The following is a 211,128-nucleotide window of genomic DNA, read 5'->3' as shown; positions in this document are numbered from 1 at the left end:
TTCGTCTACAGCACAGGGTTATAAAATTATTCTAGCTTTCATAATTTACCATTGCCTAAGAAGCTGGGAGAGATAACAGCAAATTGCAGAGAAAGTTACGTTTTCTGGACATTTACTCAAAACCAAGTGATACATGTAATTTTCTTTTCCTTGAGTACATTAATTTGGGAGATTTCCTTAACTCCCAATTTGTCATGTATGTCAAATGGCCAAATATTCAACCTGGGAGTAAAACTGGCCAGTTAAAGAGGAAAATTATTATGCATGAGATTAACAATAAAAATGAATGCATTCACTACTTCACTGAGGTGGAATAATGCTTATCAACAGATGGTGAGTATGAGAAGCTGTTGACCCACGTCCTGGCGTGCTGCATTGTAACCTTTCCACAGCACGTTCCTACCTCATCACCCTTCCTAGCTACCTTCATTGTATGAACAGGAGGGGAATTCACAGCGATGGATTTTGTCAGGTGGAACACAGGCTGGGTGACTGCCAGAACGTGGGCATGATGGTAACAACCAACTGCCAATGTCTATTAAAAGTAAAAGTGACTAAGCCCCCAAATGTGGTTAAGTAACGTGCAACCTTCTCTGCTCTGCCCTAGACACAGGAAGGGGAGGACCAGGGCGGGTGTAATAGTGGCAGAGACTGCAGCTCCAGCAGGGAAGATGTCTTTTTGTACCATCACCAGGTTCATGGCTGAGGCCCCTCTCAAGAGTCAGATTAACCGGGAAAAGGATGCGCATTTAAAAAATATAAGCTGTATGTGACCCGGGATTTCATAATGATAATGACCCAAAGAAACAGGTAAAGGTGTATATTTTGCTTAGGGTTTGTTTTTCTTTTTTCACCCTGAAGTATGCTTGCTTCAATCTTCTGTGCTTAGGTTTGGAGAAGTGAGTGCAAGAGTCTGGTTGAACAAAGGGTGTGATCTGTTGGTGGTAAACTGCCGGAATTTAGCAATCCTACTTAATCGGATTTTTGTCCTGTGCCAGTGTCTTCAGAGATGAGGATGTTCCTCTCCTCTGGTAAATGGAGGGTGCCTCTCAAATGAAGGTATTATGATCTCCTTCAGGGGAGGGTAAAGGAAAAATAAGAGTGGCCTTCTAAGCCCTTCCTGGTTTCTACTTTCTTAAATGCCACCGTGACATCTTTTGGGGTCCCGAACCCCATCATTAGCGTCCCAAGAGCAACGTGGAGCCTCCTTTCGCCAAAGCATTCACTAAGTGCTCTGTGAATAGGATATGTGAGTTTTGCAAAACTCCTTCCAACTACTGCTTACCTATGATAATTTTGCTGAATAGTCTTCACTTTTGGTTTACCTGTTTCTGTCTCCAGCTGTTTTTTTCTCCCCTACACAACCTCCTACTGTTCACTTGGACCTTCATCCACACACTAAAACAACTCACTGCTCCCCACTTTCCTGTTTAACACCACATGCAGGGCCGCTTCCTAAGCATGCAATCTGCGCAGCTGCCCTGCCTGCCTCTGAAGGAATGTGTGCTCTGCTTTCATTGTCCTGAATTATTTATTATTTATTTTTGAGACAGGGTCTTCCTAAGTCTCTAGTTTGCCCTGGATGGGGGGGGGGTTGAACTTGTGATTCTCCCGCCTCAGCCTCCCAGAATGCTGGGATTACAGGTGTGCAACACCACGCTTAGCTAAGTTTGTTTTCTTGACAGAATAACAGGAAATTGGCCAAAGGTTTTTTTTTTTTGGTTTTTTTTTTGAGACAGGGTCTCACTGTGTAACCCAACCTGGCCTTGAACTTGAGACATCCTCCTGCCTCAGCCTCCCAAGTGCTAGGATTATAGGCGTGCACCACCACACCTGGCTGGCCAATGTATAATCTAACCCATTTATTTCTACTAAAAGTGCAGATAAGAGCTATGAATATTTAGATTTTAACATGTGACTCTTCTCCAAGGGAGTAATAAAATAATTGAGTTCACTCTAGCAAGACTTCATCCCAGACAGATTTTTGTTTTTCTAAATTATAGCTAAGGTTCCTGAGCATACAGCCCAGGAATGATTCATTCGATGGAATGACCATTGTAGTAGGGGTTATTTATCCACATGGGCACTGTGCTGAGCATCTACTTTGTATCTGCTATAGAACTTGGAAAAGGACAAATAGAAAGCTTTTTTTTTTTTGAAGAAAATATGTCCTTGCATATATATGTAAATGTACAATGAATTCTCAAACCCTTTTGTCCCTGGGCCACTTGCCTCCTTGTTCAGCCTTACCTGCTCTCAGGTGTCCCACCCTAGACCCTCTGTTCTTTTTCACTAATCCTCTGATACTTGCTCCATTCATCTTTTTTTTTTTTTTTTTTGGTGCGGGAATCAATTCAGGACCTTGCGCTTTCGAGGCAGGTGATGATGCCACTGAGCTAAATCCCTGACCCCATTCATCTTTTTTTTAAGAGGGGGTGCACAGTCTTGCTAAGTTGCTAAATTGTTCAGGCTGAGCTCACCCTTACAGTATTCCTGCCTCAGCTTCCCAGAGTGCTGGGATTACAGGCCTATGCCACCAGACGTGACCTCCACTTCACTTCATCTCGGAAGAGATTACAGATTCCTCTAACCCTCCTCACCCTCACATGTGAGTGAGGTAAGCCCTCTTCTCCTTCACAGAAATAAGAGTTTCCTGTCTTGGGGTCACTTGTCCATCTCCCCTGTTCACCAATACAGCATAGCAAGCATTCAGCAAGGATTTTCTGTGGAGCAGCAGTGAGGCCCCTGCACTCCCTGAAGTGCTTTGGGCCTGTAATTCTCCCTGGGTTGCTCTTGTCCTTTTCAGTGGCAGCCACTGAATTTGGAGAAAACAGATAATCAGGTAGACAAGGAACCACAGTATCATCTATCAATGATAGCAAATGCCTGCACACCAGCCCGGAGTCCTGGTAACACCAACAGAGTTAGGTTAGGACTCCTCTCAGAGGAGGTGAACTGCTTCTCTTCTACCTTAATTATGCACAGATATTTTTCAAAGCTCTTAGTGTCTGTAAATGTTTACCTGCACCCTCAGCATCTACAGTTAATTGTAATGCTCTTTAACTACATGTTTATTTTTTTATCCTACTTAGATTTCAGAGTTAGTCCACTGTGACTGTATAGCGGAAGATGAGGTCTTTGCTGAATCTTGAAGGATGTAGCACCCTGGTCTCATCCCCGATCTATTTCAGAACTAATTGGTGTGATTATTTGAAAAATACAGATAGAATTCTTTGCAATCCACACTGCAGAGGGCTTTTATATGTTAAGTCAGAAGCTGTAGAGGATCTCAGATTTTACACTATTTGTAAGCCAGCAAATTAGCTTACTGTGATAGCACATTGTGATTCCCTAGGAATGGATTAGGAAATGCCTCTGGGATTAGCAGAGCACAGTTCTGGGTGTGTCCCTGCACAGCTGACATGTGGGCCTCAAACTCCAGAGGGAAGACCCACTCCAGATGGGTGGCACCAACCAATAGGCTTGTGGCCTGGGTGGAATGAAGAGGGGAAAAAAGAAGGAACCCTCCCCTTCTGCTTCTTTGGAGGAGGTCCAGTCTTAGCCATCACCTTGGACATTGGTCTCCACTTAGCTCAGGTTTCCAGTGCAAACTCTTCAGCCTCCAATGCAGCCCCTTCAGCTTTGTGAGCCAGGCTCACACTGGACTCTGCAGTGAGCTCCAGGCCTTCGACTTCTGACTGGATCCTCTGGCACTCCGTTTGATATCCTTCCACCTGCAAGTGGCTATTGTGAGCCTACCTTGTAAATGCCTTTTATGTCATGTAGTGAAACCTAACTGCTACACTGACCATATTCTAATGGAAGACAGACCTCTGGGTCAAAAATATAGATGGTTTGTTGATCATACAAAAATAGGTTGGGGATTTAGCTCAGTGGTTCCCCCATCTGCCTCAAAACCACAGGGCCCCGAGTTCGATCCCTGGTACCAAGAAAAAAAATTTTATTGATCATACAAAAACAGCAGCAGGAGCGGCATGGTGCACCCAGATCCTCAGAGGGTGCCGTGATGGCCAAATGCTGCTGCATGTGTAGTGGGGTGTACTGTAGGGGAAGGGCCCCCAAATTAAGAGACTGAGCTGTAAGGCTGGAAGCATACCTGACTCACTGTCCCCCCAATAGGAACATTACTCATTGCCCCGGAGTGTACATTAATCCCTGGGGGAGGAGGGGACTGGGTTTCTTGCCCGAGACCTCTGTGGAGGTCCAACTCTGACTCTCTGGAGGGACATACTAATTTCCAAAGCTGCATTATTCACATACTGTCTGTCCACTGCTCAGAGGGCCCAGACCATGCAAAACAGGAGAAAGTCACAGAGGATTGTCTCCAAACACCACAGATCAATAAGAAAAAGTCCATAAAAAATGGGCAAGGGCCCATAATAATCAGCTCGTGCCAGGGATTTAGCTCAGTGGCACCACATCGGCCTCACAAGCACAAAGTCCTGAGTTCAATTCCAGGTACCACAAAAATAATCAGCTCACCCGAGTTGGATCCCCGGTACCAAAAAAAACAAAAATAATCAGCTCACACAGAAGGAACTATAAGTGATTGGTAAACATGAAAAGATGCTCAGCCTCTCTTGTAAGAGATACAAACTAAAGTCACACTGATACACTTGTTGACTATCAAATGGGCAGAGAAAATACTCTGCTACCTGCGTGTTGTGAGTCTCCAACCCTCCCAGATGTGAACAGAGACCCTGAAGCAGACAAAACTGTCTCAAGTCCAGAGAACCACTGACCTAGCCCTTTTTCATTTGTTTGTTTGGTTTTTTATTTATTTTTTCAGGCAGGTTCTCACTGTAGTTCAGGCTGGCCTTGAACTCAGAGCCGTCCTTCTGCCTCAGCCTCTGAGTGCTGAGATCACAGGTGTGCACCACTGTACCCTGTCGACATTGCTGCTGTTTCTGGGAGCCTGTTCTACAGCTTTCATTGCAAATGAATTGGAAGTTATAGAAAGTTATTCTTTGAAGGATAGCTTGTGACAGCAAAAGATTAAAGATGCCACTGAAATATGTAGCTGTAAAAATGAACTTATAAACCAAATGAAATAATCGCCAAAATATGTCTTATGTGAAAAGTCAAGGTGCAGACTGGTATGTGGAAAACAAAAAACTAATTGGTTAGTCTGTGCCTAGAACATCTCTAGAAAGACACACAGTGATGGAAAATCTCTGGAAGGAAATTAGAAACACCCCAGGAAACTCTTCTCTATATATTTTTTATAATTTTTTAGGTTTTTTCTTCCTTTGAGATAGGGTCTCACTATGTAGTTTGGGCTGGCCTTGAACTCATCATGTAGCCCAGGCTGGCCTCGAGCTTGCAGTGATCCTTCTGTCAGCCTCCCAAGTGCTGGGATTACTGCATCACCACAAGCAGCACACTTTATAATTTTTGAACCATGTGAATACATTAGCTATTAAATAAAGTTCATTTTTTAAAATGCTGAATGCCATACTGCACCTGCCATGTTTTCAATGACTGTCCCCAGAGGTCTGTAAAGACTTGGTCCCCAGGGGACAGTATTGGGAGGGATGTGATACCTCCTCAGGCCTCCTTCCATCCCTGTCCTTGGCATTGTGACCATGTAGCTCCTCCCACCAAGGCGAGGGATCTGTTTCTCATCCCTTCATCACCACCTGTGACTTGACAAGAATGAGCCAGAAACACTGATGTGACGGCTCCTGATCGGGGCTTCAGGAGGCCTGTGAGCCCCGCTCTTCTCCCTCTTCAAGCACTGTCTCCCCCAGAGAACTCCTGGGAGGGGAGACAGCAAGTGAAGAGATCACCAGTGACTCCCCTGAGGTCACCTAAGAGCAGCCACTGCCAGGCCACAGAAGTAGGAAAGTCCCTGCCCCAAGTAAGCCATGGTCAGGGCTGCCCAGCGGTGCTCAGGCTACGTTCCTCATCCACAGACTCGTAAACCAAACATGGTGTTATGAAATTTTTTTTTTGGTACCGGGGCTTGAACTCAGGACCTTGCACTTATGAGGCAGGTGGCGGACCCACTGAGCTAAATCCCCAGCCCCATAAATTTTGGGTGGATTATCACACAGGATTCTTTTGGTAATGGCTAACTTTCAGGAGAAGTGAAAGAACGGTTTTGACCATCAGCACTGCAGTGACAGCCACACCCGTGTCACTGGCGACTTCTCTTAGCTCTCGGTTGTGTGTGGAGAGCTCTCATGTGAGGACATACTGAGGAGATGGCCACTGGTGAGCCAGGAAAAGTCATCGGCAGGACTTCGGCCTGCAGCACTGTGAGCTAGGGATTTGTGGAGCCACCATTGCAGGCTAGAAGACACATCTGGAGCTCAACTTGGGAGTGAGGTCTGAAAAGTAAATGTCTAATACAGCAGAGAGGAGAAGGAACCATGGATATTCAAGAATGAAAGGAAAATAAGTTTTTAAAATAAATTTTGTTTTATTTTATCCTTTTCCCCTCTTAAGCCCTCTCCCTATGTACAAAGCATTGTTTCCATTTTTTCCTTCTATTTTTGCTTTTTTTATTCCCTTCCTTGAAAGAAAATAAATTTTAGAGGTAAGAGCAATAAGGAACCAAAGGAGGAAGAAGGGGGAGACTGGGATTCTGTATGGGGGAAAAAATAAAAATATTTCAAGCTGGGGCCGGTGGCACACACCTGTAATCCCAGCACTCTGGGAAACTGAGGCAGGAGGAGGATTACAAGTTTGAGCCCGGCCTGGGCAATTTAGTGACTTAGACACTATCTCAAAATGAATAATTAAAAATGACTGATAGTGTAGCTCAGTGCAAAGGCCCTGGGTTCTACCCTAGAAAAAAAAAACTCAAGTGCTTCCCTGACCGACCACCTCCTAGACTGTGAGCCAGGACCTGGGCAGACCCAGAAGCTGGAGTCATAGGTAGCAGCCCTTGAGACAATCTGCCCCCCGCAGTAAAAACATTTCGTAGTGAGTATCTTCTAGCCTTGAGAAGCCACCAGCACTCCTGTTTCTCAGTGCATTCCGCACCATCTCTGCAGGTTGTGTGTTGCTGTTGGAAGGAGGGTGTATTGTATAACAACTCAGCGCACGGTTGGGCACAAAGCTCGAATCCCATCACCTACCCGGCATAGGAGTTCTTGCATGGTGACATTTCCCACAATGTCTTATAACATTAGACTTGACTTTTCTTTCTTAGATTTCTTTAAAGCATTTTCCTTATGGATAATGATACAAAACTTGAAAGCAGCTCTCTCTTTAGGTTATACCAGAAGGTTAGCAAAAGAAGAAGAAAGCTTCAGTTTTCCTTCCACTGTCTCATTCCTCTCATTTATTTATTTATTTTTGGTACTGGGGATCGAACTCAGGGTCTTGTGCTTGCGCAGCAGGTGGCGAAACCACTAAGCTAAATCCCCAGCACGTCCCTCTTACTTAATAGCAGCCTAGATTTAATTTGAATGTAGTGCTGGTTCTGCAGCATGGCAGGAGTCTGAACCCAGTGGTGCTGTCATTACACTATCACTCTGAAATCACTTCCCCTGGCTGCCACCTCCCTCCACATTTCTACTCCTTGAGCAAAGCTCACGGTTGTTAATAGCTTTATTTTCCCGCACTGAGCTACATCCACAGTCCTTTTTAAAACTTTTATTTTGAGATGGGCTCTCACTGAGCTGTAAAATTGCCCAGGCTGGCTTGAATTTATGATCTCCCTGCCTCAGCCTCCAGAGTGTGAGGGTTACAAGTGTGGGCCACCAAGCTTGACCTTAGAATGAAACATCCTGCTTGCAGACCTAAATTCCATTACTGATTATCTATTTCTATCTAGGTGTTATCAATGATCAGTAATATCACAAAAAAAGAGAGGCAACTGGGTATTCATTGTACTGTCCCAAACAGGGAACACAACACCACGGAGGCGATGGTCATGTTGAAGAAAAGATCTAACCTGAATCTGATCCACCTCCAGATGTTAAATTATAGCAGCTATGTTGAGGACATCACCAGAGCCCTAAATCTGGAAATTCTAAAGGACAAACAGCTTGGCTTGTTTTTGTTTTTTAACAAATAAATTGAGAAAAAAGAAAGAGAAAAGTTACAGATTAAGAGATTTAAAAGACAGATTAATCAATTGCAAGGTATGGGTTTTATTTAGATCCTGATTGAAACAAACTACAAAAATTATGACATTGATGATATTATGGAGGTTTTCATTTTTTTATCATCTTAATCTTTCAGAGAATATTATTTCTGAGATTTGTTTTGAAACAATACAGAAAAGGGAAACACGAATGGTGATACAGATGAAACCAGGTCAGGTCTGCATTGATAATTATTGAAGCTGGAGGATGGGCACACAGAGGTACATTATATTATTGAAATTTTCCATAATTAAAAAGTAAAAATGTCCAGGTGTTGTACCACACGATGTAATCTCAGCACTCTGGGGGGCTGAGCCAGGCGGATTCCAAGTTGGAATCAGCTTGGGTAATTTAGTGACTGAGACTCTCTTTCAAAATGAAAAGGCGCTGAAGATGTGGCTCAGTGTGAAGACTCTGGGTTCAATTCCCAGTACCACGAAACAACAACAAAACAAAACAAAACCAACCAACCAACCAACCAACCAAAGAAACAAACAGAAATAACCCGCGGCTGCGGTGTACCTCAGTACCAAAGTCCTGGGTTAAATCTCCAGTTCCACAAAAAATAAAAGAATACAAATGGCTGCTATTCAGCTACATCTTCTGGCTCCAAAAGGCCTTTTAAAAAAAAAAAAAAAAAAAAAAAAAAGGAATGTTAGCACTCCCAGTGAGCTAACATTATGGAGTTATTCGTATTTTCTTTCTTTCTTGAGTAGCAGGTATCGAACGAAGGACGTTGTGCTTGCGGAGCAGACGGCGAAACCACTGAGCTAAATCTTCGGCGGGCAAACTCTTCACCAGTAACAATTTAGTCCTTGCTGGTTTCCAGGGGCGGAGGGAAGCCTCCGCTTCCCGCCTCTCGGCAGTCTCCACCTCCGCCCCAACGCGCCTTCCGCTGCCCCACTAGGTGGCGCCACTGCCGAGCCACACCCGCCCCCAGCCTGCACCTCTCTGAAGATCCCGAGAAGCGGGAGCTCCCACCCTGGGCCACCTCGTCAGTCCGAGCCAAGGGCGGCACCAGTGATGAAACTGCTCTGTGTGCTCAGCGCCTCGCTGTGAAACTTTAACCAGTACTCTGGATGGCCCTCCAATTTCAATTAATACGGACGTGTTTGGCAGGGTCGTGGATTCTAGCTGATCTCTGTGAGGACAGGAGGGCCTTCCCTGAGGCGCTCTGAAAGCACGTCTTTGGGCCACAGAAAAGAGCGCTGTCCTAGTGTCAGCAGGTCTGCAGGGGACAGAAGACGCCCCCGGGCACCGGCGCGCTCCCCGCCTGGCTCTGGAACCCTGGTCCAGAGCGGGACGAGTGCCCCACGTTGTCAGGTCTTTCTTCTGACTTTTCAGCCAAAGCTAGGAATCATGCCCGCGTCCTTCCAAGGCCAAATGTTTATGTAAAATGTGCAAAAGAAAGATATGTCTGTAATTGTTTAAGACTGCTATGTGGTTCTACTTTGATTTCCTCTCTATTGTGAGGGGCCTTACAGGTAGGCCTGCAAGATGGGTAACCCAAGCAAGAATCGCTTGGCACCTCTGCCTTCGCTGTACGTGGCCCCCTTGTCACCTTCACACTGGATCAGATCCTTGCTCAGCCCCTCAGTAGGCACGTTGGCCACTGACGGACGAAGTTCAGCAGCCCTAAATCCCCCCAGTCTATCTTATCCCACTTCGAGATTGAGGATGCCAAGGTAAGAGTAAAGTAATTTTCAGGATTTGCAGGGGCATCTAATTCCCAGATTTTAAAGCGTCCGGTTCCAGAAGCCCTGGAGCGACGCCTTCAAGTATCCTGTCCTTGTCCTACACCCGCAGTTGCCTGGGATTCCGGGAAAAGCAGAGCCAGAAGACCGGAGGATGAGATCACACCCACCCCGAAGCAGGGATAATTACCCGGTGATGGGAATCGAGGTTGCCCAACAGACCCCCGGCGGTCATCGCCCTCGTTTCTTTTCTACCCTCTATAGAATTGATTTATTTCGTTTTTATTAGTACATGTTTGCAGAATATAATGATTACAGTCATCGTGGGGCGTTGCTACTTGCACGTAACACATCTGAATTATTTTTACTTCCCCTTTTCCTCCCCACCCTCTCTGCCTCCTTCTGCCTCTTGGTCCCCGCCCCGTTTGTAAAAGATCCATCTCCGTTTCCTATGATCTGTCCTTTATTTTGCTCTTTATTTATACTTTGAGTTTCTCATATAAGAAAAATCATGTGATTCTTAAGGTTACATATTTTATTTCACTTGATATTATGGTCCCAAAGTGCATCCATTTTTCTACAAATGACTCAAATTCTCTTTTTTATCCTTTTTATGTATATAAATACCACATTTTTATCCATTGATCTGCTGATGGACATATAGGCCATTTCCAAGACGTATCTAGTATGAGTTGTACTGCTATAAACATGGGTATGTATATATATCATTGTAATATGGTATTTTTAACTGTTTTGGGAAGATACCTAGAAGGGGAATAGCTGGGTCAAATGGAATTTCTAGTTTAGTATTTTGAGAAATCTCCATACTGATTTCCATAGTGATTGTACCAGTTTACATTTCCACCAACAATATAGAAGGGTTTCCTCCCCTGCCTCCCACAGCCTCACCAGCGTTTGTTGTTACTTAATTTCTTTGTAATTGAATTGCCATTCTTTCTGGGGTTAAGATGGAATCTCACTGTTGATTCAATTTGCATTTCTTTTTGGCCAGAGATGCTGAACATTTTTTGTCTGTGTATTTACTGGCCATTTGTACTTCTTCTGAGAAGTGTTTGTTCATTTGCCCATTTTTGACTGGATATTTTATTTGGGGGGCTCTATTTTTTCAAGTTCTTTATATATTGTAGATATTAGTCCTCTATGTAAGGACTAGCTGTCAAAATTTTTTCCCCTTTCTGTAGGTTGTCTCTTCACTTTCTTGATTGTTTCTTTGCATGCAGAAGCTTTACTTCGATATAATCTCATTTGTTGATTCTTGATGTTATTTCTTGTCAATTAGGGCTCTGTTCAGAAAGTCCTTGGCTATACCTATGTCTTCAAGAATTTTGTCTATTTGGGAGAGGGGTATAGCTCAGTGGTAGAGCACTTGCCCAATATTTGTGAGACCCTGAGTTCAAACTACAACACACACACACACACACACACACACACAGAGTTTTACCTATTTTATCTTCTATCTGATTATTTCTGTTTTAATATTCAGATCTTTGATCTATTTTGATTTTAGATTAGTATATGGTGAGAGATACAGGTCTAGATTCAGTCTTCTGCATGTGGATAGACAGTTTCCCCAGCACCATTTGTTAAAGAGGCTACCTTTCCTCCAGTGTATGTTTTTGGCCCCTTTGTCAAAAATCAGATAGCTGAATGTGCCTGGGTTGTTTTTGTATCACCTATTTTGTTGCATTGATCCACATGTCTGTGTTTGTGCCAATACCATGCTTCTTTTATTATTGTAGTTTTGTAGTATAACTTGAATTCACATGTCAGGATGGGAACCAAATTGCTTCCTCAGTGATGATGGCTCTCCCAGGACCTCACCAGCCAGTCTTGAGATACCGATTCACCAGACCCCCACTCAACCAGGATTACCTGCTCAGACAGCTATGCAACCCCCAGCCCTTGGCTTGGCTCTCTTTTTCTATAAAATCCCAAAGCTGTTGTCGGTACCCCCAAGACAGAGTTTGACTCTCTTTATCTGTGCTTCCAACATGGCCGTGCTGATGGAAGCTCCTTTCCTGCCCTTTGCCTCTGCTCTTCTCCTTGATTGGTGTTGGAGGTAGGTGGCCAAGCCCAGTCTGTTGGGACCCCCAACTCTGGTAACACTATCACTCTTCCTTCTGGTTTGGGTGGCACTGAAGTGCTTATAGGAATCTTAAATTGGGGTACATTTCATTTGTGTTTAGTGGGGTAGGAGTGACTGACTTCCAGAAATCTTCTTCCCTCCCAGAATGATAGCTTGTGACATAAAAGTGTGTACTTCCAGTGCCCAGCGTAGGAGGTACAAGGTGGTAGAGGGGAAATGGGGTGTACAATACTTGGAACAGCCATCCACTCCCGCAAGGGTAAATTCCACACTGTGTTACAGTCGTTTCACATGAATACTGGGATGAGGGCCTAGCACTGCCTGATCTTTTTGCTGTTTCAGGGAAGCTGGAACCCCTCTTGCATGGCCCATATGTTTTTGTAAATATCTGTAGAATGAAGAGGTGGCCAAGCAGTTTGCAATTTAAAAAAGGGAAAAATATTGAGATGTGGCAGACAATTCATAAAATTATTATGTTATTTTTCTGGATATCTGTCAGCCTTTTAAAATTTGAACTTTTTTGTGTGATTTATTCTCATTCTAAATCAAGGGGTTAGCTGGGCATGGAGGTGCACGCCTGTCATCCCAGCACTCAGAAGGCTGAGGCAGTAGGATCACTGCTGTGAGTTAGAGGCCAGCCTGGATGACATAGTGAGACTCTGTCTTAAAAAACAAAACAAAACAAAATACGAAAAAGTAAATCAATGGGGTTTTAACCCTTTTTTTTTGGCTGTGGACCTCTTTGGCAGTCTGGTGAAGCCTAGGAACCTCTTCTCAAGAGAACATTTTGTTTTGTTTTGTTTGTGGTACTGGGGATTGAGCCCAGGGCCTTTACATTGGACTACACCCCCAACTCCATCTTTATTTTTTATTTTGTGACAGGGTCTTTCTAAGTTGCCCAAGTACAACTCAAATTTGCAATTCTTCTGCCTCAGCCTCCCAGAGTGCTGGGATGACAGATGTGCACTACTGTGCCCAGCTACAAATGTTTCTAAATGTAGAAAGTAAAGTGCTTGTGATCGCAAAAGGTAGCAATTAGGTTGAAATATGATTATCATACTATTAAAGAAATTTGTGACATACTAATGAGTGTGCTTCTTAGTGCATTGAATAGGAAGGTCCATGGCCAATAAACCACTGAGATATTGAAGAGGTGGTGAGTGTTGATATCCTGAGGTATCTGTATGATCATATTGTCATATGTGACCTCCACTAGGGATAAAGTCACAGTCACTGCTCCTACGGTAGTGTGTTGTTTTCATTCATATGGAAATTAATGCTCAATTTCTGTTAGCGGCAAATAAATAAAGATGCGTCTTGCTACTCAAGGGCACTCTTCTTGGATTTACCTGTAGGAGGTAGGAAAGGGGCCATGGACCCCAGGCTAAGATTCCTTTCAATATTTACTATCATCCTTAACTTTGGATTCATAGTTTTATATTACTTTCCTTAAATAGGGCTCCCCAAATTATATCAGTTTGTGGCCTTATGAAACTTGCATCTATCTTCAAAATGCACCCTGGCAGTGACCACTTCTTGCTACCTTCATTGCCTGTATGGTTCAGATCTAGAATGTCCCCCCGAGTCTCCTGTGTCCAGAGGTGGGGCTTTGGGAAGGGAACTGGATTATGGAGATGCTGTACTCATCAGTGGATTCATCAGTGAGTTCACGGCTGAATGTGCGGTTAGAAGGCCAGGCCTGGCTAGAGGTGGGTCGCTCGGGGTGTGATCTAGACGGGCACATTCTTGGCCCTTTTCACTCTCTGCTTCGGGCAGCTTTCTGCTCTCCTCTCTTTGCTTCCTGGCCACCATGAAGTGAGTAGTTTGCTCCACCATCTGCTCCCACCATCATGTGCTATCACACCCTAGGCCCAAAAGCAATGGGTCCACCAGCCATAGACTGAAGCCTCACAGCGGTGAGCCAAAATAAATCTTTACTCTGTTTTTTTTTCCCTTTGGTACCGGGGATCGAACTCGGGACCTTGCGCGGCAGGCGCCGGAACCACTGAGCTAAATCCCCGGCCCAATCTTTACTCTTTTTGAGTTCATCATTTCAGTTATTGGCACAGCAGCAGGAAGCCAGCACAGCCCCGCTATTTCCTCTTCACCTTCTTTCATAGATTGGCCCCACCCTGCGCCTTGGCCGCGTATCCGCCTTTCCTGTTGTGTTTAGGGTGGAGCCCAGCCGCTCTCCCCTGCTGTAACACCCCGTCAGGGCGGTCCCCGCTCTCGCTCTCATGGCAATGGTCAGGCTGACGAAAGTCTGCCTCACTGTTTCAACAAGTGACATGAACGCTTTTTTCTTTCGTGCGTGTGTGTGTGCATGTGCTTTGGTTCATTTATTTTAAAAACTGTATTATACCTGCTTGCAGCACGTAGCGATTGCATCTCCTGCTTGGCTCCTCTCCCTCAGACCCGAGCCTTGCCCCCTCCTCAGCAGCCCTCCAGCGTGCCCCCACGCTCCTGGCCCTAAACTTGCTCGGCCCTGGATTCCCTCAGAGCTTGCACTCTCAGTTCTTTCAGGGGAGAGAACGCAGGGCCTCACACGCTCGGTAAGTACCACTGAGCTACCACTGAGCTACCCTCCAGACAGTCAGTTCAGCCAGAACCCCGCCCCACCCCCATATCTAATTATCCTCAGTTCCTAAGGTCTCCTCTGTCCATGAGGCCTTTCCTAACAACCATCTAAAGCAGCAGCTCTGTCTCCCTTCTTACTGTGCCTGACATAGGGTCACCTCCGCCCTGCCCCCGTTAGGATGTAAGCACCTCAAAAGCAAGGACAGGGGCTTTGCTGTAGCCTTTCTGCCTAGACTACACTGGTCATGTAATCCCAGTTACTCAGGCGGCTGAGGCAGGAGGATGGCAAGTTTAAGGCCAGGCTGGACAAATTAGCGAGACCCTGTCTCAAAATACAAGATAATAAGGGCTAAGAATGTAGCAGGGCTCCCTGGGTTCAATTCCCAGTACTGCAACAAAAACAAACAAGAAACACTAGTGGATACTTCACTGTGGACATCTCATAAATAATGAACAAAGCAGAAAACAAAAATTAGAAAAATATATGGGCTTAAATTCTAGCAAGAATATGGGCAAAAATGCCCTCCTCTGAAAAAGGATCTGCCAGGAAAAGGACTGCAGTGGAAAATCCACAGCTCTGCAGAGCAGGCATCCCACTATCCCCTTTCCGGAGGGTAAAAGGCCAAGAGGATTGTTTGCTTGGCTCATGGCTACTCCCCACCGGGAGACCCCAGCCGAAGACTACCTGGAAACAATCAGTATCACGTGATTCTGTGGAGGTGTTTGCTCAGGCAGGGCATGGTGAGGCACGACTGTAATCCAGCACTCTGGGAGGCTGAGGCAGGAGGATGGCAAGTTAGTGAGACTGTTTTGAACAAACAAACAACAACAAAAGTACAGTGTCATACAATGAACACACGCAAGGTTTTGGGAGTGACTTGTAGCTTGGACCCCAGTGGCTCTCTCTAGAGAGAAATCAAAGATCCCTGTTGAGGGCCACCCCCACAAAGCTGAGGAAGAAGGGCAGTTTTCTATCTGCCCTTTTATCTGCTGGGCGACCCTCGAAAGCGCCTTAGCAAGGGGCCCGGCGGCCTTGGTTTCCTCCGGGGTCCTGGAGTCCTGCTCGGTGTGCGCTGCGCTCCTCCTGGGCTGGATCCGGCTGAGGACCCGAGGAGACCCCGCGGCCCGGCCAGACAGGAGGGGGTGCTGTGCTTAGACGCCCCAGCTTTCCAGCTCCTCTCGGGTGCCTTTCCCTAGCGGAGTGTACTGGAAACAGTCCAAATGGAGAAAATAAATGCAACCAAAGCATAGACATTATCCAACGCCCCCTCTTCCTCCTCCCCCCCCTCTATTTTCCGGGGACCATGACAAGAAGCGGTGACATTTCCTGATGACGGTGTGGGCCACTTGCAACCGCACTATCTTACTATCGAAACGGCTGCTCCCTTCAATCTGGTGAAACAAAAATGAGCTCCTCCAAGACGATTTGTGGTTCGTAGCACGGCCTGCAGGGGGCGCTGTTGCGAGCGTGGCTGTGAGCTTGGTTAGGCCGAGCCTGCGCACACTGGGAGCAGCTTGGGGAAAGAAGGCCAGCGGAGAGAGAACGGCTCTATCGAGCATCTTGGTACACAGTCAAGTTTCCTTCCCAATCGGGAGGAGGAGGCCGATGGCTGCAGAGTCTGGGAAGAACCCAGACTCGGATCGTTGCTTAGCAACCTAAACTGGAGTGTTAATTAAATCGGATCGGGTGCAAACCACAGTGAAAGGCGGGTGGTACAAAGCGAGGGAGGCCGCCGAGTCTATATGGAAGTGCTCGGGAGGGGCAGTCCTGCTTCCAAATGGATCTTTGCAGAGACACCAAATGTCCCCTTGGGAAGGGCGATGGCGCTGTTAGGACAACAAGTTCGGCCGGAGTGTGCTCTGAATTCATTTACTGTGTAGGCCTTCGAGGTGGTCAAAGTGGTCAGCATGGTGTAGCATGAATCTGTTCTTTGGGCAGAGTTAAGCCCTCAACTGCAGAGCACACGCATTGCCCTGGCCTTACCTTACCCGAAGTTCTTCCTTTGGTATTTTGTTGTGACTACTTTGCCATCTCTGTTATTGCCTTTTCCTAACCTCCTAAGGCAAAAAGCAGGGAAAATGACAAAATGGTGGGGAAGCTAATCGGGAGTCACGATCTGAAATCATGCCCCGAGGGCTTCTGAAACCGAGGTGGGTCAATTACTGGTATTCTAGCGCTCAAGCAAATTTAACAAATTTTGCAATCGTTTCGCCAAGGCCTCCCAGGAGAATTAAATTGAGTAATGAGATGGTAGTGATATTATTAAATTTTATACAGCCAACAACCATAACTCATTAGTTGAGCTCTACTAGGGTATAGAGAAATGTGATTAGGAGTGAAAAAATACGTGACAGAAGTTTAAAAAGTACTCAGGTAATGTATTTTTCTCCTTGGACACCATACTCTCAGCTGCCGCGTGTACTATATATAGAAAACAGAGTTCATTAAATTAACTCATTTGTGGCATATTTAAAATAAAGGCGCTGGCAGTTTGGGTGCTGTAGTTCATTAGAAGGCCACCAGAGGGAGCCCAAGTTTACCTCCTATTGAACTCATGGGTAAATTGCAGTTCCAAGGACTCTGGGACTTAGCTAAGATCATTTCACTGCTTGGAGAACCTATTGTTAGAAAGTAGGAGACACAGGACGGCTCACAGCAGGACCACTGGTATGAAATGGAAGGTGGCTGGGCTAGTGCTCACTGTTGGATTCTAAGATCTTGATTTGGGGTTTTTTTTCTTTTTGTTTTTTTTGGTACCAGGAATTGACTCGCGACCTTGTGCTTGCGAGGCAGGTGGTGGAACCAGAGCTAAATCCCCGGCCCCTCTAAGGTCTTGATTTTGTTTTCAGGTGTAGATTGCTGCTGCGTAGGAGGCTTTCACCCCTCCCACTCCACTTGTCCACCCCTCTGGGGGTTCTTATACTGCACAGTGATAATCCCTGGAATCCTGTCATTCCAGCCCAATGAACAGTGTGAATGGGTGTGAATTGGGAAATGTGTGGACCTACAGAGAACACTGAGTGAAGTAAACCCTACTTAATCAAAAGAACTTTGCCATGTGTTCTCCAGTTCAAATTCTGAATAGATACTGGATTCCCTTTCATTTTGAAACACATATCTGAATCTCCTCTTGTTGACGGTGACTCATTGTATTAATTACTGCGGTGTTACAAATGACCCTTGAATGTAGTTTTTAAAGCAACATTAAACATTTGTTATCTCAAGGTTTCAGTAGGTCAAGAACCCAGGAGCAGCTCGGCCAGGTGGTTTTAGTGTGGCGCCCGCCTCACGAGGTCTTGTTATGTACCGTACCAACTCCCCTGCCGAATATAATCTTTATGAACTGCAAACATGTGCAAATAAAAATAAAAATTAAAAAATAAAATATAAGGGCTAGGGATTTAGCTCAGTGGTTCCAGTGTCCGCTTTGCAAGTGCAAGGTCCCAAGTTCGATCCCTGGTACCGAAAAAAAAAAATAAATAAATAAAAATAAAAACAAAAAAATTAAAAAATTAAAAATGAGACCATAAAAAATGCATACCTGAATCACTTTTTAAAATTTTACTGGTACATTTTACATATGTATAATGATAATGTTTATCATAGGGAATTTGCACCTGTACATGATATATTTTGCCTCTTTTGTTTCTGAATTACTTTTATAAATTTTATTTTATCCCATTGCCCCCTCCCCTTATGCCCCTTGCCCTCCCTATGTACAAAAGCTTTGTTTCCATTTCTTCCTTCTATTTTCATTTTCTGAATTACTTTTAAAACATATGCCAGGACTGGGGATTTAGCTCAGTGGTCTGCCGCCTGCCTTGCAAGCCCAAGGACTCAAGTTCGATCCCTGGTACGAAAAAAAAACAGCCAGAACTTAATTTTTTTCTCTTTTTGGGAACCAGCGATCGAACTCGGGTCCTTGCACATGCACAGCAGGTGGTGAAACCACTGAGCTAAATCCCCAGCCCATGCCAGAACTTAATTTTCTTTTAAGTACAAGTCTTCTTTCCTCTGTGGATCAGAAAACAATTTATGAAGAAGTGTGTTGGGGGGGGTCATGCCATCTTTAATAAAGTATATGTTATTAAACATACATATCTTTCACAACTGTAAAATTGATTTAAGAAGAAAAAGTTGCCTAACTTCTAGTTGGGGATATTTTCCTCATTTCTTTCTGCACACTGACTTTTTCTAGCTAATGTTTCTTTATATTAAATAATAAAATCAATAAAAGTCAGCTATGGAATCACTTTGATTTATAATTAACAACCAGAAGCCTTGCCTTGTATGCCTTGTATAACCCTGGCCGTCCCTGAAAGATAGCTGGAAGGAGTCTTACATTCTGTTTTCACAAGGACAAAGGCAAAGATGTTTTAAGTGACTCAGAGCTCAGCGTTCTGACCTACCGAGTGACCCTGGAGGACACTGAAAAGGGACGAGGAAGGCTCTGACAGCTGCTCAGCACAGAACTTCCACTTCTGTCAGCAGCAGAGCCAGTGCCCAGGCATCAAATAGCTGCCATTGATCCCAACACCATGCGCACACGACAATGATTCCAAAGGCGAAGCCCTGGGCTTCGGAAACACAGGAGAGCAACGCCCTCCGTGATGACCTTAACAGAAAACCACTTCAAAGGTGAAGGCCAAGCCAAGAGCTTCTCTTTGTGTTAAGAAAGTCAAGACTGTGTTCGCTTCGGCAGCACGTATACTAAAATAGGAACCATAGAGAGCCTCTCAGCAAGGTCCCTGCACAGCGACAACATAAAAACTCATAAAGTGTTCCAGCATTTTTAATGTCAATCTTAACAAATGTAGAGGCAATTTGATGAGGATGAAAAAGAAGCCTCAATAGTAGCTAAAAAGAAAGTGAGCCTCGAATCTAATATATTTCTATGTAGGACCATTATCAAAAACCCTCCCTGGGCTGAGGATTTAGCTCAGCCACCCTGGCACCTGCCTGGCAAGTGCAAGGTCCTGAGTTCCATCCCCAGTACCAAAAAACAAAAAACCAAAAAAACCCTCCCGTAGGGTGGGAGATGGGGTAAGTCAAGTTCTCCCAAGCTACCCACCCCTGCATCCAATGCCCAGAAAATACAGGGCAGTTTATCTTAAAGGCTATGGGCGTGTAGCTTTGGAGTTCGAGAGACTGAGGTTGAACTGTTCCTTCACTTCTCTCTGGCTCTGTGACCCTGGACACTGTATTTAAGCTAAGACTCAGTGGACCTCTGTGGAATATGGAGATAATGTGCCTCCTTGGATGGTTGGGAGAAGATCTTTTCGTCCATGAACATAGCTGAGAGGGTACATGTGAAGGACCCACTAGTCCCAGGCTAGTGCTGGCCACCTGAGGCAGCAGTGCAGAGCTGAGACCTAAGGGAGCAGTAGGAAGGAAGGATCGCCAAGATGACCCGCAGTCACCAAACTGCATAAAGTACCACAATAGCTATTTCCCCTTAAAAAAAAATGGAGTGAACTCTGAGGACAATTAGTGGGTGTGAATGTGTGATGGCCCACACTGAGTCCACATGCTGGCATCTCAGGGTCCCCAGAGCCGCAGCCAGGTCCCCACTGTGCACCCTAAAATGGTCTGCTGGTGACGAATCCTCCCCCACACAGAGCTCCTCATCAAACAGCCAGCTCCTCGAGGAGAGAATGTGAACTAACAGGCGAGAATCATCCACAAAGCTTTCAGCACAAAAGAGGGGGCCAAGACGAACAAACAGAAAACAGACATTATTCAGGGGGCACAGGGGACAGCAACCTCTCATTAGTGTCCCCAGAGAAATCCGCAATGCTAGGGCATTAATGAAGTGAGAAAAATGAAAGAACAAGAGCTCTTGGAGATGAAAACATTTAATTAAAATTTTTTCTGAATGGAAAGGATTGAAAGGTAAAAATAAATAAATTTCTCAGAACAAAGATTTTTAAAGGGCAAAGGAAGAAATTGAAAGAAAAGATCAGATGCTTAAAAAATCAGTCTAGGACCCAACCTCTGACTAATGGCAGTCTGAAAGAGGAGGGCTGTGAGTGTGGCTCACTCGAGGTGTGTGCCCAGCATGTGCAAGGTCCTGGGGGAGGGGAGATCGTACACATGAAAAAACTTTCCCTGAAAATGAAGATACGTCTTCAAGCTCAATGTGACATTGACTACTCAGCCAGTAAATGTCTTTTTCTAATTTTAGTTTATTAATACCTGTGTGTAATACATAATGTTTATATTTCTTGTGTGGAGTTGCTACATGTGCAGAACACATCCCAATTCCTTTTCTCACCCTCTTCCCCTCCCTCCCTCCTTCCCTCATCTCTCTCTCTCTTTTTTGGTACAGGCGAATCAAACTCAGGACCTTCCACTTGCAAGGTAAGCAGCAGAACCACTGAGCTAAATCCCCAACCCTCCCTCATCTCTTGGTCCCCTTCTCCTTTGAGAATGATTTATTTTCCTTCTTATTATCTATCTTTTATTTTGCTCTTTATTTCTACTTTGGGTTTCTCATATAAGAGAAACCATGTGATATTTAAGCTTGTGTGCCTGATTTATTTCACTTAACATTGTGGTTTCAAGGTGCATCTGTTTTTTTACAGAAGACTTAAGTCTATTCTTCTTTATGGCAGAGTAGTGCTCCATTGTGTGTAAGCACCACATTTTCTCTATCCATTCAGCTGTTGATGGATGTATGGGCTTCTTCCAAGATTTAGCTATTTCTGAATTGTGCTGCTATAAGCAGAGTATTACTATAATATGATGTCTTTAACTCTTTTGGGAAGATACTTAGAAGGGGAATAGATGGGTCAAATGGAATTTCTAGTTTTAGTTTTGTCAGGACTCTCATACTGATTTCCATAGTGGTGGTACTAGTTGACATTCCCATCAACACTGTAGGAGAGTTTCTTTTTCCCCCACACCTCTCCAACATTTGTTATTATTTGATTTCTTGATGATGGCCATTCTTTCTGGGGTAAGATGAAATCTCAGTGTTGTTTTAATTTGCATTTCTCCAATGGCCAGTGATGTTGAACACTTCTTCAGGTATTTATTGGCCATTTGTACTTCTGTGAAGTGTCTATTCATTTCACTTGCTTATTTTTTGATTGGGTCTAACTTTCTTGAGTTCTTTATATATTCTAGATATGAGTCCTCTGTCTGAGGAATGGCCCAATAAATGTTAAACGATTCATATTAGGATACGTCAGGTATTTCATTTTTAGTGAAATATCAGATCATCTAAGATAAAGAAAAATTAAGAGGTACAAGAAAGAAAAACAATATAACCCCAGTAACTCTCCTAAGCACTATTCCTTTATTAAATCATTTAATCCTTACAGCAGTCCTATGAGTAGGCAATGTTACTAGCATTCTTATTTCACAGACAAGGAAACCAAGGTCACAAGGCCAGCAAACAGTGACAGCCAGGCAAGCCAGTTTTATAGGCAGTGCTACAAATACTGCCCTCAGCAAGGAAAAGACACAGACTTCTCCAGCAGTGCTGGAAGCCAAATGGAAATGGCTCAGTGTCTTAGTACTTCTTTTCTAAGACACACACACACACATCCCTGCCCCACACACAGTCAGAGACAGAAAGAGACTAAATAGAGATTGAACCTCCACACCCCCAGCTACAGCCCCGCCCTTTTTATTTTTTAATTTTTAATTTGAAACAGGGTCTGAGTTTTCCAAGCTGGTCTCAAATTTGTAATCCTCCACCTCAGCCTCCCTAGCAGCTGGGACTGCATGGGTGTGCCACCACGCCAAACCTCAATGTCTTAATGTTTATGAGGAAAATTATTTCAACCGGGAATTCTATCTGAAGCCAAATTATCAGTGGAGCATGAAGGAGAATAAAGACCTTTTCAGATGTTTAAGACTTAACAGTACTTATTTTCCATCTGTCTTTTCTTAGGAAGATCCTAGAGGGTGTATTCCTCAACAGCAGTGGAGAGAACTACCACAACCAAAGGGGTAAAGAGAGGGATAAGAGAACTCTTGGGAAAACAGATGTGGGATCCATCTTGGAGAGAGATGACTGAAGGCTTCAGCAAGGCATTATTAGCCTTACTGAGAATTGGTAATACTTGAAGGTACAGTAAAGATATACAGAAGAAAGAAAAAGATTATTTTGAGTTCAGGATAAGAAGAGGCCACCGGAGAAAGTCAGGGCTGGATAAAGAGGAAGAGGGCGGAGGCGGGCTCTGCTTTCCTTCACTAGCGCTCTGTGTGCCAGGTGATCTGGGGCACAGGCGCAGTGCTCTGATGTCATCTTTGTGTCTATCTCTAGGTTTGATTTCTTAAAGGGAGTGATGCACTCATAGCTGAATGGATTGAAATAAGGGGAAGGTAATTTCTTCCTGCAGAAATTGGTCCCAGAGCAAGATTCTGAAACAAAGCAAAGGAAAAACATGAACAGTCAGGAACAGGGAGACTTTGAGCATGTTTACATCTGGAGAGAGAAGAGTTTAAATATGCTCAAAGAAAATATGAAAAAATCTATTTAAAAAAGTAAAAGCCTGACCCTGAATAGGTAGAATTAAATCTATTAAGTGATCAGAAAAGTTTCTTTACAGGCAGCAAAAGTTTATTACCTGCACATTGGAAGTAAAAATGGGGGAAATGGGTCGGAGGGTTAATGATTCCTAGTTAATCCTAGCAGATTTGCATACTACTAAGACTGTAGCTCCTGAAGTGTGGTAGTTGGGCTAGCAATGAGGTCTGGGGGGAGGGGATTTAGCTCAGTGGTTCTACTGCCTGCCTAGCAATGAGATCTGGGCCTGCTGTGACTGCCACTGCCTGATGCTCCTGGAGACACCAGCCCCTTCTTTGAGGACAGCAACAGTGATGCAGTCACACAAGGCACACAAGGTTCTGTGCAAACACGTTCATGAGCATTGTTTATAAAGCAAAGTAGAACAAGAGGAGACCTAAGCTGGGAAATACCCTAAATGTATAGTAATGGGCACCATTTAAATAAGTTAGGGCCGGGGATTTAGCTCAGTAGTTCCATCGCCTGCCTCACAAGCGCAAGGTCCTGAGTTCAATCCCCAGTACAAAAGAAAAATTATAGTACATTATATAACAAATCCTATAATGGCTGTTAAAAAGAATAAGGCTGAACTATATGAACAAATATAGGAAAAGAGTAAGTGTAGCTGGGCATGTTGGTACATCCTTGTAATCCCAGCACTCAGGAGGCTGAGGCAGGAGTATCACTGTGAGTTCGAGACCAGCCTGAGTTACTTAGTAAGTTTAAGGGCAGCCTGAACTACACAGAGAGACTGTCTCAAAAACAACCCCCCCACCAAAAAAAAGTAAATAAAAAGGCAACTTACAGAAGAGTGTAAATACTGAGTCTATTTGTATTAAACATATGTACAGTATACACATACTGCAGAATTTACCTTTATAATAAAAAACACTAGTAAAATAAAACCCTAGTGAGAAATCTATCTGCTCTTCCTTTCTCACCTCTCACTAGTGTCGTCTGCTTCTTTGGGGGAGTGAAGAAGGGAGCCAGGGAAGCAGCGAGGGAAGATGAAAAGGCCAGGGAAGGAGAAACAAAAGGGCAGGGAGGTCTGGCAGGTGAACCAGGAACAGACATGGTGGCTGGACCAGCAGCAAAGTTCCGTGATTGGCTAGAAGGAGCCAAGGAAAGGGTCCCAGGAGCAATGTGTCCTCAGGGAGGCCACCAGCACTGTGGGACCCAATCCTACTCTGCAGCTTCTGTGGGGAACTTGGTCAAACAAACCCAGAGGCATCTCAACAGCTGTAGCACAGGCTGAAGGCTTGGTGACCAGAGGGCAGCCGACGGAAGGCCGGCTCTCGGGCGACCTGCGGGAGACCCTCCTGTGGAGCTCAGTGGGGGACAGTGTCTGAACGAGCTCACAATAACCACATCCAGCACTCTGGTATTAGCCCATTTTATTCTCAGACAGTGCTACAAGACAGATGCAAATATCACTATTGCGCGGATAGGAAGCTCAGGCTTGGGAGGGGAGGTAACTGCTCTCAGTGTACACAGGTGACCAAGACACAGAGCCCCGAGGCAAACTCAGAGACGGGTTTCCACAAAAAGACTTCACTATCAGTCCCATGGTGACTGCTGTTCTCCCTTTATCACACTTTTCTACACTTCCTTGGGTTTCTACCTGGGCCTTGCTATGGTTGGAATGAGCCCTTCCAAAATGCCTGTTGAAGCTGAATCCCTGTTGCGGCTGTATCAGAGCCTCTGGGAAGCGGCTGTCCTGAGGCCGAGGACGGAAGGGAGCTCGCTCAGGCTCTTCTGCAGTGTGAAGCCTCAAAAAGGCATCTTTGTGAAGGAGACAGCAGACCTCAACAGACATTGACCCTGTCGGAACCTGGACTTCCAGCCTTCTCCAAAGCTTGAGAAGTAAATTTTTATTATTTATGTCACCTAGGCTCAGTCATTTTCTTACAGAAGAGCAAACTAAGACAAAGATGTCATTCATTTATTTTCCCCTCAAGATCGCTTTTTGGCCTTTTGGCTAAGGCTCTCGTTAAGTTGCCCAGGCTGGGCCCTGAACTCTTGGACTCAGATGCTCATGTCAGGACTACAGGTGCATGCCACTGCACCTGGCCAAACATGCATTCTTGATTGGCAGGATTAAGATATCAATTGAAGAATTACAGATAGTGCCAGGCATGGTCGTGCATGCCAATAATCCCAGACACTTGGGAGGCTTTGGCAGGAGGACAGCAAGCTCAAGGCCAGCCTGGACAACTTAGGGAGACCCTCTCTCAGAATAAAAAATAAAAAGAGCTGGGGTAGCTGAGTAGTACAGTGCCCCTGAATTTGATCTTCAGTACTGGGGGAAAAAAAATCAAAGACAGTATATTGCAGTAAGTTTGAACCTGGGGAGGTCCTGGGTGGGGAAGTTTGTCCATATGGCTGTGCACAGGGCTGAACATGAATGCAGGGGGCGTCGAGGCAGGGAGAAGTTCGGTACAGACGCTGAGGAGGAAGCTCTGAGGAGCAGATGCAGGCTCAGGGCAAGGAAGGGAGAGAGGAGGGCTTGCAAGTCATGGCCCTGGCTGCCCCTGCTAGAAGCTGCCCATGACTGCCTGGCCTGGCCACCCGCTGACCATCACCGCCGCTTGAGTCTCGGTTCAGAGACTGCCAGGCAGGCAGCTGGGAAGGACTCACCTCCCTCTGGGACTCAGTTTCTTCCAAGACAAGAATTAGCCTTCTACAAGACCTGGGAGTGAAACTGGATTTTAATACTTTACTCTGCCCGAGAAGCCTCAAACTCGCTCACTTGGGAACACTGCAGGCCCAGCTCCTGAAGCTGTGCTAAAGGAGAAACAGCTTTGCTCTTCCCAGAAACATGTCTCCCTGGCTCTGAGGAGGAAGAGGGCATAGGGCGCTGTCACTCCTGCCACAGCTCTGCCCCTTGGCAGAGGCAGGCGGCGATCCCAGGGGTCTTTCAGAAAGGGTGCAGGTGCGTTTCTGCTCTGTGCCCACAGTGCCTGTGTCTGCAAATATGGAGGGTGTCCTCCTCCTGCACAACCTCCTCCCCTAGCTCACAGCTTCTGCTTACTGCCTGTCTCATCCCACCCTGACTCCTGATCTCACTCCTCTAGCCAAGAACTGTCGTCAGCTGTGCCCATCACTGTTTGCTCCGGCCCTCCGGGCACCAGTGTCACCCGCTCCACTCTAATGCTCTCAGTGGCATGCACTCCCTATATCCTAATGACAGTGCTCAATGCCTTGCTGTGACAACCATCAGATATTAACAAAAACACCATTCCATTTTGGCTCTTTCTGCTCCTCTCACATATGCACGATTCGCTCTGGTCATTCTTTGCTTCAGAACATCTTTGTTCTACCCTTCTTGTCTATTTCCATCTTAGTTTGTTGTTTATCAGTGTATTTATTTAGCAACTATTTACCACGTGTCTCTTGGGCATTAAGCACTGGGATAGATAAAAGGAACAGATACTAATTCCAAGTTCTGAGTAGGAGGAGATTTTTAGCGGCAGGTGCCACACATCTGTGGCCTCCCCATGTGGCAGCACAGGGTCTCCTCCATCTTCCCGGCTCCTGCACCATGGCTGACTGGCCAGGCCTTCTGAGCCTTGAGAACAGCTCTCATCACATAAATTGTGCCCCAGGGCCTGTGAGTTGTAGTGGTGCCCCTACTTCATAATTATTAATTTCCTCATAACCTGTTACTCTAGTGGTTTTTTTTTTGGTACCAGGGATCGAACTTGGGACCTTGCACTTGCAAGGCAGGCAGCAGAACCACTGAGCTAAATCCCCGGCCCCTAGAGAAGGAAATTTAAAATATCAGCCAGAAGAATTCTCCTGAGCCCTCTTCCTGCAGAGTTGCTGCTTGCAGGGTGATATCACTGGGGAGAGCCAGGCTGTCAGAGCACAGGGGGTGCTGATTGGTGGAGATGTGTTAGGGACCAGGCCTGGAGGGCCTCCGAGCTGAGGGCTTGATCAGATCTCTCAGGGTGTGTAGTTCCAGAAAGCTCAGCTCTATTCCTTATTGATGAGCTGTCACCAAGTTGCGGGGCAGTGGAATGAGGGCTCAAAAAGCAGGCCCTCCTTCCCTCCCTCCCAACTCTGGAAGGAGTGATTTCTTCACCCATTATCAAGTCTTCCTGAAGACAAGCAAGGAGACAGTGTCAAGTGCCAGGAAAACTACATAAAACTCTTCCAGGTCTGACTGACAGAGTTTCTAAATTTCCCTTGTCAGACACTTGAAAACAATGCTTAGAGAGGCAGCTCCTGGCCAACCCTGCTGCTTGTTCTCAACTGGATAATGCTATTTTTCACCACTTAAGCTCAGGGTTAGTCCAAGTGATTTTAGCTTACAAGCTAGAATTGCTACTCAACCCAATTTAAATTGGCAAATCAGTCTTTGTGAGCTGTGGCATTAACCACCCTCTTTCATGCCCAAAAGTAGATCCTGTGTAGGTGTAGCCTCTACTTTGAAAAATAACAGAGTTGTGCATTCATTTTAGCTGAGGATAGAAGGGAGCCAATAGTTGTTTTCAAAATAAGTTGTTTTCAAAATATTAATCATTTTAAAAAGGAAGAAGTTCTTATGTAAAGCTCCTTCGAGAGACCAATTGATACTGAGTGAATGTTTTCTTGCCTCCAAATTCATGTTGAGATCCTCACCTCCAAGATGGGCTTTGAGAGATAAGGTCATAGGGTGGAGTCTTCATGAACGGGACTGGTGGATCCCAGATGCATCTCCTTCCCTCTACCTACCATGAGAGGGGACAAAGAGAAGTATTTGCCTCGCCAGAACCAACCTTAGTAATGGCACCCTAGTCATGGACTTCCAGTCTCCAGGCTGTAAGAAACAGATTCCTGTTGTGTGTAAGTCTCACAGTCCATGGTGTTTTGCCATAGCAGCTGGCTCCACCAGGACATCAAGTGTTGGACCAAAACAAAATGTGCCCAGACTCTTTGTGATCCTATGAGGCAAAGGTTCTTCCCAGCTTGGAGACATCATGTCGAAAATGTAAGGGCCAGTCAATAGGAATCTGTGTTTTAACCCAAACTGGAGTTACTATTCAATCTGTTTGACAATTACCAGAAACAATATATTTCCTTAGTTCTTGGCTTTTCATCTGTTAATGGTTTTTTGGCAATTTCCTGTCAAGTGGTTAGAAATGAAACTAGTAAACTGCAGGTTACCTTTATTATTCAGTGACAGAAAGCAAACCCTACAATAAGCATTTACTGAACATCTACCATGTGGCAGCCACTAAGCAAACTTTACACTCACTCACCCCTCCTAGCCACTGTGGGAACAGGTACAAAACAATCCTGCTCTGATGATGGTTTGACCTCATGAAATTTTGACTTTACAAGGGTGAGAAAGCGGTACACATTCAGCAGAAACTGCACTTCAGTTCAGGTATTTTCTGGGGCTAGTGCCACACAGTATGATATTTTCTCTTGATGGTGGGTGGCAGCAGCAGTGAGTGCAGCTTCTGGGCAGTGACGCTAGCATGAGGGGAAACAACTGACACTCTAGGGTGTGCGCGCTGCCAAGCTAGGAATGGTCCCACATGTGGCGGTACCCCATGTGCGATGGGTTTAATCAGGATGTGACACTATCACCAGCTGGGGAGGATCTGTATCCTCATCTTTGGTTTTCAGGTGAGGACCAGAAGCCTGTTAAGGTGTGTGGCCCACACTGCCAGCAGGGCTTCACTCTCTAGTCCTCAGGGCAGGCCATGGTGTGACTCGGAACAGTGGGGAGGCTTTTTTCCTACGCGCCGTTCATGGTCAGGAAAATGCAACCACCAAACAGCCCTTTTAATAGTTTTCTAGTTGAAAACGTATGACAAGTTCAATTGTTTTTGGTCCTGGCTGATCATCAAAATAATTGGAACTGGGCTGGGGATTTAGCTCAGTGGCACTGTGCCTGCCTCACAAACACAAGCTCCTGAGTTCAATCCTGGGAACTGGAAAAGAAAATTGGAATTTTATAAAGATGCAGAGCTGGGGCCCCGCCCACGGGACTCATTAGTTGCTCTCAGGCAGTGGCCAGCAGTCCGCACCCCCCGCACCCACCCCCATGATCCCCATGACTGGGGGGCCAGAGGGTCCTGAGTCACAGCAGGGCCCGTGGTGCTGGGGCTCAGTGCACAACGGCCCCCGCCCAGGTGTGGCGGTGTGGAAGTGTCACCTGGTGCGCCTGTGTTTCAGCGTCTGTAGAACAGGGACAGAAACAGCTGCCAAATTCTTAAGATGCTAAATGTGCTCTGTCATGCACACAGCAATGAAGGGGTAGAAGTATCACGTCAATCTGGCCAGAAATGGAGGTCAAATACTTTTCAATTGTTGCTAATAATTTGTGTGAATCATGGAAATGGTTGCTCTCATTGTAATTTAAGTTTTTATTATATAGCTAACAGGTAAATCCTTCAGATGGCTGAATTTATATATGCTGCTCTGTTCTACAGGATGCATACTTTTATAAACTGTGGTGCTGGAGATTGAATCCAGGGCCTTTCATGCCAGCTTTTTAAAAATTTTTGGTACCGGGGATCGAACTCGGGACCTTGCACTTTTAAGGCAGGCGACAGAACCGCTGAGCTAAATCCCTGGCCCTTGCCAGCTCTTTTTTATTTTGAGACAGTCTTGCTAAGTTGCCCTGGCTAGTCTTGAACTTGCAGTCTTCCTGCCTGAGCCTCCCAGAGTGTGGGGATTACTGGTGTGTGCCATCAAGACCAGTTTGGACATCTTTCTTACAGCTGACAGCCTTGGGTAGGACAGAACTGGGAAAGCACTGAGGGACAGAGAAGCACCTGAGGTGCACAAGGCAGTGTGCCAAAGCAGGTAGGCCTGCAGAGGGCCGAGCATTGCCGTGGAGCTGGAGCCGTGGGAATGGGCTTCCCAGAAACACACCCGCCTGCCAGAGCCTGCAACCCAACTTCGGGGGAGGGACGCTCACCCTGAGGGTGCAGCTGGGCTTCCACTACATGGAGAGCCTCGGGGGAGGATGGGTGAGCAGGCCCCTCTCCTGCCAGGACCCAGGTTTAGATGAGGTTATTTTTGCTGCCTTCTCACCCCTATCAACATACCCTTTTCTGTTTGCCAGTTTCTGTCCAGCCACTTCCCCTGAACCTGCAGAAGTTTCTCCACCCTCCTTTACAAGTGTCACTATGACAGACAACATGAATGCTGTCTCCCTGTCCTGGCTTCCTTCCCAGCACATGGGATACCCTACCCTTGAGCAACACAGAGCTTTCTTCCCCTCAGGAGGGAATCAACCAACTGAGCCCAGATGAGAGTTGTTGTTTCCTTAAAATAATCCTGCTTGTTGGAAATGTAGCTCATGGCAGAGTGCACATTTAGCATGTGGAAGGCCCTGGGTTCACTCTCCAGGACTGACTGCCAATAAAAAACAAACACCAAACTAAACACAGGCGCACACACAAAGACAGACAGACACACACACACACAAACACACACACACACTCTTACATTCACACAAAGTTTGGTGGTGGCTTGTGCCTATAGTCTCACCTACTTAGAAGGTTGAGGCAGGAAGATCTATTAAGCCCAGGAGTTTAGGGCCAGCGTGGGCAACACAAGATTTTGTCTCAAAAAACAAACCAAACCAAAAAATTCAGTTTTACTTTTCTGTCCTTTCCTAGTAATTCCTTGGTATCATTTACAGTATCAGTATATACGACTTAAGAAGTCCATGGCAAGGGAGTGTTTTCTCAGTTTATGGAGCTTGCAGGCCAAGAGTTGTGGTGTAGGTGGCTAGCAGGATGTAATGTCAGAGCGGGCTGTGATGCTGTCAAGGCTCCACTTGCCAACGCTATCTGGAGGCGAAACAGACGGAAAGCTTGGAGAGTAGTGACTTACCCATCCAAGCTACACTTGGACAGGGAGGCCTCCGTGGTCCTCCTTTCACACAGCAGCAGCTTCCTGGGACGAGAAGTCCTTTGCAGGGGCTTACAGCAAGGCTGGCCCACGCCAAGCACGAAACCCAGGAAGGAAAACGGCACCACGCAGCTCCCAGATCCGTGGCTCCAGGAGGGAAAGGCTGCTACTCAAAGGCTCAAGAAGCCAGAGAGAGGATGCTGGGAGCTAGCAACTTAGTGGAAACTGCACTGTCTTGAGTTCAAGCCTCAGGCTTTCATAGTTCCACCAAGAAATGAGAACTTGTCTTGGTTTTTCGCTGCTGTAAAACCAGCAGATCTCTTTCTGCCCCTAAGACATTAGCAACATTTACTCAAGTATACTTTCTCAAATGTCTGGCAAATCAGCAGCTGAGCTGCGCTTCTCCTTCCTCAGTGACACTCATTTCCCAAATTGACCACGGGCAGACAGATACCTCACTCCACTGCTGGCTTCTGTGAGCCTCTCCCAGTGGACATCATTTTGAGGCTTCCACGGCTGTTCAGACCAGGCTCTTTCTGCACTCTGTGAGGTGGAATTTGCCAGCATTAACCCTAGGAGAATTTGTCATGGCGACAGAGCAGGCTGGTTCAGAGCAGAAACAGTGGGCAGACCTGCCTGCCTCTCGTCTCTTCCTTCTCAGGAGTCATGTGCAGTCTCTGGGAGCTGTGACTCACTGAATGTCTGATGAACCATGTCTGTCTCTACCCCCTTTAGTCCTCTAGGGCCTGGTTCTTCCTTGATCTCAGGATTTCAAGTATGTTTTAACCTTGAAGCCCATTTCTGAAGGCAGAGATGGAGCAGCATGGATATCCTGGAATAGCCTTATGTAAATTTCTTTCATCAAAGGAATGCTCCTTTTGGGATTATCTCTCCCCAATCATTCTCTCTCCCTATTAGCTATCTATAATATATATATCTTCCCAAATGATTAATGTGTTCTCATTGTAAACACACACACACATACACACACACAAACGAAAGTCCTTGTCTCCTTTCCTACTCCTCTCTCCCTCAGCTGTAACACTGCAAGAATTTTGTTTCCTGACCTTTTCCTATGTGTTTATACGCATACATGCTTGTTTTCATTACTATACAGGGGAGCTTACTATTGTTTTGAGCCAGGTGTGGTGGTGCACACCTATAATCCCAGCACTCTGGAGGCTGAGGCAGGAGGATCAGAGAGTTCAAGGCCAGCCTGGGCTACATAAGGAATTCAAGGCCAGACTGAACTATATAGCAAGACCCTGGCTCAAAACAAAATAAAACAAAAAATCCCCCTTGTTTTGAAACTCGCTTTTTATACATAAACATATGCAACTCTTTCCATGTCTGCATACACTGATCTGATTTCTGCTTGTTGCAGATAGCTATTTCATAACACAGACTAGTTGAGTTTATTTAAGCTTTCCCTGTTACTGAATGTTTCCAGTTTCTACCTTAATGTTTTAAAGCCAGGTTGAGATATACTTCTGTGCAATAAAATTTGCCTTTTTAAATGTACAGATTTAACACACACCACGTAATCAGCACAATCAGGATTTCCACCCCCACCCCAAATCCCTTGTCTTTCTCTGTAGCCATTCCCTCCCTGCATGCCAACCCCAGTGAACACTGATGTATGACTGATTCAATTGTGTCCTGGAAGCATCACTGGTGGTTAGAGGGAATTCTAGGAGGACAGCTGGCTGACTTACAGAAGGGACTCAAGTAGGAACCCATTTGGCAGTCTGCTACTGCTCAATAATCTTTTCTATCTCACCAAGCTACTGAAGATTCCTTGACAGTGCATAAAGGAGTGCTGACACAGATGCCCATCCCTTTCCCATCCTGTGTGTCCTGTGTTTTTGAACAGGGTTCACTCCCATGGGTGCTGTCCTGCGTCCAGGAGGTCCAGCTGCCCCAGGCTTCTCACTGTGAGTGTAAGTTGGGTTAACTAGCCACTGGTGACCCTGGTGACACTGTGCACTTCAGCCTCAGCTCTTAGCTAGGTTCTCCAGTTCAACTAGAAGTCACTGGGACTCCATCCAAAAGTGAATCATCTGGCCTGCAATGGCTTGTATTTAGATATCCCCCAAAGCCTCATGTGGTCATAGGTGGGGCTTTTCGGAGGTGGGTAGGTCTAGGGTGTGTGACACTGGGATCAAAGATGTGATGCTGGGATTGATTCATTAGGATTAAGGATGTGAGTGCTACTCGCCCTAAGAGTGCATAGCTTGGATAAAATATGAGGGGCTGCATTTGTGGTTGCTGGTCACTTACTGCTGCTGCATGTCTTCTGCCTGCTCTGTGATGCCCCTCTGCCATGCCACCCTACCTGGGAGCCAGCCAATTATAGACTGAAACATCTATAAACTGTGAGTTAAATAAACTTTTCTTCCTTTAACGCTGGGTGTTAGGTATTTTGTCTCAGCAATAAAAAACTAAGCTCCCTTCCGCTCCGTGGTGGAGGAGCAAGTGACTGGGACCTCAAACCTCTAACACATAATTCTCTAAGGTAGGTTTTGACTACTGTAAATGAATCATACTAAAGAAACACGTTCAGAAAAAAGGCCTGCTGCAAATAAGGGAGTGATGCAGCTGTTTCTATGAGTCTGAATTTGTATGCCTCGAAGGTCAGCTCTGCTGGCTCCTCATCCAATCCACTTGGGTCCATGGTGGAACCAATCAGCTGACCCTCAAGTTCTTTCATCGACTGAAACTGGCCTTGTCCTGTCTAGCCACAATCCTTATGACCCTGACGTGTCTACACACACACTTAAAGTGTGTGTGGAGTCTCACTCTGCCCATATTATGAGGTGAGGCTGTTCTAATGACCTTGTACAACTTTTTCTATTTCTTGGTCTCTGACCCATTAAACTAGTCTTGAAGGCGGGACTTGTTCTATTTGTTCATCTCTGTATTCATACCACTTGGAGATCGTGAGCTGACAGACTTCCTTTGTGGTCTCCAGATCATGGAAGAGATCCCCACCTGTGACCAGCCAAACCAGCAATTTTCCCATGAGCCCGACACTGAAGAATCCCCAGTGATCTGGGATGTAAGTAAATCAAATACACTGGCCACTGGTAATCACTCCTGACAAATATCTTCTCTTCTGAGTCTACTGAGCAAAAAAGGGGAGTCATACCCAACCAAGAAAACCAACTAAATAAGAATAGGAAACCAAATCTGTACAGGTGAAAGAACTGGGGCGACACCCACAAGTAATTCCTTTTTGCTAAGGAAAAGAATCCTGACAGCTGACAGCGGCAGACAGTGAGGCACATCACCACTAATACCCGTCACCTTCACCCTTGGCGCTCAGCACACAGGAGTGGTAACAGCACTCAATGGCAGGGACTAATGAGCTGCTGCCGGAGGAGAGAGGCTGGGCGGTCATCAGAAGTAAGGCTTAAATGTCAAGAGGTCCAGCTTGGTAAACTCCTGACTCCAGCAATTGATGGGTGAGACTGTGGGATTACAGACATATACTGGGTTCATAAAAACCAGCCCGAGGCAGTGTACAGATCCTTTTGTCTTAGAAATTGTCAATGTTTAAATTATTTCAACAAAACTTTCAAATTAAGTGCACTAAGTATATATAAAACATATATTAAGTATATATAAAAATTATGTAATTACTACACTCAAATGCTTCGAAAATTTGAAATTCCTAAGTGGCAACAATGAATTAATGGAGTATTCCGATTGACAGCAGCAGTAGCACGTGCCTCACTCACTCTGCATTCCCGCTGGGCTGTGCAGCGTTTCACGCCCAGCACGCTTGTATCCCCACTTCCTGGGACAGAGTCATGGTTTTTTTTGTGGTACCGAGGATCAACTCAGGACCTCACACTTGACAGGCAGGTGTGGCCCCACTGAGCTACATCCCCAGCCAAGGACAGAGTCATGCTTACCAAAATGCACCAAATTAGTAGAAGGCTACTGTGTTTCATGACCATTCCAGGACTACAGTTTTTGGTTTGGTGAAATACTCTTTTGGTGAATTTATACATCCACAACACAATAAAAACCTATCTCCTTAAGATAGTTTAAATACAAATTTCAACATTTTAAAATATGGTGTACTTCAGTATCAGTAATAATTATTATTTTTTTGTGGTACTGGGGACTGAACCAGGGCTTTCACACCGAGTTGTATCCCAAGCCCAATATTTGAGACAGGATCTTGGTTTGCTAAATTGCCCAGGTTGGGCTTGAACTTGTGATCCTCCTGTCTCAGCTTCCCAGAGTGCGAGGGTTATAGGTATGTGCCAGGGATGTAGCTCAGTAGCACAGCACCTATCTGGCAAGTGCAAGGCCCTGGGTATGAGTCCCAGTACAGCCACCAAAGACTAAATTACAGAATCCAGTTTAAACTGGAAGCTAAAGCATCTGAATAGTCCTTTTAATCAGATAAAGGTCTCCATTTAAAAAAATCAAACTATTTAAAGGCTTACACCACTGGTAGTACCTGCTCAAAGGGGTAGAAAGAAAAATAGGAGAATGTTAGGAAAGTGAGGCTAAGAGTGATCTCTGCTGTGTGATCTTTCTGCCTCAGCCTCTTGAGTCTTAAGTCTATGAGAGCATGTCTTATGCTTGGGAACCTGCTCTGGACTCAAGTCAGAAGGTGTGGAAAAAGAGCTGGTTTCTCCTTTCCTGGACCTTGCAGGAACTGAGGGCAAACAGCCAGCATCCTGAGGAGCTGGCACCTGGGAGCAGAGGCCGCTCTGCACCAGGCCAGGCCCGGCCAGGCCCGTTCCCCTTCTGCACAGGGCACCTTCACTCAAACAGAGGCTGAGCCCTTGTGGGGCTGCTCTCAAGTCACAGCATCCACTGAGGCACCTGACATAGACCAGGGATTAGAACTTTAGCAAAAGGACCTTGAACTTAAAGGTTTAAGTTTACTCTTCATCGTATGGGAATAGGGTTTGGATGTTCAGATTCAAGTATGGATGCCAAAGACAACGTCCCTCATTCTGAGAGTCTGCCCGGGGTTAGCCCCATTTTCTTGGTTTGGAGGTGGGATGAGTGGTGGGGAACAAATGCTGGGAAAGCACACTCTGATTTTGCCCCATGGGTAGAATTCCCTTCAAGAGAGATGAATATTCACAATACGCTGGGCAACAGATGGTTCCATAAAATGGCCATTCCTCACCTCTCGGTATTATTTCTGAGGATTAAACAAGACAGTATCCTCCCCTCATTTAACATATAGGCACAAAGGGCTTTAGAAGTGTTTACAATTATTTCAACAATGAAAATAAATTTCCAAAGAAATCTGTTCACAAAACTTTAGAATAACTCCCAGTCCACCGAAATGCTTAAGAGCTGCTCGTAAGACAATGCAACAGTATCTGTCCTTTAAAAAAAGACATATCACTCTAGAAGTTACTGTGGCAACATGTAATTTCAAATCTTTCCAATGCCCAGTGACCATAATGTTACTACATTTTGTCAGTTAAGATATCCCCTAAATGTGTGTACAACTTGAATTTAATAATCTCATCTATTAAATATGACCTTTCTGTCCTCTTCTGATGTGACATCTTGCTAGAGACGTTATCTCCCTTACCAGCCTTCCTCTCTCTCAATTTCAGCGCTTTTTATGGGTTTAGTATTCATAGTTCTTGATCCATGGCTGCCAAAGAATGTTGATCACAGCAAGAGAGTCTTGAAATTAAAGAATAAGGGAAGGGAACCCAAGTGTCAGGAGGTCATCATGAGTGACAGCCATGTTAGTAAGAAATCAGAATTGTAATTTCAAGCAATCCAGAGTGGCACTGGTCTGCCATTAAGGCATGTCTGACCTGCAGGCAAAGCTGCCTAAGCCACATGGAGTGAAGAGGAGGAATTGTCCTGGGCTGCAAATAAAACATATAAATATAGTTACTGGATAGAAGTAACAAAACTTCCTCTAGTTTTTATTGTAATGCAGGTGTGTCCAATCCGCATGCAGGCTGTGGGTTGGATATGTGTGAGATGAACTATTCTACTTGAAGAGATAAATGATTAAGTGACTCAAACAGATGCCATCAGGTGTGATGAAGTAAAAAGAGGCCGAAGAGACCTGGTTTACAAAAATATCAAGCACAGCTTGAAAGAAGGTACAGCTCTGCCTTGGAAACTACTGGCAGAGCTGCTACCAAGTTCGACCTGGCAGTCACTGTCAGCACAAAAGCAAAATATGGGCAGAAGAAGCATATTTCTTTGTTTCAGTGCAGGACCACATAGCAAAAACGACAAGTTTTGAGGGAAGACACATACGATAATGTACCAAGCACAGGGAGGGATCTAGAATTCTCACTTCTGTATACAGCCATCATACCATTATCTGCAGGCTCCCAGACACGGGGCCTCCACAGCTGGTTCCTGCACCAGAACAAGACAGAATAAGGCAACTGAGGCGGGGTGCTGAATGAGACCATTCTCCTTAATCAGAATTGTATTGATAATGCAAAGATAATTTTTTTTTTAGTATAGTGGTACTTAACCTCAGAATTCTAGTGGTCTGCTGCTAAAACTAAAAATACAAGGGATTATTTTTCTTAGTAAATAGATATTTCTTTGCTTTAATTATATAACACCTTCTTAAATTTGTGGCATTTGTTATTTTTTGGCTGCAAGCATTCAGAAGCAGATGACAAAACAAGTGTTTTGAACACCTTTTCACTGTGCTTAGCTTCTTTTGTTATGGTGGTCTTGTTCGTGGTATGATTTTTGAACAGCCTAATATATAATAACATTTGGTGCCAGAAAAACTTTCATCATGTACATGTAATGCTTTTATTTAAAAATTAACTAAAGAGAAAGATAAAATATATTTTCATGCCCTAAGAACTGACATGAATGCTTTGTGTCTCCACTGCACCCCCGCAGTCCTCCTTAGCTACAATGTCACTTGCTGTACAAGGATCAACATAGGACTGCTGAGTGGGCAGTACAACTCTGGGGGCAAAGCTGGTCTTTGAGAAGCTTATGATCTGGTTTGGGGAGATATTTCTTGAAATTCTGGGCAGATATTTAATTTTCTATTATTTTAAAAGCAAACAAAAACATTAATTGACCATGATTTTTTTCATTTCTCATCAATTATCCCTAGGGTAAAATATGCTAATGATGAAAACTGCCACTTTACTATAAACTAAAATGTTCTTTATTAACACGTTTGAATGTGAAACATGATCATCTGTTAAAAAAGAAGACAGCTTCATTCTTCAATAATTTCAGAAAAAGAAACTTCGGTTTTTAAATTCTTTTTAATAGTTTCTGTAATTGACCTTTCCCCCCTGCTATACCATTCACTATGGATCTGAATTCCTCAGCTCCTCAGAGATACAGTAAGGACAGAGAAATGTTTAGGAAACATTTCTTAATGTTACATTTCAAAAGTTAACACTTAAAAAAAGAGAAGCCCTTTTAATCCCCCAGCCCCTATTCCCACTGTGAATAATATGGTTGAGTACAAGTTAAGTCTATAAATAAATTTATCCTTTTCAAAAAACCACTTAAGATACTTAATAGAATTTTAGGTTAAAAAAATTTCACTGAGAAAAATGAAAGTACCAGTCATTTTACTCCTGTTAACACGGGGTGGTCAAGCATCCGGGTATGAATGCTGTTCCAGCAGAGCTGCCTTTAAGCTGTTCCATCTGCATGTGTCTGAAGGTCCTCCTAATCATTCTTTTCTTCTCCTTGATAATGCCTGTATTCTGGCTTCAGCTCCCATGTGTTTTTGTGGATGCCTTTTACATTCTGAATACCAATTTCTTTCAAGATTTCCTTCAAGTATCCCTAAAAACAAAAAAATCTCAACAGATGAGATTAGGAAGGCAGAAAACAAAATACACCCAAGTATATTTAGTAATAAAAACTATGACCCTAAAAGCTCAATAAGATTTCCCTTCTAAGAGGTTTAATAAACTGCCTTGATTCTACACAGCAATACATAACCTCATTAAATAAATGATCATCTGCATCAAAGGGGATGGAAGTCCTCAATGCCAACAATTGGAACGCTTAAAAAAAAGGCTAAAGGAAAACACAAATGACTGGTGCTTGATGTTTATTAACACGATGTAGCATACCAAGTGTAATTTGCCCTTGAGTTCTGTAGCTTCAAGGACTCAGCTTACAATTAGACTGGAGCCAGTAATTTCAGGTGTAGCAGCATATATCAAAAAAGACAAATATTTTTGGGGTGGGAAGATAGTATTCAATGAAGTAAGCACATGACAGGTATCCAGAATTCTCAGGTTTAAGGTGTCTCAAAGTTGTGAATCACACCACTCATTTTTCTTATGTAATAAGGAAAGTTATTATTTGTGTTTACTATTATTTGGACATTGGTTAAGCTTGTCATAGACAGGGTGAGGAATAAGAAGTGATGACATGCTAAAACCCAGCAGGCTGCAGCTTTTTTCTGCTTGTCTCCCCAGAGGGAAGATTCCCTATTATGGTATTTTTGATCCCTGAAAATTCAATAAATGCAAAATCATTATTAGAGTCATGGAAGTGATGGCTATGTTACATACAATACTAAACCCTACCTCTGCTTGCCAGTGCGCAAGGACTAAAGCATCCACTATAAACTGACCAATACAAATTATAGTATAGTACTACTTCTTTCTTGGAGAAAAAGTTAATTCCTTAAAAGCGACATTTTTTTCTTTGCAGAACAAATCAATGAAACAATTTTGAGTGTATGATTCAAAGAACCAGTTAACAGTACTAAGATGACTCTTTCCATTCATGGAAGATGTAATTGTTTTTATTAATTAAAATGCATTAAAAAACATTAAATGCATTAAAAAACTAACAAAAAAAATAAAATGCACTAATTAGAAAAATGCTTGAGACACTCTTGCCTGGATAACATTTAAGGCAATGCTTCTCATCAATGATGCAAGACTACCTGCATTAAAGCCTGTTATGAAGCTATAGTAAGCCTCACATTGGGCCTAAGAACCTGCATTTTAACAAGTCCTTATGTGACTCATTTAACTAAAGTTTCACTATACCTGCTTTAAGGATACTTCCAGTTCTGCTACTGTAGGATCTCTGAGTCCCCAGTATGTCTCTGAGTCTCACCACTGTGGGGCATTATGTATTATCAACACGATCTAATGGCATCTCACACTGATTGGGATAATGTTCTACAATCCCAAAGTCCTTTTAGTCATGTAGAAATATGGTAGCTTAAGGCTGGGGACATAGCTCACTGGCAGAGTGTTTGACCAGCATATGCAAGGCCTTGGATTTGAACCACAGTATCACTAAAAAAATTAAAAAGTAGAAATATTACAGCTGATTAGCACCAGGACTATAAAAAGGTTGTTTAGAAGGCTGTGAGATGGCTTAGCTATCTCCCTTGGGCCTTCCCAGTCCAGCAGCCAGGCCCAGCAGGTGGCAGCAATGAACCAAGTGAGCCCTGGGTTCCCCTGGCGTCCTGCCTCCCTCCCACACCTTCTACAGCAGGCTTCACTGAAGGACCCCTGTGAATGAGCATAAAGACTGAGACATCCAGGTAATATGCACATCTGCTGTCTGCTACTTTAGATTACATTTAAAAATGAGACACTGGTCATAAGCTACTAATTAAACTGAATTCATAACTGGAAAATGATGGGGTAGGCACAAATGATTCTGTTTTAGGTGCCAAGAATGACATCTTTGTAAAATTCCAAAGACTAGTTTATTGTGAAGCTGGCTAAGATCCTGTTGCACAAACAATCATACATTTGTGGATGCACTGCAATGGGTCAAAAATGAAAAGAGCAATTGCCATGAGCATTTTGGCACCCTGAAAGAAAAGACACTCTCTGACTCTACCTCATGTGCCTATTTATAATCTAGATGGAGAAAATGAAAAGACCAAGAAGGGCTAAAAACAAAATATTAAGAAAGTCTCTCTCTCTCTTTTTGTTTTTTGATACAGTGTTTCACTAACAGCCCAGGCTTGCCTTGAATTTGTGAGTGCTAGGATTATAGGCGTGTCATATTATACCTGGTTTAAGGAAGTCTAAGTGAATAAACTGAATTGCTTTTATACGTAGCCCACTCTCATTTTGGCATTCTAGTATAATATTTGAGATAACTTTTATATATGAAGATGTCACTCTCTTCCTTGTAACAGTAGGAAGGGGGTGAGACAATCGTAGCCTGTTTATTTGTCATCTTAACAAAGCAGGATGAAGGCCACAATGTCTAACATGGTACAGATTTGGGTGTGTGTATGTGGAGTTCAGACTTCCTGGAGTTTTGGATGTTTCAGATCACAATCACAGACCATTTTACTCTAACCAAATTAATTAGCTTGGCCAGGGAGTAGGCACAAACCATTAGAAGAAAAACTAGGAGTGATGATAGGGAAAACTAAGGTAAAAAAATCTCTGAAAAGAAGATATAAATAATGAACAGTGAGAACAGATCACACTTCTAAGATGTTTCAATGGCTTCCCCTCTGGCCTACAAATGAAGTTCCAAACCCCTTTGTAGATGTCTACTCAGGCCTGCCTTCCCCCTCTGGCCTCCTCTTGTAATACTCCCCTTTACACACACCTGCCAATTCTCTATCTATATGCTTTTGGGGATTTTTGTGCTTTTTTTTTGGTTCCTAAATACAGTTTCCCTTCTCTGTATTGCTTATCCCCTTCTCTCAGATCTGAACCTCGCTGGACATGGTGGCACATGCCAATTAATTGGAGCATCTGGGGGTTGAGGCAGAAAGATCTTGAGTTCAAGAATAACTTGGGCTATTTAGTGAATTCAAGGCCAGCCTGGACTGCATAGTAAGATTTTATCTCAAAGAACAAAGCAAAGAACATATTGGAATCTCTTATCCTTTAAGAGTAGGCTCAAATGCTGCTTTCTCAGAGAAATTTTCCATAGCAGCCTCACCCCTTAGATTTACATTTCACACACTGTACACACTTCAATGACAACCTTTATTATACTATATTCTAATCCTTTATTTACATGCCCCTCTCCTCTCAAACCACACATTCTTATTAACAGTGCCTGACTGTACATCACAGAGCCTGGGTGTACTTACTTGGGGTGGACGGAGTTCAGTTAAAAGTGACCGGGGAGCTAAGAGGACCAGGTGGCGAGGGGAGAGCACAGAGGAGGTCCACAGGAGTAAACTATGAGATGCTAATTCTTCCTACTTTTACAACTTAGGTGTTGACCCAGTTTTCAAAACAAAAGTTGTCTTGCAAACTACCACCTGCATTTGAATGTCACTTATTACTAGAATCTGTATTATTTTGCTAAACTAATGTTGGAGACAAAGCCATTTTAAGTGGGAAATTTTAAAGGTTCTACCAGGATTGAAAATTAATTGGTAATCTCATTTTCCTTTTGTTATACATATTTTCACTCAAAATATCTATTTACTCCAGCACCTACAATGTTCCAGGTGAAGTTATTCCTCTTCGCAGAGTTTATCATTTTTATTTTTTATTTTTGGTACCAGGGATCGAACTCAGGACCTTGTGCCTGAGAGGCAGGTGGTGGAACCACTGAGCTAAATCCCCGGCCCCATAGAGTTTATAGTTTAAGACTGGGGTGGAGACAAAAACACATAAGCAGGCAAGGATAGTAATAAAGACCTACGAACATGATCTCAGTAGGAGCACTGAAGAGGACCACTAACCCACCTGGCTCAAGATGCTAACATTTAGGGGTGGAAACTTAATCATTTGAATTGAACAGCAATTCTACGCAGAGAGCTAGAGAAACCAGTTCTACTTCTCTTACATATTATAAACACTGAGTGACTTTCTAATTTAATTTTTGTCTAACCACCTACAATTTAAACAAGGATTCTAGGACCAGGTAGAACTTTATGTCACATGGGATTTAGAATGTTTCCCATTATGGATTATGTGTCATGATGCAACAAACAATCTGAATAAAATGGCCCATGTCCAGCAATTCTTCATCAAAGACATATGTGGCAGAGAATTTATAGCAAGTCTGAATGTAGAAAAAAAAGAAGATAAAACATTGAAGCTTCTGTGGAAGGAACTAGCAAAGCCTTGGCCCAAAACACGGAGAGATTAGGATACAGTTTGGATTTGTGGGTTAAGATAAAATTGTGGTGATTAAAAAGCCCGAAGTCCACAGATCAACTTTGTGATTGTCCCTCAAGAGAGGGGTGAGCCTTGGCAGAGTCACAAGGCACAGTAGCCTGCTATTTGAGTTTCCTCTTCTCTTTCTTCCCTCCCTCTGTCCCGTCATTTCTCCTTTTTCTCTACAGCTTTGCCAGACAAATGGAAGATCTCTCTGCATTTCATTTTATCAGGCATTTCAGTGATAAGTATCACATATATAATAACTAAATTTCTAGAGCTCGATTTAAAACATATACCTTTAACAGGAAGCTGATCAACTATTAATGGTTTAAGTAAGCTAATAATATGATGCTACTAAGCTTTTACAGTCACAAAAATTTCTCCAAAAGACTGGACCAAATATGCAATATGCAAATCTATACCAATGATGGCATGAAGATTTGCCAAAGGGAAGAGCAGATTATTGTTTCTGTGATAATCAAAGTATTACTTCATCTTTATGTGGTTTTTGTGTGAATAACTGTGACTCCTTTGAGAGGTCAACATAACAGAGGACTTACTGATGAAGCTATTAGTGGCTCAGCACAAAATTCTTGTTAAGAATACACTGAGTTGGGGATGTTGCTCAGCGGCACAGCATCTGCCTGGCAAGCGGGAGGCCTTGAGACTGATTCCGGGTACCAAAAAAAAAAAGAACACACTGTGAACAAAGGCAACCGATGTTTTCACTCCGTCAGAGAGAAAAAAATGTGAACAGGTGAGGGAAGGTGATGCCAGGGACTTCTCTGGAACATGGTCCAGGTCCGCACTGCTCTCCTTTCCTTCTAGTTTCACTCCCTCTTTCCACTAGACCTTGCTCCTCATCTTCCTCTCAACATCCCACTGGCTATTTTCTTCTGTTTGAAAATCACGCAGCAGAGAGATGGGTAATGAAATGGTCAAAGGATAAACCTTGTTCTACCCTATTTTACACTTAATCCAAATTTTGAAAAATCAATTATTACATTATTATATATGTACTGGTAAACTATCCCACCAGCAACACCTCACTTGTGTGGCACTGGCAAGTGCCCAAACTGCTAACTCTGTTTCAAGACATGCTTCTAAACTATATTCATTTATCTGTATACCAAATAGAACATAACCATGAACTATTACAAGGTATTCCAAGGCTGGGATATAATGGTTTACAATCGGGAACATCCACCCCGTACATACCCTCCCCCAGTTAACAGTGTCAAATATGCTTATAAATATGTATTTATATGTAGCTAGGCAGGATGGCACATACCTGTAATCCCAGCACTCAGGAGGCTAAGGTAGGAGGATTATGAATTTGAGGTCAGCCTGAGCTATATTCAGAGATCCTGTCTCAAAACATACAACCTCCTCCCAAAACAAAAATAAGCCCCCAAAATATTTATATATATTTGTTTTTATTTAAACATATTTATGTTTATATTTCAGTATAAATATATTTATGTACATTGTGAAATTGTTAACTAGGAAAATACAGGGATATCCAAACCAACAGGTAAAGAAGAGAATAATATTCCCTTTGAAATATAAATAAATATGAATTCTTACATTTAGGATCATGGCAACTATGGATTTATTAGTATGTAGTTTTGAATGTATAAAAACAAGAAAATATCAGTGGTATAGTTGTATTAGTATACCTGCAGGAGTATATCTTACCAATTTAAAATTTTCAGTAAATTAGCTAACATTTCCATTGTGGAAGCATTATTCTCACCCTTAAAATATTTGAAAAAGAAAGTAGTTTTACACTAGGGCAATGGTACATAAAACTTCCTGCTAATGATTAAAAATGATCAATCACAATCTAGTAGTTCCTCAGAATATCAGTTACTATGTCACCCAACAATTTCACTCCCAAAAGTAATAAAAGTGTATATTTATATGAAAACTTATACATGTTTGTTCATAGCAGTTTTATTATTCATAATACCCAAAGTGAAAACAATCCAAAGGTCCATTAACGAATGGATAAACAAACCCTGGTATATTCACACAATGGTATACATCTGGCAATATAAAGGAATGAAGTACTGATGCATGCTATGTGGATAACTCATGAAAACATTATGCCTAAAAGAAGCCAGGTATTACATGATTCCATTTCTAGGAAATATCTGGAATAGGAAAACGTATAGATACGGAATAGATTAGTTGTTGTCTAGGCCTGGAGGTAGCGGTAGGGCCACTGCTAATGGGTTATGGAATTTCTTTTCAGGGTAATGAAAATGTTATAAATCTGTGGTTATGGATGCACAATGTACATTTTAAGATGACACTATTTTTATTTTCAAATTACATAAAGAAACATCTCCACTAAATAGTTTCTGGCTCTGTGCATTAATACATAATTAAAATATCCATATTAATCAAAAGAATCATACCACAGCAATATAGGTGCACCTATGTTTATAGCGGCACAGATTGTAATAGCTAAAGCTTGGAAACAGCTCAAGTGCCCATCAACTGGAAACTGGATAAAGATGTGGTTTTTTTGTAAAATGGAGTACTACTCAGCCATAAAGAACGAGAAACTGGAGACATTTATAGCTAAATGGATGCATATTGAGGCTATACTCATAAGTGAAATAAATAGGACACACATGTGTAAATACTGAATAGTTTCTCTAGTATGAGAAACTGAAAGTGTAAATAAGGATTAAAATGATTAAAATGAATAACTGATAATTTGAAATAGGAAAAGGTCCAAAGGCATAGGGGTGGTGGGAGGGGAAGGAGAAAGGGAAGAAGGGAAAGGAAAAATTATGAGAAAAGAAAAAAAAAAAAAGGAAATGAAATCTATGTAAACAGGGAAGGGTGGAGGGGGTGAAGGGCGCATAGGTAATGGGGGAAAAAATAAGAACCAAGATACATCATGTACAGGTATAAGCACCCAATGATAAATGTAAATGCACTGTGTACCTAAAATGTACCAATAAAAGAATTTTTTAAAAATCCATATTGAGACATTCTAGAAAGAAGGGACGGCTCACAACGCTGCAATATAAACCTACGAAAGCCAGTGCTGGCACTGCCAGGCCCTTTGCCAGCAGGATCATCCTCGGGCATCTGAACCCACCAGCTCATAGACATGGGAGGCTTTGAATGCTTATCAAAAATCCACAGAATAGTATTTTCTTGAATGTAGGGATAAACACAAAGAAAATTATTTCTTTCCCTAGGGAAATTAATTCCATTTGGATGGCAATACTGAAGATAAGTCTTTCTAGTTTGTTCAGGGACTAAAGAAATAAGCAGAAGGCCTAAATTTTTACTTTTCCTCTTTTTAACACTGAATGGGACTGGAAAGATGGGGTAGGCGATTTAATCAGTAACGGCATTTTTCATATTAAATATAAATTTTGTAACCTGTCATTTAATTGAAAATTCAATGTTAAATTTTGTATCTAAATGAAAGCAGTTTTGTTTTATGGATAGCCATCTTAGATTCTGTTCTTTATGTAATATCTTATGTAAAATCATAAGCTAATTCATATATGCCTCAAATTCTTACCTTATTCAGAAATGAGGTTAAAATAAAGAAAAAAGGAAAAAAAATAAGTCAAAAAGAAAAATGTTACAATTCCACGATAAATTTGGTAATAGGTCTACTAGTTATTAAAATATTCTATTCAAAAGGTATTAAAATTTCATAAATGTTTTAAAATTTCACCCACTTATATTCAATGCAGTTAATAATTTATTTTAATATGACACTTTATACGCTAAAACTTTTAATTAGGACTCCACTTCATACGTTAGCAAATAATTAGTTTTTAAAACAGACATCTCAAGGGCTGGGGATTTAGCTCAGTGGTTTCGCTGTCTGCTGTGTAAGCACAAGGACCTAAGTTTGATCCCTGGTACCAAAAAAACAAAAAAACCCCCAAAAAACCCAGACATATCAAAAAGGGCTGCCATTAATTAATATGCTGTGTTGGGAAATTGGTTCTTTTCAGTTTTAGTAATATTCAGAACAAGAATTTCAACTTTCAGGAAAAACTGAGAACTGAAAGGGAATATGTGAAGAGAAAAAAATGATACATAGCTTTCTAAAAAAGAAGAAAAAACTAATTAAGTGAAAAAGTGAAAGATTATTTCAAAACCAAGCATTATAATGAAAACAGCATTTATTTGTTTGTTTGCTTGAGATGGGGTCTCACTATGCAGTTCAGGCTAACCTTAAACTCACCATGTAGCCCAGGCTGGCCTTGAACTTGGGGCGATCCTCTTGCTTCAGCTGCCTGAGTGCTGAGATTACAGGCATATGCCACCATGTGCAGCTAATGTTTTAGAAGTTCAATGTATTTGAGAGAAAATTCAGTTTTTCTTCTCCTCATTAAAAAGGGAATCCTGCCAGGCATGGTGGCACACACCTATAATCACAGCACTTAGGAGGCTGAGATAGGATTGCTGTGAGTTCAAGGCCAGCCTGAAGTACATGGCAAGACCCTGTCTCAAAAAAACAAAAAATGACACAAGAAGGTATTCCTAGGGCTGGGTTACAGAATACTTGTCTGGTGTGTGCATGTGCCCATGCACGCGTGAGCGCACACACACACACACACAGCATTCCTATTATTAAAAAAAGTACTTTCCTTGTTTGTCCACAGATCTATATACATGTCTGAATAAGACCGGGCAAGTAATAATAGATACTCTTAGACTGACATCAAGACAGCTAGTCATAAGCCACTTGTCAACTATGTTTCTCGATCTATAAATCAAAAAATTGAACTTGTCAGTCTGTAAAAGACCCTGAACATTTAAGATCCCGAATGAGAGATCTATACAACATAATTTGTAATATATATATAAAATAAAGAAGAAACATGAAACTGGTGTCTGGCTTTACTGACTTGGGGAACAATAATATCAGTTACTGAAAAGGGGAAGTCAGGGAGGCTTTGATGAGACGTAGAAATTAAGAGTTCTGAGGGGCAGGGATTTAGCTCAGTGGTACCGCATCTGCCTTGCAAGCGCAAGGTCCTGAGTTCGATCCCTGGTACCTCAAAAAAAAAAGAGTTCTGTTTCAAACATATTTACTCTGATAGCAAAAAAAAAAAAGATTAATACTGATTAGGCACAGGGGCTGGGCATGTGGATCAGTGGTAGGGCTCTTGCCTTGTATGTACAAGGCCCTTGGTCAGATCCCCAGCACTACCAACAAAACAAAAACAAAAAAACACTGATTAGGCACAAACTGTGCCAGGCAGTATGGCACAGGGTGGGAAGCATTGGGCTTTGGCTGGCCAGGCAGATGTGGAGAGATGAGAAGACACAATTCTAATTAAAAAATATTGGTAGCTAGATCTAGTCATCTCTAAACAGGTGCATTCCTGAACTTTTGAAGCTACATGTGCCAATAAATTTTATTTTCACTTAAGCTAGTTTGATCTGATTTCCTGTTCCTTACAGGTGAAAAAAATCTGAAACAATTCCCTGACCCATAACAAGAGAAACCAGTAAATTTTCATTTTTGGTAGGAGAAAAGTACAGTATCTCAAATTCTGTAGCCATTTGATTCTTTAAAAAAGCATTGGTTCTTGTATCTTCATTCCAAAATTTTGCTGAAATTACTTTTACTGAAATCCTTACTTGGGACTGGGATACAGCTCAGTGGCACAGTGCCTGCCTGGCAAGTTCAAGGCTCTGAGTTCGATTCCCAGTATCAAAAAAGAAATCCTTACTTAAGCCTTTCCAGAAATAAACTCTGAAGGTTAGATGAATGCTATCTGATTGCTCTGATACAGCAGTGTAACTGGTTTGTTTACTGAAAGCCTGCCTTGAAAATAAGCAACTATTTGGTAGTACCTAAAGCTGGGGGGATTAAAGTTTGGATACTATACTGCATCTAGTTTCTCATGCTGACTTGAACTTACTTTACTGAAAGCATGTCTTTTGTTCAATTATATATTCTGAATTAAAAGGTGGTTCACTGGATCGATATGATTGGGATCAGCAAGTGCCAGAGAGAAATAATAGGCTTCCTCTAATCTTTCATTTTTAAAATTAATTAATTAATTGATTTGTGCCAGGAGCTTTCTAAGCTTTCATTTTAGAGGGGGGTAAAAAGTCAAAAATTAAACCATACAAAAATATCTCTTTATACAGAAACTGTTTTCCTGATCTTACATCAGTTACCAAAGCTTGGTCTTTTCAAATCAGCTTATTTGCCCCTGATAAGAAACTTTCAGGGCCAGGGATTTAGCTCAGTGGTTCTGACGCCTGCCTCACAAGCGCAAGGTCCTGAGTTCGATCCCTGGTATCAAAAAAAAGAGAAACTTTCACTGTTTCTGGTTGCCTGTTGAAGTCACATACTGGCAAATGAGAGAAGAATTGGCCCTAAGGGTAGCTCCTCTCTTCAATAAGAAAGTTTGCTTACACAATTATTTTAAGGAAGAAAAACTAACGTAGAAGAGGAAAAAAAATTTTTTTTTCCACATTGTGGGTTGTCTTTTCACTCTGTTGGTGGTTTCTCTTGCTGTGCAGAAGCTTTTTAATAAGATGAGATCCAAAGGGGAAGGAGAAGTGGGAGGTGTAGGGGAAAGGAAAGAAGGGAAAGGATTAACTATAAGAAAAGGGAAAAATGGAAACAAAGTCTTTGTAAATAGGGAGGGGTGAAAGGGTTGAAAGGAGGGCAGGAGAATGGGGAAAAAAATAAGAACCAAAATATATCATGTAAAGGTACAAATCCCCAATGATGAATGTCATCATATTGTATACCTACTACCAATAAACTTACTGAATAAAGAGGGAAAAAAATGGAAAAACAAGACAATACTTCAGATTCACTCAGAATATGTAAAAAAATGACATATGATCAGAAAGTAGATGTTATTAGTACTGCTAATAACAAAGAGGATGTGTTGTACTGATTGTACTGATGGATTTCATGGTTGGAAACTTGTTAACAAATAAACAAACAAAAAAAGAAGTGGATCAGGAGGGCCAGAATTTAGCTCAGTGGCACAGCACCTGCATGGCAAGTGAGAGGTCCTGAGTTCAATCCTCTGTACAAAAAAAAAGTGGATCAGGAGCCATCAGAAAATGAAAGACTCTGTCTCGCCATGCCATGATCCAAAAGGAAGACCCTCACTGAATGCTGAGCAGTGATCAGCACCATGCTCTTGGACTTCCTAGCCTCGAGAACCATAAACTAAACATACTTCTGCTTTTTACAAATTAGTCTGTTGTACTCACCACATAGGAACAGAAGATGTACTAAGATACTTACCTACAAGACTTTAAAGAAAAAAATGAAAGATTAGCAGATGAGAGGGTCATTAAACGTGCACACTAAAGAACTGACTGACATGAGTAAAATTCTATTCTTTTACACAGGCTTAAAAGTTTTACTTAATAGTAGTGATATTAGTAAAATATTTGCAGTTGACAAAGCATCTTTCACCATCATTTAATTATCACAAGAATTTTGTAAACGAGGTATTATTTTGTAAATCTAATAATTGGCTAATTTTATATTGTTATATGTCAAGTAAATTAAACACATCAATAATGTATTAAATATATTTAAGAACTTAGTCCAGGACTATTTGGCTAAATAGCAGAACTGGAACTTGAAATGAGATTTCATTACTCCAAATCCAGTGCCTTTTCCCTTACCTTTCCTGGATCACTGGTCTTCATGAGAGACTAGATTCCTTAAATACTTGTGGCATTACTCAGAGTAAAATTAAATTAGTAGCGGTTTACTGATGACCATTAGAAAATGCTCACTTACGTTCTATGAACCTTTTAAAAAGGTTATTTACCTACACAGAAAAGAACTGGGCTTTGGCAATTTCCTTTCTGGTCAATGGGCTTTGCCAACTCAGTTCAAATGTGAGAGGAGAGCAGAGAGGAGATAAAATAAGAGAGGGAGAGAATCACAGATTCAGAGGTGGAAGGGATCACAAAGACTGTCTGGGCCATTCTTTCAATTTTAGGAGTAGAAATGACTTCCCCCAGTGAGGTAAACAGCAGACTAGAAGCTGCTGTCCATTCCTCCCCAACTTTGTAGGTGAGGATAACTTGAGCTCTGGCCTATTTCCTGGAGTTCTGTACAGCACTTTCCTGATCCTGGCTCTCTGTCCCTCAACCCTACCTTGCCTGTCAAAATCCATTGAGGAAAATATGATGTCCTTGGGGAATGAGGATTTTCCCTGTTTTTTCTTTTTCTTTTTTAAAAGATAACTGCACTAAATATTTACTGAATTTCTACTAAGTTGATGTTGTAAAGTGTATAAATATGTAGGGACAGGGATAACACAAAACATAGTCTTTTAAGAATCTTCTTGTAGGCTTGATATGGTGGTGCACACCTATAATCACAGCACTCGGAGGGCTGAGGCAGGAGGATTGCTGCAAGTTTGAGGCCAACTTGGGCTGCATAGTGAGTTCAAGGCCAGCCTGAACTACATGGGGGGACCCAGGCTCAAAAAAACAAAAACAAAACAAAATCTGCTTGTTAAGGTAATTTCTAAATAATAAAACTATTACAGAGCAGTTTCTAGATCAGTGGTGCTCCATGAGAAGCTGATACACACTATGGGTTTGCTCCCCAGAAAAATCCAAACATTTCTGCATATATTCAGGAAGTTAATGGCTCCTTGAAGCCAGTCCACCCTCAATCATGAGTCAGGAAGCTCTATTATAAGAGATTCATTAAGTACTGCCATATAAAAATTATCTGAAGAACCAAAACTGAGACATTCAAATAATCCTTTTCTTTGATGCAAAATGAATAAGCCTAACATACCAAAGCAAAGAAACTGCTTTCCCTAGTATTACTGGAATGTCCCTCTACAAGGACCTATTTTTCTGTATCTAATTTTGTGCATGTTTTATTCCCTAAGAATGGTTTGTCCGCTTTCAAAGTTTCTGGAATAGCCTTTTCATATATATTTATATATAAAAGGCACAGATAAACTTCACTAAAACCAGACGAAACACTGATTAGCTAATGAATTATTCTTTTTCAATTTTTTAAAATCTAGCTTGGAATGTAGTTTCTAAGGCTTTGATGCCAAAGGGAGTCAAGTCATTAAGATGAGCTTTGCAGCATGAGCACTTTCTTCTCTATTAGAAAAATTACTTATATTCTTTGGCATTTAAATTAATATTTTAACAAAAAGGGAAATGCTGATGTATAACAAAGCCTTCAGGTTTGTCAAGAATAAATCAAAAGGATAATTTCCTCTCTTCATATGGAATTATTGATATTAAATGTATTTGAAATCTAAAATAATGAAGCTCATGTTACAAAAAATAGCTGCACTAAGACATTTCTGAGTGTCAATGTAAACTGTCATTAGTATAAATGACTATAAATTAAATCATACAGGAAGGACACATTTCTCTTCAGTAATGACATGTTAATGAAGCAGGAGGTATTCAAAAGATCAATATGAACATATACATACCACAGGTTGTTTTGTGATATCCACCAAGTCTTTAAGATTATAATATTGGTGTTTTTCAAAGGCTGAAAAGAGCATGTCTAGGACATGTTGTTTATCTGCTCGAGCTCTCTTTCCATCTTCTTTCTTCTTCCTTTCATATTCAATCTATATGCAGGAAAAACAACAAAGCAAAAGAAAGGCATCAACCTAACACGCTTGGAAACACAGGCATCTTTGCCAGTCATCCATGAACTATTAGATTTGCTGTTTTGAGGGACAGCCTAAACAGGGGCCTCAAATAGGTGTCCCAGAACCTGAGGTCCTTGTTGTTCTTGGGACTCCATACACCTTTAAGGCTCTAGGATAGTAAAGATGCCACTACAAATTATTTTTAGTATTTCATGTAGATTTGTGCAATGTGCCCATTAGCCCCCAAGCAGGCTTTCTTTCTAGTTCCCTATGTTGAACAGAAACTCCAACTTGCAGTTCCTTTGTTTTTGATTAACCAAGATATAGTAAAATAGTTTATGCACTAGATGTAGTTTGGTAGGTAACACATTTCAAGTGCGGAGTTCTTAGAGGCAGGCAGATCATAGAACAGGTTCTCTAGGGATTAAGAAGTTTGGGAAGCACTGGTAATAAACAAGGGACATGGGCAGGGCCAGGAAGCCTTTTCTCATCTTGACCCTGTGCTGAAAATAGATCTTACTCATAATCAGAGACTTCAAATTAGTGGATAAAGGTAACTTTGCCAACATTGTCTTTCAATTAAATAAGTTTAGGAGCCAGACAAGGGAGAAGAACTAACTTAATCATCATTATTTTTTTGATATGTACACCTTGGGAGCAAAACTCAAAACCCATGTATCTCTTCAGCCAATTAACCATGGACTACGTCCCAGGGACTGCGCTAGGATATAGGCAAACAAGAATCTTCTCTTTTAAAAAACATCCCTTTCTTAGGGTTCATGTATTAAAAATGTGTATAACATTTTAAATGAAGTATCAGTAGACTACAGAACGAACTAGGACAAGATCATGATGCTGAAATAACGAAAATGCATGACACATATTTGGGAGGAGTGAAATCCAGCCAGCTTCAAGATTTTCTGGGTGAGAATAGCATAAAAGAGAACAACAAAAAAGAATACATGCTTTCCTCTAGGGTCAAAAGAAGGACAGAAGAGAATGGTCATACCGAGAAGAAAGAAAGCATGATAGTGCAGGATAAAGTATTACAAAGTCTTTGGATAAAAGAATGGAATATTGGGGCCAGGGATGTAGCTTAGTGGTGCTGCGCCTGCCTGGCAAGGGCAAGGTCTCGAGTTTGATCCCTGGTACCGGGGGGAAAAAAAAGTGAAATTGTGGAATAAGTCTGTTGAGCTGCTCTTTGCTAACCAATGATTGATTACAACATATTATTCTTCCCTGTTAACCTTTGTACTGTACTGGAACAGATTTATGTTTTGGATTGCACTGCAAAGCCCAATAAAAGGACCTGAGGAAAAAGTACGCAAAAACCAGGTGTGAAGGTGAAGATATTATAATCTTCTACTCTGGTTGAGTGTGAAAAAGAGAATCTTTTTTTTTTTTTTTTTTTTTTTTTTTTGGTACCGGGGATCAAACTCAGGTCCTTGCGCTTGTGAGGCAGGCGACAGAACCACTGAGCTAAATCCCCAGCCCACGAAAGAGAATCTTAATTTAGGATCTAGAAAATAAAGGAAGATGGAATCAGAGGAGACAGGGAAAATCTAAGGTTCCTTTCCTAAGGGTTGAGTGCATTGTGAGATCTGATTTCTTGCTAAGGCCACTGGTCTCCAATGCAAAGAAAGGGGGTACCCAGAAGAAGACTGGGGCTAGGTTTTTGTGTTGTCTGCATGAAGCTAGGGCTGCAAGATACTCTGTCTTCGCTCCCTTCCCAGCTTTAACTAATTCTGAAAGACAGAAAAAGTTAAATTTAGGAAATGAAAGGAGTGATGGTATATACAGTTTCTACCCTTAGAAGGCTCTTTCTTGTGTAAAATGATTGCAAAAGCTAGAAAGACAATAGAAAAAAATGTTTTCAAATAAACATGCTGGTAAAGTAAGTGGCCCACTTTTGGCAGGGCACACATTCTAGTTGGGACTGGTGAGAAAAATTTTAAGTATTACCAAGTACCAAACTCAGAGGCAAGAGGGTCTGAATTAAAGGTAAAAATTTAGAAAGGAACTTTAAAATTAATACCAGGGATAAGATTAAAAGTCAGAGTATGGTGTGACTCATATTTAAACTGCCAAATTCTACCTAGATTAAAAAAATAATAGCAACAACAGGCATGAAAATATTATTCCACATTAAAGAAGTTTCAGTACTGGAAATTTAATCCTACATTCATTTAAAAATAGCAAGAAAAATACAGCATCTATTTATTATCTTTAGAGCCTGTACAATTAGATAACTTACAGAAAAGACTTTTAAAACAAAATGGGTTAAATTTTTTTCAGTGATGTTTAAGGCTCATAACCCAGATTATCTTCTGTGGTAACAGGTAAATTGCTCCAGGACAAGTGTAATTACAAAAAGGAATTTAAATTATTTTCATGGTCATTATGTTATTATTATCCAATCTTGTACTTAGGACAAAAATCAATTCACTAAAGTAATTTCTCTTTTTTATATTAAACAATACAGAAATGGTAATCTTAGTATTCTCACAATTGGTACTACAAATAAGATTTGATTATAAAAAGCACAAATGATATGAACTAGTCTGCTTAGGAAAAGACTAGTTTTGAGATGTTACTTCTCTTTTGAACTATTTTCTCTTTGGGTATTTTGTTTCTTACTGATGTAAAGGCACTGTAAGGAAATGATACTGAGAGCAGTTAGGTATCTAACTTTTTAGCAGGCAATGTAAAATGTTACTACAATAGTTACTGGAATAAAACATTTTTTCCTCCTCCTTCAGTACTGGATATTGAACCCAGGGCCTTTGTACTGAGCTAGATAACCAGTCCTTTTTAAATTTCAAGACAGGGTTTCACCAAATGGCTCAGTCTGGGCTTGAATTTGGGATCTCCTGCCTCAGCCTCCCAGAGTGGTACAATTACTGGTGTGCACCACCACATCCATCTAGAAATAGTCTTTATGTTATCTGAATTTTAATCACTGCTCTTCTGCTTCCAGCAATAACCAACATCATTGAAATAAATGCTAATTCAGAAAGTACATTAAACTAAGATTCCAGTTATAAATCTTTACAATCCAAAAAAATCTATCATATACAATTAATTTTAGTTTCACAATAGAAAACAAATTATTCATGACTAAAATGCAACCAAATGTTGAAAATCTATTGTGGATGTAATATAGAGATGTTCAACTGTCATTACTGAAATCTTAATCACTGACTAAAATTATAAATGCCACCCACTACCAATTAAAATATTAAAATTCAGATGTCTGTAAATTTCTAGACTGTTGTTTGCAGAAATACGTTGATTGCTTTGTCAAGGCAGTCTTCGTGAAGGCTTTTAACTCCTGAAATGAGCATGACAGCCTTGACTCTCATGGTTTTGCATTTTAAATCCTTATGAAAGATAACTTCCTCATCCCCTCTACCAGTGTTTCTATTTCTGCCTCGTGTGTCATCGTCTCTTGAGAGGAAATTAATTCTTCAGAGTCGGTCAGTCCTTGATGTGCAAATTCATACTGACAAGGCATGTAGTATTCCTATACTACACAAATATTGGCAAATGTTGCTAAAAAGCCTTTATGCTATATCCTGTTGGCATTTATTTTAATCAGAAAATTCAAAACTTATGTATATATATATAAAACTTAGAAAAACATCCTCAAAATTCAACAGCCTCAGTTCTGGAGACTGACAGAGGTGGCTGCCACACTGATGGAGAGTATGCATAAAAACAAATTTTCTTTCTAGTTCTTGGTGGTTTACCTCAAGATGCAATGTAACAATTACTTCAATCATTTTTTTTTAATTTAAACTTTTCTAGTTTGCTGTCATTTCCTGACCAAGAGCTAGAAAACACAGTGCTTCAAATTCAGGAGCAGGGGGTAAGGATGATAATAAGGACAAGATAGCAAGTATTCATTATTGAACCTTATCCTCTCTTCAAAGGGAGTGGCAGACAGAACTGTAAAAAGTTCCTGTCTCTCTGGATTAGTGAGTGGCTATACATGAGGATCACCCAGGGAGCTTAAAAACCTTTAAGATAGTTGGCCTCTTCTACATTAGATCAAATCCAAAGGCATTTTCCTTCCATAAACTGTCCTGGGTGAGTGTAGTAAACAGTCTTCGCTGAGAACCACTATCTAGACAATAGAGAATATTATGGGAAAATTGTTACTAGACCACAGAACACATGTAAGAATGCTGTGAAATTTATGGAAGCCACATAATGATGAACACAAAGTCAATCAGAACACACACAGAGATTGTGATTCAGGGACAGAGATGAGGAGCCTGGAAGGAATCTTACACATTAACTACTATACTTCTTGGATTAACACCTTTACAGCGTAAAATATAAATTTTATATATGTCTTTGTAAATCATAAAAATGTGCTTTGTATATATGAATATTATAAAGTGTATACAAAATAAAAGCTTAAAAGAGATGAAATAAAATATATTATTTTAAATGGAAGCTTTAATTTGTCAAAATTACAAAACACTTGTTTGCTCTCCAAATACAGTGATCTGTCTTCATGTTCTCCATGCTCAGTTTGTAAAAGTATTGCAAACTGTGAAAGCTGCAAACCAGCAACTGCTAATATAACTTAAGGTGCAACACTAACAAGGGTCAAGGCTCACATGTCAGTGTGGTTGTGGCAGCAGCGGCCTTCACGCTACATTTCCATGATTCCCTGATTAGCTGCTTTCCAGTGGGTGTTCTGCTAACAGGAGAACAAAGGAGGAGAAAGAGACATTCTTGTGTTGGCATGGGCATGTCCTGCTGAAGTAACTTTCTTTTTATTTTATTTTTTGGTACCGGAGCTTGAACTCCGGACCTTGCGCTTGCAAGGCAGGAGCTAAATCCCCCACCCTGAAGTAACTTTCTGACTTCAACCTCTTTCCCTTTGCAACTCTAGCCTTTTCATTTTGTACTCATAGCATTTGTAATCAATTCCTTGCACTAAATGTCTTTCTACTTGAAATATCTAGAGTTGTTTCTGTTTCTAAGAGAGACACAACTGAGTCGTCATCAAATACAGGGAATGACAAGCCATATTTAAAATGATACTGATAATTTTTGTTTTGGAAGAGCCAAGTTCTTGTCAGATATAATTCCTTTATCACTCTCTCTACTTCACATAAAGAGATCACTTTAGAAACAAGAGAAGTGTCAACTTTTCTACTTTCTTGTTTACATGTATTTGCTTTATTAGTCTTATTTATAATCTACAGTTTCTTTGTGGGACTCTTTCAAGGTCATTTGCTCATTTGTTGAAAGTGAGTTTAATAACAAGAACTATATAAATCTCTAAATTTAGCAACAAACCTAAAACTCTGAAAACAAATGAAAATGACAGGGTCATGATCAAGTCCTTTGTGTTGTACAATTTCATTCTTTTCCTTAAAAACGGTCAACAAAGGGACCACATGAGAGTGCAAAGTCAATCTACAGGGTATTTTTAAATTTCTTTCCTTTATTAAGCGAAAAACAGGATAAATATAAATTCCAATATTTTCCTTTGTCCAGTGAGACCTCTTACAAACTCTACTTTTTGAGGATCCCATTATTTCCTTAAGTTTGTTTTCACTACTTCAGAGGATGAGAAAAGAGGAATTTGATGTTTACATGCTTGCAAAATAAATTCTTTTTTTTTTGAAAATGAATTCTTGAAGGGTCTTTTTCTTAAACTGAGCTACAGTCCCAGCCCTAAAGATTCTCAATTTTTTAAAATTTAATTTAATTTATTTTTATTTATTTTTTTGTTAAATTCTTTTATTGGTACGTTTTAGGTATACAACACAATTACATTTCTCATTGGGAATTGTACCTTTACATGATGCATCTTGGTTCTTATTTTTTCCCTATTCCTAGCCCTCCCTTCACCCCCTCCACCCTTCCCTATTTACAAAGACTTTATTTCCATTTTTCCATTTCTAATCATTTTTCCTTTCCCTTCCTTCCTTTCCCCTGCCCCTCCCACTACTACCCCTACCCCTTTGGACCTTTCCTTCCTATTCTGCATTATCGATTATTCATTCTAATCATTGGTACATTTTAGGTAGACAATATAATGACATTCATCATTGGAAATTTGCACCTTTACATAATCTCTCTTGGTTCTTATTTTTCACCCTTGCCCAGTCCTCCCTTCGACCCCTCCATTTCTCCCTATTTACAAAGATTTTGTTTCTATTTTTCCATTTTCTCTTATTAATTCCATTCCCTTCTATCCTTTCCCCTAGCCCTCCCACTTCCTTCCCCTTTGCCACTTTTCTTCCTATTTCACATTACCTATTATACATTTTAGTCCTTATTTACACTCTCAGTTTCTCACACCAGAGAAACTATTCGGCATTTATACATGTGTGTCCTATTTATTTCACTTAAGAGTATGGCCTCAATGTGCATCCACTTAGCTATAAATGTCTCTAATTTCTCATTTTTTATGGCTCCATTTATGGTACTCCATTTTATAAAAAACCCCACATTTTCTTGATCCAGTCTCCAGTTGATGGGCATTTGGGCTGCTTCCAAGTTTTAGCTATCACAAACTGTGCTGCTATGAACATGGGTGCACATATATCACTGTGGTATGATTCTTTTAATTCTTTGGGGAAGATCCCCAGCAGGGGAATAGCAGGGTCAAATGGGACTTCCAGTCCTAGTTCTTTGAGGTATCTCCATACTGATTTCCACAGTGGTTGCACCAGTCTACACTCCCACCAGCAGTGGAGCAGGGTTCCTCTTTCTCCACAGCCCCACCAGCATTTGTTATTGGTTGATTTCATGATAGCATCCACTCTTTCTGGAGTGAGCTGGAATCTCAGCGTTGTTTTCATTTGCATCTCTCGAATGACCAGTGACGTTGAACATTTTTTCATGTATTTATTTGCTATTTCTACTTCTTTGTCTGAGAAATGTCTGTTCATTTCAGATGCCCCTTTTTGGATTGGGTCTTTAAATTTGGGAGGTCTGATCTTTGTAAGTTCTTTATAGATTCAAGATAGTAGACCTTTGTCTGAGGAAAAGCAGGTGAAGATTTTTTCCCACATTGTGGGTTGTTTCTTCACACTGCTGGTGGTTTCTCTTGCTGTGCAGAAGCTTTTTAATAAGAAGAGATCCCACTTGTTGATTGTTTCTGCTAGTTCACGGGCAGCTGAGGTTTTGTTCATAAAATCTTTTCCCACACCGATGTCTTCAAGAGTTCTACCTAACCTCTGTTCTAACTGGTTCAGAGTTTCTATTTTAATATTTAGATCTTTAATCCATTTTGATTTTAGTTTAGTGCATGGCGAGAGATATAGTTCTAGTTCTAATCTTTCACAAATTGAAACCCAATTTTTCCAGCACCATTTATTAAAGAGGCTATCTTTCCTCCAGTGAGGATGTTTGGCTCCTTTATTGAAGATGAGATGGCTGAGTGTGTCTGGCATTGTTTCTGCATCTTCTAATCTGTTCCACTGGTCCTCAAGCCTGTTTCTTTGCCAGTACCATGCTGTTTTTATCACAGTAGCTTTGTAGTAGAGTTGCAGGTTGGGGATTGTGATACCCGCTGCCATGTCTCTGTTACCTAGAATTGCTTTTGCTATTCTGGCTCTCTTCTTGTTCCAAATGAATTTTTGGATTGTTTTCTCAAGGTCTATGAAGTATGCTGCTGGGATCTCAATTGGAATTGCATTAAATCTATACAGCAGTTTTGGAAGTATAGCCATTTTCACTATATTAATCCTTCCTACCCAGGAGCAGGGGATGTCTGTCCATTTTCTGATATCATCTTCAATCTCTCTTTTCAGAGTGCTATAGTTTTCAGAGAAGAGGTCTTTGATTTCTTTCGTTAGGTTGATTCCTAGGTATTTCAGTTTTTTGGATGCTATTGTGAAAGGAATTATTTGCCCTATTTCTCTCTCAGTGAGTCTGTCATTGGTGTAGAGCAAAGCTATTGATTTTTGTGTGTTGATCTTGTAACCAGCTACTTGACTGAATTTGGTTATTAAGTCTAGAAGACTTTTGGTGGAGTTCTTGGGGTCTTCTATATAGAGTACCATGTCATCTGCAAATAATGACAATTTGACTTCTTCATTTCCTATCTTTATTCCTTTTATTTCTTTCTCTTGTCTAATTGCCGTGGCTAATGTTTCCAGAACTATATTGAACAAGAGTGGTGATAGTGGACATCCTTGTCTTGTTCCTGATTTGAGTGTGAAGGATTTCAGTTTTTGACCATTTAGTATGATACTGGCTGTTGGTTTTTCATAGATGGCTTTTATCTCAATTTTTAATATATTAAAATATGGTGCCAATTTTGGAGAGGGAGTGACATTATCAGAATCTACAAGTTCCTTTAACATAGGATCTCTTTCAAGACAACATTTTTTTTCCCTCCTAAAGGAGAGTCTGACAAACTAGTTTTTCACAAAACTTACCCTGGAAAATGCTGACCTCCAAGAACTACTCCTAGTTTCAGAAACTTAAATGAAGGCAGAGGAAATGCTACTTAGGGAGAAAACTAACAGGCTTTAGTCTATTAAGAGGAGAGTTTTCAGGGTGAGCTCTCAAGGAAGGGATATTCTAAAAGATAATGCTGATTATTATAATTTTTTTTGCCCAATGAATGCCTTCTGGATGGCCAGTGTGGTAGGTAGTATATCCGGGTTTATGAACTATGTATAGGGATAAATTTGAATTCAGTGCTTAGAACAGCTTCAAGTACAAGGTAACACTTTAGGGATTTTAAATATCTGGATATTCTCTTTATACATGAAAATTTGTCTATGTGCTATATGTGGGTGAAGAAATTTGAGGAGGTAAATGAAAGGTGGTTTCTTTCTCATTAAATATATGGGTAGTATTGGGGGTATGGCTTGCTGGTGGAGTGTTAGCATGTATGAGGCACTGGGTTCAATCCCCAACTCTGCCCCCCGACAAAGGTAGGAATGTAGTTTTACAAGTACACATGCAATTCTTTACTCTTTCATTTTTGTATACATTTCCCCATATTTTTATCTGAAAATTTCATTTGAAGAACCTCAGCTATTAAAATAAAATCCTGAGCTTTATGTTTATGGAGCTCTAGCTTACAAAACTTTGAAAACATTTCAACATTACGTTGAGTTTAAAAAATTTTTATCAACAGTCTTGATTATATACAAATCATTCTCATTGAACTATGAGGTCTCTCAATATTAAAAAAAATCAATGTTCCCTTCTGATAAATAACAAAAGCTTTATATAATTTTAGTAGTTTGTTACACTATAATACTAAATATTTTTTAAAGCCATGCTGATGCCCCCACCCATTTTGATACTCTCACAGAAAAAACCACTAAGCATTCAAGTGCAACATGATAGGTCGTAGTCAATCTTTGTTTTATGTAAACAAAATCTTAAAGATTATTACATGACTCATTACTGTTATGACTCATTTATGATAATCTTAACAAAACTACATTCCTTGAACTGAAATATCACTTAATGTTAAGTCTTTAAAATGGATGCTATAGCTTTATATCCTAACGAGTTCAGAATACAATATATTTGAATACACAGTGGTATCTTGGCTCACAAACTGTTTTATGATTTTGGGGAAGATGGTCATATTTATGTTTGTGTGGGGAAGATGGCTGTGGTTGTGTTTGTCACCTGATGTGGAGTTTGTGAACAGAAGCAAAAATTTTGTTGAACACTTGAAAACTGAATTGTTCTTGAACAGACGCATTGTGAACTAAGGTATTACTGTATTTTAACAGTAAAAAGAACAATGTAAAAACATCCTAAATATAAGACATTTGGACTTCATGTTCTATAGATGGTAGGAGAGCGTCAATGGCACTAAGAATATGACCTAGGCAGAAGTCCAAGCTGTGATGCTACCAAAGTGCCAGCACTGATCTACCTGACAGAGATTTGTCTTTTGCCTCAGAAATGATGGTCTGTAACAGTATAGCAAGTGACCTTTGTAGCAGAACTAAGGAAAAATGAAGATAGTATAGAAATATAGTAGAGTTTAGAAATGTATACCCACTACTTCAAAGGAAATATATGTTGTATCCATCTGGGGATCTAAAAATGCATAAACAGAAATGAAAGAAGTGGTAGCTCCTTGAAGACAGATTTTATTGGTTTGGTTCACCAGGGGCCTGTACCTCAGGCACAAAGCAGGTATTTGTGGCTGAGAGAAAAGAAATTGTAGGCAATCACTGTAGGGTGCTGTCATGACTACTAACACTCCAAACATAGGTGTGTATGTGTGTGTGTGCTTTAATTTTTAAACGTGAACGTCTTTAGAAGGGGCAGATGTGTTCCACTTCACACAGTCCTCAGTTCTGGGGCACTTGGTATCTTTCACACAAAATAACCATATGAAACTCAAATACCATACCATGGTGGTTTGGCAGATACTGTTCTGTGCTATTCAATAAGTCTGGATACTTAATGCCAGTCTTAACGATGTTTTAATTCTTTCTAAACTCAGTATCAAAATTATTCTTAAGCAACAAAGTAGGATATGGGTTGTTACTTAAGGTTCATTTTATATTTAGGAAATTATCACATTTATTCTTACATTCAGGTATTTTAAAACCTAAAATTCTTAGCTTTTTAACATTGTTAGTATACTGTGGCAACACACACAGTCATTAAGTATGTGGCTTCTAAGTGAGACTTGCCTGGACTGAGTTCTGGACCAGTTAATTACTTACTATGTGAGTTAACATTTCAGGTAAGCTAATCTCTGAGACTGATGTGTAAAATGGAAATGATGGTGGGCATTATTTCATGAGCATGACATCTCACTATTAACGCAGCACTCAGAACAGTAACTGGCACATAAACGCATAAGTACATATGCTATGGTTTAGATCAAGAATGATGCCCCAAAACACTCATGCATTCATGAGTTTTGGAAGGTGACTGGATTATAGTGGTGCTATAGCTAGCTGACTTGCCGTTAGGAGGCAGGGCCTGGGTGGAGGCTGGTTACTGAAAGTGTGACGTAGAAGGGTATCTTCCTTCTTGGCTCCTTCTTTTTCTGTGCTTCCTGGCCACCATGACATGAGCAGCTTTTCCTCCACTATGCCCCTGTGCCATGCCATTTCAGCCTTTGACCATGGGCTGTAACTGCATGTCAAAATAAATCTTTTCTCCTTTAAGTTGTAGGTACTGTATCCAGCAAAGAGAAAGTAACTAAGACAACACATTAATATAGAGATAGGGGCTAGAGATTTAGCTCAGGGGTGTTGCACTTGCCTTGCAAGCGCAAGGTCCTGAGTTCCATCCCTGGTGGTGGTGGTGGGGATGGCTGCTAATTTCTTCAATAATATGGAGACAATGTATGTGTATATTATATATAAAATATACTTCAATAAAAAGATTTTAAAAATGTATACAGGTAGTTCTCATTTTGCACAGAGTAAGAGACTATAAAAAATACCTGTGGAAGCTGAAACTAGGCAAAGTGGCTATACTTACCAATGAAAAAAATCACAATTGTTCCATGATCTTTAAAAATTTTAAATAATAATTGTACATTTTAAATGTATGACCTATAAAATTTGTCAATATATCAAAAATTCTTATGGTCAGTTTAAAGGTACAGAAAACTAAAAAATGATAAAACTAATTACTTAGTATAGTGTAATTTAAAACATTAGAAACACTGAGAATTGAAGTGTTCCATTTCTTTGTAAAAATGTATCAAGAGCCATTTGAACAGTGGTTGCCTTCTTACTGTATAGTTTACAATGTAGGGCAAGCATCATCTCTATGCTTGGCAAATAATGATATTCCTTACTAAATCTAGATTAGGTATTTAAGCACCAGATGCAAGGTACGTGACTGATGAGGTCCTTTCAAAATGTTAAGAATCTATGATAAAGAAAGGAATAAAGGTATAACATTGAATGATGAGAGATACACAGAAGACTCACATTGTATTGATGATTAGCAACAGGTTTGTAATTGGTTGTTACAACTTTGTCTAGTTGCTGCGATAGCCTTACAGGTTTGGAAGATTCTTCAATTTGCAATCTGAAAAATAGAAGATATTATTAATACATTTACTTGTTGCACAGAGTGAAACTTGAAGGGTTATTTCTATAATTCTTAATAAATACCAGTTAATGTATAAACAGGAAACCTCAAAGTATTATACTAGCTTTAACATACCACTGAGATAGAAGAGAAAGGCCCAACATACCCCTTGAGAAGTACTTCTTTTTTTTTTTTTATTCCATCTTTGGTAGTCCTGGCTGACCTAAATGTGTTCAAGCCCGTTGAATCTACACCAGATGTCTCCTGAGAGACTTTTGCTTTGGCTACAGTGAGGTTTGGTTGCAGGTCTTCCACATGACTCTGAGTTAGATAGTACCACTCAGGTCAGTGAGGAGCCCCTCCCTTACTGAAAGCCACTCCCCTCCAGACATCTTGTTAGCTGCTAAGACACCATGTGCATATATGAGCCTTTATTTCTAAAAAATTCTACTTAAGTAGCCTTCCCTTCAACTTTATCAGATGAGCTTATGTACTGCTTTTTCGTATGCTGCAACATAAATCACAGGGGTTTTATTTTGCATATTAGTGATCTCTATATCAAGTAGAATAGGTTGAGCTGGTTGCACTAGGAGGCTAGTAGCTGGGGCTGGCAAAACAGTGGGCAGGTAGCAGCCAGAGAGTGGTGTGGAGCTATGGAGAAATGCTGATAGCTGGTGGCTCCTGCTTTTGGAAGAGTTCCAGAGACTCCTGGTAGCATCTGGCTCTGGCTGCTAAGAGAGCAGTGGAAGGAGCTGCTAACACCAAGAACAGAGAGCCCTACAGACTTAAGGCTCAGGGCTGCTAACATAAAGGGAGCTGAATTTTGCCTATTTGTCATTTCTGTCCAAATTGAGCAAAAGGACTCTCAGCCAGTTGGTAACAATACTTCACAAAAACACTTTGATATATATATATATATATATATATATATATATAATGTAAAAACTAGCATCATAAGATAAACATACAAGCTCTACAACTTTACTTCTAATCCTATACTGTATAGGCAAACCAAAAGCTAATCATCTTTACATTTCTGAAAAAATATCTGCTGGTAAAAATGAATTATCTTAAACTATATGAGTCTAATTCAAAACTTCTACTCACTTGATAAGATATAAAGGTAAACAAAGAGAGCCAGCATTCAAGGTCTAGTGCAGTGATGGTGAACCTCTCAGAGATCAAGCACCAAACTCCAACCCCAAACCCACTTACTTATTGCAAAGTGCTAACACTGTCATTAAACTTGAATATTGAGGTTTTAGTTTAGAAAAAACAACTCATACATTAACATCTTTTGTCTTAAAAGAAAAACACAACAACACGTGTTCCATAGGTTTGCCACCGCTAGTCTAGGGACTAATGGCTACCTTACCGAACAGTGCAGATCACAGGAACTTTTACTGGACAGGACTGGTCGAGAACTATTGTAGGACTTTGAATTAAAATATAACTGAAAATACTGACTTTTGAAAAAGAGTCATAACATAAATATATGACATATGTATAGCAATTTCAAAATATAATACTTGGCCAGTACATATATCTTTAAGTAGTGATTTTAGGATTTTTTTTTGGTTGCTAAATGTAACATGACATAATCACCTACTTCTTACTTTAAAAATTAGATTAATTCATTTGGTGTTTCAGCACAATAAATCTAAAAAAATGTTTTAAGGGGAAAAGGTGCAGCTTTCTAAAGCCACTTTTTTTTTTTTTTTTTAAATTTTGGAATTATTTTAATTTTAAAAGCTCTTTACTATCAGCTCAACACAGAGGACTTTTATTGGTACCAGGGATTGAACTCGGGACCTTGCACTTGCAAGGCAGGCACTGGAACCACTGAGCTAAATCCCTGGCCCTAGTTTTAGTTTTTTGAGGAATCTCTATACTGATTTCCACAGTGGTTGCACTAGTCTGTACTCCCAACAACAGTGGAGAAGGGTTCCTTTTACCCACAGCCCTGCCAGCATTTGTTACTGGTTGATTTCTTGATAATAGCTATTCCTTCTCGACTGAGATGGGATCTCAGCATTGTTTTAATATTCATCTCTTGAATGACCAGTGATGTTGAACATTTTTTGATATATTTGCCATTTGTACTTTTTCATCTCAGAATTGTGTATTCATTTCAGATGTCCATTTTTGGATTGGGACTTTAAATTTGGGGGTCTGATTTTTTTAAAGTTCTTTATAGATTCTAGATAATAGTCCTTTAACTGAATAGCTGGTAAAAAAAAATTTTCCCATGCTGTGGGTCATCTCTTCACTCTGTTGGTGGTTTCTCTTGCTGTGCAAAAGTAAAGCCACTATTTTTAAAGACAGAAGAGATACCACTGTACTTTTATGTTTCTCATCAGCGGGGTGTTAGAATATAAAAGTGTAAAACTGCCTGCCTAAATGAGCTTAATTGAAAGAATAAAGAGTGAAAATATTTCTGGACACAAAAGTTTATTATTCATTGAGAGAACTACTCAAGGATTTATTTTATTATAGTAAGAAGGAAAATATGCCCAAAAGGAACTGGTGGGATACAACAGTTACAGCACAGAAACTGAGAACCATATAAGAAAACTGCCTTTTTAAAAAAAAAATTTCTGTAATTTAATATGCTAAAATTGAGGAAATAAGCAAGCAAGGGGATGAGAAGTACACATAAGAAAAGTAATTTCGTGATTTTCTTCACTTTGATTCTATTGCTTTCTTGTTTTCAGGAGGAAAGATCTTGACTTTAAAAGCAAAATACTTGAGAAGCGAATTTACATCTTTCAGTTTTAAATGGTATTCTTGTACTATTTTCTCAGCAGTCCATGTTTCTGGATAAAGTTTATGATTATTGAGAAGTGTCAAGGCCTCTACAATGGAAATCTTGCCCTTGGGAATGTTCTTAATATCCATACCAAAGTGATGGCCCTTTGGCAATCTGGATTCCTTTGTTTCTTGCCCTGTTTCAGAATCTTTTACCCTCAGAGGTGATACAGGATTTTTGGAATCAACATATACATCTTTCAGTAATGACAGAAGCTTGTCATTTTTTCTAGCAATTTCTCTCAATTTCTGGATGATCGCTCATCTCTCTCAGGACGCTGAGGGTGGACGGATGTCTTGGGGCCGCAGACAGCTTCATCTTGCTGATTTCCTGTTCTGTTCAGCTCTCTAAATTGAAATTCCTAATCGCTCGAGCCACCACAGACCCCTTGCTCTCTATAACATGATGCACTCAGGTTCTCAATGCACATGAAAACTGCCTACTTAATGAATCCAAAAAAAGAATGCAGTTTTCTTTTTTTTTTTGGTACTGGGGATCGAACTCTGGTCCTTGCGCTTGCACAGCAGGCAGTGAAACCACTGAGCTAAATCCCTGGCCCCAAGAATGCAGTTTTCTAAAAGGTAGAGTTAATGTGAAAAAACAGGAAGGCAGAGATCAGAATTAATGCAGGGCTGGGCGTGGTGGTACACGCCTATAATCCCAGCACTTGGGAGGCTGAGACACAAGGATCACTTGGTTGGAGGCCAGCCTGGGGTACAGAGTGAGCTCAAAGCCAGCCTGAACTACTTAGGGAGACCTTGTCTAAACAAACAAGCAAACAAACACAAAACCCAGAATTAATGCAATTTACAATTCTGTAAGTTTTCCACAGATGCGATAAGCATCTGTAATGCAAATTAGCCAGGCATGGCGGTGTGTGCCTCTAATCCCAGCTACTTACTTAGGAGGCTGAGGGAGGAGGATCACAAGTTTTCGGCTAGCCTGGGCAATTTAGTGAGACTCTGTTGAAATGCCAGGAGGGGGCAGACAGCTCTCAGTGGTAGTGTTTGCCTAGCATGTGCAAAGTCCTTGGTGCAATCCTCAGTACCACAAAAAACAAAAACAAAACGTGTTCAGTATTTTATATTACCTGGATGGCACTTTACATTCTTTGGTTCAATAGAATATGAAATGATTTTCATTTAAATTTTTTTCAAAAACACAACTTAAAATACAAAAGATACCTGTTTTTATAACATTCTTATTAAACATAGAGGAAAATAATTCTCTAATCTGCTTCTTTATAGGTAAGTAACAGCAAAGCACTGAGAGGATACTAGACATCTACCAGTATTTTTAAAATTTGAAACCTATGTTTTTTACCATGATCTCCAAATTCAATATATTTGGTGCTGCAAAAAGATGTAAATATTCTAATTTTTCCAACTATTTATACATTCATAATTATCCTTTAAGTAAATAAATGATTTTTTTACAAAGTATAAAAAGTACTCTGGAAATGTCTTTAGAAATTTACTGGATATGCAACCACAAATAATATGTACAATGTTACTTTGCTTTTCAAATACCACATATTTTCTATAAAGGTAGATTTAATTTTTTAATATGGAGAGATAAAGTCTACCAGGGAGTTGTTTGCCCAAGGTTGGTTAACCTGTGATGATCTTCTTACTCTTCTTGGGATGCAGCACAAGTTTCCTCACATGAGTTCAAGCCCCCCCTGAGATCTAGTTCCCCTTTATTTCTCCAGCTTTACCACCCATTTGCTTCAGGCTACAGGTGTGCCACAACCTGATCCTACAAGGGGCTTCTTTCTGGCAATCGACCAGCAAGTGTCTAGAAGTAGGGGATACAGCAGTAAACACTTGCTCTAACAGAAGACAAATATAAAACAAATACTTTTAACTAATGAACTGCAGTGCTGAGGATGGTGGGTAGTGCTAAGACAAATGACTGCATGCTGATATGAGGTAAAGATTAACCCCAAAGTATGTCTTTGAGGTTAACTTGAGCAAGTCCTCTTAGGCTTCTAAGTGAGGCAAAAGATAAGGTAGAAATGATTCCTCCAAGCTGAGATGTCTCCAAGCTATGAAGAGATAACCTCTAGAGAGAAGAATGATTGAAAACTGATACAGAAATGTCTACAAAGTATCAGAAGAACAAAGTACATGTAACTCTTTGGGGAAAAACAAAACAAAACAAAAAGAAAAACAAGAAACTAAGTGACAGTCTGTTTCTGAATGTCCCTCCTTATTTTCTCACTTTAGCCCTATCCCCTAAAGCAATCAGTTCTCATAGGCTTGGCCTCTCTAAATAGTAATCCACTATGCTGCTACCAAATTACTTTCACTTTCAATCACCTCACACAGAGATGTAACCTTATGAGACATTCAAGGAGGAAGGCATGCCCTAGCTCCTTCTTTCCACATTAAATGATTGTTCACATTATTTCACAATTTGAAAATTCCTCAGAGTTTCAGTTTGTTTAGATAAGTGCTTCTTCATAAATGGTAGCTTAGTCTTGTCATACACACTTGAGCTTATTTGTAGCCACTGCATCCTGATTTAGGTTCACGATGCATACTTTTCTTTCAATTCTAATTTAACAGCTCTAAAAGTCAATTTCATCACTCATAGAGTATCATGTTACATTTATTTCTAAAGTAATCTTTTAAATAAATAAAAATACTGTTGTTCTTTAAAAATAAAGAGCTCATGGGTCAGGGATTTAGCTCAGTTGTTCTTTCTCCTGCCTTGAAAGCACAAGGTGCCGAGTTCGATCCCCGATACCAAAAATAAATAAATAAATAAATAAAGAGCTCATATAAAAATTTAACCTTTCCATTAAAAAGGTTAAAAAGTCAACTCCAAGGGTTTTAATTAAAAGAGGATATCCTATAATTCAAAATGTAAAAGGTTAATCTATGGACTGAAAATGCAACATTTAAAAAGAACTAAATCTTAAAGTATTTTAATTAACAATGAACAGTTTAGAATAATTTAGCAGGGTTCTTTAACACTAAATAAGTCATTTTAACTTTATCTCATGAGGTGTCAGGACAATTTGCAACTCCATTTTATCACTGAACATTCACCGAATTAAACATTACTGACCTCAACAAGCTTTCAAAATCAAAATGGGATTTATCTGACTTGTCAAAATAATATTACCCTAGTTTGGTTTGTCAAAATAACATTAGCCTGGTTTATAAAAAAGAATTCCAAACTATATGAGTATGTATTAGGCTGAACTGTCCTAAACTTCAAACAAACAAACAAACAAAAAAAGGGCCTTAACTTTTTCATAAAACTGAAAAAACTGTAAGAGTAAAACAATATTCTGTGATCTTGTTTTTATAAACTGCTAATTCCTACAGGACAATTCAGAATATACATCCATATCCTTCAAAGACTAGAACTAACCATATCTTTTTGTATTTCCCATAGTTGCAGGGAAAGTGCTTGGGAACATATATTTATAAAGTAATTTCTGTGCAAGTAAAAAAAAAATCATACTTTTTCTCAAAGTATGATTTAAATATTAAGTAACAAAAGCACTTATACGTACTACTGAAACAAAACTCTACTTCTTCTAAAAACTCATAGTTTTAAATTTTAGGTAACTGAGAACTGTACCGCTGGAAATTCAAGTTGATAAAGTTTGAAAATATTGTAGTCTCTAAATTGCTTGCCAGAGTTATAACCTCAAAGTTGCTAAAACCTTTGGGAAAAAAATATAGGTGTCTGTCTTACAGAATAGTTTATATTCAGGTACCTTAACTTTAAAATGAATTTATGTAAAGGTAGAAAGTAGAAAACAAATCATATATATCTATATCTATATCTATATCTGTATCTATATCTATATATGCTGTTAAGTATTTTTAAATCTTGAGGTTAATGGAAAATCAGACTTTTACAGCACAGAAACAATCAAATTTGTGTTTTAAAAAAACTCCTTGAGGGCTGGGGATTTAGCTCAGTGGTTCTGCTGCCTGCCTCCAAAGCACAAGGTCCTGAATTCGATCCCCAGAACCAAAAAAAACCAACCAAAAACCAAAAACCAATCAAACAAACAAATACTCCTTTAGAGCCAGGCTTGGAGGCACATGCCTATATTTTCAGCACTTGGGAGGCAGAGGCAGAAGGATTGCTGTGAGTTCAAGGCCAGCCTGAGCTACATGTGAACTTGAGGCCAGCCTGAACTATATAGTGAGACCCTGTTCTCAAACAACCCAAACCAACCAACCAAAAAATATTGATGCCTAACTAAACTTGGAGATAAAAAAGTAAGAAAAGCAGTAAGAATGACTGAGCTCAGATTTCTGGTATGCACAGCTATAACTTAAGAAGGGAAGAGAGCACTGTAAAACTGTGCCTGAGAAGATTCACCATATTTTACTAGAATATCTGTAAATGAGACGATCCATTTTCAGACCTAGAAAAACGCAGTTGAAAATTAAGAGAACTGAAAAAGCACCTATTTTGAATTCTTAATCAATTTTACACAAAGATATTAGTTTCTCTTTCTGTTTCACACTTAGATAAAAGATACAAAATCTAACGTAGTGTCAAAAATAACTCATTTCTTGGGACAAGAAAGAATTACTATCATTGTATAATTTTGGCCATATAAAATTAGTTAGCTTTACTATTTTAAAGAAAGTCAAAATCAACTTACTGAATTATGAGTCTTTTTATGATTATTATTTAAAGGATCAGTATTATCTTGTGTCTCTTCTCATCAAAGAAAAAGCTTACGGTCTATGTGACCTAAGAGAATGCCAATAAAATGACAAAACATGCATAATAAGACACTTAAAAAGTAATTACCATGGGCTGGAAACTGTGTTAAGAGCTTTACCTATATCATCCCAATCTTACTTCTTCCTCACAGTGAGCAAAAATGGAACTGGAACTTTGGTCATCATTCTATATGGTCCCATGTAACACCCAATAGGTCACATAACAGAAGACTCTTTAGTTGAAATCCCATGGGACTATGGAACTTAGCTCAAAATAAGTAATTTCTTTTGGACAAGTCATTAGCCTGCCTACAACTAATCCAATGGGAGGGGGGAGGGGGAGAAGGAGAGAGAGGAAGGGAGGTGGGGAGGGAACATTCTCCTTTATAACACTGAAAAAGTCATTAGGCCCTAACTATGATTACCCTTATCCAAATTACTGAAAGATCTTCATTACTATACTTTATTAGGACTTACATATTCTACTAATGTTTGATTTTGAAATTAGATTATTTTGAAAATATAAAATTCATGTTTTAAAAAAAGAGTAGTATACACATCCCTCAAATATTTTAAAGAACAAGCATTATAAAGACCTAACAAAATGAATAATGCTAAACTATCACTCTGAGCTACATAGGCAGATCTGGGAAGCTATAAATTTTAGCTACTGTCTTCCCTGTGCTCACTGGTAAATATAGTTTTACACATAATAGCAACTCAATAAATGTTTGTTGAGGAAATAACATCTTTACTAAACAATTAGATTATAAAGACAGAACTCTATATTAACAAATAACATAATAATGCCTGATTTTACACATGTAGACTATTTTCATGTCTAAGCAGAAATTCTTAAACAATAGTGTCTTACTAATCTGGTTATCAACAACAGAATTAAGCACTGAACAAATGTTTCCTCTAGCAACTATCAATGTAGGAACTGTTCATAATGTACACATCATGTAAGCATTCATCTATGTTTTGAGTTATAGCTACAGCTGACTACAATTTACATTATTCTTAACAGGTTTTACAAAAGAATGACCATTTTTTTTTAAGGTTTAGATTTCATTTTTGGAAGGGTGAGATAAGGAGGCTAACATCTGCAGGCTGAGAGAGAGGCTGAGAGAGAAGTCTCGTGTCAGGAAATGAAACGAAATGATCTTATATTTTAGTGGATAAATGACAAAATATTTAAATTTCATTAAGAGCTTTTCATTTTATGTCTCCAAACTCCAACAAAAGTAATATGTCTAAATAATTCTGTATGTTTCCCAGAATTTGGAGTGAAAGCTTTTCTATCAAAAGGCCTACTAACACTTGTAACTCAGTGTTAAAGGGAACAAAAAAATTGTTTTGGTATTCAGATTCATGTATTCAGATTCATAATTTGACATTTAAAAAAATTAGAGACAGGGGGCATGAATATGATTAAAATGCATTAATACACATTGAACACTTCCCCTCCCCCATCCTGTAACGTGAAACTAGGGGGGAGAGCAAGTAAGTGACAGAGTATGATTAAAGTGTGTTATGTCATATACAAATCTTCCAAAATGAAGCCCATTAATCTGTATAACTAATATACACTAATAAAAATGTGAGGAAAAATAATACAGAGATTAAAGTGAATTTGTGGCATACACTGAGGTCTTGAATAATACTTAAGAGTAAAATAACCTATCATATCCTCATGTGGTATTTAAATCAATCCCAGCAGCACACACTCTAGATCCAGCCACCTCTGAAAAGCCCCACTTATGACTGCATGAGGTTTTGGGGGGGACATCCAGACACAAGCCATAACAGCTCTGGATTATTTCATATGCATTATTTTACCTCAATAACCAAACAGGCTAATGCTCTCGGGGAACATTAAACAATAATAACTTAGCTTCCTTTCCTTCCATAACCCCCAAAGATGAATCTAGATTTCTATACCCCATAAATACTTTATCCTATACTTAATCTCCTAAACTTCTGGGTGTGGTAGTGAGGAATCAATTTAGAACAGCATTTAGCAAATTTCTTGACCCCGGCATTTCACTACATCCAACTCATAAGATTTCACTATCCATTTCTTTTCTCAGATTATTTTCATAAATATAGAGTGAGTTTTGCCTAAATACTAAATCTAGGCGCTCCCACTACTTAGCCTCCAATCTAGGTAAATAATTTACTCTTGCTTTTTGTTTCTTTGCTGATTCCCAATCTACAACAAGAGTCCACAGGGTCCCACAGTGATGCGTCTTCCTCAGAGGCATGGCTCTACAAGCGAACTGCAAGCGACAGACACTGTGGCAGTGCAGTGCAATGTGTGGCACTGCCAAGCCTTTGAATATTCTCAAATAACATCCTGACTAGAAATACCTGGACAGTGGGTATTTCTCCAGAAGGATGGAAATGAAATCTAGATAGTGGCATCAAGGACAAGATTACTACAGTAAGATTTCTTTTCAGTCTCATTTATCTAGTTTGGTAATTTTTAGTTTGTACTTTCATGGTAAATAATAAAGTATCACAGGAAGGCTATGAGGCTAATACAAAAAGTACATGGAAATTTTATTTCATAATATCTCATTTAAATTTGCTAATTTCATTAGCATTTGAAACAGTGAACAAAACATTAGGATCAAAAATAATGACAGATGTCTTTTTCCCTTCCTAAATTTGTCATAGGCCAAGAAGCAAACTCAAATTAAGACTTTCACTATGTCAGGTGGGTGTGGTGGTGCATGACTATAATCCCAGCACTTGGGAGGCTGAGGCAGGAGGATCATAGTGAGTTCGAGAGGCCAGCCTGGGCTACAACAGTGAGTTTGAGGCCAGCCAGAACTACATAGTGAGACCCTGCCAAAATAAAAAAACCTAAAAAAAAAAAAAAAAAAAAAAGACTTTCACTATGTGAAAATGATGCACTCTAATGTGTTACTTGTAATACAAACAGAATGCAAAAGCTTTTTCTTTTAAGGACTGAAATGCATTCATTAATTTAAGGTTGGGATTTGATTTTGAGAATTTAGTGTCATAAATTTTATCTTTTTGGAAATAATTCCTTAAAAACTAAAAGAGAAGCTGCTGGAAACTAAACAATAATACAATAAAATTAATTCAGTTTTATAACAGAAACATTAATGCTTATACGTTTACTACATGGAGAAAGTGTTAAGAATAATTGCTACCCTAAGATTTTCTCCTTTCACAATTTTGTCCTTTCATATGTTGCAAGCCCTCAAAATAGCTAGCTATGACCACCTTTTTGTAACCTCCCCAGAGTGCTTATTTACTGACTGATAAATAGGCCCATGGTTGGTATCATCTGATGAGGAATTATGCAATACCACATTAAGTCACCTGGCCAACATGTAAAATTTTCTTACACAGGACCTATGGAAACTTGAACACACCATTTTAATGATTGTAATAAAATATTTTTCATGCTTTTAGTAGAAGCAAGAGGGCATTATGGAAATATTTTAGCCAGTTTTTCCTAAATATATTTTCTAATTCAATTAAAGCCTATGTTTTTTATAGCCAGCCTTATACAAAGGCAATTCAATTTAGCAAATAGGAAAAGTATTTCTATAAAAGAGGTGAGTAAAAATAGTATTAATGGGGGGCTGGGGATTTAGCTCAGTGGTTTCGCTGCCTGCTGTGCAAGTGCAAGGACCTGAGTTCGATCCCCGGTACTAAAAAGAAAAAAAAAAAATAGTACTAATGATTTATGGGTTTCTATTTACAAATCATTTTACATTCTAGTCACTTATTTAACAGCCTATAACTTCTACAGAATGTTAGGGATATCAGTATATGTACTTCTGGTTGGTTATAGGATGACTATTACTATAGGTACAAATGTATAAAAAGGTTTTCTGCATCATTAATCTGCAGACAGTAAAAATTATAATATGTATAGGTTATGTATAGCCATGTTACATGTTCAAGAGTGACAAGCAAAATACACTTTATTTTTCTAAGCTGTTGGAATGATGTTCTAGGTTACTTATGTATGTACATCTTTTCAAATGTTGCTTTAGTAGATAATCTTTATATGTGAAGACAATCAGGTTGATTCACCAGAGAAAACCATAAACTCCTGTATTACTATTATTATTATTTTTTTTGGTTCCGGGGATCGAACTCGGGTCCTTGCACTTGTGCAGCAGGTAGCGAAACCACTCCTGTATTATTTTTTCCAGTTTCTATACCAAAATATGGTCTCGTTTCCTGTTTGACCAACTAGCAGTTCATTCACAGTGTTACTAGCTGAAGGCAAAGGCAAAATCTGTATCCATGTAACAAGTCAGAGTCACATCCTCAAATGGCAATGGAAACTACAACCTTGGTCTCCTAGGAAAATCCATTCAACAACTGAGTTAGGCAGGAACAAATGAAAAAATACGTATGTATATGAACATTTATATTTGTATGAACATATGTTCAATATTTAGAGTCAAGAAAGAAATCAGTAAGGATGTGAACTTGCTGTATTTTTAGAGAGATTGAAATGGGAATACGGATGACTAAAAGGAAGTGGGCTTTTAAAGGGATTTAAAGTATGGAGAATGTCTGATAAAAGCAGTTTATATACGAAATGAACATGGAAAATTAAAGTGAGCCTTTTATGTATTTTATAGCAGATGGTACAGTGATAATCTTCACATCATTTAAGATTAGAATGTATTCTTGCAATTGTAAATGCTATCACCACAAACGGGACACACTCTTCTCCAAGGAAAGTGAATTAGAGAATGTGTATTTTCTGTAAGGGACATGTTTATAACTATGTGAAATGTGAAGGAGACACATTTAAAAAGTGGAAACAGATTTTTGTGTTAGTTTAAGTAGTGCATAAAGATACTTAAAGTGAATGTGTAGGAGGGAATGAAAGTAATATAGTGCAAGGAGGCTATTCTAAAAGAAATTAAATAATAGAAGACGGGAAAAATTACTGGGATGAGAAGTACTTTCCAATTGCACATTGTACCAAAAGAATGAAAATTTAAAACCAGAATTATGGAAAATTATTTAAAGCTAAGCCTTCAAGATTATTAAGTAGCCTCAATTTCTCACGATCAATTTGACTCCTAAAAATGCTTAACACTAGAGATGCTTATGGTGATAGGAGCAATGTTTCTCTAGCCAGGTACTCTGATAATACTGAAGCATGCATCATTTTTCAACATTAAAATATCTATTACCCTATGACTATGTGAAAAGTGCCAACAGGATAATCCAGTGGGATCAAATAATTTCTATTCAGTAAATTAAAAAATGATTCTTCAAAATTCCAGTTGTCTCTGAGTAGAAATCAGAATTATTAGCTTTGTATCATGTCAAACTGTAGGAAGCTACCCAGGTGTACACTAACCAAGACACTGTTGCTATGGTGACAGAGCAAGTATAGCAAATGGCTACTTCATTAGTGACTCCATGAAACTATAAATGCTGGAATAGATGGGTAATATCTGGGAGCACTAGGCTACCAATGAAGGCTAGGATTCACAGGTTATTTCTTAAAAGAGAAGGCAAATTTTAACATGCTGTTAGAAAAATTAAGAAAGGTTTTTGTGCTAAACTAAAACCAAATCAAGCTACAGAAGGAAGTAGCTGAGTTTTAAGGGAAAGAGCTCCATTTAGGAACAGCTGCTGTGGCATTGATACTGATATTAAAGAGAGAAAGCTATTGAGACTGTCATCTAGGGCTGCAAAGAGGGAAAGGAGGACTCCCTGTTGATTCCCTGCTCTGTGGATGGGGCATCAGGCCATATGGTTTCTTGCTCTCTCTTTATCAAGAGGATGCTTAAGAGGGTGAGAAAGGATTTCCGCACATTTTAAACTTTGAAGAATTTAAACTTTAAATTTAAAAAAATAAAAGCTGGGTATGAACATCTACAAAACAGGAGGTTAATGCTAGACTTGGATTTTTTAAAAAAGAAGTTAAATTATCTAGAATTCAACAAATTTTTATGCCAGCTTCGTAAAAACCAGAAGCTACAAGCTAAGAAAACCCAACTCAAATGTTTTTGTCTTTTCCTCATGGATTTATACTCCCTCCAAGAAATTTAAACAGATCCCTTACAAACAAAAGGTATATTCATATTTTAATAAACGTTAGTTATATTACAACCTTTTGATGACACAATGCCACAAAAGGAAAATCCTAGTTCAAAGTCAAATGCTGCATAATTGCATGGCATGTAGGTAGTTATGTATAGCATGTCATTAAAAATAATTATGGGATCCCAGGCTCCTAGGGCAGAGAAGCTCAGCTGGTCCCAGCACCTGGAAGGAAGCTACCCACCTCCATCCCAGGCTCCTAGGGCAGAGCAGCTCAGCTGGTCCCAGCACCTGGAAGGAAGTTCCCCCACTGCCATCCCAGGCTCCTAGGGCAGGGAAGGTGAGCCGATCCCAGAATCCAGAAAGAAGCTCCCCTGCTGCCATCCCAAGCTTCTAGGGCAGAGAAGGTGAGCGGTGTGGGAAACAGAAGCACCCCCTCCCATGGAAATGAGAAGACACGTAAACAAGTCTCAAAAACAGACTTCTGGATCACCTACAGCAACCTCAAAGGGAAATGAGATGGAACAATCTGATACTCAACCACCTGGACTCTCTGAACTAGCAACAAAAGAGGATCTGGTAAAAATGAAATCAGAAATAATTACTCAGATAACAGCAAAGACTTTGCTCATGGTGCAAGACATGATTAATAAATCTAGAGAGGACACAGATTAAAAAAATAGAGGATCTGAGGAACATGATGGAATCCCAACACAGGAAACAAATGGAATCCATAAAACAGATACAAACAGATTTCCAAGAGATTAAAAACTCCATCGTAAGTCTGCGCAGCAGAATGAACAAATGTGAGGATAGAATTTCACATATAGAAGATAAGATTGCAATTAGTGAGGAGGAAAAGAAAAACTGCTTTAAAATTGTAAGGGAACATGAGAAATCAATCCAGAAGCTGCTAGACGATGCAAAGAAGAATAACATAAGACTGATTGGAGTCAATGAAGAAAGAGGAGAGAGTGCAGATGACATAAAAAAACTGTTCACAGAAGTGATGGCAGAAAACTTCCCAAGGAGGGGAAAAGAACTTGACATACAGATAAGTGAGGCATATAGGACTCCAGCTAGCCTTAATCAAAAAAAAAACTACACATAGGCATATAATAGTTAGGATTCCAGAAATCCAACAGAAGAACAAAATTCTACAAGCAGTGAGAGAAAAGAAACAAATACCATACAAAGGAAAGCCCATCAGAATCACAGAAGACTTCTCAATGCAAACTCTCAAGGTAAGAAGAGCTTGGAGTGATGTATTTCAAGCCCTAAAGGAAAACAGTCTCCAACCCAGATTGATGTACCCTGCAAAACTATCTTTCAAAATTGATGGAGAAATAAGATACTTTTATGATAAAGAGCACCTCAGGAACTTCATGAATACCAAACCGGCACTCCAAAAGATTTCAGACAATACCCTAGGAAAAGACAATGAGGATCACAACCCCAGAAAACCCAGCAGAATGAATCCACTGGTTGTGACAAATTAAACACAAAGGAGGAGAATCCAACAAAAAGAAAAAGTCATGACAAGGCTTTAAAAACTTTTAACTTCATCTCCCTAATGAGTGTATAATGCAATCTTATTATTGTACTGATTAGTATTTTTCTGATTCTAGAGTTGCACACCATTCCTTGTGCTATACTGGCTATTTATCATTTTCTTATGTCTACATTTTAATTGGGTTGTCTATTAATGAGCTCTAAGAATTCTTTATATATTCTGGTCATAGGTTATAGGTATTGTAAATATGGTCTGTTTCAGGACTACTTTTCATTTTAATGATGTCATTTAAAGTTCTAAATTTTGGGCCTGGGATTTAGCTCAGTGGTTCCGCAGCCTGTCTTGCAAGAGCAAGGACCCGAGTTCGATCCCTGGCATCAAAAATAAATAAATAAATAAATAAATAAATAAATAAATAAAGTTCTAAATTTTGATGGAATCCCATTTATCAATTTTTTTCTTTTATACATCATGTTTTTGTATTCTAGGTAGTTCTTGCCTACCCTGAATTCATAAATATTTTCCCTTATAATTTCTTCTTAAAGTTTTATACTTTTAGGCTTTCTTATTTAGGTTCATAGATCCCTTCAAGTTATTTTCATGTATGGAAATAAAGGGTTGAGGTTAATTTTTATATATGGATACCAGGTGTTCTAGTGCCATTTGCGGCAAACACTATCTCTTCCTCGGCTCTTGAATTGAGTTTATATTCTATAAAATTCTAATGTTAAATAATCTTTCAAAACTCAGTGGACCATATATGTGTGGTTCTATTTCTAGATTCTGTTTTATTCAAATGATCTACATGTCTTTCCTTACACCAACAATGCCTTGATTACTGTAGCTTTAGAAGAAGTCTTAAAATTAGGTACTAAATGTCTTACAACACTGTTTTTGTTTTTAACTTTTCTAGGTTCTTTGTACTCCTACATAACTTTTAAATTTCAATATCCAATTCTTCATTTATAGCAAGTATACACAGACCTGAATTTTTACATATACCTTGTGTTTTCTAATCCTGCTAAATTCAAGTACAAGTTCTAGGGGCTCCTAGAGATTTCTTAGTATTTTCTCTGTAGATGATCATTTCATCTACATATAAAGATTTTGCTTCTGCCATGCCAATCCTAACCTAGTTGTGTCATTTTATTGCCAGACTATTTTGGTGGGGACTAGGTTTCAAAGTTTAATGGACAGATAAAGAGTAAGCATATCTGTCCTTGTTCCCCACATTAAGGAGAAAGCATTGTATCTTCTCCATTTATATAAGGCATTCTCGCTGGAAGTATGGAGTACATGTCTTTAATCTGTTGAGAAGGTTCTGTTCTACTTCTAGGCTCCTGATAGCTTTTACCATGAACAGCTGTAGAATTTAGTCTGATACTTTTTCTCCAACTACTGACAGGATCATATGGCTTTTTCCTTTCCTCTGTTTAAATGACTTTTGGGGGTGGATCTTCCAATGCTGAACCAACACTGCCATCCCTATAACAAAACCACTTTCTACATACTGCCAGATCTGATTTCCAATGGTTTGTTTTGTTAAACAAATTTCTATCTATATTCATACTTTTTTCTTCTATTATCTTTATCCAGTTTTAGGATTAGCACAATGTTGAGTTCCTAAAATGAGGGGAGAAGTGTTCCTTCTTTTTTCTGCTTTGTTTGATATAATTTATCAGTTAAAATGTTTATGAGCCTGCTGTTGTCATATAGGTAGGTTTTCAAGCTAGGAATATACTTTCTTTAATAGGTGCTATTCAAATTTTATATTTCCTCCAGAGTTAGTTTCATTAATTTGTCTTCCAAGGTACTTCTTAGAAGTTGTCAAATTTATTTCAAAACAGATTTTTGAAATATGCTTTCTATATCCTTTTAAATTCTGTAAAATCTGTGGTAATGTCTCCTAGATCTTAATATTGTAATTTAATGTATAATAGGTAATGTGAAATAGGAAGAAAAGGGGCAAAGGGGAAGGAAGTGGGAGGGCTAAGGGAAAGGATAGAAGGGAATGGGATTAATATGAGAAAATGGAAAAATAGGAACAAAATCCTGGTAAATAGGGAGGAATGGAGGGGTTGAAGGGAGGGCTGGGCAAGGGTGAAAAATAAGAACCAAGAGAGACTATGTAAAGGTGCAAATTTCCAATGATGAATGTCATTATATTTTATACCTAAACTGTACCAATTATTAGTATGAATAATCTATAATGTAAAATAGGAAGAAAAGGTCCAAAGGGGTAGGGGTAGTGGGAGGGGCAGGGGAAAGGAAAGAAGGGAAAGGAAAAAATGCTGAGAAATGGAAAAAATGGAAATAAAGTCTTTGTAAATAGGGAAGGGTGGAGGGCGTGAAGGGAGGGCTAGGAATAGGGTAAAAATAAGAACCAAGATGCATTATATAAAGGTACAATTCCCAATGAAAAATGTAATTGTGTTGTATACCTACAATGTACCAATAAAAGAATTTAATACAAAAAAAAATTGTAATTTAAAAAATGTATAACTGATATTGTGTAACAGGAAGAAAAGGTCTAAAAGACCAGGGGAATTGGGAGGGGTAGGGGAAGGGAAAGAAGGGAAAGGAAAAAATATGAAGAGGAAAAAACATGGAAACAAGGTCTTTGCAAATAGGGAAGGGTGGGCAAGGGAAGGGGAAAAAAATAAGAACCAAGATATTCATGTAAAGGTACAAGATCCCAATGATGAATGTAACTGTATTTTATACCGAAAATGTACCAATAAACGTATTGGAAAAAAAATTAAGAAAAAAAAAAATTATGGGCCTGGGGGCGTAGCTTACTGGCAGTGTTTGCATAGCATGTGTGTGAGGTCCTAGGTTCAATCCCCAGCACCACCAAAAACAATTGCCAAAGCATCCCCACCACGAAACGTCTAAATATATACTAAAAAAAGAACAATTACAGCACCAGCATCTCATATCTGATAAGTACATTAAATGTACTAGCTCCAGTTAGATTTAAAAAAGAAACATACCATTACTATTAAGTATTAGAATTACCTCTCCTACCATATTCATCCCAACCACACTTAGGCTGCCATTATTAATTTCTTTATTCTAACTTCTTAGGTATCTATTTTACCTTCCTTGTTAAATTTACAGTTTGGGGGAGGAATGTATGTAATCTGTATCTTATATCTAATTCTTTATAGAGTTCAGAATACACTTAATTGTATTATGAATATCTCTAAAATGAGAGGACCAAAAAAAACTCCCATTACTGAATTTGCCCCCTGCCTTTTCTTTTGGAGACAGGGTCTCGCTATGCAGTTAAGGCTCGGCTCAAATTCACTATATAGCCCAGGCTGGTTTCGAACTCACAGCAATCCTCCTGCCTCAGCCTCCCAAGCGCTGGGATTACAGGCATGTACCACCAAGCCTGGCCCTTTGTTCTTCTGACTAGGTTTCTTTTCTTCTGGCAGATCTCTAACAACTCATCTTCATCATTCCAGCACCTTCCTTGCTCCATCTTTTCCCTTCACATCATCTGCTTACCAGCCACCTTCTACCACCAATAAAAATCCTTATTTTCAAACGGATCTCACATTTCTACATCTCTCAATAGACTTGTCCGAGGTAAGTAAAATCATGAAAAGATGGGGTAGTTGCCTAGAGGATGAAGGGAAAGCTTTTCTGGGGAGGTGATGGCCTTGCTAGGATAGGAGACTGCTGTGCAAAGGGGGATAGGGATAAGGGGCAGAAAGGAGAACAGCAAATTACAGGAATAGTGAAGAATCTTGAAAGTTCACAAAGACAGGGAGAAAGAGAAAGGGAAAACAAAAGACAGCAAGAAAGTGAGAGGGCAAGTGAGAGGGCAAGTGAGAGGAAAAGAGGAAGAGAGCAAGAGAAAGAAGGACAGGGGGAGAAGATAAACGAGATTAAAGTCAGGCTAAAGAAGTCTTGCATGCAAGCTGTTATATTAGGAGTAAATTTTAAACAAGAGGAAGTAAAGGAAAGGATCCCCTCCTCCTCCTCCTCCTTTTTTTTTATTTCCTTGCAGTACTGGGATGGAATCCAGGACCTCCCAAATGTGAGGCATGTGTTTACCACTCAGCTATATCCCCAGCCTCAGGAACAGGTTAATTTTAAAATGAAAGTTCATTTTGACAGCAATAAGAATAAGCCAGGATAGACAGAGACAGGTATCATGGAGAATAATAAACAAGGAGGAAGATGAGCTGCTTAGTACTAGGGGGTGAAAGGGAATAACAGTATGTGAATGCAGTAAGCAGACATGTGGCACCGATTTCCTGAGGTTTCTGGAGACTAACACCATTCTGGCTAGGTGTTGGGTACTGCTGGGGAAACCAAGATCCAAAAGCTACAACTGTGAGGAGGAGCAGGAGAGACAAACTAACCCCTGAAAGGAAGAGCCTCGGGAACTGCTAGGATTCCTCACACTTGGGATTACGGGAATTTGTCACCTTGTTCTCTAATCCTTAGTCTCCCTTCTTTGCATAGCAAACTCCAACTTGAGCCATCACCTCCCCAGAAAAGCCTTTCCTCACTCCCAGGCAACTGCCCCCTTTTCTTATGTGTTTTACTCATCTCTTCATTACAGCTGTCACCAGAGGATTCAGTATTCCCAAAGTCACCTAAAAAGTGAGCACAAACACCGTGCTGAAGAAGGAAAACTGATCCAGTGTGTTACTCAATGACGTTCCATTTAATACATTCAGTGCCTATTACCTGTCAGGCGCTACAGGGTAGTGCTGCTGATCTACAGTTTCTTCAAAGTTTGTCAGCAAAAAACCGTCAGAGGAATAGTTTGTGAAAGCAGACGAAGGCAAAAGTATTAGAGAGGAAACCAAGCAAGAGTTTTGTGATAAATGGGTTTTTAGGGTTTTACTGAGGTATAAAATCAACTACAGATGTTTATAGTGTACAATTTTATAAGTTTTCACATTCATATATACCTATGAAATCATGTTTTAGATAACTTGTAGCTTTACAATCCAAGTTCCTTACTGCTGAATTTTGTCTTCTCTGTAGAAAAGTCAATAAGCTGAAGCTGAATATATATTTTAAGTCAGCTGTGGTAGCATATGTCAGTATTCCCAGCACTCAGGGAAACTGAGGCAGGAGAATCACAAATTCAAGCCCAGCCCGGGCAAGTTAGCGACCAAGTGAGACCCTGCTTCAAAAATAAAAAAATGTAACAGGGTTAAGGGTGTAACAAAGGCACTGAGTTCAATTCCCCATACCACTCAAAAAACAAAACAAAAAATTTACTATCTCATATTGATCTCAGAAATTGTTTCATATTTTTAATTAAATACTTTTTAATTGTCACTATACATTTGCAGAAAATAAATACAATTATATGCCTCAATAATGAGAGGCAACTGAAAAATGATAGTCTGGGAATAGTACAAACATACCAAAGCAGCTTTCCTATATCCTAGCTATACTGTATTTATTAAAGGAAAAGCATTTATAATAATAAAAACACAAACATACCAAAAATTTATCAACAATGCTCAACCCTCTGAAAGAAACATTATTCTGAAAAGAAATAAAGGCTTGAATAAACACAGAGATGGCTGTGTTTCTAAGTGGTGGGACCTAGCTGGAGGAAGTGAGTCACTAGAGATGTGCCCTTGAAGGGTGGATCTTGTCCCTGACCCCTTCCCCTCTGGGTCTCTTCCCTCCCTCTGCTTCCTGGTTGCTATGAGGTGAGCAGCTTCCCTCACCATGTCTTTTTCTCATGATGTTTCTGCCTTGCCACAGGCCTAGAAGCAACAAAGCCAAGTGATAATGGACTGAAACCTCTCAAATTGTGAGCCAAAATAAATCTTTATTCCTTTAAGTTGATTATCTCAGGTATTTATTGATTGGAACAAAAACCCATCTCACACAAGACCAAAAAGATAAGAAAAATTAAGAAAAAGGTTTAAAGAGAAGAGTACTGGGGATCCTAATATTCTAGGGATTATATGTTCTAGACATTAAAATATCTTAAATCTCAAATTTATTTTTGGTTAGAAGCTGGGTGTCGTGGCTCATGGCTGTAATCCCAGCACTCAGGAGGTTGAGGCAGGATTGCTGCAAGTTTGAGGCCAGCCTGGGCCTACATAGTGAGTTTAAGGCCAGCCTGAACTATACGACTACATGGTGGGACCTTGTCTCAAAACACCTAAATAAAGAGATAAATAAATGAATAATTTTGCTTAGGCAATACAGTCACTTGGTATAGAATTTGGAAGGAACAAAAGGATTCATGATTAAAAACAAGTCTCAAGGGCTGGAGATTTAGCTCAGTGGTTCTGGCACCTGCCTTGCAAGCGCAAGGTCCCGAGTTTGATCCTGGTACAAAAAAAAAAAAAAAAAAAAGTCTCCTCTAGCCACCCAGAATCCTCTCTCTCTTTTTTTTTTTTTTTGGTACCGGGGATCGAACTCGGGTCCTTGCGCTTGCACAGGAGGTGACAAAACCACTGAGTTAAATCCCCGGCCCCAGAATCCTCTCTTGAAGGCAACCGAACAAAACTTCTGGTACACAGCATACTTCACATATGTTCTATAACATTTCATTTTTCTTGAGTAGAAATGCTTCACCTTTACTGTAGCAAAGATGTGTTTTTGTGTTTGGATGACAGCCTGTCATAGGCCAATGTTATTTTATAAGAAAGATCAACTGTTGGTGGGGTATTTTTATTTTTTATTTTTTTGGTACCGGGGATGGAACTCAGGACCTTGCGCTTGCAAGGCAGGTGCAGGGACCACTGAGCAAAATCCCTAGCCCAGGGGTATTTTAAACTATAGACTTTTGAGATCTAACCATGCACTGCTTAACAGTGGGACACATTCTAAAAAGTACATTGTTAGGTGACTTCATAGTTGTATGAACATCAGAGTGTATATACTATACAAACTAAGACAGCTACAATGTCATTAGGTGATATAATCTTACGGGATCACCATTGTATATGTGGTCCCTTCTTGCCAGAACATTATTATGTGGTACATCATTGTAGTTTAGACATGTCAGCCTAGTATTTCTCAAAACATCCTCTGAGGACTATCTATATCAGAATTACTAGATTGCCTGTAAACAATCTGTATTTCTAGTTCCAACTCAGAACTCCTGAGTCTATAAATCTGGGAGCTTAGTTTTAGAATTTACTTTTTAAACAAAATCCCCAGATAATTTGTATATCCACACAAAAATCTGAGAAAGACCGGGCACTATGTAGGCCCCATAAACAGAAATCCTGTGTTTCTTATGCCCTGTAGGCACAATGTCTGACAATGCTGGACAAAGGTGTCCCTCAATATATATTGGAAGTTCAATGAATGTACACTGGGAATTGACTACAAAAAACCTTGACGTGTTGTCAACACTCAATAATGATTTTGAAATTGTATGCTTCATTGATGACAGAGATTTGAATAAAGAGCAAAGAAACAAGCTTTGGCAATTAACAGCTTAATAGAGCTCATTTACTTACATGATTCAGTTTCAAGCAAAATACTCAGAAAGATATTAGGAAATTTAATTAGTGGTACTTTATTATATATCTGAGTTTGAGATAAATGGCACAAATATATCTATCATGTCAAAGTGGCCCAAAGGAGATATTCTACATATTTTCTCTTTTGTGATTTATTATATACAATGACATATGCTCCAACTAGAAACATGAAGAGGGGAAAAAAAAAGGAGGTGTCTCAGCAGCAACCAAAACAGATGTCACAAGGCCAAAAATGACAGCTCTGGGCACTCGACTCATAGGCAAGCCCATCAGACCTTCATCTAGAGTTTATTCAGTCTTATTTTACACACACTATTCATTCTAATGGAATTTTAAAGCTGAACTTTGAGCTCACAGGAAATTAAAAACACTAAATCATGAAAAAGATAGGGACTGCAACAGATAGTAACACAATCAGTATGCCAAAATGACAGCTGATAGGAGGACTGAAGAACTATATAAAACAAGCAAACTGGGGATGTAGTTCAGTGGCACTGCACCTGCCTGGCAAGCACAAGGTCCTGGGTTTGATCCCTGGTTCTGCAAAACAAACAAACAAAACACAACAAAAAACAAAAACAAAAAAACAAGCAAACTAACTTACAAACCATAATACTCTGTGGTCCATCCTGTGAAGGGTTATAACTCTATTCATCTTGACAGTATTTAAAGGCATCTACCACATAATTAAAAAATAGATGTTCATATAAAAAACCTAAGTTAAAGAGAAAGCTAAATTATGTCATCAATAAACTCCACATATGAGGTATGGATATAGGTATAAAATATAGTATTGTTTAGAAAGATTTTTATTCATTAATCAGACTTTTTTTTTACAGTTACAAACTTTTGAAAGAGTTTAATAACAACTATTTGGAAAACTCAACTAACAGAAATAACTTATTCCTCTGAAGTTCCAGAAAGGAAAATATTACTATACTAAACCAACAAAAATTATTTTCAAAATTATGTCACTGAAACAAAGTCAATTATTTGTTAACATGGTTAGCAATAGTTATTTTATGTATTTTACATATTTGAACAAATGTATTACCACATACTATCATTTATTCACCATTTAGAGCTCCCAGGGATATCTGGGAAAGTCACAGCACTGTATTCCATGAATTACTTTCATCTTATAGGGTAATGTTTTTATGAAAAAGGAGTATCTAAAGTTTGCATTACAAAAAACAGAGCTACTGAAATGCACTAATGATAACACAAAGAGAAGTATAAACTGCTAGTAATTTAAGAAGCTACAATAAAACACCATATGGCCTTTAATGTAATTATGAAGTAAGAATTGAAAATTCTGTGAACAACAGCATTTGTCTGTCACTACAACCACCTCCTCCAAAAATGGTGTACGTATCAGACAGTACTGGTAAACAATAGATTTGTAAACTAATTTCCAGTATTTTTTGTTCACGTCAGCCTCATGAGAGGCACATGTGCACACAAGTGTGTGCTTCTCCTGCTCAACTGCAACGTTTGGACTATGAAGAGCTAAAAGGTCTAGTCATGGTTTGTGAGGCACATTTAACTATACAGAATATTGCTTATCAAAATAATTATCTACAGGGAGCAACCAAAGTCAGGAAAAAAAATGCCTTATCTTTTCACTTCTGAGTGTTGGTAGGTACATAATAGGTGCTTACAGTTTATACAAATTTGTGAAGTTTTGGCTCTGAAATCTTTGATATTTTGGGATACAATATTGATTTTGAGAGGAAATTCTGTTCATCATATAGTTTTAACTTTAGTTTCAACTGGTAATAATGACATCTTTAATTCTTTGTCAAAACTATGTGTGCTAGTCAGTTTTCTGTTACTATAAAAATACCTGAGATAATTAATTTATAAAGAGGAAAGGGTTATTAGGGTTCATAGTTTTAGAGGTTTCAGTCCATGGGTGGTTGGCCCCAATGTTTTTGGGACTGTGATGAGGCAGCATTTCATGGTGGGGAGTGTGGGGAGTAAAAGTGCCTACCTCATGGCTGGGACAGAGAAAAGAGGAAGTAGGGGCTGAGTCCCATTATGCCTTTTGAAGGCATAATCCCAAGGATCTAAGATCTTCCACAAGGTCCTATCTCTTAATTTCTATCACCCTTCAATACTGCCATATAGGCCTTTGGGGGACATTTAAGATCCAAACTATAGCACTCTAGCACGTGTATGTATCCTATAACATGGCATACCAAAGATATGCTACTTTAAAAAGGATTTCTTTCATTAGATTAAAGTTAATATAATCTGTGTATGATGGTGCACATTTGTAATGCTAGCTACTTGGGAGGCTGAAGCAGGAGGAATGCAAGTTTGAGGACAGCCTAGCAATTTAGCAAGACCCTATCTCAAAATAAAATACAAATAAGAGTTGGGGACATAGCTCAGTGCTTGCTAGGTTCAATCCTTGGTCACACACACACATAGCTGTGTTAAATGTTATGAAAACTCAACAACAAAAATGATTAGAATTTTAAAAAAGAAGACCCTCTTAACTTTAGATAAATCTCCAAAATCAAAGAGGCTAGATGATTATAATAAACACTCATTCATTCAACAAATATTTATTGAGCACTATTGTATGCCAGGTACTATGTTAGGTGATGTGGATATACATAGTCAATAATTAATAAATAAAGATAGTTCTATAAAGTACTAAGTGTTAAGAATACAATAATAGCACAGTAAGTTAAAGTGGAAACAAGGCTATGCTATTTCTTCTAGAAATGGTCAGGGAATTTCTGAGAGGAGCCACATGAACTGAGAACTAAAGGAGGGAAAGGAAGTTGCCACTTTAAGATCTGGTGAAAGGATTGCGCTTAGGCAGAAAGAAGACCTGAGGTGGGACTGTTCTTGTTCTTAATGGACCAAAGGTGGCCATGTTAGCTGCTGCCCAGTGAATGAGAAAGGAGCATGGTAGAAGCAGAGGCTGAAGAAGCTTCAGGTTCAGGTCACAGAGACTCCAAGGCAGATCATGCCAAATCTTGCAAAGTTTAACTGCAATGAGCAGGGAAGTGGTATGATCAGATCTACATTACTCACTCTGACTGACCTATGAAGAATGGCCTATATGGGGCAAGCCAGGGAGCGACCCACTAGTTAGGGCCAGCCTCATGGTCAGGTGCCCTATGCAGTCACACTGGCCATCCATGGAGACTGCCCCATGGCTTGCTTTAATGCACTGTTGGCACCATTTTGAAATTCTTAATAATTTGTGAGCAAGGGGCCCCACATTTTCACTAAGTTCTGTAAATTATGTAGTTATTCTTAAATATTCTATATTCAGGAACAAAAATGAAAGCTTAACCTAGTGTTGTAGCGTTAAACCTTGTGTTGTAGGATTCAGAGTGTATTGTGTTGATCCAGCTCACAAGACTTGTCAAGAGACTAGATATGTCTTGCAATGAAAAGAGAAACATGAATAACTCTCAGTTTTTTACTAGACTCACTGAGTGAAAATGGTGAAGATGAGGAGGCATGGTAAGAGGCAGGGTATTAAGAGGTGGGGTGGTCAATAACCAAGAATTCACCTTTAAGCATGTTAAGAAGCATATGAGACATCCAAGTGGTACTATTAAGGATAATGTTGCATAAATGAATATGAGACTCAGGAGCAAGTTATAGTTTATATCTATAAGTCCCCCAAGGGCCTCGTGTACTCATAGGTGGGGCTTTTGGAAAGTGATTTGATTATGCGGTCTTATAGCTAGTTGACTTGTGTTAGCAGATAGGTCTGGTCAGAAAAGGCAAGTCACTGGGGGGTGTGGACTGAAAAGGTTTATCTGCCTCCCTGACTCCTACCCTCACTCTCTGCTTCTGGTCCGTCCGGCCCCTCTGTGATGCGTTCTGCCTTAGAGCCAGTGGATTATTGGCTGAAATATAAACCAAAATAAACCTCTCCTCTTTTAAGCTGTAGGTGTCAGATATTTTGTCCCAGCAATGAGTGAAGTGACTAAGAACAAAGTCTAGGCTGGAGATACAAATTTTGGAGTTGCCACACATATACATTCATACATATCTATGTATCTATTACTTGGCAAGAATCACTTAGCAAGACAACATAGTGGGAAACAGTTCTGGAGATTACTAGGTACCTACAAAGAAGACTAAGGCCAGCAATCAAAAGAGAACATGTCAAGGACAGAGCCCCAGGAGACCTAGAAACCTCTCTTAGAGTAATAATACAGTGGTTCTTACTAGATGAAGCCTGGCCTGTTCAGTGTAGCATTGAAATACTCTGAATTAGCCCAATATACTGGCCAGTTTTGTGCACTATCCTTTATCTGTATCCTTTTCTACTTTACCAGGATGTCTATTCAGTTTCCTAAATACTCCTACTGCTTTATCCCTAACTATACTGTGTCATTCCCGCCTGGACTCTCTCACTCCTCTCTTTATTCAAAGCCTACAATTCTTTCTTTGACTTCATCGTATTAATGTTTTCCAATATTTAGTAGTTACTAGTTACTGTCTATGCCAACCTCTTATACAGCATAAAATACATTAAACTTTTAATTACATTAAATTAATATGGTCCATTTTCCATAAAAAAGGTAAGCTCCGGTTGCTTTTTAATGTTACACTGCTTGGTATACATTAGATGTGCAGTAAATATCTATTCAATGGATGAGTGAAAAATAACACTTGGAAGTTTATGAGGTATGGGGAAGTTAACAGAAGTAGATAAATCACCTTAGCACACAACAGCTTAAAAAGGAAAGGCTCACTACGACCAAAGCCCTTGGCAGCCTGTATGACACAAAGGCATAAACCCAAACCTCACAGCTTTTATTTCTTCTTTTACTCAAGAAATATTTATTGTACACCTACTAGGTGCCAAGTACTCTTCTAAAGACCACAAAAACTAGAGGAGCACCCATGAATGAAGTACACAGAAAAGTACTGTCCTTGTGGAGTTGAGTACTAACATTCACTGGTTTATTTTGTTTTGTATAAGCTTCCTGAGCCCTCATCACCCTTTCCCATTTTTTATGACAAATCTACTATTTTTCAGTTTGAAAAGTTTGTTTGATTATTAATTTCATCCTTCAGGTTTTCCTCAAGTCTATAACATGTTACAAGAAAAGGATTTTAGACATTCTGAGGCCTTTAAAGTCATAAAAAAGTGCATGGGATATGACAATTGTAGTATCTGGGTACATTACAGAGAAGCAGATCTCTGAAATGGCATATATATTAATTCAGCAAAACTACCCAAAGCACTCCAGATTTCACACAAACTTCATAAAGAAAAATAATACCTTGGGAGGCTGAGACAGGAGGATTATAAATTTCAGCCCAGCCTGGCCAAGTTAGCAACTTAGTGAAGCCCTGTCTCTAAATAAAAAATTTTAAAATGTTTCTAATAGCTTATGGGGGGGGCGGTGTTGGGAGCTTGGGTGCACCTATAATTCAAGCATTCTGGGAGGCTGAGGCAAGAGGACTGCAAGTCCTCCTTGAGAGTGTAGCCTGGGTAACTTAGCAACTCAGTAAGACTCTGTCTCAAAATAAAAAAAAATTTTTTAAAGGGCTGCAGCTATAGCTCAGTGTGAAGGTTCTATGTTCAATTTCCAGTACTGCAACAAACAAACAAACCAAAATCAACCAACCAAAAAACTGCATAGATATATAAAATGATACCATGCTCAGTGTTCTGTCTCTCTTCTACAGATATACCTTTGGAATTCAATTAAGTCATGATATCAAAGTTTACTTTTAAATTTCAGGATCAGAAATTAGATGAAACTTCCAAACTGAAACAACAAAACAGTTAACTATCTTACGTACATTCTATAAATATTACTATATTTATTTCATAATGTAACAAAACCATGGTACTACTATAGACAGCTTAGTTAAAATACTACAGGCAGTCAGACAGGGCTGGGCCCCTGAGAGAGTCCATGCAGAAAATAAGAACAACTGTGGCTGGACGGCCATTCCTTGAATGTCAGGCTTCAAGACCAGGAGAAATGACTACACCTTCATACTTCCCCTAGGGATGAACAGCAGTGACTGATGTTCTAAACAGGCATCGATCACCTTGGGTGGGGACCAAAACCTCCCTAGCCCATTCCTTCCCAGAAAATTCTTCTTCAATCCTTCATTTAATCAATATTACCTAAGCAACTGTACTCATAATCTTATTGGTTGACCACAGTTTTGTCCCACCTCACATCCACCTTGTGACTTTCTATTGGATCAATAATGCCTAAGAGACCATATCTGTAATCTTATTAGTTGACTACAGTTTTGTCCTACCTTATATACCTGCCTCACCTCATGGTTTTGCTCTATAAAACTCCCTTGAGAAGTGGTGTCCCCAGGCAACCTACTTTCTGGGTCCCCTTCTGTTTCTCTTAGACAGAAGCTATCTTTCAATAAATATTTCCTACTCTTTAGCCTCCATTGTTCCAGAATCATTCTTTGATTTTAGAGCACACAAACTCGGCGTATTACATATCTAACAGGTTGAGAGTTATATTTCCCTTATATCATTTGGAGGTCCTATATCATACGCCCTATATCAGTACTCATGAGACTAGTTTAAGTTGTGGGGCTTTAGACTAAAGTTCTTTTAACATAAGAAAGGAAACAGACGGCACAAGCTCCCTTCTCTCTTCCTACTGATCACCCAGATTGGGTCCAAATTCCACCTTTGCCTTTTATAAATTATGAGCCTGGGTAAATCGCTTAACTTTCCTACTGTGGGGACACAGAGCCCTGCAGGTAGGGACAAGATAGGATGAAGGTCTCATTGAGCCTTACTAAAAATTAATAGACAGCTTCTACCTCTGCAGCTAGACTCAAGCAATTACAAAGACAAAAGCAAAGAAACTGGATCTGGAAGGTCATAGGTACCATGATTAACATAAGAATTGCATACTTCCTTTTACTTAATCCTTAAACCTAAACTACCTTTCCATAAGGTCCCCCACCCACACTCAAGGACCAGGATAAGTCATGGCCAAAAGAAATCCAAGGTTAGGATGAAAAACAAGCCAGAAAAATTAATTTGGAACCAGAAGAGACCTAGAATAACAAAAGCAATTCTAGGGAACAGAAACATGGCTGGGGGTATTACAATCCCCAACTTGAAACTATACTACAAAGCTACTGTGATAAAAACAGCACAGTACAGGCAAAGAAACAGACCTGAGGATCAGTGGAATAGATTAGAAGATGCAGAAACAACTACAGATATGCTCAGCCACCTCATCTTTGACAAAGGAGCCAACCACCATCATTGGAAGAAAGATAGCCTATTTAATAAATGGTGTTGGAGGGGGCCGGGGATTTAGCTCAGTGGTTTTGCTGCCTGCTGCGCAAGCTCAAGGACTCGAGTTCGATCCCTGGTACCAAAAACAAAACAAAACAAAATAAATGGTGTTGGAAAAACTGGATTTCAACCTGCCAAAGATTAAAACTAGACCCATACCTATCACCATGCACTAAACTAAGATTGAAGTGGATTAAAGATCTAAATATTAAGACAGAAACATTAAATTTGCTGGAAGATAAGTTAGGTAGAACTCTTGAAGACACTGGCATAGGAAAAGACTTTATGAACAAATCCTCAGTAGCACAGGAGTTAGCACGAAGAATCAACAACTGGGATCTCATCTTATTAAAAAGCTTCTGCACTGCAAGAAAAACCACCAACAGAGCTAACAGATAACCTACAATGTGGGAAAAAATTTTCAGCAGCTATACCTTAGACAAAGGACTACTATCTAGAATATATAAAGAACTGAAAAAAATCAGACCCCCCCCAATTCAAAGACCCAATTCAAAAATGGGCATCTGAAATGAACAGACATTTCTCAGACAAAGAAGTAAAAGCAGCAAACAAATATATGAAAAAATGTTCAACATCACTGGTCATTTGAGAGATGCAGATGAAAACAACACTGAGATTCCACCTCACCCCAGAAAGAATAGCTATTATAAAGAAATCATCCAAAAACAAATGCTGGAGGGGGCGTGGGGAGAAAGGAATGGTGCAACCACTGTGGAAATCAGTATGGAGATATCTCAAAGAACTAAGCTTAGAGGTCCCATTTGACCCAGCTATCCCACTGCTGGGTATCTTCCCAAAAGAATTAAGAGTCATACCACAGTGATATATGTGCACCCATGTTTATAGCAACACAGGTTATAATAGTTAAAGCTTGGAAACAACCCAAGTTCCCAACAACTGGAGACTGGATAAAGAAGATGTGGTATTTTTTTAATAAAATGGAGTACTACTACTCAGCCACAAAGAATGAGAAACTAGAGACATTTACAGCTAAATGGATGCACATTGAGGCCATCCTCTTAAGTGAAATAAATAGGACCCACAGGTGTAAATACTGAATAGTTTCTCTAGTGTGAGAAACTGAAAGTGTAAATAAGGATTAAAATGATTAAAACAAATAAGTGATAATCTGAAATACAAAGAAAAGGTTCAAAGGATTAGGGGTGGCAGGAGGGGAAGGGGAGAGATCAGAGTTACAGGCTGGAATCTGGAAAGAATCCATATGTAGATTGTGTTTAAAACTATAGGAAGAGAAGTAGATAGAGACTAGGCTGGAGCTCATCAGTGGGTTGGGAAGGAAGAGTCACTGAGATCAAAGGAGAGAAGGGTATGTTTCCAGAAGAAGCACATACGACTATGTATAGTACACAGTACTCGATAGTGTAATAAATGACTGTTAGTGTTTTAGGTACTTATCATAACATGCTGTGCTTTCCATCCTTTAGAGCATAATCCTACTTGTATAAAAGAGTTTACTGTAAAACAGTGTGCTGCTATGCCAGTGGTAGCCTCATGTATCTCGTGTTTAACTGCGTATTTGGATACTATCAAGGGGCCATCACAGATGATTGACGTACACCTTTTCAGTCTGCACTTAGAAGTTGGCACTCTATATAGTACTTTGCAATACCCACGGATGAAACTGCCTAATAAAATATTTCTCAGATCATATTTCCACCACGTGTCACATGACTGTATTGAAATTTAAATTTAAAAAATTTGGCCTATGTGGAGTCTACTAGCTAATTAGAATTTTTTCTCCAGACCACTATTTGTTCAATATTAGTTTTGAAAATCTTTCTAAAACAAATCACATCTTCTGATGTCTTGTTAATGCTTGAGACTTTTTTTAAAATTATATGGAAAAATGTTTAAGTACTTTTCAGTTTTGCTTTGGTTGAGTTCTATTATATTTGAGTATAATTATAGTTTTTTTCCCTTGCATTGCTTTTCTTTGAATAATTTCAATTTTTGTATATGTGTGTGTTTAGTGAATGATAATAAAGTTATACATTAAAAAAAAAAAAAAAACAAGCCAGAGAGCCAATCAGATTCCAGGAGCCTACAAGGGACAAGGATCTTAATAAAAAGAGTTGCAGACAAGAAATCGAGGAGTATTTCACTTTGAATACTCACTACTCTTCCAGAGTAGCTGTCTGCCATTTACCTCTCTCACCTTCAAAGAAATCACCTTCTTTTGTTTTAAACTCTGCTTCGTTGGTTCTTTTACTGATGCTGGGTTTAGATGTCATGACTGACCTGAGTGGGACCCTCTCAGCAAACATGCCATCCTCCAAAACAACAGGAAACCACTGAAGGGCCATGCTGCCCTCAGCAAACAGAACAAATGACCATAAAGAAAAGTTAAGACAGGACATAATAATCTCCCCAGCACTGAAAAGTCCAGTATTATCTGTACACCTGCACTGACCGTCCTGGGAACTTTGACCCCTAGCATTCAACCCAGATTCCCTAGGATTATAACCCCATCCTCAAACTCCACAAAAACTTCTCTGGGGGCTGGGGATCTAGCTCAGTGGTTTCGCCGCCTGTTTCGCAAGCAGAATGACCCGAGTTTGATCCCCGGTACCAAAAAAAAAGAAATTAAAAAAATCTTCTCTGGCCAGTTGCTGGCATCATTCACAATCTCAGCCTGTCTGCACCAACACGGAATAAATCCAGCCTTTTGCTCACATAAAGCCTGTGTCCAGATGGTTTCTCATGTGCAGTTTGTAACATTAGGATCACCAGGAACTGCATGTTGTAGCAGAGCAGTGGCATGGCGTGGCATGGTGTGACGTGGTATACTCCTCTTCAGCTGTTATACTTCAGAAGGTATACTGAAAAGAGTTTAATTCATATAATATGAAGCCATTTAAGAGTGAGTGATCCACCATGCAGGCTGACCTTCAGTTTGAAAGTGATCTCCTCTAGGCAGTCTTTCTTAAATTGTTTGTTTTTTGGTGGGGGAATCAAACTCAGGACCTTGCACTTGCCAGGCAGGCATGGTGAGTCTTTCTTAAATTTTTAAAACCATCTCTTTGTCTCCTTTTAAGCCTAAAGACTGCTTTAAAAATTCAAGTTTTCTTTACAATATACTGTATATTCTATGACAACTACATTAGAGTTTCAAGCAATACAGTATATGTTTATGCGTATGAGTCATGTCTTCTTGTAACAACTAAGAATATTTAAATGCAGCTAATTGCAAAGTCTAAATTAATTCTTCCTAACAGTAAGTTAAAGGCTTGATTAACAGACGGGTGTGGTGGTGCACACCTGTAACCTCAGTATTCTAGGAGGCTGAGGCTAGGCACAAGCCCAACCTGGATTAATTTAACAATTTAGTAAGAACTTACCTCAAAATAAAGGGGAGGGGAGTAGGGATGCAGCTTAGTGTGAAGGCACTGGATTTAATCCCCAGTAGAGGGGGGGAGGGGCACACAGAGACAGACTGACTTGATTAACATTATTGAACAAGGCCAGGCTGTTTAGTAGCCTGCTGATTCAATGTACTTCATGGGACCTTTTTTCTGTAACAAAGGAACATTTCCTTTTCTTGAAAAGCTTCAGGGAATCATAGACCAAGGGCTGAAAATTTCAATGACTATAAGTGCCAGCAAAAACAAACTAAATTTTAAGAAAGCAGGATGCATAAACAGGACTGCACAAAATGTAGAGTGGAGATCCTTCTCAGGTTTGCCTGTTTTGCAGTACACAATGGTGCACATTTGAGACAGAAAATCAGCAAGTGGCAAAGCTGGCTGGGGAAGGAGGTGTGACCTGTTAATCACAAAATCCCAGGACACATGCAAAGAACAATTCCCAAAGCTCTGCAGGCGGACTTCTCAGGAGAACTCCAGTAGGTTTTCGATACTGTGGCCTACACCTGACCTAAGCCTGAGGACTGGGTGATACAAAAAGGACAGCTGCCATTGAGTTTTTCCCACTGTGACCTCTCTTGTATGGTGGCCTACCCTCACACTGCAGATTGTACTTCTTTTTCTCCTTTTCTTGGACCAAACTCACTCTGCAGAGCCTGTTCCTTCTCCTACCTTAAGTAAAACTGCTACCATTTATGCTTATCTTAAAACAATTCTTTGCTCAGGACAGAAAAAACCTAGAAACCACCTCCATGAGGAGACACCAGCACCCCAAAACCAGGTAGCATTCACGAAGGCAAAGAGTCATATTAAATACTGTTTACTGGCAGGTGGCAGTAATGTCTTATTTAACAAAATCTATAAATTACCATAATTTCCTAATACATAAAAGTAAAAACACTTGAGGAAAGAGCAACTCATCTAATTTGTACAGTATAAACTAGCTAATAATGACCCTGGTTCCACTTAAGAAATTTGACCTCTACTGTAGTTCTTCTTTAATGGTCAATCCTCAAAACAGATCTCCCACAAACACATCTAGGCTAGATCTGCCCATTTGACCCCACAAAAATGGTTGTACTAGTGGCAAATCCTCCAGCAAACTGAGACCACTACTCAATTTTGTATTTGGGGCCAACATGTAAAAGGTATAATTTCAATAGCTTCTCTTTCTTTCCCACCTGCCTATTCAAATATCTTGTACAAGTAATGTAATGGCTTTAATTTCACACTTTGTAATAAGAGGTTTAAAATCAATTGCCTAGTTTGACTTATGCCCACTGTTCTTTAAATGTATTCAGAATCAACAGAATAAAAAGAATCAGACTAGGATAAAAAGCAGAAGCCTAAAGACAGACATTGTTAAAGGGAAAATGTGAAAAAAGGAGATGGCCAGATAAAAACAAACTCTCCATACTTCACAGTTTTGCCTCAGGTTAGCTCTCTTGATTTGTAACTGTGAGTGAACAAAGAGAAATTGTGTACTGAAGTATTTTTATCTTACAAAGCTGTAAAGCTTTGTAGAAATGCCACCACATGCCAATACTGTTGCCCAGGACTTAATAACTTTAATCTTAAACAAAGCTAAGTGAATTTTTAAAAGTGTATCAATTGTGGCGATTCATTAGCCAAGGTATAGCTATATGTCCTTTAAAATGCTGATTTTTATAGTGTTCACTGAACAGAAAGCGGTCAGAACAATGAAAATACAGTCCCAAACCTCAGTGAGCTTACAATCTCATAGAGGCAAACAAAAGTAGTAAAAGTAAAACAAATACCAAAATATAATTAGAAATTTGCTAGAAAAAAGTATATCAGAAGCTTGGTGGAGATGCTTGCTTGTCCTGTGTGCAGAGAAATGGTTGAGGAGATTTGACATTTGAGCTGCATCTGAAGGAACAAATAGGAGTGTGGCAAACAGAAAGCAAATAAAGAGAACCACACAAAGACATGAAAACACAGGATGAACTAGGAGCAGAGCACAAGAGAATGGTTTGATATAGTGCACACTTGAGTTGGGATGCAGCAGAATAAGAGGCTAGAACCTAGAACACATTTGGGTAGCTCAGGAAAGCTGCCAGACAAGGAACACAGAAAGTAGGTAGAAGACATAAATTCCAATGAAGACAGATTTTCAGGGTGCAGCAAAATTGAGAAAATACTCCTCCTCTCCTCCTAGCCTAAACTATATCTTCAGAGTACTTGAAAGAAGAAAAGGATATAAATATACTTTGTTGTTCATGACAGTGCTTTAATTTTTAAATATAATTTTCCAATAGCTTTTACATTCATTTGGAAATCCTCATTTCATCACAAAATTTAAGCTCCCGGAGCAGCCTCCAGCACAAAGGTCATGGGAGAGGTATCGAGAAAAGGGGGCATCTCTACCTTTGAGTCTCCCTAAGGAGTCTTCCTTGTATCTAACGGCATTCTGTATGAGGATGTGTTTTAATCTTCTAAAATATTTTGGGTAAAATACCTTGTCCATCTTTCTGTGGCAGTTTTAGCCTATTAGTATTTTTGCAATTTTGTTATGGCTACTTAGAATACATTTTGTATTATAAATTATTGCATTTGAATGAAGATATCATCCAGTTGTTCATACCATCCTTTATTTGTAAGCGAGTAATTAAAAAGGAGCAGTATGAGGAAAAGGCTGTGAGAACAGGGGCAGCCTTATGGCAGAGAAAGCCTTCTTTCCTCTTCTTACCTCTTCAGATGACATCTGTTCCCTGGCCTTTCAAAAACAATCTTTAATTAAAAAAAAGCTTATAGCCCCACATTTAAAAAATTATGCCCTTGAGTATCTCAAGCAAGTCACCAGCCACAGTATCACTGCAGGAGAGAATAATAAGACTATTTACAAATACTGCTTTACACTTTTCAGAAAGGTTCTAAATATCCAATAGGAGATTTGTAAACATTAGACACAAATGAGTTTCTGATATACACATGCAACTAGTGGTAGCAACTAGAGGCCAGAGAACACAGTTGATGAGAAGACAGTTAAACCAGTTCCCATATCTGAATCTGGAAAATATCTAAGTAGTGTTCTTCTTTCAAGATTTTTGTTTTGAAGAGGATTATTATCATGAACTCTATATCAAAATCGTCAATTTTTTTCTCTAAGCTTTAGTTCTCTTTCTGGTGTACTTCCAATTTAAACTTGATTAAATTATCTACCTCAAGAAAAGTATATAAAAGTTTCCTGTGCATCACTCCTCCATCGTGAGAACTAGGACCAACTGGATAGGGTTGGGAGTATTTCCAGAGCAACAGTTTTCACACAGGTAATTGTGCTAAGACTAACAGTTAACATACATTGAGTACATACTCTGTGTCAGATACCTTAATTCAGAATATTATTTAATCTTTATCACAGCAATGGGATAAACGCCTTTATTCTATTTTATAGGTAAGGAAGTGAAGGCACAGAAAGGTCATGTGCTTTGCCAGTGATCTTATTTCTAGAAAGTGGGAAGGTAATCTTTGAACTTGGGCAGTCTGACTCTAGAGCACAACCTTTTAGCTACTTGACCTATTATTAAGGCATCTTTGTAGATCCAAAATTGCTTTCTATTAAAAGAAATTTCTTGGGCCGGGGATTTAGCTCAGTGGTTCTGTCGCCAGCCCTGCAAGCACAAGGACCCGAGTTTGATCCCTGGTACCAAAAAAAAAGAAAGAAAGCAAAAGAAATTTCTTGACTCTCTTTACAAATAAAATGGTCTTTCCTAAATGGAATTAGTCAAGGATGTGTCTATCTCTGAAGTATACTTTCTCTATCCATAAGGTGTTTTCAGGTAGAACAGATTTGCATGGACCTTACGATGGTCTCCTCACCATCCGCTCCACTCCTTCTCTGAGCAGCAGACACCTGCTTTAGATGGGATTGGCCTTACTGCCAAAACTTTTCTATAGATGCAGCCTTAACCAGCCCATGTAATCCCATTTTAATTGACATATTTACTTGTCCAGGGATAGACTTAGAATACACACTGGCCCACAGAAGAAAGTAGAGTTCTGTTTATGGCTGGCTGAAGACAAGGTCCTTTTATTTCTAGGGACCCATATGAATAAAGAGGCAGGAGTCAGCAAACCACTAGCTTGCTGAGAAAACTCAGCCTTGGATAGTCAAGCCAGAGAAAGACAGATCCAAGAAAATTATAAACATAGGTACAGTGCTGATGACATTGTGAACTTCTAGACAAAGGCTAGGCTAAAGCCTACAACACTGGATTTGTTATGTGAGGGAATGGATTTATTTTTAAGCCAATTTGCACTGGATGATTTTTTTTTGATACTTACAAACAAAAGCACACTAACTCATACAAATATATTAACTCAATATCCACACAAAATCATTTCAAATATTACTAGAAAGAAGGCTATAATCCCATACTGTATTTACCTGGAAAGCCCACAAGTTTCTGTTCGTTGTTTTCTCAGTGTGGTATCTTCCCTGGTTTGTGTCTACTTTCATTATCAAAATATTCTGCTTAAACAATAAATTATGTGGTGACCTTATGTCTAATTTACCTTGCAACTCTTTTCTAAAAAAAGAGACATACATAAAAGGCAATCGTTCTAATATAGAAGAAAAATTACTTGCAGCGAGATAGCCTATGACATTTTTTACCACATATACAACATTAAGGCTTGAGGCAGGTACAGCATGGTAACCCCACCCCAGGAAAGGTGAATCACTTCTCCTGTCTGCTGTCTTAGCACAGCAAAGAGAGCCAGATTTTTCTCTTCACCCCTCTACAAGTTCTCACAGGGAAAAGGTTTTCTTAGGAATTTTTTTTTTGCAGAAAACACACACACACACAGGAAAGTATTAAAAAAAAATCCAAAAAACCTTTTGGGCCAGGGATTTAGCTCAGCGGTGCTGTACCTGCCTGGCAAGCACAAGGTCCTGAGTTCAATCCCCAGTATGGGGTGGGGTGGGGGGGCTTCTGAGGCAAATATTTTTGATGAATTGGTGACAAACATGCAGAATTTCAAAAGTCATATATTTTCCTAATGCTATGGACTGACCTATAAGAAAATACATTAGGATGATCCCCTTTTATAAAAATTAAAGTAAAACATGAACTATAAATAGGGTGATCATATAACTTATCATTCAAAGATTAAGGACAAATTCAAGAGGCTGAAGTGTTGTATTTAATAAAACAACCCAAATAGGGTTAATTTTAATGAATACATCAGATATGACCTGCTATCAAATATTTTTGCCAACTCAAAATAATTTTTTCCTAATAAAACATTTAGACCATTTCAAATTAATGCTAAATAAAGACAGTACAATAGAAGCAATATTTTTAGCTCCATATGGAAAGTTGGACTGCTAGAATTTTAAGACTAAAAAAAAAAAAAAAAGTCATTTTTTTTCTTTCTTATGCTTTTTGGATTTTCTTGGTAGTTAACTGAATTCTTGCAAGATTTTTATTATGTGATAAAAGAAAATTACAGCATTATCATTGTTTTGCCTGAATTTCATCAACTAAATGGTTTATATATTTCTTGAGTTTACTGTAATACTAGTAATATATTTAATTTCCATCATTATCTAACTGAATGACAGAATCTTACAAACTTATATTTGATTAACCAAAATTTAATAACAGGACTATAAGAACTTATTACTAAAATTAAATATCCATTAAAATAAGAATGATTGTTTTAAAAGAGCATTATCTATTTATTTATTTATTTATTTTTATTTATTTATTTATTTTTTTGTACCGGGGATTGAACTTGGGACCTTGCTCGTGCAAGGCAGATGCTGGAACCACTGAGCTAAATCCCCGGCCCTAAAGAGCATTATTTATAAATATTACTCTAAGGGCTGGGGATTTAGCTCAGTGGTTTTGCCACCTGTTGTGCAAGCACAAAGACCTGAGTTCGATCCCCAGTACCCCCCCCAAAAAAAACAAACAACAAAAAACAAAAACAAAATAAATATTACTCTTTGTAATAGAGCAATTTATGCAACTAAAAGAATACCTCAGATGCCATTTGTCAACACAGTAAAACCTCACTGATTAAATTTAGAAACTCGGACTTATGTCAAGGAAAAAATGTCTCTGATGAAAGGGCTTTCTCTGTAAATAGAAGACTTTATTTTTATATAAATGTATATATATTTTTCTTTTTCTATTTATTTATTTGTTTGTTTGTTTGTTTGTTTGCAGTGCTGAGTATTGAGCCTGGTCAGTCTCAAACCTGCTATAGGAAAGTGCTCTATTATCGGGCCACTATCAACCCCTGTTTTTAGTATTTTATTTTTTAAATACATTTTTTATTAGCATCTATTAATTTTACAAAATACTAGGCTTTGTATTTTTAGTGAAATGTTTCTATATTTGTTTTGCAATCCTGTTCTCCTTGCCAAAACAAGGTACAGTATATGGGTATGCATGTGTGCACACCCATATACCCATGTGCAAAACAGGAGCTCAAAGTCCAGGTTTCAAGTGTAGTTCTGAGTAAAAAAAAAATTACCGAAGGTGAATGCCAATAGTTCTGATGTTTCTGCATACACTTTTGCCAACTCTTCTCTACTTCTGTTTCAACAAAACAAATATTTTTGATACATCACATACTGATTACTATACATCACATATTCTATTACATCACACACTGAGAATATAAAAGAGAGAGGGAGGGAGAGTAGGGATGAAAAAGGAAGAGAAATAAAACTCACACACCCTACTCTCATGATGTTTATAATCTTATAGAAGACATAACTATGTATTCATTAAATTATATAAAACGTAAGATGTTTTTATAAACCTTTAAAGAAGAATAAAAACCCATGTGGTAATATAAAAAAGAGAAATGGCAGATTCTACCTGTGGTGGGGTTTGGGGACCAAGTGACCCCTGGATTGGTCTTAAAGGCTCAGGAAGATCTTAGCAGAAGATAAGTAAGGTATTCAGGTGGAGAATATAGCATGTACGTAACAAAGACATAAGATAGGAAAGAGCCTGGCTTATCTGGGATAACAACTTGAAGTGTGATAGAACTATACGATGTCTACATAAAGGGGAAGACCTGAAAATGAAAGCCAAAAAGTGAGACAAGAGTCAGGGGCCAGGGATTTAGCTCAGTGGTTCCAACTGCCTGCCTCCCAAGCATAAGGTCCCAAGTTTGATCCCCAGTACAAAAAAAAAAAGTCAGATTATCAGAAACTTGAATGTCATTAAGGAAAAGGCTGTCATGAGTGTGCCTGAAAAAATCTGAGCATATGTGTGAAATATCTAGGTATAGGATATCTCAAGTACAGACTTGCCAATTCTGTTCTCAAATATTTCTACTTTAATGTCACCTATATCTGGAAATCTGCTTTTCCATTTACATTCAACATCACCACATTTCTACTCTTTTCCACACTACAATGTCATGTCTCTAAACAGATTCTTTAGATAATCCTTTGTGTGTGTGTGTGTGTGTGTGTGTGTGTGTGTGTGTGTATTTTCAGGTTGAAAGACTGTAAACTTTCTGGAGAAACTAGTCTCCTGTAATTTTTTAAAATTTAAAAATTTACCTTAGCAATCACAATACAAAATCAAAAAATGTTGTGTAATTATACATCAAACATATGAGACGACTTACAGTACTTTACTATTTTGGTAATTTAACCATTGGTACTATTCTTGCAATTTTAAGTACTTTCTGCTTTAGTCTTTTAGGTCAACTGCCAACTAGGATTTAGATTAAAATGGACATGGCAACTACAGAGCAAGTAGTTTATAGATACATATTCATCACAGGAAAATCACAACCTTGAAAATAAAACAGTACAAAGGCCTTAGTACACGTGTTTAGAGGGTAAAAATTTATCAGGACAACCAGAAAAAGTAGTCTAAAAACTCTGATCCAGGATATATTAACATAGTAATAGCTTAAAGTACCTCAAATAAACAGCCCAGGTTCTGAAAATACTCTTGTACCAAAGACATTCTTACTTACCAAACATCCTTTGTTTTTTTCTTTTTTGTAGCAGGAATCGAACTGAGGCCCTTGCACTTGTCAGGCAGGTGATGTGCCACTGAGCTACTACATCCCAGCCTTCTTTTTTCAATTTTTATTTTTTATGATTACATTCCTCCTGGGGAATCGGCACATGTACATAACACATTTTAGTTCTTTTCTCAACCTCTTCCCTCTCCTCCCTCCCTACTCCCTGCAGCTCTTGATCCTCTTCTTATTTGCAAAAGCTCTATCTTCCCATTTCCTATCTGCCTTTTATGTTGCTCCTTATTTATATTTTGGGTTTCTCATACAAGAAAAATCATGCAATATTTAAGCTTGTGTGTCTAGTTTATTTCACTTAACATCATGGTCTCGGGCAGGGTGTTTAGCTCAGTGGCTCCACCGCCTCACAAGCGGAAGGTCCCAAGTTCGATCCCCAGTACCAAAAAAAATCATTATGGTCTCAGGGTACATTAATTTTCCTACAAACAACCAAACTTCCTTTGAAGCGAACCCTTGCAGTAATAACCATAGTTTCCTAAGGTCAACTGGCAATCTAACATGTATCTCAATCTCTAAAGAGAAACAAGCAGTAGCATTTAAAAGACACACACACGCACACACACACACACACACACACACACACTCCACCAACCTCTTTAATCTCATGTAGTTTTCACTGGCAGCAGGTCGGCATTCAGCTCTTTGAACCACTATTCCTTCCAATGAGAGTTTATCTTGAATGGAAAGAAAAAAATATATCAAATGTATTAAAAAATAACATTCATCAGTTCAAGATTGCAATTTTTTTTGGTACTGGGGATCAAATTTGGGTCCTTGAGCTTGTGCAGCAGGTGGTGAAACCACTGAGCTAAATCCCCGGCCCAAGAATGCAATTTTGTAATTTGCATATTACTATAGTAATATGATAATCAAATATAATTAATGGTAAAAATCAAGGAAACAAAGGAATACTATTAAGTTCATAGCAACATTACTGGTTAGAACAGAAAGGAACCTTCTTCACCTGTTGGGTTTATTTCTTAAGTTGCTATATCCCTTTACCAATTACAGCTTTTACACATTTAGCTCTTTCTAAATAAAGTGGCTTAAAAGGGCATAAAATCATTATGAAAATTTTGACAGATAAGGAAGCTATCATCTTTAGCAGAGAATTTTTTAAAACATAGCTAATTTAAACCACTAAATCAAAGAGATGTGTGTCTAGAATTTCCAGTGACTATAACAGCCAGCCTAGAAAATTCTGCGAAACTGAGTGGATCACTGTCTAGATTATACTGTGTACCCGTTCAGCCTGCCAGTTGTTCTGACTTGTTTCCCAGAAGAATTATAAATTTTAGTGTGTCAAAACTGAACTGCTATGAATATCTGTTCAAACAAGAAAGGTAATTTTCCCTACCATTTATAATTCTTATGGTGACCCTGACTTAAAACCTAGGAGAAACAAGAAAAGAAAATAAAAGCTAGCATCTACTGTGTGCCTACTGGATACCGAGCACAGTCATGTGACAGAACTTATCTATTATGTCATATGTACATGAATGTCTCATACTGAGACCAGGTTTACCACACTGCGGGAACATATTACTGCCATTAGAAACAGATATGGTTTAATCATATATCCTTGACAAATATCTGAGTGTTAAGAAGAGACTCAGGAAATTCCCTGACAAATTGGGAATGCATTTATGATTCATCTCTTTAGAGTGAATTACTTCATTCATTCCACTAACATTAACTAAATGCCTACCATGGAAAGGGCACTATCAAGGCTCTATGGAATCAAAGATGATTATGAGGTGTTGCACATCTGTTATCCCAGAGCTCTGGGAGGGGGAAGCAGAAGGGTCTAAAGTTAGAGCCTAACCTAGGCAATCAACAAGACCCTGCCTCAAAATATAAATAAAAATAAATAAATAAATAGCACTGAGAATATAGCTCACTCAGCGTGGAGGCCCTGGGTTTAATCCCTAGTATTACAAAAAAAAAAAAAAGTCCTTTTCTGGAAGAGACACATTTACTGGAAGAGACAAATACACTGAACAAAATGTGGAGTACAACTAGAACCAAACCTCTACAATCTATATTAGAAAAATCTTTCTTCTTAGGGACCTTTCCTGATTTTGTCTCAAAAATCCAATGGATTCCATATTCTAGCTCCTAAACACCAATTACAAATATACTGTGTGTATTAACTATTTCCAGGGTCTTTCAATGCACACAGACAACAAACCTCAAGGAGAGGCTATCAGATGACTCAAAAGAGCAATGATGAGAAGCATGCCTACCTTACACCAAAAATACTCAAGGGAGGAAATAATAAAAAAACTATAATTGTTTTATATTAAATTTAAAAATCTAAAAATAATTTCCTCTCATGAGTGAGTTTAATAAGATTAAAATATGAATGTTTTGAAAGCAAAAATAAATCTTATAGGGCCGGAGATTTAGCTCAGTGGTTCTGGTGCCTGCCTTGCAAGCACAAGGACCCGAGTTTGATCCCTGGTAGCAAAATCAATCAATCAATCAATCAATCTTATATTCAAGTTTGCCCCTCTGTTGAAGCTGAAAGTTCTATCAGGAAAATTTATTCACTCATCATAGTAACAGCAAGACTTGGGAAATTCTGATATATAAAGTGCCTCAAATGCATGAAGAAAAGTGCAATACTGGAACATTAATGCTTTTAAAAAATAAACCCAGAATACCATCCCTAATATAATCATAAATTCAAGTGTTTATTAATGTGTAATACTAAAAGAGCTACCTTTTAAATATCACTTGTGAATGTTTCCCATTTATTTAACAGTACCTACTCCAGGTGACAGACTGAATTTAATTTTTAGTTAGAGGCTTCTAAGCTGGGCATGATGGCCCACACCTATAATGCCAGCACTCTGGGAGGCTAAGGCAGGAGAATAACAAGTTTGAGCTCAGCCTGGGCAACTTCCGCAGACTTAGCAAGACCCTGACTCAAAAAATAATAAAAGAGCTGGGGATGTAGCTCAGTGTGAAGGCTCTGGGTTCAATCCCAGTATGGCACAAAAAAGGAAGAAAAGAAAAGAAGGCAGGCAACGGAACCACTGAGCTAAATCCCCAGCCCAAAAGTAAGAAATTTTTGAAGAAGACTTCTAAAAAAGGTGTACTAGTAATAGGAAAATAGTTTTGATTTCACAGACCCCTTGAAAGGGTTTCAGAAATCCTCCTACCTCACGGTTCCCAGGTACATTTTGAGAGCTGCAGGTCTAGAAAAATGACAAAACAGGTATGCAAATCATTTTAATACAACAGAGGCATTTTTGATACACCTCCACTTCAGTCACTTCCAGATGAATAAAGGCTTTCAATTCCTCACCATTAAATATAGTGACAGATGCCCATAGCTCTCTATACAGAAGTGGGTAGCAGGTTAATCTCTAGCACTCCCACATACTTCTGTTCAAATTATTTGAGAATTTGTTGATGCTAGTTTTAGTAATAATGCCATTTGATTATGCATTATGTAAACTCACTAAATTATGAGTATGCAGGAGAGGGAGATGTTTCTATGGAAAAAACTGGGCTGAATAGTTTGGTAGGCCTTAATATAAAGGCTTCTCATCTCTGTCAAGTTAGGTATGGGTGGAGACAACTGGAGATTGGAAGACAAGCATAAAATTCTAGAAGGATGAGCATTTTTATTGTATCACAGTGTCTAAGTTCTCCTTTTATGAAGAAACCAAACGTGAAAATCTAAACTAAATTACGGGTTTAATTTCCATAAGAAAGATAAAGTAGTCAATTAGTACCTTATACTCAAAGACCTTACTTTACATGAACATCAGGAGTTAAATTGTAAGCAAAAATGTTTAAGGCATTAGGAATGCATATTGATATCATTTAAAGAATTATTTTCCTACATTTTAATTTGACCAACTACTGGTCTTTCTTTATGGTGTATGGGATTCCACTGTACAAAACAGAATTTGTTAAAGTTGTGTCATAAAACTAAGATGTGCATAGAATACTAGGATTAAACATGTGCACAAAGAGATTATGTTCAGTTGGGGATCAGGAAGAGCTTTGAAATGAGAAAGAGAAAGCAATGTTTGTGTTACAGATGGAAAAATGTGCAGGATTTAGACAAGTGGTGAGGGTGGTGTTGCAGTCAAGGTTTACAAGGGAATAGATTTAATACAGGACACATAATTTACAGAATTATTTTATAACAGTCACCCAAAAAAGTCAAATGCAGACAAGTGCAAGAGATCTGTCCACACTAGAGGAACAAAGAATCCAGCTGAGGGCTTGGATCTTAAGCTAATGTCCCACAAGTCCAGTTGGAGGCCTAGAGCCCACAGCAATGTCTCCTGCAAAGTTTGTATGGAGGATCTGCACCAGGAAGGCCCAAAGGCCAGTGGTGGAAGCTACAAAGCCTGCACTGATGGGGTGAAGGATTTGTGCGACCAGACTAAGGGAACTACACTGAAGCCAGGAAACAATGCTCAAGGAGAAGATCAGAGCTCCCCTAACTAGAACAGTAGCCATTCTCAGTGACAGTGAGGACCTGAGCTCCTCTGACAACAGCCAAGTTCTTATCAGGAAAACCAGCCACAGCAAGCTTCTCCAACAAAATCAACAGCAAACAACGTTCCCATTGAGTTCTCTTTTTATGTTACTGGCAACAATCCTCAGGTGGGTCTTTCACCCCCAGACCACCCTGATTCAGTTCAGCTGGGTGTTCCAAGTTGACCATTAGTTAATACACCACAGGTGGTGAGAAGGAAGGGCACTGAAGGTATGTGAATGACCTTAGCAGAGGCTTTTGGTATGTGCCAGGTGATCCCTTCTACTTGAAATTTTCAACTAAGGGACTCACACCACAAATCACTCAAAGGACAGGGCAATGATAGCAAGAGTAGCAATAAAGCTTCTAAATCGTACTGAAGGCTTTAGAGTGGTTCAGCTCTTACTTTTCTTTCTCTAGGCTTGTTATTTGTTCAATGCTTCTTTGTATTATGGGGAAAATTCTAGGCTCTTGTCTAAATCCCCCCACACCCCACCCCTTTTTGGCTAGGTTGGTTTTCCTAATTGGTTTCTGTGACATACTTGCAGCCAAAAGAATCTTAGTATGTATGAAGATGATGATGGTATCTTACTTATGCACATGCTGCCACCTAGTTTCACAAAAAAAAAGTGAGAGAAAATTTTAAATGGTGGGTACATGAAGCACATCCTATAAAAAGTAGGATTCTGTCACTAAATTACAGCGCTCCTTTGGAGAAATTATATCTCTGAGCCTCAGCATCTCTATAATGAATTTCTGGCATCTCTGAGATCTCTTCCACTAAATAAAAACATTAGCCTTCTGCTCCAATTGGGAGTGTCTTATTTCATTAGTGTTTATTTTGTTATACTCTCAAAAGGACCTAGATGCAATTAAGTTTTCTCTGGGTATAAATTAGAAAGTGTTTCTTGGAATAACAACAAAAGAAACTGTTTAAAATTTGAAATTATTGCAATTTCTGCTTTAAACTGCAACGTCCTACTCTATATCTAAACATTAAGATAAATTCTATGCTCAAAAACTGAAAAGAAATGACCAGGTGTTGCTTCTTTCAAGGTAAAGGCATTCCTAGTTTGAACAAGTTAAAGTAATGAGTAAGCAGAAAGGGCACTTATTAGCACTGGCATCTAAGTAATGAGATCATGTGTATCAGGAAGTCCTTAGACATCAGGAAGTTTTAGTCATTCACGTCCACAGGGCCACTCAACCCATTTGAGTGTGGAGGCCTTTCAGAACACTTCTAACTCCAGTTAAAACAGACCAGTGGGCTAGTAACCAAGACTTTGGACTGTTCCTCAAGAATGTGAAGGAACTCTCTTCTTATTTACATTATTCCTGTGACTCTGAAAAGGACAGAAGAAATATTTCCAGAGAGGAAGTACATTTAGAAGGTAAATCATTTTTAACATTCTTATAGTCTCCTTTCTTCTGATTTGAAATATTTTCCTAATAGTTTTCTTGACTGTGAATCTCAGGGTGATGCCACCTGGCATCTTAACAAACAAGTTAGGCAAACTTATAATTCTTAAATTATTAAAAAGATGGAAAGGTGGGCTGAGGATTTAGCTCAGTGGTTCCGCTGCCTGCCTCGTAGCCACAAGGTCCCAAGTTTGATCCCCGGTACAAAAAAAAAAAAAAGATGGAAAGGTGATCTTTATTCAAATTTATGAACTGCTGTTATGATCTCTATCTGGCCTTCAAGAATTTTAGGAATAAAAGACTTTTATCAATTTCAATAAATCTGATTACCTCAAAGGTAATGAATAGAAGTCACATAAATATTCTCTAAAATTAATCACATTTTGTTTGTTTTCCATTAGTGGTGAATGAACCTAGGGAGAGCTGAGCTACATCCCGAGCTCTTTTTATTTATTTTGAGAAAGGGTCTTGGTAAATTTCCTGGCTGCCAGGCTGGCCTCAAACTTTCAATTCTGCCTCAACCTCCTAAACACAGTAGTTGGGATTACAGGCATGTGACTCTGTCCTGCTAAACCACCTATTTATATATATTTTTCTTAATATTCAAATTACAAAATGTGTCTAATGTTTTGGGAATTCCCAATTTAAAATAAAAATTGAAACTGTAGTTTAGGATCTAAGAAAGATTCAACTTCCTCACCTACAATATTCCTCTTTAAGTTTTTCCTATGGACCGAAGAAAGGGATTATAGCTATATCCCTGAACAAAAAATGCTATAATGCTGCCCAGAGAGTATCTGTGGATGACAAGACTGGGTGTCAAGGAGCAGAAAGGAAAGCAGTTTGCAAAGGTACAAAATGAATGCTTCAAATGTCTGAAGGAGTTTGGATTGCTCTATCAGTTTACAGAAACTGACTTCTCATCCAAAAAAAAAAAAAATTAGGGCTGAGGATTTAGCTCAGTGGCACCATGCCCACCTCGCAAGTGCAAGGTCTTGAGTTCGATTCCTGGTACGGGGGATGAGGTGGGTGGGGGTGGGTAGTAGATCTAGTGAGCATTTTAAAAAGTGTATGTTTCAATATTTACAAAGCAAAGTTCACATGTTATCATACCTACACTTCAGGTTATCATCTTCCTTTTGTTTATTATGCCACATACATAATTAAATCAATATTAAAATATCTTAAATACAGATATAAACATGATGCTGTATAGAGACATAATTCCCATTCTCAAAGTTGCTTTCAAGAATAAGAGCCTGATCAAACCCCCAAATAAATTCAGTTATAAAAACAAATACTGCATATAGATACAGCAATGCTAAATTGTATATAATAAAAGAAAACGGGTAGAGAAATCATAGTATTATAACACAGGTTGATTTTTCCAGTATCCAAAGTGCTTACGACCAGAATGTTTCCAATTTCTGATTTTTCTTGGATTCTGGAATATTTTCATAGGCTTTACTGGTTGACACCCCTAACCCAGAAATTCAAAATCCAAAACTTCTTTAACCATTTTGGAGGGCTGGGGATATAGTTTGGGGCAGAGCACTTGCTTAGTACCTGTGAGGTCCTGGGTTTAATTTCCAGCACTGGAGGAAAACAAAAGAAAACAAAACAAAACATTTTGGGTTTTCAGATTAGGGATACACAGCCTATAGTTTGATGCTATCTAGCTTTAGCAGTTCGACATTTAAAATGAAAAAAAAAAATTAAAAAGAAAAATAGCAAAAATGAGTCCATAGAAAAATCCTTCTGGAAAGATTAAGTGTCCCAGAGAACAGACTTACACTATAGAGTTATGTTTTGGCCAAACAGTATCAAACACTTATGGTAGATATGAGGGACACAAGGAAGTACTCTGTGCTTACAGTCAGTCCTCTGTGCTTAGGAAGACTACAATTGAAGGACACAATATCCATTTAATACTCACAGAAGATTCAATGCCAACATTTTAAAATCAATTGAATATAATTCAAGTTCCATAAAATTTCACCTTTAATAACTCTTGTTCTCTTTACTATGTTGTTTTGTTTTTGGTACCAGGGAGCGAACTCGGGACCTTGCACTTGCAAGGCAAGCGCTGGAACCACTGAGCTAAATCCCCAGCCCTCTCTTTATTATGTTTAATCAGTAACAGCAGTAATACCATATACTAGTTTAGCTCTTTATGATTTTCAAAATATTTTAATGTTAAAAGATCTTTCTGCCTTACAAAGGTATAAGTTATGAACCCACCACTAAGAACTTCTTCCAGATAAGACTCTTCCTGAGCTCATCAATTTCCTTAATTTGGTGGTTTGTCAAAGCTAGCCGATCATTAGAATCACATTGGGGAGGGCCGGGGATTTACTCAGTGGTGCCACTGCTTGCCTCGCAAGTGCAAGGTCCAGAATTTGATTCCTGGTACCAAAAAAAAAAAAAAAGCAGCAGCTGGGGGAATATTAAAAAAAAAAAAATACTGGGCCAGGGATGTAGCTTAGTGGCACCACACCTGCCTGGCAAGCGCAAGGTCCTGAGTTCAATTTCTGGTACCAAAAAAACCCCCAAAACACCGTGCCTACTCCCAAAGAACCTGCCTCAACTAATTGTGTGGGGAAGAGCCAGCAGCCACATTTTTATATCTATCTCTCTCTCCCCTGTTATCTCCCTTCTTGCTCTTCCCTCCAACCTTCTCTCCCTGTTAATTTTATTTTCTTGAGATATGAAGAAAATAGTTCTCAGAGCTGCTCAAAGATGCATTGTAGTATTTGTCATTATTTAATGTACCTTATAAAACATAAAATACTGGCAATAAACTTAGACATGATTTTAAGCCACACTTCAATTACAGAAATTTTAAAAATGTGAAAAAATATTAAAGAGACTTCTCCATCCCTACTCTGCAATCACTTTACTCTTTAAGAAACCACATGTGTTCAGAATGAGCCACCATCCCATCCTCTTCTTCACCATCTATCTCATCAATGAGATGCAAAGGATGTAAGTGAAGAGGATAACAGGAGGGAACAGTGGGAAGGGGCAACATTTGAGAGCAGACTCTCTTTGGTCATTGATTTCACAACAATATTTTTACAACAGTCTTCTAAGTCATGCATGTCATTCATTTAAAGATTGGAGGTAATGATTATTAACCTAAAATAATGCTTTCCCCGAGACAGTAAAATTCTATTTTGCCAAATAGCACTATAAAAATACGTTCTACACAATATTATAACTTCAGCATTGATTTGATGGCTCACAGAAGTGTTTTGCTCATTTAGTCCGTAAGATTCTTTTTTTTTTTTTTGGTACCAGAGATCAAACTCAGGACCTTGCACTTTCGAGGCAGGCGCGATGCTACTAAGCTAAGAAGTTACTATAAGACTCTAAACTAAATGTTAATACAGAAGCCATACTTCAAAACAAGCCTTTGTTTAAAAAAAAAAAAAAAAAACAAGGGCCAGGGATTTAGCTCAGTGGTTTCGCTGCCTGCTGCGCAAACACAAGGACCCGAGTTCGATCCCCGGTACCAAAAAAATAAAAAATTAAAAAAACCTTCAAGTATGACTTCTGCTTACAAAATTACAAAAACATGGGTTTCTGTGAAACATTCATCTTCCAAAAGTACTACATGAATTAATACGACTTACAAATTGTCAGAATTACCTCTGTAGTGAAAGGCAAAGAAACATGGAATGGAATTTTCCTTGAACTTCTCAGCTAATCTGTCAATTTTATTTGTGCTCTCTTTTCACACATAGTGCTTTATTTTTCACACTCCTCAAATGAGACTAAAAAATTTCTCAGTGTAGCCAAGTTTCCTAGGCTTCTCTGAAGACTTGGTTCAACACTGCAAAACATTTACAAGTATATTTATCATTCCATTGGACTGGAATGACACATTCACATGCTCTTCTGGCCAGAGGTCATAACCAATGAGTCTGAGGAAGGTTCAACCACTGTACATAGTTTGTGAGATGCTATGGTCCATTACATAAGGTAGCTAACATTGTACTTGTGTCAGTATGATTCCAGTCCCAGAAAACATTTAATGCAGATGAATTTTATATTTCAAAATGAAACTAGTTTTGACATTCAAGTAAAACTACAATAGAGAAAAATCCTTGATTCTTAAAATATCAATACATAAGAGGGCAGTTTGTTTTACTTTTTAACACACAAAAGGATAACATAAAATATTCATAGAGATATCAAGATGAATGTTTCTCATATCCAGTGCTATTAGCAAGAGGCTATGAAGAAGAAAGCCATGTGTCAGCTTGTAAAAAGCATAGGAAGGTCAAAGCACAGATCCATAAAGTAGAAATTGACAGCTGTTGCTCTAGTTATAGTTGTTTTTACTAAGACAATGGGAACTAATCCCTTCAAAAAACATGCAGAATAAGCATACAGGTGAAAACAACCAAAAAGATTTGGTAGGGATGGGGATATAGGTTAGAGTTAGTGCTTGCCTAGCATGCATGAGGTTCTGGGTTCGATCTCTAACACTACAAAAATATATGTGTGTGTCCATCTCCTCTGAAAAGCAATTTGAATTTCACAGAGGAATGATCTGTTGAAAGTCTAGGGGAATTATCCAACCTTGTATCTTCCAACCTGATAGGAGACCTTCCTGGTAAGGTTCTACTTACTTTCATGGCATGGAAATATCTCTGGCATATAAAGGGTGCAAGCATGTATTACTATGATGTCCTATGTCAGTCAATCATGGTGATGACAAGGACCTCATTTCCCATTAGGAGCTGACTGAAAAGATGGGAATTCTTTCCATTATCGTGGAATAAATTCTACACAATACTGATAGTAGATTAGCATTACCTCATAGTGGAAGCTTTTGCCAGAATTTGGTTAGGCATTGGGTCCAATTAACTCAGACAAGGACCTGTTTAAATGCACAAAGTTGGCTAATGGGGCTCTTTTGTGTACATGATTACAGATGTCTAAGATACAGGTGATCTAACTCTTGAATTAATGTCATGAAAGAAAACAGGGCCTTTCTAATTTTTGTATCTTTCTGCCCACAAAGACAGATGAAATCCTCAAATCCAGTAGTCAAGTATATATAGGTAAACTAATTTTTTTTAAGTCCTTCTGCTGAAACCACTGAATTAATTCTAGTTTATATTTGCAGTGAGGCAGAGAAATAGTCACATAAACCAAAAATGTTTCCCTTAGTATGTATAGAAGCAGCATTTTAGTCTTAGGGTCACATGGACCTAACTGACACTACCTTGCCTAAGCACTCCATATCTCAAATACATATGAATCTAGAACAGACTAATATGACAAGCTTGCAGAAGCAAAGAGCACTCATCAGTGGTTCTGAAAATCTGGCAGCAGAATCTAGAACTGAGTTAGCAAGTGTGAGGAATCTCTGAAGTGAAGACTTCTGAAGAGGAAGGCAGTCTCACTAGCAACAGTCCTGCCTCACCTCCTATTTCCTCACCATATCCCTGGAAGCCCATCTGCTAGCAGTCACAGAATCAAGGGTTCTCCACAGAGACATCTACAGACTGGCCAAACAGGGTGTAAGGAAGCAGACCCAGCATTACACAGTATCTAACTATACCACTTTAAACATACAAGAAAATTCTAGCACAGTCTCCATCACTACCCTATAGTCAGGCTATACTGATTCTGGTATGCCATAAAATTCATAAAGAGAGGACTATATCTATAAATGCAATTGTTATGATTTTGCTATTACATGGTGCTGCTCAGTAACCATTTGTAGTGGTAACATAAGAATTCCATGAGTATATTTCTACCCCCTCAAAATGTGATAGCCATAGAAAAGATCTTGATTCTTAAACAAACAAAATCAGCACATGACATTGGTGTTAACAAGAGCAAACTCTTCTTAAATGCTGCATGTCTGAAAGAACTGTTGGTCCAAGTGGTGGCTCTGCCATTAAAAAGCTATACAATACTAGATAAAACACTAAAAATTCTCTGGAATGCAATTTTATCTTTGGTCAAATGAGGAGGTTTAATTTTATTGTTTCTAAGCAAAAACTCAGCTCTGAAAATATTTTGCCTTAGTTTTTAAGTCCAATTTCAATGAGCTTTTTGATATCTCAATGACAAATGTTAAATTCCGTGACTGCTATAATTAAGAATATAATTTTTTAGGGCCGGGGATTTAGCTCACTGGTTCTGGCGCCTGCCTCACAAGTGCAAGATCCCGAGTTCGATCCTCGGTACCAAAAAAAAAAATAATTTTTTATATCTAAAGAAAATCTAAAACTGTTTATAGAAAATAAAAGGTAGGCATTTTTAGAAGAATTTGTTTTAATACTTATCAACATACAGTTAAATAATTTAGAAATAACTTTAATGCAATAGAAATATAAACCAATCTAATATAAAATCTAAAGTCTCCAGTAAAATTTAAAAAAATCTAAAGTCTAATTCTAAGAACAATGTGGTTCTTCAGAATAACTTAGTAATGGGTCAAATAACAGTGTACTAGGAACAATGTTCACATTTCTTGTGTACCACTGGACATTTAAATTCTAGAAATGAAAGCTCAGAACCCTAAGAAAGCTTCTGAAGGCAAATTAAAGGGGAAGGAGGGGAATAAGGGGCTGGGGAGACATCACACACTGCTCTTTCACTCTCTGTGACACTGACAGACAACAAACAAAATCTAACTTGGCATGACGATACTCATAGCAGGCATTTTGAATCTTAATCTTTCTCCTACCTTCGCAACACATGTATGCACACACGTCAATATAGTATTTTCTATAGTAGTACAAGTCTTTGTGTAGCAGTGAAGCAAGTTTAGGGCCAAAAACCTCATGAATTTTTCAACCGAAAAAAAAAGAGTAAATGATTACTACAAAACCTATTTGATTTTTTTACCTTTAAGGTAAAAAGTAAAATAACCTTTTGTGAAAAGATGTCAAGAAAATATCCTTTCATTTAATGAAAGAAATTAATGAAGAGCCCTGCATCAGAATCACAAGCAAATCCAACTAAATTTGAGTGCAATGTCATAAACAACAAGTTTAAATACTCTTATTTGAGCCTCAAAAATGAAAATACCACAGTAAAATATGCGACTTTTTAAGGAGAGAAAATTCTATATGCCTACTTCCTATCACCCTAGGTTTATCATTTACTTTTTTAAATGATTCTAATGCAATAACACTATTTTCAAAAGATATTATTTAATATTAAGCCTGCCTAAGAAATAATTTAAGACATTTAGAAATGTATAGAAATTCACATTTGGCTGCAGAATAAACGTGTGTGATTGCTTGACTGGTAAGAAGAAATTCAGTTTACTCCAAGTTAACTCTTTACTATTTCAAAGAATATACATAAAGCCCCTCTGAAAACAAATCCCTTCCCTGATACAGTTAAATGCAAATTCTCTTTTCTGTCTTACTCCAGAAAGCTCCTGCACACATAGCTGATACGCCACCTACTGCAAAGGCGAGCTGACAGCGCAGGCGAGGCTGCTAGCATTTCCATTCCATCACCAGACTGAGACTGAATAAAGGCGTGTTTGTGCAGTAGTGTTTCTTTTTTTAAAAAAATCTCAAAGCCAAGAAGAACAAACTGAAATAACATCTTCAAAAATGGAGCGTAAAATAATCAGAAGAGAAAAAGAAAAGGAGTATGAAGGGAAACACAACAGCCTGGAAGACACTGAGCAAGGAAAGAACTGCAAATCCACACTGATGACCCTCAACGTTGGTGGATATTTATACATTACTCAAAAACAAACACTGACCAAGTACCCAGATACTTTCCTTGAAGGTATCGTAAATGGGAAAATCCTCTGCCCATTTGATGCTGATGGCCATTACTTCATAGACAGGGATGGCCTCCTCTTCAGGCATGTCCTAAACTTCCTACGAAATGGAGAACTTCTACTGCCTGAAGGGTTTCGAGAAAATCAACTTCTTGCACAAGAAGCTGAATTCTTTCAGCTCAAGGGACTGGCGGAGGAAGTGAAATCCAGGTGGGAAAAAGAACAGCTAACACCTAGAGAGACTACTTTCTTGGAAATAACAGATAACCACGATCGTTCACAAGGACTGAGAATCTTCTGTAATGCTCCTGATTTCATTTCAAAAATAAAATCTCGAATTGTTCTGGTATCCAAAAGCAGGCTGGATGGATTTCCAGAGGAGTTTTCAATATCATCAAATATCATTCAATTTAAATACTTCATAAAGTCTGAAAATGGCACTCGACTTGTACTAAAGGAAGACAACACCTTTGTCTGTACCTTGGAAACTCTTAAGTTTGAGGCTATAATGATGGCTTTAAAGTGTGGTTTTAGACTGCTGACCAGCCTGGATTGTTCTAAAGGGTCAATTGTTCACAGCGATGCACTTCATTTTATCAAGTAATTACCTGTCTCACGGACAAAGGCAACAAGCATGCAGCCAGCAAGCTTCGGAAAACCACAGCATCAAAGGCATCCCAAATAGCGTGCAAGGCTAGCTCTGTACTATAGAGCCCTGCTGCTAATCAAGTACTGTGAGCTAACGGTATGTAAATTCTATCACTAAAGATGCCCTTTTCTGGGGTGCTCCTGCTGATCAGACTCTTTCTCCTAAGTTGAAAACAGTAATCATCTATATACTGTAAATAAAGATTGAATGCTTTTGCTATTTGTTTATTTTTCCTTAAGCTGTCTTTCAATCACCATGTCTGGGGTACTTGTACAAAAAGCAAGCATGTATATTATCTATAGTTCACTTAAATATATGGTAATAAAATATTTTAAGGGGCTCTAAGGTTTAACATCCTATTTATGGCAAAAATCTACAAAGAAACTGAACTGATAAAATTAACCACTGAGAGCAAAACAGATGTGCAGCTCTACCTAAAACAGAGCTGTAGTGAAACAAAATGAGATTGTAAAAAGGTATTAAAGCTATTCATTTGATTTTTAATAGCAGGCACCAAAAGCTTATTCATAGTTCTTGTATTTCATACTACAATTACAGCTGAATTGATATTTTGCTGAAGATTCCTAGAAAACTGTTGATAACAATAAAAAATAAATAACCTTGTCAGCTTCTTTGGTTGTATTAATATTATAATAAAAAGTTGCATGTGTCACTTTAAAAACAAATAGTTCCACTTGATGATTTTGCATAATAAATGTATTACACTCTGAATGTAACCCATGGCAGGCTACAACAGCCCTGACTAGTCTTGGAAGTGACAAAAATCAGCAAATTCTTTTCTTTGCACAACTGAGCTCCAATACAGCATGGATGACTTAGTTTCAACAGGGTATATGGTATTAGAATAAAGGAGTCCATTTTCACAATCATCCTATATATTTATTCCTTTTTCCTGCTCAAGAATGTTAAATGAATACCACTGAACATTCTCATGAAAGGACTTCATTGCTTCTTTTCAATACTTATCTAAATGCTTAATCTTAGACTCACTGACTTGTGTTGATTTCTTCATGGTAATTTCTTAAAAATCATTTTACATTTGGCTGTTTCTATGAAATAAATCTACAATACTAACTGAACTTTAAATATAAGTCCATTCCCAACCCCAAGCCTGCCCCAAGAAAGAAAAGCTAAATCATTTCTCTTTACTTGTTCTTTGATTAGAACTAGTTATATCTTAAATTTCCTCCTTTGAAAATTAAATCATTAAAACTGATAACTAAATCTAATGTTAACAACCTTCAACAAAAGATTTTTTTTTAACTCTTGGCTGAGATAACATAAATTAGGTCTATACCAAAATTTTGATTACTCATAAAAACTTAGAATGAGTAAAACTAGTATTATTTCTGGAATTATAACTGACTTCCACTTACAACACCTAAGATAATATCAAAGGTGGCTGTACATACTAAAAGGAACCTTTTAAAATCTATTATAGAGCAAAGTCCTTTCAGAAATTCTCATTAAACAACAACAAACTCCACATTAACTATGCAATTTTTTGTTATGTATGCTAAGAAAAAATGTTTCTACTAAAATATCAAATTATCTTAAGTACTTTAAATGGTTTAATCAGGATTCAAAGGAACCACAGAGAAAAACACAACTGTCACTACAATTGAACTGTTTATATACCTCTCCAGTTTATAAAATGACTTTTCCTTGGCATTTGGACTTCAATAATGAAAAAAATGGTTGTGATTTAATGTCAAAGCCAGAATTTCTCTAACAAGATTTCATTGTAGATAATAAAAATAGCCCTGACACATCTTTTTTACAGGAGATGTAGCTGAGCAAATCTCCTTAGAAAAATTACAAGTAAGGTTTTCGCATCAACTCACAAAAATAGAACTTAATTTTTTAACAGTTAATATTGTTAGAAACTACTAAAAATCATTTTTATGCAGCATCTCTATACAAATCATATCTTGATGCATTTAATTCCTTCTCAAGCTTCTGATAAATCACAGAATTGTAAAATAAATAACGAAGGATATTTATCTAGGTTGGTTACCCTTATAACTTTTTATAAATGTATATATTTAAATTCAAAATTACTTACTTTTGGATTTGCATTTTTTTTTTTTTTGGTAACAGGTACAGAAATCAGGTCCTTGCACTTGCGAGGGAGGCGGCAGAACCACTGAGCTAAATCCCCAGCCCTGGATTCGCATATTCAAGTGCCTAAATATTGTGCTGTAAGTGCACAGAAAGTATCTAGGTTTTTTGTTGCTGGTGGTTTTTGTTTGTTTGTTTTTTGAGACAGGTTCTTGCTATACAGTCTGTGCTGGCCTTGAACTTACTAAATAAATAGCCCAGGCTTCCACTGCCTCAAACTCCTGGTGATCCTACTGTCTCAGCCTCCCTGAAGAGGGGATGACAAATGTGTATACCATGCTGGGGTCAGAAAATATCTAGTTCTTAACTTTAATGTCTTCAAAAATTTTTTTTCAGAAATACTTTCTATTCAACAAATTCAAGAAATCATATAACATGTCAATTATAAGTAGGAGTGAAGCTTTCGTAACATTTTTGTTTCCAGTCCCTTAAGAATTTCTCTCTCAGATCGTTTCTGGCCACTTACATCCCAAAAACCTAGTTCCTGGCACAAACCAGGTATTCACGAAGAGGTGTGAATACAGAATATCAAAATACAGGCTTCTCTCACTTGATATCATCTTCCAACGCAAGTATTCCTAAAATGTTAAGTAAAACTGAATTCTGGAAAAGCAAGTAATATTTTTAATGTCATGTCATGTCATGTCATTTAAAGAACATGAGGTGAATCATCCATCTCACTAGACTAACAAATATCCCAAATTTGTCTATTTGTGAATCTAGATTTTTACATATCAAGTTTGCTGAAAAGCAGGTTAACTTTTTAAGACTTGTACAATCCACAGAACTAATATATTATGAGGAAAAAATATAGTACAATGAAATTTACATGGGTTCTGGAATCTAACTTTCACTAATTTGCTTATAGGGCCATAAGCAAGATCCTTAGCTTAAAAATTTGAACATCCTTATAATAAAACTTAAAAATTTGAACATCCTTATAATAAAATAATAAAATATAATAATTATTTGATAGGGCTTTTTATAAGGCTTAAAGGCTGAGTTGCATGTAAAATCCCTCACCCCCTCATAGACTTTCAATCAAAGCACTGATTTTTGTATGCAATTCAAAGGTATCTTCACAACCATTTACACTGACTAAGCTTAGACATGAACAAAACAGAAAACTTTTAACATATCCTCAACTTCTGTAATGAAATATTCTGAAACACAAAAAAATACGCTTTAAATTGCTACAAGTAAACACAGACTTCATTTTATTAGTTTAAAAATACATATGATGGGCCTGGGGCTGTACGTCAGTGCTAGAGAACTTGCCTACCATGCATAAGGCCATGAGTTCAAGACTCAATACTGCCAAAAACAAACAAACAAAAAGCAGAAAGACACATGATGAATTTTTGGACTTATTTTCTAGTCTCATATAAAAACCCTAAAAAGCAAAATAAACATAGCAACTGTTTTATCAGCAATTTAAAATCAATGGGAAGGGGCTGGGGATTTAGCTCAGTGGTTCTGGTGCCTGACTCACAAGCGCAAGGTCCTGAGTTCGGTCCCCAGTACCAAAAAAACAAAACCAGAAAATAAAATCAATGGGAATAACACATGTGATGATACAATCTTAGAGATATGCCTATCTAATAAATTACGATGAATACTTCAAAATGCAATGATGTTAGTCAAAGATAAAAATATAGCATGTGAATCATAATTATCCTTGCTAGTAAAGCAGCGCTGTAATACTGACTATCCAAAATAACATGCAAGTTAAAAATTCTTTGTATCTAGCTTTGGTATATGTGACCTGTGGCAGATTTATCTTCCTAATCATTATTTTGCTTAATATTAGCTTAAACAAAATAATGATTAAGCTAACATTAAAACTGATTTGCTTCTATCAATAAACACCAAGAGAGTAATATTAAAGGAACACATGCTGGAGAGAACTGAGATCAAATCTAAAATGTGCCTAATACAAAGAGAGGACTGTATTCTTTTTTCTTGACAAAAATACACAACAGTTTAAGAATTTATATTAAACAAAAATCACTGATATATATGTCAGAAGCTGTTATAAATTACCTATATTTACTAAAAATTTCTAATGGTAAGAAAGGAAAACTTCAGCATTTTGTATGTAAAGTACTAAAACTATTGTTTTATTTTTATTTATTTATTTATTTATTTTGGTACTGGGGATCGAACTCAGGTCCTTGAGCTTGCACAGCAGGTGGTGGCACCACTGAGCTAAATCCCCGGCCCACTATTGTTTTATTTCAACATTAGTTATTTTGCTGAATTGGTAACAAAAGAATGAGATAATTATACCTCCTTACTATGTCTTAAAATCTTGCTCCCTACCCTAAAATATAACATAGTTAACCTAACAGCATGATAGATTTTTCCAAACCTAAGATTCCAGAGGATTCAGTAACATTTAAAAGCAAGTTTTATTATCTAAAAATATCAAGATAATTTTTAAAAATTCCTTTTTGAAAACAAGCTCACTTTTGAAAAGTAATTCTGATTACTGTACTTTAGGATGTATAGCATAAACTTTTTATACTATGAAGGTGTAGGATTGAGCAAGTCTATTCATTTACTCTAGCACCTCACTGATTTTGCTTGCTATAACAGATGTTTATTAACTAATAAAATGTTGAATGATTCTGCTTTTCACTCAATTAGTTGCTTGAATCTGATAATCTTCTATCACTTAATGTGGTTTTACAAAGAATTAAGCCATTTTGTGTTTTCTTTAGGTATTATACCATTTGATTAATTATTTGTATTTTTTTTTAAAAAAACTAAAGTGTGAAGAGACTATGATCCTATGTTCTAATGAAACTATTTTGATTTTTAAATATTTTTTTCTATGTATATATTGATATTTTAAAAGAAATTGCTATAGAAAGAAAAAAGGGAAAAAAAAGTGAAAAAAGGGAAGATTTTACACAGCCATGAATGAATAAAAATTATTAATAAAGTTTAGATGAAACACCAAAGAATCTACAAGTTATAGGTAATTTTTAGAGTGTACCTTCTTTCTTTTTAAAAATTATTTATTTTTAAATCAACAAACAGTATGTATTTATGATACAAAACATAATGGTTTGAAATACGTACTTTATGTATCTTGGATTGGCTAATTAACTTATGTCTTTACTCACAAATACATATATATTTTTTCTGGTACTGGGGATTGAACTCAGGACCTTGCATTTTCGAGGCAGGTACGGCGCCACTGAGCTAATCCCCAGCCCCTCACAAATAATTTTTGGCATGAGAATAGATACTGTATTTCCAGTTGCTAAACACAGCTCCCCTCCCCCCAAAAATATACCATGGTCCAACATATAAAATTCAGCTACCTTGAAAACTGGAAGCAGACTATGTTAAAATGCCATTTTGGTTCCCAGTTATATTCTCTTCCCCTTTTCTTTGTGTCTCAATGATAATTTACATTAGCAGAGATAGCACTTAATGAGAGAAAAGAAAAAGGAGGTTCAACTATACTTCTTGCTATTACTGAACAAATCATTATTGTGTATAATTACATATAGTATATAAAATTCACTAAATGATAAATATATAGAAAATAAACTTGTTTGTATAAAATATATACAAATTTGGCAGTTAACATGGAGATGTTTAGTGACGCCAAAGGGTATGTAGGCATTAAGTAAAATCATTCCTAATCTTCATTCTGTATCACTCCAAACTCTCCATTTAACTAAAAGACATAATCAAAAACTGTTAAAAAGAATTACTTTTAACTCATTTCATTTTTAGAATCAAACAGTAATTTGTTTCAAGCCAGGTTCAAGGCAGTGGAAAAGAAAAGCAGTCGAGGATTTCAAATTAATAATGAAGTAAAAAGCTAAAACCTTTTCAACAGAAATGGTTTTTCCAATAAGTAAATGCTACCCCTATCTACCTCTTTTCTACCAAGAAATCATGTATAATTGTTTCTGTAAGATCCAAGTATTGTAAAAGATCACTCCTCTGGAAGTGTGAATGAGTCAAAAAAAAGTGGGAGGTGCTAGGAACCTGATTCTTTAACAAAGAAGATATTGAAAATGTCTGGAATTTGCTGACATTTACTCATTATCAGGTACAGCACTATTTATGTGCGTTATCTCATTAAAAGTGCCCAACACAAACTCTCATGAGGTCCTGGGGTACAGATTGGTAGTTCAATATCCATTCTCTTCTTTGTTAAAAACCAAACTTGATTCTGGTGGCAACTGTACCCAGAATAAACCCGCACATTTCCTAGTGTTCTGTGGCTGCTAGGTGTGGCCAAATTATCAATTTTTAACCAATGTAATCTAAGCAGGGCTTGACTTTTGAATATGCTCTTAAAGAGAGTTACAAAGCTGCTTTAGCCCCTTTGCCCTCTCCCTCTTACCCCATTTTAATAAATGAGATGTAGATGGACCACTTTGAAGATGGAAGCCATAAGCTAATGATGGTAAAGAGCTGGTTATGGCCATGGAACCACTATTGTGCAATAATGCCTTCAGACTGGACCCTTAAAGAACTCAGTGAGTTCTGTTTTGTTTTTTTATTTGGTACTGGGGATCGAGCTTGGGACCTTGCCCTTGTGAGGCAGGCAGCAGAACCACTGAGCTAAATCCCCGGCCCTCAGTGAGAAGTTTGACCAAAGACATGAGGTTGAAAATGGGTGAAGTAATACTGAAGAAAGGCCATCACCTCTTAGGGCTAGGCTAAGACCTAGCTCAAAACCTAGCTTTCTTATCTTGAAACTTCCTTTAGAAGGGGGAAAAATGAATATGCTGTAAGAAAAGACTACAGCAGAGAATCCATTCCAGAGATTTGTGGACCTGCAACAAGAAAAGGGAAAAGGAGTGACTGATAGGTCAAGAATAATGAGTGTAATGAGGAAAGAAATTTATGTGAACCAGACAGATTTTCCTCATTCATGCACAGAATCGTTATTGAATTAAATCTGGGAGAAATAGCTACCAACTGGGAATAACTTGAAAGTGATCTCTAAAAATGAACTAAAAATTCTTCCAGGGAATATCTAAGAAAAAGCAGAATACCTTTAAGCAAATAGAAGGGAAAGCATTCATATATCAAGTAAACAAAAGAACAACATTACAGATTTCTGAGATATAGTAAGTTTTTTGTACTGTCTCTGTTTTGGGGGTGGAGAAAGAACTCTGAGGTGGAAGGGTGTAATTATTTCCCTATAGTACCGTGAATCTTGGAGAAAACACTTAGGATTATAAAGCAGTTTGAATGCCTGCTTTAGAGTCGTATAAGAAGGAATGAAGTAAGAACACTGGGGAAGAGAAGTGTAGTCTAAACTAGGGAGTTGGTAGAAGAGAGATGTGGCCAATTTCTTAGAAATAGTGTTATGAATGAAGGAAAGGTTGCATAAAGGCTACCTCCAGACAGAGAGAAGGTCCTAAGGCTTTACCCAGTCTGGGCAGCCATTTGTTCTCTAGTAGCCCATATTGTTATCTCATTTTCCAAATTAACAAGCTTGTGGTAAATGACTCAAATAATTACTTATTTCCTCTGATAAGATGTCAACATAAGCATTAAGAAAAGCTACAGCTAGCTTGTGTACACAAAAGCTAAAATACTGGGATATTGATGCTAAAATTCCACATTGCTTAAAAAAGAGGAGGGGTGCCCCAAAGGACAATGCTCATTAAGTTTTCCTGGTTTACATAGCTGCAATATGATGGTCCCTTACAGGCAACGCCCACTCATCCTTAAATTAATAGATTTAATTTCTATATCCTTCAAAATGCATACTAATTGCTCTTGTGTTACACTGTTTTGTAAGATAAAACGTGAAGTTATTTAAAAGCTTTATTTCTCACAATCCCTGGACAGACACATATCTATGAACCATTAAAAGACTTGAAACATAAGAATACACACATAAAGAGTCCACTGGAAACTGGCAAATTAATAAACGAAAGATGTTAACTAAGACCAATACAGCTAAATGTGCCTCAGTGTTGCACTGGAACCCAGGCATCTTTTTATTTCTAGTAACTTATATTGCATTAATTACCAAAACAGAATGAAGATGGATACAAAACAATTCTTATTTTAAAGAACACAGGGAAGATGCCTAATAACCCAGATCATATTGATCTTTTATAAAATCACATAAGGAACTATAGGAACAATAATTGGTAGTGCTTGAATTGAATATATACCCAACTAAAGTCGCTAACATTAGTGGTAGATTTCTTTTAAATGTTATTGTAATATGATACAGGTCAATATGATTCAGAAGTAAGGTAGTCTACCTAAAATTTTTTTAACTAGAAATATCCTATATGAATAATTGAGACATTTGAAATATTCTTAGCTATTATTTATTGACAGATTCCCCAAATGATCTCTCTTGACTGAGCTTTCTTACTCTAATATATTATTTTAATGTCCTGTAGTAGAAATGATTTTTCTTACGACTACTATGAATAGCCAAATAAATTTCAAACTACCACTAGCTGAAATGAATAGCCCTTTCCTTATTAGGGCATCCAGTGAGAAAGAAAGGAGGTATTTGAAGAAAGGGAAGAAAACTGATACCATGATATCTGAGTATCACTTCTGGGTTGTTTTTTTTTTTGGTACCAGGGATCAAACTCGGGACCGTGTGCTTGAGAGGCAGGTGGCAGAACCACTGAGCTAAATCCCCAGCCTGCACTTGTTTTTTGATGACTGCATATGATAAAGACTATTGAAGAGAGTGATAATGTACCAATACAAAGAATCACTTCTCTTTAAAGAAAAAATATTTAAAATATACGCTGGGAAAACTGTCATAGATTTAAAAAGGAAACAAATAGGACCCCTTCAAATCACTTTAAAACATATATGGAAAAAGTAAGGCAACCAATTAAGGTAATTTAGGTGACAGATGTCAGGTATAATAAACCCAAAGAAATAATTAACAAAAATAATACAAGCAACCATTTTTTTTACATCATATAGACAATATGGACTAAATTAGATCAGAGTTCATAATTAAGACAAAAATGTGCACTTGTTAAAAATTAGATTTCAACATCAAAGGAAATGAAGGAAGGAATACAGGAAGTATGAGGAAAACAGAAAAGGGAAGTATGGTCCAATAAATAAGTCAATTCTTCAACATAAGTATTTAGGGTATATATCCAACTTGAAAAATAAACATGAGCTACAAGTTCATTTTGAGGAAATACATACATACATATATATATGTATATTTACATAAGAAAATTATAACTATATCTAAAATAGGCAAAATAGTGACAAATCTAATGTGAGGGTTAAAGTCCTACAACAGACCTTGAAAAATAGCATATTTAATAAAGTTTACTCATCAACCTTTTTTTTTAAAAAAATGAGATCTAATATTGAAATCTAGACAATGAAAAATGAAAATAAAGAACAAGACAGCATGATCAAAAGACCAGAAAGTGGCCCAGGGATTTAGCTCAGTGGTACTGCGCCTGCCCTGCAAGTACAAGGTCCTGAGTTCGATCGCCAGTACCACACACATTTAAAAAAAACTAGAAAGTACACATTTATTTATAATACTAAGGTTAAATAGAGAATTGGCTGTAGATTGTTAATCTTCAAAGTCTTGACATTCAGCAATTCTTTCAGTCCTTTCTCCTCTGTTAATTTCCAGTAAATTAACTATACTTGTCCCTATTCTCTACAATGGTGAGTTATCTACATCAGATCTCCCACTGAAAACACCTATAAAAACTCAGTAAGATATTAAAGGTATCCAAAAAACCCCACAAGATAACAAGGAATTATGCCTCAATATAGGGAAAATGAGAATCTTGAGGTCATGGGCCAATGTAGGGAAAATGAGACCCTTTGTTAATACAGCCTCCCAGGGCAAGGAGAACAAAAATCAAAGGCCAGACGCTACACAAGGTGGAAAATCTAATAGGAGTTCCTTACAACAACAATTTTAAAATTCAAAGGTCTGTACCCATGAGATGATGATAAACAGGAAGGGGGAAAAGTCCCCCAAAAGTTTAACTGGGTTAACTACAGTTCCCACTTTGCTGCAAACAATCTTGTTATATTTGAGAGTCCTAGCTTTTTTTTTTTACTTTTCTTTTTCCTTTTAATAATGTTTCAACTAGGATTGGTAGGTTACATGCTCATCACAACGACCACCTAGTTCAATCTTCTGGGCTATCCTATCAGAGAAATCTCAAGCACCAAGAGTGGTTTAAAATGATTGTAGTAGACTCAAGATAACTGCCAACAATCCTTCCTACCCCTGTATTTCCACAAAGCTAGTCTTATCAAAAAGTAGAGCCCATTTTATTTCCCCTGTTCTTGAATCTGGGATGGTTCTATAACTTGATGTGACCAACTGAACGCAGTTGAAGTGACCTTAAGATGCCTGTAAGGCTATGCTGTTCTGGAAAAGTAAATATGCTTGGGCTGACCACCAACTGATGGAAACACACTAAGAGGCCACACAGAGAGAACAAGGTGCCCCAGTCCCACTGCACCAAGTCTCAGACCATCAATTCAGAAGTCCTGGATACTGCATTGTGACCGACCTTCCACTGCATGAGTATGTAACTCAAATTGTTATCTGAAGAGCAGAAGCAGCCCAGTTTAATCCAGTCTACCCAGATTCATGGAAACACTACATCACTACTGTTTGAAGAGTCAGTTTTGGGACAGCTTGTTATATAGCAATAAATTATTAAAACAGTGGATCAGAGTTAGCAGCAGTCACAAGTGCCTAGGTAAGACAGGTCCTCAGAGGGAAGAAAGAACTTTCCCTGAAAGTCGTATTTTACTTTTATAAATCATTCCACAAATATAATGTGCAAATATAGCCAAGAAACTAGAGTCAGTGACTAAGTATAAATGAAAACACCAACAAAAAAGTGATGCTAAAAGGCGCCAGAGATTGAAATTAACTGGACTGTGATTAAAATAATAATAATAACAGCAACAACAATAAAAGACTAAAATATCTACAGGGAAAATTGTCATACATTCAAAAAAAAATCAAACAGAACATCTAGAAATTAAAAATAGAATAGGCACAATTTAAACCTCACCAGGTAAGTTTAATATTAGACTAGATACAAGTGAAGAAACTAATGAGTTGGGATATAGGAAAAATAAAATTTCCAGAATATAGTATGGAAAAAAACAGGCAAAAAAAATCAGAACATGCCTGGCATGGTGGTGCATGCCTGCAATCCTAGCACTTGGAGGCTGAGGCAGGAGGACTGCCGCAAGTTCAAAGTCAGCCCGGGCTATATAGTGAGTTCAAGACCACCTGAACTCCATAGCAAGTCCCTGTCTCAAAAAAAAAAAAAAAAAAATCAGAACAAAGATATAATGAAACAATTGAGCATATGTTCAAAACATAGTTTAGGCAGAATTTTAAGGGGGGACAAAAAAGAATGGTATCTGAAAAATTTCTGCAACTGAGATAGCAATCAACAGATAAGCTCAAGGAATCCCAGGCAACTTAAACATGGAGACAGCCTCATGGGCATATCACATTAAAACTGTAGAAAGTAAAAAATAAGTACCAATAGAGCTGGGGATTTAGCTCAGTGGTTCCACTGCCTGCCTCCCAAGCAAGGTCCCGAGTTCGATCCCCGGTACCAAAAAAAAAAAAAAAGATAAATACCAATACCCTTATAAATAAAGAAATTTACTCCAAGTCAAGAACTGTAAAATGTCTGACATTTTACTCTATGTGGAAGCTGAATTAGTCTGTTATAGTTTCACGGGTGCTGGCAGAAGGCATGAATTTCTGGACTGGGGAAAAAAACGATTTTATTACTCTTAGCAATGCAGTTGGCATAAGCATGTTTGCATCAGTTCCTCTTGTTCCTCCAAAGCACCCAAGGAGTGATGCAGAGGGGCCCAGGATGCCATGGACATAGGGAGGAATACCAAATTTAGGAAATCACAGATCTTGTATGAGAGCTACTAGCAAATCTATCTATCTTTGCCCTGTAAGAAGACCTTAATTCTACCATTCAAAGCTTTTTACTATACAACTATTTTTAAAACGACAGTCTGGGACAAAAAACTGTCAGAAAATGTGTAGAAATGCCATAAAGAATTGTCTCCAACATTCCATAATCAAAACTAGGCCCACAAATAAAATTCCATACTCAGATTAACAAGTGAATTTTGCTAAATATTTAAGGAAGAAATAAAGTTACATTATACAAATTCTTCTGGATACAAAAAGGGAAACATTCTCCCAACTTACTTCTTGAGGCCAGTATAACCTTGACACTAAAACAAGGATGCATGAATCAACTCATGGAACAAAGGGTAGGCCTGAAATAGACCTGTGTAGATACCTGATTTATTGCAAAGGTGGCAGTGATGACAGTGAGAAAAAAGTCTTTTAAAAAACATGTCATACTCATCCACATGGAGGAAAAATAAAATTTAACCCCTCTCTCACACCATATAGAAAAACAATTCCAGGTAAACTAATGTGAAAGACAATGAAAACATATTTCTGAGAAAAGGTAGAGAAAAATGTCTTTTGATCCTTCAGAGGCTGTAAGAGTTGCTAAATGAGAGGCAAAAGGCAAAAGCCATAAAAGACTTAAAAACTGACTGCATTAACAATAACTCCTCTTCATCAAAGAACATCTTTAAGGACCAGGGATTTAGCTCAGTGGTGCTGCCACCTGCCTCACAAGCGCAAAGGCCTGAGTTTGATCCTGGGTATCAAAAAAAAAAAAAACCCCAAAAAACATCTTTAAGAGAGTGAAAAGGCAAGCCAAAGAACAAAGGATATTTTTGACTAAGGAATATACCCAGCATATATAAAGTACTACAACCAAAAGGAAAAACATAGTCCAATTGAAAAAAATGGATAAATGACCTAAATAAGCATTTCATAAAACAAAAAGTCCAAAAGAATACTCAGGGAAATGTCAGGTTAAACTATAATGAGCCAGGCACCGTGATGCACAACTGTAACCAGCACTCAGGAAGCTGGGGCAGGAGGACTGTAAGTCTGAGGGTAGTGTGGGCTACATAGTGAGTTCAAAGCCAGCCCTGGATTATATAGCACAGACCCTGTCTGGAAAAAACAAAAACCAAATAAGAAAAAAAGCACAATGAGAAATCATTACACACTCATTATAACAGTTAACATTTAAAATAGATAGATAGATAGATAGCAATGCCAGTAGAGCCTGGCATTATCAACTAGAAGTGAAGACATAACCTATGATCAGATAAGGTTGACACTTGGGAATATACACATGTATATAAATGTGACAGCAATACTGTCTCTAAGTCGAAAACTACAAACATATTCACTAACAATAAAATTGAACAAATGTTCATGCTTTGGAATCCAGTAAAGAAACCGAATGAACTATTTCTGAATGATCTACTTCATAGATCAATCCTAGAAAACAACAACGTATGAAAAAACCCACACCCCTCTCCAAAAATACAGCACATACTTTGTGATTCTCTTTATATAACACTCAAAACTAGGAAAAGTAAAACAAATTGCAGAGGAATGAAGGTTGAAATGTTAAAATGATGAGAGGAAAAATAAAATGATTACCATAAATACCAATGAAAGTGGTTATCTCTGTGCAGGAAGGAGTTGTGGTCAAGCTGGGATACTGGCCGCTTCCCAGGGGCTAGGTATGCTTTCTTTAAGCTACTTAAGTTAATGTATTCTTTCCGCACGTGTTAGTAGCCACATTTTTAAATGGTTTTTAAAAATTATCTACACTTTTTTTTTTTGGTACCCGCGTTCGAACTCGGGTCCTTGCACTTGAGAGTGAGGTGGCGGAACCACTGAGCTAAATCCCCGGCTAGACTCTTATTTTTAAAAATAAGAACTCTGGAAAACAGTTTGGCAGTTACTTATAAAGTTGAACTTGAAATTACCATAAGACCCAGCAAATGCATTTATGAAGAGAAATGAAATCTAGGTTCACACAAAAATCTATACACAAATGTTCAGAGGCAAAGACCAGAAACAATTCCAATGTCTTTCTGTGAGTGATGTCCTTAATAAATTGTGGTATATCCCTACCATGGGATACTCAGCAACAGAAGGGCTGGGGATTTAGCTCAGTGGTTCCGGCGCCTGCCTTGCAAGCGCAAGGTCCTGAGTTTGATCCCCAGTACCAAAAAAAAAAAAAAAGGATACTCAGCAATAGAAAAGAATGAACTATTAATTCATATAAAACCTTAGATAAATCTTTAGGGAATATATGCCAAGTGAAAAAAGCATTTACATTATTTATTTATTTAACACTGATATAATGTTTTTTAAAAGGCAATTATAGAAATGGGGAACAGATCAGAGGTTTTCATGAAAAGATGCTCAACATTACTAATTATCAGTGAGATACAAATCAGAACTACAATGAGATGTCACTTTACACCTACTAGGATGTCTATAATCAAAAGAGACAGACATAACAAATGCTGATGAAGATGTAGAGAAACTGGAACCCTTACATGCTGCTAGTAGGAGTAAAAAATAGTGCTGTTATGGAAAATAATCTGACAGTTCTGCAAAAGGTTAAACATGAGTTATCATATGATCCAGCATTTCCAAACTCTAGATATATGTTGAAGAGAAAGACATAGGTTCACAAAAACATATACACAAATACTCATATCATCATTAGTCATAACAGCGAAAGAAAGAAATAATCTAAATGTCCACCAATATATAAATAGATAATCTATGGCATGTCTACAAACTATGGCATATCCATACAATAGAACATGATTTAGCAATAAAAAGGAACAAAGTACTGGTTATGTTACAAAGTGCATGAATCCTGGAAATATCACACAAAGTAAAAAAATGACATTGAAAAAGGTCAAATATTGTATGATTCCATTTACGTGAATTGTCCAAAACATTCATGTAAATCTATAGTACCACAAAGTATATTAGTGGTTGTCTATAGCTTTAGAAGTTAGCATGGGAGTAACAGGTGACTGCTAATATGTATGACTTTCTTTTCACGAGGTGATATAAATCTTCTAAAATTGTAAAGTTGGCATATGTACTGCAAATATGCTAAATATGTGAACTGTACATTTCAATGGGTGAAATATGAATATCCCAATAAAGCTATACTACAAAAAGGCAGTATGAGGTAACTCAGTTGACCATTAAATAACAACAGATTTATTTACAGAAAGAGAAAAATTCAGAAAAAGTTCTGAAAAGTTCAGAAATTCAATGCCATGGTTAAGCAGATAACATGTAGTTTTATTATTATTGTTCAAAATGGGAGGGAAAAGAGCAATACTTACAGGCAGATTTGAGAAACCCCCCTCCCCCTCCCCCCCTTCCTTCCTTCCTTCCTCCCCAGTACCAAGGATCGAACTCAGGACCTTGTGCTTGCGAGGCAGGTGCAGCATCACTGAGCTAAATCCCCAGCCCAAATCACTTTTATTGACAGATGATATGAGATACATGGGATTTGCTCTAAAATTACCCAGCACGAGATAAAGCAAATGTGAAAGGGAGATAAAATTTTAAGTGACTGGCCATTTGTTGTTAATTTTTGAGGGTCAGTAATATATATATATCTTAACTACATCTGAATTTTCCATTAAAAAAGAAAGAAAAACTATAAACACCAAATTTCCAGACAAAAATCAATAGTACTGTAAAACCAGTTTTACAAAGCTACCTGTGGTCCTACAGAAATGGAATAATAAAGGATTTTCAAATACAAAATTTCCTAAATAGTTCACACTGAATTACATTATCTTTCAAAATAAAGCACATTACTCTAAAATAAAAACACTTACCAACATGCATCAACTATACATGATCTGATTAGATTTAAAGCACCTGAGATATGTTACTTACTACTGTTATCTGTAAAACATCAGTATACCCAAGTAACAATCTGCACAGTCAAATAGACAATATATCAATCAAGCCAATTCAATAATAACTGCACTCTGGGCCTGGTGGTGCAGGTCTGTAATTCTAGCACTCTGGGCAGCTGAGGCAGTTCAAGCTCAGCCTGTGCAACTTAGTGAGACCCTTTCTCATAACAAAAAATAAAAAGGCCAGGATGTATCCTAATGCAAAGGTCCTGGGTTCAATATCCAGAACTGGGAGGTGTGCATGTGTTTGTGTGTGTGCATGCACGCATGTGTGTGTGATGACAACAACAAAAAACTAGCTGCAATGAGTGCTAATAATTCACACAACTGAAAGAATCTAAATAATATTATAAACACATAAAGCTAATTCTTTCCACTGAAGAGCAACTGCATATAACGATGATCATAAAATATAAAATTTGCAAAAGTACTTTGAGAATGACAAATATTCAAGTGCTATGGTAGCAGAAATACCATGCATTATTTGAATAAAAGTAATGAGAAAAAATAAGTCAATGAAGCACTTGCCTAACAGAATGAACAAAGCCAATAGTTGCCTTTTGAACAATACTTTGCCTAAAAATGTCAGAAATATTCCTCATTGCTCAGAATAAACAATAAAAAGATTATAAATGTATATAAAATATTTATAGAAGTGTGACAATTAACTTCAGAATGACAATGAGTTAGTCATGTGTAAGAACATGGCAACCCAAAATAAGAATGAGTGCCTCTGGAATTAAGTTGTCTGACAAACCCTGGGCATTAAATATGACATTTCTCCTTTCTCTAAACCTTTACTCCAACAACACTGGAGTCTTCAGGATGTCTGGTTCAGTCTTACCTCCTAGGCTGTGATGCTGCTGCTAATCTTCAATGGTCCCCATACATTTTCACCAAATTCATATACCATGTTCTCCGCTCTCATCTTCATCAAAGTACGGGACAGCAGTCATTACTGGGGAATTCACTGTAGTGTATCCCCCACGTTTCATCTTGTCGTGCCTCAGCCTTTATTCTCTGGCAATGTTCCAAGTCTCAATCCTGCATGCATACTATTTCAGTATGCAAGACGCTTTACTTGCTCATGGTAAATGCCTAGCTCAAATGCCAGGTGTTGAGGAAACTTCTCACTCATCTAGGATAATTTGGCTGCTTCCTCTCTTTTGTTTTCACTGAACCCCTTCCTGTTTTGTTCAGTTGAACGGGAAGGAGACCAAGAGATGATGAGAGGGAGGAGGCAGAGGAGGGGAAAGGGGTGTAAAAAGAATTAAGATTTGTTATGTACACGTACCAATTTCCAACAATGAATATAATCATTATGTACTGCAGATACGTGTTAATAACAAAATTTTTTTTTTAATTTCCAGACTGAAACTCTTTGAAGACAGGAACTGTATCTCTTCAAAACATTTAGTTCACAAGGCTTGGTAAACGGTCCAATTGAATAATAATGATCACATTGTCAAATCAAGTCTGTTCAACCCGCTTCATGTTATTACATTTCCTACCAGAATTCTTATGGATCATGTAACAGCACTGCAGAAGTATTTTGTAATGCACTGAATAAGCTCACCACTGTGCTTTTGATCCTACAGCTGAGAGATATAAACATCCAATTAGTTTCTACTGTTGCTTTTCTTAATTCCCTAACCAAATAAACGTATGATTCCACCCTTAACACTAGTCCCATAACTTTCAAGAATACAGATTCTCACCCTAGAGACTTTTTTTCTTTTCTCACCTTCAAACTGAAAGAAAAATCCATAGTGTTCCATAGGCTTCCCTCTTTATTTACTACAGCAGTACAAAACAATCACATAGGACCTCCAATTCCTTAACACTGCTTGTTTCAATGTTTTGTCTGAACATCTAAAACAATACCTATTGGCACATTATCACTGTCCTATATTCAAAAGAATTCCTTTCCCCTTTGGAGAATTAATGAACACCCTGTCAAAAGTAACAATATTATTAAAAATAAAACCAAATGCAGGCCAAGTAAAGTAGGCCTGCAGACTGGAATTAATTTCTTGCTCATGAACTTGATAATCTTTAAGCTCTTCTTCTTGTTCTCCCAATATACTCTTCCCTGTGTCTGTGCAGTAAAGCACTGTCTTTAACATCAGAAATACTAAAATAGTAAAATGAGCTCTCTTCTGACCAATATATACCTACCAACACACACACACACAACCCATTTCCTCCTATCAAAAAAGGCAGTCTTCCGTGATAATAATGTGAAAAAATTACTATTTAAACAGCATCTCTTCTAATTCTATAAGCAGCTATATATGTACTACTATCCAGTAATGTGAAACTACAGGTTAGATATAATCTTGTTCTGAGTCATTCTTGGGTTCCCATCAAATGCCATCACATCATAATTCCCAGAGTTTTCATCTGGAAAAGTCCAAACTAAAATAGAAATAGCAAACTATAACTCTACCTCACTGTGTTCAGAAAACTGAAAACAATGGCTTCATAGGGATTACCTTAACATGCACAACCTTTTGAAAAAAGTTATTTCCACATTTGCTATTATAATCCTTCTCAAATATTTAATGCCATCCTTCAAACTGACCATATAACATTTATTTAGCATATTTTTTGAGAGCACATGTGTTCTTTGATCCTCAGCTTTCTTTGTTTGAATATCTGTACATCTAAATGTGATTCCTATGGATACTGCACTTAAAGCATACTTTAACAGACCCAAATATCATAAGATTGACGGTTTTGAACATAAGGCCAAGACAGGTTTAGTCACCAGGTTTTGCATGTCTATATCACTGCAGACAATATTGCTTTTTCTCTTCTAATGTGTCTATGTCTGTTGCTGCCCAGGTCAGCTGCCTGTTACCACTGACTGCCACCATTATCTTCCTCTATTATTTCTGCTACCTACCCAATGTAACTGGATCATGATCACTGTTGCTGCCTTCACTGGATTTTCATCACAGTCTCCCTCAGTTTATCAGGCTAACCACATACTTTTCATCACTACCTTTTCTTCATCAGGACTGTTCCAATTCCTCCATGAACTGTCATTCTGACTTCAACATAGTTTTCTCAGATATCCCTCTCACCCCTTCTCTAATACCAGCCCCCAATCTTTCATGTATGCAGATTCTCTATACTTTCCAGCTTTCTGAAATAACAGCTTTGAAGCCACAAGACCTTTCTACCAGAATATAATTCTCTCAGAAAGACAGCTGTAAGGGGGAAATATTCCATGTAGAGTACACCTCCTTAACTGAAAAAATGTCATTTGTTGGAAGCAATTTCATTTCAGGACTATTAAACTCATGAAAAATAATTCAAATAAATTACCTGCACCACTGATTCAACTGACATTCATTTTCCACAAATGATTTAACTTGCTTCTAAGTCATGTCAGAAGAAAAATATTAAAAGATGTTAAGTGAGAGGAAAAAATCCTAACGGAATGTTAGCAGCACAACTCATAGAAACTAAATCTTGGAAGTGGCCTATATGCTCATCAGCAGATGAATGGATAAAGAAAATGTGGTATTTATGCACAGCAGAGTACCACTTAGCCATAAAGAAAGATAAATTTGAGTCATGTGTAGGAAAATGGATGCACGTTGAAACCATAATGTCAAGTAAAATAAATAAGACACAGATCGTTAAGTATCACATGGGTTCTCTTTTATGAGAAACCCAATGTACAGGTACATTAAAGAGTAAAATAAAAGACAAATAATAGGAAACAGGGTGATAAATCTTTTGCAAATGGGAAGGCAACCAAGGGATGGATAGAGGGAGGGGGAGGAGACAGGGAGGAGATGTAAAATGAATTAAGATGTGTTATGTACATGTACCAACTCCCCACAAGGAATGTAATCGCTATGTACTGCAAACATACACTAAAAATAAAATAAACATTAAAAAAAATTTTTAAAACCCATATTATTTTGTAATTAAGAAAAGAAAAATAAATAAATGTTGGAACCATAACTCTCTGGTTTGTTATAACAAGTTCTTAAGGAGCTTAATACTCCTAATATTGCAACCATTTCCAATATTGGCTATATCCATATAAAACCATGCTTACAAGTTAATACCATTTATATCCATGTAAACAATACTGGTTATATATACTTGTAAAACCCATGCTTAAGTTTAAAAACAAACAATAATGTATATCAGAGATCAGTCAATAGTCAATAATGGATCCATGAATTAAAAAAAAAAAATCACAGTAGAGCTGATAGTATTTTTTTTACCATTTGGGTAGTGGCTACATGGATATAACCACTTTGTGAAAATTCATCCTAGCTATAAACTTATAATTTGTTCACTCTTCCAAGTTATGCTTTAATAAAAGTTTTATTAACAAAAAAGCAAAACACAAGAAAGAAACACATTTTTTAAAAAGATCAGCCAGACCTCCTAGTTGGTTCAAAAAATTAAGTCACAAGTATTAAATCATTTGCATTAGCTTGCAAGGACTATCGTAACAAATACTAGTCTGGGTGGCTTAAACAACAGAGATTATTTTCTCAAAATTCTAGAGGCTAGAAATCCAAGAGGTCAGCAGGCTTGGTTTCTTCTGACGCCTCTCCAAGGCTTGCAGATGATCCCCTCTGCCTCTTCACATGGTTGTTTCTCTGTCCTTGTGCCTCTGGTCTCTACCTATTTTCTCTTCTTATAAAGATGCCACTGAATTGGATTAGAGCCCACACTAATGGCCTCAATTTAACTTAATCATCTTAAAAGGTCCTATATCTAAATATAGTCACATTTTAGGTATGTGGGGTTCAGATTCAACACATGAATTTTGAGAGAAAGCATAAATTAATGAACATGTGAGTCATTGAAATGATTTATACTTATTTATGTACAGTATCCTTAGGAATCATATAAGGGTTTAAATTTTTTTTTTTCCTAGTTCGGGGGCTCAAACTCAGGACCTTGCACTTGCAAGGCAGGCATGGTGCCGCTGAGCTAAATCCCTGGTCCCTCACATTAGGGTTTAAAACACTGGAGGCATACAGAGCCACAAAGAAAGCTGTCCAGTGTGGTAGTGCTCACTTGTAATCCTAGCACTCAGGAGGCTGAAGCAGGAGGATTGCTATGAGTTCGAGGCCAGTCTGGGCTACATAGTGAACTCAAAACTGGCCTGAACTAGACAGAGAGACCTTGTCTCCAAAAAGAGAGGGTGGAGTGCTGGGGATTTAGCTCAGTGGTACTGCCACCTGCCTTGAAAGGTCAAGGTCCTGAGTTCAATCCCCAGTACAAAAAACCCCAAAAACAAAACAACAACAACAAAAAAGAGGATGGGAAGAGTTCTGAGGATCAAGGAACATGTGTGTGATCACACAAATATACTAGTTTAAGTGTGTCTGGTCAGTTGTGAAGTGTGGCACTAAATAATCTGATAAGGTTTAAAATACCACACTTGCTCCACTATTTTTTTTTTTAAAGTTTGTGTGCATGCACAGTTTATCCCTGTAAAGCCATCATCTTTGCTTTTTTAAGTAAAGGAGAGGCAGAGTAACATTTTACTATCTCTGTCTTGGTCTAGATTCCTCTGGAAGCCATCTCTGAGACAAGGTTTAGTTTGTTTGAGGTGATTCTTTGGAACACTGGTAGAGAACTAGGGAAGGAAGGAAGAAAAAAAGAAGCCAATAAAGAGATTAGCCTAGGAAACCAGTGCCAACTAGACACTACTGTGGAAAACTGTTCCTTAATCCAGCTGCAGAACTCTGGAAGAAAGTACAGAACATGTGCCCCAGAGGTCCCCTAGCTAAGGGTTAAGGGAGCTGGGAGCTGGGTGTTTATCACCAACTCGTCAGATATTGGTTGAGGGTCACCCCCAGGGAGTTAGTATCCTGGCACTTCTGGCCTGCCTTCCAGGTGGGCCCTGAGAGCATCTGTTGCGTTTATGCCACAGCCCCTAATCCATGGGAGTCTGATTCTAACTTATACACAAAAACATCAGACTTCAAGTAGACACTGAAGAAAAAGTGTTGAGAACCGCTCTGAAGTAATTTTTTTCCCTTTGCTAAACAGTATGGGCATTCCTCTCAAGAAACTGTCTAATTATAGTACATAACAAGTTACATAGTAAGGAAAAAAATCTGTTAAATCATCATAATCATTAAGTTCTACATAGATATATAAAAGAAACTGAAGCTGTAAACAACCCTAGGCAGAGAACCTGTTTTTCCCATGAACAGAGAAGGTTACACTTCCAAATATAAAATATTCTCACGAAAGACTCTTGGAGAGAAGGGAGAAAAAGTGAAAACAGTGTATGTCTGTAGTACCCGCCCCCCTTCTTTTGGAATAATGACATATTACTGTATTGTCTGTAGGGTTTTTTCTTTTTCTTTTGGGGATAACTAATGATACAGTCTGTATAACCAAGAAGCTGTGCATTGACACATATATAGAGTTCTTTTAAAACAAAATAAACAGAAAAGATTTCAGCAGAGTTTCTTTTCAAACACAGTGTTCATTCAGACTGTGCTGGCTCACTGTCAATGTTTCAACTCTGGCCAGGCCACAGCTGCCTATTTTTACCAGTTGGTAGGAATATATAAGAATGAGGTCTCAAACTAGGCATGGTAGCCTGAGCCTGTAATTCCAGTTATCCAGGAGGCTGAGGCAGGACTGCAAGTCCGAGGGCAGTCTGGGGAAAATAAAATAATGGTCTAGGGATGCATCCCAGTGCTAGCACATTTGCCTAGCATGAGCAAGGTTCTGGGTTTAATTCCTAGTACTGGAAAAAAGAATGAGGTTTCATTTCAGAATTTTAGAATGTTTGTTAAGTTGTTTCAGTCTATTCATCTTATACCACCTGCCTCTCTTACTGTTAACTTGCTTTTTCTTTGGTGGTGGTCCTGGGGAATGAACCCAGTGCCTGGTGCCTGCTAGGGAAGCACTCGACCACTGAGCTACATCCCAGGCTAACTTTTATTTTAAAAGCCCTCTATTTCTTAAATTTGGTCATACTGGATTGACAAGATTTTCTTTTTCTTTCCAAATGTATCTACTTGTTAACTTTAACTTCATATAATCTGAAAAAAAAAATCCATCCAATGTTCGGCAAACACAGCTTTAGTAGCTTCCCCAATACTGTTGCAAGTGACATCAGTGCCTTGGAACTGCTCTAGAAATGATTTTTTCTTTCACTTTATCAGCCAAATTTCTGAAACAATTCTACAGAACAACTACTTCATGCCATCACAGTAATATGAATTAGGTGAACTGTATCTTCCCTGGTGGATATTGTAAGTTGCACAATATAAAGCACGATGACTGCAGACAGGTTTAGACCAGAAAACAGAATGTATTTCAAGTGGGGAAAATAAAAAAATGTTGGAATTTGAGCATAAAGTAGTTCCCACTGACTACATTTATGAGGAAATTTTTGAATTGTTAAGTATTTTTTTAAAAAAGGAATCCTTAAAGAGACAAGTACTGAAGAATTTAAGGATGGAATGATACGCTGTCTCAGATTTTCTTCAGCATACTCCTGTGAAGTACAAATAAAGGGCAGTGACTTAGGTACACTTGAAACAAGACTGACCATATATCATCACTTGAAATTCAATGACAGGTACATTGAAGTTCATGGTGGCATTTCTCTACTTTTGTGTATGGTCAAAAAATTCCCATAATGAAAGGTTAAAAGGGCTGGGGATTTAGCTCAGTGGTGCCGGTGCCTGCCTGGCAAGCTCAAGGTCCTGAGTTCGATCCCTGGTACCAAAAAAAAAAAAACAACCTTAAAAAATGAAGTAGGAGGTTGAAGAATAAAGCTTATTTCTTCCTGGTAAATTTTTATTTATCCTGCAAAGCCCTATAAATAATTCTTCTCTACTAATACATAGGTGAGAAATCAGCCACACTTCAATTTTACATTGTACTTTTTACTATACATGAGTCTTTAAGCTTGAATTAAAGTGGGTGCAATAAAAGCTGGGAAGACATATCTTTTAAAAGGGTTTTGGGTTTTTTTTGGTACCGGGGATCGAACCCAAGTCCTTGGACTTGTGCAGCAGGTGTCGAGACCACTGAGCTAAATCCCCAGCCCCTAAGACATATCTTTTATTTATTTGTTTGTTTGTTTGTTTTGGCGGCAGAACCACTGAGCTAAATTCCCAGCCCCTAAGACATATCTTTTAAATAAAGGAATTTTTCAAAACCAGTAAAGTCATGTTTAAAACACCATATGCATTATTCTAAGATTTTTTGTTAGGGCTGCTATAGAATAAGACAAATGTGCTTTTGTGATCATAGTAAATATCTCAGATTGTTTTAAAGGAGTAATCTCACAAACAATACCTAGGGAAAATAATAGGGCACTTAAGAGCAGGTTAAAAAAAAAAATCAGTGTAAAGATAAAATTGCAAGGGTAGTTTCCTAAAAGCACACAAATTTCTTCTGATAAAAGAGAGGAGAGGGCCGGGGATTTAGCTCAGTGGTTCCAGTGCCTGCCTCGAAAGCGCAAGGATCAAACTCGGGAGTTTGATCCCTGGTACCAAAAAAACCCAAAAAAAAACAAAAAAAAAAAAGGAGGAGAAACAAAAGAAGGCAGAGGAAAGTTGGGGAGAGGAGGAAAAAAAACAGCTACCAGCAGGGTAAAGGGTTCTGGTCATTCCTATTGGCTCCTCCCCCTAAAATTATCCATTTTATAACTTTAATATCATCAGTAGTTACACCAAATACAGTAGTTTGTCCACTAAAAGTAACAGTGTCACTTGCTAACTAGGTTTTTTATCTGAATACTACTGACATTACAGGCTGGATGATTCCTTCTTGTAGGGCTTTCTTGTGCACTGCAGAATGTTTAGCATCACTAGGTATCAGTAGTATGCCACCACATGTAACAATCAAAAATGTCTCTTCTAGACGTTGCCAGAAGTCACCCACTACATTAAATGTTAATATAAATTTACATCTAGAAAGGTGTAAGTTAATAACATTCATAATTTGCAAATAATGACCACACTGATCCTTTTTGTTTCCGTAGGGCAAACCGAACAACTTATGAAGGAACTAAGATTTATAATAAATGAAAAAACTATATATCACTTTGATAAAGTCAAAGTGATATATAGCCTCACAGAATCTTAGGAGATAAAAGCTACAAAAGTAATGATGGGGAAGGGGTACAATTATATAAAGTGAAATTGTGTCTCTTTACAAAAGTAATTTGCTTATAATCACTGACAGCACATTTTAAAGATCTATCATAAATCCTTAAAGCTGGGCAGGCCTACAAAGGGTTTGTTATATTACTCTATTTCAGTGTATATTTGAAATGTTCCAAAATAAAAAATGAAATTTTTCCATTCTATTACTCTTTTTAAATGTTTCCTATTATTCATAAAATTGACCTCATACCCAGGCTCTAAACACTACCACGATGATGATTAAGGGCACAAGCTTAAATGCTGCAAGATATTGGTCAAGTTAGAGCCTACGTAAACCTCATCTCTGTTATCAAGAAAATAACAATATTGTCTACCACACATCACCACAGCCATCACCACAGTAAACAAACTAAGCACTTAATAGGTTACCTATATCTTTTTGCTTAATAGCTACTACTTATTAAAAAGTAAAAATATTGCTTAATAAAAAATGTAAACAGGGCCAGGGATTTAGCTCAGTGGTTTCACCACCTGCTGCGCAAGCGGCAAGGACCCGAGTTCGATCCCCGGGACCAAAAAAAAAAAAAAATGTAAACAGCATATATTTATACACATTATAAAAAAATTTCCTCTGCTGGATGTGGTGGCACAAACCTGTAATCCCAGCTAATTGGGAGGCTGAGTGAAAGCATGAGTTTAAGGCCAGCATGGGCAACTTAGACCCAGTCTCAAGCAAACAAACAAACAACAAAACCTCCTTCAATTCTTCCACATCAAAGAGTTACAAGGAAATAAAATGGTACAGGGCACTTTGTATCACAGCTGCTGTAATCAAAAATACAGTGCAAGAGGGGCCGGGGATTTAGCTCAGTGGTTCTGCTGCCTGCCTCACAAGCACAAAGAGCCAAGTTCGATCCCCGATACCAAAAAAAAAAAAAAAAAAAAAAATACAGTGCAAGAGTAGGCTTTATAATCATTTTGGTAATCTTTCCCCCTGCTGTGATGAAATTTTTTATCTTGTCATCTTTTGTTTAGCACTGGATATCCTGAAAGTGAGACTGTTCAGGCTGGAGGACAGGACTAAGTTTTAAACTTGAGACCACTACTTTTTACTTGAGAGCCTTCCATGCTGTGTGTGTTTTTATTTGGGGTGGTTTTTTTTTTTGGTACTAGGGATCGAACTCGGGACCTTGTGCTTGTGAGGCAGGCGGCAGAACCACTGAGCTAAATCCCATGCCCATGGTGTGTGTTTTTAAAAATAAGAAGTATATATCACTTTTTTTGGTACTGGGGATTGAATTTAGGACCTTGCGCTTGCTAGGCAGGTACTGCGTTGCTGAGCTACATCCCCGGCCCAAGTACATATCATTTTTAAAATAATCCAATTCTAAACTCTTACTTTTCCCCCAAGGAAATTACTATACTTATGTTATCACCCTATCAACAGATTATATCTCCAAATGATAAAATACAAGGGAACCGAATAAACTGTTTTCTATTTCTATAATATAAAGCTTTGCTGAGGGGGGGGGCGGGGTCAGCCACAAGGTATTTTCTCTATTTGAAATTCTGATATAAGACGATACCTATGCTTAAAAAACTAGAGAAAAGACTATGCCTTAGCAACATAAACCTCAAATGAAGTTTTAAAAAATAACAGTATTCTCCGGTGACCTGTAGGGATGGGAGATCCACAGGTACAATGATGGAAAACCTGGAAGCCAAAATGCTGTAATTCCAGAGTCCTCTATGCTTCCAAAAGCAAAGAAATGAATCTGCAAGTTCTGCAATCTCCATGAGAATACCTCACATTAACCTCCTGGAGGATGAGATGTCCCAGGGAAAAGAATCAAGGTGCCCTAATTTACAACCAGCTCCCGCACTTAAATGGCCATTTTATAAATCTCCAGGTATAGCTAGGAAATAGGAGAGGATCAGGCAGGATTCCCAGGCTAACAATCATCCTTCACATTCAGCACTCAGCAATTATAGGATGTCTAGCAAATTTACTTTTTCCTAGACAGACCATCAATGACTTTTTCCAAATCTGACAAAAACCTTTAAAATATAATTCTACAAAACCTCTCCACAACAACAACACCCCTTCTGGAAACATCCACCCATTCTGGAAATCAGAAACAAGCACAGGTCAAATTTCCTAAGAACCAGGTATTGTGGAAACTTCCATTTTTCAAGCCATTAGTGTCATTTAATATATTCAGACTTCTGCTTTGCTACTTTATTCATCAAATGGAGGAATGCTACAAATTATGTCTTCTATTATCCTCAAATAAAATACGCATTGCTTCTTCCTGTCTGCTGTGCTGCACTATGGTCAAATATTCGAGGAGAAAAAAGTTTAAAAATTGAAAAGAAACAAATTGGTTTTTTACAAATAAAGGCTATTATCTACTCGAGAAGACCTAAAGGAATCAAATACAAACCATAAGCCTCAACATGAGATTGTCAAATTTATCTACAGGCATACCACCTTGAATGCACCCTCAATCTCCTCGAATCTCCCAAGCTAAGCAGGGTCAGGCCTGGTTATTCATTACTTGGATAGGAGATAGTCAAATTTGTTAGGGTTGCTCAGCATAACACTAACATTATCAAAGTCAAGTGGGTCTCAAAAAGAATGGAATTATACTAGCAACCAAAAATGTAAGTTCCTAAAACAAACCTAAACAAAACTGATGTGAAGAGTTTTAAACAGAATAAAACTAAACTTTATGACATTTAAAAACTGGAGAAGGGAAGGGATATGTTTAGTTTTTAGACAAGAATATTCAACATCATAAAATCCTGTTTCTCCATAATAAATACAAACACAATGTTAAAAATTGCAGTAAAAATACTTGAAAAAGCTGAAGAAAATGAGATTTACATGCATTTTAAAAAAATTATATATATATATAATTTTTTTTTTTTTTTTTTTTTGAGACAGAGTCTTACTATGTAGCCCAAGCTAGCCACCTCAGTTTCTGGAGTGCTGGGATGTAGCACCATACTTGGCTTAGAAATATAATATTTTAAATTAAAAATTATGCACAGGTTATACTCTTTCCTATACTTTTCTGAAGGACTAAACTATTTCATTATTTTAAAAACTGAGTATTGTAAATCATGTTTGAAGAATTTAATTTGTGATTCTAAATATTACTCCTTAATATTACCCTACATCATATTAATCTTATTAATATTATCCTACTTTTTATTTTTAATCTTTCTCACCACCCCCTCCCATGTTGTTAAAGCCACAGCATAAGCCAATCTAATATTTATGCATGCATACCTGAATGTGAGGAGTACAAGCATTTCTTTTACTCTCTTTCCAGCCACTGAATATAGGAATATTAGGTTTAGTTTTTCAGAGACTAAACACAGCTCAGGCAGTTGGCAATAAAATCCAAAACTGAACCTCTGCAGTCAGCCACAAACCTTAGGTTATGCAGGAATTATATATAAAACACTAAAATCATACATTTTTATTTTAGTTTGTTCTTTCTCATGAGCATAAGATTGTCAGAACCGGTATGATTCCAAGTGTTCAGTGGCATGGCTGTTAATCAAAGAAAGCAAAAATCAGAGTTTCCTTCTTCCTGTCAAGGTCTTGGCACACAATACTCCAGGAGAGTAAGAAAGCCCAGTGTGGTTGCTAAAGGGGGTGGGGCTTGGAGATCAGCGAAGTACAAGGAGCAGAGGGAAAACTCTGAGTTGAGGGAAGTCATCCAACAAGGAAGTTGCAGTGGCATTTCTGTTACCTACTTTAAAAAGAGATTGTTTTTAGAAGATATTTAAATATGAGGAAACAGAAGGGCTAGTCACCAAATCTCAGAATTTTTGAACCTCTGTCTGTATAACAGAGCTCTCAAAGATCCTCCCTCATGAGGCTGATGGGAGAGAATTAGATAATATGTGTGAAGGCAAGTTACACACCAATGTAAGTATAATAAATACTTCAAGGAAATTGTTTAACTGTGGTTCAAATCCAGTTTAAAAATATGTATTACACCCTTAATATAGTGCCAACCTCAAACACTGTTATAAATGACGTTGCCCTAAGAATCACTGGAGGAAGGAGGCTATTTTTATTAATGCCACTTGCAATCTTTGTTCATTCAAGCATTCCTCAGAGTATGGTCTATGGATCCCTGGGAGCTGTCAAGATGATCCGGCTATCCACAAACTATTTTTATTAAAATATTTAATTGCCTTTTTCGCTGTGGTGATATTTGCACGGATGGTGCAACAGCAATTGTAGGTGAAACTGGTGGCATCCACACAAACCAAGCAGTCGTAACAAACTGCACCACAGTATTATTTACCACCTCACATATATAGTTAAATTTAAAAAGTTTGCTTTATTCCACGATGTCTTTGATGAACAGTAAGAAGTGTTTGGTTAAATTTCAGCCCTATGGTACACATTCTTTACCATTTTGTAACATCAACTGGGAAGTGCACACTGAGCTTCTGCAGGATACCAAGGTAAGATGGCCAAGTACCAAGATGGCTAAGTACCAAGAAAATACTTGTATGCCCCAGCTGGAAGCTGTATGAGCTACTTTTTTTTTTTTGGTTTTTTTGAGGCAGGGTCTCCCTTGGAGTTCAGGCTGGCCTCGAACTCACAATGATCCTCCTGCCTCAGCCTCCCGAGTGCTGAGATTACAGGCGTGCGCCACCACACCTGGCTGTATTAGCTACTTTTTACATGGAAAATCACTGTTAACTTGAAAGAATAACTGACAGAAAAACTATGGTGACTCAGTCTTAGGTATCTGAAAGATAATTTTCTCAAAATTCAATGAAAAATGTCCATCCTTTCAAAGAAAACCACTGAGAAGTATTTGTTGCCATTAATAAAATTCAGCCTTTGATATGAAAATTTTAAGTTTAAAATACCTGTACCTATCATCAGAAGCTTCACAGCTTCCCAACCCTTGAAGACTTTTCTGAAGAAATCAGCGATGCTGTTAAATGAATGGAGATTTCAGGTATTTTATAATGAAATGTGTCAACATTTGAAAGAACTGCATAACTCAGAGAACTAACATTCTCCAGATGAAAGATGAAGTTACAAAATTATACATGGGTAAAAGATTCATTCCAAGTGCAAGATAGTCCAATGAATTTTAATGTAAAGTATAAAGAGTTCACTGATGGGTTTCAGATTCTGTATTGCAACTGAATTTAAGAAAGTGTAACTTGTAGAATTAATTACTGGCCCTCTTTCCGACTATGTAAGAGGTAGATTTTCTTCAGCTACTTAAGCCAAAACAATATAGTACAACAGATTGAATACAGAAGTGGAGATGAAAATCCAGCTTGTCTTTTAAGCTAGACACTGATAACGCAAAATGGTACTCTTCCCATTAATTTTTTTTGAAAGTAGCATTGTTTTTCATAAAAATAATAAATGTTAACATGTGTAAAGGGGTCCTGAGACCAAAAAGTTTTGAGAATTACTGCATTAAAGTGATTCAAAATAATTACAAGTATTGTAGATAAAGCCAAATAAAATATCAAGGGAGCAATTAGTAATATGCATCAAGTGATAATTTAAGGAATACAGTGTAATTCATGTTTAAAATCAGTAATAAAACAATTTAAGAAAGTAGCAGCTGTACGTTAAACGCGAACATACACACACAAACACAGAAAGCTTGATTCAAATTTCTCAATATTACATACCTGATCCACAATTTCCAACAAACAGGGGAAATGCACCAGATTAACATTTCCCATAGCTACTCAAAACTTCAACTTAAAAATGAAAACTCTGCCTTTATTCATGCCTCATTTACTATATCTGCAGGATAGTACATATAAGCCAGATTATAAATTCATTATCAGTTCAGTTTTCAAAAGACTAGTTTTCAGCATCTTCAAAGAACATTTATTTCCACAGTCAAACATTTTTCTTCAAATATAAATGAATGCATTCTAAGACATATGTTTGCTGGTACCAAATTGAAGTATGAAAGTAAAGCAGGCCACTGCCAATTATCCTGGCTGCTACTTTATCTGGGGAATACGTCTTACGATAATGTGAAGAGCAGCTAACCAAGTGTCATTCGACACAATGCTAAACTAACCAGACTAGCAAAGAAAAAGTTGGAAAAAAAATTACCTGTGCCCAAATAAAAATATAATGAGCAAAAAATAAAGTAGGGAACAAAGGAATTTTATATTCAACTTTGAATCTTAAGCATCTGAAGAAAAACAGATGCTTCTAAGAGAAAATAGCCACCCTTGTGACTAACAAGCTATCTCACTTAAGCCTAAAAAATACCCTTAGAAAACAAAGCTTTTGTACATAGAGAGGGGATGGGGCTGGGGGGGGCAATAAAATAAAATTTATTAAAAAATTTTTTTAAATAACAAAAAAATACTCTTAGAGTACTAATAATTCTTAGGAGGAAATAAGTGACTTGAATCCATCTACTTTGTGTCCAATCCTATTCTAGGCACTATGAAGATAAACATAGGACCTATTCCCTGCCAACAATGTTTAATTAAGGAACAAATGGGTAATATAAGCCAAACTGCCCTATGAATCTAGATGAAGAGACAACAAAGGCTAGATCAGTAAAGGAAAAGATGATTATGACAGTAAAAGATAATTTTCTGGCAAAGAAAATACAAGGGAAAAAGAGGCCGCTGTGCAGGACACTACTATTAAGGGAGGGATTCTAGCAGATGTGACTAGAAGAAGGTGAAGATGATGACAGAAATTTCAGAGAACCATTTTGGATTAAATGGCATCCCAAAATATGCCTGTATGGTTTCTACTATAAAAATGACTCCCCCCACCCCCAGACTAATGAGAACATAAGAGGATGCTAAAAACTATTATGGTCAAGAGAATGCAAGAATAATGCGTCACTGACAGAATATGAATATATGGAGAATAAGGAATGGAGAAATGAATTTGTTTTTTATCTTCTGGGTTTCAGATAACAAAAAATCCCAATGGATTGTTTATTAAGATTACTAAAGACACAGGACTATCATATTAGGTGAGGTTACTTTCTCAATGCTACCACTCTGGTCCAGGCCTCTGTCAAATCTCCACTATACAATAATGGCCTTCTTTTCCTACTCCACCCCCTCCTTCCTATTTCACTGAGTAAAATCCCAAATCTTTACAATGCTTCTATAAATTCCTTCATGACCCACTAGGCACAATCCCCTTCCCTCCAGCCTAAAAGCCTACTCCTATGCCCTCCTCATCCACCTCACCCTCATTGACCTTGCTATTCCTAGAACAAATCAGGCTTGCTGCCACCCTAGGGCAATTGTCGTTACTGTTCCCTCTCTGTCTTGAAAACTACCTGGCTAACTAACTCCATATAGCTACTCTGCCTCCACATAACTACGTTGCCACATTCGCAATAGGTCTCCATCCTGATTACTTTGCTTAAAACAGTCCAAGCCCCACCCTCATTCTAGTACTGTGCTCCGGATCCCACTTGCCATTCTTTCCTCAGTGAACTTTTCACCTTCTAGACTGTGGTGTTAATTTACTTCTGTTTATCATTTGCTGCTGTCTCCTTTACAAATACAAAATCATACAAACAAAATAAAAACACAAGTGCTACAAAAGCTTAGATTTTTGTTCACTGAAGTATTCCAAGCCCAAAAGCAGGAAAAAATATCAATTTGTTTAATGAACTGCTACAAAGAGATCAGAGACAAAACTAAAAGCAAAACATTCGCTGTGTTTCTGTCAGTTCTCACCCTGCCCATTTCTCCCAGTATATCCTAACTCAATCATGGTCTCACCAGCCATCCAGACATTCCTGCTCAAAAAGCCTGGAAACCATTCTAAACTTCTCACTTCCAATTCATCATCAAAAGATGACAAAATTACATGCTATATCTAAAACATGAGCCTTTTTTCCTACTCCTATCACACCAGTTCGAATTTTCTTCATCTCTAGATTAGACGATGAAGTCCACAACTAACCTTTTTTGATTTGCTCTAATTAGGACTATTTAATTTATTTCAGACAGGTCTGCAAGCAGGAAAAAGCAGATTGAAAAATAGGTTACCTGAAGACTAGAAAAAAATGAATTTTATCTTTCTTTCCTCCTGTTCATGCACTCTTATTCACACACTTCAAGGTCAGCTCCAAGTATCTCCAATTTTGAAGCTTTTTCCATTTCTTTCAGGCAAAGTGCTCACTCTTTTTTCCTCTCTGGGCACGATTTCATCTGAGCACTTACTGTAGCAATTACTTTTTGACATATCAATTGCCCCACTGGACAGATTCTAGTAAGTGGTGGCAAACTTATGGCACATGTGTTATTGTGTTTTTAAGACAAAAGATGTTAATGTAGGGTTGTCTTTTTCTAAACTAAAACCTCAGTATTCAGGTTTAATTGCAGTATTGGTACTTTGTGATAAATAAGTGGGTTTTGGGTTGCAGTCTGGAACTTCGTCTCCAAAAGGTTCGGCATCACTGTTCTAGTCCTATTCCAGCACAGGGTCTGGTACAAAAACCTGTGATGAACAGATGAACACTTTTATTGAGAACTGGCAGTTATAAAGACAAAAATCTAAGTTTGAATAAAAATTGGGATGGCAAAGACAGAAAAAATTGGAATTATATAGTTACCAACAAATAACAGACAAAAATACTAACCTGAATATCCATCCTGGAAGGGGAAATAAAGGAGAAACACATGAAGCATTTCCAAAGTCAGAGGTAATAGATAATAGAGATTCGCAGAAAATATTTAATAGAGAAACAGATCTTCTGGATTTCACAGAGAAATACAGAAGTGGAAGAAGGGCTAACCCAAAATAGCCATAAAAATAAAATATATTCTTTCAGATAAGAATACTCAAGTAGAAACAAAGTAATTGAGTTCATGAAATGTTAATGATATGCAGATTGTTTTGCTTAAAGGGAAAACATTGTAAAGCATATCAACAGTCCCCTCTAATTCTAGCCCCTCAATTCCAAATATGCAGAACTCAACCAGGAGAAAAATGGGCTCAGAAAACATTTCTGAAAAGCCTACAAAACTACATTAAAACTATATTAACAGGGGCCAGGGATTTAGCTCAGTGGTTCCGCCGCCTGCTGTGCAAGTGCAAGGACCCGAGTTCAATCCCCGGTACCAAAAAAAAAAAACCTATATTAACAGAAGGAATAAAGCTATTAAAACTAAAACTATAAACATACTGAACTCAAATGCGGTTTTAATTTTTCTTTAAAAAATTCATTTTAATTTGTGCACAATTAAAAAGAAATAGCTTAGAAAAGTAATTTTATAATAAGCAGGTACAGTTCTAAACTTAAGGGAAAATGTAAACCTGCTCAAAATAATGCCTATTTATATTTCAATGTTAAATAAATGACTTACTCCCTATAAAAGCATGCATATATACAACACAGATGTAGCAGTTTAAGAGCCGCTGCCATTTATTTATGACTTCCTAGTGATCCAAGGAACCCACCTGTAGAACTGCTACTTTAATAACGAGAAATGGTAAATACCTAAGACTCAACAGACAAGGAGATAAACTATTAACAACTCTAGAACTTTTGTCTTGGTCATCCAGGCAATCAAGAAACATATAATATAAAAATCTATACTCAGCCGGGAGATTTAGCTCAGTGGCACCATGCCTGCCTTGCAAGCACAAAGTTCTGAGTTCAATCCTCCCCCCAAAAAAATCCAACCAGACTGAGACAAAATGCATATATATGACTTACAAAGTAAACTTCAAAGTGTATAAAAATAAGAGGTAATAATAACAGCCTTTATTTTTTGATCATGTATCATGTACTGAGTACTGTTCTAAGTATTTTAAATATATTCATATTTAATACAAATACAAGTAATTACTATTCTCATTTCACAAATGAGGAAATTGTACCATTTTTTGTTTTTTGAGATAGTGTCTTGCTAACTTGCCCAAGCTGGCCTCAAACTTTCAATCCTCCTGCCTCAGTCTCCCAAGAAGCTAGAATAACAGGTGTGTGCCACCATGCCCAGCTATCAATGAGGAAATTAAAGAACAAAAAAGTACAAAGGAGCAATGGTGTGACAGAAATAATTAATGAAGCTAAGAAGCAGAAACATTCTGATCTACAAAGTTTCTGTTCTACAAAAAAATTCTTCAGTTGAACAAAATCAAGAACAAACTGTCCAACTCCAGAATAAAGATGACTATCTTGATCCTTTTCCATACTCTGCCAAGATAATCCTTAAAAGACCATATTCACTCAAGAGTACACTATAACCAGAAATGGAAACACCAAATGTTCAAATAGAACACACCAATAAAGTATTTCAATTATAAAAACTAAGGTTAATCATGAAGATAACATCTTAGCTTTCTAAATCTAAAAGACAAATTTCAAACTGCTTAGATACACCTCTACTATCCCCAGAACAATGTAGCATACAATAGTTGTTGAATGTTGAATTTTCTCAAGTATAAAATGTATATGTTGAAGATATTGTTACTTTAACATTTTCCACTTCAGAGAAATCAATCCTTTACCCTGGAACACATGACCAAAAAATTATGTTCCTATTTTGTTAAATTCTACATTAAGGAAAAAAAATCTGATGTTTTAGGTCAGTTTATGCAGTACTGGTAATCCAAGATACCACGAAATTTTTTTTTTTTTTTTTTTTTTTTGGTACCGGGGATCAAACTCGGGTTCTTGCACTTGCAAGGCAGGCAGTGGAACCACTGAGCTAAATCCCCAGCCCGATACCATGAAAATTTTATCGAGTATATATATCTTTAAAAATAATGATGCTTTAAAAAAAATGATGCTCTTAACATACTATAATTTCTTTTTTTTTTTTAATTTATTTACTTTTTTTTGGTACCGGGATCGAACGCGGGTCCTTGTGCTTGCGCAGAAGGCAGCGAAACCACTGAGCTAAATCCCCGGCCCAACATACTATAATTTCTAACAGTGTTCTTTGAATGCTTAAGATACAAGAAAAAAATCAAAGTTTTTTTATACAACCAAATAATATTTTAAATTAGATATGAGAAATTAGTTCCATAAACTGAAGACAGCTGCTGTTACAATAATGTTTTCAATTCAGTGAAAGATAAAACCCAAGAAACAATGAAAATAAATAATCATGCTTGAACACCTGAGAAAATTTCCCCTCTAATTTACAAAGTGAATTAGTTGCTCCTGATTAAATGAACTGTTAAGAGTATCTCACTGCTAGGGACTATGTCCCTAGGTGATAGAACACCCATTGCTATCACACATACAATTTTAAAACTACACACAAAACTTCTTGGAAACCCTTATCAATTAAAAGTTAATTTGGTGATGGTGGTGGGAGGGGACACTGGGGATCTCAAGGACCACTGAGCTACATTCCAAGCCCTTTTCATTTATTTTGTAAATTTTGAAATAGGGTCTTGCTAAGTTGCCCAGGCTGGCCTCAAACTTGTGATCCTCCTGGCTCAGACTCCCAAGTAGCTGGGATGACAAGTAGGCAACATCACACCTGGCTAAAAGTTAATCACCATGCAATAAAAAGGCCTTCTTGGTATCAAAGGATAGAAGCATAAAATTCAGACTAAAATATCCCCCAATACCAGCAGTATTTTTACAGTACAATTTTTACTTGCTGAATATCAATTTAACAAAACAAGCAAGGATGACCTTATCCTGGCAAAACTCAGAATGTTGTTTCTCCAACATCTTAGAAGGCAGTTTGATGTACCACATTCTTCCATCTGCTTTGTTCTATATGTTCACTCCCCAAAGGAAAATTAAACCCTTCTCAGGCAATGGCCAAAATTTCATTAATCACAACAAAATATAAACCAGAGAAGTAGCATGATACTAGAAAAAGAGATGGAATAAAAAGAGATGGTAATGAATTTAAGCAAATAGGAATGTATGTTGAGAGAACAAATCTATATAACATGTACAGGAATCCTATTAAATAATTCCATTCTCACTAACCTGATGAGCTTTCAGTAAATACTGTTAAGGTCTGTCCTCCAACACTTTGCAAGACGAATGGATGTTCCCTAGGAGCGCTGACTGAAGCTGGCTTTCCGCCAATATCATGAATATTTGCAAGATCCTCATTCAAAGTAAATGACACCTAACAGACATTAACCAGAGCTTATTACAATAGACATTTATATTCAAAGTACCTGTACAATTCTGATTATAAATCAAATAATGTTTTAAAATGTCAATCTTTAACTAGTCATTTTACTAAGCATTTTTTAAACCTCATAAAAATTCCTTAATACTCGTCCTTGCCAAATGAGTGACTATTTTAAGAATATAGAGAAATAGATTGTACTTGTAAGGGATAAAAAGTGATACATTTACTCTGAAAAGTTTACTTGCATACACAGGATACATTCTTTTTTTGTTCTTAATGATACTGCGTGAGTACATGATAAGGTTTTATTTTTGAATATTCTAACAAATACAACTAAATATTTATAAGGGTAACTCAATAATAAGGCTTAGAATAAAAAGACAATAGACGCCCTTTCAAAATGGTTTTATTGGGTCAGGGATTTAGCTCAGTGGCGCTGCGCCTGACTCGCAAGTACAAGGTCCTGAGTTTGATCCCCAGTACCAAGAAAAAAAAATGGCTTTTACTATATATACCAGATCTCCACAAAGGAACACCACATTTTATATTAAAGAAATTTATAGACATAAAATTACTGATCTCCCAATCATGTAGAAAGATCATCATATATATTAAATAGCACTCTATTATGTGCTAGGTACTGTACATTAAAAACTAAGCTCACTAGGTCAAAATCTAAAGGCCTCAAAAAATTCAAATCAAATAAATGCCTTTGCATTACATGAAGCAATGCTAAAATATTACTGAAATCATACGCAGTTTTATAGTACTGAAAGAAGGGATATTCAGTCAAAGAAGAAAAATGTTAAAAAATAATCTAGAAAAGAATCTATTAAACAAGGGTGGCATTTATACCTTTAAGTGTTCCTGACCATCAGCCATTCATTTAATGTGGAGTTGTCCAGAATGTAAACAATACCTTCTCTTAACTATGAGCAATGAAAAGTAAAACAATCTTGCATTTTAAAAAAAATTTTCATATAATCTTACCTCAGTCCTTCCTTGATTCCTAAAAGAAAGGAAATATTTAAAATTATTTAATTTCATATTGCTTTAAAGCATGAGTTAAGAGCTAAAATAAATAATGCTACTTCATTTTATATAAAATATACATTTACAGAGGCTATTTGTCCTAATTATATTTGACCAAATAATGATTTTATTATAATTCTAATCTTTATCTCTGGGCATTTTTAGCCTTCAGCAACAAGTGAATGCAGAGTTAATACAATAGTTAAACAATACTATTTAGTATACTCGAAAAGGTTTCATTTAACTAACGAAAGCTTAAAAGATAAAAAATTATTCAATTTAATCATTTTTTCCACTATAAAAATAACACACGGCCATTATCTAAATATTTTTAACACAGACTACTAGCCAGAAAAAGTTTTTAAATAGCCTTAATTTCACTGGTACTAGTGAAATCTTGGTATAGGTACCACATTATTTCCTGGGCATTGGAATTACTTGTTTTGAAATTAGCTTTGCAATTATGAAATTAATGTACATCCTATATGAACAGCCTTAATTTTTACAAAAACATGTATTTACCTACTATTATGCAAAGTACTGAATGTAAGATCCTTGCTCCAGTCAGCAAAAGACATGTTTTAATATTCACTTAAGCAAGACACTGCTAGGATCAGACAGGAGAACACCATTTCCTCCATTTTAGGCCTTAAGGGATAGCTCAACAAAGAGGCAACTCTGAGCTGAGCTTGAAGGGTACTCAGATTCACAAATGAGTGATCAGATTTAGCTAGAAGCGAGGAGCAAACAAGGAATACTGAGGCTAGGGGTATACAGTGATAGAACATGTGCTTGCCATAAGAAAGGCTCTGGGTTCAATCCTCAGCACCAAAAAAAAGCAAAAAACAAAACAAAATAAAGAATAGTGAGAGATGAACTAAAAGAGGGATTGAACGCCAAGCTATGGAAGATCACAGTACGAATCATGGACTTTATTCTTTAGGCAATGGCAATCCACAGATACTGTTTGAACAAATAAATAACAAGTACAAAAACCATCCAGCAAATTTGCACCAGAAAATATACATAGAATGGATTCAAAGTGGACAGAGATATGAAGACTAGCTATGAAAACTACTGTTTCTCCACAACACCCAGCTGAGTGTCAACTTGGCCTTCACTCAGCTGCTCAGTTACTATGGAACTACTATTCTCCTATCAAGGTTTATGTTAGATGCCTGGTACAGTGTGAGGTGCAGGCCCTTGTCCTCAAGGAGGCCCCAGTCTCATGAAAATAGGTCCACATACTCTAGTGAAATAAATCGGACACACATGTTTAAATACTGCATTGTTTCTCTGGTGGGGGATAGGACTGATATGTGTAATGGATGTTGGGAAATGGGAAGAAAGTGTTCAAATGGGAAGGGGAAGAAAGGGAGGCAGGAGGAAGAAAGTAAAGAGGGACAAGAAAAAAGTGAAAATAGAAGGAAAAATTGGAAACAAAGCTTTTGTACATAGGGAGGGAAGAGAGCTGGAGGGAGAACAGTATAAAATAAAATTTATTAATAATAAAAAGAAAATAGGTCCAACCCATGAAAATCTATAAACATAACAAATGCAAATTAAGTAAGATAGTTACATCTTGTCAAAGTGATAAAACTTTATGACAGAGGCACAACATACTGTCATTGGAAATGCAGACTAGAAAGCCAATAAAGACGAACTGAGTGAGGGATGAGGCCAACACGACAGGATTCCAGGGTAAAGGACTACCCCAAGTAAATATCTGAAATGAAAACATATCTAGCACATTCCTCTGACACCAGAATGGCAGCCTGAGGTCAAGCGGTCTTTTAGGCCATACTAAGTAGTCTGGATTCTGGACTCTTGTCTACTGTAGGCTTTCTTTTCTTTTTTTTTTTGGTACCAGGGATTGACCTCAGAACCTTGCGCTTGCTAGGCAGGTGGCGGAACCACTGAGCTAAATCCCTGGCCCTACTGTAGGCTTTCTTACTCTTTCACTGCATAAAATACAGTGCCAATCTTCTCTTTGTTGGGAAAATTTCTACAAAAGAGGTGAGAACATTTTAAAATGTCAAATAAAAACATGAATTTCCAGCTTTATTTAAAAGAGTGGAGGATGTGGCAACAACTGGCCTCAGATTCAGCTTGATGTGTGTTTAGGGCGGGCACTGATCACCATAATCCCCTCCCAGCGCTCCTGAGTTTAGCTTCTGGAGGCATTTAATATAGCTTCCTTTAGAACAGAGGTGCTGTGGATGAAGCAAAGGTAAAGTCACCGAAGACTCCCATAATATTTACTGAAATGAATGGAAGTGAACACAAAAACCCACATAAAAAGGAATGAAGTTACGCTGCCTGCCTCACAAGCACAGGATCCCGAGTTCAATCTCCGGCACCAAAAACAAAAATGGAATGAAGGCTTCAAGTAGGTAGCTTCGGAATATAAAGACGAGGTGCACAGCAGGTCACTAAGTTATCTGAAGTGTGATGATATGACTCAGGTGGGCAGAAAAGGAAAAAAGATGAATTAAAGATGACGGTGACATTTCCAGTCTGGATACCTAGAAAAGTACATAACTAGAAAATCACCCAGACTCAATTAGGGAACATAGGAGGGGAAGATAACTTCATTTTGACATGTTTAATTACAACAGCATCTTAGCTGGAATTGTAAAATACTGATGAGCTCTAGGATGAGTAAGTTTTCTAGGAAAAAAAGTTAATCCTTGAAGACTTAAAACTTATTGTAAAAGTATGACGTTATTCTCTTGCCTTAGTGTGTGAATGTTTGAAGTACATATGACCATCTGTTCTACAACTATAATACACCCTTTGTGTGATGACCTATGGTCAAAATGATAAAGATCAACTATTGTATCACACAGCAATATCTCCAGAAAATTTTTTTTAATATCTCCAGAAATTAATGAGGCAAACATCTGGCCTATTCTTCACTGAGTTCCTCATAATGTTGTGCATTTTCTCCTTTATTACTCTGAGTCCATTCCTCAACACCCCACAGCGACTTCTTTAGACTTCAGTCTCATTCCTTCTGCTTTTAAAATTTTTTTTATTAATCATGTCTTTCCTTTTAAACATTTCTTGAATCTAACACCAATAGACCCATGAGATTTATCATCACTGATACCTAATAAAGGACCAACTTGTCCCCAGTTAAGAAAATCAACCAAATAATATCAAGTTTTCCCCTATGCTTGAGGATTATTATTGCTTTTGTTTTGTTTGTTCATACCTCAGTTTCATGAATAATTCACCTCAAAATCACAAAGTGAGACCAAGCGGGCTGGGGATTTAGCTCAGTGGTTCCATTGCCTGTCTCACAAGCGCAAGGTCCCGAGTTCGATCCCCGGTACCAAAAAAAAAAAAGTGAGACCAACTAAGGTCTCTGCAGAGTGGGTTGAGTAGAATAGTCACAGTTCAAGTGGAGTGTAGAGGATGTTCCTGGGGTTGAGAGAACAGCCTGAGTCATGGTGTCAGAGCCAAGTCAGAAAAGGAGGGTTATCACCCCAGAAAGGGCTGGCCCAGAAAGAAGTATGTCAGAGTCTAGCAAATGAGGATATCCATACCAGGAGACAACCTGAGGCAGGCTCTGCACTAGAGCAGGATAAGCAGGCATCCAATGGAGGAGATGGAAGGGGAGCCTGACTGAGTGAGAAGGGCATCCCTGAAGGGGCAGCAGAAGTGGGAGCCCAGTGGGGGTAGTTGCAGCCCAAGCAGGGCGACAAAAGCATTCACACACAGTGTGAACAAATTAAGAGCAGAGGCCTAAACAAATAATACATTAATGACAAACTGAACTAGGTTTTTCACTTTCAAAAAAAGGTACAAATATGAAAAGGGAAAAAATTGGAACATATACTCTGGGATTGAATAGCAACTAGACAGTGGTTTGACTTTGTGATTTTTCAATACATAAAGATATACAGACATAAAGGTGTACATATGTGCATGTGTATACATATGTACACACACTCCCTAACTCCTGAGAAAGCCTGGGAGCAGCCTGCACTGGGCTATTCAAATCTTAGTTACTAAGTAACATTCTCCTCTAAAGGAAGGAGGGCTCCTTGGAGAAATAGGTGATCTAGGGCTCAAGGCTCACAGAGAAATGTACAGGAGGAGTCTAAAATATCTCCTAATATCAAAAAGTAAGAAATGGTGCTGGGTGTGGTAGCACATGTCTATAATCCCAGGACTCAGGAGGCTGGGGCAGAAGGATGGCCTCAAGTTCATGGCCAGCTTGGGCTACATACTGAGTTCAAGTCCAGCCTGGACTACATAGTAAGATCCTATCTCAAAAAAAAGGGGGGGGATACTTAAAGAATAATGAGGACACATCAAAAGATCACAAGACTTATATCACTGAACTGTGCAGAAAAATTGTTAATAAAATGGGGCCTGGGAAGTGCCTCAGAGGTACAGCACTTGCCTAGCATGCACGAGGCCTGGGTTCAAGCCCCAGGACCATAAAAAAATAAACTGTTAAAATGGCAAGAATTATGAGGGGTTTTTTTTATAACAAAAATAAAAATGAAGCATAAGAACAAGCTAGGCTGTTGTGAAAGGAGTTGTTTCTCCAGTTGCTCAGTGAGTCTGTTGTTCCTGTACAGGAAGGCTATTGATTTTTGTGTGTTGACCTTGTATCCAGCTACTCTACTGAATTTGGTTATTAAGTCTAGAAGACTTTTGGTGGAGTTCTTGCGGTCTTCTATACAGAGTATCATGACATCTGCAAATAATGACAATTTTTTTTCATTTCCTGTCTTTATTCCTTTTATTTCTTTCTCTTGTCTAATTGCTGTGGCTAATGTTTCTAAAACTATATTGAACAGGAGTGGTGACAGTGGACATCCTTGTCTTGTTCCTTATTTTAATGTGAAGGATTTCAGGTTTTGACCATTTAGTATGATATTGGCTGTTGGTTTTTCTTAGATGGCTTTTATCAGGTTCAGATAAAGACTGTCTATTCCAATTATCTGCAGGGTTTATATTAGAATGGGTGTTGGATTTTGTTGAATGCTTTTTCTGCATCTATTGAGATGATCATATGATTTTTGTCCTTGGCTCTATTAATATAGTATATTACATTTATTGATTTGCATATGTTGAAACATCTCTGCATCACTGGGATGAATCCCAAAACCAGCTGGAAGAGAGGTTAGGCAGAACTCTTGAAGACACTGGTGTAGGAAAAGATTTCACGAACAAAACCTCAGTTAAACATGAACTAGCACAAAGATCAACAAGTGGGATCTCTTCTTATTAAAGAGCTTCTGCAAAGCAAGAGAAACCAACAACAACATAAAGAGACAATCCTCAATGTGGAAAACAATTTTTACCAGCTGTTCCTCAGACAAAGGTCTACTATCCAGAATTTACAAAGGGGGCTGGGGATTTAGCTCAGTGGTTCCAGCACCTGCCTCACAAGTGCAAGGTCCCGAGTTCGATCCCCAGTACAAAAAAAAAAAAAATCAGAGTACACAAAGAATTTATAAAAATTAGACCTCCTAAATTTAAAGGAGGTCTAAATCCAAAAATGGGCATCTGAAATGAACAGACATTTCTCAGACAAAAATGTAGAAATACCAAATAAACATGAAAAAACGTTCAATATCACTGGTCATTCGAGAGATGCAGATGAAAACAATGCTGAGATTCCACCTCACCCCAGAAAAAATGGCTGCTGTCAAGAAATCAACCAATAATAAATGCTGGCGGGGCTGTGGGGAGAAAGGAACCTTTCTCCATTGTTGGTGGGAGTGCAGACTGGTGCAACCACTGTGGAAATCAGTATGGAGGTACCTCAAAGAACTAGGACTAGAGGTCCCATGTGACCCAGCTATACCCCTGCTGGGTATCTTCCCCAAAGAATTAAAACAATCATACCACAATGATATATGTGCACCCATGTTTATAGCGGCACAGTTCGTAATAGCTAAAGCTTGGAAACAGCCCAATTGCCCATCAACTGGAGACTGGATAAAGAAAATGTGATTTTTTAATAAAATGGAATACTACTCAGCTATAAAGAAAGAGAAACTAGAGACATTTATAGCCAAATGAATGCACATTGAGGCCATACTCTTAAGTGAAATAAATAGGACAGACAATGTGTAAATACCAAATAGTTTCTCTGGTATGGGAAACTGAAAGTGTAAATAAGGATAAAAATATATAGTAGATAATGTGAATTAGGAAGAAAAGGTCCAAAGGGGAAGGGGAAATGTGAAGGGTAGGGGAAAGGAAAGAAGGGAAAGGAATAAATAGGAAAAAAGGAAAAAATGGAAACAAAGTCTTTGTAAATAGGGAGGGGTGGAGTGGTTGAAGGGAAGGCAGGGGAATGGGGAAAAAAATAAGAACCAAGATATATCATGTAAAGGTATAAATTCCCAATAATGAATGTCAGCATACTGTATACCTAAGATTTACCAATAAAATTAATGAATTTTTTAAAAAAGAACAAGTTAGGAGGAGCTGTCATTGACTAAATTTTGAAAAATCTGAACATCAGAATAAATGATATGGCAATGAATTGTACCCACTGAATAAAATGAGAACCCATAAGCTGAATCCATAAATTGCTACTCAGTGAATAAGTTACAAATTTTGATTAAGAATGGATTATTTATATAATTCACCCCACAGAATATGTTATTATTACAAAGATAAAATACTAAATTTACAGGAAAGAAGCTTAAAAGACACCCCTTAATCTAGTAGCCAAAGTCAATACCACCAGTAGAAGCACATAAATCTTGCCAGAATACTACAGGAACAGCTTCAACTTTATAATACTACTGCCAAGGATGTGTAACTCAAATCTAATCATCAAGAAACATCAGACAAACTCAAATTTTATAAAATAATTGCCTTGTAAATGTCAACAGTATTGACATTTATACAAAATAAAAGTCAAGGAAAGACTTCAGAATGTTCTAGATTGAATGGAGGAAAATAAAAAGACATGACAACAGAATGCAACCTAAGATTCTAGGATCCTTCTGTTATAAAACAATATTGAGACATCTGGTAAACCTTAAATAGCTGCACTACTTACGCACAGACATATTGTGATTAGGCAGGAAATGTCTTTATAGGAAATACATATTAGAGTATTCAAGGGTGACAGGGTACGTCAGCAACTTACTCTCAAGTGGTTGTGGAAAAACATTACACTATCCTAATTTATCTGCTTGAGATTGTTTTAAAATAAAAACCTTAAATAATTTTAAAGCATGCCCCATTCTTTACTTAGAGGTATGAGGATGTTATTAATTTTTTTCTATAACAAACAATATATAATTAACATTGTTTATCAATCTTTGCATTACTAATGTTGTTTCCATGGGATAAATTCTTTGAAATTGATAGGACTGCTGGATCAAAGGCATGAATATTTTATTATTAATTTTTTAGCTCTGTTATCATCCCAGTCTCACTCTATGCACAAGTTCACCTTTCTCTATTAATAGCAGCACCAGAAATTGAGCATAATCTTGGGCTGTGAGCTGTCAGTGAAAACAATGGGATTGTAATTCTATTTTGTTTTGAGCAGCAATGTTGTGTGTTGTATGTTATTTGTATATACACACAATGATGTTGCCAAACTGCCTTTCAAAAAGTTTGCACCAATTTAAATGACTATCAACAGTCATTTAAACAGTCATTTTTAATTTAAAAAAATTACATTTCAGTGAATTTTTGTTTGCAGACTTTTTATTATTGGTGGGCCCCCATATGACTTAGAATATAAAATATTTTTAAAAATAAAGCTACAAATTAAGTGCGCCTGGGAAAAGTCATTTTAGTATAGGCTGCATGACTCATGATTATGATTGTTAGTTAAATATAACATGAATCAAACACTGAGAAAACTGAAGTATACCCAGGCAAGGTGGTGATAAAGAAAAAAAGCTGGTGGGGCCAGGGATTTAAATGATTTCGGCGCCTGCCTCACAAGAGCAAGGTCCCGAGTTCGATCCCTCGCATCAAAAAAAAAAAGAAAGAAAGCTGGCTTTAAAATTAAACAAGCTAAAGCAAAACTATAAACTAACATGTGGTACATGTAAGGTGTCCATAAAAACAGTCTAAGTACAACAGTTTAAGAACATCACACAAACTGCTTTATACAAATAGCCCAAATGTTACCAACAGAACAGGGTTTTATTTTCATCTTATTCACAACTGGACTCTTTTTTTTTTTTAGGTCTTAAGTCAGAGCCACACTTGGGAAGAGCTGCATTACCAGCTGGATGCTTCTTTCCCTGCCTCTGCCTCTCCCAGTCTTTCCATCCTAGCCTTTTCTACTGGAATGAACCACCACATCATGGAGAGCTTCTTCCATGGAGAGCTTTCATGCTTCTGGCCCATGCTGCTCAGCATGCTGCTGCTTAGCTTTGAGAGAGATGTGGTAGGGAGGAAGGTTCATACCCACACACATTAGACACGAGGCAGTGGGCTATGGAGGATGTGTGGTATGAATACTTAATGACTATTTCACATACATATATTGCATCAGTAAAGTGTTATTATCTCCTTTAACAGATGAAAAAACAAATGTGAGCAACTTACCCAAAAACACAGTGCTAGTTAGTGAAAAAAATCAGAACTAAACATCAGGCCTAATTCCCAAGTTCAGACTCTTTAACTAATATGCCACAAAGTCTTTCTAAAACCTTAGTGTTTTCATTTTTTACTCCAAAATACTTTTTTTCTTTTTAAGCCAAAAGAGCCCATAAACTAGTTAATTTTCCTCTCAAGATCAATAGTCAGGCATGGTAGCACACACATGTGCGGAATCACAGCACTCTGAGAAGCTGAGGCAAGAGGATCGCAAGTTCAAGCCCAGCGTAAGCAACTTAGTGATTGAGTGAGATTGTCTCATAATAAAAAATTTTAAAAGGCTGGAGATGTAGTTCAGTGTAGAGACCCTAGGTTCAATCTCCAGTACAGAATCAGTAGTTGATTGCCTACCTTCTAGTTTTAGAAATATTTGATGACAGTTTACCTGGTTTGCCCTGCTTCTTCTCTTAATGGCCCTAATACCTTCCAGTGTTCCACACTACTCATAAGACAATGACTAAAATAGTTTACTTATCATCCTATCCTCAGTCTATCCAAGAGCAGCACTAAGAACCGAACATACTGTTGCACTATGAGATAACTGACAAAGAAAAGAGTGGGATCATCATTCCTCTTCATTCTAAACAAACATCTATTAATGGAGCTTGTTATTTACTGCCACATAAATCTGATGACTCATATTATGCTCTAAATCAACTATAGTCCTGATAATCTAGTCACGTACTGCTAAGGCATTCCTCATCCATCCTGCACTTGTGTAATAGTGAATGTAGAAATTCAGCAACCCCAATGAAAACTAAATTAGGAATGCAAATAAGGGAGCCTGGAGAACACAGCCAGAAAACCTACTGGGGAACAAGCTATTAATTACAAGCATTTCCATGGCAATCTTAGGCTACTATTTCTATAAATTTGTTCTCATCCTTCAAAGGTCTAGATCTTCTACAAGACTGATTATATGTCATGTTAGGTAGCTACATCTTTGGCCTACATATAAAACACACATGCACAATCTGCTCCTTATCTGTTTCCTTTGTCAGAAACTCTTCTTCCGTCACAGGATTTTTTTTTTTTTTTTTTGGCAGTACTGGCACTTTACCACTGAGTTACATCCCCACCCCTTTTAGATTTTTATTTTGACATATTAAACTGCCCAAACTGACCTCAAGCTTGCAGGTCTCCTGCCTTAGCCTCTTGAGCTGCTTGAATTACAGGCATGTAATTCCATACTACATTACAAAACTCTTTTTTAAAAAAATGGGTTTTTTTTCTTCAACTGTGATTAACTAAAGTGATTTGAACACAGGGATTTCAAGTCACTTCAAAAGAATTCAGAGACTAGAATAGGAAAAAGAAGGAATAGAGGTATTGGCCGTCCACCCTATGGAAAACGTAAAGGAAAAGCACAATAAACTCCATTAAAAGTGAATCACAAAGAGAACAAAATTGAAGTTCAGAACTATGTGCTGAAGTCAGCAAAACAGAGCCTTACAGAGGCTTGAGAAATTCCTAACTATGATCAGTAGAATAAATAGAGATGTTCTAAAATTTTGTTCATATGTTAAGTATCCAAAATAATCTGTATGTAATCTAGAGGGTTACATGCCAAACTGTCATTACCTTTCAAGAGTGTGAATGGGGAAAACAGATGACTTTTTATTTTGTACAGAAGTTATCGTAAAAGATAAAATAAAAATAAGAATGTATTACTTCTGCAACAAAACACAGTATTTCTATGGGACTCTGGTTGGACCCCTACAAGAATCAACAAGGCCAGCTCATAAAAGCAGCCCGGTAACACATGGAAGAATCACACACACACACACACACACACACACACACACACACACACACACTTGCTAAAATTTAGGGTAACCATACAGTTTATTGTAAAACCAGGAAATACTTCACTCAGGAGGCTGAGGCAGGTGTATTGCCTTGTGCCCAAGGCCAGCATGGGCAACACAGTGAGCTCAAGGCCAATATTGGGAGACTTTGTCTTGAAAAAAAAAAAATAAATAAATAAAATAAGAAGGGGGACATTCTGGACAGTGAAGGAAGGGAAGACTATTAATAGCTGAACTGGGAAATATTAATTGGGATTCTTCTGGGCAAACTGGGAGGTACCTATGTGTTTTAGTAGTTCATCAACTTTAAGGTAGAAAAGAGCCTAAAGTTTTCTACCAAGCAAGGGTTGATAAAGAAAATAGCAGTATCTTATTATTGCTTATTTAGTATGTCATCTTAAAAATCTTACTTTAGAGATGAAAGTAATATTTGGGGCTTGCATAGCTTTCCCTGAACTTGGTTCTTTTTTCTTATATTTCCTGAGTTTCCCTTTGCCCACACTAAAAGAATGATTTTTAGATTACTCAATCAGGTATTTTCTTTATACAGAAGTTTAAAGAAATATAACATTCACGGTAGAAAAAATAAAAATGAGTTTACAAAGCACTTTAACAAACCCTAAGCTATTTAATTTGTCTTACAAACACTCTCCTGTGGGTAGGAAAGGCATTACCGTCCAACATTTCACAGACAAAAACACTAAGGCTAAGAATGGTAAGGCCCAAAGTCAAACAGGTATGCACAGCTATTTAGACGAAAAAGCCTCATCTGAAGCTCTAATGAAATCATCCCACAATACCACGGGGTGCCGCAGACTATTTTCCTTTAGCCTGTCCTTCAGTGACATACACATACAAAGGTTTATTTTAGTGGTACTTACCATTTCAAGAAAGCATAATATAAAAAATTCTGATGTCCTTAATAGAAAAGTAAGCATGTATCTGCATTACAAAGAATTCCACTTTAGAGGGGAGAACCACAACAGATTTATAATCAAAAACATGCATTCTTTTCCTCTTTCAAAAAAGTTTTAAAAAGTTTCTATTCTTTGAGACAGGGCCTCACTATGTACTTCATGCTGGCCTTGAACTCAGTGTCTCCCAGAGTGGCCTCAAATTCGCAATCCTCCTGCCTCAGCCTTCTGAGTGCTGGGATTATAGGCATGTGGCATCAAACCTAGCTTCCAGTAAAAGTCTGACTAAGGCTGGGGATTGTAGCTCGGTGGTAGAAGACTTGCCTAGCATGTATGAAGGCAAAGGTTTGAGCCTCAGCACGAGATAAAATAAAAGTATGATAACTGAAGAAAATGTGATTTATCAGGGCCGGGGATTTAGCTCAGTTGGTTCCACCTCCTGCCTTGAAAGTGCAAGGTCCCGAGTTCGATCCCCAGTACCAAAAACAATGTGATTTATCTACCATTTCCAGGAATACATTCATCTTACAAAGTTAAATTATATAAATGATTATTTCCTTACTATCTCACTGTATTCATATAGTATATGTGCTGCCGAAGTGTGCACCTCATTGGAGTCATATAAAAGCCCCACAAAACAGGCAACTTTAGGAACAAGAAATCTAAACAGAAAAATTCAGTGACCTACAAGTCTCACTGATAATAAGTGACTGAGCGGTAACTAGAAACTGCTGGAGTTTTCTTATCACTCAAAGGCCAGAATTCAGCCTGACTCTGCTAATGAATGTATAATCAAAGGTTGGGAGTACAGCTCAGTGACAAAGCAAGCATGTCCTTAGCATGGGCAAGGACCTGGGTCTAATACCCAGCACCACAAAAATAAAAATAAATAAACGTGGTCATACTTTCAGAAAAAGAGATATATTACTTGTTCCTACCTAACTTTAGAACTTTAAGCATTCCAATCAGTATCTCGTTAAAATGAGACTCTAAAAGATATACCCAAAACAAAGGTGAGGCAGACAAAAAACTAAAAACTTTGAACAAAAACACATGAAGGGGAAAGGGTGGGGTGTGCCTCAAGGAAACATTTCCCATCCTATCCCTTAAACCCCAGTCAATAAAAACAAGTCTCACACACACACACACACGCCACAAAGGTATCACAGTTTCTTACTTTAAATCATCCAAGAATAAGGCACTATTCTTCCAAAGAACAAAACCCAGAAGGTGCCCAACAAATTCAAACTCTGCAACTGTCTGGTTTTAATGAGGAGACTTTAAATTGATCCCTTCCCTTAAAAGGTATAAGATTTGCATACAGACACTGAGTATTTTAGGCAAAAAGAGGCATACGTTTCATACTTTGGGAAAACAAGCAAGAGAAAGTTAAGCACTAAAATGTTCATACTCTCGGGCTAGAGATGTAACTCAGTGGCTGAGTACCTTGCCCAGCATATATGAGGCCCTGGAGTTGATCCCCAAGACAGTTCACAATGTCATTTAGTTTCTTACTTTTGAAACTATAAGGAAACAAAAGACTAAAATAGCTACTGTTACTAACTTATCATAGAGGTTTTCATATACGTATTCAACAAAAATTTACTGTATGTAGGTCAGACACTATTCTAAACACTGGAGACATAGTAATCATCGCGAGAAAAATCTCAATCTTATAGCACTTATATTCCAGTAAGAGACATGTACAACACACAAACAAATATACAGTATGTCAGGGCCCGGGATTTAGCTCAGTGGTGCTGCCAAGGTCCCGAGTTCCCAATGTCCCGAGTTTGACCCCCAGTACCAAAAAACAAAACAAACAAACAAACAAACAAACGAAAAGTTAATGGAAACTAAGGGCGGCTGCAGCCTCTGCAGAAAGACAAAAGCAAAGAAACCAAACTCGAGAGGATCCCAGGTAGTGTGATTATAAGAATCAAAAGAATCAAGAACCGCACACTTAAAAAAAAGAAACAAACAAACAAACAAACATACAGTATGTCAAAGGGACATAAGAAAAGGTCAACTACAAAACAGATGATAAGACAGGACAGAATACTGGGTGCCAACTCATATAGGGTAGTCATACACAGGGTGAGCTGACATTTGAACAGAGGTCCAAAAAAGTGCAGGAGCAAGCCACAGAGCTATACAGAAAGGAAGAATGTTCCAGAGAGAAGGGACAAAAAGAACAACTGTTTAAGTCAGAGATGCATCTGAGCCATCCAGGTAGGAACATCAAAGAGATGACCAGAATTATCTGGTGTCAAGAGAGAGGTGACACATGAGCCATGTTTAAATACAATTTGGTATTTAAAGCTAAGGTCAGTTGAGACCACTAGAAAGTAAGTGAACAGAGAGAAAGAAGATAAAAAGAGAAAAAACTAAGGATCGAGCCCCGGGGTCATATAATTAGAGACTGAGATGAGAAGGGGCTACTAATAGAGACTAAGAGCAGTCAATGAGGGAAGAAGACAAGAGAGTGCTGTCCCAGATATGATATGAAAAAAAGTATTTCAGGAAAGAAGTGATCAACCACATTAAATTCTGTTGAAGGTTAATTAAGAAGGCTACTATCTAACTAGTTATCAATGTGGATACAGCACACTATTTAAAAATAAAAGGAATTTTTTGAAGCAACAAATTCTTTGGCATGAGAACCTACTGCCCCATGCTTGAATTTAGACCCAGCTATGTAAGTTGCTTTGGCCAACAGGACTTTAACAAACAGACAAAAGTGCAGGCTTGCAAAGTGTTTGTGCTCTGGGTTTTCACCTCTCTTTTGCTACTAGGAACTCATCCACTGTTATGTATAATAAAGACACTAGAATTGAAACAAATGGCCATTACTCATGTGATATCAAGCCACTGACACTAATGAGGTCATCCTTGCCAGGAGGGCCAGCCAGAACCAATCCACAGAATTATGAACAAATAAAATGAATTTTGCTCTAAGCCACTAAGTTTTAGGGTGGTTGTTATGAAGCAAAAGTTAACTGACAAAGAAGAAAATATGGTAACAGTTAAGAGCTGTTTCAATAATATAGGAGGCAAGGAATCTGACTGGAGTTCAATTAAAAATGATTGGATGCAAAGAATGGAACATAAGGTTTAGGCTGACATCAGCTGAGTTTTTGAGGCTTCTCTGTTACACTGTTCACTAGAAGTTCCCTACACTCTCCCAAAGCCCCTATAATAAATAGGTAGGGTAGCACAGTGGCAAAGGCCTTCTGCTGAAGCACTTCTGCTGGTGATCTAGTTATCCCCAATCCAAGCCCACCTCCTCACATGAGGTACAGAGGATAGAAGGTTGGGGAACTACTCTGCACCTCTCCTTACAGGCCACTTACTCACCCACTCCTGAGAAGGCTTGCCCGATGTGCTTTATTTCTCATCTTTCAAGTAAATTCTTTATCTGAACAACATCTGTAATCACGTTCAAAAGTGTGTGTAAAAATTTGAAAAACAGCTTTTTAAAATGTTAATAATATGTAAATAACTTACTTGGCAATCCGCAGTTTCCCAACTTCACCTCTCCCAGGGGCTTTAGCCCATTGCTGTGACAAATATTTAGGAACCTAAAACAAAGTAAAACATTTTTCAGATGATGAATATGAGTACCCAGGGATTATACAACTTATGCAATATAATTAGTAAATAATAGAGTCATAATTCAAATCCTGACAGTCTAGCTCCAATGTCCATTTTCTTAACCAATGTATTACATTTTATCTGCAACAGGATACGTGCTATCAGATAGGTTTTAATTTTAAAAAAGAAAAATGGAATAATATATGTTGAATCTTACTTCGCATCTTCTGAGTAGTGTGGACTCTGTAATCAGTATATACCATTAAGGTTATTCTATTATGAGGAATAAATGAGATACTTTACATAAAGTATGAAGCATATACCTTATGTAAAGATAGTACTCAATGAGTGTTAGTTGTCACTGCTATTTCTCTTGGTAATCTTGGAATGATAATATGAATATGTATGCCTGAGTCAGAGGCCATTGTGAAATCTAGGAAGGAAAAAAAAATCTATGTAGCAAGACTTCATTTGGGGGGGAAAAAATCCTGACTATTAGCCAAATAAATTGCAGTATGCCAAATACAGTAAGAATAAGAAACAGAAGGTATTTGTTCAATTATGCATACATCCCTCACACTAAAATTTACTGAACTACTGCTAGGTTTCAGACAATATGCTAGAGGTTGGGAAAGAAGGGGAAGGGAGCCAACAGTGTCAGATACCATGCTAGACATTATACATCCACTAACCCATTTGATCCTTCCAATCACCCTGCAAGTTTGCTATCATTCTCTTCATTCTATACATGAAAAAACTGAATCTGAGAGGTTTTGTTGTTGTTGTTGTTTTGTTTTTGAGACAGGGTCTCACTATGTAGTCTATGCTGGCCTTGAAGTAGTTATGGAGCCCAGGCTGGCCTTGAACTCACAGAGATTCTCCTGCCTCAGCCTTGAATCGGGGAGGTTTGAAACAAATTAGCTAGTATTGGATACAATATTTGACTCTAGGTCTGAGGTTCTTTACTGCCTTACACTGTCCTTCATAAGGGTACATATGCTTAAAAAAAAAAAGATTATGTAAAAGGTCTAAGGGAAAGATTTAACATGTTAACAATATTTCAACTATACACTTCTTCACTCAAACAAGCTTAGAGGATTTGGCAAACTATATCTATCCATTAGATCTCCTTTGATTTTAGATGACAGAAAACCTGCTGAAACACCAAGAGGATTGGGCCTGGGATTTAGCTCAGTGGTTCCACCGCCTGCCTTGCGAGCGCAAGGACCCAAGTTTGATCCCCGGTACCAAAAAAAAACCACAAAAAACATAGAGGATTGACTGACCCAAGTAACTAAAAATTCCAGAGGTAGCTTTAAGGTATCTTACGAGCTCAAATGATGTCACCAGGACTTTCACCATCTCTTATCTCTTCTGTGCCCCATACTTACACAATTCTTAAATAGGCCTCCCCCTTGAAGAGCAAGATGGTTAAAGCAGCTCCTATACAGCAAGTCTCCTTCCCAAAAGTCTCTAGTCCAAATGTGCTTCTTGTGGTATTTGGTCATATCATTGGACCTATCATTGTACTCAGAGATGAGATACTTTCAGTGGCCATCTTTGGAGAAGGGTAGTCAACACTATTAGAATCATACAGACTAAAAACAGGAAATTTACATTTTCCATAAGTAAAATCAAGGAGCTGTTCCAATCTTAAGAGTAGCAAATACTGATTAGTCAAAGAAGTAATAAATGGTGCTGGGCAACTTGGAGTCCTTATGTAGAAAAATGAAGATAGATATCCTTCACACCAATTACAAAAGTTACTCAAAAGAGGTTAAAGACTTACAGGTAAAACCAAAAACAATGAAACTGTTTGCCAAGTAGTTAGACATTCGCAGGCCTGAGGGACAAAAGGGTTCCAAAATAGTATGTTTTCTTTGCCAATAGTTAAATGAAGAAAAGAAGATCTCAGTATATAACACATTTATAATCATGTGCAAAAGACACAGGGCCTCTATTTCTAGAACATGGTATACAATGCTCCTGGTTGTTGTAGCCTACTGGCTCAGTATCAGAAAGGGGCACATTCTTTAAAGTCCCTTCCTGCCTTGGGCTGAAACCTGATTTAGATGAGAACTTTTTCCTTAGTAAATTTCATTTATAAGTTTCTTATAAGATTAAGACAAGAAGTCATTCTGCAACAGTAACATTATCCAAATTCCTACTCAGTACAGATACCTATATGGCACTCCTCATCTTTTCACTGCAAGGCATAATTCTATCTATATTTGCTTTACAATAAACTCTGCCTATAGTTCTGCACAGCTGCCTATATATGTTGTCTGAATTCTTTCACTGAAGACATCAAGAACTGAGGAACAAGGGCTAGTTCCTTGTGGTATCAGGACTAGGCTTCCTGGTGACAAAACCACTAGAAGAAAACATAGGAGAAGTGCTGCAGGACATTGGAGTGGACAAGGATTTTTTTTTTCAGACAAGACTACCAAAGCACAGGAAATAAAAGCAAACACGGGCAAATAGAATTACATTAAAATAAAAAGCTGCTGTACAGCTAAGGAAACAACAGAGTGAAGAAAGCCTCAGGGTGGGAGAAAATATCTGCAAACTACACATGTAAAAAAGAGTTAATATCCAGACTATATAAAGGCCTCAGGGCAGGGATTTCGCTCAGTTATTCTGCCATCTGCCCCACAAGCCCAAGGTACAGATCCCTGGGAAGGAAGGAAGGAAGGAAGGAAGGAAGGAAGGAAGGGGCGGGGGGGCGAGGAAGGATGGATCTCAAAAAACTCAACAGCAAAACAAAACAAAAAATAATTTAAAAATTGGCAAAAGGGCTAAATATATAGATATTTCTCAAAAGAAGACATATATATGTCTTCAGGTATATGAAAAATGTATGAAACAGGTATATTAAAAAATGCTCTACATTAATAATTATCAGGGAATGCAAATCAAAACTACAGTGAGGTATCATCTTACTCTAGTAAGAATGGCTATCATCAAAAGACAAACGATAACAAAGGTTGGAGGATGTGGAGAAAAGGGAACCTTTGTATATTGCTGATATGAATATAAATTAGTACAGTCATTATGGAAACGGTATATGGAGGTTTCTCAAAAAATTAAAAATAAACTACATATGATCCAGCAAATCCCTGTCCTGGGTATACACCCAAGGAAATTGTTGGGAGCAATTCTACATAATTTTGGGGAAAAATCATTTCACAATTAAATTATGATTAGGCCTAGTTTTCCTGCCTACTGGCCAGCTATTACTTACCAACACATAACTCCATTGTTGCCTCTGGGCACAGCTAAAACCTCATTGGTCTGGCAGGATTACATCAGCTGAAGACATCTTGGGGAGGAACAGATTCCTAATCAACATAAATTCTTCATGAACTGGGATCTTCATTTGCAAAACTTCCTCATTGTTCTAGGATTATCTCTGCACCCCTCTGAGACATCTGTTACTCCCAAAGTACTGAATAAAGGTGTGGGAAGCTCGGGATCTTTTGTCTTTGCTGCCCAGAGCAGCACTGATCATCCCCAAACCTCAGTTTCTTCTCTAAGTCTCATTTTCCTGTCTTTTATCAATTAATTTGCCTCGTGCTGTCACGGCTCACAGGAGACTAGGACTCACTTGCAGGGGTTCTAGTAAAGTCCCCTTTCCCTATCCCCTACAGGAAATGAAATCAGTATCTGCACTCCCATGTTAACTGAGCACTATTCACAATAGCCAAGAAATGGATAAAACTTAAAAGGCCATCAACTGATGAACAGATCAAAAAAATGTGGTACCTATATACAGTTCAACACTATTCACCTATAACAAAAAAAGGTAATCCTGTCATTTGTGACAATATGGTTATAACAAGATTATGTTAGGTGAACTAAACAAGGAACAGAAAGACAAATACTGCATGAACTCATTTAGGTATGGAATATTAAAAAAAAGTTGATCTCACAGAAATTGAGAGTAGAATAGTGTTTACCAGAGACTGCAAAGGTTAGGAGGAAAGGTTAAAAATGAGGAAAGAATGATCAATGGTACTAAACTGAAGTTAGGAGTGAAAAGTTCTAGTGTACTATCGTATGGTAGGTTGACTATAGATACTATATACCACATACCACAAAAAAAGAAAAACTTGAGGAAAGGATTTTGAATATTTTTGCCATAAATAGGTGATAATATATGGTTTCTCATTAATGTGTACAATTTCTATGTCTGTATCATTTAAAATTTTTAATTAAAAAAGAAATATAACCTCGCTGAGAAATTTTTTTTAAAAAGCAACAGCAAATGTTCACAACTAAGTATATGAAATGTACAAATACTATTGCAACATCAAATGAAATCTGTGAATCCTTGGACCATATAAACTATTACCTTATGATCCCAATCTTGAAATATTACCTAACATGTTAGCCTTTGCTCCCTACTTTGTCTTTGATTTTTAACTCCAGGGAAATTACATGTCAATTACTCCAAATAAAAAAACTATTTTCTACAGATAGCAGTCTACTCTTACCAATCAATCACAAGTGCAATTCCCTAATAAAGTGACCAGGGAAAAGATGGTATCTTTCCTTCATTATATTCCTAGTTGATGGTTCAAGTGAACCTATTTCCAGATACTCTAAGATGTTCTCATTATTGCTAACAGTATCCCTCCCATCAACTGCATTCCAAGCAACCATTCTGACTACCATCTCCTAAATCCCAGTTCTCAGATGTGAGGGCGATCTGGCTGCGACATCTGTCACCCCACTGATCGCCAGGGTTGATTCGGCTGATCTGGCTGGCTAGGCGGGTGTCCCCTTCCTCCCTCACCGCTCCATGTGTGTCCCTCCCGAAGCTGCACGCTCCTTCGAAGAGGACAACCACCCCCCATAGAGGAGGACCGTTTCCTCGCTCAAGGGTATACGAGTAGCTGCGCTCCCCTGCTAGAACCTCCAAACAAGCTCTAAATCCCAGTTCTCTCCTCAGTACTTCAGTTCCAATTATGTCTATCCTTTCAATTCACTAATTAACCATTTTCTCCCTGTTCCATCTGCTGATGTCTTCACTTCTTTTAATGGATCTAGATTTCATGGTCCACCATTAAAACTGTTTCCTTGCCCCAATCCTACTTGCCTGGCAGAACCTTAATCTTCATGAAAGCCTCACCTTCCTCCACATTTGCACCTAAGCAGCTGAGGAAACAGTCTTGCTAATTGGTCTCACTATACAGCTATAAATATCAACTAAGCCCTGAGCAATGCCTGACAAATTAACTATATCTCCTTAGTAAATCACTCCCCCGCTCCAGATGATTCAAGCGTTCTCGTCATTTCTCAAACCTACAACACCTCATCCTCCTCACTCCCTCTGTGCTGATGACCTAACTTCCTCTTCTACTGAGAAAAAAAACAAAAGAGAACTTCTACATCCACCACTTATCCAGTTGGTTCTTTTTACTCTTCCCGCCTCCTTTTAAAACAATGAACTATGGCCAATCCCTCCACTAGTGCATACTCAATTTCCTTCCCAGGTATGTCAAACCAAGGACATCTTTCCTTCAATTCTACCCTCTCCGCTACCCTCTCCCCTGCTTAATCACTCTCAGAATAAAAGCAGCTAACACTCACAGTGCACACTACATGTACCAGGAAGATTCTAAAGGGCCCCATAACCCTCACCTGCTAACATCACACCCTTGTGTAATCTCCTTTCCTTTTTTAAAAAAATTGATGTACATTTTAAAATTGGTGTACATTTACAATATATATAATAGTTACATTTGTCTTGAGGAACAGGTATATGTTCATATATCTTGATCATTTTTGATCCCTTAACCTCTACCCTCCTCCATTTCCAGAGTCTACTTTTTTGTTGTCTACTATCTCTCCTTTATTTTACTCATATTTATTTAATCTCCCTTCCTCAAGTGTACACTCATGGCAAAGGACAGGCTATCGATCAGGTTACATAAGACTGTGACTCTGGCTGGCTCTTACTGCTTCCTCAGTTTGCTTGCTTTGTTGATGGAAGCTGCACTCTCCCAGAGGCCCATGTGGCAAAGAACTAAGGGCAGGTTACAGTGAAGAGCCAGCTCAGAACTTAGACTCTCAGTCCAATAACTCCAGAAGAACTGGATTCTGCCAACAACGACATGAACTTGGAAAAAATCTTTCTTCAGTCAAAACTTCATGTGAGGGCTGAGGATTTAGCTTCAGTGGCACTGCGCCTGCCTCTCAAGTGCAAGGTCCTGAGTTCGATCCCCAGTACCAGAAAAAAACCCAAAAAAACAACAAAAAAAGGTTCATTAAAAAAAAAAAAGACTTCATGTGAGAATACAGCCCTAGCTGACCCCTGGTGGCAGCTATGACAGGCAAAGCTGTGTCTCCCTTGAAGCAGAGGACTCAACTAAGCTAGCCAGGACTCCTGACACACAGAAACTGTAACAGAATGAATGTGTTGTTTAGTTACAAAATTTGTGGTAATAAATTATGCAGCAGTAAATAACTGATATAGTAAGCAATAAGCACTCTCCTAAATGCTTTAAATATATTAAAAATTCAATCCTCACACCAGGCATGGTGTCACACACCTGTAATCCCAGCACTTGGGAGGCTGAGGCAGGAGGATCACTGTGAGTTCAAGGCCAGCCTGGGCTGCAACAGTGAGTTCAAGACTGCCTGAACTACACAGTGAGACCCTGTCTTTAAAAAAAAAAAAAGGAAAAAGAAAAATTCAGTCCTCACACAATCCTATAATTCTCCACTTCTAAGTCTAAGCTTCCTTTTGTAAAATGGAAAAAATAATAGGATTGTGTGAGGGTTGATGAAGGTAACAAACTTACCAAGGGCAAACTCTATAACCCTTTCTACCACTATCCCACTTTTCTGACTCTACAGCAAAACTTGAGAAAGTTCCTTTACTGGCCATCTATACCTACTCCTCTAGGCAGGCTTTCCTCCCCACCATACCAATAAACTGATCCAAGGGTCAAAGATCTCCATACTGCCAAGTGCACATTTAGTGTTCACCTATACAACTATGAACAATATTTAAGAAGTAATTATTTCCTCTTTCTTTGAACATTTTTTTTTTTTGGTACCAGGGATCGAACTCAGGACCTTGAGCTTGTAAGGCAGGCAGCGGAACCACTGAGCTAAATCCCTGGCCTGAACACTTTCTTTATTTGGCTTCTGAGTCACCACATTCTCTTGATTTTCCTTCTACTTCACTGGAAATCTTCTCTAGATAAGATTTCCCAGCTGAGTATGGTGGTACTCACCTGTAATCCTAGCACTCAAGAGGCTGAGGCAAGAGGATCACCAAGAGTTTGAGGACAGGCTGGGCTAACATAGTGAGTTTAAGACCCAGCCTGAACTGCATAGCAAGACCCTGCCTCAAAAAACAAACAAACAAAAAAAGATTTTCCAGCTAAGTGAGAAATTGAGTCAGGAGGATCACAAATTCAAAGTCAGCAGGGACAACTTAGCAAGATCCTGCATCAATCTATATATGAATGATTTCCTCCTTTTTTTTTTTGGTACCAGGGATCAAACTCGGGACCTTGCGCTTGCGAGGCAGGCGGCAGAACCACTGAGCTAAATCCCTGGGTTCAATTCCCAGTATCTCACACACACACACACACACACACACACACACACACACACGTTCTTCCTGATCTCTTAACTTCAGAGGCCCTTGGATTCAGTCCTCAGACTTCTCTTCCACACAACCTTATGTAATCTCACAGCTTTAAATACTATCTGTATAATGACAACTCCCAAATTTCTAACAAGCCCAGGCTCTCTTCCAAAGTCACAACTGCTATATCCTACTGCCTACTCTGAACTTTCCATCTGAATATGCAGTAGGAATTTCAAATTTAAAAATCTCCATATTAGAACTCTTATTTCTCCCTCACACACATATACCTCCTCAATTTTCCACATCTTAGTAAAAAGCAACTCTATTCTTCTAAGCACTCAAGTTGAAAAGTCTTTTTTCTAACATTCCACATCCAATCAAATGGCATATCCTATCTTAACCTCTTCAAATTACATCCATACCCAATCCCCTTCTCACTAATTCCAGTTACTCTCCTAGTCCAGGTCTCTCATACAGTTCCTAACAGCCTCTTAACTGATTTTACTTCCTTGAAAACAAGCTTCTCAAAAGTCCCAGCCCCTTAAGTCTAAAAAGAGGGGGGAGGGGAAAAAAAGAAGAAACAATGCCATAAATGGTTCCAAAGCTCCAAAACATTCTGTGGACCCTTCAGTTATGAGTTATCTGTGTTGCTTTCAATGTCTCCACGCTCATCGAAAATCAGATAGAGACACGGTAATGGGTTCAACAGGGGATGTTTTCTCAGATTTTCCAAGACAAGAGAAAGTGACAGAAAATGACTCAAGCATTATCTCCACAGGGAAACCTCCTGTGACCCTCTAGACCAAGTAGTTTATTATTCACACTCACAGAACAGTATTCCTAACTTCAGTGTCCTCCTCTGTAAGCGTCTTTTGTCAGGACTAATACTTGACTGATACCTATCTCCTGCACTAGACTATAAGCCCCAGTTTACAGCGCACAGACTGTCTGTCCTTCTCACTACAACATTCTCAGAACCCAGCACAGTGACTGACAATCACTGAAAGCTTGTTTGATGAATCAATCTGTTCACTCACTCAAGCTGGTCAGAGCTCTAAGGTCAAGCCTGCTATCTTTGAAGCCAAGGTGAGAAGGTGATACACATAGACCCTTACTCCCCCTATGCTTCTGCTTCATCAAATTTCTAGCTCTCCAACTACTAGACTCCAAAGCCCATAATTAAGGCCACTGTAGTGGACACTGTGATTAGGTGACATCTATATTGCCCCTTATGACTGAAGGCCTTATTCTAGCTGCTAAGGAGTGTAGTGAGCAGACAGCCCTCAGCTATTTAGGCCTCCTTCAAAACTGACCTCCTTTGAAGACAGACCCCTTTTGCCCAAGGTCAGGCCTTCTTCCTGAGGCGAATCACATCTCATAACAGATGGGCACCGCTCACCACAATTCAGGACAGCTCTGGAGGGTTCCCTGGGGAATCATTCTTGGCTTTCACTGAGGCTCCTTAAGTTCTTTATTTTCACAAGTACACACCCCAAAAGCATTCTAATAGACTCTCAAAATAAATAAATAAATAAACTCACATATAAATCTGCATCTCAGAATCAGATGCCTAGGAAATCTAACCTAGAACGTTTTCCTTTTCCCTTCCTTCCTTTATTTATTTATTGTGGTACTTGGGCATTTGCACTGAGCTACATCCCCAGTCTTTGTTTGTTTAAAGACAGTCTCACTAAGTCACTAAATTGCCCAGGCTGGGCTTGAACTTTGATCTCTCCTGCCTCAACCTCCCAGAGGTGCATCATTAGTATGTTCTTGAAATTTACAATATGCAGCTGACAAGACCAAGGAGACAAATAAATTTCCAGCTCCTTATTTGACTCTCCAGAGACAGAACCCAATAGAGACCATCTCCATCAAACATTAGTCAAAATGCTTGCACAGGAAGGTTGACTGGGATAGAATCCCTTCCTTCTATTGACTGTAACACTGTTGGTTAAGCCTACAGCAGCTCTTGTCAATCCTCCACCTCTCCATTTTCAAAAAATAAAAACAGGGGCCTGGGATTTAGCTCAGTGGTTTCGCCGCCTGCTGTGCAAGCGCAAGGACCTGAGTTTGATCCCCGGCACACCCCCCCCCCCAAATAATAAATAAATAAATAAATAAAAACAACTGAATTTCTTAATCATTCAATCACCAGTATGATATACATGGCTTATAAAACTTCACCCCTACACTACCCTTCCACCAAACATTCCTAGAGAAGATGATTTTCCTTTAAGTCTAAACAGTAGAAGCCAAACAAAAGAAATATGCTAAAATGTTTTTAAACATCATCCAATATTTTAATCATGATTTGACAGAGGGTGTGTAGCAGAGGTGTACCCAGTTGGCATCCTAAAGTAGCACAGACTGAGAAATATAACAAAGCAGTTCAAATTACAAGGGACTAGCTCATCATGTTCTCATAGATTTAAAATATTCAAAACTGCAAAGATGGCATTTTATCAAGCCAGACAAACACAAACCTTAGACATTACAGTAAAGAATCTACTATTATATTTGCTTTTTCCTGGGCAAACTATTTCTCCCAGCCTCACTGGGAAGTTTTTCTCTAACTAATCAGCTCCATAGGCTTTTTTTTTTTTTAAGTAGTACTGAGGGTTGAACTCAGGCCTTCACACTGAGCTACATCACCCAGCCCTTTTTTACTTTGAGACAGAGTCACTGAGTTGCCAAGACTGGGGTACAAATTGTGATCCTCCTGTTTCAGCCTCCCAGAGTGCTGGGGTTACAGGCTTGTCCCACCACCTAATAGGCTTTTCTTGAATACCACCTTCTCGATGAAGTATTCCCTGTTCTTGCCAAACACTAAATTTTCCTACTCAAAACTCTCAGAGCTCTTATATGTATACATGTTATTGTACTTACCCTATTCTTTACCTGTCTAGTGATGAGGTTAATATGTACACGATGACATATAAACTTTGTTCTAGGAAGAAACTCAGATGTTGCAACAAAGACCAGAACTCAAACTAGTGTTTATAACAGAAAATACTAATGAAAAGAGAAAAAAATCCTTGAAATCAACATTTACAAATATATCTGGATGAGAATGAAGATACAATTTCTAAGCAACATGTTGTACTTTAATATCACATTTATATTTCAGTATCACACATGGCTGAAAATGAAATAGGCCATTACAATTTGATGTACTGCTTCATATAATATACTCATATAATTCAAAGATGAAAATCTATGCATATTCAAGATATGGGCACAAAAATCACAATGAGTGGTAACCTTATCACAAATGAAACAAGTTCAATCTGAAAGGTGTGGAAATCAAACTGCACTGCCTACTGGGACTCTTTTAACTAGAACAGAATCAAAAGTTGCCAAATAAAGGGAGCACATGGATGGATTTTAAAATAGAAAATATTTGCTAGCAGTTCTCAACTTCTTTCAGAAATAAAGTTGTCAAGACAAGAACTGGCAAGAAAGAGGACATATCTAACACATCCCTTCATACCCCAGATATATTTGCAACTCTGTTCATTTCTTTGATACATAATGTTAGAAAAAGAAACAGCATGCCAAGTTGATATGAGAAAGCAAGGAGGCTACAAACAAAGAAATAAAGCCTTACAACTCCTTTTTTAAAACAAGAACAAATCATTGACTGGAGCTGAGTTCTTTTTCTATGCCTTAAATTCTTTTCATTAAAAACTGTCACTAGGGCAGGGGATTTAGCTCAGTGGTGCCGCCCCCTGCCTCAAAAGCGCAAGGTCCAGAGTTCAATCGCTGGTACCAAAAAAACAAAACAAAACTGTCACTAAATTCTGACAACTTTTATTAAAAAGTTTCCCTAATTCCTCAGGCTTCATTAGCACATGGCTATGGCCCTGTGAAATTTTTCTAATTCTGACTCTGATCATCCTTCCCTCTAAATTACAAGATCAAACTTCTTTTTTTTCTGAAATATCTTTTACATTTCTGCCCCACTCAAAATCTTCCTTAAGATTCCTCACTTCCTATAGACTAAAATTAGGACATTTCCATCTCACAATATTACAATCCGAGTATACGGACCCAACCTTTATTTAAAGGCTCAGCTCTAGGGTATCCTTTTTGTTTTCCAGGACACTCTATGTTGACATACATTTTCATTCCGGCATTTCAGTCCCACTCCCATAGTATACAGTACTATGTCTGCTCTTCCAAATCTACAAGGTGAACATCTACCAAACATTCACTGTGCTCCAAGCACAAATGTACTGTCTAAAATCCCACAATTTTTTCACCCTTTTTCCTTCCATGTCAAGAGAGACCTCTTTAATGACTCTCCTTTATTTAACGAGTAAGAGACCAAAACGTACATTACTCTATCCTTTTAAGTCATACTGGTACAGCTGATAACACAAAGGAGTACCACAGATCAAGACAAAAGTTGCAGAATGAGAGATCACACATTCATTCATCACACTGAGTAATTACCACATGCCAAAAATAGTATTCTGGTTGATAAGCAAAGATCTTGTTCTCATAGAATGTGATTTTCTGTGTGTGACACTGGGGAGGACACCAACACCAAATACGTGAACAGAGAATCATTTCACACTACAAATGCTTTGATGAATAAAAGTCTGATATGCCAATAAATGATTTTAAGAGAGTTGTTTTAGAGATGTGAACAGGAAAGCCTTCTTAGATTTGATTGATATAAACTCAGCCATGTGATAAGACAGTTAAATAAAGTATTAAGAAATCAAAAGTCCTACATTTTATTTCAGGTTCAAAGACTTTCACTCAAATATGGTTACGTTTTATGAAACTCCTAAAAGACAACACAACATGAAAAAGTAAAACACAAATAGTGCCACTAAGGACTAACCAAAACTTGCCTTTACATAAAATACTTTTTAATGGTCAGGTTCTCAAGACCCAGAAAGCACACTCCAGCCCAGGTGCCTTCCCTTGCCAGAGTTCACAGCTCACTCCACTCTTTGGAGAGTTCCATGAAGGACCATCAACCTACACAACACTCTCAATGCATGTATGGGCCAGTTCTATTTTTCGGACTAGAAAAGTCTACAGGAGAAGATATTCAAATAACTTACACAAACTGATGACTACCACAAGTTTCACCAAGAGAAAGTACAAGGAATTTTTTGGTCTAGGGTAAAACACACTGCTCAAACTGCAGGACTCCAGGACAGGGGCCCAGTGGGAAAGGGAGTTCTAGTTCTATTCCAGGCATATTCAGGCTAGTACAGTAATTGAAACATACTTTGGGTCCCCAAACTAATTTCCTTGTCTGTAAACGGTCATGACTCCCGAGCCGTAAAGAGACACACGGGCCAGGACCGTCTCAAGTTATTTAAAATACTTCTACGAGGAGGAAAGCAGATGGAGGCTCGCGAACATTACCTTGACCAGCCACACTCCGGTGTTCTGTTTGGCGCCGGTCAGGTCGAGTTCCCCACGCTCCGCCATGGGTCTGTCGCCGGTGGAGACGTGAAGGACGGAGCAGCGGCCCCGAGAGCTGGAGGGCTGCGGGGCAAGAGCTTAGAACAAAGTGCGAGTCGCCGTGGAAGACAGATTGTGAGAGCCCTCACAGTCCAGGATACTAGGAACCCAGGGAAAGAGGAACACGCCGCTGGGAGCCGGGAACGGCGCCTGCGCACTGCTACTCTCAGTACGGCGGGCTGGTTTGGACAAACTTTCTGTTCTCGCAATTCCTTGGGTGGGCGTGGCCGCTGGTGTTGTACCCTCGAGCGATTAAAACCAAGGGAAGCTAGAGAAAAGCCAAAAAAGCAGCCACGCCTTTAACAAGGTCTGTATTCCTGAAGAAAAGGAGTGGTAAAAGGGAAAATTCGAGTTAAAAAAAAAAAAAAGAAAATTAGAGTTCAAAGAGACAAAAGCTCTCAGTATACGTCCAACCCTAGCTAAAGAGAACCAGACATTTGGAGGACAGGTGGGGATAATCAATTGGCATTCTTGGTCAAATATCATTAGCCAAGTGGGCACTGAGGTGGGATGAAGTGGCCCGGGATATATTGAAAGCATACCATTTCTAGATCTGAAAAGAAAGCGATGTCTCAATGCAGAGGCTGCCCCTGAGTTCTTCTGATTAAGCAAGCAGAACACATCCCTTCCAGACTGACTCGAAAAATGAAGGCCCCGGGTTTTAGCTCAGTGGCACCGCGCCAACTTGCAAGAACAGAGTCCTGAGTTTGATACCCGGTACTGGAGGAAAAAACAAAACAAACAGACTCCAAAATCCACCAGCATGTAATTGGGTCAGTAACGATACACGTAAGAGATAAACTTGATTGTTTAACTCCCCTCCTGAAACAGTTTTCTCCTCTTCTTGCCTCTAGAATAAAATTCAATTAGGCCCTCTCAATTTAATCCCTTGGCACCTACCCTGCCCCACACCCAATCCATCCACTACCACCCCCAACACGCCAGGATCTTCCTTAGTCATTCAGAGCCTCTGCACACCTGATTCTCTTTTTTCAGATGTCCTGTTTTTCCCTTTTCCTCACTCTCACCTCTGTCCTTTGGTTGTTAAACTTCTACCTATGTTTCATGATTAATGGAAATGTCACTTCCTATGAGACTTTTTATCAACTCCTCCAGAGGAAGTTCAATTTCTTAACATCACAGTGTGTAATAGTTAGCACAGGGCACTATGTTTATATATATGTTTACATGTCTACTGTCATTTTTTAGACTATGAACTCCTCCAAGGCAGAAATACTGCTTCCTTTCCAACCGTATTGAGGCATAACTGATGAATAAAAAATAGTCCTTTATTCATTTTATATGTACAACGTCTAGCACAGTGTTTGACGCATTGTCAGATTTCAGCAGGCTTTGGTTGAATGAACATTCACTGAAGAGAAACAAACAGGAAGGTGTAAGAATGGCAAGTAATTTATTGAATCACATGTTGGAGCCATGCACAAAATTAAAGAAATTCTATCGCTGTGTAATGCAGGGCCAGGAAAAGCTGTAAGGTCTTTACGACCAGCTAGCAAAACTAGTAACATGGGAGAAACCAGGCATGTATTGAAATGGAAGATTTCATTTTTGTGTAATAGCTCGGGAAAGGGCCTAAAACTTATAAAAGGCAAGCTGGGGAGAGGAATTGCTTTAAGCTTCAACTAAGTAGAAGGAATAAATTAAAATGAAACCTTGAGAAGGCCGGGGATTCATCTCAGTTGCACAACGCCTGCCTCGCAAGCACTAGAGTTTGATCCCCAATACTGCAAAAACAAAATGAGACTATGAGAGGAGAGAGAGTAAAGTTGCCTGGAGCACTATAGGCAGGGGCTTTAAAGTAAAAGATTAAGACCTTGTCCTTGATCTATGGGTCATGGAAAGCCTTAAAGGAGGGAGGGGGAAGGAGTGTGTGTGTGTCTGTCTCTGTGCTTAAAGAGATTGAGAGAGAACAATGGCTAAATAAAAAGAGAAGAAAGAAAAAAGTGAAGATTTGAAAATTCTTATATAGGAAAAAATCTTATTCCACACAACTCTACCTTATATACTGTTGAACAAAGAACAGTCTTTCCCTATCATTACTTTCCCAAACCCCTTCTAGCTTGGGAAGGGATGTTTACAGAGCTGTGAGAGAAAAGGAGTACATGACCTCTGTGAATCAGATTCACAGATTTCCCCTAGAGACTCACAAGGTGAAATATAATGCAGCCAGATTTTCACCTTGCTAAGAGTGATTATATGCCAGACATTTTGCTGTGTTTTACCCATATCATCCAATTTAATCCTTGTAACAGTATGCTAGAATAGCAGCTATTATTCTAAAATACACCCCATAATCATTAAAGAATCATCTTTTTTTTTTTTTTTTTGGTACCGGGGATCGAACTCGGGACCTTGTGCTTGTGAGGCAGGCGCCAGAACCACTGAGCTAAATCCCTGGCCCAAAGAATCATCTTCTAAGACACTGTCAAGTTCAGTGCCCAGCAGAGCATTGGATGCAAAGATCAGTACCCCCAAAAAAGGTAATTCCAAAATTCTTTACCCCTCCATGTGATTGCTTAGTCAACTTCTTATCAAATCTTTTATGGCACAAATGCAATCATAGGAGACAAAGCCCAAAACTCACTGCTGGCTGCAATTTTCTAAGAAGTCTAATAGTGCTTACACTAACTTGTGACCCTGTTTTTACTAGAGCCAGATTCTGGTTCAGACCTTTAGACAGCCTTACCCTGAGGCAGAACTCTGCTCTTCACTGTGGGTCTTTTGGTCTAGCCACAGCAGAAACAAAATCAACCACCACAAACACTAGGAAACATGCTTCATTCTAGATGAGTGCTCTCAGCATCTCATGCCTGGACAAGCTATATTAGCCTTCCGTGGAAGATGTTCCAAAAATGTAGACACCTGAGCCACAGTTCAGGTGAACAAAATAGGAATTTCCAGAAGTGAATCTGATTTCAAGCTACCAATAAGACATCATGAAAAACGGGGTTAGAAGAGATGCATTATATTTTGAATGATATATATACATCATGTACTATTGTATAGTATCATGTGTTACATATGTTATAATATAATGTTTTTACCATATAAATATATTAGTCATAACTTCAAGAACAGAGATAATAGTAAGATATAGAAAATAATTAGGGAGATATGAGTTTTTATTATCTTTGTGCTTACTATATTGTGAGCGTCCTGGGAAAAGGTAATAACATCTGCAGACTCCAAGGTGAGAAGGCCCTTGTGTGCTGGTGTTTGTGGAACTGAGAGGATACCAGTGAGCAGGATATAAGCAGTGACATAACTTGATCAGTACTACTGATTGGAGTGGGAAGAAGTCAGACAAGGCATGACATGACCTTGGAGGCTTTGTTCAAAGCACATGTAAACTCAAAGGAAAATTTTAAGCTTAAGTATAAAATAAACAAGTTTGTATTTTTAAAAGATCACAGGCCGGGGATTTAGCTCAGTGGTTTCGCCACCTGCTGCGCAAGCGCAAGGACCCAAGTTCAATCCCTGGTACCAAATAAATAAATAAATAAATAAATAAACAAGATCTTACCAGTTGTTGTGGAAAAACAAATGGACTGGAGGGGATTGAAGCAGAAGTGAAGTTGGAGAAAAGTGGATGAGTCCAAAACATATAGACAGGAGCACACAGGAGGTGAGCTGCTCCCAGTGCACAAGAGGAGTCTTCTGGACCACCGCACCACCCCCACCAGCACACAGAAGGTGAGCTGTGCGGGTGCTAGCAGCACCCTCCCCTCTCCGTAGAAATGAGAAGACACATAAACAAGTCTCAAAACCAGACTTCCAGATCACCTACACCAACCCCAAAGGGAAATGAGATGAAACACTCTGATACCCAACCACCTGGACTCCCTGAACTGGCAACAAAAGAGGATCTGGAAAAAATGAAATCAGAAATAATTTCTCAGATAACAACAGAGATTGTGCTCATAGTGCAAGACATGATTAATAAATCTAAAGAGGAGTTCAGGAACATGATGGAATCCCAACATAGGAAACAAATGGAATCCATAAAACAGACGCAAACAGATTTCCAGGAGATTAAAAACTCCATTGAAAGTCTACACAGCAGAATGAGCCAATGTGAGGACAGAATTTCAGATATAGAAGATAAGATTACAATTAGTGACCAGGAAAAGAAAAATTGCTTTAAAATTCTAAGGGACCATGAGAAATCAATCCAGAAGCTGCTAGACAATGCAAAGAAGAATAACATAAGACTGACAGGAGTCAATGAAGAAAGAGGAGAGAGTGCAGATGACATAAAAAAAACTGTTCACAAAAGTGATGGCAGAAAACTTCCCAACCAGGGGAAAAGAACTTGACATACAGATAAGTGAAGCATATAGGACTCCGACTAGTCTTGATCAAAAAAACTACACATAGACATGTAATTGTTAAGATTCCAGAAACTCAACAGAAGAACAAAGTTCTATAAGCAGTTAGAGAAAAGAAATCACATACAAAGGAAAGCCCATCAGAATCACAGCAGACTTCTCAAGGCAAACCCTCAAGGCAAGAAGAGCTTGGAGTGATGTATTTCAAGCTCTAAAGGAAAACAGCCTCCAACTCAGATTGATGTACCCTGCAAAACTATCTTTCAAAATTGATGGAGAAATAAGATACTTTCATGGCAAAGAGCACCTTAGGAACTTCATGAATACCAAACCAGCACTCCAAAAAATTTTAGACAGTATCCTAGGAAAAGACAATGAGGATCACAACCCCAGGAAGCCCAGCAGAATGAATCCTTTGGGAGCAACAAGAAATTAAACACAAAGGGGGAGAATCCAACAAACAGAAAAAGTCATGACAATGATAAGTCAATATTTATGAGTTAAAACCATCAATGTTAATGGTCTCAACTCACCAATCAAAAGAAGCAGACTGGCAGAATGGATCAAGAAGCAAGATCCAACAATACGCTGCATACAAGAAACACAATTCAAAAAGAAACTCATAGACTGAAAGTTGAAGGGGGAAAACAATACTCCATGTGACAGGAACCCCCACCCCAAAAAAAGGAGGAGTAGCTATCCTCTTTGCAGATCAAGTGGATTTCAAAAGAAAATCTGAAACACTCTGGTCCCAAGAATTTCAAAAAAGGGATACTCAACTTGTATGTACAAATCTATTGTGAACATGTGTTTTCATTCCTCTCAAGTAAAAACTTAAGAACAGGACTGTTTCTCAGCTTCCACAAATAAAAGATGACTCTTCCCATGAATCTCTAAACATAGAAACATTTTCCAGAAAATACAGAACTCCCCCATAGGGTCCTTCCCTTATTCATTAAGTAGTATGGATGTTAAGTGTAAAGTAAATTATATTCTTAATGCTCTTAATCAAACCACTTAAATTCAAAGGGGAATGGAAATCATCCAAGCCAGGAAAATACTCTCACTTTTTTTTTTAAGTGTCCCTCCAACAACTAATTGCCACTTATTTGAATTCCCCTCCTTGTGGATTTCTTGTCACCTACAGAAATATATTTAATGAGTGCTGGAGACTTCTTAAGTGGTTTAAAATTTGTTTCCATTGTTTGCAAATTACTGGACATCAGAGATTCATTGCACTTAAGAACAAGGAACCTTCTTTTCAATTTCTGTGCAATTTGCAAGGCTGTACAATGTGTACTGATGCAAGCCTTTTTCAGTTCAAGAGAATGAATGTTTACAAATACAAAAAAAAAAGAACAGGACTATTGGTTCTTAACAGTAATACAAGAAATTTCTATATTGTTTTCCAAAATGGTTTTATCATTTTACATTCACATTAGCAGTATTAGAAAGTTCTAACTGGTTCATATCTAAGCTGACATTTGTTCTTTTAGAACTTTTAACTTCATCTCCCTAATGAGTGTATAATTCAGTCTTGTTATTGTACTGATTTGTATTTTTCTGATTCTAGTGTTGCACACCTTTCCTGGTGCTGTACTGGTTATTTATCAACTTCTTGTGTCTACTTTTTAATTGAGTTGTCTATTAATGACCTGTAAGAGTTCTTTACATATTCTAGTCATAGGTTATATGCATTATAAATATTGTCTGTTTAAGGACTACTTTTCATTTTCTTAACTATGTCATTTAAAGTTCTAAATTTTGATGGAATCTCATTTATCAATTTTTTTCTTTTATACATCATGTTTTTTATATTCTAGGAAATTCTTGCCTACTCTAAATTCGTAAACATTTTCCCTTATAATTTCTTCTAAAGTTTTATACTTTTAGACTTTCATATTTAGGTTCATAGATCCTTTCAAGTTATTTTTATGTATGGAAATAAAGGGTTGAGGTTAATTTTTCACATACAGATACCAAGTGTTCCAGTGCCATTTGCTGAAAACGCTATCTTTTCCTCTGCTCTTGAATTGAGTTTATATTCTATAAAATGTTAATGTTAAATAATCTTTCAAAACTCAGTGGACCATATATGTGTGGTTCTATTTCTAAATTCTCTGTTTTATTCCAATGATCTATATGTCTTTCCTTACACCAACACTACCTTGATTACTGTAGCTTTAGAGGAAGTCTTAAAATTAGGTACTAAATGTCTTCCAACACTGTTTTTTTTTCTTTTTACTTTTCTAGGTTCTTTGTTCTCCTACATAACTTTTAAATTTCAATATCCAATTCATTTATAGCAAGTATACATAGACCTGAATTTTTATATATACCTTGTGTTTTCTAATCCTGCTAAATTCAATACAAGTTCTAGGGATTCCTAGAGATTGTTTAGTATTTTCTCAGTAGATGATCATTTCATCCACATATAAAGATTTTACTTCTACCTTGCCAATCCTATCCTAATTGTGTCATTTTATTGCCAGACTATTTTGGTTTGGGCCTATGTTTCAAAGTTTAATGGACAGATGAAGAGTAGGCATATCTGCCCTTGTTCCCCGGTCCTTAGGGAGAAAGCATTATATCTTCTCCATTCTTATAAGGCGTTTTTGCTGGAAGTATGGAGTACATGCCTTTGATCTGTTGAGAAGGTTCTGTTCTACTTCTAGTCTCCTGATAGCTTTTACCATGAACAGCTGTAGAATTTAGTCCAACACTTTTTCTCCAACTAGTGACAGGATCATATGGCTTTCTCCTTTCCTCTGTTCAAATGATGACTTTTGGGGGTGGATCTTCCAATGCTGAACCAACACTGCCATCCCTATAACAAAACCACTTTCTACATCCTGCCAGATCTGACTTCTAAGAGTTTGTTTTGTTAAATTTCTAGCTATGTTCATACTTTTTCTTCTATTATCTTTATCCAGTTTTAGGATTAGCACAATGTTGAGTTCCTAAAATGAGAGGAAAAGTGTTCCTTCTTTTTTCTGCTTTAAATGTCTGATATAATTTATCAGTTAAAATGTATATGAGCCTGTTGTTGTCATATAGGTAGATTTTCAAGCTAGGAATATACTTTCTTTAATAGGTGCTATTCAAATTTTATATTTCCTCCAGAGTTAGTTTCATTAATTTGTCTTCCAAGGTACTTCTTAGAAGTTGCCAAATTTATTTCAAAAAACATTTTTGTAATATACTTTCTATATCCTGTTAAATTCTGTAAAATCTGTGGTAATATCTCCTAGATCTTGATAGTGTAAGTTAAAAAATGTATAATTCATACTGTGTAATAGGAAGAAAAGGTCTAAAGGAGCAGGGGAATTGGGAGGGGTGGGGGAAAGGAAAGAAGGGAAAAGAAAAAATTTGAGAAAAGGACAAAAATGGAAACAAAGTCTTTGCAAATAGGGACGGGTGGAGGGGTTGGCAGGAGGGCAGGGGAAGGGGAAAAAAAATAAGAACCAAGAGACTCATGTAATGGTACAAGATCCCAATGATGAATGTAACTGTATTTTATACCTAAAATGTACCAATAAACTTAATGGGAAAAAAAACCATATAGGCACACTTAGGAGGAAAAACTTGATAAAGCATTTTGATTCTTAGCTGTGTACAAAATAGTACCATCTACCCAGTGACAACTTAGTACCAGAAAATAAAGCAAAACACACAGATGCAACATTATTCCTTCGGGGAGATAGGACTCTGCATGAATTTGCCCCATGATGACATGATTCAGTTGAATTACTTCTGTTAAGTATTTTATGTCTGATGTAACATATGGCTACTGTGGCTTGCAAGAAGCCTTCACACTCAGCAGGTCAGTTTAATTGCCCATTAGGGATTACTGTGGGAATAAAGTGTTAAATAAAGCATGAAGAAATTTAATTTGTCAATGCTGTAATAAAATCCAAGTGTTTTATACATAACTCATCAAAACATTTATATCATGCTTTATTAATGAAATTTAAAATTATACTTAAGAAACAGCACTGAAATTCTTGATCAAAGTGCCCAAATAAAAATCACAGATAACAATAAATCCTAAAATACCATAGTAAACAGATGGCTCTTCACCAGTATTCAGATTTCAAAGCCAAAGAAGCCATGTGTGCAGAATATCAATAAAGAATTATGACCACATTCCCCAGTGAGCAAAAATGAAGGGCTCCATTTTGATGAATCAGAATTCCTACCCAATAACACAAACACCAGGGGCAGGATCATTTCCACATCCAAGGTTAAGTGAGAATAGTAGATAAATTTTAATGGATGGTGTCAAAAGAAGTTCATTTCAAGGCCTTTTCTCTGAGTAGAGTTTTCACCATTGCTTTAGTGGCATAATTTTCACTTCTCTCTTAGCTCTATTTATGAAGCTTTTGAGGGTTTGGTGTCCTCCATCTTCTCCATCCCAGTGTATTTCCCTGCCTGCATGATAGATCACAGTGTCTGCAATTTCCAGCCAGCGATATATATATTAAATAAAGCATGAGAAAAGTTAATTCGTGTGTGTGTGTGCATGTGCATGTGTGTGTGTTTACAATCTTTTTAGATTGGGGTCCAAACAAGGCCCATATACTGGATTGGTTTTTATATCTCTTAGGTCTCATCCCTGCCCTTCTTCCTCACCACTCTCCCTTTTCCCTCCTTCTCCTCCTCTCTCCACTCCTTTCTCCCCTTCCCTACCCACCACTGTTATTGAAGAAACTAAATTACTTGTCATTTACAGTTTTCTATATTCTGGATATTTGTGATTGTATCCACATGGTATCATGTTTTCTGTTTGCTTTTATGGTATAGGTAATCAAACCCAGGGACTTTTTAGTTAACTACATCCCCAACTTCATCCCCTACATCTTTTTTAAACAGGATCTTTTAAAGTCATTAATTTGTTTTTGCTGGGCCTGAACTTTCTTCAATCCTCTTGTCTCAGCCTTCCAGGGTGCTGGGATTGCAGATGAGCACCATAATCCTTTGCTCCTTTCTTGTGTTTTCTAAAAATGGTACTTAGATCTCCAGGCATGAACAAACTCAGATTTTGTTATGGTTTCTAACTGGATGTCCTCCCCAAAACCTTATGTGTTCATAAATGGTGCTTTTGAGAGATGACTAGATTGTGAATGTGTGATACTCATCAGTGGATTAGTCCACTGCTGAGTTTATAGCTAAATGTGATTTTGGAGAGGAAGCCTGGTTGGAGAAGGTGGATTACTGGGGCATGGCTAAAATGGTCTATCTCATTTCCTCCCTTAATCCCTCTCTCTGCTTCCTGACTGCCATGCTATAAGAAAGCCTCTTCTGCCATGCCACCCTGCCTTAGAGCCAGCTAAGTACAGACTACAAACTGTGAGCCAAAATAAACCTTTCCTCCTTAAAATGTTCCTGCTGGTTTAAACCACTGGTGGTACATAGGTGACTGTCCCATTGGGTAGCTTGAACCATCAGTGGTTAGTTAAGTAACATCAGACAGTAGAATTCAAATGAGAGCCAGCCAGCAGTGAGACATACAAATTACAGCCCTGTCAAGAATGTGTTAAATTGTGAGGGTATCAGATATTGTGTCTCTACAATGGGAAAGTAACTAAAATAGATTTTGGTACTGAGAGTGTGGCCGTTGCTATAACAGCACCTGACCATGTGGTTCAAAAGCCTTTCAAACTAGCTTGCAAGAGGAATTTTAAATGGTTTGTAGATAACAGCTGGAAAAAAAATCCTAAAATGCTGTAGACTGATCTTGATGGGAAATGCTAATCAGAGATCAAAAAACCAAAATGCTGATAATAATTTAGCCATAAAGATCAAGGTCAAGGCCAGGGATTTATCTCAGTGGTTCTGCCACTTGCCTCACAAGCGCATGGACCCAAGTTCGATCCCTGGTACAAAAAAAAAAAAAAAAAAAGATCAAGCTCAAGAGGTTTCAGCTAGAAACAAGGACTGCATTGGCAGTTGGACTCCAGGCTATGTGTGTTATGCTCTGGAAAAATAATTGTCTAGATTTTGCTTCAGTCCTGCAATATTGTGGGAAACTGAGATTAAGGATAGCAGACTAATTAATCTGGCAAAAAAATTTCAAGGCAATCTAACGTGGAAGTGGTGACATGGCTACTGTTGGTGGCTTTTAGCCAGCACTACCTTGAAAATCAAGAGCAAAAGGCACAGCTGAATGATTTTTAAAAAATTTTGAGTTTCACTAAAAAGAAAGCTCCTATAAAATTGGGGCCTGCAAAGATGCAGCAGAGGAGATCTTGGTTGCTTAAAATAATTAACATTTTAAAAACTAAACAGTTTTAAACAGAACAATTAAAAAATGCCTTGGGAAAATGTAAAAACCCAGCAAGGCCCCATCTTTTGCAGACTCAAAGTTGCAAAGATAAAAGATTTTGTTTTAAAAAGAGAGTCCCAGAGCATTATGTTCCAAAATGGCAACCATCTAGAAAATTTGTTCCTCTGGATCTGGTTCATAGTGCTCAGACATCCAGGCACTCAAAGACACCTAAAGATAGAAGAAAGCCTGGCTACTGCTGCAGCTGGTGGGAGACCATGGTGCCATCCAAATAATGCTGGTTTTATACACATGCCAAATGCAGGAGTTGTAGGGTCAAAGACGCTTCCACCCAGATTTCAAAAGAGGGCCAGGAAGGCCAGACAGTGTGCTTCTGAAAAGGCAGTTAAAGAAGATTAAAAGGTAAATCCAAAAGTACAATTGAGACCCCAGGATGTTAAAAAGTCAAAAATATGAAATATCTGAAAAAAGCCACAAGGAGTGAGCAAAGCCAGTTCAAGAGAGAGGCCATGAGGGCTACAATCACCAGCAGTCGGCTGGGGCCACCCAAGCCCTTTAGCGTTCACATCTTGTCCCAGATACTAGATATAAAACATCAAGATTTAATGTTTGCCCTGCTAGATTTTGGTATTACTTTGATCCCATTGCTTTCTATCCCGCCATTTTTACCTTATAAAATGGGAATGTTTATCCTGTGCTATTATATGTTGAAAGTGTTTAACTTTTCACTTTTACAGGGGCTCACAGATAAGAGTTTGCTTTAAATCTCAGGGAAAAAAAACTTCAGACTTAGACTTTTCAACAAAGCTAAAAGTATTAGGACTTGGACAACTCAGAAATAGACTAAATACATTTTGCATAAAGGGCACAAAGATATACATGATGCATAAAGATGCACATGAAAATTTTGGGGACCAGGGACAGAAAGTTGTGGTTTATATCTAGATGTCTCCCCAAAGCCTCATGTACTTATAGATGGGGCTTTTGAGAGTTGATTAGATCGTAAATGTGTGATACTCATCAGTAGATTAGTCCACTGATGAGTTTGTAGCTAAATGTGGTTTGGGAGGTGAAGGCTGGTTGGAGGAAGTGGGTCACCAAGGAAGTGGCCTAAAAGGGTCTAGCTCCTTCTTTCCTCTCTTAATCCCTCTCTGCTTCCTGCCATCCCATAAGGAAGCTTCCTCTGCCATGCCACCCTGCCTTAGAGCCAACTGACTATAGACTAAAAGGTCTACTGTGAACTAAAATAAACCTTTCACCCTTTAAGTTGTGAGTTTCAAATGTTACATCCTAGTGATGAGAAAGTAATTAAGACAGGTTTGATTTTGGGAGAGAGGACAACAATTTACTTCACATGAGGTCTTGGTATTTCTGGCATGAGGTACATAACCTCTTTTGTGTTAGCAGCTATTAGTGAGTGTTGACTAAACCCAGTAATTCATTAGGGATGCAAAATTGTTCTATTTGAATTCTATCATTCTTTCTTTGAAGAAACATCCTCCTCATCATTTCCATGAGAAATAACATAAAAACTTGAGTGAAGTTCATGAGCGATTTTAACTTTTTAAGGTAGAGTAGTTAGCCAATGAATATTTGGATTCAAAAATGTATCCAAAGTGCTGAAAGACCACACAAAGGAGATCAAGCTTTCAATCCACTCTGATTTCCAGGCTCACATATTCTTTATCCCCTCAAACCATAGTCTTTGTTTTATTGTTTCTACAACATCCCTTGATCACTCATCAAGAAAAGTCTCCCGTTAAAGTTGAAGCTCCTGAATTCCCATTTAGTTGAATGCCTAATGGATTTTATTCCCAGATATAATGGATTTCTATAGCATTTTCCTATAAAGCATCCAGCCAGAAAGGTACCATCCTTTTTCTGGGATTGGTACCCTGGAAGAGTGAAATGCCAGGTAACTGCTCTGCCTGCATATGCATTCAACTCTATAGGCATAGACATCTCCCTGGGTGGCCACTCAGTGGGAATAAACTGGGCTGGGTCATAAGTTTTTTTCTGTAACTAGTTGCCCCATGTGGACACATCTCTGTAGTGATACTTGAGAGGATAGAACTGATCAGGATGGAATGACTCCTGAGAGAAGATAGTAATTAGTAATATTTCTGCTCCATTGCCATTTATTTTTCTGCTTCAAGGCTCAGATTCAACTACAGCAGGAAAGAAAGCCCTTAGCACTTACTTACCATTTTATATTCTTTTGTTCCTATATACCCTCCATTAATAAAATAATCAGAATTTGCCTATTTCCTGAATCCAGAGAGCATTATGTAATTTAAAATTGATTTTGTTTTATTGATACTTTTGCCATTCCCTCCAGCTTTCAGAAACCTTGAGCAATGAATGCTATGCTGTGAAAGGGATGCTAATTGCTTTTCTTGGAGTCAAATATCTTTGTAAATTGTGAATCCAATAGCCACTAAGAACCTAGATAAAAAATTGACCATTAGTGTTATGAGTTACAACTGAGCTTTTTGGAAAAAACTCTAATGCAAATTTGTTTCCAATAGATCTTTTTCTTCTTCTGACATCTTCTTAGTGAAATAATTACTGTGAATCTCTAGACCCAGTTTATTCATTATCTTGTTAACTTTATGAGGCTTCCTGCCTATAATCTCTTCACTTAGTGACTAAAATCTTTCTCTCCTCCTGCTCCCCAGCATAAAGCATAGACCATAGATGATTTTCCAAAGTGCATGTAACAATCTTGATTTTCTGTATTGGTTGTGGTGTTGGGGTTGGCAGGTGAAGAGACAAATGCTAGGATAAAAATTCCTCTCTATATCCAGACAGATTTAACCAATATCCTCTTGTGTGAGGAAGCAGAGTAGAGCAAATATGTTGCACCTGCTCTAGCACTATTTGAATTTAGATGAACTCTCTATGTGTTATTTTAATTCCAACAAGAAAGAAAAATGAAGACTATAATACTGTACTTAGGTTGAGAGAATGACAGAACAAGCCACTATTAGATTTACTGCTTATCATTCTGAACAACTCATGCAGCCAGCATTGGTATGATTATTAAGTGACTTTAAAATACTATATATCCCAATTCTCTGATAATACCTTTCAAAATGTGAAATACAGTTCTCCTTCCCTTTGATGGAGGCCAGACCTCCTGGCGATGACAGTGACATCATATGACTTCCATGGCTAGGTCATAACAAATATCTCTCTCTCTCAGAGCTGACTTTATTTAGGCTATTACAATGAAGACAATACTTCAGGTCGGAATATCAGAGTGGCTTAATATTGTAGCTTTACTTTTTCTTGATGGGGAAACTAGTTACAGATTGGGAGGTTTGCAGTTTGGGTTTTCCTGCAAGCAAGGGAAGTCTCAGTCATTTGAAGAGAAAAGGTTTCTCTCTGGTTAGTTAGCTTCAAGGGGACTAACAGTTCTAATCTTAGCCAGTCAATCATGAGAGAAGAAACGGGAAGTGGGAGGATTCTGTTGTGGAGTCCGTCTCTTACATGCCCATGTAAAGACTGAAAAATTTAGTTTGTGGTTCTTCCAAGAACAGAAAGTTACATGTGTGACCTCATAATCAGAAAGTGCTGCTAGGCTTCATTTTGAATCTTCTATCCAGTTAGCCACTTGAAACCCTTGGAAGTTTAGCATTTTATAAAGCTTATATAACCAATAACAGGCTCCTTCTGTCAATGTATCAGTGTACTGGTGTTGGTAGAAACACTTCTCTGTGCTCTTTCAAAATCTTTTAATAGTCAAGAGGCAACAGTGTTTAAGAAAATAAACATATTGGGCTGGGGATTTAGCTCAGTGGTTCTGGTGTCTGCCTTGCAAGCACAAGGTCCCGAGTTCAATCCCCGGTACCAAAAAAAAAAAAAAAAAGAAAGAAAATAAACATATTTCCTCTAGGACTGTCAGCCTAGAGAGAACTGAATCACCTGAAGTTTTGTTGCATATGAAAGAAATTATAATTTCATAAATGGTAGCAGATTGAGAACTCTCCTTTTAACATTGCTTCTTAGCAACTAGATAAGTCACTTTGTTTAGTATACAGTATCTAAACACTCATTTGTAATGTAACAAGGACCAACTGTAGCACAATCCAATTTTTAAATTAATGAATAAAACAAAATAGTTGCTACCATAGGAAAATCCAATCATGTATGTTTTAACATGGAAATACTTTAGAAAAGTCTGAAATGTCTGGTTTAGAACTTTGCTATTCAAAAAAAACAAAAACAAAAACAAAAAAAACCTTTGCTATTCAAAGTATGGTCCCTGAACAAACAATATTGCCCCATCTCAGGGCTTTATTAGAAATGCATAATTTAGAGCCCTATCCCAGAATTACTGAGTCAGAGCCTGCATTTTTACAACAGTTTTGAGAACAAGGTTTGAGAATCCTGGTTAAGAATTCTAGTTCCCACAATTTATTGTGAAACTGTAGACATATAATTCATCTTTTTGACTTCAGACTTCCCATCTGTAAAATAGGAAAAAATAGGATGGTTAGTTCACATATTCATTCCTTTGATAAATATTTGTTAAAAATTATTTGCACTGGAAATAGAACAAGGAACAGACAAATTTTTCAATTCTCTTCCAGCTTAAAATTTTTTATTTCTTTAATCTGACTTTTCAACAGGTAGAATTATTTATCTCTGACCTTTCTCCTACCCTCTCACAATAATAAGTATAGTATTGTGCAGCTTTGCATAGAAAGACAGATGCCAGGGAAAATAGGGAAAACATTTCCTTAAGATCAGAATCCTACTTACTTCAAAGTGGAATGAAAGAATGTACACATACATTTAACACCCACTGCCACCGCCAGCAGCCTACTTCAGATCCCCTTCACAAGGATTGAGATTCTCTGAATTCACTTTCAGAATTGCTCTATAAGTCACTGGGAAATTTCACAGTGTTTTGGAAACAGTGAGATTCTGATGGCATGTCAAGCACTGGCTGTGTGTTTCCTGAGTTAAGTTTCTAACAGTAACCCTAGGGGTATGCTGAAAAAAATGGTACATACCTATCTATAGTTATAAAGCCAAAACTTGCTGCTACTTGTCACCAGCCATGGGGCTAAAAACCTTTTTATCTTTTAAGTTTCATTAAAAGGCCTTTTTTTTTTTTTTTTAAGAGTAGGAAAAATTTATTGAGAGGAAGATACCTTCTGTGTAAGAAAGACAGAAGGGGGACCAGAAAATGGATTGCCTCAACAGGCCTTTTAGAAAGAAGAAAAGGAGAAGGAAAATAAAAGAAAGAGGAATGATAAAGCAAGAAGAAAGAAGTACAATACATTAGGACTAAGCTCCTTTCCTAGTCAGTGGTATCGGGTATCTGAAGTTGTCTGACTTTGCTCTAGCAAGTTCGTTTAGCAGCTAGTACAGGAAAAGCAAATGCCTTTAAAATGTCGCTTCCTTTTCCTCAGAAGGCAGATTTCTAAAGCAACCCTTTTGAAAGGCCAAAGGAAAAACCGATTTACAAGACAAGATATTTTAAGAATTTTACAGAATAGCTCTTTTATTGGCCCTTGAAAATAGTGACATCTCTTTATGTATATGAGAAACAGGGTGCTGTTCCACCAGTAACATCTCTGGTCCAACAAATGTACATGGATGTAATTAAACACTAATATTTAGCTGGGCATGGTGGCTCACACCTGTAATCCCAGCACTCAGGAGTCTGAAGCGGGAGGATCACAGTGAGTTGGAGGCCAGCCTGGACTATATAGGGAGACCCTGTCTCAAAAAAGAAAAAAAAATAGGCCGGGGGTTTAGCTCAGTGGTGCTGCCTCCTGCCTCAAAAGCACAAGGTCCCAAGTTTGGTCCCCAGTACAAAAAAAAAAAAAAAAAAAAATATATATATATATATATATACACACACACACACATATATATATATACACACATGTATATGTGTATATACATGTGTATATATATGGTTCAAATTATTTATTGGTGGATAAATTTTGTTAACTAATTATACCATGGTGTGTGAGTACTTCTTAGTCTTAATAAATGGCTAAAATATATCAATAAATAATTGTTAAATTAGTAAACAAAATAGTGTTCAGAAAATATAATTTAGACCTCCATCTGTCAAGGATTCAGCAGTTGGTTATCTGACCAGCCACCACCTGCTCCCTTGGCAAGACTGTTTAAATGAAAAGGGAAGGGATAGCTTTGATTTATAGCCTTCGTTTTCAGTTTGCTTTCCAGGATTGCTCAGTGTTATGGACTTTCAGAGGCAACACTGTTAAAAAGCAATGCTGGGTGAAGCAAACACATAATGGTCAAATGGCTATGTAACTGAAGAATCCTTCCAAACCAAACAAGCATTCACATAATGAGCTCTGTTGGTGAGTTTTGAATTATAATGATGAACAGGCAGCATCTGAAGCCTTAAAGATTCTGTGTGTGTGTGTGTGTGTGTGTGTGTGTGTGTGTACATGCAATGGCTTTTGAAGTACACTATACAAAAATGCTTCAAAGAAGCTAGCTGAATGTTTTATGTTCACTACATGCTCATTAGTAACTGCTCTCATTTCTCCTGTTTATTTCTTTTTCTTCTTTCTGCTGTTAAGGATGCAATTAAAATCCCAATAGTTGACTGGTGGTTTCTGCTAGAGAAATAAACAGTACCTGACCTCCTGTGATCCGTTCCATGAATAGAGATCAGGATTTCATCTTCTAGCAACTTGATTTTGGATGGTTGCTAAGGAGACTATTGGCATCTCCGTGACCTATGTGCCCTATTGCTTGGAAAGAATTACAGCACCTTTGCCTGTTACTTTCCCAGAGAGAAAACCTGAAAACTCATTAGGGCAGCCAATATTTTAAGATTCCACTGGTCTCTTTAATGTTTTGATTGCTGCTGGCTTTGGAGTGTAACTTGTGAATATGTTGGCATCCAAACGATTTTGCTTTTAGAAAGGACAGTAAAGCTTTGTTATAAAAAAGAGAAGCACGAGTGGTGAGAGTATAAAACCAGAGTCTCTGACCCTGCATATGGCACAGGCTTATTTTATTATTTCTTTCTTTCTTTTTTTTTTCAAGAGCAGCCCACCCACTAAAGGTTGAAGTCTGGAAACCAAGATCAATCCCAGCCTTGTTTCTAAAAAGCTGTGTGGCTGTGGGCGAACACCTTTTCTGACTCTCAGTTTTCTTACTCTAAAAACAGAAAAATAATAATCCTTCACAATGTTGTTTGGGAGGAATAAAGAAGGTAATGGGAACATGTGAAATGCTACTTCTAAAGTACAAAGCAAGTGTGTACTGTTTGAAGTCCAGAGTATAGACTTCAAAGAGTTTAGCCAAGAATTTAGTGTCTTTTTATGTTATTTAGAAAGATTTTTATTTTTAAAAGTTTTTATTAGTACATGTTTGTAGTAAATAATGATTACATTTATCATAAGGAGTTTGTACATGTACACAGCTCATCTTTATCTTTTTTATCCCCTTTCCTTCTCATTCCTCTCTGTTCCTTCTAATTTTTGTTCCACTTCCCATTTGCAAAAGCTCTATTTCCATTTTTTTCTTCAATTCTTTCTCTTTTTTTCATCCCTTTTCCCTTCCCTCTCTCTTCTCTCCCTCTAAGGCCACTGGTGTGTTTATGAAGGAGCCCCTAGCATCAGCAAGGGGATCCTAAAAGAAGAGAAGGAAGAAGGAGAAGGAAGCAAGATGAGTGGAGGGAGAAACTGAGCTGTGAATGGATGGATTAGGCTCAGCCAACCCTACAGTGACCTCTGCAGCTAGACAGGTCCTTCCTGACTGCCTTGAATGGGATAAAACTTTTTTTTTTTGTCCTCATTTAGGGACTGAATACTATTAATATGTTGAAATCCTAACTCCCAATGGAGTGATTTTTGGAGATGGGACATTTGGGTGCTAATTAGATTTAGATGAAATTGTGAGGGTGGGGCCCCTGTGAGGTTTTTAAGGTCCTCATAAGAAGAGGAAGGGCCCTTGTTCACTCTCTTTTCTGAGGACCCAGTGTAAAATAAGTTGTCTGCATGCCAGGAAGAGAGAGATAGGAAAAGAGCCCTCACCAAGAACCTGATCCAAGGGAAACCCTGACTTGGGACTACAGACTCCAGCGCTGAGAAAATAAGTGTCTATGGTTTAAGCTGCCATTTATTTATTTGTTTATTCTGTTATTTATTATAGTAGCCCAATCTAAGACACTGTCCATTGATCAGTTATTGAGTGTGCTGCACCAGAAAGGAGCATGACTTTGGTGACTAGCTCAGAAAAGGCTGTTAGCTGAAGGCTATCTGGGGGTAGCATCGCAATCACTATTACTATGTCTTAGTTTTCATAATGATAAATAAATAAACAAATAAACAAAAAACCTCACTTGGTTCAGCTCTTTTATGTCAAGCTTAAGTAACAAGCTCATTATTGACTTCACACGTCATTTGTATTTCTCACTACTATTTGGCTTCATTCCCCACTCCTTTTGCACAAAACCCTTTAAACAGTGCTTTTTAATTACCTTGTCATGTGCAAGATACACAGAGCTACCATAGGCAGAGCTTTGCACCAGAGAGTTTTCCCAGGAAAATGGTGAGTGGTGGCATAATAAGCTCATTCTTCCTCTATATCATTTATTTCATGTGGAGTTTAACTCTTTCAAATCTTGAGGGCAACTCAAGATTTGCATTTTAGAAAAATTTCTCATTCTAGAATGTGGGTCAGAGGGAAAACTAGAAGCAGGGAGGTTACTGAAGGACTTCCAGTTAAACATGGTGGATTAACTGCACATTTATTTCCTCTTCCTCCAAATTGCTACTGGAAGGATACCAGATATATAAATAGGGAGAAATAATAGTGGATATTTCTCCTTAAAGAGAAAGAGTTCAGCACCATTTGGGAAGCTAGAAAATAGAAGAGTGGAAGCTGACTCAGGTGTGGATGGGGCATATCTGCATCAGAGATGTATTATCTGCAAGCAATGGAATATAACAAGCAGGTGCTTCACTTTTCTCTTATCACAAAAGTTCTAGAGGAATCTGTTTGCATTGGTTCAGCTGTTTACTTAGAGGGGCTCTCTCTTTCTGTTTAGCAAACTTTAGCTTGTGGACTTTTTTTTTTTTTTTTTTGCTTTATGGTCACCAGAAGGTCTCTATAGTTCCAGATATCACAACCTCATTGAACAGAAAGTCTCATGGCAGCCAATCTGTTCCTTTTTATTGGGAAGGCAAACATTTTCCAGGGCTTTCTGGCAGACTTATACTTACACTATCCCCTGGTCCAGAGCCCCTCCGCTTTCAGTTTCTCTAGAAGATAATTTCTGTCTCTGCACAGTGAGGGAGAGGACCAAGGTTGAGCTGATAGGGTGGGTGTGCAAGAAGATCTGCTGAGTTGGTTTGACAATAGATTTCTAACAAATTGAAAGCGTTTCACCTTGTTTATTCTCCCTGCCCTCTATAGTACCTGATACCTGTGCTAGTCAGCTTTCCATTACTGTGACAGATATCTGAGATAATCAATTTATAAGAAGAAAAGTTTTATGATGTTATCATTATGTATATCTAAAATGTGCCAATAAAGGTTTTGCTTCAAAAAAAAGGAAGAAGAAAAGGTTTATTTTAGCTCAAAGTTTCAATTCATGGTCACTGTTACTGTTTATATCTAAAATGTCCCCCCAAAACCCAATGTGTTTGGGAGATTAGATTATGGGTATTCCTCGGTGAATTCATCTGTTGATGAGTTCAATAGCTAAATGTGCTGTTAGGAGATGGGGCCTGGTTGGAGATGGGTCACTGGGGGCATAACCTGGAAAAGTATAATCTCATCCCCAGGCTTCTCCCTACTCTTCTGCTTCCTGGCTACCACAGTGTAAACATCTATCCTCTGGAACATGCTATTTCTGCTTTTTAGCTCATGGGCCCATGCATGGACTGAGACTTCTGAAACTATGAGCTAAAAATAAACCTCTACTCCTTTAAATTACAGGTGTTGGGAATTTTGTCCTAGGGACAGAAAAAGTGGCAGCACGGTACATCAAGATGGGAGCACATGGGAAAGGAGACCTGTTCACCTTATGGCGGCTGGAAAGCAAGGAGAGATAGTAAGGGGTTGAGGTCCCAATTTCCCCTTCAAGACAGAGCCCCAGTGACTCAACTTCCTTCCACTAGGCCCCACCTTCTAAAGGTTCTCCCACATCCCAAGAGCACTATGGGCTTAGGGTCAAGCCTTCAATACATGGGCCTTTGGGGGACATTTGAGATTTAAACTATTAGTAACCTTTCAGACAAATCTCTCACTTATTGTATGTCACTGTGTCCAATATTGTTGAATACCTACCATATCAAGTGTAAGCTTGCTTACAGGATATCGATTATCTTGAAGATAGCCCAGTGTCTAGACTTACATAAGATACTTATTTTCTCAGCCTGCTTTGTAGCCACAAGAGACCACACCCAGTCACTTCTGACTCCTGAGCAGTCACTGGAAATTCCTGATCTAATGGCCTATGTAACAGGACTCTAATCAACTATGGTAGACGAGAATCACCCTGGAAGAGCTTCCCAGGCATCTCAGTCCTGAAGTGACAATAGTCAGTCTGATTTCACAACCTTGGCCTGTCTGAAAATAAGTGCTTTATTTGGGCATTAAATAAATAAAACTGTATCCCTAGGAGGAAATGAAAATAAGATAGACTGTAAATGTTCTCTCTATCTTTTTTTTTTTTTTTGGTACCGAGGATCAAACTCGGGACCTTGCACTTTTGAGGCAGGCGCCAGAACCACTGGCTGTAAATGTAAAGAATAAACACTGGTGAGTAAAGTATAGCTATAATGAAAAAGTATATTAAAATTAATAGTATTAATACTTTTCATCAATTTACCAGGAGTATTCTCATAAGTTTTATAGTCATTGAAATATATAAATGTTTTGCTTGCTTTTAAAGTAACTTCTGCATTTAAAGGAGTCTAAAGCATCTAATCTACCAAAGTATTTAATTGACTAGATTTGCAATTAGTGTTTGAATGCTTGGAGAAAACTCATTTATGACTTTGTTTTATTAGTTGTATGAGTAGCTTATGAATAAGGAACATTAATCATTTAAATATTAGTAAATTTAGATTAGACAAAGTACAAGTGAGTATTTCTTTGCAGGAGGAAAAGTCCAGAGACAGTTTAACACAGAGTGCCTTTGTGTCCACTTGCATACACAATAACCAATCAACCTTTTCTTAATGCCCTCATGGAGGTATAAATAATGTACAAAAGTTGCACACATTTAAATTGTTCAGTTTAGTTTTTGCCTATTTACACATTTATAAAACCAATACCACCATTAAGATAACAAACATTTGTGTCACCTTCCAATGTTTCTCTTGCTCCTTGATCCAGTCCTTCCTTCCCAACCCTAAGGACTAGGAAAAAATGGTCTATTTTCTGTCTGCAGATTAATTGTATTTCCTAGAATTTTCTACAAATGGAATCACACAGTATGTATTCTTCTGTCTTGCTTCTTTTAACCTACAAATTTTTTTGGATTCATCCATGTTGTTGCACATATTAGTGATTTGCTATTTTATGTTGCTGAGCACTGTTCTATTATATGGATATACCACGATTTGTTTATTCATTCGTGAATTGATAGACATTTGGTATATTAGCAATAAAGGTACAAGTCTTTACCTGAACCTGTGCATTCATTTCTCTTGAATAAATACAGTTGAAATGGCTGGATCATAAGGTAGGTACAATAGATACATAACTTGAAGAAATTATCAAACTCTGTCCCAAAGTGGTTCTTTCACTTTTTTCTAATATCCCTACCAACACCGTATGCATTCTGATTGCTCCACATCCTTGAAACACTTTGTATGATCAGTCTTTATACTTTAGGCCATTCTAGTGTATATGTAAAGGTATTTCACTGTGATTTTAATTTGCATTTTCCTAATGACTAATGATGTTGAATATCTTTTCATGTACTACTTATCTGCCATCCATATATGTTCTGTTGTGAAGTGCCTGTTAAGTATTTTACCATTTTTTTCATTAAGCTTATTGGTACAATTTAGGTATACAGTATAGTTACATTCATCATTAGGATCTTGTACCTTTACATGATGTATCTTGGTTCTTATTTTTTCCCCATTCCCCTGCCCTCCCTTCAACCCCTCCACCCTTCCTTATTTACAAAGACTTTGTTTCCATTTTTTCCTTTTCTTATATTTTTTCTTTTCCCTTCTTTTCTTTCCCCTACCCCTTCCATTTCCCCTACTCCTTTAGACCTTTTCTTCCTATTTCACATTACGTTTTACCATTTTTAACTGGGTTGTCTTGTACAGTATTACTGAATTGTAAAAGTTGTTGATGTATTTTGTAGATCTAAATCCTCCATCAGTTATATGCTTTGTGAGTATTATCTGTCTGTAATTTGCTTTTTCATTTTAACAGTGTTTTTTGAAGAGAAAATCTTTAATTTTGATGAATCCATTTATCAGAACTTTATCTTACAATTCATGCTTTAATCTGTTAAGAAATATTTGTATACAAGGTCATTAAGATTTTTTTTATAATTTCTTTTAGAAGCCTCATAATTTAAACTCTCACATTAGATACATGAGTAATTTTAGTCAATTTTTGTTTATGGCATTAAATAAAGGTAAAAGCTCACTTTTTTTTTTGCTTTTGTTTTGTTTTTACATTTGGCAATTCCATTTTTCCAGCATCATTCACCTCTCCTGAATTGTTTTGACACTTTTATCAAAAACAATTGACCATATATATCATTCATGACCAATACCTCTATTCTGACACAGATACCACACTATTTTTATAACTATAGTTTAGTATCAGGCTTGAAATCACACTTGATCTTAGCATAAAGGCCAAGAAGAGATAAAGCTTTAAATCAAATAGTGTATATCTTTCAACTTTCCTCCTTTACAAAATTGCTTTGGATATTCTAGCCCCTTTTCATTTCCATATGAATTTTGGAAACAGCTTGTCAGTTTCTCCCAAAAAAACCTTTCTGTGATTTTTATTAGGATTTCATCAAATCCACAGATCAATTTGTTTTGTTTTGTTTTTTTTCCCCAGACAAGATCTCACTATGTCATTTAGACTGGTCTTGAACTTGTGGCAATTTTTTGGTTTTTTTTTTTTTTTTTTGGTATGGGGATCGAACTCAGATCCTTGCACTTTCAAGGCAGGCGGCGGAACCACTGAGCTAAATCCCTGTCCCAACTTGTGGCAATCTTCCTGGCCTTCTAAGTGCTGGGATCACAGGTGTGAACCACTATCCCTAGCTTTATAGATAATTTTTGAAAGAATTATCTTCTTACAGTATTAAGTCTTTTAAGCAATGAATATAATATCTCTCTATGTATGTCTTTACCTCTCCAATGTTTTTATATATACCTCTTGCATATACTTTGACAAGTATTTCATATTTGTCGTGTAACTATAAATGGTATTGTATTTCAATTTTTGATTATAGTTGGCATACATAAAAACAAATGATTTTTTAATGTTGATCTTGTATCTGGAAACCATCCAGTAAACTGGAATAGTAAGTACTTTCCTCATTTGTTTTACTGTTCTCGGGGATCACCATCCAGTGCTACCCAATCCCAAATGCTTGAAAACCATTACTCTATATGATTTGCTGGGTTTCTTGTTTGTTTATTTAAGTGCAAGAGTAAATCTGATCATTTTTATTCCATTGCCATTAGAAGCAAAGGAATCCAGTGAGACTTTTAGTGACTCACTCTTTAATGTGGATAGACAAATAGGGATCACTAAGAATTTGACTCAGGACTTCAACAAAAAAGACAGAGACCTAAACAAATTGTCAGAAAAAAGTGGAATTTAAGATGGGCATGGTAACTCATGCCTGTAGTCCCAGCATTTGGGAGTCTGAGGTAGGAAGATTGAAAGTCAAATCCAGCCTGCACT

At 38.2% G+C, this 211,128-nt stretch overlaps 2 protein-coding genes, 1 non-coding gene and 1 pseudogene across 3 annotated transcripts; 2 read left to right on the top strand and 2 right to left on the bottom strand.

Annotated features, from left to right (window-relative positions):
* Positions 1-19,185: 19,185 nt before the first annotated feature.
* On the top strand, positions 19,186-19,292 carry LOC147822257 (U6 spliceosomal RNA). Its single transcript, XR_015445925.1, has one exon. It is a non-coding gene; the product is annotated as a U6 spliceosomal RNA (small nuclear RNA).
* An 18,822-nt stretch (positions 19,293-38,114) lies between these two features.
* Gtf2f2 (general transcription factor IIF subunit 2) lies at positions 38,115-186,742 on the bottom strand. Its single transcript, XM_004844217.3, has 8 exons — positions 186,478-186,742; positions 173,391-173,464; positions 158,513-158,531; positions 157,369-157,513; positions 106,510-106,591; positions 64,499-64,598; positions 52,416-52,559; positions 38,115-38,668 (listed from the first exon to the last, which is right to left on the bottom strand). Exons 1-8 carry the CDS (start codon positions 186,541-186,543, stop codon positions 38,549-38,551), a joined length of 750 nt encoding a protein of 249 aa, XP_004844274.1. The 5' UTR covers positions 186,544-186,742; the 3' UTR covers positions 38,115-38,548.
* On the bottom strand, positions 67,162-96,815 carry LOC106009331 (NADH dehydrogenase [ubiquinone] 1 alpha subcomplex assembly factor 4 pseudogene; annotated as a pseudogene).
* Positions 119,289-120,402, top strand: Kctd4 (potassium channel tetramerization domain containing 4). The gene has a single exon (XM_004844216.3). It carries the CDS (start codon positions 119,436-119,438, stop codon positions 120,213-120,215), a length of 780 nt encoding a protein of 259 aa, XP_004844273.1. The 5' UTR covers positions 119,289-119,435; the 3' UTR covers positions 120,216-120,402.
* Positions 186,743-211,128: the final 24,386 nt, after the last annotated feature.

The sequence above is a fragment of the Heterocephalus glaber genome, unplaced genomic scaffold, assembly GCF_053883595.1.
Source record: "Heterocephalus glaber isolate CG9 unplaced genomic scaffold, H.glaber_assembly_v1.0 deba00001666, whole genome shotgun sequence".
In the NCBI taxonomy this organism is placed as follows: domain Eukaryota; kingdom Metazoa; phylum Chordata; class Mammalia; order Rodentia; family Bathyergidae; genus Heterocephalus; species Heterocephalus glaber.
The sequence above is the reverse complement of the archived record's forward strand: the minus strand, read 5'-3'. Positions and strand labels throughout refer to the sequence as shown.

Excerpts from the sequence above, each read along its gene's own strand:
- Gtf2f2 (XM_004844217.3), bottom strand. The coding sequence starts at position 186,543 with ATGGCGGAGCGTGGGGAACTCGACCTGACCGGCGCCAAACAGAACACC. Across the intron at positions 64,599-106,509 it reads AACTACATGAGATTAAAGAG|ATTGCAAATTGAAGAATCTT; the intron begins GTTGGTGGAGTG and ends TCTATTTTTCAG. Across the intron at positions 52,560-64,498 it reads TTGCTAATCATCAATACAAT|ATTGAATATGAAAGGAAGAA; the intron begins GTGAGTCTTCTG and ends TCCTGCATATAG.
- Kctd4 (XM_004844216.3), top strand. The coding sequence starts at position 119,436 with ATGGAGCGTAAAATAATCAGAAGAGAAAAAGAAAAGGAGTATGAAGGG.